The sequence below is a fragment of the Thalassophryne amazonica genome, chromosome 17 (genome assembly GCF_902500255.1).
Source record: "Thalassophryne amazonica chromosome 17, fThaAma1.1, whole genome shotgun sequence".
Classification (NCBI taxonomy): Eukaryota; Metazoa; Chordata; class Actinopteri; order Batrachoidiformes; family Batrachoididae; genus Thalassophryne; species Thalassophryne amazonica.
In genome coordinates, this window is record NC_047119.1 from 48,503,718 (window position 1) to 48,769,946 (window position 266,229).

At 42.1% G+C, this 266,229-nt stretch overlaps 2 protein-coding genes across 2 annotated transcripts in view; one reads left to right on the top strand and one right to left on the bottom strand.

Annotated features, from left to right (window-relative positions):
- Positions 1-71,707, bottom strand: part of LOC117529094 (coxsackievirus and adenovirus receptor homolog) — a 100,310-nt gene extending 28,603 nt beyond the window's left edge. The window contains exons 1-6 of the mRNA XM_034191796.1: positions 71,695-71,707; positions 71,458-71,633; positions 41,992-42,196; positions 25,660-25,809; positions 22,819-22,941; positions 19,011-19,152 (exon numbers count right to left, since the gene is read on the bottom strand). Of these exons, the coding sequence (XP_034047687.1) occupies positions 19,011-19,152; positions 22,819-22,941; positions 25,660-25,809; positions 41,992-42,196; positions 71,458-71,633; positions 71,695-71,707 (809 nt within the window). The remainder of the gene's footprint in view (positions 1-19,010; positions 19,153-22,818; positions 22,942-25,659; positions 25,810-41,991; positions 42,197-71,457; positions 71,634-71,694) is intronic.
- Positions 71,708-114,932: 43,225 nt separating this feature from the next.
- si:ch211-127i16.2 (probable flavin-containing monoamine oxidase A) lies at positions 114,933-239,066 on the top strand. Its single transcript, XM_034192710.1, has 12 exons — positions 114,933-115,050; positions 115,180-115,267; positions 120,165-120,345; positions 120,660-120,774; positions 124,694-124,851; positions 130,627-130,716; positions 136,314-136,398; positions 174,372-174,472; positions 196,780-196,938; positions 201,320-201,406; positions 209,755-209,855; positions 238,377-239,066. Exons 1-12 carry the CDS (start codon positions 114,933-114,935, stop codon positions 238,726-238,728), a joined length of 1,635 nt encoding a protein of 544 aa, XP_034048601.1. The 3' UTR covers positions 238,729-239,066.
- The last annotated feature ends 27,163 nt before the right edge of the window (positions 239,067-266,229 follow it).

Consider the following 266,229-nt stretch of genomic DNA (forward strand, 5'->3'; position numbering starts at 1 on the left):
TTCGACCTGAAAACATCCTAATTTAAGGCTTAATTCACCCAGGACGTCGTGAGAGAACAGAGAAGATTCAGAAGGTTGTGTGAGCTTTTGGGCTATTCTTGCTTCACTCAGGTGATGGTGATTTAGTGTGTCTTGGGGGGGTCAAGGGGGCTCCAGTAGGGTACGGTATGTCCCATTCTTGACATGTTGACATCTCTGTTGAAAGCCTTAAGGACAAGTTGGAACATGTCCTGCCTGTTAAACAATTTCTCATATACTCACTCCACTGAAAGCCATCAAAAGCCGCCTGGATTTTACAAATGGTTATCAACACGGAGGTGTTTTTCCTGTGCCGCCGCACCGCGTCGGCTGCGTCCCGACGCGCGGACCCGTCCGCACGTCTTTCATTAAAAAAATCTCCTTTAACAGTGGAATATCCGGATAAAATGCTGAAACCGACTTCTTCTGAAACTTCTCTGTTCTCTCACGACGTCCTGGATCAATAGAGCCTGAAATGTGGAGGTTTTCAGCTTGAACAGGCTGACGACGGCGGCTGAGAGCGCTGAGCGACGTCTCGCACCGTGGGAAGTCCTTAAAGCGACAGAATCACCTCAAAATCTCTCATCAGCCGTTAAAATTTTCACTGAAAACCAGCTTAATTTTTCGAACCGTGTCCACTTCGATGTGTCTCACAGGTTTAGAAAAAATTTTGATCAAACAACGCGCCAGTCTCTCAGCAACTTCTCAGACAAAGGAATTCCGACGAGGGGCTGGACGACTCCTCCCACAAGGAGTGCTCACAGGCGAATGACGTCACCGACAGGCGTGGAAAAACTCACGCATGCACACGAGGGTTCAAGCATGTCTGACGTAAAAACATATGAATGAAATCCATATAGTTTTTGAAAAAAATAAAAAGGACCGTTACTTTATTGACAGCCCTCGTATAATTCCCCCTGGTTTTGATCTGTTTTTTTGTTTTGTTTTGTTTTTTGTATTTAATTTGTTCTTTGTTATGTTGTTTGTCTCATTAAATAATACAAGCCTCACTCTATTGTAGACGGAGGCACAAAACGGAAAATCTCAGCAGTGGGGGAAAAAGCCACAAACTGTTGCCGTAAAAAGCCGTAAAAAGCCACAAACTAACGGTAGACGAAAATAGACATTATAAAGAAGAGTAGATGCCGCATTGGTTGCTGTGGCACAAGAAATGCGGCCGCCATCTTGGAGCAGTCATTGTGATTCTATCACAAGGCACTGTGAAGATTTGATTTTTTAATCTTATTTTCTTTTTTAATCTTCCTAACATAATATGTGTGACATACCAAGTGTTCCAACATTTTTGGAAGGCACTGTATCCTAAGCTTATGATGAGTGCAAAATGAGTGTGGTATTATTAGTTTTTTTTAAGAATGTTTAATTTTCATTGTTGCTGCACTTTGTGTGAAATCATAGCCATATCTTATATCATACTGATATGACAATATTGCAATATGATAATTTGGCCATATTGTAGGCAAAAAAGAAAAATGCTTCAAATGGTGGGGGATTAGCTGAAAGGCTATATATATATATATATATATATATATATATATATATATATATATATATATATATATATATATATATATATATATATATATATATATATATATATATATATATATATATATATATGCTCCACCAAAGCATTTATTCAAAAAAAGTCTGAAGGACCTAAATGACATGGTGAGATGCTGAAGAGTTTTGCCCGTCACGTCCACGACATATACACATAAAAAAAAAAGTCAAATGTTGAACACTTCCTGGTTTGACAACAAATGAGATCTTGTGGGATCTTGCGGGATTTCAGTGGGAGGTTGGGACTGAAACAAGAAGTACTAAATTTTGAGTCCACAGTGAAACAGGAAATGTCAAATGTTGAACGTTTCCTGGCATGGGCGTAGCTGGGTTGCACTGGCCTTCCCTGAAATCTGACTGGACACCCCAGGTGCCATCCAGATAATTGACTTGTCATGACACTGGCTGAAAATGTGAAAATCTGAAAATGAAATCAGTGACACATATTGACTGATATGTGTGCCACAAAAAAGTTCTAAGACACCTAAGTAGAAGAAGAAAAATGTTTGAGCCAGTTTTGAATTTGAACACATCGTCTGAACCACAGAGTCCTAGTTATATTGGTGAGTAGACAGCTGTTTTGTAATGTCTAAAATGATCTTCCTTAACCTCAAACTGATAGCAAATCTCTACAACACGGTATAAATTTAATTAAAAATATAAAATACAGCTTCCTGATGGAGTGGTGTACAGAAGGTTTTTCTTCAAAAGAAGACCTGAAAGTTGAAGATTTTTAGCCATGCATATGCTCCTCAGAAGCATTTACTGAAAATAAAGTGTGACGGACCTAAATGAGATGGTGAGGACTGTTTTCCAGGCATTTGAGAATGTAAATAAAGAAAATGCTTAAAGTGGCAGGGGGTTAAGAGGGCTGCAGTTGGAGAGTCTGGGGGGCGAAGAAGCAGAAGATTTTTTGCCATGCTTACGCTCCCAGCATATTTATTGAAAATAAAGTGTGACAGACTTAAATGAGATGGTGAGGACTCTTTTTCCAGGCATGTGAGATTGCAAATAAAGCAAGTGCTTAAAGTGGCAGGGGGTTAAGAGGGCTGCAGTTGGGGGGTCTGGGGAACTTGAGATCTTCAGCTTCTGGGGGGGCAAAGCCATGCATATGCTCCTCAGAAGCATTTACTGAAAAAGTTCTGAAGGACCTAAATGACATGGTGAGATACTGAAGAGGTTCGCTTGTTCATGTCCACGACATATACATATTAAATTTGCAAAAAATCCTTTTTTTTTCACCTTGTCATTATGGGGTATTGTGTGTAGAATTTTGAGGGGGAAAAAATTAGTTTCATCCATTTTGGAATAAGGCTATAACATACCAAAATGTGGAAGTGAAGTGCTGTAAATACTTTCTGGACACACTGTTTGAACTTGTGTGACAAACATCACAGAAGCTAAAAAGTTTTCTACTTACAGGGGACAACAATTGTGGGGACAGTGATGATACTCGACATCAAACCTCAACTTTGAAGCATCATGTCAAACGTTCAACCCTTTTAAAGTTTTAATGAAAAAAGAAGTCTTGTGACAGCCTGAAGAGCAGCAATACGAAGACGGGATCACACATCCTGTCTGTCCAGGAACCTCAGGATGAAGTGAGAACCAAAGTGGTGACTAATGCAATATTCACAAAGTCGCATCACGGCGCTCTGAACGTCTTTATTCTCATCCAGAGAGTCTGTGCCGACACACGGATGCATAGACTGTGCTGAAAGATAAATTTCACTCCAGCACTGACTTCAACCTTCAAAGAGCAACTCGGAGCACAGAGAGCGTTGCTCCTTCGTTGCCATTCACACTATGCATTCATGAAAGTCTGCAGCTCTGAGATCTGCTCATCTGTCAAAAGCAAACAACTCAGCAAGTTTGGCATTTTGTGCTCCTGTTGTAGTCAGTGACTCCCATTTCTGGTGGTAAAAGGAATACATTTACTAAAAAAAAAACAAAAAAACAACAAAAAACAAAAACAAAACGTGAAATACACAACAGCCCTCAGGTCTGAGACCAAGACTCCTGTTGCATAGCAACAGGAGGAGTGATCGAAGAGAACAGGATGAATGTGCACAAAAGAAATAGACTACAAAATAAATAGAACAGATTAATGCTCATTTCTGTTTCCTCAAACATATTATTCCTCCAGACAAGGTTTCGTTTGTTTTTTGTACATTTTGCCAACATGGCTGTTCTGAAAACAATAAAGAGGGAAACACAATGAACCCTCAGTGTTTTTGTGGCTTCACTTCTGAAAATGTTGATTTATCTTCATGTTTATTTTAAACTGTATGGCCTTTTAACAAAACTGACAAAATTTAGTTTCTACTAAAGTGTTATAATGTTGCTTTACTTTTTAAATGTGTTGCAAAATTACAGTTCAGCTCGTATTTATCTGGGGGGAATTCCCGTGAGATCCCACGAGATCTCTTTTATTGTTAAACCAGGAAGTGGTCAACATTTGACATTTATTATTTTTTAATGAGACAAACAAAAAGACACAGAAACCTTATAGAGGATTAAATACAACAGCAAAAACAACATACCAAAGAACAGGTTAATTTTAAAAAGCAGATCAAAACCAGGGGCATAAGCAGAAATCATAAAACGGGTGGGCCCAGAAAAAATCAGATGGGCCCAACCTTGGGTTGTAGGTAAGGTGTAGGTATTATAATACACCGTTTGAAAAAGTGTGCCTCGTTTGGACATCGCAAGCAACGTTATCACTTAGCCTACAGCACTGGCAAAGTGAGCACACAGACGCAACACATCAGACACAAGTACTCTTCATGGATAATGCAAACTGCAGTGCAGCACCACACACACACACACACACACACACACACACACACACACACACACACACACACACACACACACACACACACACACACACACACACACACACACACACACACACACACATTCAGTGCAAGTCTGGTAGCCTACTTGGCTCGGCCTAAACCCAAAACGTCAATAGGTATTTAAATAAGGCATTGTTTCAAAAATGAATTCCAAGTTTAATGATGAACACATCTCAGCCAACTGCACAGACGCTGTGTGCAGTTACACAGACGCAAAGTGTCAGACACAAGCACCCGATGGACAATGCAAGCAGCAACGCAACGCTTAGTCATGTAAAGTCCTTTAAAATAAAAATTCTAAATATATCCGCAACATGAAAACAGGTTGGCTCGGTGGCCAAATTATGAAATTGATAAACAATGGAACATGATTCGTGGCAGTTGCAATATAATATTAACAATTAGGCCTATTTAGAAGAAAAAAGTAATTAATGGTCTCACACTTACATTTGACGAATCCTTTTAATGTATGCTACAGCAGGAGACGACAGGGTTTTTTGTTGAACTCTCTTATCACGTCATCATAGTCCAACGATTCGGTCAGTTCTCTTTCAAGGGAAAGCACGGAGAGTGCATTCAATCTGTGAGTCAACATGGATGTTCTGGTGGACGTTTTTGTCCATTTAACAGTAGAAAACAGCCGTTCAACAGTGCATGTTGTTATTGGCATTGTGATGAGGGCCCGCAGAAGACTATTTATTTGAGGAAAAATGTGCTCCCTCGTTTATCGCGGGAGTTACGTTCAAAAATAACCCGCGATAAACGAAATCCGGCGAAGTAGTCAGCGTTAGTTTTTACAATTATTATAGATGTTTTAAGGCTGTAAAACCCCTCACTACACACTTGATACACTTTTCTCAAACAGGCATTAACATTTTCTCACTTTTCTCTCCTGTGTAAACACTGTCTTTTTTCTTCTGGGTGAGAAGATTATAAACAGACACACGCAGAACTCTCCCTTCGCTCACTGCCTCCGAAGGTACGGATGCGGGACCCGCAAAGAATCCAAGTCCTCTCTCGGTGGCCACGGAGCTCTGCGGTGCGATCAACATCCGCATCAAAACAGCGAGTGCATCTCTGGACCTGTTGCCAGATTTGGCGCAATTCCGCACAGCAGACAGGAGGAGGTGGCCCGCTGCTGCATTTACCGAGCCCGCAGAAAGCGCATCGGAGGCAGTGAGAGCAATCGCAGTGATGCCGACCAGTGCCGCGAACGGCCCGCCTGATAAGGACACAGAACACAATGCGCCCTTAAAAAAAAAGCATGCAAAATTGCACTAAAACAATCCGCGAAACTTCGAGGCCGCGAAAGGTGAACTGCGTTATAGCGAGGTACCACTGTACTCTGAAAATGAATTAATAAAAATCACATAAGATGAATCAGATTTTTTTGACAAAATGTATTAATTGTTGCTCAGTGCTAATGCAATACCATATCATAGGAATACAATGAGGCAACAACAGGAGACTGTCGAGTGTTGACTCAGCCTTCTCATTGGATGGGACGGGCCTGGCTGACAAGTGGGCGGGCCCAGACCCATCCAGGCCCACCCTTGGCTACGCGTAAGATCAAAACTAGAGGGAATTATAAAAAAAATCCAAAGTTAAATAGATTTCCTGTTTCACTGTGGACTCAAAATTAGGCACTTCCTTTTTCAGTCTTAACTTGCCACAGAATTCCCATGAGATCCCATGAGATCGCCCGTCTTGTCAATGCAAGAAGTGTTCAACATTTGTAATTTTCTGTCTCACTGTGAGCTCAAAATTTGGCACTTCCTGTTTCAGTGTGAACTTGCCGGACCTCAGATCAGTGAGGTATGAAAACCAGCTTTTATTAAATGTGCCCAGATCTCGATTAAAGACTCGAGGTGATCGGGCCTTTTAGGTGGGTGTGCCCAAACTTTGGAACAGTTTGCTTTTACATATCAGAGCTGCTCCAACTCTAGAGTCTTTTAAATCTGCTCTTAAGACGTATCTTTTGCTTTGGCCTTTAATACAATTTAAGCTGTGTGTCTGTTTTTTTACTTGTCTTTTGTTTATTTGGATTTTAATTGCCCTGTTTTTTGTAATGTTTTTGATATTGTTTTTTAACATGTGAAGCACTTTGGGCAGCTGGTGTTGTTCAAATTGTATTCAACATTTGACATTTCTTGTTTCACTGTGGACTCAAAATTTGGCACTTCCTGTTTGGGACTCCCTGTACCACAAGCGAGCTATGAGCCACTGCGTGGTGCTTCGCATATATACATTGCTTCGTACGAGGTCTGTTAGAAAAGTATCGTACCTTTTTATTTTTTTCAAAAACTATATGGATTTGATTCATATGTTTTTACATCAGCCAAGCTTGAACCTTCGTGCGCATGCGTGAGTTTTTCCACGCCTGTTGGTTGCGTCATTCGCCTGTGGGCAGGCTTTGAGTGAGCACTGCTCCACCCCTCTCGTCGTTGTTTCATTGCGAGGAAATGGCGGAATGATTTGGGCTTTTTTTCCATCAGAATTTTTTCAGAAACTGTTAGAGACAGGCAGCTGGAAACCATTCGAAAAATTTATCTGGCTTTCGGTGAAAATTTTACGGGCTTCACAGAGAATAAGGAGTGTTACTACAGCTTTAAGGACGGCCCACAATGGCGCACGGCGCGCCGCGCTCCGAGCTGCCATCGAGAGGCAGAAACCACCACATCATTTCTAAACGGATCGCTGTGTGGAGCCGGGACCGTCGTGTGCAATTTCTCTGGTTATCACAAGAGCTGGACATCAGCCATTTTCCGGCAGATTTCACTTTTAACAAGAGATTTTGTCATGGAAAGCTGCGCGGAGGCTTCGCGCGTCACGACTGATTCGCTGATGAAGTGAGACAAAGGAACACCTCCATTTCTGAGTGTTAGAGGACAAGTTGGGACATGCCTATCTCGGCTTTCAGTGCTTACCAGTCGAGTGAGTATAAGAGAAATTGTGGAGAGCTGGGCATGTCTAGAATATTCTTTAACCGCTAGAACTGTCCAGAATTTTCTAGAAGTTTCCAGAATTATCTAGAAATTTCAAGATACTTTTAGAACTTTCTAGAACATTAAAAAAAATAAAATCAAAGTTTGTGCTGAATGTAGTAATTTTTCCATAGACTTTAGACATAAGCAGTTGAAATATAACACTTAGAAGCCAGGAACAAAAATTGTGTTACATAGTGTTATCAATTAAAATACTGAGTTTCATTGTTGTAGTTTTGCATGGCTCTTCTGTCTTTTAGTTCCCTCAGAAGTTGCAGTGTTTTTTTCTGCAGTCATTTGTTCTTTACAATGACACCTTCAAATGGAAAACCTCAAAACTTGTGCACATGAAATCTGACAGGATTGTGGCCTGAAGTGTTTCTTGGCTCCCACAGTGATGCAGCCCTTATTTCAGCCTCGATGCTGCATGTGATTCCTCGCTTTATTTTATAGAAGACTTTTTGTTTTGTTTTGTTTTTGCTGGAGAAATAAGCTGTTGCAGAAATGTGAGGATTTAGTGTCTACTGCACAACATAATCCTGGTCGTTTTGCATCTTACAGATCACATGGTCCTCAACATCTATTGTTTTTTTTTTTAATTAGCAGTGATGCACGTTTAAACTGTGCAGCCAGCCTCTTATCCTCAGAGTGTCTCACTACAGAGACATTAGTGTTAAACAAGTATCAAACAAGTGTTTATTAAGACTAAGCTGAAGAGGATCACTTGCAATGTGAGGAAGCGTCACCTTTAAAATTTTGTCCATGTGGTGCGTCTCTCTGTGCATGATGCAGCACATAGCTGCCCGAGTTTTGAGGACCCACAGTGACTGTAGGAGGCCAAACGGATGCCCATGCTTTTCTTGTCTGCAGCAGATAGATAGTTACTTTTGAGAGGTGGAGAAGGACCAGTTGTCTGCTTGGGCGGTTGTCATCCAGGACCTAGGGTGGACTGGTGGTGTTGTGGATATGGCAAAGCATGGCAGCAGCACAGACTCCCAAACTTATTACTGCAAAGTTATTCCAATAATGGTTGTAGGACACTGTCCTTTTAATTCGATATTGAACAATTAATATGGTCTTCAAAAGTAACTCAAAACCTCCTGTTTTATTTCTTCACACACAGACAATAATCACTGAGTTTGGTCCCTAAAGATTTAATATATCTGGTGATATCTATGATGATGCAAAAGTAGATAACAAATTCCCTTTAAAGTCAGAACAGCTACACAAATGGGAAAAAACAAACAAACCTTTTTCTCTTGTTGCATCAACACTCAGCAGCTGTGAGGTGTCTGATGAATATTCATGTCGCCACAGATCGCGTGCTTTTGCAGATGCTGTATTTGTGAACAGCTTCACTACGTTTGCTTGGATTTGTGCACACATGGATTCTGCAGGGGCTGATTTGTTTCAACACTTATTTTATGAAAATGTAGGAAGTTCAGAGTGTGGTTGTCAAGAAGAAATGATGGTGTGTTTTTTTGGAATGAATGGCTGAGGTTCTACTGGGCCGTTTCCTCACTGAGATAATTATATGGTGTCAGTATGGAGTCTGCACGTCCAGAACAAAATTCATTTTTCTCTCTTGTTCGATAACACACCCACAACCCTCAGCTTGTGTCATAATGAGTGATTTGTAATGGGCATTTAATTAATAAATGAAGTGAATTAAAAATGTTACAATATTCAACAAAAGCTCAGCAAATCACACAAAAATCTGACCAAAGCAGCCTCTACATTATAAACAGGACAGGATGGGTAAAAAAATAAAATAACATAATTCTGTAGCTTTTTACAAATAAATGTGAAGGCAAAAATCAAACATGTTTTTGATCCATTTGGTGTTTTGCCATTACCCATAAGTCAACGTAGTGCTGGCTAAGCTTTGGAAACTTAGCAAAGTCCTGCTCCTGAAGGCTCTCGTAACATTAGCGTTGAAAACGGAAATCCATGTACATCAGTAGAGAGAAACACAAACTGGGACATACTGCAGTGCACAATGCATGGGTACTGACAAAACACAGAATGTTTTCAAACCATCATTTGCTTGTATTTCATGTTGAAATTTTACAATTTAAAATGCAACAATTTCAATAAGCTCCTCTTTAGATAAAATCATAACATGTAGATTAATGCTACAAGTCAAACGCAGTGTTTGTTAATCCTTAAGAATAAGAGTATTTTCACGTAGTAAACAAGGCTGAGATGATTAAGAAGGTGCTAATAATGCTTAATAACACTCTTCAGACTCTCCAAGTAGCAGAAAATAAATCAGAAAGCATTTCCGATAGATTAATCTTTTTAGTCAGTGGTTGCAGCGGTGGAAAATGTGAGCATGTGTTGCTTTTCTGTTTTGGATTTAGGACTATTGGTCTGACAAAACAAAACCTCTGAATAAATACACTTGGGTTTCTGGACACCGTGTTGGGCATTTTTCCACATATTTATTTAGTATTTACTCTTAAAGAGCATTTTTTAGCCACTGTGCTAATGACGACAGCAGAAGTGTTCAGTTTGCATAATTATGCCTGAAGAAAATCTGTTCCTGCACTTATCTCATAAAACCTGGGGATTGTAAAGGATTTAGATTTCATTAAATTGTTCTGCACAATGTCATGTTTTCATTCAGAAGCTTTAGCCTGTTTACTCATCAACAAAAACAAACTAAATTGGCTGAAACTTTTCCTGGAACTTTCACTGTGTGCATTTATCATATTGAATGAGTCTAATTAGCTAAATGCAGTATTGAAATCTCTACGTTTCTTTCTTTAATTGCTTTGATTTGCATAATTTTTAATGTTGAAATATAATTTAGAAATGCTTGACTTTTTTCTAATAATGTCATGTTTTTATTAGTTTTAATGAAACATACTGAAATTATTGAATCAGGTTTGTCATCTTACTTGTGAAAATGAGGTCAGAGTTTCTCAACATATTACAGCATTTTTCAGACTATAAGTTACCCCCCCCCCCCACCCCACCCATTTTTTAAACTTGCTTGGCTGGTTCTGTTACATATTTTGAAGTGACTTACGACACAAAAATGCTGCATTATGTAGGGAGAAGGCTGCATCCAACATTCAACCTCCTACGTTTGCATTATGCAGAAGTCATAAAAAGCATTCTTCAAAGAGAAACCCATTCCAACCAAAACATGGGAAATATCAAGTTGTCAAAAGGCTTTCCTGACCATAGCACAGGATGGCCAACTGTCATCAACCCCCACCACTAACAGGATTTAAGATTCACTAAAGTGCATTCCTCACGGAGCTGTTAATCCCCTTTATCAGCCCCGAAACCAGATGTTGCCAACTCCTTTCTCATCTAAAAAAAAACAAACAAACAAAAAAAAAAACAGACCACCAAAAGGCCTATTTTCCCCAATGTCCAAAAACTGCTTTTACTGCAAATTCCATACAAGACCAACAGAAGGATTACTCTTAACTTGGGAATCACACTGTTGTTTGTCTGGTTCAGATCAATGCAGGATTGACAGATATAATATTTTACGATGAAATACAAAACCCAGTCCCTTCCAGTCCGTGAACCAAGAGTGACCCCTGAAGGCATTCGACCTGGTCAGCAGGAGTGGCCTATTCGCGCTACTACAAAGGATTGGATACCCCCCCAAGCTTCTGAGGATGATAGTCTCCTTCCACCAAGACATGAGAGGTACTGTCAAGTACGACGGCTCATCTTCAGAACCCTACCCCATCCTCAGCGGCGTGAAACAAGGATGTGTCCTTGCCCCTACGCTCTTCGGCACCTTCTTCTCTCCTGCTGCAAAACGTCTTCGACCAGAGTGAAGACGCCGTTTACATCCACACTCGGAGTGACGGGAGCCTCTTCAATCTGGCCCGCCTGCGTGCCAAGACCAAAGTCCGCAAGGTCCTCCTCAGGGAGATGCTGTTTGCAGACGATGTTGCCCTGGCCGCACATTCTGAGGAAGCCCTTCAGCGACTTATAGATCACTTCGCTCACGCATGTGATGAGCTTGGACTAACTATAAGCCTCAAGAAAACCAACATCATGGGCCAAGACATCAGCAGCATCCCCCGCATATCAACTGGCGACCACACACTGGAAGTGGTGGAGGACTTCACCTACCTGGGCTCCACCATAACCAGCAACCTCTCACTGGACACTGAGCTGAACACTCGCATCGGCAAAGCAGCAACAGCAACGGCCCGCCTGACAAAGAGGGTGTGGAACAACACCATGCTGACCACTAACACCAAGTTGAGAGTGTATCAGGCCTGCGTTCTGGGTACGCGCCTCTACAGCAGTGAGTCATGGACCCTGTACTTGCGCCAAGAGGGCAGACTGAATGCCTTCCACCTGCGCAGTATCAGAAAGATTCTGGGCATCACCTGGCAGGACCGTGTCCCTAACAAGGACGTGCTTGCCAGAGCAAAAATCCCAAGCATGTTTGCCCTCCTTTCCCTGAGACATCTACGTTGGCTCGGTCACGTCGTACGCATGCAGGATGGCCGAATTCCAAAAGACATTCTGTATGGCAAGCTAGCTACTGGCACCAGACCAACCGGCAGACCGTTTCTCAGGTTTAAGGATGTCTGTAAGAGAGACCTCGGCAACATCTGCCCCGCTGACCTCTAATCCATAGCTGCTGACCGAGACGCCTGGAGGATCACAGTGAAGAGCAGCGTTCAGCTGTGCGAGAGTAGAATTGAGGACAAGTGGGAGGTTAAAAGACAACGCAGACGACAGAACGCAGCATCAGTGGCAGTACCGGGAGAGGCTGACGTGGGATACACCTGCAGAAATTGCAACAGGACCTGCCGCTCCCAAATCGGCCTGTTCAGCCACAGCAGGTGCTGCCACTTAACCACAGACTGACTTTACCAGGCGCAAAGACTCCATTGTCTTCCGAGACAGACAGACGCCAACAACTCATAACATGCTAGTTAGCTGTGGCACAAAATGTCAGAACATTTGTGCTATGCACAGACTCGGACTATGCACGCCTTAGCTTTTTGTGCCATCTAGCTGGCTGGAAACACAATGGTTTCATGACCTCCAACAGAAAATCGGTCAAACACAAAGAACTGTTTGCAGCTTATGACCACCTCATAACTACGCACGACCTCCAGATATACTGGAAAAAGGTCAGAGGTCACTCCCGCACACCAGGCCAAGACAAAGAATTTAATGACTTGGTTGACACGCTAGCCAAGCAAGGTGCTCTGGACGGCACGCAGTGGACATTCGATGAAGCACTTTTGCCCCGCCCACCCATCCATGCTGTGTCCGTGGTGACTCGTGCTAGGACTGCTGCCACAGACCCTGCCACAGTCCCCATCCCCACAACAGCCTCGGTCGCTCCAGCTGTCTCTGATTCTGACCTGGCTTCACTCCAGGCTCTGGACCCGGCCATAAACAAAATGGTGCTACACCTCACTGATCCTCAAGTTCACCCACTCACTGAGGATGATTTTGCTTCTGTCTCTGACTTGAAACAGCTGTACCATGCCCGAGATAACCTACAAGTGGTCCATGGCATCTTGTTCCATGCTTCCGAGTATCTCTCCTCACCTGTGTTAGTGGTTCCTCGTAACAACTGGGGGGTGATGTTGATGCACGGGCACGATTCAGCATGCACAGGTCACAGAGGAACAAAAGCAACATACAATGCGATACGACAGGTGGCATATTGGCCAAAAAATGCAGAAGGATGTGAGCGAATACATCAAAGACTGCTTGGTCTGCTGCTAATTTCAACCTGTGAACCCGATTCACAGAGCTCCCTTACAGAAAATAGGTATTTCCTTCCCTTGGTCAGACCAACAAATTGACTGGGTAGGACCCCTCACAAAGTCTGCAAGAGGAAACAAATATTTCCTCACTGTCACATGTGACTTCACCAAATGGCTGGAATGCCTACCGGCTCAGAACAATACAGCCTTGACGACAGCCTATTTGTTGATGAATCACATCTTCTCATGATTTGGACTACCTATCCGCAAAAACTCGGATAGAGGCACCCACTTCACCAGTGAAGTCATGCAACAACTCTGGCAAGTGCTGGGGTAAAGGCAAACTTCCACATCACTGGTTTCACTGGTACGCATCCTTCCTCACAAAAAGAGTCCAACTGGTTAAATTGAATAACACACTCTCCTCTGCCATCACGACCTCTGTCGGTGCCCCCCAGGGCTGTGTTAGTTCAGCCCTGCTTTTCACCTTATACACTGATGACTGTCGTGCAACATCCAGCAATCAGTACGTCATTAAATATTCAGACGATACTGTATTGCTGACACTGCTGTCAAACACAGACACCAACAGGGGGTCGACAAGGTTGTGATGTGGAGCAAAAAATAAACACCAAAAAAAACAGAGGAGGTGGTTTTCTGTACAAAAACTGTAACAGTAGCACCCACCATCATAAACAACAAGAGTGTAAAACAGGCGGAGTCATTTAAATATATGGGTGTGATGATTGACTGTTTATTGTCATGGAAACATCACATAGACTTTGTTTGCAAAAAGACAAAACAAAGAATCTATTTCCTTCGTCGCCTGCGGTCTTTTGGGGCCTCTCATCAGGTGCTGTTGCTGTTTTTCACTTCCATCATCCTTAGTGTTCTGCAGTATTGTAACGCTGTGTGGTTTAGCTGTCTGTCCGTCACTGCTAAATCTGGGCTTAGACAACTGCTTAAAATCTGCTCTAAGATAGTGGGACAGTCTCTGGATGGTCAGTATGAAGCCGCACATCACAACAACATGATGCAGTTAGCAAAGAACATCGCCTCTGACCCCAGCCATGTCCTAAATTCTGAATATGTGCTCTTACCATCAGGGTGACGCTATTGTGTGCCACGCTATAATAAAGTCAGGCTTAAGAACTCATTTATACATCAGTCTATCTTGAAACTAAATGAGGAGCTTAGTTCATAGAGTCAGAGTGTGAAGGCAAATGGATGATTGTTTATTGTTGTTTTCTTTGTGTGATGTAACAGTTTTAATGTATGATGTCTATTGTCCTTGTGTTATATGGAGCTGCTGAACATGCGAAACAAATTTCAGATCCATGATCTGACAATAAAATTAATATCTATCTATCTATCTATCTATCTATCTATCTATCTATCTATCTATCTATCTATCTATCTATCTATCTATCTATCTATCTATCTATCTATCTATCTATCTATCTATCTATCTATCTATCTATCTATCTATCTATCTATCTATCTATCTATCTATCTATCAGCCACCAACCTCAGTCGTCAGGACAGGTGGAAAGGGCCAACGGAACTGTGGTGACCATCTTGCGCAAGTACGTGGCAGACAACCACAGAGACTGGGATGTGAAACTTCCCTTGGTCCTCATGGCCATCCGGGCGACCCCTCACAAATCGATGGGGTTCTCCCCTTTTCAAATGATGACAGGCCATTAGATGACACTCCCCCTCCACCTGCTGTGCCAGCCAGGGGAGGCAAACATTGTGACAGCATACACGGCTCAATAATACATGACTGAACTGACTGAACATCTGAAAGCCACCTTCTCCTTTGCTCAAAAACACTTGAACAAAAGCGCAGAAGGTCGAAAAGCCTACTACGATCAGAAGGCGTCCCACCATGAGATACGAGTGGGGGACAAGGTGTGGTACTACTCATTCGGACAACCCAGCCAGGAAACAACCAGGCTGACTGGCAAGTTGCTACCCCATTGGACCGGACTGTATTTGGTGACTGACAAACTCCCCGCCATCGTATACCAAATCAAGGTCACCAAGAGTCAAAGAGAACCAATTTTCAAGTGGGTACACTGCAACCAAATAAAGCCGCACAAAACCCCCATGGGACTCGCCGGTAACCTCCTAAGTTTGCATTAAGCAGAAGTCATAAAAAGCATTCTTCAAAGAGAAACCCATTCCAACCAAGACATTGGAAATATCAAATTGTCAAAGGCTTTCCTGACCATAGCACAGGATGGCCAACTGTCTTCAACCCCCACCACTAACAGGATTTAAGATTCTCTAAAGTGCATTCCTCACGGAGCTGTGAATTCCCTTTATCAGCCCCGAAACCGGATGTTGCCAACTTCTTTCTCATCTAAAAAAAAAAAAAAAACAGACCACAGAAAGGCCTATTTTCCCCAAAGTCCAAAAACTGTGCTTTTACTGCAAATTCCATAAAGACCATACAACAGAAGGATTACTCTCAACTTGGGAATCACACTGTAGTTTGTCTGGTTCAAATCGATGCAGGATTGACAGATATAATATTTTACGATGAAATCCAAAAGCCAAACGCGTTGACCCATGGCATAAGCAGGTGCCACAGACCTCTCCCGATCAGCAGCCTTTTTATAGTCCGCAGACGAACAGAGAAGTGCCTTCCTAGCCCGCTCCCAGGTTCGTCGGCATCGCAGGATAAGACTCAGGGTGGATGGCACCGGGGAGTGCAAGTCTGTGGATGAAAACAGAGAAGGTGGGTGACCATACACTACATGAAAAGGAGAGAAACTGGAAGAGGAAGTGGAGAGACGCGCCAATTCTATCCAAGCCAATTGTGATGACCAGGTAGTGGGATGCTGAGATGAGAGGATCCGGAGTCCCTATTCCAACTCCTGGTTAAGGCGTTCGGTCTGCCCGTTGGCCTGGGGATGGTAACCAGAGGTGAGACTGGCGGTGACCCCAAGCAAGCGGCAGAATTCCCTCCAGAATTGCGAGATGAACTGAGAGCCGCGGTCAGACTCTATGTCTTGTGGAAGACCATGCAGTCTAAAAACATGAATTAACAAAGCTTCAGCAGTTTCTTTCGCGGAAGGTAGCTTGGCCAGAGGTATAAAATGAACCATCTTAGAGAGTCTATCCACCACTGTCCTGATCACTGTGTTGCTCTTTGAGGGCGGTAAACCGGTAACAAAATCTATGGTTATGTGTGACCAGGGGCGTACAGGCACGGGTAACGGCAATAAGGTGCCTGCAGGGGGGTGCGTGGATGTCTTGTGCATAGCACACACCTGGCAGGCGTTAACATATTCAGTTACGTCGGACAACATACGAGGCCACCAAAATCGTTCCTTGATCATGTACCCTGTTCTCTTGATACCTGGGTGGCACGAAAACCGGCTGTCATGCGCCCAACAAATGACATCACCCCTAAGAGCTGAGGGCACAAATAATTTACCTGGTGGACACCCGGGGGGGCATGGTACATCGCCCAGCGCTGCTTTAACCCTGGATTCAATGTCCCACATAATGGCGGCCACAAAACATCTATCCGAGAGGATGGTATCAGGTCCCTCGGGCGTGTCAGAGGTGTCCCACTGCCTGGACAGCGCATCCGGTTTACCGTTCTTTGATCCTGGATGGTACGATAAAACAAAATTAAAACGGTTGAAGAAGATGGCCCAACGGGCCTGTCGGGCATTTAATCTTTTGGCCGTGCGCAGGTATGCAAGGTTTTTGTGGTCAGTCCAGACCAAAAAGGGTTCTTGTGTCCCCTCCAACCAGTGGCGCCACTCCTCCAAGGCCACTTTAACTGCCAGCAGTTTGCGGTCACCAATGCTATAGTTGCGCTCAGCCGAGGTAAGCGTCTTAGACAGGAAAGCACATGGATGTAATTTAGTATCAGAGGCCTTCATTTGGGAAAGCACTGCCCCGACTTCCACATCAGAAGCATCGACTTCGACCACGAACTGCCGGACGGGGTCAGGAAGGAGTAGCACGGGGACCGTGGTAAACCGTTGCTTTAGGTTCCGAAAAGCTTGGTCACACTCGGGGGTCCAGTGGAATGACCGCAGTGAGGAAGTTAAGTCATGTAACGGGGCTGCGATCGTACTAAAGTTACGAATAAATTTGCAATAAAAATTCGCAAAGCCCAGGAACCTCTGTACGTCCTTGCGATTGCTTGGGACCGCCCAATCTCAAACTGCCGCGATTTTCCCAGGATCCATCTGGATCTCGCCCTCTGAAATTACGAAGCCCAAAAACGAAACTGTGGAGCAGTGGAATTCGCACTTCTTGGCTTTGACATAAAGATTATTTCAGAGCAGGGTCTGAAGTACGGCACGTACGTGAAGGTTATGGGATTCATTATCGGGAGAAAAGATTAAGATGTCATTGAGGTAAACAAAAACACATTTATTCAGAAACTCCCGTAGCAAGTCATTTACTAAATTTTGGAACACTGCGGGGGCGTTAGTCAGACCAAAAGGCATCACCAGATACTCATAGTGACCGGAAGGAGTATTAAACGTAGTCTTCCACTCATCCCCAGAGCGGATTATCACCAGGTGATACGCATTACGCAGATCGAGTTTGGTGAAGATCTTGGCCCCCTCTAAAAGTTCGAATGTGGAGGACATTACGGAGGACATTATGGTTATTTCATTGAGGCCCCGATAATCTATGCAAGGGCGGAGGGATTTGTCCTTCTTTTCAACAAAGAAAAACCCTGCCCCCGCCAGTGAAGACAATGGACAGATTAAGCCTGCCTCGAGGGATTCTTGGATATATTCATCCATTGCAGCACGCTCTGGAGCCGAGAGGGAGAATAATTTTCCCCGTGGAGGCATAGCCCCCGGGAGGAGCTCTATTGCACAATCGTACTCGCGGTGGGGGGTCAAGGATTTAGCTTTAGATTTGCTAAAAACAGCGGCTAAATCATGATAACAGTCAAGGACACCCAAAGTGAATTCCCTGATGATTAAGACGGAATTCATTCTTAAACTCCCACAACTAAACCAAATTATCTGAACGTCATACAATACTTGCTCAGTGAAATTCATCATCATCAAACTGCTTAATGTGATATGTACCATTATTTAACTCCTGAGTTAAATAAACGTTTTAAAGATGTGAAGTTGTTTGTGATTTTGTATGGTTTTACAGAGGGGGTCGGACTTGATCTGTGGAACTTAGGACTGTAAGATTAGAGACTAATTTTAATATTTCCTATTGACTGACCCTAAAATCATAGATATTATAACCTTGTTATAATATCATCCAGTCATAGGTGATGACCGCAGTATTCGAGGTAAAATTATCCACAAGTGATAATTTCAAATATCCTAAAACACATATTATATTCTTCCTGCTACAATTATCATCTATCACCATAACATGGCCCCATAGAAGTACGACACCCAGAGGACAATGAGGTTTGCATGTTTTTTCCCTCTTAATGATACATCTTTGGACACAAATATATGAAAAATACTCCGGTGCAACATTGATACTGCCTTTCCTATATATCCCTAAAATATTGTGTGTGGGGGAGTATAATAATAATAATAATAATAATAATAATAATAAAGAGCCAAAGTTTAAATTATGTTAAGTTTTTATATTATAACAGTCAAAATCTAGATGACACAATTTCTATGTAAAATCAATCTTGTCCAATCAGCAGCAGAACGAGAGTAACAGAGGAGAAATGTCACTTTATGGGTGAAGAATGAGGAGGAACAAAAATTTCTCTGCTGATCTTTCAGAATTTTAATGAATTTGTTCAGTCTTGTCTGACTGGTTCTGTAACAAGGCTTAATTAACTCTGTCGTGTGTTATGTGTGGGAGGTACTGTGCTGAACCTGATCTCATTGGAGAACTCCTTCTCATATCGAGGTCTTCTTTTAATCTTCCAGATGAGAATTGTGATGAAGAGCAGGAGGCAGATGATGAGGAGCAGAGAACCAATCACAGTACCGACTGTCACTCCTGTTCTGTTTGGAGCTGGAAAAAAGATATATTTTAAAATTTCTGTGAGGTAGGTGGCAGAAAATTAAAGAATACAGTGATTTCTAAATATTTCATGAAAGCTTGTTTTGACGTTTGTCTCAGGTTACCTGTCTGAATCCAACCAGGAAGCACTGCAGAAGCTATGTTTCACATTTTTTAAGACAGCCTTTTTGGACTCACCATCTTCTACATTACGCTCTCACACTGTATTTTTTTGGCTACTTGAGATTTTTTTGATTATTCTGTTTCATTAATATTAGCTGAAAGATTGCATCATAACCCTTTCCCAGACAGTAGCTTCTAATGTAGCTTTCAGACTGTTGTTGCAAGTAAAGTTTAGGTGAATAGACTGCACTGGATATAAAAACAATTCTCCAACTCGGGATGGAAACTGTGAACTCAACACATTGAGAGATCAGAGTTTACGAGGCACACAAAGACAAAAATCTCTTTATTGATCGACGGAGCCCAGAGTGCTTGTTAGAGTCAATACCAAATAATTTACACTGTATACAGGAACTCCTTTGTTTGTGTTCTCACAGTCTCAAATACACTGTAATCATTCTCCACTACTCTTTTTTTGTTCATTTGTTTTCCAGGTTTTATGCTGAGTGTTATTCATAAGGAAATTAGTCTATTTTGTTTACATAAAGAGCAGTATTTGTCTTTACATTTACAGTTTTTTTTCTGAACAAAGCACATGTGCGAAGTTTAATTAGTTAACACGTTTACAGCTTCTGACAGTTGTGTTCTCATGAACATACAGAACCTGCACTGACTGTAGCCTCTGAATATTAAAGTTATAATTTAATGTGGATGCACATTCGTGTACCATCCAGCATGTGCCAGTGTTCCACACATCTTCCATTGGATTTGGAGTGTGGAACAATGTTTTGAAAAATGTGTTTTGGGAAGGTTTCAAACCATTTCAAAGCAGTGTTTCAAGTTTTCCTTCACTAATCTGCTGTACAGATGACAGGTTTTGGCACCACGCCTAGCCACACATTCTACCAAGTTCGTTATTTCAGGTTTTAGCTCCCCATTGTGGTTGTAGGTGGACGATGTGTCCAGCAGGTGGCAGACTGTCTATGAGATATTACCATACCATACAAATGACAAAATGACATTACCATGTAATTTCTCTACTTTCGGGGACAGAAACACACCACTTTCATAGAGATTTTGGGTAAATTACATGCAAACAACGTGAAAATACAAAGAAAAAATGATGATGCGCTGGAAAGTGGACATGTGTAGTGATTTGTGTCTGCTCTTGCATGGTTGACGTCATACCTGTCCAGTCGTTCTTACTGTGTATTGTGTAATGGAACCTCCTCCGATCGTAGGGACATGAAGTTTGGGGTTCCTCAGGGATCCGTTTTAGGCCCCCTGCTTTTTTCCCTTTATGTAGCACCCCTCGGGAATATACTGCGGCGCTTTGGGATTCCCTTTCATTGCTATGCTGATGACATTCAATTGTACATGCCAATAACTGCTGGTAATCTCACTCACATAAAATCTTTGGAAGATTGCCTTGCATCAGTAAGAAGCTGGATGTCTAGTAACTTCCTACTTTTAAATTCTGATAAGACTGAAGTTATGGTTCTTGGTCCAGCGAGGTATCGGCATCACTTTGATCAGATAGCACTTAGCTTAGGTCCGTGTGTTATACATCATACAGATAAAGTGAGGAACCTTGGAGTAATTTTTGATCCTACGTTGTCCTTTGATCTCCACATTAGAGACATTACGAGGACTGCTTTCTTCCATTTGCGAAATATAGCGAAGATTCGTCCCATCCTGTCTATGGCTGATGCTGAGACTTTGATTCATGCATTTGTCTCTTCTAGATTGGACTATTGTAATGCTCTATTTTCTGGCTTACCGCAGTCCAGGATTAGGGGTCTTCAACTGGTTTAAAACGCTGCTGCCAGACTTTTGACACAAAGCAGAAAGTTTGACCACATTACGCCCATTTTGGCGTCCCTGCACTGGCTTCCTGTTCCTGCAAGATCAGATTTTAAAGTACTGTTATTAGTTTATAAAATTGTTCATGGACTTGCACCTCCCTATCTGGCTGACCTGGTAAGCCCCTATGTACCAGCTTGGGCCCTACGTTCTCAGGGTGCAGGACTTCTGTGTGTTCCCAGGATGAATAAAAAGTCTGCCGGTCACAGAGCTTTCTCCTATCATGCCCCAGCTCTGTGGAATGATCTGCCGGCACACATTCGGCAGTCGGACACTGTGGAGACTTTTAAATCACGTTTAAAGACTCATTTGTTTTCCCTGTTTTATCATTAGTGTTATGATGTGTTTTTATTCTTGTATTCTTCTATGGTTGTCTTTCTTTTATGGTCGTTTAAAATGTTTTAAATTTTTAATAGTTTTTTTATGTTGCGTGAAGCGCCTTGAGACGATTTTATCGTGAATTGGTGCTATATAAATTAATAAATTTGATTTTGATTTAAATTTGATTTGTTTATGACTCGCAGCTCAAACGTGTTACAATGTTTGGAAAGAGGTGTAGCTTGATTTAAAACAGTGATTCTCTTTTAAGTTATTAATTCCGGCGGGACTGTAATGTGACTCGGCAGAGAGAGACGCAATGTTTGCAGCTGTGCCAACGGAACAGAGGACAATTCTCGTTTCTTGCCCGCAACAGCACAAGAGTCCCAGTTAGTGACTTTAATCCACTCAAAAGTGACTCATGATTGACATTTTTAAATGGCTTTGAGAGGGGTTAAGAAGCGGACTTGCCGCTTTTGAAAAGCAGCGAAGCAATGAACCAACGAAGCAGTGGGTCGGAGCACTGCTTCCTTGCTTCAAGAACAGCTGCTACAGAAGCGGCTGATTACAGACCTGTTGCAGGGTCTGCAATCAACGTAAAGAAATGATCATTTTCCCAATAAAACACCCTCAAAAACAACGGCTGCTCTGAAGGACCAATAAGGGACTCATTAAGCAAAATGGCTATTGATGTTGGTGGATCGAATCATTTCTTAACGATTCTCGATACCCATCCCTTTCCACCCCCAAAGAACTATTGCGTCCCGGGCGGGAGGGGGAGCTAACAGTTTGAAAACCACTGGTCTTGACCTTGAATATAAGATGAATGCATTTTGTTCAGATGCATTTCCAAGGGGAGCGGTTTATATACAAAAGAATCCTGCACATTGGCAAAAGAAAGTTGCTGACCATCTAATGACTTCATCACACTTATGTGCTCTTTTAATTTCTTAGATTAATCCAGTCGTATCATTTATTGTTGGTGAGTTATTGCCTACACAAGCTGGCTGGGATAGACTAACTCACTCACTCATCTAAATTTTTGCTGTACATGCCAGACGCTGATCACCAGCACAGGGAATTGTTCATTTTTCACGGAGACCCCAGGAAGACTGCATTCTGCTTGATCTGATATGCCAAGCAGTCAGAACCATTTCAGTGTAATCCATGTGTGATACTTTAGAGAAAAAGGGGGATTGACAAGGAGATGTCAAAGTGGCAAAGCAAAGAAGCTTTAGAGGATGAGTTCTTAGTTTTTTTTTCCATAGTGGCCCGTGTGTGTGTGTGTGTGTGTGTGTGTGTGTGTGTGTGTGTGTGTGTGTGTGTGTGTGTGTGTGTGAAACACATGACGGTGTGTACGTGTGTGTCCCTTACGTCTGACGGCTCTTAAGTTGATCCTGCAGTGTTCAGCTCCAACAGCATTATTCACTTCACAAAGATAGATCCCTGCAAAGCTCTGCGAGTGGTTTTTGATCAGCAGCTCCCCAGTCAGACCGCCTGAGAACACACACACACACACACACACACACACACACACACACACACACACACACACACACACACACACACACACACACACACACACACACACACACACACACACACACACATGCACAAAGGAGCTGATATGGAGAAGACATCAGAGGTGGAGTGTCCACTGTTGGACCGTTTTAGACTTTGCAGCTTTTTCATATTAAAATTACCCCCGCCTCCCCCCTCTTTTTTCAAAGAGCCAATCTATTTAAATCAACTTAAACAAGCCGTTTCCACACAAATGCAAAATGCTTTATTCTACAAGAATGCTGATGAGCTGATTTTTTTTCTAGCACTGTCTGTGGAATTGAGCAAAATAAGCAGAACTAGAAGTTATCTGCAGGCGATTAAGCTTGGTGTCTGCCAGCATCTGATTGGCTGAACACACCTGCCTGAGTTAATTAGCTGTGAGTGCAGCAGGTGAGGAGGTTACTGTGCAGGAGAGATGATCTCCAGAATCAGAGTTGGTGACCAGTTGGTCTGTTTAAAGTTAGCTAGATGCTCGACATCCAAGCTAGTTTGCTTGACATGCCACAACAGAGGCTTTCCACCTGAAGAGTCATTAATTACTGGGAAGATTAAGAGAAGATACGGTTCAATCCAGACGCAAATGCTGTGAAGTAGAACACATGGGACATGTCTGTAAAGTAGGAGAACCTTCATCATCGGTGATGTCACAGTGAGAAATCTGTGCCCCTTACCTGCGTGGATATTTTGCTGACTTGCTGCCTAAACAGTCATGCGAGCAGAACCTTACACAAATTTCAAACTTACTGTAAATTTACCTTCAATTACTAGAAACAAACCCAGATTTTATTTTATTTTTAATGTACCTATGAGGTAGTTATTGTGATAAAGGCACATTTTGTGTTCAGGTTCCAGATCAGAGAGGGTACAGTTGCTCAGTGGTATAGGATTCAGACATCCAATGTATCTAGACCTGGGTTTGAGTCCCAGTTATGCTACTGGCCTGTGTCCTTGGATAAGACACTGTATCCACACTGCAGAATTCTTCTGGGTCTCGTCTGGCACTGGACACTGGCACTGGACCATCCCCACCTTCCCGCTAGTGGTCATCTATTTTGTGGTAACACATGGATGTGTCCTTGGCCTTTTCCAGTTGCTGATGTCCTTGGCACTGAGGCTGGATTTTCCTTAGAGAATTGCACCACATGACCATAGCACCATAGTCATAGCCGATATTCCTTTACAATCCACTTCATGAATCTCCCAGGGTAACTGTTGGCTGAGATCCTTGGGAGAGACCGAGTACCAAAGATATCCCGTCATTGCCTTAGGTCACTGGTTAGAGTCCAAGTCTCATAACCACTGGTACTCGTGGTGTGTTTATGCTGCTTTTATTTTATTTATTTAACCAGGTTAGTCCCATTGAAATCTATATCTCTGTTACAAGGGAGACCTGGAAAAGTTTCCAGTTCACCTAACCTGCATGTCTTTAAATGTGAGGGGAAGCCGGAGCAGCCGGAGAGAACCCACAAAAACATGGGGACAATATGCAAACTCCACACAGAAAGGCCACAGGTGGGAATCGATCCCTTGACCTTCTTGCTGTGAGGCAGCAGTGCTAATCACTAAGCCAGTGTGTTGTGTGCTGAGAGGCTGTACAGCTTCTTCGTCTCTACAGGCGTTGTAGGTCTTTAAAATAACGGAGAACAAACCTCTGCAGTGACTGAAGAATCATCTCACATATTCTGAATTACAGCTACAAAGCAGTTTTTGCTAAGTTACTGTTTTCTTCTATGATACCACGGATGGTTCTGGCGTCAAACATGACTCTTGGATTTCTGTCAAATCCGTGTTCATAATAAGTAAAAACCAGCCCCAAACAACAAACAGATCCAGATTGATATCAGGGACTAAGCCTGACATTTGAATTATATAATTTAGCTGGGCTGCAGTTTTTAATGATGTAAAACCAAATATCAGTTTTTATAATTATTATCAATAGTGGATAATTATTCCCAGCATTTCAGAATTCACATGTTAATACCAAACCAAACCAAAGGTAAAATTAAAAACAACTTTGAAAGTCACATTTAAAACAGGTTTTTAGACTTGTCATCTTCTGCCATAAACTCTCACAGGGTATTTCTTGACAACTTGAGAGTTGTTTGATGATTCTGCTTCATTAACAATCGCTTAAAGATTGGATCATAACCCATTCTCAGATAATACCTATAATAATAACAATTCTGAATGTGCTTTATTAACTTTACTTTTCTCGTGGACTAAATCTTCTGCAAGTTTATGTTTTATGATCCTTCATGTACGGAAACAAGCTTGAGTTCAGCTCAGAAAAGGATCTAAAGAATAATATGAATACTGTAAATGGTGCTAAATGTAAATCAGATGCTGAGCAAATGCTGAATCCCTCTAAGTAAGTTATGGTCGAAATACCACGTAGCACTCTGAATGCAATTTTTATAATCTAATTTTCACCAAGATTTTTCTCTTATTGAATACTTTCACCCCCATGCATTACTCAGAATAAACGCTAATAAATTCCCAGAGTTTTGAAGATGAAGAGAAAATAATCAGCTATCTGCTGTGCATTCATAATGAAAGAGCATTTACTCTCATAGTGTAGAGCACAATACAGCCACTCACCCACCACTCTTTGATGTGCAGTAGCATGGTGACATCAGTAGAGGTCAGACTTACTCTGTGCGGCTACAGCAGGGCCGGTGCCTAGAAACCGACTCCATGTGTATTTTAAAGGCAAAGATCCTGTGGCAGACTTGCAGTGCAAAGAAACGTCTTTCCCGAGCAGCTCCTCTCCCTCCACCCAGCACTGAGGCACAGAGGGCTTCACTGAAGTCAGACAACAATTGGACAGGTTCATGTTGCCATTTCCATTCCATTTGCTGGAGAGAGTTATACATAGTGTTATAGCTCCAGTGTAAAAACCAGGGTACCATTTTGTGTCTGGATTTAATAACACAGATGGGCAATACTGACCACCTGAAAGACTTTATTATTCAGCACTCGTAGGGAGGATAAAATTCACCATCTAGCCAGTGAAGCACCCTGTCCAACATGATCAGAAATGTATTATTAAACCTCCTAGCAATGCCCACTTATGCACATCCAGCGGAAATGTAATGGAAGAAGTCTTCAGAGTTGTGTGGATATCTTAATGGCTTCCCTCACTAGTCTCCTTCATGCACGGCTACTCTGTATTTGAGAATTGTCTACACCAGACAGATTTAATGTACAACCATTCATGAAGGATTTTCATCAGAAATACTGCTGCCCTTCTTAAAACGACAGGCAATTATTACAATAAGTGTTTTTTATGACAAATAGAAAACGTATCTTGGATCAAATGATAAAAATACAGTAAAACTGTTTGTTGGCTAAATAAAATATAAAATGAAAAATGGTTACTCTTAGTACATGAAATAAGATATGACCTCAATGAAATTGACTGCAAAATGAATAAAGTTGCAGGGGCAGTGGTGGCAGACAAACTAAGAAGTCATCTCCAGCTGAAATAATACTTTTGCACTCAGGCTCAATCAGGCACGACAGAGGAATGTGACCTATTGTTTCTTTGGAATGTGCCGAGACAGGTTCACTTGAGCTACATGTTAATTCCTCTCCAAATGCTAGCATATGGACAGGAAATAACATGTTTTGCAAAGACGAGGGGGCAGGCAGCAGAAACAAAAATCTCTGGGCCTGCCAGTGATAACTTGCAGTTGTAGATGTAGCGATGAACTGTGTTAAATGACAATGGTTTTCTGAAGGGTTCCTGAGCCACGTGGTAAGACAATGATGTCGGTTTTTAATGCAGTGCCGCCTGAGGGATCGAAGGTCACGGGCATTCAGTGTTGGTTTTCGGCTTTGCCGCTTACATGTAGAAAGTTCTCCAGTTTCTCTAAATCTTCTGATAATATTATGGACTGTAGATGATGGAATCCCTAAATTCCTTCCAATTGAGCATTGAGAAACATTGTTCTTAAACTGTCTGACTATTTTTTTTCATGCAGCTGTTCACAAAGTGGTAATCCTCGCCCCATCTTTTCTTCTGAATGGCTGAGCCTTTTGGGGATGCTCCCTTTATACCCCATTATGACACTCACCTGTTTCCAGTTAACCTGTTCACCTGTGGAACGTTCCAAAGAGTGTGGCATTCAGTCAGTGAGTTCGTCAATTTTGTGGAACAAACAGGTGTGAATCAGGTGTCCCCTATTTAAGGATGAGGCCAGCACCTGTTGAACATGCTTTTCTCTTTGAAAGCCTGAGGAAAATGGGACGTTCAAGACATTGTTCAGAAGAACAGTGTAGTTTGATTAAAAAGTTGATTGGAGAGGGGAAAACCTATACGCAGGTGCAAAAAATTATAGGCTGTTCATCTATAATGATCTCCAATGCTATAAAATGGACAAAAAAAACAGAGATGCGTGGAAGAAAATGGAAAACAACCATCAAAATGGATAGAATAATAAGAATAACCAGAATGGCAAAGGCTCACCCATTGATCAGCTCCAGGATGATCAAAGACAGTCTGGAGTTACCTGTAAGTGCTGTGACAGTTAGAAGACACCTGTGTGTGTGAAGCTAATTTATTTGCAAGAATCCCCCGCAAAGTCCCTCTGTTAAATAAAAGACATGTGCAGAAGAGGTTACAATTTGCCAAAGAACACATCAACTGGCCTAAACAGAAATGGAGGAATATTTTGTGGACTGATGAGAGTAAAATTGTTCTTTTTGGGTCCAAGGGCCGCAGGCAGTTTGTGAGACGATCCCCAAACTCTGAATTCAAGCCACAGTTCACAGTGAAGACAGTGAAGCATGGTGGTGCAAGCATCATGATATGGGCATGTTTCTCGTACTATGGTGTTGGGGCTATATATCGCATACCAGGTATCATGGATCAGTTTGGATATGTGAAAATACTTGAAGAGGTCATGTTGCCTTATGCTGAAGAGGACATGGCCTTGAAATGGGTGTTTCAACAAGACAATGACCCCAAGCACACTAGTAAACGAGCAAAATCTTGGTTCCAAACCAACAAAATTAATGCCTCGCAGATGCGAAGAAATCATGAAAAACTGTGGTTATACAACTAAATACTAGTTTAGTGATTCACAGGAATGCTAAAAAAGCAGTTTGAACATAATAGTTTTGAGTTTGTAGCGTCAACAGCACATGCTACTATTATTGTGGACACCCCCTTTTCTACTTTTTTTACTAATAGCCCAAATTCATAGCCTTAAGAGTGTGCATATCATGAATGCTTGGTCTTGTTGGATTTGTGAGAATCTGCTGAATTTACTGGTACCTTTTTTTCCCATGTAACAATAAGAAATATACTCAAAACCTGGATTAATCTTGTTAGTCACATAGCACTACTATTATTCGGAACACTACTGTACAATGCAGTGACCTTTGACCTTTTTATCCCAAAGCCAACAGACTTATTGGTGTCAACATACCAAGTTTACTGATCTTAATATATTACTTAAGCCCCTTTCACACCGGAGCTGCTCCCAGTTGCTTCCTGTGGTGTCATGATGACGCAGGAATATCTGCGTCAGGTGCACGCAGCAGGGGGCAGAGAGGAGGTGAGGACGCAGCCTGCAGGATCTCTGCACAGAGAAGTCAGAGAGCACAGTTTGGCTGCAGCCAGACTCTGCATTCTCTTCTACTTTATATTTGTTCTTGTGCAGAGCCACAGGGCTGTGCTCTGAGTTCTGTTATAGTTTATCTTGCCTCCTTTGACCGTGAGATGCGAGCGCATCTCGCGGTCAAAGGAGGAACCGTCCATAACCAAATGTGGAGATGTCTGGAGTTCTACTTGTTGTTGACATGTCCTGTCTCTGGACTTATGTCCTTTTTTGTCCTTTTTTTAACTGTGATGTGAGAGTTTGAGCAGAGAATATTGAACTAATGCCTGCAGCCAGACTTTTTTTTCTTTTAATTGTTCACATGTGCGCGCGTGAACGAACGTCCATGAGTGGGCTAGAGATGTCCGGACTTTTTACTGGATATTTCTGGCAATCAGTCTGTCAGCAGGACTTTTATGGATTTTATTTAAACACATTTGTGAGAGAAGAAGCTGCTGCCTCACAGTGCCTCTCTTCACCAGACAGCGCCACACAGAGAAGGAGCTGAGCGGCAATCAGCATTTTTTTTTTGTGGTCTTTTTTTTTCAGTGTGTAGTTTTTACTGCATTGAGTACATGGTATAAAAACAATCCTGCGTGATTTATACTGCAGGAACAATGGAACACAGCAGGAATCATAAATTGGCTTCTGAGTCACGCCGGGTAACGCCTCTTTGCCCCGAGTTATGACTCTTTGCCCCGACTTGCGCTGGAACCACTTCCTTTCTGCGTCGAGCACAGGACGCCAAAAAATTAAGCTTAGGTTAGGTTTAATTTTTCGGTGCCCGACTTGCTTCCTCCTTTGTGCCCCTCGCGCTGTTGTGGCGCCGAGCTGCATCGTCTCGGCACTGAGTTGCTTCCACGCGGCATCGTCATAATGATGCATGGCACAACTAGGAGCAACCGGGGGCACCCCCAGTGTGAAAGGGGCTTTAGACTTACGTATGCAAAGGGCCCTTTCACACATAACACAATTGAAGCCGAATGGAGCACAAAGGACGAATTGCATGCCACTCATGAAAAATCTGAGCTGCCTCAAATGATTCATACAGCTGTCGCCACAAGCATTCGCGCACACAAATGGCTGAAAGACAGCGAGTGCCCTGCGAGTGCCCATTCGACCCCTCTCTCAACAGGCGTCGGCCAAATTCCACATGCCACATACAAACATCCAACACTGCTCGCCGGGCACTTAGAAAAGGCAGGGCTATTCGCACTCCCGGCATGATAGTAGACAGCAGGTGACTTAATTCGAGCTGTCTGTGTAAAGTGCCTAAGTGCCCCACGAGTGTGGCTTACCCTAGCAACACACGTGGCGTGCCAGAGTGTCGGCTGCCCCCTCAACACGTGTGCCCCCCCCCCCCCACAATACATGTGGCGTGCAAGAGGGGGGCACACTTGCATGAAATGCTGATATGTATGTACAGACATGAACACATGGGGACCGGCCAGCCATGTCTGAGCACACACAGCACAGCAAGGCACCGATCAGCCAGTCACTCACTGACAGGTGGAAATGAGGGCTTAGAGCAGGGGTGGCCAAGTTCGGTCCTCGAGAGCCACATTCCTGACACTCTTAGTTGTCTCCCTGCTCCAACACACCTGAATCCAATGAAAGGCTCATTAGCAGACTTTTAATGAGCCTTTCATTGGATTCAGGTGTGTTGGAGCAGGGAGACAATTAAGCGTGTCAGGAATGTGGCTCTCGAGGACCGAACTTGGCCACCCCTGGCTTAGAGCATGAATGTGTTAAATTAAAAACACAGAGAACACAGCCAGGACAGGTATATAAATAATTACTACAATAACTACATTCACAACTGCATCACAATAACTAAAGTGAATGATCACAGAAACAGAGAGTGACACTTTGTTCTGTGTGCTGAACCAACAGGTGGGTGTAGCCCTAAACAGCGGCAGCTGTTGAAATCTCTGGGTTCGCGAGTCACAGCTGAAGAACACCAACCATGTTTTGAAGGACATGATATTACAACTTTATGCCGTGAGGCGCATGCGTGTGGCGTGAAAATACGTTAAATCATATACTGCTTTTGCCATGGGCTGGAGCAGCCGCTCAGGGCGCACACCTGCAGGCTGTTCGTGAGCTCTGGTCCACATGATGCGGTGTCTCTCCTTCAGCGCGCTGCTCGCTGGACACATGCGCGGGGCCGGCTAGACCTGCTGGGCCAGCAGATGTGGACATAAGAGCGCACTGCTTCATTCATGTCATTTCATGACTGTACATCCATGACCATGGCTCATATACAGAGGAACAGAAGGTTCATTCTTGTATTGTAAAATAATATAGCACCTTCAACTGCACCACAGACTAAAACAGTTAAATGTGGTCTATTAAACATTAGGTCTCTCTCTTCTAAGTCCCTGTTGGTAAATGATATAATAATTGATCAACATATTGATTTATTCTGCCTTACAGAAACCTGGTTACAGCAGGATGAATATGTTAGTTTAAATGAGTCAACACCCCCGAGTCACACTAACTGTCAGAATGCTCGTAGCACGGGCCGGGGCGGAGGATTAGCAGCAATCTTCCATTCCAGCTTATTAATTAATCAAAAACCCAGACAGAGCTTTAATTCATTTGAAAGCTTGACTCTTAGTCTTGTCCATCCAAATTGGAAGTCCCAAAAATCAGTTTTATTTGTTATTATCTATCGTCCACCTGGTCGTTACTGTGAGTTTCTCTGTGAATTTTCAGACCTTTTGTCTGACTTAGTGCTTAGCTCAGATAAGATAATTATAGTGGGCGATTTTAACATCCACACAGATGCTGAGAATGACAGCCTCAACACTGCATTTAATCTATTATTAGACTCTATTGGCTTTGCTCAAAATGTAAATGAGTCCACCCACCACTTTAATCATATCTTAGATCTTGTTCTGACTTATGGTATGGAAATAGAAGACTTAACAGTATTCCCTGAAAACTCCCTTCTGTCTGATTATTTCTTAATAACATTTACATTTACTCTGATGGACTACCCAGCAGTGGGGAATAAGTTTCATTACACTAGAAGTCTTTCAGAAAGCGCTGTAACTAGGTTTAAGGATATGATTCCTTCTTTATGTTCTCTAATGCCATATAACAACACAGTGCACAGTAGCTACCTAAACTCTGTAAGTGAGATAGAGTATCTCATCAATAGTTTTATATCCTCATTGAAGACAACTTTGGATGCTGTAGCTCCTCTGAAAAAGAGAGCTTTAAATCAGAAGTGCCTGACTCCGTGGTATAACTCACAAACTCGTAGCTTAAAGCAGATAACCCGTAAGTTGGAGAGGAAATGGCGTCTCACTAATTTAGAAGATCTTCACTTAGCCTGGAAAAAGAGTCTGTTGCTCTATAAAATAGCCCTCCGTAAAGCTAGGACATCTTTCTACTCATCACTAATTGAAGAAAATAAGAACAACCCCAGGTTTCTTTTCAGCACTGTAGCCAGGCTGACAAAGAGTCAGAGCTCTATTGAGCTGAGTATTCCATTAACTTTAACTAGTAATGACTTCATGACTTTCTTTGCTAACAAAATTTTAACTATTAGAGAAAAAATTACTCATAACCATCCCAAAGACATATCGTTATCTTTGGCTGCTTTCAGTGATGCCGGTATTTGGTTAGACTCTTTCTCTCCGATTGTTCTGTCTGAGTTATTTTCATTAGTTACTTCATCCAAACCATCAACATGTTTATTAGACCCCATTCCTACCAGGCTGCTCAAGGAAGCCCTGCCATTGTTTGATGCTTTGATCTTAAATATGATCAATCTATCTTTGTTAGTTGGCTATGTACCACAGGCTTTTAAGGTGGCAGTAATTAAACCATTACTTAAAAAGCCATCACTTGACCCAGCTATCTTAGCTAATTATAGGCCAATCTCCAACCTTCCTTTTCTCTCAAAAATTCTTGAAAGGGTAGTTGTAAAACAGCTAACTGATCATCTGCAGAGGAATGGTCTATTTGAAGAGTTTCAGTCAGGTTTTAGAATTCATCATAGTACAGAAACAGCATTAGTGAAGGTTACAAATGATCTTCTTATGGCCTCGGACAGTGGACTCATCTCTGTGCTTGTTCTGTTAGACCTCAGTGCTGCTTTTGATACTGTTGACCATAAAATTTTATTACAGAGATTAGAGCATGCCGTAGGTATTAAAGGCACTGCGCTGCGGTGGTTTGAATCATATTTGTCTAATAGATTACAATTTGTTCATGTAAATGGGGAATCTTCTTCACAGACTAAAGTTAATTATGGAGTTCCACAAGGTTCTGTGCTAGGACCAATTTTATTCACTTTATACATGCTTCCCTTAGGCAGTATTATTAGACGGTATTGCTTAAATTTTCATTGTTACGCAGATGATACCCAGCTTTATCTATCCGTGAAGCCAGAGGACACACACCAATTAGCTAAACTGCAGGATTGTCTTACAGACATAAAGACATGGATGACCTCTAGTTTCCTGCTTTTAAACTCAGATAAAACTGAAGTTAATGTACTTGGCCCCACAAATCTTAGAAACATGGTGTCTAACCAGATCCTTACTCTGGATGGCATTACCCTGACCTCTAGTAATACTGTGAGAAATCTTGGAGTCATTTTTGATCAGGATATGTCATTCAAAGTGCATATTAAACAAATATGTAGGACTGCTTTTTTGCATTTACGCAATATCTCTAAAATTAGAAAGGTCTTGTCTCAGGGTGATGCTGAAAAACTAATTCATGCATTTATTTCCTCTAGGCTGGACTATTGTAATTCATTATTATCAGGTTGTCCTAAAAGTTCCCTAAAAAGCCTTCAGTTAATTCAAAATGCTGCAGCTAGAGTACTAACGGGGACTAGAAGGAGAGAGCATATCTCACCCATATTGGCCTCTCTTCATTGGCTTCCTGTTAATTCTAGAATAGAATTTAAAATTCTTCTTCTTACTTATAAGGTTTTGAATAATCAGGTCCCATCTTATCTTAGGGACCTCGTAGTACCATATCACCCCAATAGAGTGCTTCGCTCTCAGACTGCAGGCTTACTTGTAGTTCTTAGGGTTTGTAAGAGTAGAATGGGAGGCAGAGCCTTCAGCTTTCAGGCTCCTCTCCTGTGGAACCAGCTCCCAATTCAGATCAGGGAGACAGACACCCTCTCTACTTTTAAGATTAGGCTTAAAACTTTCCTTTTTGCTAAAGCTTATAGTTAGGGCTGGATCAGGTGACCCTGAACCATCCCTTAGTTATGCTGCTATAGACGTAGACTGCTGGGGGGTTCCCATGATGCACTGTTTCTTTCTCTTTTTGCTCTGTATGCACCACTCTGCATTTAATCATTAGTGATCGATCTCTGCTCCCCTCCACAGCATGTCTTTTTCCTGGTTCTCTCCCTCAGCCCCAACCAGTCCCAGCAGAAGACTGCCCCTCCCTGAGCCTGGTTCTGCTGGAGGTTTCTTCCTGTTAAAAGGGAGTTTTTCCTTCCCACTGTAGCCAAGTGCTTGCTCACAGGGGGTCGTTTTGACTGTTGGGGTTTTACATAATTATTGTATGGCCTTGCCTTACAATATAAAGCACCTTGGGGCAACTGTTTGTTGTGATTTGGCGCTATATAAAAAAAAATTGATTGATTGATTGATACTGTCCGCTCAATAAGAGGGATTCAATGAATTGCAGTGTTTTTTTATGGTGTGTGTTTTTATTTTTTTCCCCACAGCAGCTACGTCCACGGACAAAGGGGGGCATGTCCCCCTGTAAACTGCAGCTGTTCAGATATCTGTGCTTGCAACTCACAGCTGTGGAACACCTGTAGTGGCTGGTAGAATATGACATCGCATGACTACACCGTGAAGCGCTGACATCAGCTTGCTGTCCTCACGTAGAATGAATTAAAACATATCGCTTCAGCTGACCGCTGTGTCAGAGTACCGCAATGCTGGTGAATATCATGCCCTGCTGAGAATCACTGCAAGGCGCATATCGTTTTCCTCACATTGTAATAATTAAAACACATTTGCAACGCGGTCAACAGCAGAACACTACGCGCTGGATACGCCATGCCGGCTGATGCATTCATGACATGAGAGTTGGCTCTTCATGAGATAGGAGCCCAGCTGATGTCTTCATGAGAAGCGCGCATCAGGTAATTCATGTAAAACATGAAAGGGAGAAGAGTAATCCATGTCATTTCAGTACTTCCTGGTGTACGTCTAGGCAGAGGCTAACTTCGCTCTTTATAACAGGAATTAAGTATTATAAATTTTGGTGTTTTATAAATTTTTTGCTCTGCTGCTATGTGTGCGACTTTCCACGTGTTCGCACTGTGTTTGTGTGTATGCACATGAGCATGCACAAACCTGTTGGCGTGGTATCGTGCACGCCAGTCCGACCGTGCATCACTCCTGACAGCAGGTGGAATGTTTCGCGGTTCCCCATTTCGTTTTTGATTCGTGGATTTTCTTCCAGTTTCTGCGTCTTTCGTATTATGTGTGAAGGGGCCCTTATATCAATCAATCAATTTTTTTGTATATAGCGCCAAATCACAACAAACAGTTGCCCCAAGGCGCTTTATATTGTAAGGCAAGGCCATACAATAATTATGTAAAACCCCAACGGTCAAAACGACCCCCTGTGAGCAAGCACGTGGCTACAGTGGGAAGGAAAAACTCCCTTTTAACAGGAAGAAACCTCCAGCAGAACCAGGCTCAGGGAGGGGCAGTCTTCTGCTGGGACTGGTTAGGGCTGAGGGAGAGAACCAGGAAAAAGACATGCTGTGGAGGGGAGCAGAGATCGATCACTAATGATTAAATGCAGAGTGGTGCATACAGAGCAAAAAGAGAAAGAAACAGTGCATCATGGGAACCCCCCAGCAGTCTACGTCTATAGCAGCATAACTAAGGGATGGTTCAGGGTCACCTGATCCAGCCCTAACTATAAGCTTTAGCAAAAAGGAAAGTTTTAAGCCTAATCTTAAAAGTAGAGAGGGTGTCTGTCTCCCTGATCTGAATTGGGAGCTGGTTCCACAGGAGAGGAGCCTGAAAGCTGAAGGCTCTGCCTCCCATTCTACTCTTACAAACCCTAGGAACTACAAGTAAGCCTGCAGTCTGAGAGCGAAGCGCTCTATTGGGGTGATATGGTACTACGAGGTCCCTAAGATAAGATGGGACCTGATTATTCACAACCTTATAAGTAAGAAGAAGAATTTTAAATTCTATTCTAGAATTAACAGGAAGCCAATGAAGAGAGGCCAATATGGGTGAGATATGCTCTCTCCTAGTCCCCGTCAGTACTCTAGCTGCAGCATTTTGAATTAACTGAAGGCTTTTTAGGGAACTTTTAGGACAACCTGATAATAATGAATTACAATAGTCCAGCCTAGAGGAAATAAATGCATGAATTAGTTTTTCAGCATCACTCTGAGACAAGACCTTTCTGATTTTAGAGATATTGCGTAAATGCAAAAAAGCAGTCCTACATATTTGTTTAATATGCGCTTTGAATGACATATCCTGATCAAAAATGACTCCAAGATTTCTCACAGTATTACTAGAGGTCAGGGTAATGCCATCCAGAGTAAGGATCTGGTTAGACACCATGTTTCTAAGATTTGTGGGGCCAAGTACAATAACTTCAGTTTTATCTGAGTTTAAAAGCAGGAAATTAGAGGTCATCCATGTCTTTATGTCTGTAAGACAATCCTGCAGTTTAGCTAATTGGTGTGTGTCCTCTGGCTTCATGGATAGATAAAGCTGGGTATCATCTGCGTAACAATGAAAATTTAAGCAATACCGTCTAATAATACTGCCTAAGGGAAGCATGTATAAAGTGAATAAAATTGGTCCTATCACAGAACCTTGTGGAACTCCATAATTAACTTTAGTCTGTGAAGAAGATTCCCCATTTACATGAACAAATTGTAATCTATTAGACAAATATGATTCAAACCACCGCAGCGCAGTGCCTTTAATACCTATGGCATGCTCTAATCTCTGTAATAAAATTTTATGGTCAACAGTATCAAAAGCAGCACTGAGGTCTAACAGAACAAGCACAGAGATGAGTCCACTGTCCGAGGCCATAAGAAGATCATTTGTAACCTTCACTAATGCTGTTTCTGTACTATGATGAATTCTAAAACCTGACTGAAACTCTTCAAATAGACCATTCCTCTGCAGATGATCAGTTAGCTGTTTTACAACTACCCTTTCAAGAATTTTTGAGAGAAAAGGAAGGTTGGAGATTGGCCTATAATTAGCTAAGATAGCTGGGTCAAGTGATGGCTTTTTAAGTAATGGTTTAATTACTGCCACCTTAAAAGCCTGTGGTACATAGCCAACTAACAAAGATAGATTGATCATATTTAAGATCGAAGCATTAAATAATGGTAGGGCTTCCTTGAGCAGCCTGGTAGGAATGGGGTCTAATAAACATGTTGATGGTTTGGATGAAGTAACTAATGAAAATAACTCAGACAGAACAATCGGAGAGAAAGAGTCTAACCAAAGACCGGCATCACTGAAAGCAGCCAAAGATAACGATACGTCTTTGGGATGGTTATGAGTAATTTTTTCTCTAATAGTTAAAATTTTGTTAGCAAAGAAAGTCATGAAGTCATTACTAGTTAAAGTTAATGGAATACTCAGCTCAATAGAGCTCTGACTCTTTGTCAGCCTGGCTACAGTGCTGAAAAGAAACCTGGGGTTGTTCTTATTTTCTTCAATTAGTGATGAGTAGAAAGATGTCCTAGCTTTACGGAGGGCTTTTTTATAGAGCAACAGACTCTTTTTCCAGGCTAAGTGAAGATCTTCTAAATTAGTGAGACGCCATTTCCTCTCCAACTTACGGGTTATCTGCTTTAAGTTTTTTTGAGTTTGTGAGTTATACCACGGAGTCAGGCACTTCTGATTTAAAGCTCTCTTTTTTAGAGGAGCTACAGCATCCAAAGTTGTCTTCAATGAGGATGTAAAACTATTGACGAGATACTCTATCTCACTTACAGAGTTTAGGTAGCTACTCTGCACTGTGTTGGTATATGGCATTAGAGAACATAAAGAAGGAATCATATCCTTAAACCTAGTTACAGCGCTTTCTGAAAGACTTCTAGTGTAATGAAACTTATTCCAAACTTCTGGGTAGTCCATCAGAGTAAATGTAAATGTTATTAAGAAATGATCAGACAGAAGGGAGTTTTCAGGGAATACTGTTAAGTCTTCTATTTCCATACCATAAGTCAGAACAAGATCTAAGATATGATTAAAGTGGTGGGTGGACTCATTTACTTTTTGAGCAAAGCCAATAGAGTCTAATAATAGATTAAATGCAGTGTTGAGGCTGTCATTCTCAGCATCTGTGTGGATGTTAAAATCGCCCACTATAATTATCTTATCTGAGCTAAACACTAAGTCAGACAAAAGGTCTGAAAATTCACAGAGAAACTCACAGTAACGACCAGGTGGACGATAGATAATAACAAATAAAACTGATTTTTGGGACTTCCAATTTGGATGGACAAGACTAAGAGTCAAGCTTTCAAATGAATTAAAGCTCTGTCTGGGTTTTTGATTAATTAATAAGCTGAAATGGAAGATTGCTGCTAATCCTCCGCCCCGGCCCGTGCTACGAGCATTCTGACAGTTAGTGTGACTCGGGGGTGTTGACTCATTTAAACTAACATATTCATCCTGCTGTAACCAGGTTTCTGTAAGGCAGAATAAATCAATATGTTGATCAATTATTATATCATTTACCAACAGGGACTTAGAAGAGAGAGACCTAATGTTTAATAGACCACATTTAACTGTTTTAGTCTGTGGTGCAGTTGAAGGTGCTATATTATTTTTTCTTTTTGAATTTTTATGCTTAAATAGATTTTTGTTGGTTATTGGTAGTCTGGGAGCAGGCACCGTCTCTATGGGGATGGGGTAATGAGGGGATGGCAGGGGGAGAGAAGCTGCAGAGAGGTGTGTAAGACTACAACTCTGCTTCCTGGTCCCAACCCTGGATAGTCACGGTTTGGAGGATTTAAGAAAATTGGCCAGATTTCTAGAAATGAGAGCTGCTCCATCCAAAGTGGGATGGATGCCGTCTCTCCTAACAAGACCAGGTTTTCCCCAGAAGCTTTGCCAATTATCTATGAAGCCCACCTCATTTTTTGGACACCACTCAGACAGCCAGCAATTCAAGGAGAACATGCGGCTAAACATGTCACTCTCGGTCCAATTGGGGACGGGCCCAGAGAAAACTACAGAGTCCGACATTGTTTTTGCAAAGTTACACACGATTCAATGTTAATTTTAGTGACCTCCGATTGGCGTAACTGGGTGTCATTACTGCCGACGTGAATTACAATCTTACCAAATTTACGCTTAGCCTTAGCCAGCAGTTTCAAATTTCCTTCAATGTCGCCTGCTCTGGCCCCCGGAAGACAACTGAGTATGTTTGCTGGTGTCGCTAACTTCACATTTCTCAAAACAGAGTCGCCAATAACCAGAGTTTGATCCTCGGCGGGTGTGTCGTCGAGTGGGGAAAAACGATTAGAAATGTGAACGGGTTGGCGGTGTACACGGGGCTTCTGTTTAGGGCTACGCTTCCTCCTCACAGTCACCCAGTCGGCCTGCTTTCCCGGCTGCTCGGGATCTGCCAGGGGGTAACTAACGGCGGCTAAGCTACCTTGGTCCGCACCGACTACAGGGGCCTGGCTAGCTGTAGAATTTTCCACGGTGTGGAGCCGAGTCTCCAATTTGCCCAGCCTGGCCTCCAAAGCTATGAATAAGCTACACTTATTACAAGTACCGTTACTGCTAAAGGGAGGCCGAGGAATAACTAAACATTTCACACCCAGAGCAGAAAAGTGCGGGAGAGACAGGAGAAGCCGCCATGCTAAATCGGCTAAGAGCTAGTAGCTATGCTAAGCTAGCGGATTCCTAAAAACACGCAAAGTGAATAATGTGTAAATAACTTAGAGGTGATTCAGCAGAAGGAGTGCTTTAGTTAAGGCACGTAAAGATTACACTGGGAAACAAATTGTTATCTAGATAACTAGATCAATCTAACTGCGCAGATTAAACAGCTAACAGATACAGAAAAACACCCCTGTGCTCCGGAACAGGAAGTGATACAATACCGCAGTGAGAGCCAACCACCAGTAGAGGCAAGCCTACTGGAACCATATAATATTTATATATAAGATTATATAATATTACTGATTCCAAATGCTGTAAACATGTGTTAATACATTGTTGCATTTTTGCTGGGGGTTACGTGACGTTAGGAGCAATGACTGTCAGCAAGTTTGCAGTGGCTCAATATGTTCATGGTATCTGCACAGTCATTCACGGTGTTAATGATAAGATATATATCTGCACCGAATATACATCTTGTAAAAGCTAGCATCTTACATTATTATCACTTTACCGAGGCGTTGCTAGGCTAGTATCGTAGATTTACGTCGACGCAACCTGGCTATACCCGCCTGCTGTGCATAAACAAATGAGGTCATAGCACGTGGAGCCCAAGAACTGTCCGTAGAGGAAAAAAACAAAACAAAATTGTCAGCAGAGGAAAAGATAAAAAGGCGAGAAGTGTGTTTGTCCCATTATGGATATTCCAGATGATTTTCTCATGGATAGTACGACAATGAACAGCAGCCAAAGCAGCCAGCTTGATGAGGATGCACTGCTGAAACTTATACGCAGGTGCAAAAAATTATAGGCTGTTCATCTACAATGATCTCCAATGCTTTAAAATGGACAAAAAAAAAAAAAACAGAGACACGTGAAGGAAAACGGAAAACAACCATCAAAATGGATAGAAGAATAACCAAAATGGCAAAGGCTCACCCATTGATCAGCTCCAGGATGATCAGAGACAGTCTGGAGTTACCTGTAAGTGCTGTGACAGTTAGAAGATGCCTGTGTGAAGCTAATTTATTTGCAAGAATCCCCCGCAAAGTCCCTCTGTTAAATAAAAGACATGTGCAGAAGAGGTTACAATTTGCCAAAGAACACATCAACTGGCCTAAAGAGAAATGGAGGAATATTTTGTGGACTGATGAGAGTAAAATTGTTCTTTTTGGGTCCAAGGGCCACAGACAATTTGTAAGACGACCCCCAAACTCTGAATTCAAGCCACAGTTCACAGTGAAGACAGTGAAGCATGGTGGTGCAAGCATCATGATATGGGCATGGTTCTCCTACTATGGTGTTGCATACCAGGTATCATGGATCAGTTTAGATATGTCAAAATACTTGAAGAGGTCATGTTGCCTTATGCTGAAGAGGACATACCCTTGAAATGGGTGTTTCAACAAGACAATGACCCCAAGCACACTAGTAAATGAGCAAAATCTTGGTTCCAAACCAACAAAATGAATGCCTCGCAGATATGAAGAAATCATGAAAAACTGTGGTTATACAACTAAATACTAGTTTAGTGATTCACAGGATTGCTAAAAAAGCAGTTTGAACATAACAGTTTTGAGTTTGTAGCATCAACAGCAGATGCTACTATTATTGTGAACACCCCCTTTTCTACTTTTTTTTACTAATAGCCCAATTTCATAGCCTTAAGAGTGTGCATATCATGAATGCTTGGTCTTGTTGGATTTGTAAGAATCTACTGAATCTACTGGTACCTTGTTTCCCATGTAACAATAAGAAATATACTCAAAACCTGGATTAATCTTTTTAGTCACATAGCACTACTATTATTCTGAACACTACTGTATGTAAATACGTAGTTTGGTTACATCTGAAGCTCACTCACAACCAAAATGTCACATGACTGACAAACACACTCCCCACACGTGGTGATGGGGTCGACCTCCCCGGCTGGGCCATTGTGGAAAAAAATCATTACACTTAGTTTATCTAATTATGTATAAGCTTTGAAAATTGAGGGAAAATGCATGGATGGGTCAGGTCAGGTCTGGAAGCATGCACTGGTGCTGCCACACTACTGAATTGTCTTGGGTCCTGGATAACAATCACCCAGGCAGGCAACTGGTCCATCCCCACCTCTCGAAAGTAATCATCTATCTGCCATAACCAAGTGAAATGCAGGGATGCAGAAATGAATCACATGGCCATAAAGTCAAAGCTGACGTTTTGTCTCAATGCAAGTAATAATCCTCATCTCAGTCTTTTTTCCTCACATACCTAAATGGTTAATGCTGTATTTTTGTTAAACCACTTGAATTACAACTGTACAAATACTTATGGAACCAACTGTTGTCATGACAGACTTTCCAATGTATATGCACGATGCACAATATGGTCAATTATTATTATGATCATAATCATCAACATGAAGTCGTCTTCTTAAAACCAAAGGCAGATGAGGAATACCAAAGCAGGAGGGCTGTGAGATGCAGCTGAATGTTGGCTCGTACCCAGTACCACCAGCGACAGCTTGCGCGTGTCCACTCCAGGTGATTTCTTCACTTTGCACTCGTACGTCGCACTGTGAGCGGGTGACAGCGGGCTGATGAAGAGCGAAGCGTCACCTTCTGAGGGGTCACCAGCAGCAAAGCCGAACCCCTCTGAAAGATCCCGCCTCCCATGGACGTATTTAGTGCCACAGGTATATGACAAAATCTGCATGAAATAAGATGCACAAATCAACAAATGACACAGAATAAAACACTTTATTTTCTGGAGTATAAGTCACTTTTTTCTTGAGAGGTCAGGTGACTTGTACTTGGATGCAACTTGGATACCAAAATAAATAAATAAATAAATCACACATTCGTTAATATTAATAATGTTATAATGACTATTTATATCTGACTTTCCCAGGAATCAAAGCACAAAACAAAATTAGCTCTAATAATAAAAGAAAAAATGGCAATAATAAAAAGTGCACAATAATAGTACAGAAAAATCCCAAATTAAAGAGTTGATAATACAGAAAAAAGGTGTGACTTATACTCCAGTGTGACTTGTATATGAGTTTTTTCCTTTATACGAGGCATTTTTTAACAGGTGCAACTTAAGCCCTTAATTTATGGTACTCCATATCTGCAACTTTGTAGTCACTTAGAGCCATCTACATCATTGCAAAAACCCTCCGGGTCCCACTCCGTAGCCTGACGTAGACTTCCCAAAAATTGTAGCTACATATCAAGACAACGGAGACCACACAGGCTATGATTGGTCCACTAGCTACATCACTTCTGGAATCTCACTTTCTCAGTTTCACAATCAACAAGTTTTACAACCACAGATGTCACAGGATAGTAAGCCAGTCTGTTATGTGGGCCGCCAGAAGAGGAGGTACTGCTGGCCCACCACCAGAAGGCGCCCTGCCTGAAGTGCGGGCTTCAGGCACGAGAGGGCGCTGCCGCCTCAGGAACAAGCCGTGGTGACAGCTGTCACCCATCATCTGTGACAGCTGTCACTAATCCATACATCTGGTATAAAAGCAGGAAGACACCTCCGCCAAACTGCCGAGATATCATCTTCATTTGGAGGTACTACTCTCAGCCTTTTTTTGAGATTTATAAATCTGTGATTGTGAGTGTTTGCAGGAGAACCGGTCGTTTTGGTGGAGGCTGTGCATGACGGCGCTCCTTTTCCTCTGAGACCACTGCAACGTGTTGAGTGAGAGGTGGAGGTGGCATTCCCACCATTGTTACTGGGTGTTCACACACCCACCCTTTGACTGTCTTTTGCTTTCTGCCAGCAGTACCAGATCCGACACGCCGGAGAGGTGGCCACCTGGGGACTCCGGGACTTGGCGGCTCCAGTATTCCCCGGGTTCAGGTGGCGGTGGAAATCATGTGGTTCCGGTTCGTTTCCTGATGGGCGTCTCCTATCGTCGAGCCTGCCCACACGACACCTTTATTAATTGACTGTTGCACATTCTGATTCTGCTGTGTTTGGTTGTGACATTCACACCAGAAAGTGTTATAATTTGACTTCTTCCATTGTCCGTTCATTTACGCCCCCTGTTGTGGGTCCGTGTCACTACACTTTCCCAACACAGTCTTCACGAAACACATTGCGCCTCCTACTGTTGGCCGTGAACTGCAATGCAACACCCACCAATGTGTCAACGGAGAGCTTGGAAAGGTTCACAACTGTGTTGAAGCGACTGCGTGGCCACAAAGTTACGAAGTAGTAGAAGCATTAAAAAGGCTTTATATGCTGGAAAATACAATATACATAATGGCACTAACACAAATTCACCACATCAAGATCAAAATAACTAAGAGCTTAAAGATCCAGATTGTTCATGAGATTCCAGTTGGAGGACGTCTGCATCAAGAATTGTCATTTCTTCCACCAAGATTCTTTTGATCTACTTATGGATGTGCTGACTTCGGGGATTAAAGACTAACTGGGGTTATACTTTTTGCAGATGACATTATGTCCTGTAGCACCAAGGTGGAGAAAGAATCACGAAGTGCTTTGGGAGACAGTTGTTTGAAGATTAATGGGAAGAACTGATGAGGATTAATGAAGCTCAGGATTCAGAAGTTAGCTTGCAGAAAAAGACGAATGTTTAAAAAGTAAGGATCAGAGGTGGACAGAGATGTAGGATTTGGTGTCGTAATAACAAGAGTGCAGACTGCACAAAAAAGACTAGATGAGGAGTATTGTTTAACAAGGGTTAAAGGTCAAGTTTACAAGACAGTGGTGAGACCAGTAGTAACGTATGGAATTGAGACATGGGCAGTGAAGGGAGTGCAGGAGAAGAAATTGGATATGTGAGAAATTGGAATGCTAACATGGATGTGTCAAATTAAAAAGCTTGACAGAGAAATGAGAGACTCAGAGGAACAAGAAAGGCAGGAATAATATTGCAGAAAATACAGGAAAGCAGGCTGAGTCGGTCTGGACGTGATGAGAAGAGAAAATGAAAGTCGGTGAGAGAGTGATGACACTGGAAGTACAGGGCAAGAGGTGGAGGTGGATTTAAGGTGTAAAAGAACATCTGGTGTGATATTTCTGCAACACGTTGCTGCCACTGGTTCACAGATCTGGCAACTTGCTTCCAACAGACAGTGTGCTGAATTGACAGCCTTGTAATTACAACAAGGTTGTATTCGTTTCTTTTATTTCTGTTGAACATTTCTTTTAGTTTTAAGTGCATCTATTGTGAATCTTATTTAACTAAATTTCTCCTGTTGTGAATCTTAGGAGTGGTTAAGATAAGATAAACTTTATTGATCTCACAGAGGAGAAATTCACATGTTACATCAGCTCTTAAGAAAACACACAAGGTGGGTGCAAGTAGAGGGAAATGTTCATCGAACGCGTGTGCAAGGATAAGCAATAATAGTATTACTTGTAACAGTACAAGACATAAGAAATGAGGTAGAAATAGAATATGTATGTATATATATATACACACAACGCACTCACATATGTATGTATATATATATATATATATATATATACGAGGTCTGTTAGAAAACTATCTGACCTTTTTATTTTTTGCAAAAACCATATGGATTTGAATCACGTGTGATTGCATCAGCCAAGCTTGAACCTTCGTGCGCATGTGTGAGTTTTTTCACGCCTGTCGGTTGCGTCATTCGCCTGTGAGCACGCTTTGAGTGAGGAGTGGTCCACCCCCCTTGTCGGATTTTTATTACGAGTAAAATGTCTGAACGATTTGGAGCTTTGCTGCATCAAATTTTTCCAGAAACTGTGAGAGACAGCCAGGTGGACACCATTCGGAAAATTCAGATGGCTTTCAGGGATGATTTTATGGGGATCACACAGATTAAGGAGTGTTACAGCCGGTTTAAAGACCGCCCACGGCGGCTGAAAGTGCGCCGCGCTCCGAGCGGCGATCGACAGGCTGAAACGACCAGATAATTTCCAAAGTGAAGGCTGTGTTGATCCAGGACATCGTCTGACTATCACATAAATGGCAGAAGACGTGGACATCAGCACGTTTTCGGCAAATTCCACTTTACAGGAGTTTTTGTCATGGAAAGAGGAGCAGAGGAATGCGCCACAGAGCCGCGAATGGCGCGGGACAAAAGCACCTCCATGTTGGTCTCACAGGACGGCTTTCAGATGGCTTTCAGACGGCTTTCGGTGGCTTTTCAGTCGTGTGACTATCCGAGAAATTGTGGATGAGTTGGACATGCCAGAACATGTCCTGTGAGGCTTCATCATGGCGTTGCTTTGCGCCATGCGGCTCCATCCCGATGCGCGAATTCCTCCGCACGTCTGTCGCAATGTGCCGAAAAAGTGCTGATGTCCACGTCTTCTGCAATTTCTCTGGTACTCAGACGACGTCCCGGATCAACATTCGGCGTTCAGTTTGGAAATGAACAGCACATTCCACTGTTACAGGGGTTTTTGTCATGGAAAGAGGAGCGGAGGAATATATATATATATATATATATATATATATATATATAGGTATGTACATCACGGCATTGCTTTGCGCCATGCGGCTCTGTCCCGACATGCGAATTCCTCCGCAGAGGAAAAACACCTCTGTTGAAAGCCTTAAGGACAAGTTGGAACATGTCCTGCCTGTTAAACAATTTCTCATATACTCACTCCACTGAAAGCCATCAAAAGCTGCCTGGATTTTACAAATGGTTATCAACACGGAGGTGTTTTTCCTGTGCCGCCGCACCGCGTCGGCTGCGTCCCGACGCGCAGATCCGTCCGCACGTCTTTCATTAAAAAAATCTCCTTTAACAGTGGAATATCCGGATAAAATGCTGAAACCGACTTCTTCTGAAACTTCTCTGTTCTCTCACGACGTCCTGGATCAATAGAGCCTGAAATGTGGAGGTTTTCAGCTTGAACAGGCTGACGACGGCGGCTGAGAGCGCTGAGCGATGTCTCGCACCGTGGGAAGTCCTTAAAGCGACAGAATCACCTCAAAATCTCTCATCAGCCGTTAAAATTTTCACTGAAAACCAGCTTAATTTTTCGAACCGTGTCCACTTCGATGTGTCTCACAGGTTTAGAAAAAATTTTGATCAAACAACGCGCCAGTCTCTCAGCAACTTCTCAGACAAAGGAATTCCGACGAGGGGCTGGACGACTCCTCCCACAAGGAGTGCTCACAGGCGAATGACGTCACCGACAGGCGTGGAAAAACTCACGCATGCGCACGAGGGTTCAAGCATGTCTGACGTAAAAACATATGAATGAAATCCATCTAGTTTTTGAAAAAAATAAAAATGACCGTTACTTTATTGACAGCCCTCGTATATATATATATATATATATATATATATATATATATATATATATATATATATATATATATATATATATATATATACACCCATACACGCATACCCACATACATACACATACACATATACATATGCATATATATAAACATGATTGGGATTGAAAGGGAGATCATCTTCTTTACAATATGTGAAATGGAGTTTAGATGTGATAAGGTGACATTAGTGCTGGGATTTGTAAATGAGTTGTTATTGCACATGATATGTGGACATATTAATAATATTGCACGTGATTTGTGGACATATTATTGCATGTGGTTATTTCACAGTGTTATTGTACAGCCTGACTGCAGCAGTGAGGAATGACCTGCGGTATCGTTCCTTCTTGCACTGAGGGTGCCTCAGTCTGTCACTGAACGTGCTGGTCAGTTCCAGTACATTTGGTGCAGAGGGTGAGAGGAGTTGTCCATGATGGATTTGAGCTTGGTTAACACCCTCCTCTCAGCCACCTCCTCCAGAGACTCCAGAGGACAGGCCAGAACAGAGCTGGACTTCCTGACCAGCTTGTTCAGTCTCTTTCTCTCCCACTCTGTGGTGCCCGGGGCCCAACAGACGACAGCATAGAGGAGAGCTGAGGCTACAACAGAGTTGTAGAAGGTCTTAAGCAGAGGCCTGCTCAGTCCAAAGGATCTCAGTCTCCTCAGGAGGTGGAGGTGACTCTGACCTTTTTTGTACAGGGCGTCGGTGTTCAGTCCAGTCCAGTTTCTGTTGAGGTGAACACCCAGGTATTTGAGACTGTCCACAGTCTTTATGTCCTCCCCCTGGATGTTCACCGGTGGGTGAGGTGGTGGTTTCCTCCTGAAGTCGATCACCATCTCCTTCATCTTACTGGTGTTGAGACACAAGTGGTTGCGCTCACACCAGTCCATGAAGTCTGTGATGACCGACCGGTACTCCAGCTCGTTCCCCTCAGACACGTGACCCACAATGACGGAGTCATCAAAGAACTTCTGGAGGTGGCAGCTGTCCGTGTTGTAGGTGAAGTCCGAGGTGTAGAGGGTGAAGAGGAAAGGCGAGAGGACGGTGCCCTGGGGTGCCCCGGTGCTGCACCTTACCACCTCAGACTGACAGCCACGCAGCCGCACGTCCTGCGGGGACGGTCAGTGAGGTAGTCAATGGTCCAGGCAGCGAGGTGTCCATCCACACCTGCGTCCTCCAGTTTCCCCCGTAGCAGTGCCGGTCTGATAGTGTTGAAAGTGCTGGAGAAATCAAAGAACATGACTCTCACAACGCTCCCGCCGGTCTGCAGGTGGGTGAGCACTCGTTGCAGTAGGTAGATGACAGTGTCATCTGCCCCAATGTTGGGCTTGTAGGCAAACTGCAGTGGGTCCTGGGTGTCGCTCACCACGGTGCGGAGGTGAGACAGGACAAGCCGTTCCATGGTCTTCATGAGGTGGGAGGTCAGGGCAACTGGTCTGTAGTGGGCCGGTTCCTTGGTGTGCTGTGTTTTGGGAACCGGGACCACACAGGAGGTCTTCCACAGGGTGGGGACCACCCCCAGGCTGAGGCTCATGCTGAGGATGTGGCTGAGGACCTCACAGAGCTCATCTGCACAGGTCCTCAGCAGCCTCAGGGAGATCCCATCAGGTCCTCTGCTTTCCTCTGCTTGAGCCGCAGGAGCTGGCCTCTCACCTTGGTTGGAGTTACAGTGAGGGGGGGAGGGGGGAGCTGGGGTGTGAGCTGAGGTGGACTGGTGCTGAATGCAGTCGTGGGGGGGACGAGGTCCGGGGTGCAGTGAAGGTGACCAGGGGGTAGAAGGTGGTGTGTCAGAGGGACTGGAGGGCTGGCTGCTGGAGACATGTGGAGGGCCGGGAGCAGGCAGGGCGGCAGTCGTAGAGGAGCCAAAACGGTTAAAGTAGCAGTTCAGCTCCTCTGCAAACCGATAATCCCCATCTGCAGTCCTACTGGCACCCTGCCCAAATCAGGAGGCGGTCTTGAGGCATCTTCACACATCTCTGACATTGTTCCGGGCCAGCTGCTCCTCCATCTTCCCTCCATACACCTTCTTGGCTGCACAGATCTTCCACTGGAGCTCCTGTTGGACTCTACGCTGCTCCTCTCTGTCTCCTGAGTTGAAGGCCCTCTTCTTCTGGTTCATCAGGGCCTTCAGCTTGGGGGTCACCCAGGGATGGTTGTTGGGGAAGCACCGTACCCTCCGGGTGGGCACAGTGCTCTCCACAGAGAAGTTCATGTAGTCAGTGACACACTGAGTCAGGCAACTCTTCACCATAAGAGTTTTGAAAGATGCTCCAGTCCGTGGTTCTGAAACAGTCCCTCAGCCTCTCAGTGGCCTCTTCAGTCCAGAGTTTCACTGACCGTTTCTGCACTGGCTCTCTTCTCACCCTGGGTGTGTATTGGGGGAGCAGATAGACGAGATTGTGATCAGAGTGTCCCAGCGGTGGGAGGGTGGCGGAGGTGTAAGCGTCCTCCACATTAGCGTAAAAAAGGTCCAGTATTCTATGGTCCCTGGTTTTACACATGATGTACTGGGTGAATGTGGGGAGGGTGGCGGAGAGGGAGGTGTGATTAAAGTCCCCGGTGATGAGGAAGAGTGCGCGTGGGTGTTGTGTCTGCAGCCGCGTGACTGTGCTGTGAATCTGCTCACAGGCAGTGGCAGTGTCCGCAGAGGGAGGAATATACGCGCAGAGCGTAATCACACTTCCAAACTCCCGTGGGAGATAGTATGGCCTCATGCTCACCACGAGTAGCTCCACTTCTGAGGAGCAGATCTGCTCCTTCACGTGAATATGAGTCCTGCTGCACCATCTCTCACTCACATAAACGGCGAGCCCTCCTCCTCTCTTTTTTCCACTCTCTGCCAGCGTCCTGTCCACGCAGATAAGTGTGAAGCCATCCATGTTGATTAAAGAGTCCGGTACATGTTCATCCAACCATGTCTCCGTGAAGCACATGAGACTGCTGTCTTTATACAGCCTCTGTAAACGGGTTAGCGCTGATAGCTCCTCGGTCTTGTTGTGGAGAGATCTTACATTCTCCATGACCACAGATGGAATATAAGTCCTTCTCCACTTTGTCCGGCCGCCCCTGCAGCCCCTACGCTTCTTCCGAATGTCTGCAGGTACGTCCGGGTGCTAGGTATAGCGGTGGCCCAGCCCACTGTGCATTGAGTCTCTTATTCCAAGCAGCTGATCCTGGCTATAAACAATGGGACGTCCGGAACTGGAAACAAAGGGATTTCCCAGCGCTGCCTCAAAATGTGCCAAGAGCAGCATAAAGATGATCACAAGAGTACCAAAAGTGGGTTTCCCATGTGCTGCTGTGAATTTTAGCTTATTATTCTATTCCCGTGTGAATCTTATGAGTGGTAAGAATTTTCGTTAGTGGTTAGCTTGGGCTAGCTCTTGAATTTTCTGGTGCACAAAGTACACTGCTTTACACTTTACATTAATCGTGCGTGATGCTGGCAGAGAGAGTGGCTGTTTTAGAGAGCCATGTCCATAAGCTAGAACAGCGTCTTAGTTCAGTGGAGTTAGATGTTACAGGCACTCTAGACGAGGTTAGTGTTAGGCGGGCTAGCGTGCCAATTAGCATTAGCCTAGAATCGCCGGCTGTGGATGAGGGCTTTTGGACCGTGGTTAGGTGGGGGAAGTCACGTAGGGCTCGGTGCCTGGTTGTGGTACCCCGATCACACTTGCCACTGCAAACTGTGAACCGGTTTTCTCCCTTGCATGTGCCTGTTAGTCCTTTGAGCCCACGAGTGACTTCCATTCCTATCTCCAGGCCGAAATGCAGGGCATGAGTGATAGGGGATTCCATCACTCTCAAAGTCAGGTTACAGACGCCGGCTGATGTTAACTGTATTCCTGGGGCCAGAGCTCCCGACATTGCCTTTCATCTCAGGGTGCTGACGCTGCAGAAGGTTAGACAGACAAAGGAGCATGACACTACATATAGCCACATAGTTATTCACGTCGGCGCCAATGATGTCAGGATGAAGCACTCTGAGGTCACAAGAATGGACATAGAGAGGACTTGTGACCTTGCCAGAAAGATGTGTCGGCATCAACTAATGATAGAGCTCTACAGGGAGGGTAACATTAGGACTTTACAGCAGGCCACGTTTATAATGAATGTGGCTGTGGAATCCATTAACTTAGTGGGGAAATTATTGCAGAAAAGCAGAAAATCCACTATGATGATAGTGCAGTTTATGTGGCAGGGAGGGAAATTCGTCCAGTTGAGACTGTGGCCTGTCTCTGCAGACGTGTCCATAAAAATCATAGAGGGATAAGCTTTTCAAACTTAATACCCATTACTACATTGGATGATGTTGAAAATGAGGATGGCTCATTTTCAGTGGATATGACACCTAAAAAATTAGGTAAAACTGATATAAATATCAAAATATACATACAGTATAGCAAGTTTTAATTATTATCACTGAGACATAACGTTTGTACCGTTTCTCAAAAGTGTGTTTCTTGGAAAGCGCGCTGGTAGCGTTCCATGAGCAGTCACATGATGCCGTGACGTCACAGCGTGTAAAGTCCCGTCTTTGTCTGTTAGATTGACAACAGGAACAGATGGACCTCAGCATGGACAGTGACGAGATCGAGAACTTTTCTGACTCCTCTTCAAGAGTGGATTATTTCTGACTCGGATCCTGAGGATGTCACAGCAGTGATTAGACCCTACAGATTGGAGCCGTATCTTTCGGACGAACATTCAAACCAGGAGTATTCTGGCAGCGAAAATAATGCAGATGGTGTTTATGGCGGAGCCAAGAGAGGCAAGAGACGTGCCAATTCTGATGGATTTTGAAAGGCTGCAGAATATGGAATGGTAAGAGAGGCTTTGATTTTTGTTGCTGCTGTTTATAACACTATAATTACTGTATAGCATTTTCGATTCGAGCGTCTGTTTACTGCCTTTGTTATTGTTCCGGAGACGCGACAGTGTAGCTATTACTTGTGGACCACCGTCATTACCTTCGGGTTTTGCCATTTTCCAGCACCGTGTTTACATGCCGCCGTCGTGTTTACATACCGCCGCCGTGTTGCCACCGTCGTGTTTACATGCCGTCGCCGTGTTTACATGCCACCGCCGTGTTTACATGCCACCGCCGTGTTTACTACATAAGTTCCTTGACCATTTCAAGATTATTGTGAACATATTATTTGGGGTTGACATTTTATGTGTTCCTGTGAGCAGTGAGAACATGGAGACGGTAGAGGAACGTGTCTGCTGTCGGGAGCAAATGCGTGTGTGCGAGCGGAGGGAGCGGCAGCCTGGCATTTTGTGCATCACACAACACCGCGGCTTTTGATCAATCTGCCTGGACTTGAAAAGGCCAAAAAACCTTTCGCCCTTGTGTTTGTGCAATATGCTGCGACACACTGGTCAGACATAACGACAAACAAGTCCCTGAGAGCTGTGTTTAATCAAAGTTTCTGCCGCAAAAAAAAAGTGCAAACAACGGCCGCCAGGCGCACAAGCCGATACAGTCTACATGTAGTGACATATTTTAAGCTTGATGCTCAGCGGGAAGCTGGTCACGGGGTGTGCAGATTTTTCAGTGGTGGGACGTTCAAATGTTATATATAACGGAAGAATCGCGTCCATTTTCCCAAAACGCTTAGGTTGACCGAATTATATAACCTTTGTTACATGTAATAAGACTATGTTGTCTTTAAGTGTCATATCCACTTTAAAGTTCTTGTTTGACATGGTGACAATGGACAACCACCTGTAAGTCGCTCTCGTTTAACAGCACAAGATTTCTTGGATTATGTCAAGAAGTAAATAGATGACATTATGTTAAACATATCCCAGCATGCCTTAATCCAGCCATTACACCCTGCTTTGAGGTGGGCGCCGTCACAGAGGTTTTACCTAGATTTACAGAATTTGATAGTATCTCAGTAGGTGTGCTGACAAAACTCATAATGTCTACAAAAAGCATAGCCTGCTTGTGTAATCCTATGCCAACAAAACTATTTAAGGACTTGTGGTCAACTCTTGGGCCGAATGTGCTGGAAAGTATTAATCTCTCATTAACTTCTGGATCTGTTCCTAAATGTTTCAAGTCTGCAGTGACTAAACCATTACTTAAGAAATCGAATCTTAACCCAAGTGTACTGAAAAACTATAGGCCGATATCAAATTTATCATTCTTCTCTAAAATTGTGGAAAAGGTGGTTTCACAGCAGCTTGTGGACCACTTTACTGAGAATAATCTTTTTGAGCCACTGCAGTCTGCTTTTAGAAAATATCATTCCACAGAGACAGTGCTCACTAAAGTGGTGAATGATCTTCTGCTTGCAATGGCTTTGGACACAAATACGGTTCTGGTGCTGTTAGGTCTTAGTGGTTCGTTTGATACTGTGGATCACCATATTCTACTCGATGGGCTGGAGAATCATTTTGGGATTACTTGGAGTGCCCTTGCATGGCTGACATCATACCTGACCAGTCGTTCTGTGTTTTGTACAATAACACTACCTCTAACCTTAGTGATATGAAATTTGTAAGTTGTAAGTTGCCCCCTGCTTTTCTCCTTTTATATAGCTCCCCTTGCGTACATATTGTGGCGTTTTGGGATTACCTTTCATTGCTACGCTGATGATACTCAGTTCTATATGCCAATAACTGCTGGTGATCTCATCCACATAAAATTCTTAGAAGATTGCCTTGCATCAGTGAAAAGCTGGATATCTATCAATTTCCTACTTTTAAACTCTGATAAGATTGAAATGATGGTTCTTGGTCCAGTGAAACATCGGCATCAAATTGAACAGTTAACGCTTAGCCTAGGCTCGTGTGTCATACATCAAACTGACAAAGTAAGGAACCTTTGGGTAATTTTTGATCTTACGTTGTCCTTTGACCTCCACATTAGAGATATTACGAGGACTGCTTTCTTCCACCTGCGAAATATATCAAAGATTCATCCCATCCTGTCTATGGCTGATGCTGAGACTCTGATTAATGCATTTGTTTCTTCTAGATTGGACTACTGCAATGTTCTCTTTTCTGGTTTACCACAGTGGAGCATTAGGGGTCTCCAATTGGTTCAAAATGCTGCTGCCAGACCTTTGACAGGAAGCAGAAACTTTGACCACATTACACCCATTTTGGCGTCCCTTCACTGGCTTCCTGTCTCTGTGAGATAAGATTTTAAGGTTCTGCTACTAACCTATAAAATTATTCACAAATTGGCACCTCCCTACTTAGCTGCTTTCTCAGGGTGCAGGACTACTTTGTGTCCCAGTCTATGTCTCTGGACAGCCATTCAAGACATCTGGTTTAAATCTGCTTTTATCCTTTGAGAAATATTTCTAAATTGAGCACAATATTGTCCATGCCCGATCTGGAGATGATCATTCGTGCTTTTACGTACTCGTATTTTCTCTCAATTAGATTACTGTAACACTCTTTTTACTTGTTTTAACAAATCTGCAGTCACTCGTCTCCAGTTGGTCCAGAATGCTGCAGCGATGCTTTTAACAGGAACTAACAGAAGGCACACATCACACCAGTTTTATCTTCTTTACATTGGCTACCTGTGAAGTTCAGAATTGATTTTAAAATTTTAGTCTTGACTTTTAGAGCGTTTAATGGACAGGCCCCCCAATACATCACAGACCTGTTAGTCCCCTATTCTTCTGGCCACACTCTCTCCGGTCCTCGGGCCAGAACCTTCTGAAGGTCCCCAAGACCCAGTTTAAAACTTGAGGGACCTGTCGTTTCAAGCAGTAGCCCCTAGGCTGTGGAACGCCCTGCCCCCGTCTCGCCGCGTGGCCGACTGTTGATTCCTTTAAAAAGCAGCTTAAGACACCTTTATTTAGACAAGCTTTTAATTAGTGGCACTACTTTTTTGTTTTTATTTTGCTCTTCTAACTTTGTTGTATTCTATGCCTTTGTTTATATCTATTTTACTGCACTCTGTAAAGCATTTTGTAATCGATGTCTGTGAAAGATTCTACATAAATAAAGTTTACTTATTTACTTACTAGGGTGAATAAAAAGTCTGTGGGTCACAGAGCTTTCTCTTATCGTGCACCTGTTCTGTAGACTATGGTACTACGCTTTCTACCCTTTTTAATTCGTTTTATTAGGAAACAGAGTGGGCCCCGGCCTCAACTTTATCTAAAGTCTGGGTCTTTTAGTGAACCTTAGGGCTAGTGGCTGCCGGACACCTTATTATTTCTTCTGTTTTTCTTGTTGCTAAATGCTGATAAATTATACTATATTTGTTGTCTTTCTGCCGCCTGATTCTGTTTCTTCTCTCTGTTTAAGGTGCGGCTCCAATCCAGAGATGGATGTGGTGTCTTCTTCTGCAGGCCTTCCATCCTGTGCCATAATTTGTTTGGACTCCCAAAATCACCCAAAATTTCCTGTATAATTTCTTTGTCTATTGTGTCGCTAGCATGGCCCAAGCTGAGGGTCACCCCTTTGAGTCTGGTCTGCTTGAGGTTTCTTCCTCAAATCATCAGAGGGAGTTTTTCCTTACCACTGTCACCTGTGTGCTTGCTCTGGGGGTTGGTAAGATTAGACCTTACTTGTGTGAAGGGCTTTGAGGCAACTTTATTGTGATTTGGTGCTATATAAATGAAAATAAATAGAAAAATTAAATCTGAAGGAAGAGGAGGTTCTGGACTCTGCTGTAGAGTGAGACTGATCAGACAGTATCGACTCCACACTGAAGACCTATATCAATATACGTGAAGAGTCAACAGCTAAATCTGCAGCTGTATGAAGATGAAAGGAAGTTCTTCACTGTGTGACTCTTAGTTTTGTTTAAATGTCATGTTTTGTTCATGGTTGAGTCTCAAATGTTCATCCACAGTTTTCAGCAGCAGCAAGAAAAAACAAACAAACAAACAAACAAATCCTTTGATTACCATATTTTCCACAGTGTAAGTCGCGCCAGAGTATTAGTCATACAGGAGTGTAAATTATGCTGGAATATAAATTGCTCCAGAATATAAATCGCTCCGGAGTGTAAGTTGCAACAGAATGTAAACTGTAGCAGAGTGTAAGATGCAGTGGAGTGTAAGTTGCATCGCAGTGTAAATTGCATCAGAGTGTAAACTGTATCAGGATGTAAGTTGCAGTGGAGTGTAAACTCCAGCAAAGTGTAAAGTGCAGATGAGTGTGAGTTGCAGCGGAGTGTAAAATTGCAGCGGAGTGTAAGTTGCAGCGAAGTGTAAATTGCATCAGAGTGTAAGTTGCATCAAAGTGTAAGTAACGGAGTGTAAACTCCAGCGATGTGTAAACTGCAGATGAGTGTAAGTTGCAGCGAAGTGTAAGTTGTAGCAAAAGTGTAAGTTGCAGCAGAGTGTAAGTTGCAGCAGACTGTAAGTTGCAGCGAAGTGTAAGTTGCAGCGAAGTGTAAGCTGCAGCATAGTGTAAGGGCCCGGTCCCACTGGCATCTAGGAAGATTTGCATATTAAATGCGCACAAAAGTGGTTTATATTCACTAAACATCCGCAATATCCGTGAAACATGCTTGTATGAGTCAGCTGACACCCGCACACGTCCGCAATTATCCACAGAGGCACATTTTTCTGTTGCCAGGATTTTTGAGCTGCACAAAATTTTGGTTGCGGATGACAGCCGCCTTACATACTGAATCTTTGCGCTGTATACCCGCCATTATCCGCTGATATCTGCAACTGATGGGGTATTGCGGCTTGGCAGCGTACTGGGACAGTGTGTAAAATGAATATATAGTGTGCCTATCACGTCCACATCAGGAACTAAAATAAGTTGTAGCGAATGCATAGAGTGGCCACGAATAAAGCATTTGTATTACGTCTGCTTTGCATCTGATTTGCGGACAATTTGCGAATGCACAACAAACAGAAATCGACATACCTGCCAGTCATTGTTAGTCCAGCTGTGGGGATGTACAGATGTAGTTATGGATCCCCAAAGACGTACTGTGGTAGTTGCTGCCATCCAACAAAATACCAATCAACGTGTCCAAGTCCAGCAATTGCTCCAGAGGCTGTGGTGTTGGTGTGAATAGTGATGCCAGGCCTGAGTGCGCTTCTTTTATGACCACAATGCAGATGCCACGTATGCGCAATACAACCGCTGTTTCCGCCACACATGTGCGATGCATTCAAAATACATCTGTAATATTTCTGTGATAATCGCAATGCGTCTGATCCGTTTCCTCAATACATGCTTTTTATACATCTGTGATTGTTCCTCATATATTCGCTATACATTATTAATATATCTGTAATTCATACTGGGACATTTGTCATTTTTGGCCAATTTTGTTGCAGATGACAACGAACGCCTGTAATTTGTATACTCAATTCGTGCGCAATTAATCCTCTCCCCAGTGGGACCGGGCCTTAAGTTGCAGCGGAGTGTAAACTGCAGCGAAGTGTAAGTTGCAACGGAGTGTAAGTTACAACAGAGTGTAAGCTGCAGCAGAGTGTAAGTTGCAGTGGAGTGTAAAGTTGCAACAGAGTGTAAAGTTGCAGCAGAGTGTAAGGTGCAACAGAGTGTAAGTTGCATCTGAGTGTAAATCACAGCAGAGTGTAAATCACGCTGGAGTATAAATCATGCCGGAGTACAAGTCGCCCTGGAGGTTTAGTCACATGCTTTTTCTGCATTTTCAGCTCTTTAATTTTGGAGTTTTGTGCATTGTTGCTGTGTATTTTTTTTATTAGCCATTTATTCTTTTATTAATCCAGTTTATTTAGATGAGTGATTTGATTCCTGAAGAACTTCTATATAGACAGTCATTAGAATTTTTATTATTAATAACAACTGTGTGATTTTTCAGTATAAATGCAGAACCTCCCAAACTAGTAAACAAAAACAAAAAACAATTTATACTCTGGAAAATACAGTGATCTGTATACTCACTTATCCAGTACCAAACAGCTGCAATGAGTCGCTAAAAATTTGTTTCTGCGACTTCTCCTGTCCCTTTTTTGTGTACCCCAAAACGTTTCCGTCACATTTGTCATGTCTTACAGCTCACAGTATGAAACCTAAGGGTCGGGAGGATTTCTGTTTTACTTTGATGGGCTCCATTGGTTGTCTTTACTGCTTTATAGATCAGATAATGAATCAAGATGAGGTTAATAACACCTGTACACCTCAGACGCTAACAAACAGAGACACTTTCACAATCCTCTCAAGCATACAGCTAATTAAGAAGAGAAGGATAGAGGTCCTCGTTAAATCAGGAAGTGTGTGTGTGTGTGTGTGTGTGTGTGTGTGTGTGTGTGTGGGGGGGGGGGGGGGGTCATGTTACAAATTTGCTCCAATTATTGATGAATTCTTCTGCAGGCTGCTTGATTACTGCAAAAATTATAAGCATGATAATTTAACACAATTACTCATCGATTTTTGAAACATCTTGTTGAATGAATTCAACAAACGCAGGATGTTTCTTCAAATGGATCTTCAATCTTAAAACTCTGAACTCATTCATTCATGTTCTGCCCTTCCAGGGGGAACCCAAGGCGTTCCCAAGCCAGCTGGGAAATATAATCCCTCCAATGTGTCCTGGGTTTTCCCTAGGGCCTCCTCCCAGTTGGAGGTACCTGGAAGACCTCTCTAAGGAGACAACCAGGGTGCATTCTCACCAGCTGCCCAAACCACCTCAGCATGCTCCTCTCAATGTGATGAAGCAGCGGCTCTACCCAGAGTCCCTCCGAGATAGTCGAGCTTCTCATCCTGTCCAGAAGTGTAAGCCCAGATACCCCACAGAGGAATCTCATTTGAGTCTTGTATTCGTGACCTTATTCTTTCAGTTATTACCCTAGTGGGAGGTGATGGTCTAGTGGTTAAGCATTGGGCTTAAATTGAATTGAAAGTGTTTAGTGTCAAACTAGTCGAGGAAACCCTGGGAAGAGGTTATGGAGTCTTCAGGTCCTTGGACGGAGGTGTGTGATGATGCCAATACGTCTGCTCAATACCTCACTGATGTCACACCCTGACCCCTGAGTGTGTCTGTGTGAATGGGTGAATGTGAGGCATAATTGTAAAGTGATTTGAGCATCTGATGCAGATGGAAAAGCGCTATATAAATGCAGTCAGTCCATTTACCCAAAGTTGATGACCATAGGTCATGATAGGAGCACAACTGACAACTTGGGAGTCTTGCCTTCTGACTCAGCTCTTTCTTCACCACAACAGTCTGCCACAGCATCTGTCAAACATCAGACACTGCCATTTTCTGCAATTTACACTTCAACTTAGCCCCACTCTTGAACAAGATTTATTGCTCTGAAAAACAAAAAAATTAATGTACAAACATAACTCCTGGCCAAGAGCTGAAGCATGGGCAAGATCGGCGTGACAAATGACACCTGAACACAAACCTCCTCCTTATAATTACAGATGCCAAGCAAGTTAAGACTAAATGGTGAATTGACTGTGTTTATGAAGCACTTTCATTGTCAAAGTGCTTTACAGTGGTTTTCATAACAGGTAGTTTGCGTGCAGGTATCAGTATCGGGTACTGGCATATTGCCTCAGTCTGTGTGGCACCATCGCTGGATCTAAAGTCTCTAACACACAAATTAAATAATACGAAAATTTTATTCAACAGAAACACTGGAGCATAGACTTTTTAGATGGTCCTTTGGGCCAATTCACCACCCAGCAATCCATATTATCACAATAATAATGCTCAAATCCTCAAATAGAATGGTCAGATATAACAAACACAGTCGAGTCTGCCTCCACTAGCGGCCAGCCACTAGCCAAGGAGAGGCTGCTGTGAACACTGGTCGTCTGCAACTGGCAAAAGGAGAGCATCTTTGCAAAATGGAATGAAGACAAACAATCATTTTATCTCAATTATGCCATGTTCATAATTGTTGGTACACAAAATCATAACAAAACATAATTCAATTAATCACCCAACTTTAATTTTTCCTTATTTTTATTTTATGTATAAATGAGCAACATGATTTCATCAGGGTGCACTGACTCTCTGATTGCAAACCATAAACTGATAGCATGCAGACCCCTATGATCGCCATGCTGTCCTGGTGCTATGGACAAACATTTTCCATTGAATGTATACCATAACTCTGAGGTCCACCACAGTCACCAGGTCTCCCAGATTTAATGAAATGCTTTGAGAGGACCAGACAAGTGGAATGTGCCACTAACTATAGTCTCAGAATTACAGCCCACTCAGCCAGCACTTGTTCAAAACCACCATGTGGTACAAGAACAAAAACAGAAGTAAATACCCACACAACCCTTAAAGAACACAGCACTGAGTGCAGCTTTACCCACGATTACAACAGAGCTCAGAGTTTGATTATAGTCATTACTTATAAGCTGCATTAAATTTACAACTTTGTAATCAATATCCCCATCATGGGACTAGATTCTAATATCGTCTGCGTTTGAATTATTAGTGCCTCTGCATCCTGCATCATAAGTACAGAGTAAAAAAATATGTTAAGGAATGAATGCATGTAAACCAAAGTGAAATAATAATAGTCAGTCCCTTCAGCTTCTGCCTTGATGCACTCGGGGTCACCACAGCAGATTACAGATTAGAGATGGATCTGCATGTTGATTTGGAGACAGGTTTTACACCAGATGCCGTTCCTAATGTCACAGTACATGGAGAATGGCAGGACTGGCTTTGAAACAGGAGCCTTCCACACTGGAAACAAGGGCACTTAACTACTTGGTCACTACCCCTGCCCCAATAACAACAATAATAATAACAATAATATAATAATAATTGGCAACTGCAAATTGAACTTCTCAGGAAAAATTTCATCCTTTCAGCAAACTTTCATATCTTAAAACTCAAGAACCGTAAAACTCTCAAAATCAGAATTTTTAGACATTATTAACGGGATGTTAAAGCACTGCATATCAAAATATAATGCAATACTAAAATACTCTTGGTCAAATGAGCATGTAATCAATTAAAGTAATAGGAATGGAATGATGCTGAGTGTGTGGAAAGAATGTGACCTTTTGGCCCCTTAGAATAGGTCAAGGTTAGCCATCTTTGTATTTGTCCAAAGTCTGTGTCCCAAGAATGTTCTCAGTGAATATGAAGACCATGGCAGTAATAGGACTGGACTTACACTGAGTACAGATGGAAAGACGCAATGTCTTCACAATACCCGATGGCTATATTTTGGCCTTGGGTAAAAATCATACATTTCTGACATTTATAAATGCCTTTTTACTGCATTTTGAGGTTTCAAGTAGGAAATATACCAGAATACCTGAAATGCTCACATCACCTGCGAGATGGTGACAAAAGCTGGTCAAATGTGTGACACTTTGTTGACTGTTTACTCATTTCAATTCAGAAATGAACTTTTGGTGAAAAAGATGGGCTGACAGCCAAATATTTGTGTACAGTTTTGCCCCTTGCCTTTGCCAGCAACTTACTTGTTATAATGATAATTATATAAGAAAATACATATATGAAATGTAAGTGTACTTGCTTAGTTAGTGCAAGGTTCCCAGTTTGAGCCCACCTCTGTCAGTTCTACATGTTAATGTTATAACAATCAATCAAAATCAATCAAATACATATCTCACCTACACCCAAGAATTCCTGCTGTCTTTTCCTCTTTCTCAGTCTGTGCCACTCTTATTGCACAAGTTCAGGTGGTTCAGGTCCTACTCTCCTCTTCATCGACTCAGTCAAATTCAGTCACTTTCAGTGTCCCCATTGATAAGCCCCCCACCCCACCCCCACTTTGGCGAGGACATCATGTCTTTAACCGGTCCTCATCTCTCTCCCTCAGCTGACTGCAGGTTGTGACATGTATGGATCGTTCTGTCTACTTGGCTCTGAAGCAACTCTGATGTCTCTGTCAGCATTTGTCTTTGAGCGCCTAAAGAGCAGCTGGTTATTGGACGATACAAGGATCAGTCCTTGTCCCTTCCGAGCAGAGTCCGTCATGCAGCACTGTCACAGTGTCACAGTGCTATCCTGCATTCTGAGCACAGCTGCCAAACACATTGTGAACGTATTGTGAAGCAAATGCAAGAGAATATAAACTACGCAGTCATACCCAGGCCACCCAGACAACGAGAAGGGAGAGGGGTTATGCAGTGGCTTGTTCACAATGGAGATACAAATAGAGTCAAAAACCCACCGGGAACAGGTCTGATGCAATGCTGAGAACACGGACACAGCTCCTACTTAAGTCGTATAGAGCCTGGATCATGTGTCCCAAAACCCCTCTAATATCTGTGTGTAGGTAAACAGCTCCTTCTGTCAACTGTGAATAAAATGTTTGTCGCCTGTGTGCAGAGATGTGGAGTGTTGGAGTAAGTGTGTGTGTGTGTGTGTGTGTGTGTGTGTGTGTGTTGGGGGGGGGGGGGGGGATCCTTCCTCCACTCAGGCAATAATGAATCATTTAATTTGGGAGTTAACAGGAAAAACAACTAATTCCAGCAAAATTTAAAAGTTGGTAGGAGTTTATCTGTTCATTTGTGATGAACTGAATTCTGATTTGGCCCACTTAGAAGCACAGCATCATCAAATCAGGCAAATATGTTTTAAAAAGTTCTAATAGTAAGAATGGTGTTATTAAAAGGTCCAAACTATACGTCTCCTCCTCTACAACTGTCACAATTAAGCTTTAGAGCCAAAAATACCTCAGGCACCAGGATGATGCATCTGAAAACAAGGCAACGCTGTGGGATTTCTTCCTTAAAAGTTTGGAATTATTGAAAGTGAAGTATTGTGCCGCCTTTTAATTATATAATGTTTCAGATGTATATTTCATCAAGCCTTATTCAGTTGTTCCTGCTGTAGCTCCTTATTGCTTTTCTCTGCATTAACCATAAACTGACAGTGTCAATGGCTGCCTATTGTATTTCAAACATGAGATATTTCTAAACTACTCCTTGAAAGGTGTTAATCATATTTAAGTCTTAACTTTATTATTCTCTTAGTCTTCCATTAGCCTGAGCATTGACGCTACCCTTTCCCAATAAAACCTCTTTATAGTGTTGCAAGTGCAGTTGCTGATGGTGTGATGTTAAAGTACTTGAAGCACATTCAGGAGAATTTGAATTATCTGCAGTAGTTGGCAGCGATCTTGGCTGCCCAGGCAAGCCTGTGGAAAGGGGAAACACTGGCAAGAACATTGTCAACAATATACACCCAGTTGTCTTCTTGAAAGTTATCAACACAATTTCACAATTAAGAAATTTATATTTAACCCATTATTTTGCCTGAGGTTATCACAGGTGGATGCAAAAGCAAATGGGTGGCAGTACAAACAAACACAGTCTAAATCTTAATACGAATCATAAGAGAGGTAGAAAAGGGTAAACACTGGAAGCCATGGCTTTAAGTCATCCCTTACAGTGGAGGAGATATTATCAATTGTACAGCAAAATCATGTAAATGCTGGTACAAGCACCAAATTTGGCATGATGATTCCCAAGATAGTACTTTGCAAATCTGGTCAATTGATACGATACGATACGATACAATACGATACACTTTATTGTCCCTTCCGGGAAATTTGTCTTGGACTCCAAGAGCTGCACAAATAAAACTGCCATGACATAATTACATAACTCATACATATTGCACATAACTTGATACACACCAATATTCCACATACCCCTTTTGCACAGATGGCTCATACATATTACACATATCCCCAATACACATATCCAAATTGCACATACCCTTGTTACACAGCAGTCTCACCCAAATGATTCATGCATATTGCACATATCCCTAAAACACATACCCCTATTGCACAGCCATCTCCCACATGTGGTTAAAAGGAAAATGCTGACAATGAATAAATAACACTGAATAGCAATGCCTCCATGTCATTAATGCACAATCCTACTACCTATCCCAGGAACCTGTTGGGAAAGTGAAATGCACGGACCCACGCCAGGGGGCGTAAATGAACGGTCAATGGGAATTCAAAATAAATGACAATTTATTATGCAAATGTGCAACACAACCAAATATGCTTGAGTCAATCAATAACCAAAATGGTGATGCGTGGGCAGGCCCGAGGGTAGGAGACGCCTATCCAGAGAAGAGCCGGGACCCACGAAGTTCCACCACCAACGGAGGCCTGCAACACACCACAGCCGCCAAGTCCTGATTTCCCCAGGTGGCCACCGCTCGTGGCTGTCAGACCCAGTACTGCTGGCAGGAGCAAAAACAGGTTAGGGTGGGTGTGTGAACACCCAGCAAACAGTCAGCAACTCACAGAAATCCTCTTGGAGGAATAAATCCAGATACTCCCAGAGTGCAGAGGAAAAACTGGAGGACGTGCAGTGTCAATTGTTATACTTAGTAAGTCAGAAGTGAGGAGTGGAGACGCCAACTCCTCCAACTTCCACAAACTCGGCTACAAGCTGCAAGTATAAGTCACAACTGCAAAGACTTCAGTAACAATGAATGTGCGTACGGCACAAAACGGCTGAGTTGGTTTACCTGCGTGGTAAGCTGATAACTCGGCAGAGTTATGGTGTCTCTCCCAGGCTTTTATGGATGGGATGATGAATGATGACAGACAGCTGACAGCCAAACCGTGCACCTGGAGGATCCACTTGGCCAGTGCGCCCTCTGGAGCCCAAAAAATGCCAACAGGCAGGGCGCCCTCTGGTTGTGGGCCAGCAGTACCTCCAGTACTCGATCCAGGCCAGATGTTGACTCCAGGCCGTCGGGTGCGCAGAGGTGACACATCTAAGCACTTGCTCCAGGTCCTGGTTTGGCCCGCTCTGCTTGACAGTTGGTCTGAGGGTGGTACCCGGAGGACAGGCTCACCGTGGCTCCCAGCTCCCTACAGAAACTCCTCCAGACCTGCGAGGAGAACTGAGGACCATGGTCTGAGACGATGTCTGTGGGGATACCATGCAGACGCACGACGTGGTAGACCAGGAGGTCTGCAGTCTCCTGGGCAGTCGGGAGCTTCGGGAGGGCCACAAAGTGGGCCGCCTTGGAAAACCGGTCCACTATCGTCAAGATTACTGTCTTCCCCTGGGAAGCAGGGAGGCCCGTGACGAAATCCAGCCCGATGTGGGACCAGGGGTGATGAGGCACAGGCAATGGCTGGAGGAACCCCTTCTCTGGTTGATGGGTTGCCTTGCCCCTGGCGCAGATGGTACAGGCCCGGACGTAGTCCCTGGTGTCGGCTTCGACTGACGCCCACCAGAACCGCTGCCGGACCACTGCCATGGTTCTTCGCACCCCTGGATGGCAGGAGAGCTTGGAACCATGGCAGAAGTCCAATACAGCAGTCCAAGCGTCTGGTGGGATGTACAGCCTGTTGGAAGGATGACCTCCGGGATCCAGGTGACGCGTCAGGGCCTCCCTGACCACTCCCTCCACGTCCCATGTGAGGGCTGCGACGACAGTGGATTCTGGAATGATGGTGTCTGGTGGGTCCAACAGCCTTGCTCCAACTTCCTCTTCATGCACCCGGGACAGGGCGTCAGACCGAATGTTTTTCATCCCAGGGTGATAAGTGATCTTGAAGCTGAAGCATCTGAAGAACAGTGACCATCGGGCTTGTCGGGTTCAGACGCTTAGCGGTCTGGATGTATTCCAGGTTCCGATGGTCAGTGAAAACAACAAATGGGACCACAGCTCCCTCCAACAGATGTCTCCACTCCTCAAGGGCCTCTTTCACCGCCAGGAGTTCCCGAATGCCAACGTCATAGTTCCATTCAGCGGGGGTTAACCTGCGGGAGAAGTAAGCACAGGGGTGGAGAACACTATCGGACTCCCTGCTCTGGGACAGCACGGCTCCTATCCCTGAGTCATAGGCATCCACTTCAACAATAAACTGGTGTTTAGGATCGGGCTGCACCAGAACTGGTGCAGTCGAAAACCGGTGTTTCAACTCCCTAAACGCGGCTTCGCACCGATCCGACCAGGTGAAGGGGACTTTTGTGGAGGTCAGGGCTGTAAGGGGACCAACTACCTGACTATAGCCCTTAATGAACCTCCTGTAAAAATTGGCGAACCCTAGGAACTGTTGCAGCTTCCTATGATTTACCGGTTGGGGCCAATCTCTCACCGCCGCTACCTTAGCCGGATCGGGTGCGACAGAGTTGGAGGAGATGATAAAACCCAGGAAGGACAAAGAAGTGCAGTGGAACTCACACTTCTCGGCATTCACAAACAGCGGGTTCTCCAATAACCGCTGAAGGACCTGACGGACATGCTTAACATGAGTCTCAGAGTCCGGGGAGAAGATGAGGATGTCGTCTAGATATACGAAGACGAATCAGTGCAGGAAATCCCACAGAACATCATTAACCAAAGCTTGGAACGTCGCGGGGGCGTTGGTGAGGCTGAACGGCATGACCAGGTACTCAAAGTGACCTAAGGGGGTGTTAAATGCTGTCTTCCACTCGTCTCCCTTCTGTATCCGAACCAGATGGTAAGCATTTCTAAGATCCAGTTTTGTGAAAATTTTGGCTCCATGCAAGGGCGTAAACACTGAATCCAACAGAGGTAACGGGTATCGGTTGCGAACCGTGATCTCGTTTAGCCCTCTATAATCAATGCATGGACGGAGACCGCCATCTTTCTTGCCCACAAAAAAGAAACCTGCACCTAACGGGGATGAAGAATTACAGATTAGCCCGGCAGCTAATGAGTCCCGGATGTAGGTCTCCATTGATTCGCGTTCAGGACATGAGAGGTTGTACAGTCTGCTGGACGGATACTCAGCACCTGGAACCAAATAAATGGCACAATCATACGGTTGATGCGGGGGCAGGGTGAGTGCCAGATCCTTGCTGAAGACGTCAGCAAGGTCATGATACTCAGCCGGCACCTCCGTGAGATTGGGGGGGACTCTGACCTCCTCTTTAACTTCATCGCCGGGTGGCACCGAGGATCTTAAACACTTCCAGTTGCAGGTTTCGCTCCATTGAGCCACAACCCCAGAGGGCCAATCAATCCGGGGATTGTGTTTAACCATCCATGGAAATCCCAAAATAATCCTGGAGGTAGAAGGTGTTACAAAGAACACAATCTCCTCCCTGTGATTTCCAGAGACAACCAAAGTTAAAGGCTGTGTCTGGTGTGTAATTTCTGGTAGCAGGGTGCCATCTAGTGCCCGCACCTTCAATGGTGAAGGAACGGCCACCAGAGGGAGCCCTACCTCCTTAGCCCACCTACTATCCAGTAGGTTCCCTTCCGACCCCGTGTCGATCAGTGCTGGAGCGGTAAGGGTTAAATCCCCACAGAGGATTGTGACTGGGAGTCGTGCGCATTTCCGTGGAATGCCCGTGTGTGTATTATGGCTCACCCTTAACCCAGTCTCTAAGGGCGAGCGTTGGAGTTTAACCGTTTGTGGGAGTTTTTCTGCACATGCTCATTCGAGCCGCAGTAAAAACACTCTCCACGGGCCAGCCTCCTCTGTCTGTCATTTGGTTTCACTTTTGCCCTGCTCGTGTCCATAGCTTCGTCAGCAGGGGGAGCTGGTACTACGCGGAAAGCCCTGGCTTTGGAGCGGGGAAAGGATGGCGCTGCTTCAGACCTGGAAGGGAGAGGGATGACGCGCACCCGGCCACGTCCTTCGTCTCGCTCCCGTTTATGTTCCTCTAATCGATTGTCTAAACAGATAACCAGATCAATAAGCCCATCTAAATCCCGTGGCTGATCCTTAGCCACCAGATGCTCCTTTAGGGCCGGAGACAGCCCATTTACAAAGGCGGTGCGGAGTGCTACTGAGTTCCAACCGGCCCTCGCTGCCGCAACACGAAAGTCGATTGCGTACTCAGCCGCACTCCGGCGTCCCTGTCTCATTGACAGCAGCATATTTGAAGCAGACTTGCTTCTATTGGGATGATTGAACACCTGTCGAAATTCCCTGATAAACCCAGTATATGTCGAAAGGAGCCGTGAGTCCTGCTCCCAGAGCGCCGTAGCTCAGGCACGTGCCTCGCCCCAAAGCAAATTAATTACATAAGCCACCCGGCTGTGGTCTGACGCGTACATCACGGGGCGCTGCGAAAAAATGAGCACGCACTGCATCAAGAAGTCCGTGCACGTTTCGACACAACCCCCGTACGGTTCCGGGGGGCTAATGTAAGCTTCGGGTGACGGGGGGGGACCTTTGAACGACCACTGGATTTTCTCTGTTAAGCGACAGGTCCACAGGAGGAGTGGCTGCAGCCGCGCCTCACGCGCGTGTCTACACCTGAGCGATGACAGCCTCCATCCTACGGCTGAGGTGAATGTTCTGCTCGGTTAATAAATCCAACTGAGCAGTGAGGTTGGTGAGAATGTGTTGCAGCTCACCCAACGCACCTCCTGGTGGAGCCTGTGCACCTTGTATCTCCATTGGCTGTTCAGTTGGTGGTGAACGCCCCTCGGAGTCCATGACGTGGCCGAGTTATCCTGTTGGGAAAGTGAAATGCACGGACCCACGCCAGGGGGAGTAAATGAACGGTCAATAGGAATTCAAAATAAATTATAATTTATTATGCAAATGTGCAACACAACCAAATATGCTTGAGTCAATCAATAACCAAAATGGTGACGCATGGGCAGGCCCGAGGGTAGGAGACGCCTATCCAGAGAAGAGCCGGGACCCACGAAGTTCCACCGCCAATGGAGGCCTGCAACACACCAGAGCCGCCAAGTCCTGATTTCCCCAGGTGGCCACCGCTCGTGGCTGTCAGACCCGATACTGCTGGCAGGAGCAAAAACAGGTTAGAGTGGGTGTGTGAACACCCAGCAAACAGTCAGCAACTCACAGAAATCCTCTTGGAGGAATAAATCCAGATACTCCCAGAGTGCAGAGGAAAAACTGAAGGACGTGCAGTGTCAATTGTTATACTTAGTAAGTCAGAAGTGAGGAGTGGAGACGCCAACTCCTCCAACTTCCACAAACTCGGCTAGAAGCTGCAAGTATAAGTCACAACTGCAAAGACTTCAGTAACAATGAATGTGCGTACGGCACAAAACGACTGAGTTGGTTTACCTGCGTGGTAAGCTGATAACTCGGCAGAGTTATGGTGTCTCTCCCAGGCTTTTATGGATGAGGTGATGAATGATGACAGACAGCTGACAGCCAAACGGTGCACCTGGAGGATCCACTTAGCCAGTGCGCCCTCTGGAGCCCGAAAAATGCCAACAGGCAGGGCGCCCTCTGGTTGTGGGCCAGCAGTACCTCCTCTTCGGCGGCCCACACAACAGGAACCATTATTTAAGACTCTAATTGACGTGGGCACGAATGAGTTTTTAAAGTGATTCAGTCTGCACTGAGGGACTCTGTATCGCCTACCAGATGGTAGGAGTTCATACTCAGGATAGAGAATGGGGAAAGGATCTGACAAAGCTCACTGTGCTTGTTTGAGAACAGACTGTTCATACATGAACTGCAGGGAAGATTTTCCAGTCCTCCCTACAACTTTCATTGCAGTCTTCACCAGACGAGAAAGCTTAGATTTTAACTGCACAGAGAGATTACCGTACCAAGATGACATCCCATACCAGATAACGCTTTCCTGAACAGCCTGATAAAACAGAAACAAGATGTTCCGATCAACCCCAAACACCCTGAGTCTGCGCAGAAAATATAACCTCTGCTGTAAACAAGGGCATAAATTATTGATGTGTTTCCCAACTAAACTGGTTATCTACGTAAATGCCTAGATACCTGTAAAAGCTAACCTGATTGATTTCTTCATCATGGATTACCAAGTTGGCCACTTGAAAATCCAAGATGGCAACCATTTTTAAGATAGCAACCAAAACGATCTATTGAAAAATTACTTTGTGCATTGAAATGCTCCGATCAAAATGGATCTGTTTTACAGCTTCAGTGAAATCAAGATGGCTGCCAAATCAACCTCACAATCATATTTTCCTCATAAAAATGTTTTTCGTTTTTTGATTTGTGTGCCATGCCAGTGTAACAGACACTGTGTAACAGACATGCCAGATTTCAACAACAATATCACACTCTTAGTTGCTTAAATCGCCATTTGTCCATATTGCCTGCAGATATTAATAACAATTACAAGACAATATATTCAAAACTAAACACAGGCTGACATGCAGTTATTTCAAGAGATGACCACTTTCAAAATACATGCTGAGTGGAAACCATTAATACTAAATTGAATAAACTAAACTCTAATTTGGCACACAAATAAAAGCAAATAAAAAAGAGATAATAAATACCATAAATAGCAAATAAAATTAAATATAACTAAATGGAATTTGACATAAAAATGTAAATATCTGTATAACAGTATATATGCACAGGCTTTCTCTTCTCTATTCATAATACAGGGTGAACACAAAAACACTCCTTGGTTTCAAATATTTATAATATCAAAAGTGACATGAATAATTTTACAATTTTGGTATCTACAGTTGCAGAAACTTATCAAGTTTGTTTCTCTTTTCCAGATTCTTCTTCAAAATTGTAATATTATTCATGCCACTTTTGATATTATAAATATTTGAAACCAAGGAGTGCTTTTGTGTTCACCCTGTATATTGTTTATTGTTATTTGTGGTCCATATTTACGCATGTCTATTTATGTTTTAATTATGCCTTTTTATGTTTTTATGTCAACTTGTGTTTACTTGTGTCTATTTTGTTTTTTGCTGGTGTCTACCTATGTCTGTTAAGACAGCAAAGAGAGTCCGAAGTCAAATTCCATGTGCGTGCATTCATACTTGGCAAAATAAGTCTGATTCTGTTATAATTTTAAAACAATCAAATAAGAGCATTTCTATGCAAAAATTGATTTTTTAATCATTTTGATGGTCATCTTGGAAAATGACCATCATCATGATTTTTCAAGTGGTCAATCAACCAGATATGCTGAGTACCACCATGCCAAATTTGGTGGTTGTACCACCAAATGCTCCACTATTATATCAGACATGATTTATGACACATTTCTATCACGAGTACATGGATCTGGGGCATGTCCACTCTACTAGGCTAATTTGAGTGGAAAATATGACACAGGGTGCAAAGAGGTTGTACTTAATCTCTTAATCATGGGTGTGTTTTCTGTATTATATTAATTATAACAACCATTCCCTTTAAAAGAGTGGGATCTGCTGAAACCTGGCTGTTTGATATTGCATTTAGATAATGGAGTTAAGTGAGAGGATTAATGGAAAGGAAATCACTCAGAGCAGCCACCCAAAGCTCCTTGAGGTGAAGCAGGAAGGAAAAGTCTTGAACTTTTCCATTAGTTTTAACGTTTATTTTCAGTTTTTCTGTCAGTTCAGTTTCGTTGGAGTGTGAGGCACTAATGCTGATCCATGTGTGTACAAGTAGGCCTCACTAGTGTATGTTGTGGTTTCTAAATAGCAGAAAAAACACCTGTGCTCGACTTTAGACCAGGTATTTGCTAATCTGTCTCATGAAGGTAAAGCACCAGTCCTGCACCAGAGCACACCTCATTTTAAGACCAACATGCCCATGGGTTCACAGATGAGCACAAGTGCATTCGCTACTTCCAAAATGTGGATGGCAAGCATGAAAATGACAGCTATGTTGGTTGTAAAATTGCACTGCACACTGGTCTGCGCTGGGTATAAAATAAATCTACGCAGCTAAAAGAACATGTTTTATTTGTGTGGATTTTTTTGTCAGGATTTTATCTCCATACAGGATTCAATATGTACATCACTCTTACTCTTCTTCTTACCAGCTGATCTTTCTGTGTGGCATCAGGGTTGACCAGAGACCACTCAATATCAAGTTCTCCGGTATCAAATGGGCTTAGTTTGTATCTGCAGCCCAAAGTCGCAGTCTCTCCCTCGGCCTTCTGGATGGTCTGTGGACCTGTCGAGGTCACCTGCAGCCCATTTGCACACCTTAATCCTTTAGAGTGGTAAATGAGACAGAGATTATGAAAATAGTCATTTTCTGAATGACAACTGACTTTCTGCAAGCATAAATTAGTTTAACAATCATTCTGATCACACCCCCACCCACTCCCTTCTCAAGTAACTAACATAGATGGCTGAGCTAAATAAGGCCAATCACAAATATTTAAACAGGTTCATTCTAAATCCAAGTGATCGGTGCTCAGAAGAAAGCACTTCAAAGAGCAGAGACCAAGTATATAAAACTGGTTAAACAAAGCCTGGACACCTCTTTATTGGCTTTGCCACAAAGCTGTTCACCATGAGTACAAGATACAAAAAACAGTAACGGCGACTGCCATTTCAAATTGTTCCAAGGTTAGTTTCATCAAAGGGAAGTAGAATTCAATTTGGACCACTGACATGAGCAACACAGCTTTCTGACATCAAACTAAGCATTTTGATATAAAGGTTTTCTTTTATTTTTCAGAAGAAAGAAAGGATATAAATGTACAATACTGCCTGCACTGGTAACAGTGTAGACAGTTACAGCGTCGATGAGTGGGTTAGTCCATGGAAATAGAGACCTGGAATGGACGTCACGTGACTAGCGGCGTGCCACACAGCGGCCATGACTAAGGGTGGAGAGAGCATCTTGAGCCTGTTAAACAGAAGCGAAATGAGGGGGGAAAAGGCAGCCAGTGCTTCACCATCAAGTGCACCAACTACAAAAACAAATTCTCTAATACTAAAATGAACTGTACAAGAGCCTTAATGTAATTATGTAAAACAAATGTCTATTTTAAAGTCGTTATGTCGCAATTTAATATTGATATACTGAGACTATAACTCAACGCCATAAGTTCTTTTCATTAAGCCGCGTTCACATGCATAGAAATACGGAAACAAAAATGTTTTAAAAAATTATATATATATATATATATATATACTTGCAGTTGTTGTTTAATATGATATGAAAATTCAGTAAGGTATATCTTATACATTATATTCCAATTCTAAGGTGGAACTATGCTAGTATATAAAGGTATATCTAAATATCTAAAAAGAAAGAGTTTTATAGGAGAGTAGAAAAGAGCAGAGCAGAGCCACTTAGGTGCTGAGGCTTGAGTACCAGGGATGGTGAATGGCTTTATATCTACTTGTAATAAAATGCTAGTAAAATTCATATATATATATGTTGTTGTCATTAAAAGACTAGCAGTAATATTACAGTGGAAAAAGCAGCAAGGTCAATGACCACAATGGCAAGGCATACTTCAGATTTATATTTTAATACATACGGATTTTTATTTTATCCGGGCTTTTAATCAGCTTGAATACAATTTACAAGGCATTTATATAAATCCATCGAGAATTATACCCAGGCATGTATGGGTTCATCAGAAAGAGCAATTAAAGGGCTTTAAAACAAGCCCACTTTTATTAAAATCTGTTAACAAGTAGCGTCAATAGAGCGAGAAAAGCAGCACAGTTTGTCATAATTTCCCAAAATTTCTGCATTTTACATAAAAGGTTTTTTTTTCACCCACACATGCATAGGTTTATTGGAAAGAGCTTTCAAAGGGCTTTAAAACAAGCCTACATTTATTAAAATCCGTTAAGAAATAGCAACGCTAGTGCAAACAAAGCGGTCAGTTTATTATTTATGATCGGAACATCTCCACCCTTAGCAATGGCACCTTCCTGTCCTGAGCGACACTAATAGATTGAGGCGCGCACGTCCATTCCAGGTCTCTATTTCCATGGGTTAGTCTGTCCCAGACAACAATCATTACATAATGAGTTTGTGGAATATCTTGAAGCATCACATCAATCAAAAAAGCAAATTTATTTGGCCTATGTAACACCCCATTGATAGAAATATACTAGACAAACCCTGCGTCACGTTGCTATGTTGGCAGCTCTTACTCCACTGACGCCCTGACCGAAACTGAAATTAGGGTTAGGGAACCACCTCAGCTGGCTTCTTTCAATGCAAAGAAGCAGAACTCAGAAACCATTTTGGTTGTTCAAGCTTCTTACCCTGTCCTGGAGACTAAGAACAGATACCTGGCGGAGGAATCTCATTTCCCCCGCTTGTAACTGTGACCTTATTCTTTCAGTCATTAGCCAAATCGAGAAAATTCGGGAAAATGATCATTTCTTTACGATGATTGCAGACCCTGCAGCGGGCCTGTAATCAAATGCTTCTGCAATGGCTGTTTCTGAAGCAACAAAGCAGTGCTCTGATCCACTGCTTCATTGGTTCATTGCTTCGCTGCTTTTCAGAAGTGGAAAGTTCGCTTCTTAACTCCTCTCAAAGCCATTTAAAAATGTCAATCATGACAGACAACAGACTAAAACATTTTTTTCCTCCCAAAATGAGACGTCTTGCGTTCTTTATGAATGACACTGATGCTGATGTGCAGCGCAGCTGGCTGCAAGAGCTCAGCTCAGTGGTATGGCGTGACATTCATGCCATTAATGTCTGAAAGGAAATGCTTTTGAGAAAACTACAGATTTTGTTTATTTCTATTTATGTCCAGAGATCAAGGATCCAGTGACCAACTTTATATTTAGTTACTTTAAGACTCAATAAAATGTTATTGACATAGAAAACCTGTAAAGCCTACTTCTAGTACACAGAAAATTCACAGGAGGTATTGATAAGAGAATCGATAAGGAATTGAATCGATAAGCAGAATCGATAATGGCATCGATAGCAATAAAATCTTATCATTACCCATCCCTGTTTGAATTAATATTATTTATGTTAAAATGTGTTAGTTATGTCAAAGACGTTTAAAAACACACAGAGATGTTTAAATGTTTTAAAAAGTTGTTTAAAATATGACAAAAGGTAAAAATGCATAGACAGTTCCTTAACAACCCACAAAAACTTTTAAAATGTGTTTAAGATATGTAAAAGAATAAAAAGAAACACACAAAGATGTTGAAATTGTGTGTGTGTGTGTGTGTGTGTGTGTGTGTGTGTGTGTGTGTGTGTGTGTGTGTGTGTGTGTGTGTGTGTGTGTGTGTGTGTGTGTGGAGAGCAGCTATTAATTTGTTCTCTGAGGGGGCTTACTCTCCCATACTTTGAAAACCTCTGTCTCAGATGATCCTTTAAAACAATTAATTACACAACAAGCTATATTGTTACCAATATTTGTATTTAAACACAGAATGGGCACACTTAGTCCTACATAACAACTCAGCAACCACCGCTAATGACCTCTGTGCTACGGGAGCTCTGAGCATCACTCGCCACACTAGCGGTCACTGAAAGAAATCACACCTGTAATTATGTATTACTTTATGACTTAAAATGTCTTAAGCTTCTTCTTCTTTCAGCTGCTCCCGTTAGGGATCGCCACAGAAGATCAATTGTTTCCATTTCACCCTGTCCTGTCTCGTCCTCTGACACACCAATCACCTGCATGTCCTCCCTCAGCACATCTATAAAAAACTCCTTTCTTGCCTCCTCTTCTCCTCCTGCCTGGTGGCTCCATCCTCAGCATCCTTCTCCCTATATACCCTGGGTCCCTCCTCTGCACATGTCCAAACCATCTCAATCTCACCTCTCTGACTTTGTCTCCAAACCGTCCCACCTGAGCTGTCCCACTATGTTCATTCTTAATCCTGTCCATTTTTGTCACTCCCAAGGAGAATCACAGCATCTTCAGCTCTGCCTCCTGTCTTTTTGTTAGTGCCACCGTCTCTAAGCTGTACAAAATAGCTGGTCTCACTACTGTCTTAAAAACTTTACCCTTTACTCTTGTAGATATTCTTCGGTCACAAATCACTCCTGCCACCTTTCTCCATCCACTCCATCCTGCCTGCACTCTCTTCTTCACCTCTCTACCACACTCTACATTACTTTGGAGAGATGACCCCAAGTATTTAAACTCATCTACTTTCACCACTTCTACTCCTTGTAACCTCACTATTCCACTGGGCTCTCTCTCAATCACACACATGCACTCAGCCTTGTTCCTGCTGACTTTCATTTCAGTGCTCTCCAGAACATACAGTGAGGAAAATAAGTATTTGAACACTGTCCGATTTTGAAAGTTCTCCCACTTAGAAATCATGGAGGGGTCTGAAATTTTCACCTTAGGTGGATGTCCACTGTGAGAGATATAATCTAAAAAAAAAAAAAAAAAAAATCAGGAAATCACAATGTATGATTTTTTAATAATTTGTTTGTATGTTACTGCTGCAAATAAGTATTTGATCACCTACCAACCAGCAAGAATTCTGGCTCCCACAGACTTATTACCTTCGCCAAGGAGGTTATGTTTTCGGTCGCGTTTGTTTGTTTGTTTGTCTGACTGTCAGCAGGATAACTGAAAACATTTTGAATGGATTTTGATGAACTTTTGTGGAGTGGTTGGAAATGACAAGAGGAACAAGTGATTAAATTATAGTGGTGATCTGGATCACGTTCCGAATCTCGATGCTAACGCGTTAGCATGTCTATGGCATTTTCAATGTTAAAAGTTAGCATTAAGCAGTTGCAGCTGTCATCACGTTCGGGTGCATTTGTTTTCAAATTGTAATATTTCTTACATTTATTTTTGTTTATATATTAATAATCTAATGATTATTATATACAATTTTAGAGAAAGAGACAAAAAGAAATAGATCACTGTGCCAAGGAGGGAATCTCTTTAGGGACAGTGGGCCTCATGTATCAACATGCGTACAGCGATATTTGAGCATATAGGGGTGTACGCCAAAATGGCTGCGCTACTTGGCATTTATCAATGTGGTCGTTGGCGTACGCTGTGCTGAAAATATACACAAGTTCGAGACTTAGGTAAAGTTAGAAAGAAGGGAATGAGAACACTACAGTTGTAATTATCAATTTCATTGTCTAAAACGATCACACCACATAAAGCTAAGCTCAGCGCTGCTCTGTCTCCAGGCTCTGGAGAAAAAGGGGAGCAGCGCTTTCTTTGCGGTCAGCGCTGTGGCCACGGATCGTGCTCGAGAACAATCCCGCAAAAGCAGAATTTGTATTGATTATTATGTAGTATAATCAGGAAAGTGTTATTTATGTAACATATGCATTGATTTGTATAATGGCACTGTTTATCATGGTGATCATTTTCATTTTTATGTGGATTCCAGCGCTGGTTCATTTTGGTGTATAATTTACACCACCTCTCGACCTGACTTAGGTAAAGTTAGAAAGATATTCACAGATTCGAAGTTCACGGCTCAATAGATGTGAAGAGAAACGTTGTAGAAAGACAAACACCACTAGTTTCTAACCTCAGGAAGGTAGACAACGAGCTACAACCTTATTTTTATCCATATGAGCCGTCCTCTGAGCTGAAAAAATAACACTGATCTGAACGGGCAGCCGGCAGAGAAACGGAAGCTTAGGGACCGTCTAAAAAGTGCATACATGGGGAAAAAAAAGACACCAGAAAATTATTGAATAAATCATTGTAATAAGGAGTGATATCACCAAATTCACTGTACACATCAGTGGGGTCCTGTTGTTTATACTACAACACTCAGTTTGGGAAAAAGTCATTTTTAAAAAATTTAGGAGAATTTTTGATTGTTTTTATTTTCAATAGCATCCAAGTCATTTGGTGTAGTGTCACAAAATTCACTGCACACAACAGTGGTGTCCTGCTGATTATACGACAACACTCACTTTGGGAAAAAGTAATTTTAAAAAATTTTGAGAATTTTTCATTGATTACATTTTCAATTGCATCAAAGTGATAAGGTGTAGTGACACAAAATTTACTGCACACAACAGTGGTGTCCTGCTGATTATACTACAACACTCACTTTTGGAAAAAGTCATTTTCAAAAATTTTGGAGAATTTTTTATTGTTTAAATTTTCAATAGCATCAAAGTCATAAGGTGTAGTGACACAAAATTTACTGCACACAACAGTGGTGTCCTGCTGATTATACTACAACACTCACTTTGGGAAAAAGTCATTGTAAAATAATTTGGAGAATTTTTGATTGTTTTTATTTTCAGTAGCATCAAAGTCATAAGGTGTGGTGTTGCCAAATTCAATGCACACAACAGTGGTGTCCTGCTGATTATACTACAACACTCACTTTTGGAAAAAGTCATTTTCAAAAAAACTTGGAGAATTTTTTATTGTTTAAATTTTCAATAGCATCAAAGTCATAAGGTGTAGTGACACAAAATTTACTGCACACAACAGTGGTGTCCTGCTGATTATACTACAACACTCACTTTGGGAAAAAGTCATTGTAAAAAAATTTGGAGAATTTTTGATTGTTTTTATTTTCAGTAGCATCAAAGTCATAAGGTGTGGTGTTGCCAAATTCAATGCACACAACAGTGGTGTCCTGCCGATTATACTACAACACTCACATTGGGAAAAAGTCATTTTAAATTTAAACAACAAAAAAATTCTCATATTTTAAACAATGACATTTTTCCAAACTGAGTACTGTAGTATAACTAGCAGGACACCACTGTTGTGTGCAGTAAATTTTGTGTCACTACACCTTATGCCTTTGATGCTATTGAAAATAAAAACAATCAAAAATTCTCCAGTAATTTTTTAAAATTACTTTTTCCCAAACTGAGTGTTGTAGTATAATCAACAGGACCCCACTGATGTGTACAGTGAATTTGGTGATATCACTCCTTATTACAATGATTTATTCAATAATTTTCTGGTGTCTTTTTTTCCCCATGTATGCACTTTTTAGACGGTCCCTAAGCTTCCGTTTCTCTGCCGGCTGCCCGTTCAGATCACTGTTATTTTTTTCAGCTCAGAGGACGGCTCATATGGATAAAAATAAGGTTGTAGCTCGTTGTCTACCTTCCTGAGGTTAGAAACTAGTGGTGTTTGTCTTTCTACAACGTTTCTCTTCACATCTATTGAGCCGTGAACTTCGAATCTGTGAATATCTTTCTAACTTTACCTAAGTCAGGTCGAGAGGTGGTGTAAATTATACACCAAAATGAACCAGCGCTGGAATCCACATAAAAATGAAAATGATCACCATGATAAACAGTGCCATTATACAAATCAATGCATATGTTACATAAATAACACTTTCCTGATTATACTACATAATAATCAATACAAATTCTGCTTTTGCGGGATTTTTCTCGAGCACGATCTGTGGCCACAGCGCTGACCGCAAAGAAAGCGCTGCTCCCCTTTTTCTCCAGAGCCTGGAGACAGAGCAGCGCTGAGCTTAGCTTTATGTGGTGTGATCGTTTTAGACAATGAAATTGATCATTATAACTGTAGTGTTCTCATTCCCTTCGCCCGTGCTGCAATCAGGTTTTGTCGTCTCCATTTGTGTGTCACAATAAAATAAATAAAGAAATACATTTTAAGAATAAAGAAATCCGAAAAATTAGGCGTCTTATTAATTGAGCGAGCAAATATCCACATGTCAAGAATTACTGACGTGAAAAGAGAATACAGTGGTCCCTCGCTATAACGCCGTTCACCTTTCGCGGCCTCGTCGTTTCGCGGATTTCTTTAGTCCAATTTTGCATGCTTTTTTTTTTACAGTGCATTGTGGTCTGCGTGTCTGTTTATAAGAATCTTCTCGCCCAGAAAAAAAAAGAGCACCAACAACTACTCATAACTGTGTTTGTCACTCGGAAACAGACACCTGCAGCGAGGTGTGAGTGCAAAAAGGCGCGGCATCAGGACGCAGCGGCGCGATCTGTGAAATACTGGTCAGTCACTATTAATAATTTCTTATGTGTCCAACCTCGTACGTTGATAGTTAAAATTAAATTCGTTAGTTCTAAAAGCCATCATAATTATTTATAGGAAAACGTTCTATTTTTATTTCTCAAACAAATGTTTGGGCCTGAAAACAGGTTGGTCTTATTTTTCTAATAAGGTTTGAACTTTGAGAGTGTTTACACACGAGAGAAAAGTGAGAAAATGTTCATGCCTGATTGAGAAAGTGTATAAAGTGGTTTTACAGGGTTTTTACAGCTTTAAAACGTCTATAATAATTGAAAAAATAACGCTGACTAGTCGCAGTTTCGCGTATTACGTAACTCCCGCGATAAACGAGGGACCACTGTACCACTTTTTTGATTATGCTACAAGACAATTAATACGACGGCTGCTTTTGACGCTCTATTGGCATGCGTCGTGATTGGTGGAGTTCTTTTTCTTTGCCGTCTTCCTGGCTTCCATGTCTTAAAATGAGGGTGTGTCTGAAGCAGAGTCTGAATATTTATGGGCGTGTTTATTATAATTACGATTGTTTTCACCCGCTGCATTTATCAAGGTCATGTCAGGCGTACGCCGGAATGGGCAGGTGCGCACTGCTTGATACATGCCATGGCAACTTTGGTGTACTTCAAATTTACACCGTAAATTTACGCCAAAAGTGTGCAACTTTGATACATGAGGCCCAGTGACCCTATGGCCTTGTTTAGATAAGTGTTTCATAAATGTTAAAAAATTCATATATTTGCAGTTTAGTTGAATAATAAATTGAATTTTGTCTCATTTGTTTTTGTCTATAAGCACATACAATATCAATATCAGTGCTCAGATGACAGTAGCTTCTGGGAAAGGTGCAAGTTGCAATAAACTGTGAAGCCAAGCGCTAAGGATACATGCTATCCAGTCACAGCATATGAAACTTTTTTTACTACTGAGCAAACATCATTGTTAGACTTTTTTAGGTTCAATGATTCCACGGCGTGTAGATGTTATGGCGTCAGTGACCCCATGGCCTTGGCGGAGGTTTGCACTCTCTGAGTGCTTCTAGTTTTTCTTTTTTCTGTTAATTTTTCTTTAAGAAGCCCTCTTATTCTGCACTCTTTACCTGTATTAACTGCACCTGTTTGAACTTGTTACCTGTATAAAAGACACCTGTTCACACACAATCAGTCACACTCCAACCTGTCCACCATAGCCAAGACCAAAGAGCTGTCTAAGGACACCAGGGACAAAACTGTAGACCTGCACAAGGCTGGGATGGACTACAGGACAACAGGCAAGCAGCTTGGTAGAAGACAACTGATGATTATTATGATTATTATTATGATTATTTATTAGAAAGTAGAAGAAACACAAGATGACTGTCAATCTTCCTTGGTCTGGGATTCCATGCAAGATCTCACTTTGTGGGGTAAGGATGATTCTGAGAAAGCTCAGAACTACACAGGAGGACCTGGTGTATGACCTGAAGAGAGCTGGGACCACAGTCACAAAGATTACATTAGTAACACATGATGCTGTCGTGGTTTAAAATCCTGCAGGGCAGAAAGGTCCCCCTGCTCAAGCCAGCACATGTCCAGGCCTGTCTGAAGTTCACCAGTGACCATCTAGATGATCCAGAGGAGGCATGGGAGAAGGTCACGTGGTCAGATGAGACCAGAATAGAGCTTTTTGGAATCAACTCCACTTACCATGTTTAGAGGATGAGAACAACCCCAAGAAAACCATCCAACCGTGAAGCATGGGGGTAGAAACATCACACTCTGGGGGTGATCTTCTGCACAGGGGACAGGACAACTGCACCGTATTGAATGGAGGATGGATGGGGTCATGTATTGCGAGGTTTTGGCAAACAACCTCCTTCCCTCAGTAAGAGCATTGAAGATGGGTCATGGCTGGGTCTTCCAACATGACAATGACCCCAAACACACAGCCAGGGCAACTAAGGAGGGGCTCCGTAAGAAACATTTCAAGGTCCTGGAGTGGCCTGGCCAGTCTCCAGACCTGAACTTAATAGAAAATCTTTGGAGGGAGCTGAAACTCCAAACCTGAAAGATTTGGAGAAGATCTGTATGGAGGAGTGGACCAAAATCCCTGCTGCAGTGTGTCAAAACCTGGTGAAAAACTACAGGAAACGTTTGACCTCTGTAATTGCAAACAAAGGCTACTGTACCAAATATTAACACTGATTTTCACAGGTGTTCAAATACTTATTTGCAGCAGTAACATACAAATAAATTATTAAAAAGACATACATTGTGATTTCCAAAAATTTTTTTTCGATTATGTCTCACAGTGGACATGCACCTAAGATGAAAATTGCAGACCCCTCCATGATTTCTAAGTGGGAGAACTTGCAAAATCTCAGGGTGTTCAAATACTTATTTTCCTCACTGTAGCTCCACCTCTCCAGGCTAGACTTAACCTTTTCTTTGCTCTTGCTGCAGATCACAATATCATCTGCAAACATCAAAGTCCATGGAGACTTCTGTCTGATCTCATCTGTCAACCTGCCCATCACCATTGTGAACAAGAAATGACTCAGAACTGACCCTTAGTGTAATCCTTCCTGCACCATGAATGAGTCTGCCATTCCTACTAGGGATGTGAATTGTACAACAACTCACGATTCAATTCGATTCCGATTCTTGGGGTGACGATTCAATTCAGAATCGAATTTCAATTCAAACAGCTCTGAGAAATAGTTATATTACTTAAAAAATGTTTATGTTTATGAAAACGCAGCTTTAGAAAGTTAATCAAGTGATTCTAAAAATGTAAATTTACTTATCTACTTTGCTCGTTCAGAGCTGGCTGGCAGTTTAGTGAAATGATGGAGTGTGCGCTGGTCAGTAGTCGGCAGAGACCGCTGCTCCGCTTCTTTTAGCTCTGGCTGATGGTGTAGTACAGGGGTGGCCAAGTTCGGTCCTTGAGAGCCACATTCCTGACACTCTTAGTTGTCTCCCTGCTCCAACACACCTGAATCCAATGAAAGACTCGTTAGCAGACTTTTAATGAGCCTTTCATTGGATTCAGGTGTGTTGGAGCAGGGAGACAACTAAGAGTGTCAGGAATGTGGCTCTCGAGGACCGAACTTGGCCACCCCTGGTGTAGTATGTGGGCTTGCGGATTTGAAGTGTTTCCGAAGTACTTGACTTGCATTTTGCAGATTTTGTACACTGCATAAGTCATGTCAAGCTCCTTCTTACGCAGCAAATAATAAAATCCAAAATGCGCCCAAACATTTGCCTTCAGCAAAGACGGTGCTGGCTGAGTTAGCTCTTCACCCGCCATGCTAAGCTGCAGCTCAGGAATGTTTGAAGCATGCCGGACCCTCCCCTCGCGGGGACGCTGCAGTACAGAAGCCGTTGCCTGACAAACAATACACATTGCAAGTAAGCAAGAAAATGTTTAAAAAAATGCTTTTTAAAAATCGATTCTTGGACATTTTGGATCGATTGAGAATCTTAATAAATAAGAATCGCGATTCGGACGTGAATCGATTTTTTTCCGGCACCCCTAATTCCTGCTGTGCATCTCACCACTGTCAACACTATGCTTGTACATGTCCTGTGGCTACCCTCACATACTTCTCTGCTACTCCAGACTTCCCCATGCAATACCACAACTCTTCTCTTTGCACCCTGTCATAAGCTTTCTCTAAATCCAAAAACACAGTGTAACTCCTTCTGGCCTTTTCTATACTTCCCCATCAGCACTCTCAGAGCAAACATTGCATTTGTAGTGCTCCTTCTTGGCATGAAACCATATTGTTTCTCATAGATCTTCATCTGTTTTTAAGCCTATAGCTTCTATGGCTCTTTCCCATAACTTCATGCTGTTGCTAAATAACATTATGCCTCTGTAGTTACTTCAGCTCTGCACATCACCCCTTGTTCAACTGCCTTTCCACTCTTCATCCTCTTCATATCTACCCTCACTTTATCCTTACAAATCTCTTGCACTTCCTGGTTTACTGTCTCCACACAGTGGTGGGCACAGCTAGCCAAAAAGTTAGCTTCAATAACCACTAATCAGCTAACTTAAAAGTTAACTTTTGTAACACTAAACCGATAAACCACTAAAAAATTTAGCGGACGCTACAGCTAACTGCTAACTTTCAGTATTGTCTCCAGTACACTCTCAGCTACTGACAAGCCGGTTTTGAGTTTAAGCACCACCAACTCTTATGATTAGAATCAAAGACAATCACAAACCCAACACAACCAAGGAGTCAGCACTTCTGTCTTTGTGCGCCTTGCTCACTGCTGTAAGGAAGAGTCATTTACATTCACAGCATACAGCGGGCCAGACGTAAGGCCGAAGTCCTGAAAAGGCAAGCAGGTTTAACTTATGGTTTTGATTTATAAACCAAATTATTCCGGATAGATTAACTACATTAATGTCAACTCTGTCATTTGTACAAAGTGAAAATATGACACATATCTTTTCATCTTAAAATAATACACTCATTCTGAAGTTTTGAACATTAACACACACAAATGCCAAAAGGCATTATGGGTAAAATGAGCCTCCACTCATCACTGATTGGTTGATTCATTATATGTAAAAACCAACACACGTTACAGTGTGTATTTGTAAAATATGTCATTTTTTCCATTTGTTAAAAAAAGCCATTTGCAAAACTGCATATATATATATATATATATATATATATATATATATATATATATATATATATATATATATATATATATATACTTACATACACATATACACACATTTTCTGGAATATAAGTCACACCTGTTAAAAATGTTTTTTCAAGAGGAAGAACCCATATATAAGTCACACTGGAGTCTATTACTGTATTTTTAACCCTTTAATTTGGGATTTTTACACATTGTTGCACTGTAGTTTTTGTTATTGTCACTTATTTTTGTTTTTATTTTATGCAGTGATTTGATTGTTTGCAAAGTTTTATTTAGATAGTCATTATAATTTTTATTGTTAGTAATGAAAGTGTATTTTTTCAGAATATAAGTCATACAGGAGTATAAGTCGCAGGACCTCCTAAACTCGTAAAAATATCCACAACTTGTACTCTGGAAAATGCGGTATTGATTGCCATGGAGAGGGAAGCTAGCTACAAAGAATAAAAAAAGGGGTTTTTTTGGTACCAGGCTGAAAATGTGTTTATTTCTGCTCTAAAGATGGACATTTTAGCATGGGCTTCTATGGGAATGTTTGCTTTTGGAGCCAGCCTCAAGTGGCCATTTAAGGAACTACAACCATTTCCCTCTTCCTGGTGGCTTCAGTTTTGGTGGCCGGAAATTAGGGCTTGGTAACAGACATTTCTGAGACCTGCTGGATGGTGCGTGGATGCTGGATGAATTATACTACATTATGAAAAACTGCAGTTCAGTTGACATGCAGTGTCTTTGCCACGTACTGAAACACTGAGCACATTTTCTCTCAAAAATTCTTGAAAGGGTAGTTGTAAAACAGCTAACTGATCATCTGCAGAGGAATGGTCTATTTGAAGAGTTTCAGTCAGGTTTTAGAATTCATCATAGTACAGAAACAGCATTAGTGAAGGTTACAAATTATCTTCTTATGGCCTCGGACAGTGGACTCATCTCTGTGCTTGTTCTGTTAGACCTCAGTGCTGCTTTTGATACTGTTGACCATAAAATTTTATTACAGAGATTAGAGCGTGCCATAGGTATTAAAGGCACTGCGCTGCGGTGGTTTGAATCATATTTGTCTAATAGATTACAATTTGTTCATGTAAATGGGGAATCTTCTTCACAGACTAAAGTTAATTATGGAGTTCCACAAGGTTCTGTGCTAGGACCAATTTTATTCACTTTATACATGCTTCCCTTAGGTAGTATTATTAGACGGTATTGCTTAAATTTTCATTGTTACGCAGATGATACCCAGCTTTATCTATCCATGAAGCCAGAGGACACACACCAATTAGCTAAACTGCAGGATTGTCTTACAGACATAAAGACATGGATGACCTCTAATTTCCTGCTTTTAAACTCAGATAAAACTGAAGTTATTGTACTTGGCCCCACAAATCTTAGAAACATGGTGTCTAACCAGATCCTTACTCTGGATGGCATTACCCTGACCTCTAGTAATACTGTGAGAAATCTTGGAGTCATTTTTGATCAGGATATGTCATTCAAAGCGCATATTAAACAAATATGTAGGACTGCTTTTTTGCATTTACGCAATATCTCTAAAATCAGAAAGGTCTTGTCTCAGAGTGATGCTGAAAAACTAATTCATGCATTTATTTCCTCTAGGCTGGACTATTGTAATTCATTATTATCAGGTTGTCCTAAAAGTTCCCTAAAAGCCTTCAGTTAATTCAAAATGCTGCAGCTAGAGTACTGACGGGGACTAGAAGGAGAGAGCATATCTCACCCATATTGGCCTCTCTTCACTGGCTTCCTGTTAATTCTAGAATAGAATTTAAAATTCTTCTTCTTACTTATAAGGTTTTGAATAATCAGGTCCCATCTTATCTTAGGGACCTCGTAGTACCATATCACCCCAATAGAGCGCTTCGCTCTCAGACTGCAGGCTTACTTGTAGTTCCTAGGGTTTGTAAGAGTAGAATGGGAGGCAGAGCCTTCAGCTTTCAGGCTCCTCTCCTGTGGAACCAGCTCCCAATTCAGATCAGGGAGACAGACACCCTCTCTACTTTTAAGATTAGGCTTAAAACTTTCCTTTTTGCTAAAGCTTATAGTTAGGGCTGGATCAGGTGACCCTGAACCATCCCTTAGTTATGCTGCTATAGACGTAGACTGCTGGGGGGTTCCCATGATGCACTGTTTCTTTCTCTTTTTGCTCTGTATGCACCACTCTGCATTTAATCATTAGTGATCGATCTCTGCTCCCCTCCACAGCATGTCTTTTTCCTGGTTCTCTCCCTCAGCCCCAACCAGTCCCAGCAGAAGACTGCCCCTCCCTGAGCCTGGTTCTGCTGGAGGTTTCTTCCTGTTAAAAGGGAGTTTTTCCTTCCCACTGTAGCCAAGTGCTTGCTCACAGGGGGTCGTTTTGACCGTTGGGGTTTTACATAATTATTGTATGGCCTTGCCTTACAATATAAAGCGCCTTGGGGCAACTGTTTGTTGTGATTTGGCGCTATATAAAAAAATTGATTGATTGATTGTTGGAACGTTCTACCCTTCAACATTTTGATGCCATTAGTTTTCAAGAACATTTTCGAATATTAAAAGCCAATGGAGTGGAATTTATTCTACTTTCAAAAACCAAAGCCTTTACACAAAGTATAAAGCCCACACCAGCTTGACAGCACTGAATCAACAATATCTACAATTACTCAGAGTTTGCAATGCTATTTGTGAATTGGGAGAGAGTGCACTGTTTTTCCTGATGCTGCAGCCCAAAACCACAAAGTGTACAAATGTGTGATTTTTTTCCAGGATTGATTGGTCTCATTAATAGATGCCACATTCCCATCAAATATCCTTCTACTGCAGATGCTGAGGAATACACAAAAACTGTTTTTCCACCAGTCTTCAAGCAGTATTTCCTACACAATTGTAGTTATCAAGCACATCTCAGGTCTTTATGCTCATTTTGAAAGTGGTGACCATGAGGAACAACGCTGCAACAACAAAGAGTACATGTGTGTTTTGTTCAAGTGACGCTCTCAGTGACAATGTGCCAAACGCTCCACAACTGCAGTCATCTTCACAAGTATCTGAAACGACAAGTCTGCACATCCTTGATATAGGAGGACAACAACAAAGACGTCAGATTTGAAACAGAAAAGACAAAAGGACGTCAATACAAAGACTTTTACATCGTGTTGCTTTTGTAATTAGGGTACAACAAAAGATGCTAATCAGTATGGATCTGCATCAACACACATTTCACCTGCAAGGTTAATAAAATGCACAGCGAAGCAAATGCTTGTGGTGTTCGCTTGTTCTTAATTATTACTCTCTGGGTGGGCAATAGTGTGCCATGAAGGGCCACGTCAGTGCAGGTTTTCCTTGCGACTAATCACCTCAGCAGGTGATTTCAGAGATGACCAGGGGCCTCATGTACAAAGCGTGTGTACACACAAAAACATGGCATACATCCCTCTCCATGCTCACGTTCAGATGTATCAAAAGTGAAATGACCATGGAAACGTGCAATGCGTCATGCAAATATCCTGGCTGGCGTATGGATGTTTCCACAGCTATTGTGCCACCTCCGACACATAGAGGTGATGCTGGGAACCGTTAATAATGTGAAAACAAGAAGTCATCAGAGTGATGTTCACATTAGCGACACAGTGATGAACAATTAACACACCCACATGTTTGCAATTATATTATTATTATATTCAAATCGCAGAAGCTTCCTCAGCTAAAATTCTTGCTCTGGTAGTCTGACTTCTGTCTTGACTCTCGTAGAGAAAAATAACAGAAGCTACAAAGCTGGAGTATTAAACCTAGCCAGACCCCTCCTACCGAGAGGCAGACTACTATTGGCTAGTGACTAAACAACTGCTCTAATTAGCACCTATTGTGCTCTAGTTAGCAACCTCCTAATGAGAGGGTAGCTGTCCCTCCTAAAGATGGGACTGACGCCTCTCCTGACGGCTCTCCTGACGACTCTCCTGATGACGTGAATAACTCATTACCATGAACAAAAGACTGAAACTGCTTAGACCTGAGTACCCCATTGTAAACAGGGAACAAAGCGTGTCTCAGACCCCCTCCCCGGTTAAGGCTGGGTTTCAGCTGTTTCACATACAATACCTCCTTCACTTCTCTCTCAACCATTTCTTTTCTCTGGCTAAGATTTTAACTCCCTTGTCCTCAAACGTGTGGTTAGTGTCTTTAAGGTGGAGATGAACTGCAGACTGAGGTCCACCGGCGCCCTCTCTGTGGTGCTGGTATAGCCTTTTGTGCAACGGCTGCTTAGTCTCACCTATGTAGTGTTCCTTACAGTTTTCCTGACATCCAACAGAATACACTACATTGCTCTGTTTGTAACTAGGGATCATGTCCTTAGGGTTGAACTAATTTGTGTCTCAAGGTGTTAACAGGTTTAAAGTAAACTGGGATTTTGTGCTGTCTGAAGATCCTCTGTAGTTTTTTTTCCCTACTTCTGCTAAATAAGGGAGAGACACTCCTCTTCTTCTTGGCTCCATCTCCTGTCTGTCTGGTCTCTTTGTTCTTTGGGACTTCTGCACTTTATCCAGGGACCGTCGTGGGTACCCACATACTGTGAGGGCTTTCCGGACATGTTGTTGTTCTTTAGCCCTTTCCTCTATAGTTGTGGGCACCTGTAGGGCTCTGTGTTGAAGAGTCCTGATCACCCCGAGCTTGTGTTCAAGGGGGTGGTTTGAGCCAAAGAGCAGATATTAGTCAGTGTGAGTGGGTTTTCTGTAAACCCCTGTCTGGAGCTGCCTGTTCTCTCCAATCGTATCATCATAGTCCAAGAAGGCTAAATAGTTGGTTCTGGCATCCTCACGTGTGAACTTGATACTGGAGTCCATCGAGTTGATGTGCTCTGTAAAGGCCTCCACTTCCCGTTGCTTGATTTTAACCCATGTGTCATCGACATACAGTATCTGAACCAGTGACTGGGAGAGATGCCCGTGAATGATGCCAAGGCTCTCTTTTCCACTAGCTTCATGTACAGATTGGCCACAATGGGGGATACCGGAGACCCCATCGCACATCCATGGATCTGCCTATAGTAATTCCCCCTAAACAGGAAATACGTAGTGTTAAGACAGATCTCCAAGAGTTGGCAGATGTGGTCTGGTGTAAGTTTGGTCCTTTCAAGTAGAGACGGATCCTCCAGCAGCCTCTGCCTCACAGCTGAGATGGCCTCAGCAGTGGGGATGCAGGTGAACAACGATGTCACATCAAATGACACCATAGTTTCATCTGCCTTACGCACACTTGCTTAAGGCTTATGCACACTTTGATACATCTGAATTTTTTTGTGCTTACGCCAGTTTCTGGGTTTTGGTGTATGCCATGTTTCAGTAGGAAATCCATGCATATTTGTGTACATGAGGCCCCAGGACTTTAAAGAAAAAGAAAACCCACTGATAGTTTACGATTGGGTTGGTAGATTATGATATTGAGAGCCCATATGAAAAGTTGTAGGCATGTGTGATCACTTATGTTAAAGTTAAGAGCGTTTTTGTATGGCTGGTCTAAAGCCACTAGCAGGTGGCCATGCCGTCTGCTATAACACCGATGTCTGACGTCACATGGGCACAGAGGTTCAACACTCTATCAGTGTCACCCTTCAGTTTAGAAGGGGCAAAGATGTTAGAGGTCTCAAACACTTTCCGGAAAGGGCAGAGAGGGTGCAGGCTTTCTTTGCAACCACCCACTCCACCAGGTGATTTCACTGATTAACATCACGTTGAGCAGGTGGAATCAGTTAACTAGTGAAATCACCTGGTGGAGCGGGTGGTTGCAAAGAAAGCCTGCACCCTCTCTGCCCTTTCTGGAATGAGTTTGAGACCACAGACAGAAATATTTTTTAACTTTGAATTAAATACGTACTGTAAATGCTGTTTTTCTGACACTCATCATCCAGCACACGCATGGTGTCAGAAAGTGTCTGAACCACTCCACATGCAGAAGTGAGTATGGCCATTTTAACTTTTTTTATTTTTCCTTTGTGCATCATGAGATGCACAAAGGAAAAATAAAGATCGTGCAGCCAGGATTGCCTGGTGTCTGTGGTAAAGAAGACGTTAAGGCACTGTGACGTTTTCAACTCATAGCACAAAGACATGGTGGGGAAGGGGGGTGGGGGGCTCGGCTGATTGATCTAACAGGAGGCACAACTGTAGCACAATGTGCCAAAGGGACTTTTCTTCATCCACGACAAGGATTTAATTGTTTTCAGACGTTGTTTTCTGTGGGACGTTTTGATGAATCCACTACAACTAACAGGTAAGACTTTATACTTATTGTGTGTGTGAATGTACACCGCATGAGGGCCGCAGCTTTCAGCCAATTAATGGACAGTATCAACTGACATATTTCGACTTACGAGAAAGCCTGTAAAAATCCATAAATTAGCATTATCATTGTTTACGCCGCAGTGTTCAAAGCATGTGAAAAAAGTAGCGGCTTATAGTCCGGTAATTATGCTATTTACATCAGTGTGTGTTTGCCATGTGTAGCTTTCTGTGCTCATGCTGCATCACAGCATCCCACAAGTGATTAAAAGCGGTTAAAATTGTGTCAATGGTGGCATTTATGAAATCGTCGATGATTGATGAATTCTGACTTTTGGACTTTCAGTTGTAAGGGCTCCTTATCTCCATTTATATGCATCAATTGTTAGTTTATAGCACAGTCTATCTTCCCAGCTGTATTTTACCAGTGAGTTTTCTTTTCCTTTAAGTTATGGAGAGGAGCTCATCAGTAAAACCACCCGCTGAGGTAATTGGTTGCAAGGAAAACCTGCACTGACTCGGCCCGAGCGACAAACCCCCATGGTCTACAGAGTCATTGTTCAGTATGTTATTCAGAGGTTGTTGCCTCTCCAACATTCCTCTTATGAGGTGACTGTGTAACAAAGAGACCAGTGAGGGGAGCTGCCAAAACACAATGAGAAGTGAAGTTGTTGTAGGCTTCTGTGGTTACGCAAGATTTGCGTGTTGCGTTACCACCTTCATGGTGGAACTAAGAATAGTTAAAAACAAACAACCAAAAAAAAAAAAAAACCCACATCAAATCTAGGCTAGAGTCTCTCATGTGCCTTGTTTCAAACTGTACCTGAAATGTCACATCTTGTTTTTCATAAAATCCTTTTCTGTGCCACTTTACATAATGCGTAAATATTGTGTCTTTGTCCAAATACTTGTGGACCTGACTGTACACTTCAGAAGGCTAAGTCCAGGACATCATTGAAAGCCTGGCTCTTAAGTTGTGATCCAGGAGAATTGCAAACCCAGACACTCTGCCTCTTCCTTCAAGTTACGACTGCCTCACTAAGGGCATCCATTGATTCCACAAAGATCACAACATCGTCTGGAAAGTCAGTGAAACTTTCCTCACTGACCACAACACCAAAAATGTTCATACTATCCACTATACTATTCAAGGTATGTGATGGTTGAGTTCAGAATGCAGACACCATGAAACTGGCAGTGTCTAAGTTTGTTAATCAAGGGCCATAACCCTGCCAAAATGTGTCAATCTTACAATATTACAATATGAGTATTACCGACCTATAGCAAGGACTTTTCAAACAATTCCTCATAAGAATGTGATAGGGGGTGATTTCAGAATGCAGGCACCCACTCATGAAACTGACAAAATCTAGACTTGTAAGCAAGGGCCATAACTCTGGTAAAATGGGCTCAATTCAAACAATGTGATAATACGTGTATTACCAACCTATAAGAAGGACTTGTACTAAGTTTTAAAAAATTCCTCTTAAAAAATGTGAAAGAAGTTGATTTCAGAATGCAGGCACCCACTCATGAAACTGACAGAGTCTAGATTTGTTAATCAAGAGCCATAGCTCTGGTAAAATGGGCCCAACTCAAACAATATGATATATATAGTTTACCACCCTATAACAAGGAGGTGTACCAAGTTTCACAAAATTGGTCCTAAAAATGTGAGAGGAGTTGATTTCAGATCACTTATACCCTTTTTTGGACAGACAGACAGACAGACAGACAGACAGACTGACAAACAGACATTGTCACAACATAATCCCCCTTTGGTCGATAAAAAACAGAAGATGTGTGTTATACATCCACAAATATAATAATTTAGGACATATCCACACAAAGATTCAGATGTAGTTGATTACTGGCAAGTTAGTACATAACAAGTACTAGTCTGCTTCTCTAGATTAACTAGCAGGTTAAACCAACTGCTGCTTAGTCCCTTAAAAACAAGCAAACAAACAGTGAGGTTTAGAAAATGGGAAAGAGTGAGAGAGCTCAAATCCATTAGGATTTGAGAAAAGGCCTCCAGATGGTTTCCATTCTTCCTGATTGGACAGAGTGTGAGTGCCATAGTAACCGATGTGGAGCCTTTATACCACTGAGGTATTATTAATTATGATGTCTTGAGGAATTCTTTCACCACTCTCTCTGTACCAAATAAAACATGCTGAAGTTACAGTATATTTGTAGGTGTTCAGCTTTTCCTTACCAGAGATTAAGAGACTTGCTCTGCATAAGATGGACAACCAGTTCTCCCGTTTGAAGAAGACATCTGACCTCAGAAAACCACAGTTTTGTTTCAGCATTTTGTCTTGGATAAAAAGTAAAAGCCAGATAAGAGTGAGACTGTTTTTACACAGGTTGTTGTACATCCTTACAATAAATTTATGTACCTAACAGTAATTGTGTCAAAACAAAAACAAACTTCAAATTTAAGCAGTGCTATATAAAATCATAAAGTAAATAAAAAAATATACAGCGCTAACCCTAAACACAAGTATCCAGAAACTAAAAATAATTTTTAAGTACCTACCCCTAACCATAAGCATAGTAAAATACATAAATAAACAATTTAAATAAAATGAAAAAATGAGCTTTTGCATACTAACCCGAAACATGTTTAAAAACAAGAAAAAATGATTTTAAGTACCTAGCACTAAACATAAGCATCATAAAAAATAAATGAATAAAAATAACATAAGTAGGCAAAAAACAAAGTTTTATTTTAAAAAAGCAAAAGAAAATTGATAGCTACCTAACCCTAAACACAAGTGTAAAAAAAAAAAAAAAACAAACCAAAAAAAAAACAAAAACAATTTTAAGTACCTAGTCCTAACTGTACACATCATAACAACAACACAAAAAATACATAAATAAGATACCCTGTGTCATAAACCAAACGGTGCCCCCTAAAAATTGGTTCGTCCTGCCTCCACTTTGCATGTGTCATTTGGGACCACAGCAGCTTTTCTGAGCCTCACTGTCTTCACCCAAAACGATCAAATGAATTAATGCGATTATTAACCATCAGATGACGAGGTAAAACCTCTTAAATCATTCTAAAGTCAGTTTTAAGCAGAAACGAGGTTGTTTTAAGCAGAAATGAGGTGATAATCGGTGACGCTTTGAAATGATGAAGGCGCAGTGAACGCAACAGCTAGAAGCTCAAGCGGCTGCAATGCTCTGATCGCTTCCCCCGTCTTTTATTATACAATAATGCTGAATTTATGTGGAAATAATTGTTGTACAAAAGCTTCAGTCGCTGAGACAGATGATGACTGGAGTGCAGTTTTAAGCAGAAACAAGGTGATAATCGGTGAACCACGACTGATGACGCATGCGTAGTGAAGGCAGGGCGGACCGATTTTTAGTGGGGACTGTTCGGTCTGCGACACCGGTTAACCCTAAACGAGGTGCCAAAAAAACAACTCCAATTTTAAGTACCCCGTCCCAACTGTAAATGCCATAACATTTTAAGTGCCTTGCCTTCACTATAAACACCTCCACGACAACAAAAATAGCATTATCCCTAAACATAAAAGTCAAAACAAAAATAGCATTAGGTTTAAGCACCAAGCCCTAACTGCAAACATCATAAAAAATAGCTTTTACCCTAAACACAATTGTCAAAACAACAAAACTAACATACATTTTAAGTACCTTGTCATAAGTACAAGTCTAAAGTAACAAAAACGATTTTCAGCTCTAGCTGTAAGCATCACAACAACAAAAGATAGCTTTTAGATACCTAACCTGAAACATAAGTGAAAAATAAATAAATAACCCATGCGTAACCTTAAGTATAAAAAAACCTACATTTGTAATGAAAATAAATAAATAAATTAATTAATTACTGAAAAATTATGAATAAAAGTAAAGACCCACAGCTCCATCTTCTATACTAGAGAACTGCTGGAAATGTGCACTCAAAACTCATGCATCATCATTTCTTCCATACAAAAAAGTCGTAACATACATAAAAATCAATAAAAGTGGATCCACAACTGAAAAATCAAGGAATGATCAGAAAAGTAATTATGACTCGTACAAGAAAGCAGTAATATTATGCAACAATACACATTCATGGCTATATACAGTATACAAAAACAACAGCCTATGGATATGTTCAAATAAACATTTACCTTTAAATGACAAATGACAGTCCAGTAAAAGCTGCTGAACAGTAACACCAAGTTTAAATTCAAAGACGTTTCCTCCTTTGTTAAATTAAAATTAGCTGAATCTTCAAATCCAAACATCAGACAGCTCTGCTTCCTCATGAACACAAAGGTTTCTTATTGGACAAAACTCACCTGTTGGGCTTGTTTAGCAGACAGTTACCATAGCGATGCTTTTCAACCATTAGTGTTGCTTTAAACATCCGCGGCAGCAGTTTGATTACAGGTTACAGCAGAAGAATGAATATCAAAATAAATCTGGCAAACCAGTTTATAGACAGTAAAACTTTAAATAACATGGGTTTGAAGAAGCTAGAATATAACAACTTATTTAAACTACAAAAAAAGCAGCTGTTTGAAACTTTGTTTGCATCATCTGAAATATGAGAACATGTTCCTTTGTGATTTGGGTTTTGGCTCATTGGCTGCACAAAATAAGACACCTCTTTGAGTTGTGGGAATCTGAAATGGGCATTTAAACCCTTTTTTCTGAAATTTTAGAGACTGAGGGTGGTCTCCCATTACCAATATGTGATTCACATTTTTGGTGCAATAAATAATCAGATATCCATTCACGGCCTGATGTTCAGTGTAAGCGGTGGTAAAAGTAGCATTGTAGAACACTGCGAGTGAACAGGAATTTTTGAACATGTTTCAAAAAAATCTGTGTTGTTGAGATACATCATTATTCAAAACAGTGAATAACCAGGCATAATTTGTGCAGATTGGGGGTAATATTTTGCAAATGCAGTGGCATCCGGGTACAATATGCAGTACCGTAATTGGGACACACCAGTCTCTGAGCAGACACATCCTTTGATTCTCCTCTGCAACATAAATCCAATGAAAAGTCAAGAGAAGACACTTTTAAGATTTAAATTGACATGTTTTAGCTTTTTGAAAAAGTGTGAGAATAATGTAGGAGTATAGCTGAGTGCGTGCACCGGTACATACACACACATACTTGTGTTGTGGAATCATCCGTACTGGGATGGAGCAGGCAATACTTGGCAATCATTGGTTACACTAGTTTATAAGCAGTCATATAATAGTAGGAAATACAAATTTTGCTTTTGCTTGTTATTTTAATAAATAGAGTCTGAATTCCTCAATTTTTGGAATGAAATGGGGCCAAAAATCAGCAATGGAAGACCATCCTAAGAGGCATATCTTTACAATCTATAATGCACGGTCTAAAACGCATAGCGCAAGTGCTGTTTGTGCACAAACCACTTTGCACTTTACAGGCAGAGGACGTAATCTGAGGGTAAATTAAGACGCATGTAGGGCAGGCCAGGATGTGCTGAAACCTGGTGCACTGCAATCAAGATGTTGGACTCAAGTGAGAGATGTTAATGTGAAATAATGTACACACAGTGTCTCAAAGTACGCAAGTGGAGAACAGCCACCAAAGCTCCCTGAGGTGAAGCTGTTATATTTTGTATTTTTCCATTAGTGTTTGCTCTTATTACACTTAGTGGTTGTTTTTAATTCAGTTTCATTGTGTGTAGAAGCAGAGCGTGTGCATGCCGTGAACCCACTTATGTAAGGAAGGTGTATCTGAATATTGTGTTGTATGAATGGCAGGAAAACTCTGCACTTACCAGATTGTTTGTAGTCTCACAAAAGCAACACACCAACATCGTGCACACACCCACTGGTTCACAAGTGCATTTGAACAATGTGGGTGTTGTGCAAGAAATGACAGCTGTGTCAGACAAACACTCAGAGTAATACTTGCACTGTGCTGGATGTAAAATATAGAACCCTAAAGGCAATAAGCGTGTTAAAAAAATTACACAAAATTGCAAGATTTTCAAGAAAGACTCTCTTGAAGTAATATTATTCTCACGCAGCAAGTTTTGTGAATATTTATAAAGATGTTACCTAAAAAAATGCACAGTGAAATACGGGGTCAACGTCAGGCAACTGTACCCGAGGAAGCAGCACAGTGGAAGGTGCATCCACAGGTGAAGAGGAGGTGTGCTTTGTGAGACACCCCAGGATATGTCGGTGGCCCTGAAGGCATCAGTGATCTAGAGTGAAGCCATTCTTAAGAGAAGAGACAAAGACGTTGTAATGCACTCTGCAAGAAAGACCTGAGCACCACTCATCAGTCAATCATGCGTGATTTTAAAGAACTTGTCACTTGAGAACCATGTGGTCTCAAAGGAAGAGAAACTGGTTCTTCAGCTGAAAACATAACTAGGTTCATATAGACTCACCAGAATATATTCAACACTGCAAAGTTCACATGGAAAGAACAGTTATTACCAAAAACACAGTGAAATGTCCTTAAGTACATATAGAGAACCGCTGCAACGCGCTGAGTGAGAGGTGGAGGTGGCATTCCCACCATTGTTACTGGGTGTTCACACACCCACCCTTTGACTGTCTTTTGCTTTCTGCCAGCAGTACCAGATCCAACACTCCGGGAAAGTGGCCACCTGGGGACTCCGGAACTTGGTGGCTCCAGTATTCCTCTGGTTCAGGTGGCGGTGGAAATCGTGTGGTTCCGGTTCGTTTCCAGACGGGCGTCTCCTATCGTCGAGCCTGCCCACACGACACCTTTATTAATTGACTGTTGCACATTCTGATTCTGCTGTGTTTGGTTGTGACATTCACACCAGTAAAGTGTTATAATTTGACTCCTTCCATTGTCCGTTCATTTACGCCCCCTGTTGTGGGTCCGTGTCACTACACTTTCCCAACAGGATATCTCGGCCAGCGTCATGGACTCTGAGGGGCGTCACCAGGCTGTTGAACAACCAATGGGAGAGCAGGGAGCGCAGGCATCTGCAGGAGGCGTGATTGGTGAGCTACAGCATATTCTCACCGCCTTTACGGCTTGAATGGATCAAATAGCCGAGCAAAACATCCTCCTGAACCGCAGGGTGGAGGCTCTCTCCGCGCAAGTGGCGGCGAGCGCTCAGGGCGCTGCTGCAGCTCCTCCTCCTGTCGATCCTGTGCTAGATATTAATGTTCCAGTGGTGGTCCAACAACCCCTCCCACCATCCCCTGAAGCATACATAAGCCCTCCTGAGCCGTACGGAGGTTGTGTGGAGACGTGCGCGGACTTTCTTATGCAGTGTTCGCTCGTCTTCGCACAACGTCCCGTCATGTACGCGTCAGACGCAAGCAAAATAGCTTATGTGATCACTCTGCTTCGGGGAGAGGCACGCGCTTGGGCTACAGCGCTTTGGGAGCAAAATTCACGGCTCCTTCACATGTACACTGGGTTTGTGAGGGAGTTCAGAACTGTGTTTGATCACCCTAACAGGGGAGAGACCGCTTCAACTGTGCTGCTGTCGATGAGGCAGGGACGCCGGAGCGCAGCCGCTTATGCAGTCGACTTCCGCATCGCGGCTGCGAGGTCCGGCTGGAATAACGCTGCGCACCGCGCCGCCTTTGTAAACGGACTGTCGTCAGTCCTAAAGGAGCACCTAGTGGCCAAGGATGAACCGCGGGAATTAGATGGGCTTATTGATCTCGTTATACAGTTAGACAATCGGTTGGAGGAACGCCGTCGGGAACGAGATGAAGGACGTGGCCGGGTGCGCGCCGTCCCTCTTCCTTCTGGGTCAGAGAAGGGTCCGCCCTTCCCACGCTCCCTGGCCTCTACGTCCCGTGGGGCGACAGCTCCCCCTGCTGACAAAGCTATGGACACGAGCAGGGCCACATTTAGACCACCTAATAGACAGAGGAGGTTTCCACGCGGGGCGTGTTTTGTTTGTGGCTCAATGGAGCATCAATTGAGCAATTGCCCCGAACGGTTAAACACCAATGCCCGCCCCTAGAGACTGGGCTTAGGGTGGGCCAAAAACTTCACGTGGGACACACACATATTGCCGCACGACTCCTAGTTACAATCCTTAGTGGGGATTTAACCCTTCAGGCCCCAGCACTGGTAGACACAGGGTCAGAAGGGAATCTGTTAGACAGCAGATGGGCCAGGGAGGTAGGGCTCCCTCTGGTGGCGCTACTTACACCATTGCAGGTGCGAGCACTAGATGGCACCCTACTCCCTTTACTCACACACAAGACACCACCAGTAACTCTGGTAGTGTCAGGGAATCATAGGGAGGAGATTGAGTTTTTTGTGACTCCTTCTACCTCCCGTGTGATTCTGGGGTTCCCCTGGATGTTGAAACATAATCCCCGGATTGATTGGCCGTCCGGGGTGGTGGTACAGTGGAGCGAAAGCTGCCATCAGAGGTGTTTGGGATCCTCGGTTCCTCCCGGTTCCCAGGCGAAGGAGCAGGTCCAAGTACCCCCCAATCTGTTGGCGGTGCCGGTTGAGTACCACGATCTTGCTGACGTTTTTAGCAAGGATCGGGCACTCACTCTTCCCCCGCACCGTCCATATGATTGTGCCATCGATTTGTTGCCAGGCGTGGAGTTCCCGTCCAGCAGGCTGTACAACCTCTCCTGACCTGAGCGCGAATCGATGGAGACCTACATCCAGGACTCCTTAGCTGCCGGGCTGATCCGTAACTCCACCTCTCCGATGGGAGCGGGTTTCTTTTTGTGGGAAAAAAAGATGGCGGTCTTCGTCCATGCATTGATTATCGGGGGCTGAACGAGATCACGGTTCGCAACCGATACCCGTTGCCTTTGTTGGATTCAGTGTTCACCCCCCTGCATGGAGCCAAAATCTTCACAAAGTTGGATCTTAGGAACGCATACCACCTAGTTCGGATCCGGAAGGGAGACGAATGGAAGACGGCATTTAACACCCCGTTAGGTCATTTTGAGTACCTGGTCATGCCGTTCGGCCTCACTAACGCCCCCACGACGTTCCAAGCTTTGGTTAATGACGTCTTGCGGGACGTCCTGCACCGATTTGTCTTCGTATATCTGGATGATATACTCATCTTTTCTCCGGACCCTGAGACCCATGTGCGGCATGTACGTCAGGTCCTGCAGCGGTTGTTGGAGAACCGGTTGTTTGTGAAGGGCGAGAAGTGTGTTTCACCGCACTTCTTTGTCCTTCCTGGGGTTTATCATCTCCTCCAACTCCGTCACCCCGGATCCGGCCAAGGTCGCAGCGGTGAGAGACTGGCCCCAACCGACAAGCCGTAGGAAGCTGCAACAGTTCCTCGGCTTCGCAAATTTCTACAGGAGGTTCATTAAGGGGTATAGTCAGGTTGTTAGCCCCCTGACGGCCCTGACCTCACCAAAAGTTCCCTTCACCTGGTTGGATCGGTGCGAAGCCGCGTTTAGGGAGTTGAAACGCCGGTTCTCAACTGCACCGGTTTTGGTGCAGCCCGATCCTGGTCGCCAGTTCGTGGTTGAAGTGGACGCCTCTGACTCGGGGATAGGAGCCATGCTATCCCAGAGCGGAGAAACCGATAAGGTTCTTCACCCGTGTGCCTATTTTTCCCGCAGGTTGACCCCAGCAGAGCGGAACTATGACGTGGGCAATCGAGAGCTCCTTGCGGTGAAAGAGGCCCTTGAGGAGTGGAGACACCTGCTGGAGGGAGCGTCAGTGCCTTTCACGGTTTTCACTGACCACCGGAACCTGGAGTATATCAGGACCGCCAAGCGACTGAACCCCAGGCAAGCCCGCTGGTCACTGTTTTTCGGCCGTTTTGACTTCCGGATCACTTACCGCCCCGGGACCAAAAACCAAAGATCGGATGCCCTGTCCCGGGTGCATGAACAGGAAGTCAAGACCGAGCTGTCGGATCCACCGGAACCCATTCTCCCGGAGTCCACTATCGTGGCTGCTCTGACCTGGGACGTGGAGAAGACCGTCCGGGAGGCCCTGGCACGGAGTCCGGATCCCGGAACAGGACCGACGAACAGACTATACGTCCCACCAGAGGCCAGGGCTGCCGTCCTGGACTTCTGTCACGGGTCCAAACTTTCCTGCCACCCAGGGGTGCGTAGGACCGTGGCAGTGGTCCGGCAGCGCTTCTGGTGGGCGTCCCTGGAGACTGATGTCCGGGCTTACATCCAGGCCTGCACCACCTGCGCCAGGGGCAAGGCTGACCACCAGAAGGCACAAGGACTTCTACAGCCACTTCCTGTGCCTCACCGCCCCTGGTCCCACATCGGTCTGGATTTTGTCACGGGCCTCCCGCCGTCCCGGGGACACACCACCATACTCACGATAGTGGACCGTTTCTCCAAGGCGGCCCACTTCGTGGCCCTCCCGAAACTCCCGTCGGCCCAGGAGACGGCGGATCTCCTCGTCCACCATGTTGTCCGGCTGCATGGGATACCAACAGACATCGTTTCGGATCGCGGTCCCCAGTTCTCCTCGCAGGTGTGGAGAAGTTTCTGCCGGGAACTGGGGGCCACTGTAAGCCTCTCGTCTGGGTATCACCCGCAGACTAACGGACAGGTCGAACGGGCCAACCAGGAGTTGGAGCAGGCCCTCAGGTGCACGACCTCCGCACACCCGACGGCTTGGAGTGAACATCTGGCCTGGATCGAGTACGCTCATAACAGCCAGGTGTCCTCTGCCACCGGCCTCTCCCCATTCGAGGTGTGTCTGGGGTACCAGCCCCCTTTGTTTCCTTTGGTGGAGGGAGAGGTCGGTGTGCCCTCGGTCCAGGCCCACCTGTGGAGATGCCGTCGGGTGTGGCGCACCGCCCGTTCGGCCTTGTTGAGGGCCCGGACGAGGGCTAAAGCCCATGCAGACCGTCGACGGTCCCCGGCCCCTACTTACCAGCCTGGGCAGGAGGTGTGGCTTTCCACCAAGGACATTTCTCTCCAGGTCAAGTCCCCCAAATTGAAGGACCGCTTCATTGGACCCTTTCCCATCCTCAAGGTCCTCAGTCCTACCGCAGTGAGGCTCCAACTCCCGGCCTCACTGCGGATCCATCTGGTCTTTCATGTCTCCAGGGTAAAACCGCATCACACCTCACCCCTCTGTGCACCCGGTCCGGCGCCGCCTCCTGCCCGTATTATCGACGGGGAGCCGGCTTGGACAGTTCGCCGGCTCTTGGTCGTCCGTCGAATGGGCCAGGGTTTCCAGTATTTGGTGGACTGGGAGGGGTATGGACCCGAAGAACGCTCCTGGGTGAAGAGGAGTTTCATCCTGGACCTGGCCCTCCTGGCCGATTTCTATCGTCGCCACCCGGACAAGCCTGGTTGAGGGGGGGGTCCTGTTGTGTGGGCTGCCAGAAGAGGAGGTACTGCTGGCCCACCACCAGAAGGCGCCCTGCCTGAAGTGCGGGCTTCAGGCACGAGAGGGCGCTGCCGCCTCAGGAACAAGCCGTGGTGACAGCTGTCACCCATCATCCGTGACAGCTGTCACTAATCAACACATCTGGTATAAAAGCAGGAAGACACCTCCACCAAACTGCCGAGATATCATCTTCATCTGGAGGTAATACTCTCAGCCCCTTTGTGAGATCGATAAATCTATTATTGTGAGTGTTTGCAGGAGAACCGGTCGTTTTTGAGGAGGCTGTGCAAGACGGCGCTCCTTTTCAGCTGAGACCGCTGCAACGCGCTGAGTGAGAGGTGGAGGTGGCATTCCCACCATTGTTACTGGGTGTTCACACACCCACCCTTTGACTGTCTTTTGCTTTCTGCCAGCAGTACCAGATCCAACACTCCGGGAAAGTGGCCACCTGGGGACTCCGGAACTTGGCGGCTCCAGTATTCCTCGGGTTCAGGTGGCGGTGGAAATCGTGTGGTTCCGGTTCGTTTCCAGACAGGCGTCTCCTATCGTCGAGCCTGCCCACACGACACCTTTATTAATTGACTGTTGCACATTCTGATTCTGCTGTGTTTGGTTGTGACATTCACACCAGTAAAGTGTTATAATTTGACTCCTTCCATTGTCCGTTCATTTACGCCCCCTGTTGTGGGTCCGTGTCACTACACTTTCCCAACAAGTTAATGCCATTTCTCGCACGTTATGTGGTTTACATTCATTGCTGTTACTGGTCTTTCTGTCTTTTATGTGGCCATTGTAACCTGAAGCATTTGTTTTTCCACACCATGAGTGTGGGCGTTAGCACAGCTAATGACCTTCCATCAGTACGCGTACAATGTCAGTGTTTAATGATAAAGGACGTGGTCTTGGTGTTGTGCGGTGTTGGGGGACACGAGAGCAGCCATTAAATTGATGTCATCTCTCTGTCTGAGTTATTGTTGTAAAAACCCACTCATCTGATACCATAATTTCAAGATTTTTTTTTTAGTTTTGATCATTTTGTTGGTTTGTTCAACCATTCATAATGTTGATTAGGTCAGAAGAAACTAGGCAGCTAACAAGGTGCACACATGATGACAGACTATGCTAATATTGTCAACCTGATTTTGTCAAAGTCATTTGATAGTTTTCCTTACAATGAGAAACTTAGAATTAAACAGCAGTGCAGATCAACACCCAAGATTGATTTGGCGCAAAAAGTAGGTAAACAGATATTTTCAGCTCTTCTGGTATGACAAAATTAGCTGGCTGACTGGAAGTGCTGTGACAAAGAAAATGTACTGTTGGCCTCTTGATGAAACCATCTCATGGATGTCTTTTCTGGTCAAAATTGGGTTTTGGGGATCTGTCTAACTTGACCGGGCATATAAAAGGCATGAAAAGAGCAATGAACAAGTTGAGTCCATGTGCCATTGAGAGGACACTGGTCAAGTCCCTGGAAAAGATGCCTACTTGGTACGATAGGCTCACAGAACATTTTCTTGAAAAGGAATGGAGGACAGAATTTACGTATAAATAAATTTACAAATTTTCCGATGTAATGTGACAATGAGCTTCCTCTCTTAGAAAGACCAGCAGCCGCCACTGCCAAGAAGGTATTCGAAAGTTTCCTAACATAAGGAAGGTAGCTTGTTAGTCTGCAAAAATACACAGTGTACAGTGCTGACATGATTATGGAATAAGTCATCATAGATATAGATATATATATATATGTATATAAAATTCCCTTTAACAAGAACCAGGTGCGCTGGAACCTGATGCTATTTAGACAGCAGACTCAAGAGAGAGGTTTTCTGGCAAAGAAATGGATTTACATCTATCTGCTCTCCCCCATATCCCATCAGGATCAGAATGTGACCGTCCTGTGGGCAGTCCCATCACTGCGCTCCCCACCGGTGAACCTGAAGAGCAAGAAAACCAGCACCTCATCATTGTGGTCCTCATCAAAGACATTCAAGGCACTATGAGCTATTTTTCTGCAACAAGATGTTCCACTGGTGCAACATTTCAGGACATACAAGGGGCGACTGAGAAGTTTTGAGTCTGACCCAGAAAAAATAGGATGTGGTTCTCCATCTTTTGCATTCTGAGAAACCAACATTTTTCGACAATGTGTGACATTTTCACTCACTGGGTGCAATGCTGAGAAATATTAATTTCGATAGCACACCCTACTTTTTCTGCATGGGTCAGTTGCCCCTCATAAAAGATTGTCTCCTCATCCACTCCTTCTCAAACCTCTCTCTTTTGCATCAAGAAGGAATGTTCAGAAGGGATAGCAGGTCGAGACTTTTAACAACTCTAAAGTAAGTCTCTTTGGCTGCTCCCTTGTTTGCACTCAGGGTTACTACAGCAGATCCAAGGCAGATCTGCATGTTGATTTGGCACAAGTTCTATGCTGGATGGCCTTCCTGACACAACTCCACATTACATAAAGAAATGTGGCAGGGGGCGGGGGACTTGAATGGGGAACCTTCCGCACTGAAACCAAGCACACTAACCACTTGGTCACCACCCCTGCTTAGACCTTTAACAAGTCTAACAGTACTATATGGGGAAAGCTAGACATATGTGGACTGTAGTGTGGCCCATACTTGGTGAAAGGCATTTCTCCAAATGTGATTTTTGTGTGTATTATGGGAAAGTCTTTGTATCTTGAACAGCAATGCAGTGAGTAGTAAGTATTGCTGTCTCTTTAAGAATGTGGAGAGCGGCAACGGTTTCCAGGAGAACTCACATGCACTAAAGTTGCACATGCAGAAATGTCATGCACTAAACATGCACTCATGACCAAACAGAGAATGTAAAAATGGAACAGAAAAGCTCAATGGACTGAGGGAATGTTGCTTCATTCTCTGGAAAGGACACATTAAGCCACAATATCTTTACATCAAAAATAGCTGTTGGCTGCTATACATAGTTAGAGCACTTGTAAAGTTTTGTATATTTCTGCATTTTAAATTTTTGTTTTCAATTAAGTTTCCTTGTCAACTGATGCACAAGCTGTCTTGCCAAACTTGCCTATGTATGTTATTCACAACAGTAAGTTGGGCTTGTCAGGAGAAATTCCATCTTTCCAGGAGACTTTATTATTTTAGAACCGTAAAACTCCCCAAATCAAAAATGTATATATTACTGCTGGGAGGGCAAAGCTCTCCATACCAAAACAAAAAAATACAAAACAAAACAAGAGCAATCCAAGATTTCTGACGTCTGCCAATCCGGATCCGTATCACCTCCAAAATTCAGTGGCATCTTTCATGCCCTAATACATATCTGTGGTGCAACTTTGATGAGAATCCATAAAGTAGTTTTGAGGCAAGTAGTTTTGACGTAATCCTCCAAAGCCTATATAAAACGAAATCTTGATCCAGAATCCGGATTCGGATCACCTTCAAAATTTCATCAAAATCCGTGCAGTAGGTAATCCTGCTAAGAAACAGACAAATAAATAAATAAATGCTGATGATTGTCCTTGGCGGACATAAATAAATAAATCATGCATTTCTGACCTTTACTAATGCCTTATTTTTTATTCATTTATTTATTTATTTTACTGAAATTTAGGTTTCAAGTAGGAAATGTACCAGAAGCTCTGAAATGCTCAGATTGCCCAGTAGATGGCGACAGACACTACTCAAATCTGCAGCAAGGTCTCGACTGTTTATTCATTTGAGAAGTTAACTTTTGGTGAAAATAAGATGGACTAAAAGCCAGAAATCAATTTACAACTGTGTCCCTGACCTTATGGGCAACTTACTTTTACCTGATATATCTTAATATTGCACCATATAATTAACAGAAAAATTCGGCAGTCGACTTTATATGAGATTTTTGCTGGTCTATGGTGCAACCACTTTCTGCTGCCTCATAACAGCAATGTACCAACGCAGCGGCCGACAACATCTCATTTTAAAACAACACACCCATGGGTACATAGATTTGTGCAGGCATATGTAGTACTTACACAACACTGGCACTGGGTGTGACAAGGTCAACTGCGTCAATTGGAAACATCCAATGATGCTTGCACTTTGTTGTGCCTGTGGGAAGATAGAGCCCCGATATTACAAAAAAGCAGTGGAAAAACCATTGTAGGTTTCAGACCTCAGGTTCAGAAGAAGAAGAAGAGAAGAAGGAAAGCAAAAGATATTAAATCCATAGTGGGAAAAAAACCACAAGAAGTCATATTTGAGAGAATGGAAGCAGAGAATGATGGGCATTTTTGTGTGCTGTATGACTAAATACTTACTAGTTAATAGTTATAAGTAAATAGTTTGCAATTCATATTCTGCCAATCAAGCAATCAATCCCATACGTTTTTAATTCTAGAAAAATTGCCTCACTTTTTCCAGCTTCACAAATATAAGAATTTGCTGCTTTTCTTGCTTTAATTTGGGGGTTTTAAGGGCTGGTGTGACAACACATATTTGAAGATGGATTTTGAGAAATTAACATTTCACAGTTAGATGACTGTAAATTATTAATTATTAATTACTAAACTCTTTGACCGGGAGAATGAGGATGAAAATGATTGTTAGCAGCCCTACTAAAGGTTTATTGTCTCATTAAAAACAGCTGGAGGCAGCATGATTGAAAAATATTATAAGACTGCACAAAATGCCGAGAAAAAAGCAGTGAACAGTTTTTTTGTTGTTGTTTTGCCTTTGTGTCTGCTGGATCACCATATAAGTTATTTTGCCACTTTGTGAACAACTGTGTGAAAAAATAGTCCAACAGTTTAAGAATAATGTTTCTCAATGTTCAGTTGCAAGGAATTTAGGGATTCCATCATCTACAGTCCATAATATAATCAGAAGATTCAGAGAATCTGGAGAACTTTCTACAAGCGGCAAGGTTGAAAACCAACATTGAATGCCTGTGACCTTCGATCCCTCAGACGGCACTGTATTAAAAACCGACATCATTTTGTAAAGGATCTTAACGCGTGGGCTCAGGAACACTTCAGGAAACCATTGTCAGTTAACACAGTGCAAGTTAAAACTACAAGTGCAAGTTAAAACTCTACATGCAAAGCAAAAGCCATACATCAACATCCAGAAACCGCCACTGCCTGCTCTGGGCCGAGCTCATTTGAAATGGACAGACGCAAAGTCGAAACGTGTGCTGTGGTCTGATGGGTCAAATTGTCGTGTCCTCTGACACAATTGTTTTTGGAAATCATGGACGTCGTGTCCTCTAGACAAAAGAGGAAAAAGACCATCCATATTGTTACCAGCGCAAAGTTCAAAAACCATCATCTGTGATGGTATGGGGGGTGTGTTAGTGCCCATGGCATGGGCAACTTACACATCTGTGATGGCACCATCAAAGCGACAGGTCTGCAGTCCAGACCTGTCGCCCATTGAAAATGTGTGGCACATTATGAAGCGCAAAATACGACAACGGAGACCCTGGACTGTTGAATAACTGAAGCCGTACATCAAGCAAGAATGAGAAAGAATTCTACCTACAAAGCTTCAACATTTAGTGTCCCCAGTTCCCAAACGCTTATTGAGTGTTGTCAGAAGGAAAGGTGATGTAACACAGTGGTAAACATACCACTGTCCCAGCTTTCTTGAAACGTGTTGCAGGCATCCATTTCAAAATGAGCAAATATTTGCACAAAAACAATAAAGTTTATCAGTTTGAACATTAAATATCTTGTCTTTATGGTGTATTCAATTGAATATAGTTTGAAGAGAATTTGCAAATCATTGTATTCTGTTTTTATTTATGTTTATTACATGTTTAGCCGCATGTTCTCCTTGAATTGCTGGCTGTCTGAGTGGTGTCCAAAAAATGAGGTGGCTTCATAGATAATTGGCAAAGCTTCTGGGGAAAACCTGTCTTGTTAGTAGAGACGGCATCCATCCCACTTTGGATGGAGGCAGCTCTCATTTCTAGAATCTGGCCAATTTTCTTAAATCCCCTCCAAACCATTACTATCCAGGGTTGGACCAGGAAGCAGAGTTGTAGTCTTACACACCTCTCTGCAGCTTCTCCTCCCCCTGCCATCCCCTCATTACCCCATCCCTGTAGAGACGTGCCTGCTCCCAGACTACCATATAACCAGCAAAAATCTATTTAAGCATAAAAATTCAAAAAGAAACAATAATATAGCACCTTCAACGGCACCACAGACTACACAGTGTAAATGTGGTCTATTAAACATTAGGTCTCTCTCTTCAAGTCCCTGTTGGTAAATGATATAATAATTGATCACATATTGATTTATTCTGCTTACAGAAACCTGGTTACAGCAGGATGAATATGTTAGTTTAAATGAGTCAACACCCCCGAGTCACACTAACTGTCAGAATGCTCGTAGCACGGGCCGAGGCGGAGGATTAGCAGCAATCTTCCATTCCAGCTTATTAATTAATCAAAAACCCAGACAGAGCTTTAATTCATTTGAAAGCTTGACTCTTAGTCTTGTCCCACCAAATTGGAAGTCCCAAAAACCAGTTTTATTTGTTATTATCTATCGTCCACCTGGTCGTTACTGTGAGTTTCTCTGTGAATTTTCAGACCTTTTGTCTGACTTAGTGCTTAGCTCAGATAAGATAATTATAGTGGTGCGATTTTAACATCCACACAGATGCTGAGAATGACAGCCTCAACACTGCATTTAATCTATTATTAGACTCTATTGGCTTTGCTCAAAAAGTAAATGAGTCTACCCACCACTTTAATCATATCTTAGATCTTGTTCTGACTTATGGTATGGAAATAGAAGACTTAACAGTATTCCCTGAAAACTCCCTTCTGTCTGATCATTTCTTAATAACATTTACATTTACTCTGATGGACTACCCAGCAGTGGGGAATAAGTTTCATTACACTAGAAGTCTTACAGAAAGCGCTGTAACTAGGTTTAAGGATATGATTCCTTCTTTATGTTCTCTAATGCCATATACCAACACAGTGCAGAGTAGCTACCTAAACTCTGTAAGTGAGATAGAGTATCTCGTCAATAGTTTTACATCCTCATTGAAGACAAACTTTGGATGCTGTAGCTCCTCTAAAAAAGAGAGCTTTAAATCAGAAGTGCCTGACTCCGTGGTATAACTCACAAACTCGTAGCTTAAAGCAGATAACCCGTAAGTTGGAGAGGAAATGGCGTCTCACTAATTTAGAAGATCTTCACTTAGCCTGGAAAAAAAGTCTGTTGCTCTATAAAAAAGCCCTCCGTAAAGCTAGGACATCTTTCTACTCATCACTAATTGAAGAAAATAGAACAACCCCAGGTTTCTTTCAGCACTGTAGCCAGGCTGACAAAGAGTCAGAGCTCTATTGAGCTGAGTATTCCATTAACTTTAACTAGTAATGACTTCATGACTTCTTTGCTAACAAAATTTAACTATTAGAGAAAAAATTACTCATAACCATCCCAAAGACGTATCGTTATCTTTGGCTGCTTTCAGTGATGCCGGTATTTGGTTAGACTCTTTCTCTCCAATTGTTCTGTCTGAGTTATTTTCATTAGTTACTTCATCCAAACCATCAACATGTTTATTAGACCCCATTCCTACCAGGCTGCTCAAGGAAGCCCTACCATTATTAATGCTTCGATCTTAATATGATCAATCTATCTTTGTTAGTTGGCTATGTACCACAGGCTTTTAAGGTGGCAGCAATTAAACCATTACTTAAAAAGCCATCACTTGACCAGCTATCTTAGCTAATTATAGGCCAATCTCCAACCTTCCTTTTCTCTCAACAATTCTTGAAAGGGTAGTTGTAAAACAGCTAACTCATCATCTGCAGAGGAATGGTCTATTTGAAGAGTTTCAGTCAGGTTTTAGAATCATCATAGTACAGAAACAGCATTAGTGCAAGGGTTACAATGATCTTCTTATGGCCTCGGACAGTGGACTCATCTCTGTGCTTGTTCTGTTAGACCTCAGTGCTGCTTTTGATACTGTTGACCATAAAATTTATTACAGAGATTAGAGCATGCCATAGGTATTAAAGGCACTGCGCTGCGGTGGTTGAATCATATTTGTCTAATAGATTACAATTTGTTCATGTAAATGGGGAATCTTCTTCACAGACTAAAGTTAATTATGGAGTTCCACAAGGTTCTGTGCTAGGACCAATTTTATTCACTTTATACATGCTTCCCTTAGGCAGTATTATTAGACGGTATTGCTTAAATTTTCATTGTTCGCAGATGATACCCAGCTTATCTATCCATGAAGCCAGAGGACACACACCAATTAGCTAAAACTGCAGGATTGTCTTACAGACATAAAGACATGGATGACCTCTAATTTCCTGCTTTTAAACTCAGATAAAACTGAAGTTATTGTACTGGGCCCCACAAATCTTAGAAACATGGTGTCTAACCAGATCCTACTCTGGATGGCATTACCCTGACCTCTAGTAATACTGTGAGAAATCTTGGAGTCATTTTTGATCAGGATATGTCATTCAAAGCGCATATTAAACAAATATGTAGGACTGCTTTTTGCATTTACGCAATATCTCTAAAATCAGAAAGGTCTTGTCTCAGAGTGATGCTGAAAAACTAATTCATGCATTATTTCCTCTAGGCTGGACTATTGTAATTCATTATTATCAGGTTGTCCTAAAAGTTCCCTAAAAAGCCTTCAGTTAATTCAAAATGCTGCAGCTAGAGTACTGACAGGGACTAGAAGGAGAGAGCATATCTCACCCATATTGGCCTCTCTTCATTGGCTTCCTGTTAATTCTAGAATAGAATTTAAAATTCTTCTTCTTACTTATAAGGTTTTGAATAATCAGGTCCCATCTTATCTTAGGGACCTCGTAGTACCATATCACCCCAATAGAGCGCTTCGCTCTCAGACTGCAGGCTTACTTGTAGTTCCTAGGGTTTGTAAGAGTAGAATGGGAGGCAGAGCCTTCAGCTTTCAGGCTCCTCTCCTGTGGAACCAGCTCCCAATTCAGATCAGGGAGACAGACACCATCTCTACTTTTAAGATTAGGCTTAAAACTTTCCTTTTTGCTAAAGCTTATAGTTAGAGCTGGATCAGGTGACCCTGAACCATCCCTTAGTTATGCTGCTATAGACGTAGACTGCTGGGGGGTTCCCATGATGCACTGTTTCTTTCTCTTTTTGCTCTGTATGCACCACTCTGCATTTAATTATTAGTGATCGATCTCTGCTCCCCTCCACAGCATGTCTTTTTCCTGGTTCTCTCCCTCAGCCCCAACCAGTCCCAGCAGAAGACTGCCCCTCCCTGAGCCTGGGTCTGCTGGAGGTTTCTTCCTGTTAAAAGGGAGTTTTTCCTTCCCACTGTAGCCAAGTGCTTGCTCACAGGGGGTCGTTTTGACCGTTGGGGTTTTACATAATTATTGTATGGCCTTGCCTTACAATATAAAGCGCCTTGGGGCAACTGTTTGTTGTGATTTGGCGCTATATAAAAAAATTGATTGATTGATTGATTGATTTTACACAACGTCGCAACTTCACTGGAATTGGGGTTGTATATATGGGTTTTTCACTTCAAGAGGCGTTCTTTGACTTGTACTCCAGTGCAACTTGTTCTCCGGAATATTGTGTGAAGTCAAAGCCAGTTAACCTTTCTTCGCTGAGAAAAGCACAGAAGCTACTGATATCCATAATCCCACCCAACACCCAGTCCATGGAAGCACAGAACAGGCAGCACATCCCAAACAGTTGGATCAGGAGATTTTACAATGATTCATCAAGCACTGAACAGGTTTTGGAAATTTACGGTTACCATTTATTTTACTATCACTTAATTTTTTTTTCCAAGAACATTTTAAATTTAACCAGCAGATGTTAAAGCTCAGTGATGTGAATCAAAGTCAGATCCATCTAACAGCAGCTAAAAATCTTCCTTGACCTCAAACACCTACACTTTCTAAATCTGAACTGAAAACTGTAGGACATACACAACACTCTGACAAGCTGCTCTGAAAGCCAACATCATTAAAAAAATAAAAAATAAAAAAACACCTGTTCGTGGAGAGCACTTTCACTGCAAAGCTATAAAATCACCTCGTAATTACTTTAAAATGTAAAAAAAGCACCATTTGATAAACTGACAAAAGCATTTCTCCTCACATGGCACCATTAGATATATTTTCCTAAGGGCATAACAATAACACCAATCAAAGTACACACTCATGAATCATGATATTATCTTCATAACCCCACAAACAACCTCTTACCCTCCTGGATATCCAAACAAAGAAAAACAAATGGCCTCAAAGGTAATTAGTGACTTTTTGGGGGGCAAAAATAAACAGTCATGCATCAAATATAATTCAGGCTGAAGATACAGACTTCCAGTAATCATTGTCACATATGTTCATATTTACTTGTTTGTTTATGACATTATTATACAAATCATATCTCAGAGGCCAAAGTGGTGACACAAGTATTATGGACTTGTTTTCTCTGACCAGCAGTGTTAAAATTTGAAGATATTTTAGTTTACAATGATATATATAAAAAAGAAATGCATAGATATTTAAAATAAGTTTTTCATAACTTTAAGTTGCAGTTTTGAAGAGAAATTGAGTCCTTCCTGCAAATGTTCATATTTTAAACCTCAACAACTGCAAAACTCTCAAAATCAAAATTTTGTGTGCCAAAAAAAAAAAAAAAAAAACCCTTTGACATTTATAAATGACTTTTTCGCTGAAGTTTGGGTTTAAAATAGGATATGTACCAAAAGTCCTGAAATGCTAAAATTTGACCACTAGAGCGCGATAAAAGCTCCTCAATTGTGTGGCAAGGTCTCGACTGTTTATTCATGTGAGAAGTTAAATTTTGGCAAAAATAAGATGGGCTGACAACCAAAAATCAACTCACAGTCGTATCCGTGACCCTTATGGATGACTTACTTGTGCATTTTTCCATTAATGTGTATATGCTGCAGACATGAACGAGCGAAGCTCTTAGGCATCTCACCATGCCATTTAGGTCCTTCAGACTTTTTTCAGTAAATGCCTCTGGAGAGCATCACTAAAAATCTTCAGCCTCTGGGGATCTTTGCGCCGCAGACCCCCCCCACACACACACACACACAATGGCCCTCTTAGCCTCCCCCCACACCCATTTTAAGCATTTTCTTTATTTGCATCTCACATGCCTGGAAAAAGTCCTCACCATCTAATGTAGGTTCTTCAGACTTTTTCAGTAAATGCTTCTGGAGAACATTAGCATAGCTAAAAATCTTCAGCTTCTGGGGGCTTCGCTCCCCAGACCCCCCCCCCCCCAACTACAGCCCTCTTAACACCCCCGCCCCCCCCCCATTTTAAGCATTTTCTTTATTTGCATCTCAAATGCCTGGAAAAAGTCCTCACAATGTAATTTAGGTCCTTCAAACTTTTTTTCAGTAATTGCTTCTGGAGAGCATTAGCATAGTTAAAAAACGGTAGCTTCAGCCCCCAACTACACCCCTCTTAACCCACTGCCACTTTAAACATTTTTTATATAGATGTAAATTCACATTCAAACTTTTAAATGGACTGCATTTATATAGCACTTTTCCATCTGCATCAGATGCTCAAAGCGCTTTACAAATAAAGGGTCTTGTTTTTAAGAAAAACTTCCTTTAGACCACTCTATCAGGAACCTGTATTTTATATTTTTAATTAAATTAATACCAAGTTGAAGAGATGTACTATCAGTTTGAGTGTAAGGAAGATAATTTTAGAAATTAGAAAACGGCCATTTACCACCAATATAACTAGGAGTCAATGATTCAGACGATGCGTTCAGCTTCAAATCTCAAACATTTTTCTTCTCATACTAAAGTAGATTAAAACCTTTTTGTGGAACACAGCACCAACTACTGCACAAGAGAGACAGAGCAGTCAATATGTGTCACCTATTTTAAAATGGCTCTTTTCAACCAGACATGCGGTGCCATGACATGTTAATCATCTGGGTGGCACCTGTGGTGTCTAATCAGATTTTCAGGGGAGTCCAGTGCAACCCAGCTACACCCATGCAAGGAAGTGTTCAACATTGACATTTCCTGTTCACTGTGGACTCAAATTTGGCACTTCCTGTTTCAGTGTGAACTTACCACTGTATTCCCGCAAGATTCCACGAGATCTCGTATGTCAATCCAGGAAGTGTCGATCCAGGAAATGTTCAACATTTGATATTTCCTGCTTCACTTGGGACTCAAAATTGGGCCTACTTTTTTTGGGGACTCAGTTGTACGTGCGAGCCAATATAAGTTTGGTGTGATTAGAAGTCATAGTTCAAACGTCGTGTTCAGTCAAATCTGAGGAAAATATTTTTCTTCTTCTAGTAAGGTGGATTAGAACTTTTGTGGTACACAGCACTAACTACTGACAGGAGAAACCTAGCAGTCAATGTGATTCACTAATTTCAAAATGCAGCTCTTTCAACCAGGATGTGCGGTGCCGTGGACATATCAGTCATCTGTGTCCCAATCCATATTTCAGGGGAGTCCAGGTGAAACCCGGCCCCCGCTCTAGCTCACCCCATGCCAGGAAGTGTTCACCATTTGACATTTCCTGTTTCACTGTGACTAAAAATTTGGCACTTCCTGTTAGAGTGTGAGCTTGCCAATGAGTTCCCGTGAGATGCCATGGGATCTCGTCTGTCATCCAGGAAGTGTTCGACATTTGACATTTGTGAATTAAGAATTTGGCACTTCCTGTTTGGGCCACAGTGTACCATGAGCGAGCTTCGCGCTGCTGTGTGATGCTTCGCTCATATAAATGACTGAAAGCATTGATTTAATGTGGGCTGAGTCAAGTCAAACATTTATCCTCTGTGGGGTCACTGATACGTATTACAGTGTTGTAAACATTGAATATTTTTGTGCTGTTTGACTTGATCAATGACTCAACAATAACAAACGAATGTGCATGAGAAACACACAATAACGCCTTTCAAAGACACAAATGGTTCTCTAAGAACAGTGCACCCCCTGCAGGTTCAGTATAGATATCTTGTTTGTGAATAATCATCATAACACGCTATGATCATGTCTCTTTTGAGGTTAAAATAAATTGACAGAACTGTTCTGTACGACCTTGAGGAAAGTCAAGTCACTTCTCAAGAATGAGCACTCAAACTAGTAATATGTCACTACAGAGTCAATATTTTAGTCTGTCCTAGAGGAGTTTTAAGTTTATTTTGTTCTGCCAAACACGTCACACACTCAGTGTGTAGGTCCAAAGTTCACGGTTACGAAACCAGCTCAGGCTTTGCAGACATGCACTAAACTTCTGAGTGATTCCTCAACATTACAGTAACAGCACAAACTAAACGGACATAGTCGGTGGCGCGTAATTATGACTGCAGAAATATGGGACATTGTTATTGTTGGAGCTGGACTTTCTGGACTGAGTGCAGCTCATTTGCTAAGAAAAAGGGACGCCAAGCTGAGAGTCCTGATACTGGAAGGAAAAGGTTTGAGAAATGGTCACATGATTAAAACCAACTTCTAACCCGAGATGGAAAGCCATCTTCCTTTGAACTGGTTTACTTGTCAAAGGTGTGAAAATATGCCGTGCTGGTTTTGTCTTGTGTGTCTGGCAGAGCGTGTTGGAGGTCGCACAGTGACTTGTGAAATACCAGCAGCTAATGGTAGTGATTGCTGGGACTTTGGAGGGCAATGGGTAGGAAGGTAATGTTGAGCAGATTTTTATTATTATTATTATTATTATTATTATTATTATTATTATTCCACCTCAGAGAAATATAAGTCATGCAATGTTAAGTTTAAAATCTCTACAACCAAGATCATAAAGAAAGATATCACTTATCTCACATTCTACTTAAGGAATACTGCTTGCAGGTGTTTTCTAGTTAGGAGCTGGAGGAGAACATTGCTGATGACAGACAACTGTTCTTTGGATTATGATATTGAAAAGGCATAGATTGCTTTTTAATGCAGCAGAGCTGAACAATATGAGAGAAATGCAAAACCTGTGACCGTGTAATGAGGCAAGATCATGACATTTTAACCTTTTTTACTATGCAGTGAGAAAATAAAAATCATAGCCCTCAGTTAATATTTCAAAATCATTCCATTGGTACATTGTCAGGTTTAGGACTATGTTGTAATGCCAGAATCAAAGCTGTTTCTGGAGATATTAAGTTAGGAACAATCTTCACCTAATATGCTCGTAACATGAACTCTAAATCAACGAGCAAAGCATTTGCTCTTGTGGTCACTGTAAATAGTATTCATTCATTCATTTTTATACCTGTTTACTCCAATCAAGGGTCCCAGGGGGGCTGGAGCCTATCCCAACACTCATGGGGCATGAGGCAAGGTACACCCATAAACAGGACACCAGTCTGTCACAGGGCCACATACAGACATGCAAATACATTCACCCTTGCACACACACCTACGATCACCTAACCTGCAAGCCTTTGGATGTGGTAGGAAGCCAGAACAGCCGGAGCACCTGGAGGGAACACAGGAAGAACATGCAAACTCCGCACAGAAAGGACTAGAGGGAACGCAATCCTAATCACTAAGCCACTGTGCCGCCCTGCAGAGTGAGAGAAAATAAGAAAATGAGACAGATATAAGTGTTATTTTTGTGAATAATATTTACAAATGGACCAGTAGAATCATAGTCTGTCCTCTGACCCATGGCAGTTCCGGCACCAGTGCATGCTCCCAGACTTGACAATTAATTAATATAATTATTAACATAAATAAACTTAACAAATTATCTTTTGGTCAGACCTGGTAAGCCCAAAAGGATAGTCTGGGTGAACTGGGAACATCTGGAGGAGCCCACTGTCTGACAGATCTTCAACTCACACCTCTGGAAGAGCTTTTCTAGCATCCCTGTGGAGGTTGGGGGCATTTAATCAGGGGATGTGATGGTCTAGTGGTTCAGTGTTGGGCTTGAGACCAGAGGATACTCAGTTCAAATCCCACCCTGAACAGAAAATCACTAAGGGCCCTGGGGCAAGGTCCTTAATCCCCTAGTTGCTCCCGGTGTGTAGTGAGTACGTTGTATGGCAGCACCCTCACATCAGGGTGAATGTGAGGCATTATTTGAACAGCGCTTTGAGCATCTGCTGCAGATGGAAAAGTGCTATATAAATGCAGTCCATTCACCATTTATTTACCATTGAACCAGAATGGGCAATGTTCAAAGCCTCCCATTGCTGACAGCTGCAGCTTGAAGGTCTTAGGTGCCTGAAGGGGCGGCAACCCTCGAATACCATGGTGGACACTGTTGGTCAGGGAAGCCATCCAACCGAAGAAGGAGTCCTTCCGGGATATGTTATCTCGAAGGACTCCGGAGGCAGTTTGCCAAGGTACCGACAGGCCTGAAGGGCAGCAGCCTCTGCGTGGGGGAGGGTGTGAGAGGAGTTTGGAGCAACCATGGGAGAAGGACTTTCGGTCAGACCAAGGTGCTTCAGGTGGATGGTGAGGCACCTCAGGAGGGGAAAACGGGGAACCATCCAAGCTGTCTATAGTAATGATGGGACTCTGTTGACCTCAACTGAGGATGTAATCCGGAGCTGGAAAGGAACACTTTGAGGAACTCCTGCATCAGACCAGAGTGCCCTCTATAGTAGTGGGCAGCGTGGAAGCTGATGGAGGATTTTCATCAATTTCCCTGGTGGAAGTCACTGAGGTAGTCAAACAACTCTGCAGTGGCAAGGCCCCAGGGGTTGATGAGATCCATTCAGAAATACTGAAGGCTCTGGGTGTGGAGGGACTGTCTTGGATGAGATGACTCTTCAGCACCGCGTTGTGGTCTGGGACCATGCCTAAGGAGTGGCAAACTGGAGTGATGATCCCCATATTTAAAAGGGGGACAAGAGAGTATGTGCCAACCACAGGGGCATTACACTACTCAGACTGTCTGGTAAAGTCTACTCCAGGGTGCTAGAAAGGAGGGTTCAGCCGACAGTGGAACCTCTGAAGGAGAACAATGCAGGCTCCATCCTGGTTTGGAACAACCAACCAAGCTCTTCACTCTCACAAGGATCCTGGAGGGTGCCTGGGGCGTATGCCCATCCAGTCTACATGTGTTCTGTGGACTTGGAGAAGGCATATGATCGGGTACCCCGTGGAGATACTGCGGGAGGTGCTGCGGAGTATGGAGTGAGGGGGTCCCTTCTCAGGGCATCCAATCTCTGTACTCACAAAGTGAGAACTGTGTCGGGTGCTCAGCAGTAAGTCGGACTCATTTTCGGCAGCCTCTGCCAGGCTGCACCTTGTCACCAATGCTGTTTGTGATATCATGGACAAGATATTGAGGTATAGTCAGGGGGAGGAGGGTTTCCAGTTCAGTGTGGTCAGGGTTTCATCACTGCTTTCTGTAAATGATGTGGTCCTGTTGGCTTCATCGGCCGGATGACCTCCAACACCAGGACGGTTCGCAGGCCAAGTGTGAAGTGGCTGGGATGAGGATCAGCACCTCTAAATCTGAGGCCATGGTTCTCAGTAGGAAACGATAGATTGCGTACTACAGGTAGGGAATACGGTCTTGCCCCAAGTGAAGGAGTTCAAGTACCTTAGGGTCTTGATCACGAGTGAGGGGACAATGGAGCGTGAGAGTGGCCGGACAATTGGCACAAAAGGGGTGGTGTTGCATTCGCTCTACTGTACTGTTGTGATGGAAATGGAGCTGAGCCAAAAGGCAAAGCTCTCAGTCTACTGGTCAATCTTCTTTCTACTCTCATCTATGGTCATGAGGGTTGGGTTATGACCGAAAGAACTACATCGCGGGTAAGTGGCCGAAATGGGGCTTAATTAGGAGGGTGGTTGGTGTCTCCCTTAGAGATAGGGTGAGAAGTTTGGCCATCCGTGGAGAGCTCAGCAGTAGAGCCGCTGTTCCTTCATGTTGAAAGGAGTCAGCAGAGGTTGTTTCCTGGCCATCTGGTAAGGATGACTCATGGGCGCTTCCCTAGGGAGGTGTTCCAGGCACGTCCAGCTGGGAGGAGACTCTGGGAAGACACAGGACTGGTGAGAGATTAAATCTCCACCACTGGCCTGGGAACGCCTCGGGATCACCAGTGCAGAGGTGGTCAATGTGGCATGGGAAAGGGAAGTCTGGGGTCCCCTGATAGAGCTGTTGCCCCCGCGACCCGATCACAGATAAGCGGTTCAGATGAGTGAGTGAATGCAGTGACAATTATCTTCAACTTTGAAATTATCCTTAACCTTTGACTTCTTATGCTATCTTTCAATCAAGCCACATTGTTATATAAACAAACAAGTAAAAGTGCAGTACTTCATATTCACCTAAAATACACCCTCCATACCTATGGCACCCTCATACACATTCCTCTTCAGTCTACTGATGTTGGAGCACTTTAACAATGTGTTACCAATAACACCTCAACACGGTAGGCAACACTGATTGCCTTGGCAGCTCTGCCCACTCAGTTGGATGAGTTACAGACAAGAAAAATAATAATCTTGAATGGCTTGACAAAATTCAATTCCACTTTATTTCTTGCTGTGTGTGTAGAAATTAACATCACTCCTAAACTTTAGTACACGTGACTCTGTGGGATAGGAGTTGGAGTTGGAATGCCAATATATAGACCAGATTTGAATCCCAGGCCACTGTTTCATACTTCCTGTGTGTTTCCTTGGACAAGTCACCTCACCTATATTGTCCCAGTCCACCCAGCTGTAAATGGTACGAGCCTTGACTGATGGACTAATCTGTGACAGATTGGCATCATGTTTAGGGGGAGTCATAAACCCACTTCATACTACAGTACCTGGGGAAGAAGCACCAACCCAAATAGGTATAGGACTTCCGCTACTTCAAGACTAACAATTGATAGAGTTTTGTCATTGGAAGAGTTTGTCAAACTATGTTGAAAATAGAATGTCACATTTCGGTTTTCGAGCTCTTCACAACACAGATGGTAAAGAAGTAAACAAGTGCTCATGAAACTAACACTCAGAAGGTGCTTCAGGTGGATCCCTCTGATGCTGGTCAACAAGCAATTCAAAGAAGAAACTGAAAAGCAGTTTTAAAAGTGGGAAACATATCTCAAGTGCGAGAGGAATCAAGTTCTTGTTACAGATCACTTGACATAGCCCAGGAGAATCACAGTTATTCATGATTCTGAATCACACTCACTCATCTTCAACTGCTTACTCCACTTAAGGGTCATGGAGGGAGCTGGAGCCTATCCTAGCAATCATAGGGTGTGAGGCGGGGTACACCCTAGACGGGACAACAGTCTGTCGTAGGGCTACATATAGAGAGACAAACACATTCACACCTGCAAGCACAACTACGGACAAATAACGATTCCAATTCACCTCACCTGCATGTCTTTTGGATGTAGGAAGAAGCTGGAGTACCCGGAGGGAACCCATGGAAGCACGGAGAGAACATGCAAACTCCAAGCAGAAAGGCCACAAGTGGGAATCGATCCCATGACCTTCTTGCTGCATGGCAACAGTGCTTACCACTAAGCCACCATGCTGCCAGTTCTGAATCAGCCGAAGGAAAATATCCTTAAATCTGACTATAAATGTGAACCTTTTTTAATGGTCTATTTTCATTCCATTTCAGCACCCAAACACACATCATGGAGCTCATAAAGGAACTGGGCTTAGAAACCTACCCACAGTTCACCTCAGGAAAGACAGTGCATCACATGGGTGGCCCTGATGATAAAATTCGCACATGCCAAACAACTATCCCTACTGAATCCCCGGTTGTGCTAATGGATGTCACCCAGTTGCTGTGGAAGGTGAGGAAAAAATATTTTGACAGAAACTGTCTGTAAAACAGACTTACATTTTAGCCCTGCAGTGCTTACAGTCCCATAATAATGACCTCAACTCTCAGCGGCTGAAGATCTTTCTTTCAAAACTGATTTTTTATATTGATTGAAAACACTGCATTTACAGTGATAAACAGCAGTATAGACAAGAGTTTAAAAAATATGTTGTGTTTCTTAAGAGGTCAGTTCCTTCACTGTTTTACGTATTTGTCCAACATAGCCAAGAACACTTGTAGTTCACAGCGGTGACCCTGTGTTTATGTTTTGTGTTTTATACACAGATAGACAAACTGTCTTCTACAGTTTGTCTGCAGGATCCTTCAAGGACTCTCCACGCTGCAGAGTTGGACAGTATAACCCTGCACACCTTCATTGAAAAACACACCTGGACAAAAGGTTGGGGTTCAGCACAGGTTTCATCTGTATGAGCACTATGGAACCAGGATGGAAAGGTTTCTTTAAACCCCATTCGCTATGAGGTGGGACAAAACACCCTGTACTCACTGACAGGGTGACATCTACACCAGAATACTGACGTACTCTGATGTAGGTGTTGATGTGCTGGAGTCTAAAGGCTGTGAGATTAGTTTGGCAGCTGAGGGTGGCCTACCAGGTTAATTCTACCAGTGGCTTTTGCTCTTCTCAGAGATTAAGCCATGCAAGTTTAAATACCGTACTTTCCGGAGAACAAGTTGCACCGGAGTACAAATCAAAGAACGCCTCTTGAAGTGAAAAACCCATATATACAACCCCAATTCCAATGAAGTTGCGACGTTGTGTAAAATGTAAATATGAAACAGAATACAATGATTTTCAAATTCTCTACGACTTATATTCAATTGAATACACCATAAAGACAAGATATTTAATGTTCAAACTGATAAACTTTATTGTTTTTGTGCAAATATTTGCTTATTTTGAAATGGATGCCTGCAACACGTTTCAAAAAAGCTGGGACAGTGGTATGTTTACCACTGTGTAACATCACCTTTCCTTCTAACAACACTCAATAAGTATTTGGGAACTGAGGACACTAATTGTTGAAGCTTTGTGGGTGGAATTCTTTCCTATTCCTGCTTGATGTACAACTTCAGTTGTTCAACACTCAGGGGTCTCTGTTGTATTTTGCGCTTCATAATGCACCACACATTTTCAATGGGTGACAAGTCTGGACTGCAGGCAGGCCAGTCTAGTACTCACAATCTTTTACTACGAAGGCATGTGCTTGCAACATGTGCAGAATGTGGCTTGGCATTGTCTTGCTGAAATAAGCAGGGACGTCCCTGAAAAAGACGTTGCTTGGATGGCAGCATGTGTTGCTCCAAAACCTGGATGTACCTTTCAGCATTGATGGTGCCATCACAGATGTGTAAGTTGTCCATGCCATGGGCACTAACACACCCCCATACCATCACAGATGCTGGCTTTGAAACTTTGCGCTGGTAACGATCTGGATGGTCTTTTCTTCTTTGTTCAGAGGACATGATGTCCATTATTTCCCAAAAACAATCTGAAATGTGGATTCATCAGACCACAGCACACTTTTCCACTTTGCATCTGTCCCTTTCAAATGAGCTCGGCCCAGAGAAGACGGCGGTGTTTCTAGATGTTGCTAATGTATGGCTTTCGCTTTGCATGGTAGAGTTTTAACTTGCACTTGTAGATGTAGTGATGAACTGTGTTTTTCACGCACTTGTTCACAAAGTGGTGATCCTTGCCCCATCTTTGCTTGTGAATGGCTGAGCCTTTTGGGGATGCTCCTTTTATACCCAATCATGACACTCACCTGTTTCCAATTAACCTGTTCACCTGTGAAATGTTCCAAACAGGTGTTCTTTGAGCATTCATCAGTTTTCTTAGTCTTTTCTTGCCCCGTCCCAACTTTTTTGAAACATGCTGCAGGCATCCATTTCAAAATGAGAAAATATTTGCACAAAAACAAAAAGTCTATCAGTTTGAACATTAAATATCTTGTCGTTGTGGTGTATCAATTGAATACAGGTTGAAGAGGATTTGCAAATCATTGTATTTGTTTTTATTTACAGTAGTGTTCAGAATAATAGTAGTGCTATGTGACTAAAAAGATTAATCCAGGTTTTGAGTATATTTCTTATGTTACATGGGAAAAGGGGGTGTCACAATAATAGCAGCATCTGCTGTTGACGCTACAAACTCAAAACTATTATGTTCAAACTGCTTTTTAGCAATCCTGTGAATCACTAAACTAGTATTTAGTTGTATAACCACAGTTTTTCATGATTTCTTCACAACTGCGAGGCATTCATTTTGTTGGTTTGGAAACAAGATTTTGCTCGTTTACTAGTGTGCTTGGGGTCATTGTCTTGTTGAAACACCCATTTCAAGGGCATATCCTCTTCAGCATAAGGCAACATGACTTCTTCAAGTATTTTGACATATCCAAACTGATCCATGATACCTGGTATGCGATATATAGGCCCAACACCATAGTAGAAGAAACATACCCATATCATGATGCTTGCACCACCATGCTTCACTGTCTTCACTGTGAATGTGGCTTAAATTCAGACGTTTGGGGGTTGTCTCACAAACTGTCTGCGCCCTTGGACCCAAAACGAACAATTTTACTATCATCAGTCCACAAAATATTCCTCCATTTCTCTTTAGGCCAGCTTGATGTGTTCTTGGCACACTGTAACCTCTTCTGCACGTCTTTTATTAACGAGGACTTTTGCCGGGGATTCTTGCAAATAAATAGCTTCACACAGGCGTCTTCTAACTGTCACAGCACTTACAGGTAACTCCAGACTGTCTCTGTTCATCCTGGAGCTGATCAATGGGTGAGCCTTTTGCCATTCTGGTTATTTTCTATCCATTTTGATGGTTTTTGTTTCTGTTTTCTTCCATGTGTCTCTGTTTTTTTGTCCATTTTTAAAGCACTGGAGTTCATTGTAGATGAAACAGCCTATAATTTTTTTGCACCTGCGTATAAGTCTTTCCCCTCTCCAATCAACTTTTTAATCAAACTACGCTGTTCTTCTGAACAATGTCTGAATGTCCCATTTTCCTCAGGCTTTCAAAGAGAAAAGCTATGTTCAACAAGTGCTGGCTTCATCCTTAAATAGGGGACACCTGATTCACACCTGTTTGGTTCCACAAAATTGAAGAACTCACTGATGAATGCCACACTACTATTATTGTGAACACCCCCTTTTCTACTTTTTTTTTTACTAATAGCCCAATTTCATAGCCTTAAGAGTGTGCATATCATGAATGCTTGGTCTTGTTGGATTTGTGAGAATCTACTGAATCTACTGGTACCTGTTTCCTGTGTAACAATAAGAATATACTCAACACCTGGATTAATCTTTTTAGTCACACAGCACTACTATTATTCTGAACACTACTGTACATTTCACATAATGTCCCAACTTAATTGGAATTGGGCTTGTAAGTCACACCTTTTTTTCTGTATTAACAGCTCTTTAATTTGGGATTTTTGCACATTACTGTAGTGGGTTTTGTACTATTGCTATTTATTCTTTTATGATTATTTTGTTTACTGCTTTGATTCCTGGAAAAGCCCTATATAAATATTCATAATTATTATTAATAATAACAAATGGTTGTTTTTTTTTTTTTTTTTTTTGGTATATAAATTGCACTGGAGTATAAGTCACAGCACCTCCCAGACTAATAAAAAAAAAAAAAAGAAGTGTGACATACTCCCGAAAATATGGTACATATGGCCAGTAAAGTGAAATCACCACTTACTTGGATAATTGTGGCCATTCATTATTTCTTTCATTCATTCATTCATTCTCAAAACCTTTCTGAGCATTTCATAAAGGTGTCACTTCAAAAATGACAATAGATGAATTTGCTTTTAAAAATATTCAAACATTGTTTCAAGCTATTTTAAAGCAGATTTCAAATCCTGTAACTGCACTAAAACAAGAGTATTCCATCTTAATCTGGCTATAATGTGGAAAAATTAGGAACAATTTAGTTTAAATGTTGGAAACTAAAGACAAACAGGTTTTACAGTAAGTGATTTAAAACTGCAAACTGATTTGAACTAGTTGAGTGCTGACAAAACAACCTACCTGTGATCTTTGTGCTTTGACGGCACATTGGGAATTAGAGTTTTACAATCCCAAAACAAAGAAAAATGCATATTATTACTGCATTATTACTTAGTTATTTAATTTCAATTTATTTCATTTATATAGTGCAAAATCACGGCGCTTCACACAAGTAAAGTCTAACCTTACCAACCCCCAGAGCAAGCACACAGGGGACAGTGGTTCATTCATACGTTTTTTTCCATTAACAGAAGCAAAAGGGGATGTGGGAGTGCTCAGTCGGACTTTATTTGGCATGGAGCCGTCCCAGATGTCACTTCTGTTCTTCCTCTGGTATGCAGCAGCAGCTGGAGGTGTCATGCCTCTGATGGCCACCAACACAGGTTCTGCACAAGAGTTCAAGATCAAGGTACCCAAACTAATGCCTTCATCCTTATTAGTTCACACTTTATACCTCACCAAGGAACTTAATTCTTTGCCAATGTCTTGGTTTATTTGCAAGACCCCAATGGATCTATGTATTCTAGTGATTAGCTTTAACTGTGCTGAAACTCGTGATTACATGGGACAGCACATGTGAAGATCAATAGACAGGTCAAATGTTCATGATCATATCACTGTCTATTCTTAGTGATTAGAAATCATCTGCCATTTCGCTTTAGGTCAAAGAGTTAGAAAGGAGTATGTAGAGTACAGATCTAATGTGCAGGAGTTTGTATCTGACCTAAACTCAAAGAATCCTCTTAATGTTTTTTATTACCGCCACTAACCAGTCATGCTTTCACCTGTATGAGTCTGGATCCTTCATTATTGTAAACACTCGTGCACCAATTCTAAACACACGGCAGAATGTTAAATGTTTTCATATAAGTAGTGTGAACTAGGGGTTGACCTATTATTTACACACACACACACACACACACACACACACACACACACACCACACACACACATATATATATATATATATATATATATATATATATATATATAAAATCAGTTATCAAGTTGTTCACCAATGAATATGGCTTTATACACCCTGAAGAAAACCATACACCCTGAGGCCGAACAACTTTTTTACAAATTTTATCATATACCTAGAAATGAAAAATGTTGTATGGTTTTCTGAAGGGTGTAAAAAGCCATATTCACTGGTAAAACAACTTGATAACAATTTTATCATATACCTATAAATGATAAATGTTGTATGGTTTTCTGAAGGGTGTAAAAAGCCATATTCATTGGTGAACAACTTGATAACGATTTTATCATATACAGTGGTCCCTCATTTATTGCAGGAGTTACGTTCTAAAAATAACCCGCGATAGGCGAAACCGCGAAGTAGTCAGCATTATTTTTTACAATTATTATAGATGTTTTAAGGCTGTAAAACCCCTCACTACACACTTTGTACATTTTTTTTCAAACAGGCATTAACATTTTCTCACTTTTGTCTCCTGTGTAAACACTCAAAGTTCAAACCTTAGTAGAAAAAAAATAGAACATTTTCCTATAAATAATTATGATGGCTTTTAGAACTAATGAATTTAATTTTAACGATCAACCTACGAGGTTGGACACGTAAGAAATTATTAATAGTGACTCACCATTCACAGTTCCTGCGAAATGCTGTGCCTCTTCGTCGTGGCGCCGCTCCGCTGTCCGGATTGGCTGATTACTTGGGTGGTATGACAAATATTACCTGTCCGCGAAAAGGCTGCATCGCTATTTATTCTTTAGTGTTTTATCCAATCATATTGGCGTATCATTTACAGGTATATGATATATATATATATATATATATATATATATGATATATATATATATATATACACATACACAGGGTGGGCCAATAAAATGTTACCACTTTTTGAGCGTACACAAGTTTTTGAAATGATAACTTATTTGAACATTTTATTTACAGAAGCATCAAATTAAAATTTGATACCAAAGGTTTCCCACTTTGTCTCTTGTTTTCCGCACAGTTCAATAATTGATGACATGTTTAATCCACGCTCCTCTTCTTTGGATTACAGCTGCAACACGCACATTGAAGTTTGTGATGACATTGCCACACATCTCAAGAGGGATTCTTCGAATTTCCTGACAGATGTTGGTCTTCAGGGCCTCAATGGTCTGTGGGTTGTTGTAGTACACTCTCTAATTCAGGGGTGCTCAAGTTCGGTCCTCGAGATCTACCTTCCTGACACTCTTAGTTGTCTCCCTGTTCCAACACAACTGAATTCAGTGAAAGACTCGTTAGCAGGCTTTTAATGAGCCTTTCATTGGATTCAGGTGTGTTGAAGCAGGGAGACAACTAAGAGTGTCAGGAAGGTAGATCTCAAGGACCGAACTTGAGCACCCCTGCTCTAATTGTACTAATTAAAATAGTGGTAACATTTTAGTGGCCCACGCTGTGTGTGTGTGTGTGTGTGTGTATGTGTATATATATATATATATATATATATATATATATATATATATATATATATATATATATATATATATATATATATATATATATATATATGTGTGTGTGTGTGTGTGTGTGTGTGTGTGTGTATGTGTGTGCGTATTCTAAGAATTTTTATAATGTCACAAAATATATAAGCCAATGTACTGAAGAACAGGTGATTTTTTTTTGTTTTGTTTTTTGTTTGTTTGTTTTTTATTCTAAAGTTGCAAGGGGAAAAACGATGGGTCTGGAATTAAAAGTCAGTTTTTTTATATTGTAAGATCATGCTTTTGGTCCTTGGAAGAAGTACTGTATGTATTCTGATAGTATCATGTGTTATCAATTAGCATTTATGTTAAAAGCTGATCTCAAAATCCGGGGGGGGGGGTGCTTGGAGGTGGCTTACACTGTGTTCCTTTACCTCTGTTATTTTATTTTTAATACAGCTCCTTAACCTTCTCTCCGGGTATGAAGTGCAATGAATGACACAAAAGAACAGTCACGACTCAAAACAACATATAGTCCTTCAAGAAAGTAGCAAGAAGGAGTCTGCGGGTTTAAATTCAGAAGTTAGAATATATAAGATATGACATAGCAAAGCAGCATGTCTTGGCTAAGTGGATTTCTATGCTATTTTTTTCAAATGGGAGCAGGATCACAAAATACTATACAGTGACGCCAGCAGCTGACACGAGGGCAAATTAGAGGGTTAGAGAGCTCAACCTGCTGCTGACTATAGAGCATAATGTCAATTGCAAAGATCATAGACCATGGAGACTCCTGTCAGACTTGATGGTCAATTTGTCTGTCATCAGTGGAAGGAAGAAAGCCTTGATGTAATTTCACCTCCACCGCCATTCCAAATGCATATCTCACCAATGTCACATCCTGCACCACACTCACATACGTCTCTGCTACATTATTCCACAACTTCTCTCTGCATCCTGTCATAAGCTTTCTCTACAGTGCATCTGGAAAGTATTCACAGCGCTTCACTTGTTCCACATTTTATGTTACAGCCTTATTCCAAAATGGTATAAATTAAAAACTCTACTCACAACATCCCAGAATGACTACATGGAAAAACTTTTTTGTTTGTTTGTTTTTGCAAACTTATTAAAAATAAAAACTAAGAATTCACATGTGTATATTCACAGCCTTTGCTCAATGCATTCACAGAGTTGTCCTGAAGCACTCCTTTGATATCTTGGCTGTGTGTTTGGGGTCATTGTCCTGCTGATAGATGAACCGTCGACCCAGTCTGAGGTCAAGAGCGCTCTGGAACAGGTTTTCATCTAGGATGTCTCTGTACATTGCTGCATTCATCTTTAACTCAATCCTGACTAGTCTCCCAGTTTCTGCCAATGAAAAACATCCTCCACAGCATGATGCTACCACCACCATGCTTCACTGTAGGGATGGTGCCTGGTTTCCTCCAAACATGACACCTGGCATTCACATCAAAGAGTTCAATCTTTGTATCATCAGACCAGAGAATTTTGTTTGTTATCTCCTGAGAGTCCTTCAGGTGTCTTTTGGCAAACAGGCAGGCTGCCATGTGCCTTTTACTAAGGTGTAGCTTCCGTCTGGCCACTCTACCATACAGGCCTGAATGGAGTATTGCTGCAGAGATGGTTGCCCTTCAGGGGCGTTCTCCATTCTCCACAGAGGAATGCTGGAGCTCTGACAGAGTGACCATTGGGTTTTTGGTCACTTCACTGATGAAGGGCCTTCTCCCCAATTGCTCAGTTTAGATGGGCAGCCAGCTCTAGGAAGAGTCGTGGTGGTGGAAACAGGATGCACCTGAGCTTCAATTTTGAGTTTCATGGCAAAGGCTCTGAATACTTATGTATACGTGATTTCTTAGTGTTTTTTCTAAATAAATTTGTAAAAAAAACAAACAAAAAAAACCTTTTTTCACGTTCTCATTATGGGATATTGTGTGTAGAATTTTCAGGGAAAAAAATGAATGGAAAAACTGAAGTCAAATCAAATCAATTTTATTTATATAGCGCCAAATCACAACAAACAGTTACCCCAAGGCGCTTTATATTGTAAGGCAATGCCATACAATAATTATGGAAAAACCCCAACGGTCAAAACGACCCCCTGTGAGCAAGCACTTGGCGACAGTGGGAAGGAAAAACTCCCTTTTAACAGGAAGAAACCTCCAGCAGAACCAGGCTCAGGGAGGGGCAGTCTTCTGCTGGGACTGGTTGGGGCTGAGGGAGAGAACCAGGAAAAAGACATGCTGTGGAGGGGAGCAGAGATCAATCACTAATGATTAAATGCAGAGTGATGCATACAGAGCAAAAAGAGAAAGAAACACTCAGTGCATCATGGGAACCCTTCAGCAGTCTAAGTCTATAGCAGCGTAACTAAGGGATGGTTCAGGGTCACCTGATCCAGCCCTAACTATAAGATTTAGCAAAAAAAGGAAAGTTTTAAGCCTAATCTTAAAAGTAGAGAGGGTGTCTGTCTCCCTGATTCGAATTGGGAGCTGGTTCCAGAGGAGAGGAGCCTGAAAGCTGAAGGCTCTGCTTCCCATTCTACTCTTACAAACCCTAGGAACTACAAGTAAGCCTGCAGTCTGAGAGCAAAGCGCTCTATTGGGGTGATATGGTACTATGAGGTCCCTAAGATAAGATGGGACCTGATTATTCAAAACCTTATAAGTAAGAAGAAGAATTTTAAATTCTATTCTAGAATTAACAGGAAGCCAATGAAGAGAGGCCAATATGGGTGAGATATGCTCTCTCCTTCTAGTCCCTGTCAGTACTCTAGCTGCAGCATTTTGAATTAACTGAAGGCTTTTCAGGGAACTTTTAGGACAACCTGATAATAATGAATTACAATAGTCCAGCCTAGAGGAAATAAATGCATGAATTAGTTTTTCAGCATCACTCTGAGACAAGACCTTTCTAATTTTAGAGATGTTGCACAAATGCAAAAAAGCAGTACTACATATTTGATTAATATGCGCATTGAATGACATATCCTGATCAAAGATGACTCCAAGATTTCTCACAGTATTACTAGAGGTCAGGGTAATGCCATCCAGAGTAAGGATCTGGTTAGACATCATGTTTCTAAGATTTGTGGGGCCAAGTATAATAACTTCAGTTTTATCTGAGTTTAAAAGGAGGAAATTAGAGGTCATCCATGTCTTTATGTCTGTAAGACAATCCTGCAGTTTAGCTAATTGGTGTGTGTCCTCTGGCTTCATGGGTAGATAAAGCTGGGTATCATTTGCGTAACAATGACAATTTAAGCAATTCTGTCTAATAATACTGCCTAAGGGAAGCATGTATAAAGTGAAGTGTGCTGAATACTTTGGGGATGCACTGAATATCCACAAACACAAAAGGCAACTCAAATAAATGCACAGAATAGTCCAATTTGTGCTCTTTACAATATGGTGCAAGTTTTTTGTCAGATTTAGCATTGACTGGGTTGTACACCCTCCATGTGGCTCAGTTACTAAAAAAACAAACAAACAAAAAGGCACCTAAAGTTTTGTATTGAAATAATTGTTTTTGCTTATTTTTAATGGTTTATTTGAAAATTTTCTACATGATTAATCAACGTTGTGGGTAATTGGTATCATAAGGGGACATTCTTTGGTTGATTTGGATGAGGTTCAACAACCCTGTTCCTCCAAGGAGATATGGCAACCAGTGTGTTGTAACCCATCATGTCACCCCAAGTGTAATATGTGTTTCTCCACAGGGAGGCACCCAACAGCTTTCAGAGCTTCTGGCAGAACATATAGGGTGGGAGAATGTCCGGCTGGGTTCTGCTGTGACGGCCATATGGCAGGTAGGTAGAGTACAGAACAGCTCACTCTGGGATTGATGAGGCGCAACTTGAAGATAACAGCTTCCCCAGTGAGAAAACAGGACGTCTACTGTGCAGGAACGATCTGTTCTGCCTGACTGTGTCCCTGATCCATGGCTGAGACAGCAAGAAAGCTTCCAGCGCTCAAGTGCTCCTCAGAAATGTGTTTATTTTTGCTGGTCACATCTCCATTTATAAAGTAGAGTGACTGATTGGAGGTAAATACTATTTTAGAGTGAGATAGCAAACAATAAGGGTTCTTGAGTGATAGAATGCTGAAGTGGCAACACAAGCCCACCCAGTAGGAGATTTCGGGTCCATATGACAGTGTTTTACTGAATCTATGCATCTTAGCCCTGGATATGGCCAGCCTTTTCAATAGTAAGATAAATATTGCTAGAAAATATAGCTAAAGCTGTAATTTAAAATAGAATCAACATACATAGATTAAGTCAACACACACACTGGCACAAATATGGTCAAGAGAACTAATATATTTTCAAGTATCGTTCAAGTTCTGTTCATTTTAATAAAACAAGTTTCATTTCAAACTATATTATGTCAGACCATCTTGGTGACATGTGGACCCATTACAAAAAGTACACAAATTTTATGGGAAATCATTGTTCATGCTGCACTCAAAAACTTGATGCATTGGATGAACTCAATTCAATTATGAGCACAATTTCCATCTAATAAATATATGTAGCCCCAACTCAAATAAAGTACATCCATGCAAGATAATTTAATTAAATTTTGTTGGGACAACATATATTTATTATATGGAAATCCTGCACATAATTGAATTGAGGTCATCCAAAGAATTTAACTGAGTTCATCCAAAGAGCGATTTGTTGAGTCCGTGTTTGTCCGGGGTGGGCATATAGGTTGATACATCTGCATATCAGGTTTTAGAGTCATCAAAAAACAAAATGTATTGGTCTTAAAAATCATATCAGTCAGGGTTCTAGCTACAATGGGCGGTGCCGGGCAGTACCAATTCCATCATATATATAGTTTTGCAATTTGAAACCAATAATTGAAGTTATAAGAAATATATTTCTCATTTTCTTCATAGCAAATGGCAAACAGCAGAGATCAGAGAGTCAGCGCGTTCTGTGGCCATAGAGCTGTAAAGGGCAGCAGCTGAAAACGTCTCTGCTCTGAACTGAAGAAAAAAAACCTCACCATGAAAATCCAACATTAATCCAGAGGTCCTTCTGTGTCCATGTGTGATGATATATTCAGAAATTTACAGTTTATTTTACAGTTGAAAGGCTTCGTGTTTCCAAAAAGCTCAGAGTTTAAAAACAGCATGTGTGATCAGCGATGGAGGGGGAGAAACAGAGAGAGAGAGAGAGAGAGAGAGAGAGAGGAGGGGCACAGTTTTCCTGCTGTTTTCATTTAAAACAGCAGGTTTGACAAATCAGTCCAGATTCAGCTCTTGTTCAAACAAGGCAATAAATTAGGTGGTATATTGTTTAAAGAGAAAAACTTATGCAATCCCATTCAAATTGTTGAAAAACAAAACAAAACAAATCTGCCTGTTTCACTGGATTAAAAGCTACTGTGTGTCATTTTTGAAGAAGAGAGTGAATGCTATGTCCATTAAATAATGTGTTTTTAACATTTTCAACATTATTTAATTTATTAACTTAGACTTTGACAGAAAATGCTAAAAAGAACTTTGATCTTACAAATATTACAACATAAATATAATTTTTTGTTTATTATTCTTGCTTTCAATGCATCTGAAACCACCCAAAATTAGTTAAAATAAGGCTTGCCAATAATGTTTTAGTGGTCTAAAATCCTATAGCTATAAGCTATGAGCCGCGATCACATAATTTACCCGGCACTAAAATGGTCCTAGCTAGAACCCTGGTATCAGTCACACTCGAGACCAAAGCTTCATTTTTTTTTAGATAACTTTGCAAAAGTTGTCAACATGTAACAAAATTTTGTTTGACTACATCTTCCTCTTTCAGCTGCTCCCGTTAGGGGTCGCCACAACAGATCAATCGTTTCTATCCCACCCTGTCCTCTGTATCTTCCTCTGTCACACCAATCACCTGCACGTCCTCCCGCAGCACATCCATAAACCTACTGTTTAGCCTCCCTCTTCTCCTCCTGCCTGGTGGCTCCATCCTCAGCATCATTCTCCCTAAATACCCTGGGTCCCTCCTCCTGTCTCACCTGAGCTGTCCCTCTGATATGTTCATTCCTAATTTTGTCCATTCTCATAACTCACAAAGAGAATCACAACATCTTCAGCTCTGCCACCTGTTTTTTTTGTTAGTGCCACTATGTATTTCATATATTGTTATATAAAAATAAACAAATACAGGCCAGAATCGGATATTAAACAGGCAGCAGTATCACACATCCCTTGTCACTGAGTGAAGCTTCAGTGAAATTTGGCAAACGGTTTAAGAGAAGCTGCACTTACAATTATAATAGACAGACTGTGATACCTTTGCAGACGGTATAATAAAATCCCCGGGACAGGACATCTGATCTGAGGACATGAACCTACCTACAGCAGTGCAGAAGTATAATATCACGGTGCCAGTTCTTTGAAAAGCAAACATTTCAAAATACTACTGAAATTACCAAATCAGTGATACAGTATAGTCATTTAAAATCCTGGAAATGTAATTTTTTGGCATGTTAACAGTTTTTGGTGGTGATGGTGGGTGGGGCACTCCACATTCTACAGTAGGTTTCTGTGGTGTGCAAGTTTTAATTATCACCACAGGCTTTGACTGAGAGGAAACACTTGAGAGACCAACACAGTGAGCTCTTAAGACACCCTATAGTGAGTTAAAATCTGATTAAAAAGTAATACAACTCACATATATCTTGGAGTAAAAAAAGAAAAAAACCTGGTTCAGCTCACTTTCGTTCACTGCATCATTTGTATAAGCGGCTCCAACAACATCTAAAAAAGATACAATCAAATTTAAATCAGACACACAGTTCTGTGTATATGTTTTAGACATCCCAGAGTTATAAGCTATATTTTTATTCCATATTTAACTATTATTATTATTATTGTTATTATTTGTGTACTTGCCAGTAGAAAACCACACAAACAAATGATCATGCAATAATAAAATGACCGTAAAAAACAATTACTCATACTTTGTCACATTTTTCTTAAAACAGTTTTTGAGGTCCTGAAATTTATACTCTGGTGCAACTTATATACCAAAAAAATCACATGTAAATAGAACCCAGTTTTCACATCAATTATTATTAAAGTTGAAATTCATTGCACATTTAAATTATTTATGAATATTTGTCAAGTTTCCATCATTTCTAATGCTTTTATGATGCATTAAATGTGCCTAAAACATAAGGGCAGGACTGATTTCTCCTTCACATGCTAATATTTCCCATCATAAAATTGAGTCCATAGTTCCTCTATTCTTGTTGATTGTTAGATTAAAGGCCCCTTCACATATAACATGATTGAAGCCGACTGGCGCAGGAGAAATCGCATGCCACTCATGAAAAATCGGAGACGCTTCGAACGCCTCGTACAGCTGTCACCACAACCATTCGTGCACAGGACATGCACTCTACATTCGCGTGCCGCTTGCGCTGGTAACCCATTCAAACGGCGGGCAAGATGGGGTCGTACTGTCAGCTGACTGTATTTGCAGCATTTGCACGGCATGTCGTATGTAGGTCAGACACAGCATTATATGCTGCACGAAATCATCGCCCATGTCGTACCGTGGCCAAATGGCACGATCCAGGCAGCCTTCACACCAGCGGCCGAAATATGGCGAGTTCTCTGCAAGAGCCCATTCGACCCCCTCTCAGCCTGTGTCAGCCGGAGTCCAGGTGCCACCCACAAACATCCAACACCACAACCCAGGGCACTTAGAAAAGCCAGCACGAGAGAAGAGGGCAGCCGGCCACATTTGAGTTGGCTGTGCGAATGGCCCCACAGTGTCTCAGTGTCCCACGAGTGTGCCAAGCAATTATGTACCAAGCAACACATATGTGATGCAAGTGTGCTCCCCCCTGCAACAAATGTGGTGTGGAAGTGTGTGGCGCCCTCCCCCACCATGAACCAACATTTTCAGGTGCAGCTGAGGTCACTGGAGTGTGATCGTTGTCCAGCGCAGTGCGCATCTGGATGGCTGTAATGTCCAGCTGGAACAGCTAACTGCTGTGTACTTGCAACTCAGCTGGAGAACATATGTCGTGCCATGAACAACACTCCACGCAATGCACATGTGTGGGCGGCCTCTCATGCTCTCATCACATACTGATAATTACGTACAGACAAGATCACATGGGGACTGGCCAGCCACATCTGAGTGCGCACGGCACAGTGTGAACCTTGTGGGGAAGGTGTGAACTCATTCATGTGTGATCGCATTGCATATGTGGACACACGGCGCTTCTCAGCTGATTGCCGGCCAGCGAGTCAATGTCAGCTGGATATGACAGTGGCTCAGTGCACATGTCACATTACCATGGATCATGTACAGAGAGGAACAGGAGGATGGTACTTGTATTGTCCGCTCTTCATAACAGCAATTAATTATTACAAACTACTGTGTTTTTTTTTACAGTGACAACAGATTCATGACCAGTAACATGACTGTGTTACATTTAAACTGTACATTCAACAGTACATTATTGTGGGCTTCCATATATTTGTTGATTTATGTACATATGTCCAGCATCTAAATGCTCTGCTGTTGTGGGAGCGCAATGTGGTACCACACGTTCCACGCTCGGGTGCGCATGAAACCACCACTGCAGCATCGTTCACGCCTGTATGATCGCGTGTCTCTCCCAACAGCAAGTAGAATCTTTTTCGTAGTTTCCCAATTCGGTTTTTGTCACAGTTTTTTGGCCATTTCCTGCTTTTTTCACTTAACTTCGTATAATGTGCGAAGGGGTCCTACACTGCTTCTGCTCCAGAATCAGAACAAAAATGGTCCATCCACAGCAAGACACTTTAAACCACTAATGATTGGCAACATTTGTGGTCAATGTACAGATGCCTTCAGTAGGTACAAAAATACAAACATTTCTACAAATGAAGCTGCTGCAATCCAAGAAAAGCTTCAGGTAGACATTCCAGAAACGGCAGAGAGAGCTCAGATTTTCTTTGCAACCACTGACTCCAGCAGGTGATTTCACAGACAAATTCCTGCCATCTGCACAATCTGATGTTAATCAGTGAAATCATCTGCTGCAGAGAAAACCTGCACCCTCATGGCCCTTTCTGGATTGTCTTTGGACACCACTGGGAGGTGTTTGTCTGAGCTCCAGTGTTGTTCCTTCTGCAGCGGAGAACCACAAAATCAAAACAAATATTCAAACTTTTTCCAAGGCTTCCTTGGAAGCTTTTCACGTCAATACTTATCCATTATAATATTTCTGCAGTAGAACCGTGATTGCAGGACAAATATGTTCATTTGTAGAGCCTAGACTCTGTGTAGCGTACGGCAAGTGACCCTTCATGTTTTTCTCACAGGCAGTAAATTACAGCTGTGACTGTACAAGCCAGTTCATGCACACTTCTTATGAAATAACATTTGTTTTAACAGGATGGGGAGTGGGCCAAGGTGAAGACTGCCACCAACACCTTCCTGTGTAAAGCTGTCATCGTCACCTGCCCCCCGCATTTGGCAGGTCAGTACATCTCGCAACTGTTAGCTGGTCAGATGACACTGCTACACTCTCAACAAATCTGCCAAACTCTGAAAATGCAATTAAAACTCAAAGCAAAGACCTTACATACCTACAGAGACTGTGATTACAAATACATGATTAATAACTACACAAGAAGAAGAAGACTTTATTGTCATTGTAAATACATACAATGAAAATTTGTCCTCTGCATTTAACCTATCCTAATTACAGTTAGACACAATCCAACCACTAGGAGCATTGGGCAGCTACAGTCTGGCACCCGGAACCAACTCTAGATGTAGTCTAGTGAATAAGGCAGGATAGACTTTGGATTTGAACACAGTGTGACTGTAGCATAATTAAGAGAGATCCTTGGGATTTCTCTTAAATATCTCTAAGAAATCTGTGATTTTTATCTGTTGAATATGTTTGAGTTGGCATTTTCTGGTTGAGATCAAAGACAATTTTCTTGTCTCAGCTGGCCAATGAAGTTTTATTCTATTATAACAAGTGAAATCTGGGAGCATGCACTGGTACCACAATTCACTGCATCCACAACACCATGGAAATGCCTTGGGACCTAGATGACAGCCAGTATGACTGGAGTTGGATGACCAATATGTGGACCGAGATTAGATTCTCAGTTATGCTACCTGTCTGCGTGCCCAAATGGAAACTACCCTGTGGGCTATGTTCTCGATGCCTGGGAGAAGTGGCGTGTTGCGTGCTTGGTACCATTCTCTGTGGAGGACGCTGAAGATTTATTTATATTTGGGTTTATTATGGGAGGGCTGGTACTTATTGGTTTATGTGCTGCCCTGACCTACTGGAGAATTGGCAAGACAGCTGCTACCAGAACCACAACTCCTCACCTGTCTGTCATGATTAATGAGTTGGGCAAGGTGATACATTCTCAGACTGTGTTGACCCTTGAACTCAGACATGAGTTGGATAACATCTCGGAGCAAATGTACGCCTTGCAAAGGAAGATGTCGGAAACCAGGGAATACTCATAAATTGGATTTGGTCGGTCAGAGGAGCTGCAAATGTGTTTCTCTGCTCAACCCTAAGGATGGCAGGTTTATCAGGCTCCAAAGGCCAAAACGCCTCGCTGTTTTGCTCCAGAAGAATTTCTACGGCCTTGGTGAACCATACGGCTGCTCTCTTATCTTCTGCCCTCCTCGACAGTTTGATGTTGTCAAGGCAACTCCAGACATTATACACACACTGACAGTAACTGATAAACTCATCTGACTGATACAAACTCATCTCATTTGCACACATGACGCACACCCCATCTCTTATCATGTGGACATGATAAGAGGGCACTGCATCATTTATGTCATTACATGACTGTACATCTATGACTATGGGTCATTTACAGAGGAACAGATGGTTCATACTTGTATTATTTGCTCGATAAGAGGGATTCAATAAAATGCGGCATTTTCTATGGTATGTGGTTTTATTTTTTTTAAATACATTGATCTTTTTGATTTCAGGCATTTTCCCGCACCTTTTATAGGACAGCCATGGTAGCACAGTGGTAAAGGTTCTGGCTGGCAATCAGAGCTTTTGTAAATTGCAGGTTCGAATCCCATGGGTGGCATGTAGTTTTTTTTCACAGCAGGTGCACAATGTGGTTACACATACTCCAGCTGCTCGCACTGTGTTCCTGCTGCAGCAATTTCATGCACGAGTGATTTCTCCTGTATCCCCTTAGGGCTACTGTATGAATTTTGTTACAATCCCAATTCCAATGAAGTTGGGACGTTGTGTAAAATGTAAATAAAAACAGAATACATTCATTCATTCATTCATCTTCTACCGCTTAGTCCAAGTAAGGGTCGCGGGGGGCTGGAGCCTATCCCAGCAGTCATAGAGCGCGAGGCGGGGTACACCCAGGACAGGACGCCAGTCTGTCGCAGGGTCACAAATAGACAAACAAACACAGACACACCCACACACACACCTACGGACAATTTTAAAGATTCCAATCCACCTAACCCGCATGTCTTTGGATATGGGAGGAAACCGGAGCTCCTGGAGGAAACCCACGCAAACACGGGGAGAACATGCAAACTCCACACAGAAAGGCTGCGGGAATTGAACCCACGACCTTCTCGCTGTGATGCAACAGTGCTAACCACTAAGCCACCGTGCTGCCCAAAACAGAATACAATGATTTGCAAATCATGTTCAACCTATATTCAATTGAATACAAAACAAAGACAAGATATTTAATGTTCAATCTGATAAACTTTATTGTTTTTGTGAAAATATTTGCTCATTTTGAAATGGATGCCTGCAACACGTTTCAAAAAAGGTGTGACAGTGGTATGTTTACCACTGTGTTACATCACCTTTCCTTCTAACAACTCTGAAAAAGTGTTTGGGAACTGAGGACACTAATTGTTGAAGCTTTGTAGGTTGAATTCTTTCCCGTTCTTGCTTGATGTACGACTTCAGTTGTTCAACAGTCCGGGGTCTCCATTGTCGTATTTTGCACTTCATAATGCGTCACACATGTTCAATGGGCAACAGTTCTGGACTGCCTGCAGGCCAGTCTAGTACCTGCACTCTTTTACTACAAAGCCACGCTGTTGTAACACATGCAGAATGTGGCTTGGCATTGTCTTGCTGAAATAAGCAGGGACGTCCCTGAAAAAGACATTGCTTGGATGGCAGCATGTGTTGCTCCAAACCCTGGATGTACCTTTCAGCATTGATGGTGCCATCACAGATGTGTAAGTTCCCCATGCCATGGGCACTAACACCCCCCCCCCCCCCCCAATACCATCACAGATGCTGGCTTTTGAACTTTGTGCTGATAACAATCTGGATGGTAGTTTTCCTATTTTGTCTGGACGACACGACGTCCATGATTTCCAAAAACAATTTGAAATGTGGACTCATCAGAACACAGCACATGTTTTTACTATGCGTCTGTCCATTTCAAATGAGCTTGGGTCCAGAGAAGGCGGCAGCATTTCTGGTTGAAGAGGATTTGCAAATCATTGTATTCTGTTTTTATTTACATTTCACATAATGTCCCAACTTCATTGGAATTGGGGTTGTAGTTAGAGCTTAAAAAAAAAATTAACTTAGGACTTTCTTATGTGCAGAGGAGGGCCATTGGCAACTGTTTAGATTTTTAGCAATTATGACGATCACTTATAGTCATGCCATTAAAACAAAAACACACACACAATATTTTGAGTTGCTCCTTCTCTGCTTTGAGACAGACTGATGATTGATTTTGAATGCTTTAAAAATTTTTACACCAGCTGAAATGTTTAACATAATGCTTCAAATAGGTTTTAGATGGCTTTAAACCAGATATCAGTTTGTTTGACTTGGTTTTAAACAGCAGTATTGTCTGTATCTCAGTTAATTAAGGGATATGGGCTTTAGTGTAAGCTCATTTGTCATGCAATAAAAAATTGTGTATATGTACGAGGTCTGTTAGAAAAGTATCTGACCTTATTATTTTTTTCAAAAACCATATGGATTTGAATCATGTGTGATTGCGTCAGCCAAGCTTGAACCCTCGTGTGCATGCGTGAATTTTTTCATGCCTATCGGTTGCTTCATTCGCCTGTGAGCAGGCTTTGAGTGAGGTGTGGTCTACCCCTCTCGTCTATTTTTTATTGCGAATAAATGTCTGAACGATTTGGATCTTTGCTGCATCAATTTTTTTTCCAGAAACTGTAAGAGACCTCCAGGTGGACACCGTTCGAAAAATTAATATGGCTTTCAGGGACGATTTTATGGGGATTAAACAGATTAAGGAGTGTTACTGCCCCTTTAAGGACGGCCCACAACTGCTGAGAGCGCAGCGTGCTCCCAGCGCCGATGGACAGGCTGACACCCCGCACAAACAACCAGATCATTTCCAACGTGAAAGCTTTGTTGATCCGGGACCTCGTCTGACTTTCACAAAAAGGCAGAAGATGTGGACATCAGCACTTTTTCTGGCACATTCCACCGTTACAGGAGTTTTTTTTTTCATGGAAAAAGAAGCCGAGGGACGTGCCACAGAGCCGTTCATTATGCAGGACAAAACCACCTCTGTGTTGGTCTCACAGGATGGCTTAAAGGTGGATTTCAGACGGATTCTGGTTGCTTTCCAGTCGTGTGAATATCCGATTGTGATTGTGCATGAGCTGGACATGCCAGAACATGTCCTGTGAGGCTTCATCACGGCGTTTCTTTTCGCCATGCAGCTCCGCCGCGACGCGCGGAATTCCTCCGCCTTTGTTCCTCTTTCCATGACAAAAACTCCTGTAACAGTGAAATGTGCCGTTCATTTCTAAACTGGACGCTGTCTTGATCCGGTATGTCCTCTGACTAGCACAGGAATTGTGAAAAGACGTGGACATCAGCACTTTTTCGGCACATTAAGACAGACGTGCGGAGGAGTTCGGCGCGTCGTGGTGCAGCCGCTCAGCGCAACAAAACGCCGTGATGAAGCCTCACAGGACATGTTGGGGCTTGTCCAGCTCAAGCTCAATTTCTCGGATATTCACACGACAGAAAAGCAACCGGAATCCATCTGAAAGCCGTCCTGAGAGACCAACACCGAGGTGGTTTTGTGCCGCGTCAAGAGCGGCACGGTGGCGTGTCCCTCGGCTTCTTTTTTCATGAAAAATTAAATTCCTGTAACGGTGGAATGTGCCGGAAAAAGTGCTGATGTCCACGTCTTTTCACAATTCCTGTGCTAGTCAGAGGACATACCGGATCAAGACAGCGTCCAGTTTAGAAATGAACGGCACATTTCACTGTTACAGGAGTTTTTGTCATGGAAAGAGGAACAAAGGCGGAGGAATTCCGTGCGTCGCGGCGGAGCTGCATGGCGAAAAGAAACGCCGTGATGAAGCCTCACAGGACATGTTCTGGCATGTTCAGCTCATGCACAATCACAATCGGATATTCACACGACTGGAAAGCAACCGGAATTCGTCTGAAATCCACCTTTAAGCCGTCCTGTGAGAACAACACTGAGGTGGTTTTGTCCCTCGTAATGAACGGCTCCGTGGCGCGTCCCTCGGCTTCTTTTTCCATGAAAAAAACCCTCCTGTAACGGTGGAATGTGCCGGAAAAAGTGCTGATGTCCACATCTTCTGCCTTTTTGTGAAAGTCAGACGAGGTCCCGGATCAACAAAGCTTTCACGTTGGAAATGATCTGGTTGTTTGTGCGGGGTGTCAGCCTGTCCATCGGCGCTTTGAGCGCGCTGCGCTCTCAGCAGTTGTGGGCTGTCCTTAAAGGGGCAGTAACACTCCTTAATCTGTTTAATCCCCATAAAATCGTCCCTGAAAGCCATATTAATTTTTCGAATGGTGTCCACCTGGAGGTCTCTTACAGTTTCTGGAAAAAAATTGATGCAGCAAAGATCCAAATCGTTCAGACATTTATTCGCAATAAAAAATAGACGAGAGGGGTAGACCACACCTCACTTAAAGCCTGCTCACAGGCGAATGAAGCAACCGACAGGTATGAAAAAAACTCACGCATGCGCACGAGGGTTCAAGCTTGGCTGATGCAATCACACGTGATTCAAATCCATATGGTTTTTGAAAAAAAAATAATAAGGTCGGATACTTTTCTAACAGACCTCGTATAATATGATTTAAACATTAAAAAAATAGGGTGCCATTTTTGTTTTTGCAATAAAATGCAAATTAATTATTTAAAAATGATACAGTGCAAATGTGATTTGCTGATTTTTTTTTTAGATTCTGTCTCTCACAGTTGAAGTGTACCTACGATAAAAGTTACAGACCTCTTCATTCTTTGTAGGTGGGAAAACTTGCAAAATCGACAATGGATCAAATTCTTATTTGCCTCACTGTGTATTAACCAACATGGCAGAGTCTTCATCTGACAAGAAGTCAAAAACTGTGGATTTCGGACTTTGCTTTATTTGGCAGCTGAGCAGCAAACAAATACATAATACAAACTACTAGCGCGTTGCCCATGGGGATCCACATACTCTAGATTGGCTAGTGTTTATAAAATAGGTACTGACATTTTTCAAGGGTGGCAATAAATTATGCAGTTTCTACAAGTATAATGAGTTGGAATGGTGTGTGAGTCTAGAATGTTTTTAGAACCTTAGACCTCAGCAATTCTTAGAAGAACTCAACCCCTTTATATCCTGTAAATTATGTAATGTAATTATGTAATTTGATGATTCCATTGGTTTCCTTGTGTGAGAAAACCTATATGTAGATACTTTGTAATTATAGCTTGCGTATTAGTAAAGATATTGCATTATTGCAATAGAATGTGAAGAAAAAATACCACCCCAATTTTTTAAAGCTTATGATATCGTCTTTCAAAATCAAGTTTTTGCTTTTACAACCCCCCCCCCCCCCAAAAAAAAAACAACACAAAATTACAAATGATCCTACACTACCTGTTGAGTCAAAGCGACTTTGAGCAATATGCACAGAAAACCTTTGCAGAGTAAAGAAACAAAATGCTGTGGCTCAAGTCAAAATCAAGCAAAGAAGAATAATGCTGAGTCATCATTGGGTGGTTATATTTTTTGCTATTTGGCTGGTGTAGAGTTAGAATTATTGTTGGGGCAGTTGGAGTTGAGGTTTATTTAAGTTCATAAAAGAGTCCTTCCTATACAGGACCAGTGGTGATTATCTTTGGATTCTGTAATGTCAAGTGGATGCAAGTCTTCAACTCCCCCTAGATGGGACGCCAATCCAATGCAGGTTACTTCCCCAGCCTGGGCCGGTACCCGTTTACAACTGGGTGGACTGAGACAACATCAGTCTAAAGATAGAGACAGGTAGCATTTGCAGGATTCAAGCCCAAGTCTACATATTGGCAGGCCAACTCCTTATCCACTGACCTACCTACGATACTTCTAAAGGAGTGCTGGGGTGAAAATAAAGCTTGGGGCTGCTCTGGATCTGTGCCCATCTGGACTAAGCTGGCAACACATCTGTCACTCAAATCTGCATCCTGGGTACTGTTGGCCAATGCCAGGATCTTTAATGAGACAGGTTTGAGTGCAGAGCTAAATTATGCAGCGTGTGCCACAGATGCCATAGTGCCATGCTTTGGCTTTAAATCAGAGTTTGACTGAGACTTTGAAAAGCCAAATTCAGGACAGAGTCACCTACTTCCCAAAGGAACGAGGGATGAATTAAAAACAGAACTTGTGCTTGAAGTCAGCTGTGACATGTCTGATTTTAATCTTCCATCAGTAAACCTCAGCAGAATCTCGGTCACTGAGGGAGTGAAGGACGGGCCGTAATACTGACACCAAGGATGATAACTACGACTCTGTATGATTTCCAGGCAAAGTGTAAATTGTTCAGTGTCACCACTCCCATCCCACCATACGTTTGACAGAATAGGCTCACATACTTGGCACTTCATTTGCAAATGTTTGTTTTTTAAAGCCCCGGATACAGCTCTTATCATCCAACTGAATGAGTGGGTGAATAAATAAATAAAACAGCTAATGAATACGAGATATCTGTGAATTAGATTAAAAACTCCACCACAGCTACGATCAAACACGCAAACACAAATGCCCCCACATGAGCTCTAAGTTCCGCAATAAATCACACTTGTCCTGCTCCTGGCTGTTGGATTTACCTCTCCATTCATCAATCCATCTTTCGTAATGAGCTTGGTGGTTTTTTTTCCTTGTTACCTCATCCCACAGTCATCTCGGTGATTTATGAACCGTTGCTCTCACTGCCGATAATATTGCTTTGCAAGTATGGATGAGCTTGGAAATGAGAGTTTTGGGCATGAGTTGACTTTTGAAAAGCATGAGAGCATTTTATATGATAAAAAAGGCTTGTGTGTGGATTTGTTTTGAAACTTCATAAACTACAAACACCTATATAAAGTGCATACTCCTGCCAAGAAGTCCTGCTGTAACTTCATCTCCAACAGTGTATTCATTTTTGAAAGTCTTAAAATGTTGTAAAACTGAACTACTTGTATCACATAGTTGACACATTTTATTTTTATTGTCACAAAAGTGTAAATGTGACCAGTGATTGGCTGAGGGTGCAAAACCACATTAAATGTCAACTACTCTTCGTACCATATTTCCTAGACTATACATAGTACCAGACTATTTGTCATGTCTGTCCAAAAATGTGTTGTGAAGAAGAACAAATAGCTATGTCACACACTGGTCTGTAAATCACATTTATCTATTTTAGAGACTTTGTGCTACAGCTTCATGCAACAAAATGTACTTAAACATTTTAAAACATTATAGTTAGCCTTACCTTAGCCTAGCTGTCCTCCTTGTTGCTGTTCTGGCTGTTCCACAAAGTGAAAATGAGTGTAATGCTAAGTAGTATGTAGATTAGGTTATTCGATGTCTTTATTCAAGAGTGTTTGTATTCTGGTTTAAGAACATGATTTATTAATTTCACTTGTTCTAAGATTCAGTAGGCTCTTTTGATTCAGTTCTTTTTTTTTGGGAAGTGATGGTCTAGTGGTTAAGCATTGGGCTTGAGACCAGAGGGTCTTCAGTTCAAACCCCAGTCTGAGCAGAAAATCACTAAGGGCCCTTGGGCAAGGTCCTTAATCCTCTAGTTGCTCCCAGTGTGTAGTGAGCGCCTTGCATGGCAGCACCCTGACATCAGTGTGTGAGTTTGTCTGTGTGAATGGTTAAATATGAAGCATCATTGTACAGCACTTTGAGCTTCTGATTCAGATGGAAAAGCATTATATAAATGTAGTACATTTACATTTATTAAAAAAAATTCCTGATGTGTAGATTACCATATTTTCCACAGTATAAGTATTTTTTTACTAGTTTGAAAGGTCCTGCCACTTATACTGTGGTGCGACTTGCATTCCAAAAAAAAAAAAAGCATTTCTTTGTAACATTATTAATAATTAGAATGACTATTTATACAGGACCGTTCCAGAAATCAAAACACTAAACAAAAAAACATAATAAAAGAATAAATGGCAATAATAAAAAGTACACTACAGCAATGCACAAAAATTACAAATTAAAGAGCTGATGAATAGTGTGACTTATACTTCGGTGCAAATTATAAATGGGTTTTTCTTCTTCAAGTCAAGTCTAAGAGCATGCACTGGTGTTGTGATTGCCACATCCACAACACCATGGAACTACCCTAGGTCCTGGATGGCAACCACCTAGGCAGAAAACCGGTCCATTCTCTTCAAGAGGGATCTTAACAGGTGTGACTTATACTCTGGTCCGGTGTGAGTTATACTTCAGAAAAAACAGAATTCATATGAGCATTTCAACATCTTGAGTTAGTCTACGTTAAATGTTTGAGGGGGAAAATATTGCAGCTAATTCAATGGTTTTCTTAAGTGGAGCTACACTATGAAACTTGGTGTTGGTCTGTTTTTGTTGCTTGTGAGATATAGAATTAAAATTTAAATATTTGGACTGTTGAAAAATTTATTTCACCCCAATAACATAAGCAAACAGGCTTGGAAATGAAAGAAACTGATAAGAATTTTAAGATACATGTAACTTCATCCACACTTAATCCTCATTTCCATCATGCATGTGATATGATTATTCCCTGCAAGAGGGCCAGACATGTCCAGTAGGTGGCAGACAGATATATGGTATATTGCATAAGGAAAACAAACTTTTCTATCCATCTGGGGCATCAAAGCACCAAAGTTTTAATCAGTTTAAGCATCTATATATGTTTAATTAATCTGGTACCTTTAAAGATGATAGCTTTATTATATCCCCGGCCAGTATGGGCAGGGGTGTAATGTAGTCCTTCCACCCAGACTTTTTTTTTTTCTGGAAGGTATCACAAAAACTTTTAAAGGGATTAAACCCCCACCCCACCCTCTGCCCCCTTCCAAACAAATAAATAATTAAATAAGTAGTTTGGGATATACAATTTATGTCAAGTGATGCTTGTTGTACACTTAAGAATTTCTGAAAAAAACTTAACTTTTTTATTATAAACTTGTAAATTTCTGACTATTAAATTTCTCTGGCTGAATTTGCAAAAAAACGATTCAAGTGATAAATCAGAAAATTTGTCTGGCTGAATATCCAACAATTACTAAAATGATTCTTTGTAAATAAGTCTTATTATTAAGCCACTATCAGAGAGGTGCAGTGCAAAGATGCATTAAATTTTAGAAATTATGAATTAAAAATATGCTTTTCATTTCAAAATTAGTCATTTTCTGACTGTTAAATTTGTCAGGCTGATATTACAAATAAAATTTTAGACTCAGTTATTTTTAAAATAAGGCTCATATAATCAATCAATAACAACTGGGAAGAGTCATTTTAAATTTTATAAATTTTTCAGTTTTTTGCACTTAAACATATGGATGGTGGGGGATAGGGAACAGGGGGCATTAGTATGCCCGTTGACCTTTCTGCGTGTTGCCCCTGAGTTACCTGAGTTCAGCAACTAGAGGGGATGGAAACGTTTATCCATTTATTTGTTTACTCATTGCAGTTTCCAAAGCCTGGGAATAAGGGTAAAATGCACAGTTTAATTTGCTGATTGTTGTGGTATATGATCCTTCATTCCACCAGATAATATAAAGAAAAGACTGATTAATTCTGCTAATGAATCTACAAACCAGCAACTATAAATCCTTGGCAGAGTCTCAACAGTGTGCAGTTTTAATATAAGGTAATTAATGCAAACAGGAAACACAAATAGCTCAGGTCAATTAAAAGTGTGTTCATTTGTTGTCCACATCTTTATCAAGCCGTGAATCTGTTTGACTTGATGAGCGCTAAGGTTTTTTACGTTATGTCTGAATGAAGAATGACCAAACAATCTGCACAAACACTGATGTTCCTGACAATGTCCTGTGGAATCGGATAAGCTGGAATAACAGCAGGTTTGGGCGGTGGATTGCAGCGTCTCACGGCTGACACTCACAGAGAGTCCAAACCCTTGTTTGCAGGAGTATAATGCACTGATTTGCCAGCTGACACTGTACGAGCCAGGACTCCAGTCCACTATCTGCTGAGTGTGAATGAAACTAATGGAGCTGAATTTAGGGTTTAAACAAAAAGTGGAAGCTGCACAGTGATGGTGCAGATAAGAAACACAATGTGATTTTTATCCTGCTGAGTATAAACTCGGCAGAAATGAATTTGTATGCATTTTCTATCTCTCCTGATGCAGAAAGTGGTGATGTGGTGTTGCTTTGTTCATCTCAAGTGATAGAGCCAATTCTAAACTTACATTACAAACGAGACAAAATATGCCTCTGCATGTTGTGATGATAAACAGCACCAATGACTGATGTAAATTAAGCGTTTTTTGGCCGGAAGAGGCAGGATCCTAGATACTATGCAAAAACTGGCAAACTGTCAGTTTGCCTTGTGAGCTAAGAAGCACCCACGAGATGTTGGAGTATTATGTTATGAACTCAGTTAGAGGGTAAATGGATTCTGGTAGTTCAAGATCATTTCTACTGACACAAACTAGGAAATATGGTGAGTAATGTAATTAGCAAAGACAAACCAAAAGTAACAGGTACAAAAAGTTGTACAGCACGGCCCGAGGCACCGGTGCTACTGTATCATGAAGCACATGAGACTCCCCTTGGATGGGACAGCAGTCCTACACACCTCCATTTACAGCTGAGTGGACAAGACGACATGTAGACAGGACAGGTAGCATGACTTGGAAATAAACCCAGTTCTACACATTAGTAGGCCAATTCCTTAACCCACTGAAATACCTGCTATAAAACATAAAAAAAGGAATTTCTATATTTTAAACAAGGAACAAATAAAGTGGATAAATTGTACAATACAAATCATCAATCAATCAATTTATTCAATTCAATTTTATTTATATAGCGCCAAATCACAACAAACAGTTGCCCCAAGGCGCCTTATATTGTAAGGCAAGGCCATACAATAATTATGTAAAAACCCCAACGGTCAAAATGACCCCCTGTGAGCAAGCACTTGGCGACAGTGGGAAGGAAAAACTCCCTTTTAACAGGAAGAAACCTCCAGCAGAACCAGGCTCAGGGATGGGCAGTCTTCTGCTGGGACTGGTTGGGGCTGAGGGAGAGAACCAGGAAAAAGACATGCTGTGGAGGGGAGCAGAGATCAATCACTAATGATTAAATGCAGAGTGGTGCATACAGAGCAAAAAGAGAAAGAAACACTCAGTGCATCATGGGAACCCCCCAGCAGTCTAAGTCTATAGCAGCATAACTAAGGGATGGTTCAGGGTCACCTGATCCAGCCCTAACTATAAGCTTTAGCAAAAAGGAAAGTTTTAAGCCTAATCTTAAAAGTAGAGAGGGTGTCTGTCTCCCTGATCTGAATTGGGAGCTGGTTCCACAGGAGAGGAGCCTGAAAGCTGAAGGCTCTGCCTCCCATTCTACTCTTACAAACCCTAGGAACTACAAGTAAGCCTGCAGTCTGAGAGCGAAGCGCTCTATTGGGGTGATATGGTTCTATGAGGTCCCTAAGATAAGATGGGACCTGATTATTCAAAACCTTATAAGTAAGAAGAAGAATTTTAAATTCTATTCTAGAATTAACAGGAACCAATGAAGAGAGGCCAATATGGGTGAGATATGCTCTCTCCTTCTAGTCCCTGTTAGTACTCTAGCTGCAGCATTTTGAATTAACTGAAGGCTTTTCAGGGAACTTTTAGGACAACCTGATAATAATGAATTACAATAGTCTAGCCTAGAGGAAATAATGCATGAATTAGTTTTTCAGCATCACTCTGAGACAAGACCTTTCTAATTTTAGAGATATTGCGTAAATGCAAAAAAGCAGTCCTACATATTTGTTTAATATGCGCTTTGAAAGACATATCCTGATCAAAAATGACTCCAAGATTTCTCACAGTAATACTAGAGGTCAGGGTAATGCCATCCAGAGTAAGGATCTGGTTAGACACCATGTTTCTAAGATTTGTGGGGCCAAGTACAATAACTTCAGTTTTATCTGAGTTTAAAAGCAGGAAATTAGAGGTCATCCATGTCTTTATGTCTGTAAGACAATCCTGCAGTTTAGCTAATTGGTGTGTGTCCTCTGGCTTCATGGATAGATAAAGCTGGGTATCATCTGCGTAACAATGAAAATTTAAGCAATGCCGTCTAATAATACTGCCTAAGGGAAGCATGTATAAAGTGAATAAAATTGGTCCTAGCACAGAACCTTGTGGAACTCCATAATTAACCTTAGTCTGTGAAGAAGATTCCCCATTTACATGAACAAATTGTAATCTATTAGATAAATATGATTCAAACCACCGCAGCGCAGTGCCTTTAATACCTATGGCATGCTCTAATCTCTGTAATAAAATTTTATGGTCAACAGTATCAAAAGCAGCACTGAGGTCTAACAGAACAAGCACAGAGATGAGTCCACTGTCTGAGGCCATTAGAAGATCATTTGTAACCTTCACTAATGCTGTTTCTGTACTGTTATGAATTCTAAAACCTGACTGAAACTCTTCAAATAGACCATTCCTCTGCAGATGATCAGTTAGCTGTTTTACAAATACCCTTTCAAGAATTTTTGAGAGAAAAGGAAGGTTGGAGATTGGTCTATAATTAGCTAAGATAGCTGGGTCAAGTGATGGCTTTTTAAGTAATGGTTTAATTACTGCCACCTTAAAAGCCTGTGGTACATAGCCAACTAATAAAAATAGATTGATCATATTTAAGATCGAAGCATTAAATAATGGTAGGGCTTCCTTGAGCAGCCTGGTAGGAATGGGGTCTAATAGACATGTTGATGGTTTGGATGAAGTAACTAATGAAAATAACTCAGACAGAACAATCTGAGAGAAAGAGTCTAACCAAATACCGGCATCACTGAAAGCAGCCAAAGATAACGATACGTCTTTGGGATGGTTATGAGTAATTTTTTCTCTAATAGTTAAAATTTTATTAGCAAAGAAAGTCATGAAGTCATTACTAGTTAAAGTTAAAGGAATACTCGGCTCAATAGAGCTCTGACTCTTTGTCAGCCTGGCTACAGTGCTGAAAAGAAACCTGGGGTTGTTCTTATTTTCTTCAATTAGTGATGAGTAGTAAGATGTCCTAGCTTTATGGAGGGCTTTTTTATAGAGCAACAGACTCTTTTTCCAGGCTAAGTGAAGATCTTCTAAATTAGTGAGACGCCATTTCCTCTCCAACTTACGGGTTATCTGCATTAGCTGCAAGTTTGTGAGTTATACCACGGAGTCAGGCACTTCTGATTTAAAGCTCTCTTTTTCAGAGGAGCTACAGCATCCAAAGTCGTCTTCAATGAGGATGTAAAACTACTGACGAGATACTCTATCTCACTTACAGAGTTTAGGTAGCTACTCTGCACTGTGTTGTTATATGGCATTAGAGAACATAAAGAAGGAATCATATCCTTAAACCTAGTTACAGCGCTTTCTGAAAGACTTCTAGTGTAATGAAACTTATTCCCCACTGCTGGGTAGTCCATCAGAGTAAATGTAAATGTTATTAAGAAATGATCAGACAGAAGGGAGTTTTCAGGGAATACTGTTAAGTCTTCATGGGCGTGTCGTCAGAGCGAGCTGCAAAAAGTTTGTACCTGAGTTTTCAGAGGTGGTGTTTGTAGTTGCCATCTGCCACGCCGGTGTTTGCCAACCCGGACCGTGGGAATACCACCTCAACCGGCAACTTAGCCCCGCGACTGGACAGCAACAATGTCCGAGGCCCGCCCAACGTGGTGAATTCACTGAGGCCGCGCGCTGCGTCATTAAAGCCGCGCGTCACGAGTGCCGCTTCCCCGAGGCCTCGTGCAGCCACCGCGGATCCATCAGCGCGGAAACACTGAGGCCGCGCGGCACCAGCGCAGTGCAGATCCATCCCGGTGACAAACAACGCAGGCTATTAACATCGGCGATCGACAAGTTGCTCATAAGCCGACCATGGGGCCTAAGAAGGTTCTGACAGCGGAGGAAGGTGACGATATTAAAAAATCTCTGGACTTTCTATCAGAGGAGATCTCTGTTGTGAAGCAGCAACAGAAATCAATTATGGATCTGGTGGAGGAGGTGAAGACATTACGGCTCCAGAACGCCGAGAAAGACCGGCATCTGGTGCAGCTGGAAAATAGAGTGGCTGAATTGGAGCAGTACACCAGAATTAACGACGTCATCATCACCGGTCTTCAAATCAAACCACGGTCCTACGCACGGGCGGTAACAGATGAGAGCGGAGGGGATCCCAGTGAACAGGAGGTCAGCTCTGTGGAAAAACAGGTTGCTGATTTCCTCCTATCTAAAGGTATAGAAATGGATTTAAATAACATTGAAGCGTGCCACCCTCTGCCCCGGAGAAATGACGGTGATAAACGAACCGTCATCATGAGATTCATCAACAGAAAACACAAAACAGCACTGTTAAAACAAGGAAGAAAACTGAAAGGGACAAACGTATTCATCAACGAACATCTCACCAAACGGAATGCTGACATCGCCAGGAAAGCACGCTTCTTGAAGAAACAGGGAAAAATCCAGCACACATGGACTTCAAACTGTAAAATATTCATCAAACTGAACGGATCACCAGAACAAGCAAAAGTCATGGCAATAAGGAACATTGAGGAGCTGGACAAATATGAACAATAGTGTTTCTTAAAGCGAGGATCTGGACAAATATGACCAATAAGGTATGAGGACACAAACACATCACAACACCATGACACAGACCAGAGGAACCTATTCATCTACTACCTATTCATCTACATCTGGAGACAAGAAGGATATAACTCAAAGGATTGCTGATCATGGAAAAGTAGAACTGAGAACATTTAAATACACAGACCACAATGTACTGGACTTGGAGCACGATATAGACCCGGACAATAATTTCTTCTCAAATATCAATGACAGTTGTTGCTATTATACAGATGAACAGTTTAATCGGATCATTAAAACGGATAACAAATTATCAATAATCCATTTCAACAGCAGAAGTCTATATGCAAACTTTAACAACATTAAAGAATATTTAAGTCAGTTTAAAAAAATATTTAACATAATTGCTATATCAGAAACATGGATCAATGAAGATAAAGGAATGGATTTTGAACTGGATGGATATGAATTTAATTGTGTAAACAGAAAAAATAAGAGTGGAGGAGGAGTGGCTGTGTATGTGGATAAGAACATGGATTATAAAATAGCAGACAATATGACAACTGTGATTGATAACTTATTAGAATGTATAACTATTGAAATATGTGAAGAAAAAAGCAAAAATGTATTAGTCAGCTGTATATATAGAGCACCAGGATCTAGTATTGAAACATTCACTGACTGTATGGGAAAAATGTTCTCAAAAACTAATCAAAAAACTGTGTTCATTTGTGGTGACTTAAATATTGATCTGCTCAATCCAAACAAGCATAAAATAACAGATGAATTTATCAGTATAATGTACAGTATGAGTTTATATCCAAAAATCACCAGGCCAAGCAGAATTACATCCCATAGTGCCACCTTAATTGATAATATATTCAGCAATGATATTGAGAATAACACTGTGAGTGGATTATTAATCAATGACATTAGTGATCATCTACCAGTTTTCATCGTTTATAATAGAAACCATCGGCGGAATCAGCCAGAGGAGAAAATAAAATACAGGCGAGTGCGGACAGAGGAAAACATGAACACACTAAAGAAGGATTTACAGGAGCAAAACTGGGAAAAGGTATACAGTGAAAGTGATGTTGATAGTGCATATGAAACTTTTTTACAAATATTTACATCATTATATGATAAAAATTGTCCAATTAAACAAGACTACAGAAAACAAAAAATCCAAGCTCGACCATGGATGACGAAAGGGTTACGAAATGCATGTAATAAGAAAAATACACTGTATAGAGAATTCATAAAACTAAAGACTAAAGAGGCAGAAAATAGATATAAGAAATACAAAAATAGATTAACTAATATTATATGGGTATGTAGGAAGGAATATTATAGTAATATATTATATAATAACAAAAACAATATTAAAGGAATATGGGATATATTAAATAGCATTATCAAAAATGGTAATAAAAAACAGAGTTACCCTCAGTATTTCATTGATAATAATGTCAAGAAGGAAAATAAGGATGAGGTAGTCAATGGTTTTAATAATTTTTTTGTAAATATTGGACCAAGCTTGGCAGAAAAAATTCCCGATTCCCAACCTGAGGATTGGGATAATAATCTCATAGAAAGAAATCCCTGTTCAATGTTCCTCACAGCAGTGGATGGAAATGAAATTATAGACATTGTGAATAATTGTAAATATAATACATCTACCGATTTAAATGAAATTGATGTGGTGGTGGTAAAACAGGTCATTGAATGGATTGTAGAACCATTAACATACATCTGTAACTTATCATTTCAAACCGGTAAATTTCCCAATCAAATGAAAATAGCTAAGGTTGTGCCGCTGTATAAGACTGGGGATAGACACCACTTCACAAATTATAGACCTGTTTCTTTGCTTCCACAATTTTCCAAATTATTAGAAAAGTTATTCAATAATAGATTAGACAAATTCATAAATAAACATAAATTACTTACTGATAGTCAATATGGATTCAGAGCACATAGTTCAACATCACTTGCATTAATAGAATCAGTTGAGGAGATTACAAACGCCATAGACCACAAATTACATTCAGTTGGAATATTTATAGACCTTAAAAAGGCTTTTGATACAATTAATCATGACATATTAATCAATAAACTTGAACAGTATGGGATTAGGGGGTTGGTGTTGCACTGGGTGAGAAGCTACTTAAGTAACAGAAAACAGTTTGTGAAGTTGGGGGAATATACATCATCATGCTTGGACAATGCTTGTGGCGTCCCACAGGGGTCAGTATTGGGTCCAAAACTGTTTCTAATTTATAGAAATTATATTGTCAATGTTTCCAAAATATTAAAATTAGTATTATTTGCAGATGACACAAGCATTTTTTGTTCAGGGGGGGATTTGCAGGAGTTACTGAGGAGGATCAGTATAGAAATGGGAAAATTGAAAATATGGTTTGACAGAAACAAATGATCATTAAACTTAAGTAAAACAAAATACATGTTATTTGGCTATTGTAATACAGACATACAGGTTCAGTTACAAGTCGAGGGGGTAGATATTGAAAGGGTACATGAAAATAAGTTTCTGGGGGTGATAATAGATGATAAGATAAACTGGAAGACTCATATAAAACATATACAAAGTAAACTGTCAAGAAGCATTTCAGTTCTAAACAAAGCGAAACATATTCTGGACCACAACTCACTCCGCATTCTTTACTGCTCACTGGTTTTTACCATATTTACAGTACTGTGCAGAGGTATGGGGTAATACTTATAAAGGTACAACACAATCACTATCAGTAATGCAGAAAAGAGCTATAAGAATTATTCATAATACTGGCTATAGAGATCATACAAATCCACTATTTTTACAATCCAAATTCTTAAAATTCACAGACTTGGTTCATTTTCAAACAGTACAAATTGTGTATAAAGCAATAAACAATTTACTTCCAGCAAATATTAAAAATATGTTTTTTAACACATCAGGGGATTACAGTCTGAGGGGGAAATTTAATTTAAAGCATCAGTGGGCACGAACAACATTAAAAGGTTTCTGTATTTCTGTCTGTGGGGTGAGGATGTGGAACAGATTGGGAGTGGGGCTCAAGCAATGTCCAAGCATGAACCAGTTCAAACAGCGGTACAAAAATATGTTTTTTTCTGGGTATAGGGAGGAGGAAGGGTAATGAGGGTTAGGGTGTTTTTGTTTTTTGCTTCGGCTTGTAAATATATAGTATTTTGTATGTAAGTAGGTATGTGTAGGTGTATATTTATGTTTGTGTGTATATATGTATATGTGTATATATGTGTATGTGTATGTATGTTGATGTGTGTATGTATATATGTATGTGTATGTGTATATATATGTATATATATATATATATATTGATATCGGTTTAGGTGTGTAGGAATCTATGTGTATATGTGGCAAAGGGTATTACTGGTTGTGGGGAAGAAGGGGTAGGGATAAATAAGCTGATGCTTCACCCTACCCCTTTTCGGACATGTTGGGTACACAGTAGGAACTTTTTTGTTGTTGTCTTTACTGATCTATCTTGTAATTGTTGTTGTATCAAATGTTCGAAATAAACAGTTTTCATTCATTCATTCATTTTTTCATTCATTCATTCATTCATTCATTCATTCATTCATTCATTCATTCATTCATTCATTCATTCATTCATTTTCTATACCATAAGTCAGAACAAGATCTAAGATATGATTAAACTGGTGGGTGGACTCATTTACATTTTGAGCAAAGCCAATTGAGTCTAATAATAGATTAAATGCAGTGTTGAGGCTGTCATTCTCAGCATCTGTGTGGATGTTAAAATCGCCCACTATAATTATCTTATCTGAGCTAAGCACTAAGTCAGACAAAAGGTCTGAAAATTCACAGAGAAACTCACAGTAACGACCAGGTGGACGATAGATAATAACAAATAAAACTGGTTTTTGGGACTTCCAATTTGGATGGACAAGACTAGAGTCAAGCTTTCAAATGAATTAAAGCTCTGTCTGGGTTTTTGATTAATTAATAAGCTGGAATGGAAGATTGCTGCTAATCCTCCGCCTCGGCCCGTGCTACGAGCATTCTGGCAGTTAGTGTGACTCGGGGGTGTTGACTCATTTAAACTAACATATTCATCCTGCTGTAACCAGGTTTCTGTAAGGCAGAATAAATCAATATGTTGATCAATTATTATATCATTTACTAACAGGGACTTAGAAGAGAGAGACCTAATGTTTAATAGACCACATTTAACTGTTTTAGTCTGTGGTGCAGTTGAAGGTGCTATATTATTTTTTCTTTTTGAATTTTTATGCTTAAATAGATTTTTGCTGGTTATTGGTGGTCTGGGAGCAGGCACTGTCTCTACGGGGATGGGGTAATGAGGGGATGGCAGGGGGAGAGAAGCTGCAGAGAGGTGTGTAAGACTACAACTCTGCTTCCTGGTCCCAACCCTGGATAGTCACGGTTTGGAGGATTTAAGAAAATTGGCCAGATTTCTAGAAATGAGAGCTGCTCCATCCAAAGTGGGATGGATGCCATCTCTCCTAACAAGACCACGTTTTCCCCAGAAGCTTTGCCAATTATCTCTGAAGCCCACCTCATTTTTTGGACACCACTCAGACAGCCAGCAATTCAAGGAGAACATGCGGCTAAACATGTCACTCCCGGTCCAATTGGGGAGGGGCCCAGAGAAAACTACAGAGTCCGACATTGTTTTTGCAAAGTTACACACGATTCAATGTTAATTTTAGTGACCTCCGATTGGCGTAACTGGGTGTCATTACTGCCGACGTGAATTACAATCTTACCAAATTTACGCTTAGCCTTAGCCAGCAGTTTCAAATTTCCTTCAATGTCGCCTGCTCTGGCCCCCGGAAGACAACTGAGTATGTTTGCTGGTGTCGCTAACTTCACATTTCTCAAAACAGAGTCGCCAATAACCAGAGTTTGATCCTCGGCGGGTGTGTCGTCGAGTGGGGAAAAACGATTAGAAATGTGAACGGGTTGGCGGTGTACACGGGGCTTCTGTTTAGGGCTACGCTTCCTCCTCACAGTCACCCAGTCAGCCTGCTTTCCCGGCTGCTCGGGATCTGCCAGAGGGAAACTAACGGCGGCTAAGCTACCTTGGTCCGCACCGACTACAGGGGCCTGGCTAGCTGTAGAATTTTCCACGGTGTGGAGCCGAGTCTCCAATTCGCCCAGCCTGGCCTCCAAAGCTACAAATAAGCTACACTTATTACAAGTACCATTACTGCTAAAGGAGGCCGAGGAATAACTAAACATTTCACACCCAGAGCAGAAAAGTGCGGGAGAGACAGGAGAAGCCGCCATGCTAAACCGGCTAAGAGCTAGTAGCTGCGCTAAGCTAGCGGATTCCTACAAACACACAAAGTGAATAATGTGTAAATAATTTAGAGGTGATTCAGCAGAGGGAGTGCTTTAGTTAAGGCATGTGAAAATGTTGAAGAAGGCATCAGATGTGAAAACTCTGTAAATGTCCCCAAGAAGGAGTGGTTTAATGGTACAGATTCAAAGTTTGATTTCTCATCACTAACTTTACCAGGTACTTGTAAATTGTGACAAAATCTGCTGTGTCCTTCGGCTGTATTGTAACATGATGTCACACTATTGTAAAGTTAACACACAAATGGTGCATTTTATGTCAATTCAGTTCAGGACATATTGTGATGAACTGGACCAGCATTAACAGGCAGGAGCAGAAGGTGACAACGTGGATGCCATTGTTTGGTCACCTTGCTAGTGTTATTTTTGTTGAAATCACAAATTCCCCCAGACGCTAATTGAAATATCATATAAAGACTGCATCGATATGTCATACTGTAATATGTAGCCATATGGAGCAGTCAACATTAGCTTCCACGACACTGTGCCAGTGCTGCTGATGGACCCACAGTTTTTAGTCTGACACCGGAGGATAAAAATATCCAATAAACCCCAGTTTTATATCTTACGCCGCTGAGGGCAATTTGAGCTGAAAGGGTCATCAATCTTATCTGATTTGTGTCAAGAGTAAGAACAGCAATCACTGGGTAATGTTGGAACAGGAAGTGTAGGTATGAGTGATGTGTGCTCCTGATGAGCCTTCATTTATACCAAGTAGTGACACCCACAGATTCAGGACTCTGTATTTAACATTTAGATTAAGTAGTCAGAGAAGACTGCTGCAGTCTCTTATGATCTAGTACCTTTCCTAGTTGCATCACTTTGGTAGTAAATTCATTCAAAATTCTAGGGTGTGCAGCAAAATATTAAGACTTGATATTGTCCTAATTGCAAAAGTACACATTTTGACCATTTTAAACATATTCTTTATGCTGTCTGCATTAATCTACTTTTAAGATTAGGCTTAAAACTTTCCTTTTTGCTAAAGCTTATAGTTAGGGCTGGATCAGGTGACCCTGAACCATCCCTTAGTTATGCTGCTACAGACTTAGACTGCTGGGGGGTTCCCATGATGCACTGAGTGTTTCTTTCTCTTTTTGCTCTGTATGCACCACTCTGCATTTAATCAATGAGTGATTGATCTCTGCTCTCTTCCACAGCATGTCTTTTTCCTGATTCTCTCCCCTCAGCCCCAACCAGTCCCAGCAGAAGACTGCCCCTACCTGAGCCTGGTTCTGCTGGAGGTTTCTTCCTGTTAAAAGGGAGTTTTTCCTTCCCACTGTGGCCAAGGGTCGTTTTGACCATTGGGGTTTTTCTGTAATTATCGTATGGCTTTTGCCTTACAATATAAAGCGCCTTGGGGCAACTGTTTGTTGTGATTTGGTGCTATATAAATAAAATTGATTTGATTTGATTAATAACATGAATCGCAACTTTAGAGGCACTGACCATGTACTTCTCATGTTTTGGACAAAGTCACGTACTTACAAAAGTTGTGCGCTCATTGCAGCTCTATGAATAATACACATAAAACACAGTAGTGATGGCAAGTTGAAGGTTTGATGACGTGTCATAGACTTGGCACTTCATCAAGCCTCCCAGCCAATTACTTCACCAAAAGCTTCATTATTTGAGGCTCAACTTAAGAGCCCATCACAGGCTACTGATATCTACTGATTAATTGATGTATCGCGCATAAACTACAATATTTGTAGTAGCTGGAGGCCACATAGCACAATCTCTGTGGTTGTGTAACAGCAAGTAAGATTGTCATCATCATTGGATGAATCTATCAATGTATGAGTAAATGGATAACTAAACAGACAGACAGCAGCTACCAAGTCTTTTCATATGAACTGAGAATTTAATTATTCTAGCTAAAGACAGATGTAAAGCTGTAGATGTAGATGTAAAGCAATTCATTCAGGATAAGTTAAAAAAAAAAAAGCTTTCTCACTTGGCCTATACACAAGTGGGACAAAATGCTCAATATTGAGCACACCCCATTTCTAATAACCCCTCAAAGCTATTTTATTAAGATGAAATCAGTCAGTCCTGCAGATTTCATGCTAGACATGAAACAAGTGAAATGTTGTAAAGATCTAGTTCCCTTGTCAAGAGAAATAAGCGTTAGAGCAAGTAAAATGTTTGAACTTTCATGCTGTCTCACAAATTAATAGTACACCTATTATATAAAATAACATATACATATTTAGAACCCCAATGTGCTAATTTTCATGAGTCAGCCCGATATTGTTAATATCAATGTACAATCTGAGGATGGTTGGCCTTGGGTGGTTACGCTCCAAGTACCATCATCTGGCTAAGCTATTGTTCCAATTCAAATAAAGCTTTGCAAAAAGACCTCTCAAAACATGTTCATTGTAAGCAGCAGCAGCAGCATATCAAACCCAATGTTAATGATTGTTCAGTTACCTTTGACAAGAGGTTCTGTTTTTACACAACGTACTTTCTTTATTAGTTTTTCGGGATGAAAGAGACAATCCAATTTCACAGTATCTACAGGCATAGCCATGAACGAAACATAACTTTGACTCGCTACTTTGTGCATTTCAAGTTTCTCTGTTACTAGTTTTTAAAATTATAATTTGGAAACTCCGTCAGTGTCATCCCCGATCACCATCCCTTTGATGTTGTGTCTTGATTTACGTTGCCTTTCATGTTTCACTTTCCTCGTCCCCTTGCCAAAGACACTCAAAGTGTCTGTTTGCTGTAAGTTCAGAGTGAGAAACTAATGGAAAAACCCAAGCCTCTTGCTGTAGGCTACTGCAGGCGAGACTCAGGTCAGCGGCAGCTGAAATGTAGAAAGAAAGGTTCACAAACACAAAGTGAGAGACGATCAAATGCCACAGTATTTTAAGAGGAGAAAGTCAGATTAGTACAGACTGAAAGAAAACCTCTGGGAGAAACAGAGTCCTTAGACATCTGAGTGCTGGGGTCAGGACCAAGTTTCACAGATCTTCTCTGGAAACATCAAACTAAACTTTCAGATGTTTTCCAAAGATGACAAGTGATGCAAAAAGCTGCCAAATGAGAGTTCTCCTGAGGACGGTCTTAACATGCTTTACTCCTCTCACCTCTTGCCAGGGGACAAACAAAATGGCCCACATTCATTCAGCCTTTCCCATTTGACGTATATGCTCAAAGTGCTTTAAAATGATGCCTCACATTCACCCATTCACACATCAAGATCAGGCTGCTGCCATGAAGGTGGTCAACAATACAACAGGAGTAATTTGGGGAGTAATTTCGAGGGATCATGCTCAAGGGCCCTTAGGGAAGTAAACAGAGCATCCTCTGGTTACAATCTCTCTAACCTTGAGACCATCATCTCCCCTCCTCCTACACCGCACCAAAACAGTTTCTTCAGAAGGCAAAGGCTAAAGTTTGAGCGATGTGCTGATTATTTATGTAATCCCACCATAGTCCTGCAAAGCTCGATACCTGGTGGATAAAAAATACTTTTCACAGAAAAACAAGTATTTTGCATATTAAAGAACACGCTCCATTTCAGTTTCACTAAGTTCCACACCAGTGACTGTATGTGTGAAAACAATATATTTGGATATAAGCAAAATTTAATATGCATATTTATTCTCAGAATCCCCCTCAGTCACCACTGGCATATCTCAGGGCGCATGTGCACCCACTTTTTTCTTCAAGGTTTAAGTCCAGACACCTTGGTAAAGCATGTCCACACAAAAGGGGACTGGGCCAAATGTGGCCCCATGGGGTATCAATTAGCAATCCTCGAGGCACAGCTGCAGACTAACGAGGTGCTGTCTGACAAAACATAATGCAGAAAATGTTAAGAATAACTTCTTTTTTTAAAAACATCACTGCCTTTACTATTGCAGATGTGTGGTATGAAACAAGACTTTCAATGGCACCAACAAAAAAGTTTGCAGTACAAAACTGTATTCAGAGGTGTAGGATGACCAACTTTTCTTCTGTCAATAGGAGTCAAAATCTGTGGAGTAGGTGTCAGATTCTGACATCTGACACCTTTTATTGAAAACTGACTGCACTCACACAGACACCAGCGGGAAATTTAACGCTGTGCTGCTGTCAGCTGACCACACGTAAGGGAAAAAAATAAGCTGATGAACACTCTGGGAAATCATAATAAAAAAGTAACACTCCACAGTAGGGATGGATATCAAGAACCGGTTATTTTTGAGAATCATTAAGAAATGATTTGATCCACCAACATCAATAACCTTTTTGCTTAATGAGTCCCTTATCTGTCCTTCAGAGCGGCCATTGTTTTTGAGGGTGTTTATTGGGAAAAAGGTAATTTCTTTACATTGATTGCAGACCCGCTGCAGGGTCTGCAATCAATTGCTTCTGCAGCAACTTTGCTTGAGGTTTGAAGCAATGAAGCAGCGCTCCGATCTGCTGCTTTGTTGGTTCTCTGCTTCGCTGCTTATCAGAAGCAGCAAGTGCGGTTCTTAACCCTTCTCAAAGCCATTTAAAGATGTCAATCGTGAGTCACTTTTGTGCGGATTAAAGTCACTAACTGGGAAGTTATCTTGTGGGCAAGAAACGAGAATCATCCACCATTCCGTTCACACAGGTCCAAATGCTGCGCCGCTCTCTGCCGAGTCAAGTTATAGTCAAGTCTGAATTAATAGCTTCAAAGCGAATCACCGTTTTAAATCAAATGACACCTCTTTCCAAACACTGTAACACAGACAACAAACTACAACAGACTAAAATGTTTTTTCCTCCCAAAATGAGATGTCCTGCGTTCTTTATGAATGACAATGATGTTGACCTGCAGCGTAGCCTGCTGAACTCAGCTCAGAGGCTATGTATGGAGTTACATTTGTGCCATTAATGTCTGAAAGGAAATGCTTTTGACAAAAGCTACAGATTTTGTTTATCTCTATTTATGTCCAGAGATCAAGGATCCACCATGCACAGATTTTATTAATTTCATATTTATTTACTTGAAGACTCAATAAAATGTCATTGACATAGAGAACCTGTAAAGCCTACTTTTAGTACACCGAAAATTCACAGGAGGTATTGATAAGGGAATTGATAAGGAATTGGATTGATAAGCAGAATCGATAATGGCATTGATAGATCTCAATTACTCCACAGTAGACTGCTTGCATGTGAGAATCAAAGAATCAAAGTGATGATGTGGTGAAATGATTATCATCCAGATTAATGGATATTTGGCCATATTTTTCGTCAGCATTATTAATAAAATATTTTTGGCGTGGTGGGGGTTCTTGTTAGCCTGGTGGCACATCAGGCCTATAATACTGTCAGGGAAACAATACTCTGAAAAGGAATCTTTGTCCTCTTCAGTTGCAATTAAGCTGTTTGGCTACATATAGTAATGGTGGAGCTACACAGTCATCTTGTGATTTTATTTTTTTAATACATGCTCACAATTCAGTTCTGTTTGAAGAAGATTTTTGAAGAAGAAAAAAAACTGATTTCTTAGTTCTTCCGCTTTCGGTATAAAAATGTGCAGAACCATCAATTTCTTCCCAATTTTGCCTTTGCGGTAGGTCTCTGTGCAAAAAGCAAAAGCAGAATCTTTCAACTCAAACAGCCCCTATTAGGAGAAAAACAGCAATTTCAACACTAATATGTTGGCTTGTTTACAGTTCCCACAGTTTGCAGAATAAAACAATATTCCTCAGTAGAAAGCTGAGAACGTGGCAGCCATAGCTGAGTAGCTTTGGGTGGTGGACAACCATCTGTAATCATCACAACTCTCAGCTTCTTGGAAATACCCAACGTGTGTCTCACATGCCACAGGAAACAATAGATTTGTAATGTATGGCTGAGTCGATGCCAAAATAGTATAATTTTAAGTACTGGGTATGAGCCAAAAGTGACTGAAACATTTTTCAGGGCTGCAGCAGCGGCGGACAGGACTTCAGTGTGTTTTGTTTTGCTTTAACTGTGCACTGCTTTCAGCCAAAGTTCTGCAAAGCTACTTTATTTAGTACTCCCTGACTTTACTTCATTAAAAGCATTTTAATCTAAAGGCAACAGTAGCTCTCTGTGGTGAAGCTGCAAGTGCAGCTGGCAACATTTGGGGTTTGGCCAAAGCTAACCATCATTGAGTCTGCAAAGGCCCTCTACAAGCATACTTTCAGCCACATGCTTTGTCAAGAATTTGTTTTGAAACTATTCATGTGTGAACCTGATTTTATTACCTCTGCCAAGTACAGTAGTCTGTGTTCAGCTAAGCATTCTGTCTTTGGTAGACTGTGTGGTTTTGTCAGCAGAATACAACCCCAATTCCAATGAAGTTGGGACGTTGTGTAAAATGTAAATAAAAACAGAATACAATGATTTGCAAATCCTCTTCAACCTATATTCAACTGAATACTGTCAGGACGGGAGGGAGCCCGTCACCAGGAGCGGCTGGACCCGCAATGCAAACCCCCAGACAAGGCTTTGGTGTGGGAGAAATCATGGTCTTTATTCCAGGCTTGGTTTCGGTACACATGTAATCAGTCAGCGTGGCAGAGGTACAAACAGGATCAGGCTGAGACACAGTCACAAACGAGCAGGGTTCAGAGGCACGAGCAAACTCAGACATCCGGGCTGAAGCAAAAGGCATGGTTGAGGTACAGAGCAAAGTTCATAACACGGCAAGACAAAAACAGGACTGTGATGGGCACTGGAAAGAGTACAAAGACTACAATCTGGCGAAGAAGTGAAGGACTGTGGAGTTTAAATACTTGGACTAATTAGGGAGAAGTGAGGGACAGGTGGTGTAAATGAGGTGCACCTGAGGAACAATCTAGAAGGGGTGTGGCTTCTGGCTAAAGAGTAAGATAGGGCAAAAGTGTGAGGAAGGGAGTGAGCAAAGTGGCGTGATGTAATAGACAAAGACACGGGAGCAGGTGCAAGAGTGTGAGTGAACAGAAACAAAACAGACTGCATCAAAGTGAGGGAAAAAACAATGTCAGGTGTAGGGCGTGGAGTGAACAGAAGTAACTGGGCATGAGACCAGGAATGAAGACATGATAGGAGGTGCAGAGTGGAAACAAACAGCAAAAGCAGAACAGAGCAAAATGGAAATCATGGTCAGAATGTAATACAACAACAGGAACCAAAATCAAACATGAGCATAAATACAAAAGCAAGTAGAACTGAACAGAAAATCAATACAAAAGCAGAATTAAACAGGAACAGACTAATCAACAGAAATCAAAGCCCAATATAAAAGTATAACAGAAAACATATACAGATGAAAGCTAAATGAAAAACAATGAAAACACAAACTGGCTGAACAAAACTAGAACAGAACTTGACAATGGCTCAAGTATGGAAAGTAACAAAGTGACAAGAAAAACATAACAGAATAACTCATGATGAAAATCATTACTGATAAATCAACGCAGAAGCAGACGGAGAACCACAACAAGGGGAAAAACAAGGGCTCAGTGCCCTGACCCGGCCAAATCCCTGACAGTACCCCCTCCCAAAGCGTCCGACACTGGACGGACGCAACAACACAACCCGACAGGGGGAGGGCGGTGGGGGAAAACACAAGGAGACCTGAGCAGCACACAGGAGGCCCACATGGCAGGAGACCCCACGGATGACCGAAAACAAGACCAAAAACAGGTGCCGGAAGCAGCGGGAGTGAAATACTAGCAGGAGGACGGCCATAATGAAAAATCCAGCGCACAGGCATAGCAGGGAACCGACTCCAGGCAAGGTCCAGAGGACGACCATGAGGCTTCACAAATTGGCTAGCCATATCAGTGACCGGACTCTGGGGGGCATGGGACACAGAGGCGGAGATACCAGTACACAAAGGAACAGATCTGAGGACTAGACGCCTGGAACCACATAAAAGAAAAAACAGCCATTTAAAAAGGGAAATAAACCAAGTGGCAAAACCACAAAAATGAACAAATCAGTGAAATCCAGACTGCCCCAAAAACCCACCAAGAGGGAAAACTGTAGCTAGTCTCCAAACCCCAGTACCGTGTTACCATCCAAGTGATCGAGGGCCAGGAGTTTAGTGTATTCAAATAGGGCTTCAACCATTGAACTAAAGCACTAATATGAGCAGCCAAAAGGAGTTTAAACAAGGCACACAAATACAAGATCAAAAAACCTACAGTGTTTAGTAACCACTTGCAGGATATAGTATACAGCCAAGGAACAGAAATATCACCTGAGAACAGGCCACCCTTGTAGATCTCGTTCTGCAAATCATTCACACTGATCATTCCAGATAAATCTGTAAAGTGATCCAGACTGAAAGAATAATTTGGGAACCAGTAAACGGATACAGCACCTGCCTGAAAGATGTTACATCCCCCAAAATAACGACCTTCTGGGAAGGAACCAAACACAGAAAAGAATCTGCAGCTCTGGAATACACATAGGGCAGTCACTAATCGAAAAAGAAATTTGCATGAAGCATGTTTCAGAATGTGACATGAAAAATTTAGCAATTTTGTAAACAATTTACAAGAAAACCTTCTCTGGCTCGGTAGTAGTGCTTTTAACGTATTTCTCACAGACTCATAAGAAGACTGTTTTAGGTTCAGACAAGGCAGTTTTAACAGACTTCTGAGAGCATCACAGGCATGTGAACCGATCAAAAGTAACCAGAGGATCAACGAAAAACCACTGACCATCCTGCAGTTTCTGTTTTTGGAGGTTGTCTCCAGGACAGATGCTGGTGCAGCTTGTAGATGCCCTGGAACGGATGAACTGTCAGTGTGCGGGCAGGCTCCCCCCTCTGGAGCCACCGCTGGTCGAGTCACCCGGTGCGGAGAGACCCCATCAGCAGCCAGCGAGAACGAAGCGAAGGCAGAGCACAGTGAAGTTTCAACGACAGTAGGTGAGGGTGAGATGGCAGATTGGCGTGACGTCACCAGTGAGGTGGTTGCGATGCACACGGAAGCAGAGTCTGAGTGGGCTGTAGGTGACAACGAAGCTGGACCGACAGGGGTAGCATGGATCGGTAGAAGTGACGACGTAGTGTGCGCCGAGACGTCACTGACTTCGGGCAGCAGGCCGCGCACCATGACGGCTTCCGCATCGAGCTGCGGGCCGCGCGCCATGACAACACCATCAAGCGGCAGGCCGTACGCCGCGACCGAGGCGGGACACACAGAAGACATGGGCGACTTAACTTGCTCATGAGACACGGGCTCCTCTGAGCTCCATGAGGACAGGACTTCTCCCGATGGCTCGATTTGCGACCTCAGTGGCGAGTGTTCAGCCGAACTTGGAGTGGTCGCAAAAGAGGGTTCGGGCAACGCTGGAGCTGGAGAGATCGCTGTGGTTGGAGCTCGTGATTTTGGCTGTGGCGTTCGGATCCTCCGAGGTGCGGGGACTGGTGCTACGTGGAGCGGCCGCGCTGTGGAACCAGCGTCAGGGACGCACAGCTCACCAGGAACATGCCGCGAGGCCTCGCGCACTGCTTGGACTTTCCGTGGTGCTGGCTTTGGGGGAATCTGGAGTGTGGCTGGATCGTCTGACTGCATTTCAGGAACAATGGGCAGCAGGTAAGCAGCTTTCCTTGGTGTAGTGTCATACCAGGCTGGAGCGAGAGCAGCGTCTGAAAGCGTAATGACGCGCGGCTCCTCACAACAGGTGGTGGTGAGCTCGGCCTCGAACAAAAAGTCCATGGGGTCCTCAATACAGGGTGGGACCGACCCTAGCTTAAACTGCGTCTTAATGTCACTCAGCTCAGGAAATGTGGTTAGCAGCTCTGGTTCGGCTACAAAGATCTGGTCGAGTGCCGATAAAATACGCTGTTTTCCCTGTTTATTGTAGCACTCCTGATAGTCAAAAAATAAGTCCTGTATCTTGAACAAAGACGTAGCCATGTTCTGCAAGGCTAATTGCTCTGACTCTGAGTCTTCGTCCTCGTCCAAATCTGTCCAGTCTGACTCGTTATCATCCTCAGACGGCATGTAGGCCTCAGGTCGCTTCATCCAATCTGGACGCTTCTGAAGACCAAAAACGTCATCCAGGCCCAGTAGCTCTGGAAAATAAATCAAATAGCCACGGATTTGCATTCACCAGATTCCAGGCCTGATCAAGGTAATCAAATTTCTCTACAGGGGTGTAACAGTCACGAAAACAGGCAACAAAAAAAAAAATGACAGGTCAGAAAAAATCTTCTTAATTACCTCAATATCTGGGAGGACAGCAGCAGTATCTATGGCAGGAGTGGAGTCTGCGGAGTCCATATTCTGGCCAGATTGTACTGTCAGGACGGGAGGGAGCCCATCACCAGGAGCGGCTGGACCCGCAATACAAACCCCCAGACAAGGCTTTGGTGTGGGAGAAATCATGGTCTTTATTCCAGGCTTGGTTTTGGTACACAAGGCATGGTTGAGGTACAGAGCAAAGTTCATAACACGGCAAGACAAAAACAGGACTGTGATGGGCACTGGAAAGAGTACAAAGATTGCAATCTGGCGAAGAAGTGAAGGACTGTGGAGTTTAAATACTTGTGGACTAATTAGGGAGAAGTGAGGGACAGGTGGTGTAAACGAGGTGCACGTGAGGAACAATCTAGAAGGGGTGTGGCTTCTGGCTAAAGAGTAAGACAGGGCAAAAGTGTGAGGAAGGGAGTGAGCAAAGTGGCGTGATGTAATAGACAAAGACACGGGAGCAGGTGCAAGAGTGTGAGTGAACAGAAACAAAACAGACTGCATCAAAGTGAGGGAAAAAACATAATGTCAGGTGTAGGGCGTGGAGTGAACAGAAATAACTGGGCATGAGACAAGGAATGAAGACATGATGGGAGGTGCAGAGTGGAAACAAACAGCAAAAGCAGAACAGAGCAAAATGGAAATCAGGGTCAGAATGTAATACAACAACAGGAACCAAAATCAAACATGAGCATAAATACAAAAGCAAGTAGAACTGAACAGAAAATCAATACAAAAGCAGAATTAAACAGGAACAGACTAATCAACAGAAATCAAAACCCGATATAAAAGTATAACAGAAAACATATACAGATGAAAGCTAAATGAAAAACAATGAAAACACAAACTGGCTGAACAAAACTAGAACAGAACTTGACAATGGCTAAAGTATGGAAAGTAACAAAGTGATAAGAAAAACATAACAGAATAACTCATGATGAAAATCATTACTGATAAATCAACGCAGAAGCAGACGGAGAACCACAACAAGGGGAAAAACAAGGGCTCAGTGCCCTGACTTATTGTTTTTGGGAAAATATTTGCTCATTTTGAAATGGATGCCTGCAACACGTTTCAAAAAAGGTGTGACAGTGGTATGTTTACCACTGTGTTACATCAGCTTTCCTTCTAACAACACTCAATAAGTGTCTGGGAACTGAGGACACCAATTGTTGAAGCTTTGTAAGTGGAATTCTTTCCCATTCTTGCTTGATGTACGACTTCAGCTGTTCAACAGTCCGGGGTCTCAACTGTCATATTTTGCGCTTCATAATGCACCACACATGTTCATTGGGCGACAGGTCTGGACTGCAGGCAGGCCAGTCTAGTACCTGCACTATTTTACTAAGAAGCCACGCTGTAGTAACATGTGCAGAATGTGGCTTTGCCTTCGATATTGTGTCTCTCCATGCCTTTAACCTCAGCCTGTTCCTGAACACGTATTTTTGCCTTGCCCTCATCTGTGCCTTTGCTACGCTGCTTGCCTTTCTGTGTACCAGACCCTGGACTGTTTGTGAGATAACGTTTATTATTACATCGTACGTATCGCCTGAGAGTTTGCATTTGTGTCCACCCACCTTCTGTGCCACGCAACCATGTATCTTGAAAGGCTTGGCATTGTCTTGCTGAAATAAGCAGGGACGTCCCTGAAAAAGATGTTGCTTGGATGGCAGCATGTGTTGCTCCAAAGCCTGGATGCACCTTTCAGCATTGAAGGTGCCATCACAGATGTGTAAGTTGCCCACGCCATGGGCACTAACATACCACCATACCATCAAAGATGCTGGCTTTTGAACTTTGCGCTGGTACAGTCTGGATGGTCTTTTTCCTGTTTTGTCTGGAGGACATGACATTCATGATTTCCAAAAACAATTTGAAATGTGGACTCATCAGACCACAGCACACTTTTCCACTTTGCATCTGTCCATTTCAAATGAGCTCAGACCCAGAGAGGGCGACGGCGTTTCTGTATGTTGTTGATGTATGGCCTTTGCGTTGCATGGTACAGTTTTAACTTGCACTTGCAGATGTAGTGACGAACTGTGTTAACTGACAATGGTTTTGTGAAGTGTTCCTGAACCCACGCGGTAAGATCCTTTACACAATGATGTCTGTTTTTAATGCAGTGCCATGGGCCTTCAATGTTGGTTTTCGGCCTTGCCGCTTACGTGTAGAAAGTTCTCCAGATTGTCTGAATCTTTATATTATGGACTGTAGATGATGGAATCCCTAAATTCCTTGCAATTGAATGTTGGACTATTGTTATTGCTGTTGGACTATTTTTTCATGCTGTTGTTCACAAAGTGGTGATCCTCACCCCATCGTTGCTTGTGAACAGCTGAGACTTTTGGGGATGCTCCTTTTATACCCAATCATGACAGTCACAATTGCCATCCCAAATGCTCATTGAGTGTTGTTAGAAGGAAAGGTGATGTAACACAGTGATAAACATACCACTGTCCCAGCTTTTTTGAAATGTGTTGCAGGCATCTATTTCAAAATGAGCAAATATTTGGTCAAAAACAATAAAGTTTATCAGTTTGAACATTAAATAGCTTGTCTTTGTGGTGTTTTCAAATGAATATAGGTTGAAGCGGATTTGCAAATCATTGTATTCTGTTTTTATTTACATTTCACACAAAGTCCCAACTTCATTGAAATTGGGGTTGTATTTCAAATAGACATGAACAGCTTTCACCGAACTTCGGTTGGGATGCAGACTGGGGCAATGAAGAGCTGGACACAATTTGATATCATCTGTAATTTCTTTTTCCATCCTTAAATTGATTTCCATATCAGTGGTATTTTGGCAACACAGTGCCCCCACCTGTACTTCAACTCAGTTAAGGGCAGGTAAACAAACTGATGAGCCCTGGCGGAGGTATTATGTACTACCTGGAGTACCCTCTAAAGCTGCTGTCACGTGGGACACCCTGATACAAAATCAAGCCAATTCTATGAAAAAAATGTGGTCGGAATGTTACCGTTCAATATATTTCTGGATGTAACTGTCCATGAAATACAAGTCTTCCTGACACAATTGCACATTTTTCTTTAAAAAAAAAAAAAACAAAAAAAAAACATAAAATGCCTGGGTCACGGAAAGGTTTTTTCCATTGCCACGAAACGCGACGGTCATTGGATAAAGCCACAATTTTGTCCCGCCCCTGCTGAGCATCTCTGGGGATGAATGGAGCTGTGGGTAGACCTGGATGCTGGAGTTCTGCACAATGATTGGATGATCAGTCGAAAGGCTGAATCCCGTTTTGATTGACAGCTATAGGATTTGAGAATTAGTTTGCACATTTTTGTGTATTCATGCATTTTTAAATTTATGCCAAATTGTTTTGCATGCGCTATCAATCAAAAGAGTCTGTTTTAAAGGTGCACAGAGAAGCACACTGGATTAGACGTTATGTGAGAAGATCTACGTGAGTTACTCTCTGCTTCATTCTTAAGTAAGTGTTTAAAAGTCATTGCATGTTAATTAACGTCCTGGTTCACAACACAACATCAAAGTATTCATGATTATAAGTCTATCCGGACATATGTGGTAATACTTATTGGATGCTGATGTATTTTATTCATGAAAATTAGTGACGGAGAACCCAAAGTGTTTTGAACCACTGAATCAATATGAAACAATGGTTCAGTGTTTTGAAGATTTTGATACAAATAGATATGGCGACATCTGCTGGCCAATCTTCAAAATAACATTTCCATGGAACAATGTCATGAAACAGTCAGGCTCTGTTATGTATGTTTACTAATATGAGCTGCGCGATGGTTTGCATAGACGAAGCCGCAAACCGGAAATGGCACAAAAACTCTGCCCATGGTAGACAAAGCAGCCACAAATCGGACAACATTGTTGTAAAAAGCCACAACCCAATGGTAGACAAAGCCACAAACCACGAATGGCACAAAGACTCTGCCATGGTAGATGAAGCAGCCACAAACCGGACAACATTGTCGTAAAAAAGCCACAAATCGATGGTAGGCTCTGAAACAATTATTAAATTTTAAATTATTGCTTGATGATATATACACAGATAGTGAAGAACTACTACCAAGTGTTGCAATACTTTTGGAGGGTACTGTACCCTAACCTTATGATGAGTCCAAAATGAGTGTGGTATTATTACTGTTTTGTTTAAGAATGCTTAATTTTCACTGTTGCTGCACTTTGTGTGAAATCATAGTCATACTGTAAATCATACTGATATGATAATTTGGCCATATTGTACAGCCCTACTGTCAACTAGCTGAAAACTTTGAATATTAAGCTGAAGCTGAAAGCCATGCTCATGCTCCACCCAAGCATTTACTCAAAAAAGTCTGAAGGACCTAAATGACATGGTGAGATGCTGAATAGCTTCGCTCGTCATGTCTGCGACATATACATATAAAGGTTCTATGTTCTTCTATACTTGTAAAATTAATAATATACTTGTAAAAGTAAGTCCCTTCAGCTGCTCCCTTGTTTTCACAATGAGCTTCCCCTCTCTGACAGACCAGCAGCCGCCATTGATACAGACCCATCCGGTTCATGAGAGCTGTACACACATAGCATGAAGCAGATCAGAATCTACACCTCACTCTGAGTATAACACCAATCCATTACAGGTTACTTCTCCAGCTAAGGCCAGTACCCATTTACAGCAGGATGGGCTGGATGCCTTGCCAAAGGACATAGACAAGTAGCGTGATCGGGAATCAAACCCAGGTCTCCATATTGGTAGCCAAATCCTTATTCCACTGAGCTACCTGCTTAAAGTTTGTCTCAGGGAATCAAACCCACATCTCCATATTGGTAGCCAAATCCTTATCCCACTGAGCTACCTGCTTAAAGTTCGTCTCAGGGAATCAAACCCAGGTCTCCATATTGGTAGCCAAATCCTTATCCCACTGAGCTACCTGCTTAAAGTTTGTCTCACTCAGCTAATTTATGCGTGTGACACAAAACAGGACAGAAGACAGTAGTTTGGAAAACTACAACTTAGGGTCAAATATTAGCAGAGATATGTTGCTAAATTTTTAGTAGATAAGTTTAAAAAAGGCAACGTTGTGTTTCTACGAATGCCATCATCATTAAACAAGAGTCATCAGGAGATTACCACTAATCCAGTGTGCTGATATGAATGAAATATGAATGAAATTAGTCAATTGGTTCTTGAGATATCACGCTAACAAGGGTGGCAGTGACAATATCTTGAATATCTCACTATGACCTTGGAATTGAACCCAACGTCACCGTAATCAACTGGTGTCGGGGATTACCCAAGTACACCCTTATGCTAATTATGAATGAAACTGATCAACTGGTTCTTGTAATATTGAGCTAACAAGCGAAAACAGATGGATGGACGAACGGATGGACAGACAAACATGCTGATCGCTATATGTGTGTGTGTGTGGGGGGGGTAAAAATACTGTATTTTCCGGAATATAAGTCGCACCGCAATTTAAGTTGCACCTGTTAAAAAAGGCCTCCTGAAGAGGAAAAATCCATATATAAGTCACACTGGAGTATAAGTTACACCTTTTGTTCTGCATTATCACCTTATTAATTTGGGATTTTTGTGTATTGTTACAGTGTACTTCTCATTATTGGAGTTTATTTTTTTAGTACTTTTATTCATGTGAAATTCCTATATAAATAGTTATTACGATTATTATTATTATTATTATGAATAACAAATGTCTGATTTTTCAGTATATAAGTGTAAGTTGCAGCGCCTCTGTTTACTACGGAAAATATGGCATTAGAAAAATACTGAGCGTTTTACAGTTAAAAATCCATGTCTCAGCTGTTTTGTTGACTGACTTGTTACTAATCACGCTGCAAATGACATTCATTACAAAATCTTCTATATGTTAATTTTTCATTAACTTAGCTACAAGGATGCACACTTTTATTTATTGCAACCACTCTAGACATCACAGTGGGGTTTAATGATGCAGGGTCATGATAGCTATGTTAGTATACAAATGGAAAATGTACTGTGAATACAGCACATCTGCATTTAAAAATACTAATAAAAACAAAACGGGTCTTATCTGGCTATCACCAGCACCTGATTAATTAATAAAGGAGCTGAAGGGATTTCTTGCTCTCCACTTAAGCTGCCTTCTGTGTCAAAACTAATAGCCATATGGATATGACACAACTTGACAGGTCTTACACATCATGTGTACAGCGCCGTCATTTGACCGTTTAAGTGACCATGTCAAATTAGGTTGGCGCCACTTATCATCTCACTGTTTTTCAATTTCTGTGCTCCGGGGTCATTTATTTTGTTTAGCATTAAGGGCATTATTTTGAGATGGCGACAGCCTCCTGACAGTTTCTAAATGATGAGTCACATCTTACAGTTCATTTGTTAAAAGCCTGGCTTTTAGCCAGATGTGGCTTCATTTACCAAATCGGGCACAGGAAGACTCTGGCCTCTGCATGCATGACACGCACGTCAAATGCACTACCCTCTCACCGTACTAATGAGGTTGTTTCACTGCGCTCACATCAGACTGATGGAAACTTTGCAGATGTAAAGCAGTGCGATTAATACTCCGAAGTACAGAGCAGTATGAGGTCGTGAGGACTTCCACTAATGCGAGCCAGTGAGTCAACATTAAATGCTTCTGATCAATAGAACAATTGCTAAAGAATACTATCCATCATTTTATACCCCTCTCTTACATTCTCACAACAAAGCAGATATGTTGGACCTGCAACTAAAGCTGGACTCATGATGTTCTGCTGTTCTCCCCTCCAGCAAAGATCCAGTACCAACCAGCCCTGCCTCACCAAAGAGAGTTCCTTACTCAGAACATGCCTGTGGGCCACATGATAAAATTTCTCATTACCTACCAAACGGTGAGTAACAGAAGGTGAAGCACTTGAAAACCGCCATGAAAGCCTGTTTTTTTTTTTTTTTTTTTTTTTGCATTTGAATTGGTTTTGGAGAAAATACAGGCGGGGGCATGCCTGCATAATTTCATATTAATCTACACACTCTTGGGGACAGACTCTAGGTTGTGAGCACATGAGAGAAAAAAGGTATGATAAAGCAGTATTATCGCAATCACAACTGCTTAATGTCATTTAATTCCTGATTGCAAGCTCAAAATTCAAGCAGTATAATAACATAAATGTAATTATCACTTCAAAACTGAAAAGGAACAAGTACAATTGAATTTTTCAGTGTAAAGTTGGATATAAAATTCAGAGAAGTGGGAGAGTTCAAAACAATTTATTTGTGTTTTTTTAATACATTTTGAAAAAATATAGTCCACATGGTTTAGGTGAGGATTTCCTAAATGGAGACAAACATGATCAACATGTTTGTTGGTAAATCATTTAGAAACTACAGCGCCGCACTTGTAGAGCACAAACCTCCGCCAAGTGCATTAGTTTCCAATTCCACAAATATTTACCTTGGAAGAAAATTTCAAGGTCAAAGTCCTGTTAGAAGTGACTTTTCATAAGCTAAAATATAATACAAAATGTAGATCAAAAGGGGTTTTCAATGTTAAAAACAATCAAATATCCGCTAAAAGCACAGTATGGATCAGATGCAAACTTAGTGTATTCATTGAGAGTGTCAGTTTGCACCTCATTGTCACAAATGAGAGTGATTGAGGCACTTTTGATTGAGATGTAATGCAAAATGTACACCAAATGGGCGTTTTAATACTAAATTCAAATGTCCACAAAATCCACAATCCTGATCAGATCCAGATCAAACTTTGTCAGACGATAGTGAGTACCAGTCTGCACCTCAGCTTCAAATTTGAGAGTCATTGGGGCACGTTTGATTAACATATAATGTAAAATATATATGTAATATGCATATGTCACAGACATGAACGAGCAAAGGTCATCAGCATCTCACCATGTCATTTAGGTCCTTCAGACTTTTTTCAGTAAAATGGTTCTTGAGAGCATGAGCATGACTAAAACCTTTCAGGTCTGGGGGAGCCCCACAGACTCCCCACCTTTTTAAGTATTTTCCTTATTTTGCCTTTCAGCTTCTGGAGGGGCTCTGCCCCCATACTCCCCACCTTTTTAAGCATTTTGCTTTTTTTGCTTTTCAGCTGACCCCCCCAATTATAGTCCTCTTAACCCCCTTCCACTTTAAGTATTTTTTAAATATATATGTAAATTAATATTCAAAGTTTTCAGCTAGTTGACAGTAGGGCTGTACAATATGGCCAAATTATCATATCTCAATATTGTCATATAAACTGTCATGTAAATGTCACTTATATACATGCTGTCCAGTGGTGGGCACAGCTAACCAAAAAGGTAGCTTCAATAAGTGGTAATCAGCTAAATGAAAAGTTAACTTTTTTAGGGGAGGTGATGGTCTAGTGGTTAAGGTGTTGGGCTTGAGTCCAGAAGATCATGGGTTCAAATCCCCGCCTGACAGAAAAATCACTAAGGGCAAGGCCTTTAATCCCCTATTGCTGCCGGTGTGTAGTGAGTGCCTTGTATTGAATGTGAGGCATAATTGTAAAGCACTTTGAGCGTCTGATGCAGATGGAAAAGCGCTATATAAATGCAGTCCATTTAACGCTAAACCGATAAACTGCCTAAAAAGTTATCGGAAGCTACAAATAACCGACAACTTTAAATTTTGCCTCCCATACGCTCTCAGCTACTAAGAAGCTGATTTTGAGTTTAAACACCACCAAAGCTTCTAATAGAGCCAAATGCAATCACAAACCCAAACAGCAAATGAGCCAATGCATGTCTTTGTGTGATCTGCCCCCTGCTGTAGAAAAACTTCATTTACCCTGACAGGATCTAGGCTTTCATCTGAAATGGACTTTCTGTCCAGTTGTAGCTGAACTTTCAGGTCTTCTTTTTAAGACAATCCTACTCTACACCACTTCATCAGGAAGCTGGATTTTATATTTTTAATTAATTTATATCAAGTTGTAGAGATTTTCTTTCATCTTGAGTTAAGGAAGATAATTTTAGAAAAAAGTATCTGAAATGGAATAAACAAATTAAAATGTGTGAAATACCAAATGTTCCAATACTTTTGAGGGCAATTGAGAAACACTGAGGAGCAGCATCTTACATCTCATATACAACCCCTGGCAATAATTATGGAATCACCGGCCTCGGAGGATGTTCATTCAGTTGTTTAATTTTGTAGAAAAAAAGCAGATCACAGACAAGACACAAAACTAAAGTCATTTCAAATGGCAACTTTCTGGCTTTAAGAATCACTATAAGAAATCTCGAAAAAAAAAATTGTGGCAGTCAGTAACGGTTACTTTTTTAGACCAAGTAGAGGGAAAAAAATATGGACTCACTCAATTCTGAGGAATAAATTATGGAATCACTCTGTAAATTTTCATCCCCAAAACTAACACCTGCATCAAATCAGATCTGCTCATTAGTCTGCATCTAAAAAGGAGTGATCACACCTTGGAGAGCTGTTGCACCAAGTGGACTGACATGAATCATGGCTCCAACACGAGAGATGTCAATTGAAACAAAGGAGAGGATTATCAAACTCTTAAAAGAGGGTAAATCATCACGCAATGTTGCAAAAGATGTTGGTTGTTCACAGTCAGCTGTGTCTAAACTCTGGACCAAATACAAACAACATGAGAAGGTTGTTAAAGGCAAACATACTGGTAGACCAAGGAAGACATCAAAGCATCAAGACAGAAAACTTAAAGCAATATGTCTCAAAAATCGAAAATGCACAACAACACAAATGAGGAACGAATGGGAGGAAACTGGAGTCAACGTCTGTGACCGAACTGTAAGAAACCGCCTAAAGGAAATGGGATTTACATACAGAAAAGCTAAACGAAAGCCATCATTAACACCTAAACAGAAAAAAACAAGGTTACAATGGGCTAAGGAAAAGCAATCGTGGACTGTGGATGACTGGATGAAAGTCATATTCAGTGATGAATCTCGAATCTGCATTGGGCAAGGTGATGATGCTGGAACATTTGTTTGGTGCCGTTCCAATGAGATTTATAAAGATGACTGCCTGAAGAGAACATGTAAATTTCCACAGTCATTGATGATATGGGGCTGCATGTCAGGCAAAGGCACTGGGGAGATGGCTGTCATTACATCATCAATAAATACACAAGTTTACATTGATATTTTGGACACTTTTCTTATCCCATCAATTGAAAGGATGTTTGGGGATGATGAAATCATTTTTCAAGATAATAATGCATCTTGCCATAGAGCAAAAACTGTGAAAACATTCCTTGCAAAAAGACACATAGGGTCAATGTCATGGCCTGCAAATAGTCCGGATCTTAATCCAATTGAAAATCTTTGGTGGAAGTTGAAGAAAATGGTCCATGACAAGGCTCCAACCTGCAAAGCTGATCTGGCAACAGCAATCAGTGAAAGTTGGAGCCAGATTGATGAAGAGTACTGTTTGTCACTCATTAAGTCCATGCCTCAGCGACTGCAAGCTGTTATAAAAGCCAGAGGTGGTGCAACAAAATACTAGTGATGTGTTGGAGCGTTCTTTTGTTTTTCATGATTCCATAGTTTTTTCCTCAGAATTGAGTGATTCCATATTTTTTTCCCTCTGCTTGGTCTAAAAAAGTAACCGTTACTGACTGCCACAATTTTTTTTCCTGATTTCTTATAGTGTTTCTTAAAGCCAGAAAGTTGCCATTTGAAATGACTTTAGTTTTGTGTCATGTCTGTGATCTGCTTTTTTTCTACAAAATTAAACAACTGAATGAACATCCTCCGAGGCCGGTGATTCCATAATTTTTGCCAGGGGTTGTATAGTGCAGCAGATAAGAGAATATTTAGAGTGGAATCCTGCAAATGGTGATACAAACATCAAATCTGGCACTTGATTGGCCACTTGAAGTTTCAGTAGGCAGCCAGGTAGGGGTCAACTGAAGAATTACACAGGGGTCAAAATTAAAAGATGCTCCAGTCATATAGAAAAATACACCACATTATTTGCCTGACCATAAAGATTCCAAAAAAGGTATAGTTTGTATTATCTGTGACTGAATGTTATGGAGTTATGAGGTAAAAGCAGCAAGAATGGTAACAAAGGTCAGTTTCAGTTTGTACAGGGGTCAAAAGTTAAAGTTGCTACATTAATTTTGCTCCAGCTGTATTTGTGCTGAATTTGATGCTTGTACCAGTTGAAGAATTGTTTCAGTTATCCGCTGCACTAATAAGCCAACAGAGCATGAACCAGCTGCTGTCTGTTAGCTTAAACATTTGTATATAAGGCAACCTGAATTAAAGGAGAAATGCTGCTTTTAACAACCTGGACCTCATTTCTGGCATAAAATATGGTCGTTTACTCACCAATATAAGTTTGGTGTAATTAGAAGTCCATAGTTCAAACAACATGTTCAGTTCAAATCTGAACTGAACATTTGAACATTTCCTGTTTTACTGTGGATTTGAAATTTGGCACTTCCTGTTTAGGACGCCCTGTACCATGAGTGAGCTTCGCGCCGCTGCGTGATGCTTCGTTCATATTAATTGGGGTTTTCAATGCTAAATTTAAATGGCCGCAAAATGCGAAATCTGGATCGATAAAATCGATAAAGAATGCCATGCTACGTAAAGCTTTCAAATATGAAAGAGATTTGATCTTTTTTGACAGAGTTATGAATTTCTGAAAATACGTTCAATGTTAAAAATAGGGACTTTTCCAATTTTCCTAGATTTTTCCTGACTTTGACCTTTGACCTATAACCTTGAAAATGTAATCATTTCTTCCCTATCAAGACATGAATCATCAGTAAAAATTTCAAAACAATATATGAAAAATTGTGGATTCCAGTGTTGCCGACCGAACGGTCCCCCTTAAAAATTGGTCCGCCCTGCCTTCACTGCGCATGCGTCATTAGCCACTGTTGACCGATTATCGCCTTGTTTCTGCTTAAAACTGCACCCACTTATCATCTGTCTCAGTAACAGATATCTGAAGCTTTTGTACAAGAATAATTTACACATAAATTCAGCATTATTTCATCATAAAAGATGGAGGAAGCGATCAGAGCGATGTGGATAAACGAGCTGCTAGCTGATGCGTTCACTACGTGTCAGTTATTTCATAACGTCACAGAGTATCACCTCGTTTCTGCTTAAAATGGCCTCATTTCTGCTTAAAACTAACTTCAGAATGATTTACGAGGTTTTACCTTGTCATCTGAATCTGGAGCCGATCTGCTCTGTGTCAGCCTGATCCCGTCAGATCTCGGAAGGTAAGCAGTGCGGGACCTGGTTAGTACTTGGATGGGAGGCCTGTCTGGAACATCAGGGGCTGTGTGTGTTTCTCCAGGTAAAACTGGAGTTGCTTCAAAAAGGGCATCCGGCATAAAACGTGTGCCAACTACCAATGCAGATCTGGCTGTATCCGCTGTGGCGACCCCGAACACAAAACGGGAGCAGCCAAATGGACAACAACAACAATAACAACCTTGTCATCTGATGGTTAATAATCACATTAATCCATTTGACTGCTTTGGGTGAAGAGACTATGTCTTAGACGAGTTGCTGAGGTCCGAAATGACGCATGCGCAGTGGAGGCAGGGCGGACCAATTTTTAGGGCCGGACCATTCGGGCTGTGACACCAGGCTGTTCACAAACAGACAAACAAACAAAAACAAAAACATAACCTCCTCCAACTTTGTTTTTTTTAATTATTAATTATGTCTGAAACAGGCACAAGTATTTGTTGTTTTTTGTTCAATGAATACAAATCATCAGTGCATATGTAAACAGATTTCTGCTCGACTCTGTTCCAAGAGAGATTTTCACTAAAGTCACCAAAACAACATGAAAATGTTTTTAACTCATTCAGAATATGATTCATTTCATATCCTCATTCATGTACGACAGACAGGGTTACTTGTCATAACTATACATAAATCTGACATGATTAAGTATCACGGGGAGATGATGATGTTGAGGTTAGAAAGGTGGGCTTGAGACCAGAAGATCCTCGGTTTGATTCCCTGTTAGACAGGAAAATTATTTAGGTCCCTCGGGCAAGGTTCTTAATCCTTGAATTACTCCTGGTGTTTGGATGACCGCCTTGTTTGGCAGCATGCTGACATCGGCGTGTGTGTGTGTACGCGCGTGCATGTGAGAATATGAGGAAAAGCACTTTGAACGTCTGCCTTAGATGGAAAAGCATGATAGAAATGCAATCCCTTTATTATCCTGTGAAACAGGGGGCAGAGGTCACATACAATAACTGAATCAGGCAGCATTTTTATACAGAAACAGGATGACGCAAAAGTGAAAGCATGGAGGTTGCCATGGTAGATGATGGTATTTATATATGGAACACAAAGGTGACACAAATACAGAATGATATAAGATGAAAACATTTTATTCAGACTTGACACACATCCATACATACACACAAAATACTGTAAAAGCTACTTGAATTAATTACAAAAAAAAAAAAAAAAAACAGACTGGATATGACCAACAATAAAATCAGCCAGCTAAAAAAAAAAGATTTAAGCAGACTAAACGAAAACATAACGCACATCTTAAATCTTAGCAACAATACACAGATACATCTGAGACAAGTATACACAGGATAAACTGTTTAGTGTGCAAACGCAGTCTGGATGATATGGAAAAATCACAATAGGGTATTATTTTCATGTTGACCAATATTTACCAAAATACTTATTTAAATAATGCTGCTAGTTCATATCCTGATGACTGAAACCTTACAAAACTAGAAGGTTCATTAGTTAAACTTTTGTCATGGTAGCAACAATATCAGTCTAGGGCTTTTATTGTGAAAGGTCAGGACAGGGCTGTATGCTTATTTCCTTGCATAATCCTTGATGTGACTTCAGTGGAACAAAGCTTGGTTAAATGATCATGTCTTTATGTTGTGAACCTGCTGGAAGTTTCAGCATAACTGAAACCCTCAGGTCAATAACGCTTTTTGTCAACCTGTTCCTCAGCTTTAGAGGATAACACAAGTTTGATCCCCCGTTATCAACCTACATTTTATTACTATACATAACTGTAATCATTAGATTATTCAGCCCATGAGAAAAAGTTCACAAGTGTCTAAAAGAAAATTCCACATTTATTAATCAGCATCATCTCAGGTACATTTATGGATCAGCATCTTCTTTGATATAGGTTGGCCGTCACTACAAGTTTGTCTTTATTACAAAATGCAAAAATCAGACATTTCCCACAATATTAAAAAAATGGTTCCTTTGTATAGTAAACAACATGCTGTCATCCCAAAACAACCACATTTATGTTTCTGACATTTTGGTGCTACTGGACTCAGACGGTAATCAGCTGGAATCTCTACAGAGATGTGTTGGAAATGTTGCTTTCTATAACAACGACTTACTTTTTTTATTTCCACCAACTCACAGAGGAGGATGGACGCCACGACTGTGGACAACCTAGCAAACACAATAATGAAATAACTTCAAAAAACTTTGTGAAGAGAAGGTCATTACTTCACGGATGAGTTGAAATTTAAAACTACGCAAAATGATCACTGTTACGGTTTGTATTATTGGCGTGAAATATGTTTGAAATGTTCAAAAATTACTGACACACACAAACTGAAATAGTTTCACCAGGGCCTGGTTTCATAAAGCAGTCAAATGTTTTAGTAGACTATGCTTACTTATAGTCGACTAAGGTTAGTCGCCCAACATTATCGATCTAATATTCGTTTCACATTTTTGATGACTAAACGTGCAGATTAGATCTTACGTTAGTCAATGATTTTCACCGTCATAGCGGCCTCGCAAGTGCCATTGCAAGAAACACTTCCAATGCGCGACAGTTTTGTTTACTTCCAGGTTGGTCTCTTTGCTACAAACATGGCCGTCCGCCACAGCAGAGGAGAAGCGCTCCCGATCACAGCGTCCATAAACATCTCCAATGGATTATTCCGGTCCTGGAACACCCGCTCCCCCCTTCGTCCTCCATCAAGTGGTGGTACATGATAGCTACCTTTTTGAGGTAAGACACTGAAGCGTTGTCGACTAGAATAAGATTAGCCTCTGTACCAGGCTAAAAGCTTATACAAAACCTTTGCCGACTAAGTGCTTTGTGCAATAACGAACGTAAAAAATTTAGTCAACTAAGTGAGTTTAGTTGACTAAACAAGGCTAGACTGCTTTATGAAACCAAGCCCAACTTAAAAAAAATATTTATGATTAAAATAATAACATAGCCAAAAAGGAACAGGCGTGTGCAGCTGTTTTGGGAGATTTGGATGATGCCATAAAGTTTTTGCACCATGGCAGTGCACCAGTTGTGTGCCTGGGTGGTTGCCACACAAGACCCAAGGCGGTAAGGTGATGTCACGGGTGTGCCAAAGCACATCATCAGCACATGCTCCCAGACTTGACTTGCAAACCACAGTGATTTCATGATGTACCGTTACACTGGTAATCGTTACATAACTAGGGATGAGTTGGATTAAATTTCAATGATATTCCAAAATCTTTCCTTTCATCTATTCTCTCAACATTCCAAAAAAAGTGTTTTTTCCCACAACCAGTCTTACTATATCTGAAAGATTTATGGATATCTTGTGCTCAAGTTATTTTTCTGCCGTCTGAAGCTTGGTCATTGCCTCTACTGGCACTACACGGTGAGTGAATTACTGTGTCCCCACAACAATTTAAGCTTGCTTAGATCTGTAAATCAAGGTGGACTAGATGTACACAGATCCTGACTAAAAACGGAGACTGTACAATTGCCATTTGTGCTCCTTACATCGACTTGTCTATTAGGCTACTTTGTGGCTGATTATCATTTTGTGAGAAGGCCGTCTGTGTTCTCCGTGTGGTCTTCGGTTCGGCAGTTACTTTTATTTTGGTACATACGTCTATGGTTTTAGTCTATAAAGCATTTCAGGTTATTGTGAAGCACTCTGGACCCATTTGAACCAGTACTACAGTCATTATACATAGTTTAATTCTATAAGAGCTTGTGCAACTTTTTCAAATTAGTAAGAAGCCATAGTTTTCCAACTGTTGCATTTGAGGAATAATCACTTCATTGCTATTTCTAGTATTTTTAAAGTTATATGGGAAGCCAACATTCACTAATGCCTTTCACAGTATGCACCCACTGCACTGCAAATCAATCAGAGCATTCAGTTGGCAGATTACTCATTTATAACCAGCACACACTCTAGTTTGTCACTGGGTGATCCTACATGCATGCTAATTCATTTGAACAGAAAAACAACAATACTAAACTCAACTTGCACATTCTAAAAAACAAGGCTAGTAAAAAAAATGTCAACTACACTCTAAAACACTGCAGCCTTGTTTAGTTATGTCCACTTGCTACCTCTCTTTAACATAAAGACAAGTTTTGGATGTTGAACTGAACTTTACAACTCAACTCAACTTGTAAAGTTGAGTTCAGCATCCAAAACTTGTAAGAGCTCTTTATGTTAAAGAGAGGTAGCAAATGGACAATGTTTTAGAGTGTATTCCTCATTGAATTAGAAGAACAGTCCAGATTAATATTATTGGCAACCCTGTATTGTATGTACAGAATTGTAATATGTTCAAAAATGAATACAGATTAACCAGATAAGTATAAATGTTTCAGGTATTTTTTTTATTTCACTATGTGAAAGTTTAGCTTAGTCGGTTAAAGGAGTTGGACTACCAATACATACTTCTCTATGTCCTCAGACGAGACACTTCATTTGCATTGTCCCAGTCCACCCAACTGTAAATTGGTACTGGCCTTGGCTGGGGAAGTAAGCTGTGTTGGACAGGCAGTCATAGACTCTCATCAGCGTCATGGTACTAGAGGAGTCGACAGAGGAAAAAGCATGCATTTGGTGGTACAAGCACCAAATTTGGCACAGTGATTCTCATGCTATTACTGAGCATATCTTGTCTACTGGCTACTTGAAAATTCAAGATGGCAGCCAGTTTCAAAGATGGCCACCAAAATGACTTATGCAAAAAAAAAACAAAAAAAAACTTTTTGCATAGAAATGCTCCTGTTTTGTAGATTAAAATATGGAGTTTATGGTATTATGTTTTATTTTGGTTATGTGCAAATTAGAGTGAGGTTTACTACATTTAGTATTAATGGCTTCCACCCAGCATATATTTTGAAAGTGTTCATCACTTGAAAGGACTACATGTCACCTTATAAAAGGTTTCTCATGTTGAATATATTGAATTGTTATTTCTGCAGTTAGCATTGTCAAATGGCAATTATGTCACTAAGAGTGTCCTACTGTCCTACAGAATATAAAAAATTAAATCACCCATGCCTGAAAACCTACAAATTGACACCAAAATCAAACAAATCAAATAAGTGATGGTATTTTAGTGAGGAAAATGATTTGGGGGTTGATTTGGCGCCCATCTTTGGAAATGGTCACCATCTTGGATTTTCAAGTGGCCAATCTACCATATACGAGGGCTGTCAATAAAGTAACGGTCCTTTTTATTTTTTTCAAAAACTATATGGATTTCATTCATATGTTTTTACGTCAGACATGCTTGAACCCTCGTGCGCATGTGTGAGTTTTTCCACGCCTGTCTGTGACGTCATTCGTCTGTGAGCACTCCTTGTGGGAGGAGTCGTCCAGCCCCTCGTCAGAATTCCTTTGTCTGAGAAGTTGCTGAGAGACTGGCGCTTTGTTTGATCAAAAAATTTTTTCTAAACCTGTGAGACACATCGAAGTGGACATGGTTCGAAAAATTAAGCTGGTTTTCTTTAAAAATTTTAACAGCTGATGAGAGATTTTGAGGTGAGACTGTCGCTTTAAGGACTTCCCACAGTGCGAGACGTCGCACAGCGCTCTCAGGCAGCGTCATCAGCTTGTTTCAAGCTTAAAACCTCCACATTTCAGGCTCTATTGATCCAGGACATCGTGAGAGAACAGAGAAGTTTTCAGAAGAAGTCGGTTTCAGCATTTTATCTGGATATTCGGATTGCAGCGTCGGCTCGCAGCCGCCACGACGCTCCGCCACAGGAAAAACACCTCTGTTGGAAGCCTTAAGGACAAGTTGGAACATGTCCAGCTGTTAAACAATTTCTCATATACTCACTCCACTGAAAGCCATCAAAAGCCGCCTGGATTTTACAAATGGTTATCAACACGGAGGTGTTTTTCCTGTGCCGCCGCACCGCGTCGGCTGCGTCCCGACGCGCGGACCCGTCCGCACGTCTTTCATTAAAAAAATCTCCTTTAACAGTGAAATATCCAGATAAAATGCTGAAACCGACTTCTTCTGAAACTTCTCTGTTCTCTCACGACGTCCTGGATCAATAGAGCCTGAAATGTGGAGGTCTTCAGCTTGAAACAGGCTGATGACGCTGCCTGAGAGCGCTGTGCGACGTCTCGCACCGTGAAAAGTCCTTAAAGCGACAGTCTCACCTCAAAATCTCTCATCAGCTGTTAAAATTTTTACCAAAAACCAGCTTAATTTTTCGAACCGTGTCCACTTCGATGTGTCTCACAGGTTTAGAAAAAATTTTGATCAAACAAAGCGCCAGTCTCTCAGCAACTTCTCAGACAAAGGAATTCCGACGAGGGGCTGGACGACTCCTCCCACAAGGAGTGCTCACAGGCGAATGACGTCACCGACAGGCGTGGAAAAACTCACGCATGCGCACGAGGGTTATGAATGAAATCCATATAGTTTTTGAAAAAAATAAAAAGGACCTATACTTTATGGACAGACCTCGTACTGTCTTGGGAATAATCAAGCCATATTTGGAGCTTGTACCACCAAATGCATGATCTTACTGTAAAATTGTCATTATCTTCTCCACTATACAGAATCCAGAGACAATCACCAGCATCACTGGGACTCTGGGCCTACATACTGCTTAAAGTGCATCTGGAAAGTACTCACAGTTCTGCACTTTTGTTGATGTTTTGTTTTATTGTAGTGTTTGTTGTCAGTGAGTCGCAGGTATGCAGCTATGCAGCTGTGTTTTTAGTTTCATCACAGCAAGGACACTGACAGAGACATTCAGAGCAGACTTTGAAGGAAAAGAAAAGTTTTAAATTAGATTTGTAAAACTCTACTTGTTGAATCGCCACTGCACTGTGAGGCTATGAGACAGTCAATCACACTGCCCCCCTCCCTTCTCCTCCTCTTGCAGAGCACAGTGCAGACAGGACACAGAGGAACAGACAGAAGCCAAAGCATTCACTTTGCGATTTTTGCATTGAAAACTAAACAACATATTTGTTATATAAATAAATATTTACAATTATAAATTTTATAAATTATATTTTAAATATTTTATGCAGAAATTGATTTAAAATATAAGATGGTTTTCCACATTTCTGAGGAGATCTTACACCCCTATAGATAATACTATAAATTCACTTACAGAAATTCTTTTTCTTTGTTATTTCGTTTTGTGCATGGTGTAAACAAACCAAAGAACTGACAACAGTTCTGTGGCTTAAGAGGAGTCCTGAAGAGGCTGGTTGCTATTACGTAATACACACGGGCCATAAAGAGTGGTAGTCTATAGAAACATTTCAGCTCTGTCACGACAGAAGCCTAATTAAATACACCGCAGAAATCATTTGAGAAATTAAAGTGCCTTTGACAGTTAAAGTATGTGTATTATACAGATTTTGGCCAAGTGCTAAATAATTATCACAAGACTTGAGTGAAAGATTTTGTGCTGACAAATTATTATTTCCGGTGTAAAGTGGCGCTGGCCTTTTAATGTTACATTTATGTGACAAGTGAAGTTCTTTTCAGCTTCTGTTCAATCACTTCTGGCAAAAATCCCGGCTCAAAGAGATATACCCAACACAAAATACTGCACCCACTGTAATATCGGGGCATCATAATAGGCTTGTTTGTCAATTAGCAAAATATCTCAGTACGTTAGGAGGTCAGGTTGCTGTACTACAGTCACATGTTGCTGCAGCTTAATGGGATGACACCTCAGCACTGCATCACTCATCACCCTAATGTGGTTTTCAACTAGGTAGAAGTTTTTTTCGGTGACTGGACTGCTAATTTGCAATTTCAACAACCTGGGGGCCATCTAAAAATTTTATGTTATACTGAAGACAGAGCAATTATGGGGTTCAGTGTTGTGCTCGATACATGGACAGGAGTAGCAAAGATCCAAGTCCCTGACTCTACAGTTGCTGGATGACCCACACGTCCCTCTGTGCTGTATAAATTACTCTGGACAGTGATAACTTTACTTCAGGAACACATTTGGGTGCATTTTATGGATTTTGGGCTGCTGACCATAAAAATCACCTGAGCATTTCCTATCCCACAACATTTTATAGATATAACCTACTTTTTTGCATTTTCCACTCATATTAAATCCTACTTGTGCAAAGAAAACAACCTGTTTTGGTCCAAGCATACACTCAGAACGTGCTACAGTATGCAGATATTGCTTTAGGCTTACGTAGTTGGGTTAAATGCAGTCAGACCACCTGTAAAAGCTGCTCACATTTATAGATCCTGTTTAGATGCATGTTTCCGCATTATGCAAATGCACAGGGACAGCACTATATTTTCAACACAGACCAGGTGTTTTTTTTTTCCTACTTTGGGAGGTCCTGCCATCAATACTCCGGTGTAACTAAAATACAAAGAAAAAAAATGTATTTTGTTATAAGTAGTAATCTTATAATAGCCAAGTGGACTCTGTGTGCGTGTATGCATGCGTGCGTGCAATTTCAACCATGGACAAACTGGGGAAAGCTGACAATTTCCATTTGTTATGCATATGTATTTTGGGTCAAGGATGAATGCCACCAAAACGGAACATTGATGGGACTAATATTTTTAAAGAAGCTACGGGCATTAGCTAACAACACTGAACAATGGACACTGATATTTATTTACATTTACATTCTGGACTCACACGCTAATCCAGCAGGGAGCGGTAAATCATCTATATATTAAAAGTGTGAGTATGTGCGTACATGATTTTATTAAGTAAGTTCAATGCAAGTACATAAATGCAAATACGTTAAAAATACATGGATGACACAAGAAAGTGAAAACACTTATTTCCATTGTGGTCCATTTAAAAATCTGACAAAACAGAAGTACTTATAAAATAAAACAAAACAATAATAATAGTGTATATATGATAATGAGCCTAAACAATTTATAAATGCATTAAAACAGTAAATTAACATTTTGAAAAAATTACATAATTAACAGGAAATAAAAGAGTTGAGGTGTTCTTCTAGAAACTGTTGAGGTCTAAGATTCTAAAAACATTCTGGACTCACTCGCATTCCAACTCTTTATAGAAACTTTGCACAATATATTACCACCCTTGAAAAATGTCAGATATCTATTATATAAACACTACCCAACCTGGAGCCCTTGCATCCCCACAAGCAACGCACTAGTAATTATAATAACTATTTATAAATAGTATACAACAACACAACCTACAACCTTGGTGACTTGAAACATGGGGTTTCACAGGGGTGTGTCTTAGGCCCCCTGCTTTTCTCTGTTTATATAGCACCCCATGGGCACATATTGCAGCAATTTGGGATTACCTATCATTGTTATGCTGATGACACTTAGCTGTATATGCTGATAACTGCTGGTAATTTCATGCACATAAGATCCTTAGAGAGCTTAGAGATCTCTTTAGAGATCCTTAAAGCCTTGCGTCAGTGCAAAGCTGGATCCAGCAATGTCACACTGGCAAAGTGAGGAACCTTGGAGTGATCCCATGTTGTCCTTTGACCTACACATTAGAGATATTATGAAGACAGCTTTCCTTCATCTGCCAAATATAGTGAAGATTTGTCTCATCCCATCAATGGCTGATGCAGAGACCCTGAACCATGCATTTGTCTCTTGTAGACTGGACTGCTGCAATGTTCTATTTTCTGGTTTACCGCAGTCTAGCATTAGGGGTCTACAATTGGTTCCAACTGCTGCTGCCAGACTCTTGACAAGAAGCAGAAAGTTTGACCACACTGCACCCATTTTGGCATCTCTCCACTGGCTTCCTGTCTATGTGAGATCAGATTTTAAGCTTCTGCTATTAACCTATAAAATTATTCACAGACCAGCACTTCCCTATTTAGCTGACCTAATTAAACCCTACATACCAGCCTGGACTCTGCGTTCTTAGGGTGTAGGACTACGTTGTGTCCCTAGGGGGAGTAAAAAGTGGGCCACAGTGCCTTCTCTTATCATGCATCTGTTTTGGGGAATGATCTCCCTATTGAGATAGAACAGTCAGATTCTGTAGAGAAGTCCAGACTTAAGATGCATCTATTATCCCTCTCTTATGTCTACCATGCTGGCATAGTATGTTACTATGCTTCCTATAGTTTTAAATTCATTTTATTAGTAACAGAGCACGTCTCAGCCTCAACTTTATCTAAATTGTGGGTCTGTTAGTGAAGCTTAGGGCAAGCAGCCAGTGATTACCTTAGTATTTTCTCTGCTTTCCTTTCGATATACTGCTGATGAATTATACCTTAAGTGCGTTTTTTTTCCGGACGACTGATTCTGCTCTTTTTCTCTCTGTCTGAGGTACAGATGCCATTGCACGGGATTTGCGGCTGCGGACCATGGGTTGCTGGACTGACCATTAGATGCCATGCCTGAAGCTAATGGAGCAGATGTTGATTTGATTTCCTGTTTTCTGTTTCTTCAGCTTTGTACATCTGTGTAAAAACCTTGTAACTGTTAGAATGGCCTAAGCAGTGGGTCACCCCTCTGAGTCTGGTCTGCTTGAGGGTTTGTTCCTCAATATCATTAAAGACAGTTTTTCCTTACCACTGTCTCCTGTGTACTTGCTCTGGGGTTGGTAATGTTAGACATTACTTGTGTGAAGCACCTTGAGGCAGCTTTGTTGTGATTTGGCACTATATAAAATTAAATAAATTGAAATTGAAAAAAAATTCCCGGGAGTCAAAGCATTAAACAGAATAATAAATAGAATAAATAAATAGCAAGAATAAATAGCAATAATAAAAAGTACACTCCAGCAATGCACCAAAATTCCAAATTAAACAGCTGGAAATACAAAAAAAAGTTATGATTTATACTCCAGAAAATACAGTATACTTAAGATTTGGTTATTCACTAAACTATTGCAATCTGTCAACATCATTACACAATTTAACTGTGTAATTAAATATTTAAACATTTGCTGAAATGGGGATGTTATGTTGTGTGGGCCGCTGAAGAGGAGGTACTGCTGGCCCACCACCACCAGATGGCGCCCTGCTTGAAGTGCGGGCTTCAAGCAGAGAGGGCGTCATAGCAACCGGGAGTGACAGCTGTCACTCGTCATCAGCACCAGCTGTCACTCATCATCACCATCACAATAAAGGCCGGACTGCAACTCCACCTCCTCGCCGAGAAATCAGCTACCAATTGAGGTAATCTTCTCTGCTGTGATTATTGTTGACTAAAAATATTGTTCTGTGTGGAGCCGTGTTCCTGCGGGCTCTGTCGGAGGCTAGATTGGCGGACAGTGAGAGGGCGACGTTCTTCGCCACTCTCACTCCATCCAGGAAAGAGACCAACAGGAGCTGCACGGGTGAAATTGTTTCTGGAGGTGGAGGTTCTCCCTCCCAGAGGAACTAATCAAGGGGCGATTACTGGGTGTGTCTTCACACACCCACCATTAACTGTTTCTGTTTCTGCCAGCAGTACCTGGTCTGACAGCTGGAGACGGTGGCCACCTGGGACTCGGGACTTGGCGGCTCCGGTGTTCTTCAGATCCGCTGGCGGTGGAGGCCGTGTGGGATCCGGCTCTTCTCTGGACAGACGTCTTCTATCCTCGAGCCTGCCCACACGTCACCTTGTATACGATTGACTGCACTCCTCTATTGTCATTGTCTGTATTCCGTTGTGCAATTCACAACATTAAATTGTTACTTTTTGGCTCATCCATTGTCCGTTCATTAACGCCCCCTGTTGTGGGTCCGTGTCACTACACCCTCCCAACATGTTAGGCCATGCACCAAATCCAAGTGGAGATTCTGCATTCTTAAGATACTCTTACATCTGGCCAAATTTGGTGCCATAACGGTCCGGCTTACAATGCCACACACTTGGGATAATTCCCCCGCGCACCTCTTGCCTGGCTGTGTTTGGCACAGAGTCCTTCCAAGCAGGCACAGCACTCAGAAAAAGTGACCCTGCCCTTCCCGGAGCCAGGTTAGATCCCCCCTCCTCAGCTTGGCCCAGGTTGGGACAGGCACATCTCGGTTTACCTCCAGACAAGTTTGGTCTACAGTCTGGGGCACACCTGGGCATTCTACGGCCCGCGGTCTGTATCTGCCCCTTTGGCTGACTCGGACCTGGAAATTAAAGAATAAAATCAGGGTTCTCCCCAGACAACAGAACTGCGCCACGCCGTTATACTGCCATCTAGCACTACTATAGTGTAGTGTCATTTCTTGATGTTTTAGCAGGAGATGGCAGGAATCTAACGGCGCCAAACCCGCTTTTGCAGGAAATTTGACATAAACAACTTCAGCTCTTTATTTTATCCTGTTTACATCCAGATGACACAAACCATGAAAAAATGCAAGCGTTACACAAAGTCAGACAATCAGAGGATGATCTCTGCATTTTTTATTTCATCTTGGCGGGACCACAGCCCGTGTGGGGTGCAGCGATCATCAGCCCATCTGGGGAGGAGGCACGCCGGCACCAAGCGCCACGGAGGCCCGTGCACAGCTGACTCAATCAGCACTGTTTGCCACGGGAAGAACGATGCTGCAACCTCTGTGACGGTGAATAGGGAGCCAAACAGCAGAACGGAATTTGAAATTATTCAAGTACCGAGACACACTTTGAGATTTTGGGGCTGGATAGCAGTGTGCATTATTTCCATTCTTCTATCTTTTAAAGGCAGTGGCGGTTTTTGATACGGGCCATGTGGGTCAATGCCCTGAGCGGCATTTATGGAGGGGCGGCACCATGGGGATGAGCACTTGAAAAAAAATCATATCCACCACAAAATGTTTTTCTTGTCACTGTGTGTAGAATTGGCAAATTGGCGCCCCCTGTAGGCAGCTGCAGGCGAGATGGTGAAAGAAAGAGGATGGGCGCGCGCGGAGGACAGTTCACCTCTGGGTTTCTCTAATGGGAGGGACAAGTGTGGTGGGGGGGTTGTGGGCTAAAGTCAGTTATACCTCGACTTTCTTCCAAATAACGCACATCTCATTCATAACAATATAAATACAGTCTTATAATTCCTGCATGTTTTTCTGAATTGTGTGACATGTCCTGCCGCACACGGAGAGGATTCAGCTTTATCCCCAGGTGGGTGCCGTGTGCAGCAGGAAACCCGGGAGAGGCGCTCTCCTCCCGTGCGCTCTGCTCCGCTTTGGCTCTGTCCACTTAGGAGGCAGCACAGAGCCAGAACTCTGAGTCACATTTCTCTGTGGATCACACAGCAAACGAGGCAGGCAGCCAGTTTATGAAATAAAAGGCATTTGAAAGCAGACAGACAGGGTGTAAAAAACAGGTCTGAATCTGCCCACTTGTGGAAAAAAGTTTGCAAAAAGGACAGTCTGCCTATTTGCAAAGATGGCTTAGAACTTATGCTGTGTTCACATTACAAGCTGAAGTGACTGAATCTGACCATTTTTTTGTGCCTGCGAGAGTGTTTTTACAATAATTTTCCAGCAGCTGGCAACTCTTTTTGTTGCTATGTACACTGACAAAATAATAATAATAACAATGATAATGAAATTTAAAATTAGGCTTATCATCATAATTAACTGGTTTATTTAATGAAGAAAAAATCACATTTGATTCAATTGGCATGGGAACGCTAGTAACATTTCAGTTTAGATTTTTGTTTGATCCACAGATGAAGATCAAAAATTGGGAGGAAAAAAAAGGCAAACACTACATGATCAAATTTCTGTCAAATCTAAAACTTTTGCAGATTAGTTAAGGTTAAGTATTTACACATTTAGCCTAATATGTACAAACATCAAGCTAAATATTTAGCTAAATGTTCAGACAAATATGCACCTTAATAAAAGAGCTAAAACAGCTTCATCGGCCAGTGACCTCCAACACTCACTGAATCAGTCCGCAGCCGAGTGTGAAGCAGCTGGGATGAGGATTAGCACCTCTAAATCTGAGGCCATGGTTTTCAGCAGGAAACTGATGGATTGCATACTACAGGGAGGAAACACAGTCTTGCCCCAAGTGAAGGAGTTCAAGTACCTGGGGTCTTGTTCCCGAGTGAGGGGACAATGGAGCGTGAGATTGGCGGGAGAATTGGCGCAGCAGTGTGCGGTGTTGCATTCACTCTACCATACTGTTGTGACGAAAAGGGAGCTGAGCCAAAAGGTGAAGCTCTCGATTTACTGGTGAATCTTCGTTCTTACTCTCACCTATATTCATGAGGGTTGGGTCATGACCGAAAGAACTAGATCACGGGTACAAGTGGTCGAAATAGGCTTCTTTAGGAGGGTGGCTGGTGTCTCCCTTAGAGATGGGGTGAGAAGTTTGGTCATCCGTGGGGAGCTCAGAGTAGAGCTGCTGCTCCTTCGTGTTGAAAGGAGCAAGCTGAGTTGGTTCGGGTATCTGTAGGATGCCTTCTGAGCGCCTCCCTAAGGAGGTGTGCCAGGCACGTCCATCTGGGAGGAGACCCCGGGGAAGACCCAGGACTAGGTGGAGAGATTATATCTCCACACTGGCCTGGGAACACCTTGGGATCCCCCAGTCAGAGGTGGCCAATATGGCACGAGAAAGGGAAGTCTGGGGTCCCCTGCGACCCGATCCTGGAAAAGCGGTTGAAGATGAGTGAGTGAGTGAACTTTACAGTTTGAGAGTAAATGTAATGGTTAAATGACTTGTTTTGAGGAAAATGGGGGCTCTTGCTCCCCACCAACTGGAGTCGTGTGAACCAGAGTCTCTAGTGTCGTAACAAACACTAACTGCTAGGGGTGTCGGAAAAAATCGATTCACGTCCGAATCGCGATTCTTATTTATTACGATTCTGAATCGATCCAAAATGTCCAAGAATCGATTTTTAAAAAGCATTTTTTAAACATTTTCTTGCTTACTCGCTGCGTGTACTGTTTGTCAGGCAACGGCTTCTGTACTACAGTGTACCCGCGTGCGCGGGGGGGGGGGTCCAGCATGCTTCAAACACTCGTGAGCTGCAGAGTTCAGTGACTGTAGCTTAGCATGGCGGATGAAGAGCTAATTCAGTCAGCACCGTCTTTGCTGAAGGCAAATGTTTGGGCGCATTTTGGATTTTATTATTTGCTGTGTAAGAAGGAGCTTGACATGACTTATGCAGTGTGCAAAATCTGCAAAATGAAAGTCAAATACATTAGAAACACTTCAAATCCGCAAGCCCACGTTACGTCATCACCCGGAGCTAAAAGAGGGGAGCAGCATTATCTGCCGACTACTGAGCAGCGCTTCGCTAAACTGCCAGCCAACTCCGAACGAGCAAAGCAGATAAGTAAATTTACATCTAGAATCACTTGATTAACCTTGTAAAGCTGCATTTTCTTAAACATAAACATTTTTTAAGTAATATAACTATTTCTCAGAGCTCTTTGAATGGAAAATCGATTGTGAATCGAATCGTCACCCCAAGAATCGGAATCGAATTGAATCGTGAGTTGTTGAACGATTCACATCCCTACTAACTGCTTTACGCCACTACAACAACAACACATATATTGCCCTGTTGAGGCACTAGTGAGCTAACAGCTGTAAGAACAAGCTAACGAAGGCTCATTTCTTACATGTTCATAATCATGACAGAGCCCTTGAAAAAAGCTCAACAACAACAACAAAATGCTGTTAGAGGAAGCAAGAAAGGGAAAAACAGCATGACAAAGTGAGGTGTTACACACAAGTCATCATAGGTTGGGCTTTTTTGAAATAGCAGAAGTGAGAGATATAGAAGTGTGAAAAACAGATGCAGACCTGTGTTACAGCTGCTGAAGGAATCTCTGGAGCACAGTTCACCATGAAAGCATGATGTTATATTTCCTCACATCCTCGCAGAGAGAGAGAAAGAAAGAAATAAACAAGGGGAGAGGGTGCGGAGAGATACAGAGATTTGGCCCAAAACAGACAGTACTCCATGGCAGAATACCTGAGCACTGTGACCAACCCATAGCTCAGGAATTCCCTGACCATGTACAGACTCAGTGAGCACAGCCTCACCGTGGAAAAAGGCCACCACAGACAGATCTGGCTCCCCAGAAAAGACAGACTGTGCACCCATTGCTCACAACACGAGACCGAGCTGCACTTCCTAACCACCTGTCAACTCTACCCAGACATCAGAGGCACATACTTCCCACAGATCACAAACACCCCAACAGACTTTGAGAGCATGACCAACATAAAAAAACACATGCACATGGAGAGCAGGGGACGAGGGGGCGGCAATGGGTTGTTTATGGTTGTTTTGTGATGTATGTACTCCCGAGCACTAGGGGGAGCGCTGCAGAGAAGCATGCAACCAAAAAAACCGACAAAAAAACAAACAAAAAAACCAAAAAACACACACTCATCTTCAACCGCTTAGTCCAATCAAGGGTCGCGGGGGGCTGGAGCCTATCCCAGCAGACATAGAGCATGAGGTGGGGTACACCCAGGACAGGACACCAGTCTGTCGCAGGGCCACAAACAGACAAACAAACACATTCACACCCACTCGCACACCTATGGATAATTTAAAGATTCCAATCCACCTAACCCACGTCTTTGGATGTGGGAGGAAACCGGAGCACCCGGAGGAAACCCACACAAACACAGGGAAAACATGCAAACTCCACACAGAAAGGCCACAGGCGAGAATTGAGCCCATGATCTTCTCGCTGTGAGGCAACAGTTGTAACCACTAAGCCACTGTGCTGCCCAACCCAAAAAACAACAACAACAACAAAAAACTAAGTAAATGTATGTACAGTAGTTCTCCTTTAACTCTGGATATCTTGGGATAACTCTTCCCAAAGTCTGGATGAAAATTGTATGTGGAATAGTGCCAAGCCTGCATGGATCACCCCAAGATGAACAAAAGTATGGACCACAGTGGACATGTGTTTGACCACGCCAAACATTTTGGACAAAACCGGAGCAAATTGAATCGATCTTCCAGACTTTTGCCAAACCATGCATTGCCCTCCAACTAATTTTTGGTGACCATCTTCATTGTTTTGCAGGCTTTTTGGAGAGAGAAGGGTTATTCTGGGGAAATAGCAGTACAGCCATCCAATGACTGTCCATTCAGTGTCACCTTTGATGCCACCAGCCCCAATGGTAATGCCGCCCTCGTTGGCTTCATTGCTGGGCAGCAGGCTTCTCAATGGAGCTCCAAGGAGGTAATTAAGTGTTGTGTCATTTAACTTGTATTCTGTTGGACTTTCTTTTCTGACTTTTTAAATCTGCTAAAATTACAGATTTCCAGGTTATAACTGATCTTCCATGTTCCACAAATCAATACATTTTTAATGTCAAAGTTACACTGAAATAATAACTGGTGCTGCTTGAACTTCCATGATGTGGCATACCTCCAACAACATTTTACACAGCACTGACATGAGCGGAGACTTCATAAGCACACAGAAACAGATATTATATATATTTTTTATTGATGTGTAGAGATATTTTAAAGTTTATGTTTAGACATTTTCTAAAGAAACCAATAAACAATGGTTTTAACAATAGTAAGTCAATTATTTATACCATAATTCTTTAAGGCCCAAATCTGTGTGACTGTTCAATGTTAGTGTGTACAGCAAAAAAACCTCAAAACCACATGTAATTTTTTTTCAGCCTTTTTTTTTTTTTTTTTTAAATAAGCACATTATAAATCCTGTTGGGTGCTCAGTTCATTCTGATGTTAGTCCATTAGCATTGAGTCATGTGACGTCCATTAGCAAAACGTTGTAATGCTAGTTAGTTTACATGCTAACATTAGCCCATTAACATCATGTTATATGACGGCAGTTAGCAGCATGTTATAGGACGACCATCAGCATCATGCATTATGTGGCGACCCTTAGTGTCACGTTATGTGACACTAGCGAGTTTCAAGATGTGAAGGATTAAATCCATCCTCATGCACCACATGTATGTATTTTTTAAGCACATTGTAAATCCTGTTGCTCACAATGGACACATTTGGCTCATGCTAACACCAAGCTAGCGCCAAGCCAATTACACAACATATTACATAAAGACCGTAACTTTAGTAAAATAAGGAAATAGTGCTGCAACACAATGACCACATTTTATGAATTATGAACTCCTACTGGATATAAATATGTGCAATTTAGAAGGACTTTGAAACTCTTGGGATTTTCCCAATAACTGCTTTAACAAAAGACTAATAATTCAACAGATTAGAGACAACTTTATTGGATATGATCATAATAAATTATATTTTATCAATCAATTCATATTTCATAAATACCCTGTCGGGAAAGACCAACTACAATAATTATTTGTTGTTTTTGGCAGATTTTATATAATTCATCTACATTATAATAGCCAAGTGGCCTCTTTGTGCATGTGTGCGTGTGTATGGCTTCGACACGCCAAAACCGGGGAGAGCTGACATTTGCTGTTTGGTATGATTATATATTTTGGGTCAAGGATGAATGCTGCAAAAGCAGAAAGTTGATAGGACTAATATTTTTTGAGAAATTAGCCATTTTAGCAAGCCAGTATACAATAGACATTGTGCTGAAATGGACCAATTTAAATTTCAATTCAATTCAAATTATTTTCATTTATATAGCACCAAACCACAAGAAAATTGCCTCAAGACACTTCACACAAGTAAGGTCTAACCTTACCAACCCCCAGAGCAAGCACACAGGCGACAGTGGTCAGGAAAAATGGGACTGTGGGAGTTTGGGGTTTTGGAGTTTGAAATGTTGCTATTGTGGTTCATGATAGTTTAACAGTGTTGTCAGTGTTATTGATTTATTGTGTTTTGTACTTCAATTGGTTGAGTCAGTTTAGTTACGTGTTAAATGCCATTACCATGAGTGACTTAAGTATCACATTGGTACCATGAGTGAAATGCATAGTACTTTTAATGTCTTCCACCACCGTCTTTGTTTGTCAAATTAAAAACACCTGCTTACAACAGCATGTGTGTATGCATCATGCACAAATTGTGGAAAGCTGACATTTGCCGTTTGGTATGCTTATATATTTTTGGTCAAGGATGAATGATGCCAAAACAGAATAATGATAGGACTAATATTTTTAGAGAAGCTACATATATTAGCTAACAACACTGAACAATGGACATTGATATTTACATTCTGCGCTCACACGCCAATCTAGCATAGGTGGTAAGTCATCTATATATTAAGTGCGTGTGTCTGTGATTTTATTTAGTAAGTTCAATGTCAGTATATAATTTTGTAAATACGTTAACAATATATGGATGACACAAGAAAGTGAAAACACTTATTTCCATTGTGGTCAATTTAAAAATCAAATGACAAAATAAAATTACAAATAAAATAAAATAATAATAATGATAATAATACCAGTGTGTATAAACAAGAACCTAAACAATTTATAAATACATTAAGACAGTAAATTAGCATTAAAAATTACATAATTAACAGGAAATAAAAGGGCTGAGTTCTTCAAAAAAACTGTTGAAGTCTAAGGTTCTAAAAACATTCTGGACTCACTCGCCATTCCAACTCATTATAGAAACTTTGCACAATATATTACCCCCCCTTGAAAAATGTCAGCTACCTATTTTATAAACACTACCCAATCTAGATCCCCTATCTACAGTGGATCCCCATGGGCAACATTACTGGGCAACAGTACTTAAATTTACTAAAATATATATTTCAATTCAATTTTCAATTTATTTTCATTTACATAGGCCAAATCACAACAAAGTTGCCTCAAGGCGCTTCACACAAGTAAGGTCTTACCTTACCAACCCCCAGAGCAAGCACACAGGCAACAGTGGTAAGGAAAAACTTCCTCTGATTTGAGGAAGAAACCTCAAGCAGACTAGACTCAAAGGGGTGACCGTCTGCTTGGACCATGCTACCAACACATTTTACAAAGCAATTTACAAAACGAACATACAGGAAATTTTGTCGGTGCACAGGACAGGGGGGTAGCAGAAGCAAACACCACACCCATCTCTGGATAGAGCCGCACCTCAAACAGAGAGAAAAAAAGGAGAATCAGACATTGGAAAGACAACAAATACAGTATAATTTGTCAACATTAAGCAACAAGATAAACAGAAGAAATAATAAGGTGATCGCTGGCCACTAGCCCTAAGCTTCACTAAAAGACCCAGAATAGAATTTAGATAAAGTTGAGGCCGCGGCACACTCCGTTTCCTAACAAAATTAATTTAAAAGAGTAAAAACCATAGTAACATACCATGCCAGTATGCTAGCCATACGAAAGGGAAAATAAGTGCGTCTTAAGTCTGGACTTGAATGTCTCTACAAAATCTGACTGTTTTATTGATGCAGGGAGATCATTCCACAGAACAGGGGCATGATAACAGAAAGCTCTGTGACCTGCAGACTTTTTATTCACCCTAGGGATGTATTCTTCTATTCTTGAGAATTTTAGCTAGTGTGGATTTGTCTACTGGGACTGTGCTTGTCCTTTTATAAATTCTATATAAATATCAAGTCTTGTTGAAAGCATTTGCTGAAATTACCCAGTGTTTGTCATCTCGTTGTTGTACTTCTGCTTAAACCAGTTTTCCTCCAATAATGTCAGCACTGGCTTCATGCAGATGGAACCTGCAGCATGCTGCCAGCTGGTTAGACCATAATTCATACATTGTGACAGTTACAGAATCTTATTATTGACAGCTGTGATCTTCTTGCACGCGCCACCTTCACACTCTGCACGACACCTGGCTGCCATTCTCACTGACATTGTTTTACCTGCAAAACTAAATCCAGTCATAGTAGCTACAAAGCTACTATGTGTTGTTTTGACATTTCAGTCATTATCCTAAAATGTTACAAATTTAAGAAGCTGTCGTCTTCACGCTGTGCCGTGTTGCACAAAATGCTAAATAATTAACCTGCACTTGCTGATCTGCTGCCAAACAGAGATGAATACTGTTGGTATCATGACAGACAAGAACACAATAGAGCTGCAATTACCCATTGTTTTTGCCGCATACGTCTTTTTTTCTTGCACTGGCTCACCATTGGCTAGTTGGATTTTCCGCTTATTGATTGCCCTGGTTAGTAGGCGTGACAGTGATATGGCAGGTGAAGGGTATGTTCATTTTAAACATAATTTTAGAGGATTTTCATCTCAACCATTAGTGGCCCTGCTGAATATTCGCAGAGAATTGTGAGATGCTCTTCCACAAAGACAATGTGGCAGCTCCAGCTCCAAATGACTGCAGCCGAGTGCTGAGAGCAGAGTCAAAGTGATATGCAGATGAGGAACCTGAGACTATTCTGCAACATCTGTCAGCCAGTTTTATGGTAATCTGTCCTTTTGGTCCTGTAGGGCCACACGACTGGCCATAACTCACTGTGTGCACCATTACAACCGCGAGCGTGTGCTGACCAGGCTCCAGTTATTCAAAGTGACTCCTGCTTCCTGGATTTTGCTTGCTCTAGCTTCTAGAATATGCATTCATATTTTACCCGCCTGATGTTACATTTGTGAGAGTGATGACGAAGATAAAGGTGCCACACTGACATGGACATTACCTCCCATTTGCAGGCTGCAGAGAGGAGAAATGCTGTGCTGTCCAGCCTGGTGAAATATCTTGGTTCTGAGGCAGCGTCGTTCATCCACTATGAAGAGAAAGTAAGAAGTTCAGTGCTGTAGTTCTGTAACGTACAAATTTACCGTGCCAACATCTGAACTGAGCTGGTCAAAGACAAAAGCTATTTTCTGCAACTCAGATCTGAAACACTTTCAAGGGGTGAAAAAAGAGAAAGAAAACAAAGTGGTGATTTGCTAATCAAATTTGAAGCAAACTCCAACCCCGTGGCTCACAAAGAGATGAATAAATCAATAGCTTCTCCAAAGCTCAGCTTCTGATTTAATCAGATAAAGATCTTTAATTTAAGAGAGAGACAGATTGTAAAAAAAAGTGAAAGGAAAAATCCAACAAGCTCATCCAACAAGCTCATCCAACAAACATACTCAAGCCTAAATGATGACCAAATCTTATACGAGGTCTATTAGAAAAGAAACCGACCTTTTTATTTTTTAAAAAACTATATGGATTTGAATCACGTGTGACTGCGACAGACAAGCTTGAACCCTCGTGCGCATGCGTGAGTTTTTTCACGCCTGTCGGTTGCGTCATTCGCCTGTGGGCAGGCTTTGAGTGAGCACTGGTCCACCCCCCTCGTCAGAATTCCTTTGTCTGACTTCCTCCTGAGAGATTGGCGCTTTGCTTGATCAAAATTTTTTCAGGAACTGTAAGGCACATCCAAGTGGACACCATTCGAGAAATTCAGACGGTTTTCGGTGAAAATTTTAACGGCTGATGAGAGATTAAGGAGTGTTACTATCGCTTTAAGGACGGCCCACGGTGCCGGACAGCGCGCCGCACCCCGAGCCGCCGTCGTCAGCCTGTTTCGAGCTGAAAACTTCCAAATTTAAGCCTCTGTTGACCCAGGACGTCGTGAGAGAACAGAGAAGTTTCAGAAGAGGTCGGGATCAGCAGTTTATCCGGACATTCCACTCTTAAAGGAGATTTTGTAATGAAAGACATGCGGACGGATTCACGCATCGGCACCCAGCCGCTCATCGCGCGGTGCCACAGCAAAACACCTCCGTTGGAAGCATTACAGGACAAGTTTGAACATGCCCAGCTGTTAAACAATTTCTCGGATACTCACTCGACTGAAAGCCATCGAAAACCGCCTGAATCTTACAAATGGTTATCAACACGGAGGTGTTTTGCTGTGATAGTAACACTCCTTAATCTCTCATCAGCCGTTAAAATTTTCACCGAAAACCGTCTGAATTTCTCAAATGGTGTCCACTTGGATGTGCCTTACAGTTCCTGAAAAAATTTTGATCAAGCAAAGCGCCAGTCTCTCAGGAAAAAGTCAGACAAAAGAATTCCGACGAGGGGGGTGGACCAGTGCTCACTCAAAGCCTGCCCATAGGCGAATGACGCAACTGACAGGCGTGAAAAAACTCACGCATGCGCACGAGGGTTCAAGCTTGTCTGACGCAATCACACGTGATTCAAATCCATATAGTTTTTTAAAAATAAAAAGGTCGGTTTCTTTTTTAATAGACCTCGTATGATCCACAAATGCTAGAAATTGTACACAATATATTACACACACAAACACACACACACACACCAAAAAAAAACCCCAATTCCATTGAAGTTGGGACGTTGTGTAAAATGTAAATAAAAACAGAATACAATGATTTGCAAATCCTCTTCAACCTATATTCAATTGAATACACCACAAAGACAAGATATTTAATGTTCAAACTGATAAACTTTATTGTTTTTGTGCAAATATTTGCTCATTTTGAAACGGATGGGACAGTGGTATGTTTACCACTGTGTTACATCACCTTTCCTTCTAACAACACTCAATGCGCGTTTGGGAACTGAGGACACTAATTGTGAGTGTCATGATTGGGTATAAAAGGAGCATCCCCAAAAGTCACACACCCAAACCATCACAGATGCTGGGTTTTGAACTTTGCGCTGGTAACAATGTGGATGGTCTTTTTCCTCTTTTGTCCAATTTGAAATGTGGACTCATCAGACCACAGCACACTTTTCCACTTTGCGTCTGTCCATTTCAAATGAGCTCGGGCCCAGAGAAGGTGGCGGTGTTTCTGGATGTTGTTGATGTATGGCTTTCCTTTTGCATGGTAGTGTTTTAACTTGCACTTGTAGATGTAGCGACGAACTGTGTTAACTGACAATGGTTTTCTGAAGTGTTCCTGAGCCCACGTGGTAAGATCTTATACACAATGATGTCGTTTTTAATGCAGTGCCGCCTGAGGGATTGAAGGTCACGGGCATTCAATGTTGGTTTTCGGCCTTGCCGCTTACGTGTAGAAAGTTCTCCAGATTCTCTGAATCTTCTGATTATATTGTGGACTGCTGATGATGGATTTCCTAAATTCCTTGCAATTGAACATTGAGAAACATTGTTCTTAAACTGTTGGACTATTTCTTCACGCAGTTGTTCTCAAAGTGATGATCCTCACCCCATCTTTGCTTGTGAACGGCTGAGCATTTTGGGGATGCTCCTTTTATACCCAATCATGACACTCACCTGTTTCCAATTAATCTTTTCACCTGTGGAATGTTCCAAACAGGTGTTCTTGAGTATTCATCAACTTTCCCAGTTTTTTGTTGCCACTATCCTAGCTTTTTTGAAATGTATTGCAGGCATCCCTTTCAAAATGTGCAGATATTTGCACAAAAATAAAAAAGTTCATCAGTTTGAACATTAAATATCTTGTCTTTGTGGTGTATTCAACTGAATATAGGTTGAAGAGGATTTGCAAATCATTGTATTCTGTTTTTATTAACATTTCACACAATGTCCCAACTTCACTGGATTTGGGAATGGATATCTATATACATAAATGGCTACTTTTGTCTTTCTGTCTGTCCGGAATAGGCTCTAAAACTACAAAAGGTGAACTCCCCAAAGTTACATATACTGAACCACCATGACATGGGCTACAACCTGGTACTATTTTCAAACAAAAAAATAATAATATTAAGACAACAATATTAACAATAATCTGATACATACAGTTGAACCATATGTACCTCAGTGGCAGTTGTACTCCAGCACAAATCTCTCAGCTTTAATAGCTGGCCGCTGGCCCTATGCATATATGCAGGAGCTCAGTAGCCTGCCTACTGCTATAAACAGAGCCCAGACTCCTGGGCTATCTGCTGCTGGCTAGCACACATAGCGTGGGTGTGCATGCCAGCTTGATTGTATAACCAAGCAGATTCAAATATCCCCCTTGATATGAATGCATCCTTTCTCTGCACATGCTGCATGTAGGTGCTACAAACCTGTTTGACTCTCCTTGAAAAGATTTGAACAACTCTACAAAGTTTAGTGTTTTCAGACCTGTTTATAGCAAAAACAAATGAGTATTCTGTCATTTACTGACTAATCATATACTGAACATTTTGATTGTAAGAATACAAATACACAATTCAATACAAAGTAACTTTCTTCCATGTGCTTTGTTATCCCCATACTCCCCTCTACCAATATTACACCCATGATATTTGACACCATGTGTGAATGAGTAGATATGCCATCCTACTTAAAAATAGTCCTTAAATCTGGTTTAATCATTATGGCAATATGCACCCTCAAATTGAGATTTTTCTGTACCTAATGGCCAATACTGCGTTATGTTTATCAACTTCAAAATAAATACAGGGTAAACTCTTCATAATGCTGTCCCAAGGAACAAGGATCTAGACCTGCAGATAAGGTGCCAGCTCAGAGATGTAAATGGGTTCTCCCCATGCCAGGCATTGGTGGGGGGGGGGGGGTCAATTCACATGAATTTTGATAAAACGTATACACAATCACTATGATATATATCAGAATACAGCCTATTCCTTCTTGGAATGAAGGTTTTCACTCTTAGCAGAGAGCTTTCATCCACAGGCTGTAAATTAAACTTTAAAAGTTTACTGGAAGGCTGTAAATTAAACTTTAAAAGTTTACTGGATAAAATATCAAGCCTTGTCTTTTCTTGCAATTTGTACATGTATTTCTAAACATTTGCACATTTTCTAAAAATAAAGGTGTAGGGTATACATGATGTGTATCACTTGCCTCGCGTTGATCATAATGTATCAGGCAAATACATGTTTTCTGTATCACAATGGCACTCTGCAGATCATTTGAAAAAGTGATGTAGTTCTAACTGCTGATGGGGCAGCACCCTTTCAATCAGCCAGTAAGTGGGCATAGAGCCTGTGTTCTCCAATGGTGCGTTGTATATAGGCTGCTCATTATGATGTAAAAATCATAAATTAAATTTTGTTATTTATCAACTCTTCACAACCTGCTGTCCTATTATAATAGTGCACTAGCTTTGGGGTTTATCTAATAGTTTTGGTATGTTGATGTTTCATGGCTCAAACTGTTTTTAGTGGTCAGACCTCTTTTTTTTTACAATTGAAAAGATTGTTCTCTAAATATACCAATGAATGCATAACTTTAAGAAATATGCAAGGCAACATTTACACCATTTAAAGATGGAATGCCTCAAAGTGTGCAAAAAGAAACCACTACTTTTGCTGATAATGTGGCTGGCCTGAATATGGCAGAACCCGCGATCTTCCACAGTTAGTTAGTCAGATGCTCCAGAGTTGGTAACCCCAATCAGCTGTATATCCACTTTCCTGACAGAAGGACAAGGAACATTGTCTACCAAGAGGCTCTTCAGAACTATTGGTCAGTAAAAGCTACATTTAAATATATATTCAACATCTCAAATCCAAAATTAACATTTGCTTAAAATTTTATTAAAAATTTAATTATTAAAATTATTTAAAAAATTTTATTTTTGTAGCATTCTTATAAACTAGATTTGCAATGTATCAACAATTATAAAGGTCATAACATCAATTCTGATTAATGATTATGAGCATACTTGATCTGCAATATAAAGTCTGAAGAACTTCATTGTTGTTTCTTGCATGCAGCAAAATTCAGTTTTCTCTCTTGGTTTGGGGATTCCACCTATTTTGGGTTTTTAGTTCAAACCTTTGCCTATTCGGACTATATATATATACGAGGTCTCTTAGATAATAAACCGACCCTTTTATTATTTTTTTTAACTATATGGATTTGAATGACATGCGATTACACCAATCATGCTTGAACCCTCGTGCGCATGCGTGAGTTTTTTCACGCGTGTCGGTGACGTCATTTCCCTGTGGGCAGGCCTTGAGTGAGATGTGGTCCCGCCCTCTCGGCTGAATTCCTTTGTTTCACACGCTGCTCGAGACGGCGCGCGTTGCTTTATCAAAATTTTTTCTGGACCTGTGAGGAATATCCGAGTGGACACTATTCGAGAAATTAAGCTGGTTTTCTGTGAAAAGTTTAACGGCTGATGAGAGATTATGGGGTGTTTCTGTCGGTGTAAGGACTTCCCACGGAGCGGGACGTCCTGCAGCGCTTCCAGGCGCTGTCGTCGGCCTGTTTCGAGCTGAAAACATCCTAATTTAAGGCTTAATTCACCCAGGACATCGTGAGAGAACAGAGAAGATTCAGAAGAGGCCGGCATGAGGAATTTATGCGGACATTCCACTGTTTAAGGACATTTTTTTAATGAAAGACGTATGCGCAAATTCGCCGAGTCGTTTCCGTGACGACTCGGCAAATCTGTGTGCACCGCGACAGGAAAAACACCTCCATGTTGAAAACCATTTGTAGAATTCAGGCGGCTTTTAATGGCTTTCAACAAGTGAGTAACTGAGAAATTGTTTAACAGCTTGGGCATGTTCCAACTTGCCCGTTAAGATTTCCAACGGAGGTGTTTTTCCTGCCGCGACCCCCCGCGGTCGGGTCCAGCCCGACATGCGACTCTGCCCGCACGTTCTTTCATTACAAAATGACCGTTAACAATGGAATGTCCGAATAAACTCCTCATGCCGACTTCTTCTGAAAGTTCTCTGTTCTCTGACGACTTACTGCGTCAACAGAGCCTGAAATGTGGACGTTTTCAACTTGAAACGGCGAGACGCTGCCGCCTCGAAGCGCAGATCGCCGTCAGGCGCCGTGGACCGTCCTTAAAGCGACACTACCAGACCAAAATCTCTCATCAGCCGTTAAAATTTTTACCGAAAACCAGCTGAATTTATTGAATGGTGTCCACTCAGTTGTGCCTTACAGTTTTGAAAAAATTTTTATCAAACAAAGCAACAGTCTCTGAGCCATTCCTAAACAATGAAAAAAATCGACGAGCGGGTGGACGACTCCTCACTCAAAGACTGCCCACAGGCGAATGACGTAACCGACAGGCGTGAAAAAAACTCTCGCATGCCCACGAGGGTTCAAGCATGTCTGATGTAATCACACGTGATTCAAATCCATATGGTTTTTGAAAAAAATAATAAGGTCGGATACTTTTCTAATAGACCTCGTATACTTATAAGATATCTACAATTATGACAAAATATAAACTTTGGAATATTTTATAGATTATATCTTAAACAGGTTAACCTGGGCAACACCGGGTACCCCAGCTAGTATATATATATATATATATATATATATATATATATATATATATATATATATATATATATATATATATATATATATATATATATATATATATATATATCCCACTATTTGAAAAATGCAGCAATTAATTCATTTCAGATTTTTAAAAATCATTATGATACAGAGATAGAATATGCACCAGTATATTTGTAATGCAGGGTTTACTCTGAAAGTTTTTTTTTAAACCGTCAGTGTTGAAAAAAAAAAAAGGAATCTTGCCCCCAGGATCCTTGAGGCAGACACATTCAGGGAGAAGTCAGAATTTCACTCTGTTGACTGAAAGACTCATGAGGGAGATAAAATATAATAGAACTCAATAACAATATGTCACAGTGCAGAAAGGAAAGAGAAGCTGATGCATCGACGGGACGCTGCACACAATTTATATTTTCAAATACTAAGGATCACTTTCTGAATGAATGCTAATTTTATGCTTAAAACCTTAAATTTGTTTTAGTTTTACTTTAGTGAAATAACTGTTACACTGCAGGTCAGGTCAGGGCTGGGAGCTGGTGCTGCATGTCGCTGCATCCATCTCACTGCGAAACAGTCTTGGGTCGTGGGTGATGACTACCCAGATAGACAACAAGTCCATCCCCACCTCCTGAAAATGGCTATCTAAGGTCCAAAGCCAGGCAGTTTGTCATCATCCCCTTGGACAACTCCAGCTGTTGGTGGGCTCAGCGATGCATCTGTGTGCTCCATCATTCTCACAGAAGTGCACTGTGTGGCCCAAATGTCATAGTTAACATTCCCGCATAATACAAGCCGTGTGCCTCATCTGAATCTCCATAAGCAACCTCATAAACTCCAAAAGTTCTTCCCAGTCGTCTTTTGATCTCAAACACCACAGACTCAGAGACACGAACATCACTGCTGAAATAAGTGAATGCACTTCTGATAGTCGAGTCCATGAAGTCATTAAAATCCTCGATCTCAGTCCTGATGCAGGACAATGACAAACCCAGACACTCCGATTCCTCACTCAGCTTCTCAAGTGCTGCAATCAGGGCATCCACTGATTCTGCAAGAATGGATAATTAAATGGATACTTAAAAGTAAAATACACTTTATAATTACCCTCAAATGTTCCTCCAATTATAGCAACGACAATCGCCTCATAAATCATACCAGGCAGTTATTCAGTGGTGTCCATAGGGATGTTTGGATGCAGTCTGTAGTAGCAGTATCAGCAAGGTTGGGTAGGATTACTTTGAAATGTAATCCAAAAGTGATCAGATTACAAGTAATCCACATGTATTCTTTCAAAATAATCCTACCCAACCTTGAGTATCAGTTTCCAAAAGACTGGCCGGGTTCTGTACCTTCTTTTGTTTTAGTCTCGGGGATCTTGCTTTCATGCCATTAAAGCAGCACTGATACACAAGAGAGTAATAGCATCACATTCAATGAACAAAAAGGCAAAATGTGCAGTAACGAACAAAGCTGCATTTAGCGTCTGTTTCAGTAGTATTTCTTACGCGCATCTCATCTCAGGTGCTGCTGTGTCTGAAATTTACATACTTCAATATTTTGCTGCAGCTGTGAAGGAGGTGAGAGTAAAGAAACATCCCTAAAACAGCAGCTCCACCATGACACAAACTGCAGATAAAACAATAAATAATGTATATTTTAGACCATTATCAGCTGTGCAACCCTGAAATATTGTTAATGAATGTTTATTGTCAAATAAATGTGATACCCAGCTGCATTGAACAGTACGAATGCTTAAATGTAATGCTGCACCAAAACAGTGAATGGCCCCGGGGTGCTGTGTGCTGTGTGCTATTAAACACAAGCTTAAGGGCAGCATCAAATCACAGTGTGCTGAACAACACTTTTATATAATTTTGCTTATTGTAACATTTGGCCATCTTACAGGACTGGGCAATGGAGAATTATAGCGGGGGCTGTCCTGTTAACGTCATGTCACCAGGTCTCCTCACATATTATCACCCCAGCCTGAGGAAACCCTGTGGCAGGTAATCCACCTCCGGATGACTAACGCAGCTCATCAGAAAATCTTGTTCCCTCAAAAACTACAATGACGTGAAAACCTCTGTGACCCCTTGAGCTTAACACCTTTAGATTTGTTTACTACAACAAATCTAAATTTCTCAAATGATTCCCTTCCACCTCACAGTGAAAACAGTTTGTTCAGGTGATACAGCATTTATGTTGCGTGTCAAAATCCAACCTCCTCAGTTGTCGTGACACCTGGGTAACGGATCAAGTAGAGGATTGCCTCTGTACGGTGAGGACATTGTGTGCCCCCCTGGTTGCTAACCACAAAGCCCCAATAGGAACCTTGAACACTTAACGGCTCACAGGGCTCTGGGGAAACAAGACGTTGTCAACGGTTGATCAAGCAGAGGAGGTGATGGCTTGTAATCGAATGGCTGTCAGTGTGGATGAAGGCTGCAGCAGGTCCTCAGACCCGATCGTCTGACCAGCCTAAAGATCTGTCAAAGAACATGTGTTTGTTAGTGTGCAACAACATCCCCATGCACAGGCATCATTTTCAATCTTCCTTGCCACGATGATTGCATTTATGTAGTTACTGAGCAAGTTGACACATTTCTCCAGAAAAAAGCAGGTCAACATGACCATTCTTCAATATATTTCTGTTCCATCTGAAGATGAATCTCTGACGGCAAAATGATGACCATCCTGTAGCTAACAGGTAATGTGCTTACATCATAACATGCCAAATAAGGAGGTCTTCCTTGCTGAGAGAAAGGATATTAGAGGTGCACATCTGGCACCTAGGTTTGGACCTGGACGCCGCAGTGCAATGGATGATCCCTCACTACTGCACCAGTCTTTAGATAGATAGATAGATTAGATAGATAGATTAGACAGATAGATAGATAGATAGATAGATAGATAAACTTCATTGATCTCACAGAGGAGAAATTCACGTTACGTCAGCTCTTAAGAAAACACACAAGGTGGGTGCAAGTAGAGGAAAAATGTTCGTCGAATAGCGTGTGCAAGGATAAGCAATAATAATAATACTTGAACAGTACAAGAAATAAAAAATGAGGTAGAAATAGAATATGTACGTATATATATATACACACACACGCACTCACATATGTGCATATACATATATATATATATATATATATATATATATATATATACATATATATATATATATATATATATACGAGGTCTGTCCATAAAGTATAGGTCCTTTTAATTTTTTTCAAAAACTATATGGATTTCATTCATATGTTTTAACGTCAGACATGCTTGAACCCTCGTGCGCATGCATGAGTTTTTTCACGCCTGTCGGTGACGTCATTCGCCTGTGAGCACTCCTTGTGGGAGGAGTCGTCCAGCCCCTCGTCGGAATTCCTTTGTCTGAGAAGTTGCTGAGAGACTGGCGCTTTGTTTGATCAAATTTTTTTCTAAACCTGTGAGACACATCGAAGTGGACACGGTTCGAAAAATTAAGATGGTTTTCAGTGAAAATTTTAACGTCTGATGAGAGATTTTGAGGTGATACTGTCGCTTTAAGGACTTCCCACGGTGCGAGACGTCGCGCAGCGCTCTCAGGCGCCATCATCAGCCTGTTTCAAGCTGAAAACCTCCACATTTCAGGCTCTATTGATCCAGGACGTCGTGAGAGAACAGAGAAGTTTCAGAAGAAGTCAGTTTCAGCATTTTATCCGGATATTCCACTGTTAAAGGAGATTTTTTTAATGAAAGATGTGCGGGCGGATTGCAGCGTCGTCTCGCAGCCGCCGCGACGCTCTGCCACAGGAAAAAACACCTCTGTTGGAAGCCTTAAGGACAAGTTGGAACATGTCCAGCTGTTAAACAATTTCTCATATACTCACTCCACTGAAAGCCATCAAAAGCCGCCTGGATTTTACAAATGGTTATCAACACGGAGGTGTTTTTCCTGTGCCGCCGCACCGCGCCGGCTGCGTCCCAACGCGCGGACCCGTCCGCACGTCTTTAATTAAAAAAATCTCCTTTAACAGTGGAATATCCGGATAAAATGCTGAAACCGACTTCTTCTGAAACGTCTCTGTTCTCTCATGACGTCCTAGATCAACAGAGCCTGAAATGTGGAGGTTTTCAGCTTGAAACAGGCTGATGATGGCGCCTGAGAGTGCTGCGCGACGTCTCGCACCGTGGGAAGTCCTTAAAGCGACAGTATCACCTCAAAATCTCTCATCAGCCGTTAAAATTTTCACTGAAAACCAGCTTAATTTTTCGAACTGTGTCCACTTCCATGTGTCTCACAGGTTTAGAAAAAATTTTGATCAAACAAAGCGCCAGTCTCTCAGCAACTTCTCAGACAAAGGAATTCCGACGAGGGGCTGGACGACTCCTCCCACAAGGAGTGCTCACAGGCGAATGACGTCACCAACAGGCGTGGAAAAACTCACGCATGCGCACGAGGGTTCAAGCATGTCTGACGTAAAAACATATGAATGAAATCCATATAGTTTTTGAAAAAAATAAAAAGGACCTATACTTTATGGACAGACCTCGTATATATACACATACACACATATACATACACACCCACGTACATACCTATATACATATATATATATACATATGCATATACACATATACATACACTCATACACGCATACCCATATGCACACACATACCTATACACATATACATATGCATATATATATATGCATATATATATATATGAGTCCACCCACCACTTTAATCATATCTTAGATCTTGTTCTGACTTATGGTATGGAAATTGAAAACTTAACAGTATTCCCTGAAAACTCCCTTCTGTCTGATCATTTCTTAATAACATTTACATTTACTCTGATGGACTACCCAGCAGTGGGGAATAAGTTTCATTACACTAGAAGTCTTTCAGAAAGCGCTATAACTAGGTTTAAGGATATGATTCCTTCTTTATGTTCTCTAATGCCATATACCAACACAGTGCAGAGTAGCTACCTAAACTCTGTAAGTGAGATAGAGTATCTCGTCAATAGTTTTACATCCTCATTGAAGACAACTTTGGATGCTGTAGCTCCTCTGAAAAAGAGAGCTTTAAATCAGAAGTGCCTGACTCCGTGGTATAACTCACAAACTCGCAGCTTAAAGCAGATAACCCATAAGTTGGAGAGGAAATGGCGTCTCACTAATTTAGAAGATCTTCACTTAGCCTGGAAAAAGAGTCTGTTGCTCTACAAAAAAGCCCTCCGTAAAGCTAGGACATCTTACTACTCATCACTAATTGAAGAAAATAAGAACAACCCCAGGTTTCTTTTCAGCACTGTAGCCAGGCTGACAAAGAGTCAGAGCTCTATTGAGCCGAGTATTCCTTTAACTTTAACTAGTAATGACTTCATGACTTTCTTTGCTAATAATAACCATCCCAAAGACATATCGTTATCTTTGGCTGCTTTCAGTGATGCGGGTATTTGGTTAGACTCTTTCTCTCAGATTGTTCTGTCTGAGTTATTTTCATTAGTTACTTCATCCAAACCATCAACATGTCTATTAGACCCCATTCCTACCAGGCTGCTCAAGGAAGCCCTACCATTATTTAATGCTTCGATCTTAAATATGATCAATTTATCTTTATTAGTTGGCTATGTACCACAGGCTTTTAAGGTGGCAGTAATTAAACCATTACTTAAAAAGCCATCACTTGACCCAGCTATCTTAGCTAATTATAGGCCAATCTCCAACCTTCCTTTTCTCTCAAAAATTCTTGAAAGGGTAGTTGTAAAACAGCTAACTGATCATCTGCAGAGGAATGGTCTATTTGAAGAGTTTCAGTCAGGTTTTAGAATTCATCATAGTACAGAAACAGCATTAGTGAAGGTTACAAATGATCTTCTTATGGCCTCAGACAGTGGACTCATCTCTGTGCTTGTTCTGTTAGACCTCAGTGCTGCTTTTGATACTGTTGACCATAAAATTTTATTACAGAGATTAGAGCATGCCATAGGTATTAAAGGCACTGCGCTGCAGTGGTTTGAATCATATTTATCTAATAGATTACAATTTGTTCATGTAAATGGGGAATCTTCTTCACAGACTAAGGTTAATTATGGAGTTCCACAAGGTTCTGTGCTAGGACCAATTTTATTCACTTTATACATGCTTCCCTTAGGCAGTATTATTAGACGGCATTGCTTAAATTTTCATTGTTACGCAGATGATACCCAGCTTTATCTATCCATGAAGCCAGAGGACACACACCAATTAGCTAAACTGCAGGATTGTCTTACAGACATAAAGACATGGATGACTGATAAAACTGAAGTTATTGTACTTGGCCCCACAAATCTTAGAAACATGGTGTCTAACCAGATCCTTACTCTGGATGGCATTACCCTGACCGTGAGAAATCTTGGAGTCATTTTTTATCAGGATATGTCATTCAAAGCGCATATTAAACAAATATGTAGGACTGCTTTTTTGCATTTACGCAATATCTCTAAAATTAGAAAGGTCTTGTCTCAGAGTGATGCTGAAAAACTAATTCATGCATTTATTTCCCCTAGGCTGGACTATTGTAATTCATTATTATCAGTTTGTCCTAAAAGTTCCCTGAAAAGCCTTCAGTTAATTCAAAATGCTGCAGCTAGAGTACTAACGGGGACTAGAAGGAGAGAGCATATCTCACCCATATTGGCCTCTCTTCATTGGCTTCCTGTTAATTCTAGAATAGAATTTAAAATTCTTCTTCTTACTTATAAGGTTTTGAATAATCAGGTCCCATCTTATCTTAGGGACCTCATAGTACCATATCACCCCAATAGAGCGCTTTGCTCTCAGACTGCAGGCTTACTTGTAGTTCCTAGGGTTTGTAAGAGTAGAATGGGAGGCAGAGCCTTCAGTTTTCAGGCTCCTCTCCTGTGGAACCAGCTCCCAATTCGGATCAGGGAGACAGACACCCTCTCTACTTTTAAGATTAGGCTTAAAACTTTCCTTTTTGCTAAAGCTTATAGTTAGGGCTGGATCAGGTGACCCTGCTGGGGGGTTCCCATGATGCACTGAGTGTTTCTTTCTCTTTTTGCTCTGTATGCACCACTCTGCATTTAATCATTAGTGATTGATCTCTGCTCCCCTCCACACCATGTCTTTTTCCTGGTTCTCTCCCTCAGCCCCAACCAGTCCCAGCAGAAGACTGCCCCTCCCTGAGCCTGGTTCTGCTGGGGGTTTCTTCCTGTTAAAAGGGAGTTTTTCCTTCCCACTGTCGCCAAGTGCTTGCTCACAGGGGGTCGTTTTGACCATTGGGGTTTTTACGTAATTATTGTATGGCCTTGCCTTACAATATAAAGCGCCTTGGGGCAACTGTTTGTTGTGATTTGGCGCTATATAAATAAAATTGATTGATTGATATATATACTCAACAAAAATATAAATGCAACACTTTTGGTTTTGCTCCCATTTTGTATGAGATGAACTCAAAGATCTAAAACTTTTTCCACATACACAATATCACCATTTCCCTCAAATATTGTTCACAAACCAGGCTAAATCTGTGATAGTGAGCACTTCTCCTTTGCTGAGATAATCCAACCCACCTCACAGGTGTGCCATATCAAGATGCTGATTAGACACCATGATTAGTGCACAGGTGTGCCTTAGACTGTCCACAATAAAAGGCGACTCTGAAAGGTGCAGTTTTGTTTTATTGGGGGGGGATACCAGTCAGTATCTGGTGTGACCACCATTTGCCTCATGCAGTGCAACACATCTCCTTCGCATAGAGTTGATCAGGTTGTCAATTGTGGCCTGTGGAATGTTGGTCCACTCCTCTTCAATGGCTGTGCAAAGTTGCGACTACGAACTGGAGTCAGTTCGAGACCCCGATGAGGACGCCGAGCATGCAAATGAGCTTCCCTGAGACGGTTTCTGACAATTTGTGCAGAAATTCTTTGGTTATGCAAACCGATTGTTTCAGCAGCTGTCCGAGTGGCTGGTCTCAGACGATCTTGGAGGTGAACGTGCTGGATGTGGAGGTCCTGGATTGGTGTGGTTACACATGGTCTGCGGTTGTGAGGCTGGTTGGATGTACTGCCAAATTCTCTGAAACACCTTTGGAGACGGCTTATGGTAGAGAAATGAACATTCAATACACGAGCAACAGCTCTGGTTGACATTCCTGCTGTCAGCACGCCAATTGCATGCTCCCTCAAATCTTGCGACATCTGTGGCATTGTGCTGTGTGATAAAACTGCACCTTTCAGAGTGGCCTTTTATTGTGGGCAGTCTAAGGCACACCTGTGCACTAATCATGGTGTCTAATCAGCATCTTGATATGGCACACCTGTGAGGTGGGATGGATTATCTCAGCAAAGGAGAAGTGCTCACTATCACAGATTTAGACTGGTTTGTGAACAATATTTGAGGGAAATGGTGATATTGTGTATGTGGAAAAAGTTTTAGATCTTTGAGTTCATCTCATACAAAATGGGAGCAAAACCAAAAGTGTTGCATTTATATTTTTGTTGAGTGTATATATATATATATATATATGTATATATATATATATATAAACATGATTGGGATTGAAAGGGAGATAGGAGCATCTTCTTTACAATACGTGAAATGGAGTTTAGATGTGGTAAGGTGACATTAGTGCTGGGATTTGTAAATGAGCTGTTATTGCACATGATATGTGGACATATAAATAATATTGCATGTGATTTGTGGATATATTATTGTATGTGGTTATTTCACAGTGTTTTTGTACAGCCTGACAGTAGCAGGGAGGAACGACCTGCAGTATCGTTCCTTCTTGCATTGAGGGTGCCTCAGTCTGTCACTGAACGAGCTGGTCAGCTCCACTACAGTCCGGTGCAGAGGGTGAGTGGAGTTGTTCATGATGGATTTGAGCTTGGTTAACACCCTCCTCTCAGCCACCTCTTCCCAGAGACTCCAGAGACTTCTTGACCAGCTTGTTCAGTCTCTTTCTCTCCCGCTCTGTGCTGCCCTGGGCCCAACAGATGACAGCATAGAGGAGAGCTGAGGCTACAACAGAGTTGTAGAAGGTCTTAAGCAGAGGCCTGCTCACTCCAAAGGATCTCAAACTCTTCAGGAGGTGGCGGCGACTCTGACCTTTTTTGTACAGGGCGTCAGTGTTGTGAGTCCAGTCCAGTTTGCTGTTGAGGTGAACACCCAGGTATTTGAGACTGTCCACAGTCTTTATGTCTTCCCCCTGGATGTTCACCGGTGGATGAGGTGGTGGTTTCCTCCTGAAGTCGATCACCATAGGTAGAGTTGAGTCATCACCTCTGAGATCAAGCGACAACTGTGAAGGGCTTCTGGAGTCACAAGGATGCAAGACAGAGCTGCTTCGTGATGCTGATACCTTTGCAGGAGAATTAAGGTCCAAGTCTTTTGGCTCCTGGTGCTTCCTGTCTGGTTGGAACACCTGAACACACACCAGTGACCTATGGTGACAACTGGATGGCTTTCCTTCAGAGGATCCTTGTGGTTATTTGTCCTGTACAAATCTTGCTCTCATTCGTTAAATGTGTTCCTTGTCAGCTGATGTCCCGCAAGTCTGCCATAAAGTTTTGTCCATGTAAAAAAAAAAAAAAAAGCCGGAGAGCTTTCCCGGTGGATGTTTGGCTACCGTTTTGCCCTGTACTTGTTCGTAGCTTTCCAGTGGATGTCCGGTAGAAGTTAGTTTTATGCATGCGTTATCCATTCCTTTTTTGTTCACGTCTGGAAGCACTGTGCACCCACAATTGTTGGTTGTCCACTCATTCCAACAGAGCCCAAATCAACCGGAGACTGACGTATTATGCAATTTTTGCCACTGGAGAAATCTGTCCCAGTGAGACTATACCTTAATATTGACATGCTTATACAATGTACGGATATGTATGGTGTAGGACAGTTTGATGTAACATCATAATTACTAATGCAAAAACCAAACACCAACAAAAATTCTCAGTCATTGAGCGGGTTTATTGGAGGCTGTAGCTCAAATAGGTGCTGATCTAAGACTGGAAGAAAACATCGCATTGAGACATTTACCCAAATGTGAAAAAGGACGTGATCTTCCAAAAGTAGATATGTTAGACCAGACCAGACAATCCCATAATTGAAGGGCAGGGGTGGTGGCCAAGTGGTTAGTGCACTTGTTTCAGTGCGGAAGGTTCCCGGTTCAAACCCCACCCCTGCCACATGTGTCCATATAATTTGGATGTGCATCAGGAAGGACGCCCAGCATAAAACTTGTGCAAATTCAACATCCAGATCCACCTCGGGTTTGCTGTGGTGACCCAAGTACAAAAAAAGTGGCCAAAGGGAATTAGTAGACAATCCCATACTGCAGGCTTTTTTTTCTGTTGGACGGAACTCTACCTCAATCAGGTGCCGAACTGTGGTCTAAAAATGGAGCAAGCAGTTTATTTGTTCATTTGGGAGGTGGGGAAAGCCACCATGTGTTGTGTGGGCAGCCACCACCACCAGATGGCGCCCTGCCTGGAGTGCGGGCTTCAGGCACGAGAGGGCGCAGTCACCATGGGCACAGCCGGGAGTGACAGCTGTCACTCATTATCTCACAACAGCTGTCACTCATCTGCACTTCATCTTGCCACTCCATAAAGACCGGACTTCATCTCCACCTCGCTGCCGAGATATCGTCTACCTTAGGAGGTAATTTGTTCTCAGCCATTGTTTTGTCTACCACAGACAGTGTTTGCTTGTGCTATTTTTGCAGTAGGTTTTTTGAGTGCTTGCAGCTGGAGGCTGGGTTTGGACTGACGTCTTCACTCCAAACCTTTGATAAGTACACATACTACTGCACGTGCCAGCTTTCTGAATGAGAGGTGGAGGTGGAGTTCCACCATTGTTGTTACTGGGTGTTCACACACCCACATCTGATTGTCTCTGCTCCTCGCCAGCAGTACCAGATCCGACATGCGGAGACGGTGGCCACCTGGGGTTTTTGGGACTTGGCGGCTCCAGTATTCTCCAGGTTCGGTGGCAGAGGAAATCATGTGGTTCCGGTTCTTCTCAGGACAGACGTCCTCTATCCTCGAGCCTGCCCACGCGTCACCTTTGTTAATTGACTATTGTACACATTCTGTAATCTGCTGTGTTTGGTTGTGCTTTTTACAACAGTAAAGTGTTCATATTTTGACTCTTTCTGTTGCGATATCACACTACACACCACATCACAATAGTCAAAACGTTCTCTTGCTCCCAGTCGTTAGAGGCTGCGAAAACAAAGTTATATTATAATAATAAGTACATCCAGCCCTTCATTCCCAGCTCAGATTGACCCCAGAGTGCTAAAACAAAATTGAATTCTCAGGATTGCATTAAGACAGGTGCAAAACAGCACATCTCCATTCTCATGAGAAAGAAGACAAAGCTAAAACAAGGTTGAATAACACATTCTCAGGGTGAAGTGCAAAACAGCACAACACCGTTCTCATGAGAAAGAAGACAAATGTACAAATGTTTAACAGTGATAACATATATACAAAATCCTTAACATTCCCCTCCTGTTTATCGCCTGTTAAACATACAGTAGGCATCACTCAGCTTAGCACTTCTTTTTGAGATTTTCACTAAGAGGTTCATCATGGTATGTTCTCTCTCTAGGCTTACACCCCAGAGGTGATGTCGTCATTGTCACCATCATCGGTGTCTGGGTCATCATACTTCCATTGGTCTGGGTACAGGTCAGGAGAGCCATCGTCCTCCTCGTTGTCGACTGTCCCCAGAAGTGGATATGATGCCGGACCCCCTCCTGGTCCTGGACTTATTGCTGTGGTTATCATTCTATTTACAAGGCCTCGGAGACATGGAATACAACAACATCCACACAATGTTAGAATTGCAGCAAATACTGCTATAGACACTAATAGTGAAGAAATCAAAGACCTCCATTTTCCCATCCCTTCCAGCCACCAATCCCAGCCTTCGGTGTTTACTCCACTGTGCTCTTTCATCTTCCTGTTCAACGTCCTCAGCCCGTCAATGGCTTGAGTGAGACTGCCGTCTGCAGCCGTGTTGTTGGGAATGAATGTGCAGCATTGTTCTCCGAACATGGCACAAACACCTCCTTTCTCTGCCAACAACATATCCAGAGCAATACGATTCTGGAAGGCCATAAGGGACGTGGCTTCTAACTGTGAATGGACAGCCTTAAATCCTTCCTCAGTCCAATTTCCTAATTTCTGTACATTGTAGTGGATGTAGTTTATTCTGTCCACGTTTTTATTAATTGAGCACCACCAACAGATGGAAGATTCGAATCCAGCTGCTATTTGATTAACCAGTTTATACTCGTCAGGCACTCCCCTGGGGACTCCTATTGCGTCAATATATGTTGGATTTCCCACTCCTTTCCAATCTCTTTTCACTCTATGTCTGGCTATGCCTTTCTGCCAATCTTCAGGAATAAGAGAGGCTGCATATGTCGTAACGTCTTCAGGGGTCATGGGTATGGCTTCAACTGGTAACAATAATGATATTAATGCACAATAACCTGACACATTCCGTGGCAGTCTGTCAAAGATTCTGTTATCCCCACACCACCACCATACGTCACTCCTCCCGACAGGTTTGAATGTGGGAGCACTATGGATCACATTCTTACACCAGGCGGTGTGGTTTAAGCTACCCAAAGTCTTACTTGTCCCTGTCAAGTGTACACATGTATGGTTAGCATGCCCAACTTTGCTTGAGAATAAAGGTTTAATCTTAGTCAATTTGGTCACTGGATAGATCTTGTCCCACTTAGAACATTTGTTGTTTGCCGCAATGTATGTCTGTGTCATAGCAGTCAGTAGACAGTCTTTGGGTAATGCTGCCGGTATTACCTGTAATATAGGTCTGGGTCCCATACATACAACACAGTCCTTCTTTGCTGCTAGTCCTGCTTGTTCTGCCATTAAAAGCCAATTGTTATTTTGTCCACTAATTCCTGTAGTTACTAGGAACCAGTCATCTGCCTTCATGTCTTTTGTGCCTTGTACAGACACCCCCTTTGCTTGTATGGGCACCCCCTTTGCTTGTATGGACACCCCCTTTGACGTACTTAATTCGGTCAATATTGGTTGCTGTACTCTATCTGTTTCACAGAGGAAGAAATGGAAATACGGATCTTTTCCTTGTTTGTATACCCAAAGGAGGAACAACCAACAGTCTCCCTCTATATCAGGTGGGAATATGGTTCCTTTTTCTGTGGTATTCACCACTATAGACAGCTTATCATCTGTTTGATACATTTTGAGAATTTGACTCTGGTACTTAGCCCACTCGGTTTGTGCCCATCTTGGTGTCCATCTACTCCATTCATCGGCTACCAACGTTTCCCATCTCCTATCTTGTTGATCGTTGGTCATATACCATGAGAAACTATTTCCGTAATTAGTCCCTCTGTCACCATCCGGCATTCCATGGGTAAGACCACTATATGGTACAGAGATGATCACAGAAGTATTTCTAGGAATGCAGGCTTGTACACCAAATCGGTACACATTATTCCCATTACAGCTATGTACTGTGGCATTTATTATCGGACTGGGGTCTTCGTTACTTCTTTTTGGTCTCTGCAATCTGTGGATGTGATCCTTATTATCATGTCCCGTACTCATGGCTTTTAATAATAATCCCAATTCAAAAAAGAAAAGTAGCATAACAAGGACTGTCCGTGGGGTCCAGAAACCCTCGTTCTTTTTCTTTTTTTCTTTCGCCATTTCTGCACACTACAGCACACCTATGTTCAGAACAGTGGCTTCTTAATGTCTTCTGCTAGCTTTCGTGTCTAACCTGGATCTTAACACCAAGCTCACACACTATTACTAGTCTTGTCCTACTGTTCTTACTGTTTGTCTGTGTCTGCAGAAATGACTTTCTTACAGTGAGTTAAATGAATCCATGTACTTCTTTCCCCAATTTTCAAAGCTGTGGGTGTTGTGAGTAGTACTTGATAGGGCCCTTCCCATTTAGGTGAATACCAGTGTTTTCTCTTGATGCTTCTTATCAACACCCAGTCTCCAGGTACCACTTTAGGGTCCTCCTGTGGAGAAATGGGATCATCAGTGTTTGGAACTCTCCCTCGTTGTCCTTCTAACGTTTTTCTCATGTAATCCGCCAAATTGGCTTCCTCAGGTACATCCCAAATTTGTCCATAATATGGCAATCGATATTTTCTGCCAAACAATGTTTCATACGGTGTCAACCCCATGGTACTAGTTATGTTTATATACATTTTTACCAAATCTACACAATGCGTCCATGGTCTGCCTGTTTCCTCCATTGTCTTTCTAAGTCTGTTTTTTACTGTTCCATTCATCCTTTCCACTAATCTAAAAAGCCTTCAGTTGGTTCAGAATGCTGCAGCTAGAGTACTGACGGGGACTAGCAGGAGAGAGCATATCTCACCCGTGTTGGCCTCCCTTCATTGGCTTCCTGTTAATGCTAGAATAGAATTTAAAATTCTTCTTCTTACTTATAAGGTTTTGAATAATCAGGTCCCATCTTATCTTAGGGACCTCATAGTACCATATTACCCCATTAGAGCGCTTCGCTCTCAGACTGCGGGCTTACTTGTAGTTCCTAGGGTTTGTAAGAGTAGAATGGGAGGCAGAGCCTTCAGCTTTCAGGCTCCTCTCCTGTGGAACCAGCTCCCAATTCAGATCAGGGAGACAGATACCCTCTCTACTTTTAAGATTAGGCTTAAAACTTTCCTTTTCGCTAAGGCTTATAGTTAGGGCTGGATCGGGTGACCCTGGACCATCCCTTGGTTATGTTGCTTTAGACGTAGACTGTGTTTCATAATTATTGTATGGCCTTGCCTTGCAATGTGGAGCGCCTTGGGGCAACTGTTTGTTGTGATTTGGCGCTATACAAGAAAAAAGTTGATTGATTGATTGATTAATCCGGCACTTTGTGGATGATAAGAACAATGATTTTTTAGATTAACCTGTAGTGCTTCTCCTACGTATTGCACTATTGTATTAACAAAATGCGCTCCATTATCTGAATAGACTGTTTCTGGTTTTCCAAATCGTGGGATGATGTCTTTGCATAATGCTTTAGCCACTGTAAGTGAATCTGCATGTTTTGTAGGGAACAATTCTACCCATTTTGAGAAGGCATCAATTATGACTAAACAAAATTCCTTCCCTTCATGTTTACTCAGCTGTATATAATCCATATGAATCACTTGAAAGGGATATTGTGGTGTTGGAAATTTACCTCTTTGGGGTCTCAAATTGCCTTGTGAGTTGTGTTTTGCACATATCATGCATGCTCTACAATGCTCTACAAAAAATAGATTGCAATTGCGATATCATACCCCCTGATGAGACATGCGTCACGCCATGGCTCATAATAGCTGCCCATTTAAACATATTTTTTGGCAATATGGGTTTCTTTTGTGGTCATACGTACAAGTCATTTGCATACGTAGCTCCTTTAGCTATCCACATTTGTTTTTCTCTGTCTGTTGCCTGCTGTTGCATGTCAGCAAGCAGTGTATGACCTAAATGCAAATCTGGAGTAGTTTCCTGTACAACAAAAATAGAAGAAGCTGCTGCTGCCTCTTTTGCTGCTCTGTCAGCAAAATCATTTCCTTTTGAAACACTGTCAGAGCCATTGGTGTGAGCCGCACATTTGCATATAGCAATTTGTTGAGGCAACTTCACAGCTTGCAGTAGGGCAGTTAGGAGAGTGGCATGAGTCACTGGCTTTCCAGACGATGTCACCATTCCACGCTCCTCCCACAGTTTTGCAAACACATGCACTGTGCTGAAAGCGTACTGGCTGTCCGTATAAATTGATACGGCCGTACCTTGAAACAGATAGCAAGCTGCAGTTAAAGCAACTAATTCAGCTGCTTGTGCTGAAAATGACGATGGCAATGAAGCAGAATCTAATACTTCTGAATTTGTGACGACAGCATATCCAGATTGTGTTTGTCCATAAGCGTTTTTAGTGGAAGAACCATCCACATACACAATTGTACTGTTTGGGATGGGTGTGTCCTGGAGGTCTGGGCGTGCTTTCGTACAGACTGTAGCTACATCAAGACAATTGTGCGGCTCACCATCCTCAGGTAAAGGTATCAATGTGGATGGATTCAATGTTGTACAGCGCTCTACCGTAAGGTGTGGTTGTGATAATAGCAAGGACATGCACGAAAGATGTCTTGCTGGGGACAAAAGGCTCATGTTTGTCTGCAACAGAAGTGCAGAAACTGCATGTGGAACTTTCAGTGTCAACTGATGGAATAGAACAACATTACTGCTACTTTGAACAGCCATAGAGGCTGCAACAACAGCCTGTACGCATGGTGGTAAAGCACTTGCTACTGCATCCAATTTAGATGAGTAGTAGGCAACTGGCCTCAATTTTGAGCCATACACTTGAACCAAAACACTAGTCATGAACTTATTCTTACAATCAACTGTTTGAATGAATGGTTTACTATAATCTGGTAGTGCCAAAACTGTGGATGACACTAATGTTTGTTTTACTTTTACAAAGGCTTCCTCAGCATCTTTGTTCCATTCCAACACGGTTGACATTGAAATATCATCTTTGTACATCAAATCAGAAAGTGGACTAGTCAACTCTGCATAGCAAGGAATCCATGCCCTGCAGTAATTTGTCAATCCAAGAAATGACATCATCTGCTTTTTGGTTTGTGGTTTTGGAGCATGCAAAATTGCTTCCTTCCTGTCAGACAGGATCGTGCGCCCTGTGGCTGATAACTCATGTCCTAAATATTTTACTTTATCCCTACACAACTGAACTTTGTTTTTACTCACTTTGTGGCCGTTGTCAAATAAGAAACATAATAATGCTACTGTGTCAGTTATGCAGTTTTCTCGTGTGTCAGAGGCAATCAGAATGTCATCAACATACACTAATAGTTGGCTATCTGCCGGTGGAACGAAATTGGCTAAACATGCTGACATGACTTGAGAATAAATAGTTGGACTCTCTGCGTAACCCTGCGGTAATCTGGTGAATGTATATCGTTGTCCTTTAAAGGTAAAAGCAAACCAGAATTGACTATCTGGGTGTACTGGCACAGAGAAAAATGCATTACTTATGTCAATTACTGAGAAACTATTAGAATTTGGTCTCAGCGAATTTAACAAGGTGTGTGGATCTGGAACACATGGTGCTCTTTTAATCACAGCAGCATTTACTGCCTGCAGATCTTGAATCATTTTCCACCCCACTGAGGGCGGAGCCTTTTTTACCGGAAATATGGGTGTGTTACATGGTGAATCTGGACATGGCACTATTACTCCTGCTGTTAATAAATCCTCTATTACCGGCCTGATTCCGTCAATTGCATCAGGTTTCAATGGATACTGTCTTACACATGGTCTGTATTCTGTTTTTGGCCTTATAACTACAGGTTGTGCATTTTTAATCAGTCCTACGTCTGAAGGACCTGTTGTCCACAATCCTGATGGTACAGAAGAGAGAAGATCATCCTCTTCAGGACTCAACTGAAACACTCAGGATTGTGAAGTGGACACATCAATGTGTGTTCCAGCTGTCAGCACCAATGAAACATTAACTGGCACTTTATACAATTTAGTTGATGGACTGCAGGGCTCGCAAAATTTCAAAATCCCTAGTAGCCCTTCGGGCAGGCACTCTTCAGGTTTTGGTAGCCCGAAATGAAATGAACTGGCCCATTTTTTGTTTTTAATGTTTTAATGCAAGTGATAACACATTTAACCTAATTAACATTTTTGGAACTTTTATTAACACAGAACAAGAAAATGGATTATTCTGGCAAATTAGAAAATGCCAGTTGTTGAGGGAACAGTCTCATCATCTTCAGACATTTCCTCTTGTGCCACAGTCTCCTCTTCTCTGCTCACTGTCTTTCCTGTTTTGTGTACAATATGTCTTGTGCCCTTTGTGCTCAACACCCAGAAATGAATTGCTGTCTCAGGACAAAAGGATTCCACTGATTCCCCATTTATGGAGATGTGCATAAGGTCATTCAGTGTTTCAGCCTGGAGACTTGTGCGGTATACTGTTTTCACACGGTTCGTGCAGGAAAATCCTCTCTCACAAATGGCTGTTGATGGACTTAGTGTCAGCATTAACTTCACTAACAACAACACATGGGACAGGTTTTCAGGATTCTCAGATAAGAGATCTTTGTACAAGGTGTCTAGTTTGCTACCACGGTGTGCTGAAAGCCACATTTTTAGATCCATCCATTCTTCTGGAATTTTGACTTTTTCCTCCTCATTTAGCAAAGTATCAAAATGTTTGACAAGACAGTCCACCTCTTCATCCCCAAAAGTTGACAGCTCTAGTCTTGAGCTGGGAAGAGTAGAAGGGTCAAAAACTTGGAAACAAGACAAGGGTTTTTGAGAAAGATTTTTAAATCGGTTGTCCATGTACTTAACTGTGTTGTCAATAATCTTCAAGAACAGTGTACTAATGGCACTTTTGTCCTTGTTTTCACATCCCCCCCTAACAGGTCGCTGGCTTTTTGTGAGTTTTGTTCCACTGTAAGAAATACTCTCATCATCATTTACTGTGAGTTTGGTGTCCAGGGATCTTTGAAATTCACCTGGCTTGGTTTTAAGGCTGATTAGGTGTGATGTTGTGCTCTCAACTAACTGATTTGTTCGCATAATGCTCAGTTTGTCATGCTGCATTTCAGTGCTGCATTTGGAAAGGATTGTGCTGTAATCTAACATAAAATGCAGAAATCTAACAAATCTCTCACTTTTCATCTCCTGCACAATCCCCTTTGCTTTTGCAGCATCTTCTGGTGTAACACCACTTCCTCCTGACATGTTTTCTAAATGGGTAACTGTTTGAGTGTAGTTTTTTCCACAGCCTTTAGACATCTCAGCCTGCTTGGCAGCCACCGGGTGCTTTTAGGCCACTAAAATGTGCCAGTTTTTCATTGAGTATTTCACTTATTTCAGTCAGTTCCCTTCTCTTTTTTGGCGAATAATAATACATCTTAAAGATGCTTTTGAGTGTGTCTTCAAATTTTGCTAGGTACTCGCATCCTTTAATACTGTCCAGCACTGCCAGCTCTAATTTATGTGCCACACAATGTATAGTAATGATGTGAGGTGCCCTTTCTTTGAGCCGCCCAGCTACTCCAGTTTTGTCTCCAATCATTACAGCAGCACCATCAAAATTGGCACAGACCACTTTTTTTTCCCAAGTGTCTGCCCTGATGCCTACATGGTCCACAGCTTCATCAATGGCTTCTAGAACCCCTGCAGCATTTGAGCTTCTGACTGGTTGGCATTTCACCATGTAGGTAGATATGTCACCATTTCCCTTTACATATCTAACATGAACCAGCTCCTGTTCAATAACCCCAGCATCTGTGCTCCCATCCGCGAGCACAGACAAAAACCTGCTGTCTTTGATATCTTTTTGAATCTGGTCTCTAGAGGTTTTTGCTATAGCCCTAATAAAATCTCTGCAGGCATGGTCATTGTGGTAAGTAGAACCTACATCTATGCCATTTGCTTTTTGAAGTTTGCAAAGACTGCCAAATTTTGCCATTGGCAATTCAGTTTTTGCAACATAAAATGCTGTTCTAAAAAGTCTAGTCATTATATCCTGCTGTGCTTTGTTCATGTGTTGTATGGTTTTTGCAATTGGTGTCTCTTCTGGGAATAAAGCTGCAGACTGGGCACTAATGCACTTCTTATGTGACAGGGAGTTGTCATGGTTCTGATGGGGTCTTTCCTTAAATTACTAGTACCAAGTACAAAAGCATTGTTGGAGTCAGAAATTGTAGGGAATTGACGACACACTTGACAGAACATTGTTTTGTTCACCTTATCATATTCCAGCCAAGGGAATTCCTTAGTCCATGAAACCACAAATGTGCGCTTTCTTTTTGCTTCATAGTCTGATTTTTCAGAACTCTTTCTTTTTGGGCTGGCTTGTCGCTCTGTTCCTGTGGAGGCTGGCTGCTCTGACGCTGACTTGGCCTGGTCCTGTGTGGTTGCCTGCTCATCTGTGCTGGACTGTCCCTCTCTCTCTGCCCCCTCTTCATTCTGACCTGTGTTTTTTGGCTGCACAGAACTAAAATATCGACGTAAATCCATCTGTGTTCAAAAAAAGAACAAATGAATTAAATAAATAAATATAATTGTTTCGCACGTGCGTTTCTTTTTTCTTTTTTTTTTTTTTTTACTTTATTAACCTACCATTAAAAGACATCTATATTGGCGAGTGTTTGCGATGCTTCAATTCTGAATAGTAGCGTGGTGACTGCAGACTAAACCAGCAACTGTTTTGCTTCCTATTCTTCTCACTTCATCGTACTCGGTGCTTCGTGCACATGCGGCTGGCTCGTGTGTGCGCGTGAGAGAAAGCGGGCGGGAGAGCGAGCGGGTGCCTGGCTGCGCACATAACACACAGAAGGACAGCGCCATCTCCTATCATCCTCAGCCAGCCAAGATATCGGGTATATTTTTAGGTAGCCCGTCGGGCAGGGGGTGTAAAATTTTAGTAGCCCGAGTGAAAAAGTACATAGCCCCGGGACGTCGGGCTAGTGATTTTGCGAGCACTGGACTGAACTCCGTTCGTGGTCCAACTCTGCTCCAATCAGTGGCTGACAAAGCTGTTATGACTGTCAGTCCCAATTCTTGCCATTCTGTCAAATATGGCTTACAAAATGACATATGTAATGGCATACCTGTGAATCTCAATTTTGAAACATCTTCAGTGGCACCTGTTACTGTTATGACAGCTGTTGAGTTGCCATCATGAATCAAATCGGTCATTGTCAGCTTCACAGGTGAAATATTTTTCAATTTGTTTTCATACACTGGTGTTCCTGGCAATATGCCACTATGGACTCTAAATACACTCTCAAATCTGCATCTAAACTCTGTCCATGGTTCTCCTTCTTTCTGAGTTGTCCTGGTAATTCCAGTATAATTTATCTTTGGTCCTAACACACCTTTTGCACGTGTAATCATAGCTTCCACTCTTGTTTTCAAGACTGGATCATCATGTGGCAATGGTACGCCATCCTGGTCTGCAGGATTCCAGTCTCCGCGTATCTGACTCCATTTTAGGGCCACATGCTTTCATCCACACCTGTTGGACTTCAGGTCCACTAAGGTGGTAAGAACTTCTAATGTTTTCTATATCCTGCATAAATCCCTCAATGTCGACATGTGGCGATGGTATCATGTCGACTGCTGCTTTGATATCATCAGCATTCCATGTTCGATATACCTGCTGTTCCTGCACGAGGATTTGGTACTTCTATCATAGGATAGGCACCTCCCTGGTCACTGTGTTCCACCATGGGAGGGGCTGTGGGCACTTTCGCTTGACTGCGTGTTTGTGGTTTTTCTGGTTTTTCTCTTTTTACCTTAGGTTTTACTGCCAAATCATACTGTGGTGGCGGTACATCGTCATCCTCTGGTAGAGGAGATAAAGGTCTCTTTGTCACCGACGATCCAGCCGGCGGTGGTTGTTGAGGCTGTTCTGGCTCTCTGTGCTGAATTATCACATCTTCTTCTGCCTTACCTACAGCTGTCTTTTTCCTCGCTTTCTCTAATCGTCGCTTCTCTGCTCCTTTCTGTCTGTTCTCTGCTTCCTCCTCCCAAAATGCCACTAAATCTGCCCCTACTTTCTGCATCTTTTCTCATCACCTTTATGTTCCCGTTCTAACTCCTTCTTCAGCTTTTGTATGCTGATCAGGTTCAGTCGTCCGTCAAAGTCATGTTTATTTATCCAGGTCTCCAATTTCTTTGTTGCTTTTGGATTTTTTGCCTCCATAAATTTCCAGTCGTCAGTTGATAAATTTTCCTTATTTTTAGACGTCTTACCCCCCATTTTTATTATCCCTTGTTATAATTTGGACTTCAGACGGGGGCACACCTAGGGTGTTCTAAATCTGAAGTTTTCACACTTTCTTTGGACGTGACAATTAATTTGCCGTTGTGTGGTTGATTCCTTTCACCTCCCCGTAGGAAGCGGAATCACTTGCCTGCTGCTTCCACACGCACGGTTGTCACTAACGTTGTCCAAAGTATTACACTTTCACACAGTTATTTACACTTACACAAAACACTATTTACACATAGAAACACTTTTAATAATCGTACGCGTATCCTTATGCCAGGGGAGCTCGCCCTCCCGTGAAATTTAACTAATGTCCTGCATTAGGGGACTCCGCCGTCCCTGCCAAATTTAACTGCTTTTTTACAGTGCACCCGGGATTTCCTTTACGTATTAAAACAGAGGAGTCCGTATCCTCCTTCCGGAATTTAACTACGTGCGCCCCTCGCAACCGTAGAGGAGTCCGCCCTCCTTACAGAGTTTAACTGTGTTTCATTAACAGACGATTCTGTATCATCGCTTACGGAGTTTAACTGTTTTATGTGATCACTTTTATCCCCTACCGGTACGCGTATATAAACAGAGGAGTCCGCACCCTCCTTACAGAGTTTAACTGCTTTGCATTAGCAGACGATTCTGTATCATCGCTTGCGGAATTTAACTGTTTATGTGATCTGATCACCACTCACTCAGTACTGTTTACAAAGAAAATTTTTTACTCACTGACTCGACTTCCTGTCTGTCTTCTTCGGGAAAATCTCGTCAACCAGACGATGCCAACGGTGGTCGACAATTGCAGACACGATCAATCGGTCGATCAGACCTTGGCCAAGGATTTACGTCTGGACTTGGCGACCTCCGCTGGACACCTCTGGTGTTGTTGAGATCCCGGACGTAGCCCCCAGTCAATGTTGGGTATTTTCTCCTCCAAACATTCTTAAAACCTTTGATAAGACAAACAGAGTCAAGAAACACCAGTGAGACAGAAAGTCAAATTTTACGCGCGGAGTGCGGCCAGGCTGTACACCAAAGCTACACTAAAGTCTGGCCTGCTTTTCCGCTCTTTTTATTAAGAGACGCCCTCATCACATAAACAAGAAACTTGTCCTAAGGGTGGGGGTGATGCCGCAAGACAAGTTTCTTCCCATAACATAAACGCATACGTCAATAAGTGCAGCTTCAGGTCAGCACATCTCGTTCGTCTGTTGCAGGTATCAGCTGTTCTGCATCTGCCTGAAGTGTCCTGTCTTCCACACTCCTTCACACTAAACACCACATCACAATAGTCAAAACGTTCTCTTGCTCCCAGTCGTTAGAGGCTGCGAAAACAAAGTTATATTATAATAATAAGTACATCCAGCCCTTCATTCCCAGCTCAGATTGACCCCAGAGTGCTAAAACAAAATTGAATTCTCAGGATTGCATTAAGACAGGTGCAAAACAGCACATCTCCGTTCTCATGAGAAAGAAGACAAAGCTAAAACAAGGTTGAATAACACGTACATTCTCAGGGTGAAGTGCAAAACAGCACAACACCGTTCTCATGAGAAAGAAGACAAATGTACAAATGTTTAACAGTGATAACATATATACAAAATCCTTAACACTTTCATTGTCCGTTCATTTACGCCCCCTGTTGTGGGTCCGTGTCACTACACTTTCACAACACCATGTTCAGCCTGTGAACGTTTATTGTCGACTAAACAAGGTTTCTGGGAGACAACAGCAGAGATTCTTGTAATTAAACACAAACAAATATTTGACATTTCTACACTTAAATATATTCTCAAGTGAGTACTATTATTATCGTATACTACTCAACCAGAGAGTATGTGTGGATGCTGGCTGCAAACACTATCTTGAAAAAGTCTGCATGTCCCTTTACCACCCAGGGATTTACAAGGAGCATCTACTGCCTACAGATAAGCGAGCAGAGTTGTGCACGTGACTGCACCCTCATTAATGCATTACTGAAGAAATGGACAACAGCTCTTGTGGGAAAACGTCCAAAAAATTCATTTCTAATGACCTGTTTAGGGATTCACAGTGGTGAACAAATGAGGGATGCAGGGAGTTGGGGGGGCACAAATAATGCATTTGTGTAATGGCATTAAACCTACAGGGAGCAGAGGAAGCACAACATGACTCAAACTGCAGCTTGTAGAGGTAGACCCCATCCAGTCCTACACCATAAAGGAAATGGATCCTCAAGGACAGGCTGTCACCTTCACACACACACACACACACACACACACACACACAACAACAACAATGCAACTCGTGCATTAATTGAGAATACATTTGATGTAAGCTTCACTGATTTCATTAATGAGTGGTAGAGTCTAATATTTTATTTTGAGGTAGCATCATGTGAATACTGCGAAATCCCTGTGGTCGTTATAATTATAATAATTATCAAAGGCAGATCTCCCATCTGAGTAGTCAGAATGTTTTTTTTTTATTATTATTTGTAATTATTTTTTTAAGAATTCATGAAGTGGCTGTTTTCATGTATTTTAAATGTATGCTGAGAAAAACTAAAGAAAAAATAGCACAACCACTACAAACAATTATGAATAAATTAATCCCATACAGTTCGAGCCTTGCTAAATTAACAGCTCAAACAATGCACACAGAATGATACAAAGTTTCATGTAAAAAAAAAAAAACCACAAAATTCAAATGAATTTGAACTTTCAAATTCAATGAATTTGAATGATCGATGCATCTCCTGTCAAATAAAAAATAACGTTTCAGGCGTGCTAGAGGTTTTATATAAGTATGAAGTTATATAAGTTACCTCAAGCATAAAGCAAGAGGTCTAGAATGGAAATGGCGTTGTTCAAAATTAGAAGTATTTCACCTTGCGTGGCGTGATGCTATCTTAGACTATAAACATGCATTACTGGCTACAAAGCGGACTTACTACTCTGATTTGATCAACAAAAACAAGCATAACTCAAAGTTCTTGTTCGACACGGTAGCAACACTTTTGCATGGACAACCACCTGTAGTTCGCTCTCCTTTTACAGCACAAGATTTCCTGGATTACTTTGGAAAGAAAATAGAAGACATCAGGTTAAACATATCCCGGCATGCCTTAATCCAGCCACTACACCCTGCTACTGATGTGGGTGCCACTACTGAGGTATTACCTAGATTTACAGAATTTGACAGTATCTCACTAGGCATGCTGACAAAACTCGTAATGTCAACAAAAAGCACAACCTGTTTATTTGATCCTATACCAACAAAACTGTTTAAGGACCTGTGGCCCACTCTTGGGCCGACTGTGCTGGAAATGATTAATCTTTCTTTAACTTCTGCATCTGTTCCTAAATGTTTCAAATCTGCAGTGATTAAACCATTACTTAAGAAACCTAATCTTGACCCTAGTGTATTGACAAATTATCGGCCGATATCAAATTTATCATTTTTCTCTAAAATTCTGGAAAAAGTGGTGTCACGGCTGCTCCTAGACTATCTTACTGAGAATAATCTCTTTGAGCCACTGCAGTCTGCTTTTAGAAAATATCATTCCACAGAGACGGCTCTCACTAAAGTGGTGAATGATCTTCTGCTTACAATGGATTCGGACACCACTACGGTTCTGTTGCTGTTAGATCTCAGTGCTGCATTTGATACAGTGGATCATCATATTCTACCTGATAGGCTGGAAAATCGTTTTGGGATTACTGGGAGTGCCCTTGCATGGCTGACGTCATACTTGACCAGTCGTTCTCACTGTGTTTTGTACAGTAACACTACCTCTAACCTTAGTGACATGAAATTTGGGGTTCCACAGGGGTCTGTCTTAGGCCCCCTGATTTTCTCCCTTTATATAGCACCCCTTGGGCACATACTGCGGCGTTTTGGGATTACCTTTCACTGCTATGCAGATAATACTCAGTTATACATGCCGATAACTGCTGGTAATCTCGTTCACATAAAATCCTTAGAAGACTGCCTTGCAGCAGTGAGAAGTTGGATGTCTAGAAACTTCCTACTTTTAAACTCTGATAAGACTGAAATGATGGTTCTTGGTCCAGTGAGACATCGGCATCAATTTGAGCAGTTAACACTCAGCCTCGGCTCGTGTGTCATACATCACACTGACAAAGTGAGAAACCTTGGGGTAATTTTTGATCCTTCATTGTCCTTTGGCCTCCACATTAGAAATATTATGAGGACTGCTTTCTTCCACCTGCGAAATATAGCGAAGATTCGTCCCATCCTGTCTATAACTGATGCTGAGACCCTGATCCATGCATTTATCTCTTCTAGATTAGACTACTGCAATGTTCTATTTTCTGGTTTACTGCAGTCTAGCATTAGGGGTCTCCAATTGGTTCAAAATGCTGCAGCCGGACTTTTGACATGAAGCAGAAAGTTCAACCACATTACACCCATTTTGGCATCCCTTCACTGGCTTCCTGTCCCAGTGAGATCAGATTTTAAGGTTCTGCTACTAAGCTATAAAATTATTCATGGACTGGCACCTCCCTACCTAGCTGACCTAATTAAACCTTACGTACCGGCCCGGGCTTTACGTTCTCAGGGTGCAGGACTACTTTGTGTCCCTAAGGTGAATAAGAAGTCTGCGGGTCACAGAGCTTTCTCTTATCATGCCCCTGTTCTGTGGAATGATCTCCCTGCATCAATAAAACAGTCAGATTCTGTGGAGACTTTCAAGTCCAGACTTAAGACGCACTTATTTTCCCTTTCATATGGCTAACATACTGGTACATTTTTGTTTTACGCTTTTTACTCTTTTAATTCATTTATTAGTAACTGGAGCGGGCCACGGCCTCAACTTTACCTAAATTCTGGATCATTTAGTGAAGTTTAGGACTAGTGGCCGGCGATCACCTTAGTATTTCTCTGTTTTTCTTGTTGTTTAATGCTGGCAAATTATACAGTATTTTTTTGTCTTTCTGATGCCTGATTCTGTTTTTTCTCTCTGTTTAAGGTACAGCTCCATCCAGAGATGGGAGTTGTATTCGTGTTGGCAATCCTCCTGTCCTGTGCGCCAATAGCATTTCTTTACTCGTCCGTGAATTGTTCTGTAATTTGGCCCAAGCAGAGGGTCACCCCTTTGAGTCTGGTCTGCTTGAGGTTTCTTCCTTAGAGGGAGTTTTTCCTTACCACTGTTGCTCTGGGGGTTGGTAAGGTTAGACCTTACCTGTGTGAAGCGCTTTGAGGCAACTCTGTTGTGATCTGGCGCTATATAAATGAAAAGAAATTGAAATTGAAGTTAGATTTTTGTTTTCCACAGTCTGTCAACAGGAACATTTTCATGAATATTGAATTATCAGTTATAAGGCTCCTTTCAAAATATAAATAAAAAATATAGATTCCATTGGAGATGCACTGCCTAGAACAGCGGTATTCAACTTGTACCAGAAAGGGCAGAAAGGGTGCAGGTTTTCTTTACTCCTGGGCTACATGACAATGCAAAGAATTGTTGTGACATTATCATCTTCTTTTGGCTACTCCCGTATTGGTCACCACAACAGATGAATTGTTTCCATCTCACCCTGTCCTCTGTATCTTCCTCTGTCACACCAACCACCTGCATATCCTCCCTCAGCACATCCATAAACCTCCTCTGCCGATACAGATAATTTTCCAATCCAATACCAGACCTCTGTTTGCTTTAATATTATTATTATCATCATTACTGTTGATTTTATATGAAGATTTTCTAAAAAAGGAGAGCTGAAAGTACAGCTACAATTTTGTTGAGAACAGTTTTTCTCTCGCTGTGTTCATGCTGTGCAAACTTTTAACTTTTTGGAAACATGAAGCCTTTCAACTGTAAAATAAATGTATCATCACAGACGCTTGTGTGCAGGATTTTAATGGAGACTTTTTTCAGCGGACAGAATCTCTGTTCAGCTCCTCCTTGGCTGCACACTGAGCTGGCTTTTCATAGTGTTTGACAGCCTCGGGATAGTGAAGCGGCTAACTTTTTAGCGCACATTTTCAGCAACAGTTATTTTTTTGGAAAGTCCGTGCTTGACGAACAGACAATTTAAATCCGAGAGCCGGGCAGAAATTTGCCGCTAACCGCAACTAGAACACTGTGGAAGAGAGCTCTCTCAAACAGCCCGGCTTAAGAAACCTCCCCTCTCCCCTCCTCCCGCTTGGCAGTAAACAAGCAGAGAGCAAACAACAGCAGTTGAGAGGATTCACAGTGGCTCTTCTCTGGTGTCGGAAAATGTCACGGGTTGGATCGGCATTTTCTGATACGTGAATTACGTCGGTATTGGATCCAGGATTGGATCAGTCCCACTTCTTTTTTCGCCTTACACTGTATCTCCATGTACTCCTGCCTACTTTCTGCATCTCCCCAACTATTTCAATTCTTTTTCATCAGCTTCTTTCACCTTATACTTTCCTGAACATCTTTGTTCCACCACAAAGTCTCCTTGTCTTCCTTTTACTGTCCAGATGTCACACCTAGGACCTTCCTAGCTGTCTCCCTCACCACATCTGCAGTACTTTTCCAGTTGTCAAAAATTTCTTCCCCTCCATCCACTGCTTGTCTCACCTCCTCAGTGAATTTCACACAACATTCTTCCTCCTTTTGCTTCCACCATCTGATCCTTTGTTGAGCTCTGACTCTCTTCCTCTTCTTCACCCCTAAAGTCATCCTACAAACCACCATCCTATGCTGTCTAGCTACACCTTTTCTCCAGACTGTGGTGGTCCACTGCTCCTAGTGGTTGGATTGTGTCTAACTGCAATTAGGATAGGTTAAATGAAGAGGACAAATTTTGTTGTATGTATGGATATGTACAATGTCAATAAAGGCTCTATTCTATTCTACACTGTCCCCTGCCACCACCTTACAGTCTCCAGTATCTTTTAGCTTACATCTCCTACAAAGAATGTAGTCCACCTGTGTGCACCTTCCTCCAGTCTTTTTATGTCACCCTGTGCTCTTCCCTTTTGCTAAAGTAGGTGTTCGCCACAGCCATTTCTATCCTTTTTGCAAAATCAACTACCATCTGTCCTTTCACATTGCTGTCCTTGATACCATATCTACCCATTACTTTCTCATCTCCTCTGTTCCCTTCACCAACATGCCCATTGAGGTCCGATCACGACTCTTTCATGCTTGCACAGATTCTCCACCACCTCATCTAGCTCACTCCAGAAATCTTCTTTCTCCTTCGGCTCACAACCTAGCTGAGGGGCAAATGCACTGATGATATTCATCATCACCCCTTCAATTTCCAACTTCATACTCATCACCCTGTCAGACACTCGCTTAACCTCCAACATAGTATTAACATACTCTTTCTTTAAAATGACCGCAACACCATTTCTCTTGAACCCACCACCTATGCTCCTGCTCTTACTTCCCTTCCACTTGGTCTCTTGCACACACAATATGTCTGCCTTTGTCCTCTCCATCATGTCCTCCAGCTCTCTCCCTTTACCAGTCATACTGCCAACATTCAAAGTTTCAGCTCTCACTTCCATCTTTCTAGTATTCCTCTTCTCCCACGGTCTCTGGACACATTTTCCTTCTCTTCTTCACCCAGCAGTAGCCCAATTTCCGCCTGTACCCTGTTGGACAATGGCACAGGTGGGGTCATTGTTAACCAGGGTCTCAACTGATCCGGTATGGATCAAAAAATGATTTATTTATTTTACTTTTGTGCAGTACCGTAGCTCCATGAAAGCCTGCAATACACCACACACAAAAATAACAGCATAGGCAAGCACATGCTGGGATGGTGGCCAAGTGGTTAGTTCAATTCAGTACGAAAAGTACGGAAAGTTCCTAGTATCGCTGACCGAATGGTCCCCTTAAAAAGTGGTCCACCCTGCCTTTACTGTGCATGCGTCATTTTGGACCACAGCAGCACGTCTGAGACTGACTCTCTACACACAAAGCAATCAAAAGAAATAATGTGATTATTGACCATCAGATGACCGAGTAAAACCTCTTAAATCATTCTAAATCATTTACACAAGAAAACTGGAAATACAAAGTTCTACAATTGGGAAACAAGGTTGCAATAAAACATACTAGCACTGAAACAACTGATGTTCCAGCAAAAGGGGGAAAACACAACCTTGTGGTTTAAACAGACTGAGATGTGATTACAAATAGGAGGCAAGTGTACACAAATCAGTTAAATCAACACGGTGTAATGGCAAACGAGACAAAGCAACTGAAACAAGACATGATGCCAAAGTAAATCAAAGACAAAAACAGAAATAACCAGAACAGATAACACTTAGAAATCAACTAGAACAGAGCATACTGAAAAATCAATAAAAACAGAAAATACTAAGAATGATCTAAACATGACAGGACGTGAACAAATGAAAGACACCACAAGGAGATAGAGACAGAGACAGACATAAGTATCATGAGAAAACCCAAAAGTAGGTTCCTCCCTGTGCATCCAAACATTGGAAGTTTTTCATCTGTTCAGCCAGTCCAGGATTAGTCATAAGGACCATTTTAATTTTGTCTTTGTTAAAATGCAGCACTAACACAACCTCTTATTTGCTAAGTCTACAATCAGATGACTCCTCAGGTATATTATATTAAGTATCAAAGCTGATCTCCTTCTGGCAGGACTCAGTAAGCTTATGAAGCAACAGCCAGCATGTGCCACAGAATCCCAAGCAAACACACACTTGACATCTCATTGATCTTCTTTACAGGATCCACTGGTCAGGCACTGAGACAGCCACCCAGTGGTGTGGTTACATGAGTGGTGCAGTCCAAGCTGGTCAACGAGCAGCTCTGGAAGTCCTGGCTGAAATCTGCCCCATGAAGCTGACCCGCGAGGACCAGGAAGAAATCCAACATTATAAAACTGTTGACGTTCCAGCACAGAAAACACCTTCATTATCCATACCCCTGTCCCTGTGCAGGAACAAAGCTGTGGTCATAGCAATACTGACAATTAGTGCTGCTGTCCTGCTGATACGGCATCAAAACACAATACACAAAATCAAGATCTGTTTCACAAGTGTGCCTTCAACAGCCATGCATTATATGTTCAAAGTGTAAAAATATACATTCCACATAATAAACTCCACCTACAGGCATACATTAGCCTCCATTTATCAGTTTGTTTAATGTATGAGCAGGTTTTCTTGATTTAAAAAAATGCTACTTGGTTTATTTTGGCAAATATTTAAATTACACATTTAAAATAAAGTGATTTTAGTGAAATATTACTCTTTTAAGCTCAGAGTTTGTTAATTTCGCTGAGAAAAGCATTCAATTTTCATACTTCAAGAACCATTAGAAAATTGAAAATTCATTGACAATTCATATTTTTATAGTTTCTGGCAATGATACAGTAGATCGTGTAATTATATTTTAAAAAAATTACAATAAGAATTTTATGAAAGCTATTTTATTAACAATAAAAATATATTACAATTTTACAGTCCATCCAGAAATTATTCACAGGTACGGCAGCGTTACGTTAAGTGCACACTCTAGCATTGCTATATCCAACTTTTTAACATAGAGATACATTGTGTATTTGGGAGTGGTATTTGCTGTTGATTTCCAAATCTAAGTAATTATTTGTTTGAATTTAGTTATATTTCTGTTGTCAGGGCCTTGTGGCCTTGGATAATATTGCCCGGGAGTAATATAAAACCAAATTAGCAGTTGCAGGACTGGCATATGGTATCGGACATACCAACTCGAAGCTGGACGATGGAAAAATAATCCTACACAATGGCCAGATGTTTAACCTCCCGATATTTATTCCTACCTCATAGACACACCAGGTTTTTATGAAAGTAATTTGTATTTTATATCATTTATGTCATGTATGTCTTGTGAATTGCTGGGCTGCCCCAGAACCGAACATGCTACTGATATTTCTCCCAAACTAACGCATGATACTGATCGATGTGATGCATAATCCTCTTGGTGTGTCATCAGTATGCTTTATGAAATACTGGCCTGTGCCGAGGAGGGCCATGCTGCCCAAATTTTGCATTCTATGTTTTGTTTATATATAATTTATTGTGATGGATTTTAATTTTCTTTCTTGCTTTATTGGTACAACCCACTGCCTCACATTGCCCGTGCATTTTAAAAAACAAAAACTGGTTAAAATGGAAAATACTTGCATCTCAAACAATCCACCCAGCTCGATTATTGTTATTACAGTTTTTTTCCAACTGCTAACACACTAAAATGGCATCCATAGCAATATTATTTTAACTGACACACACAGCAAAACCTCCTCTCAAGTCTACAAAAGTCTAAATGCGGTTTCTGCTGTACACACATTTTGCAATTCAAAATGGCACTTTTTAAATGAACTGTTGAACACGGTTCTCTGTATAAAACACAACAATCTGACATAAAGTCACATTATTGCAATTTCAAAACACTGCCATTCAAAATGACACTACATGAGCTAATAGGTCAAAATATGTACCACCTTGCCAAACACCTGAATGCTTAACTGTTAACACTTCAATCAGCAAATAAGCACTATAAAAAGACCACAGGTGAGCAGCTTTTTCTTTTACAACAACAATGGAAGATGTTGCAGAGAGAAGAGGAAGAGGGAGGGTGAGAATGAGAGGGGGAGGAAGAATGAGAGGTAAAGGCAGAGCTGGCAGAGGACTTCATGGCCAAAGAAGACAACAACTCAAATGAAATCAGAGCAATCTTAGTTAATCATGTCATCAACCATGGGCTGACAATGCGAGAAGCTGGACAGAGAGTGCAGCCCAACTTGAGCCGTTTTACTGTCGCCTCTGTCATCTGGACATTTAGACTGGAGCACAGGTATATGTAACCAAAATTTCTTTCACACTATGTAGTACACCCCATGTCATAGTGTATAAGTTGGGTGACACCTGTTTACTTCATGAATGGATGATGCCATAGGCTAACTGTACAAGTTTCCTGTACGAGGTACAGGAAGCTGCCATTGTAAACGTGGTTTTGGAAAATAATAAAATCACATTACGTGAAATTCAAAGCCACATCATCCAAGACAACACCATATTCAACAACTTTCAACGAGTCTGTCCACATTGGCTCGCATTCTCAAGCGAAACCAAATCAGACTGAAACAACTTTATAAGGTGGCTTTTGAGAGAAACTCTCAAATAAAGAAAGAGCTCAGACGTGCATATGTGGATGCAAGTACAATACTGACTGCAGTACACTACACGCAACATGTTTTCCAGTGTACTGGATAGCATCATATTGACTTTGTTCTTTGTTTTCAGGGACTACTGGAAATGGATGCTCATACAGTCCCACATGAGTTCATCTTCATAGATGAGGTTGGTTTCAACCTAGCAAAGACCAGAAGAAGGAGAAGAAACAGGGAAAAAACTTTTCTATTCAAATTTTTGGTATCATTTCTTTGCATCATGTTGAATCACATGGTATCGCACCAAATCGCATCATATCAGATTGTGAGGAATTGAATCGCCATCACTATACATACAACCCCAATTCCAATGAAGTTGGGACATTGTGTAAAATGTAAAAACAGAATACAATGATTTGCAAATCCTCTTCAACCTATATTCAACTGAATACAACACAAAGGCAAGATGTTTAATGTTCAAACTGATAGACTTTGTTGTTCATTCATTCATTCATCTTCTACCACTTAGTCCAATTAAGGGTTGCGGGGCGGAGCCTATCCCAGCAGTCATAGAGCGCGAGGTGGGGTACACCCAGAACAGGACGCCAGTCTGTCGCAGGGCCACAAAGAGACAAACAAACACAGACACACCCACACACACACCTACGGACAATTTTTAAAGATCCCAATCCACCTAACCCGCATGTCTTTGGATGTGGGAGGAAACCGGAGCACCCAGAGGAAACCCACGTAAACACGGGGAGAACATGCAAACTCAACACAGAAAGGCCACGGGAATTGAACCCACAACCTTCTCGTTGTGAGGCAACAGTGTTAACCACTAAGCCACCGTGCTGCCCTGACTTTGTTGTTTTTGTGCAAATATTTGCTCATTTTGAAATGGATGCCTGCAACAGGTTTAAAAAAAAGTTGGGACGGGGCAACAAAAGACTGGGAAAGTTGATGAATGTTCAAAGAACACCTAATTGGAAACAGGTGTGTGTCATGATTGGGTATAAAAGGAGCATCCCCAAAAGGCTCAGCCATTTACAAGCAAAGATGGGGTGAGGATCACCACTTTGTGGACTGTTGAACAACTGAAGTCATGCAACAAGCAAGAATGGGAAAGAATTCCACCTACAAAGCTTCAACAATTACTGTCCTAGGTTCCCAAACGCTTATTGAGTGTTGTTTGAAGGAAAGGTGATGTAACACAGTGGTAAACATACCACTGTCCCAGCTTTTTTAAAACATGTTGCAGACATACATTTCAAAATTAGCAAATATGTGCACAAAAACAATAAAGTTTATCAGTTTGAACATTAAAAATCTTGTCTTTGTGGTGTATTCAATTGAATATAGATCGAAGAGGATTTGCAAATCATTGTATTCTGTTTTTATTTACATTTTACACAACGTCCCAACTTCATTGGAATTGGGGTTGTATAACAGGAGCCTGAAATGGCTAAAATCAACAAGCAGATAAACATTTAAAAAAAAAAAAGAGAGAGAGAAAAAGCACAGTGATAACTGATCAGAGTTTGTTACGGTGCATTTCTGCTGATACATGACTGAAAGTGGCGTATCTGTCGTACTGTTGGCTTGTCATATAGTCCTGCGACGCGCCGCTCGATACGTGTTCTCCAGCTGGGATGTCCAAGAGCACAGATCACAACAGCATTCGCTGTGAGCAGACACACCCCGCCTTGTCTGTTCAGCACCCAGACCTACATATCTCTGTGGTCATTCATTTTCGTTATTTGTTACATAATTGTGTATGTAGGTATTGTTGGTAGGTATTGTGCTGTTTGGACCTAGTGACACTTCCAAAATCAGTGTTGATCTGGGTCCCATGAGTCAGTATCTGACACAGACCGCAACAAACCTGGGTGTAAAACTGGACAGTGATCTTAAATTCGATACTCAGATTAGGTCAGTAGTCAAGTCTACTTCCTATCAACTTAGACAACTGGCCAAGGTGAACCGATTTCTTTCATAGGCATCATTTTGAGACTTTAATCCATGCTTTTTGTTATGTGCAGACGCAGGTTGAGGAGCGGACCAACGTCTGACCGAACCCAGCGCTAAATAACCAGAAAGCGGTTCCAAAAACAAAACAATTTTATTTCCCCTCCAGTGCAATAATTAGTGTACAACATAAATATTTGGTTTGTCTGGCGGAGTGAAGGACGGCGCGCTCTCCAGCGCCCAAAAGGATCGAAGCCTCGGCACTTCTGGACTCAGATTCACCGCCAAACACCCCCCAGGTGGACACGACAAACTGACTCTGCGAAGGATGGAAAAGGTGAGGTAAGTCAACAGAGCTACAGCAAATATCCTTCAGAGGCACACACTATCAGAGGCACACACTATCAGCAACACATTCAGGTCTGAATTTAAGCTTTATGTAAATGAGCAGCTTCTCACAACAGGTGGAGGATCATCAGTCCGTACGCCACGGCAGTGAGAAGTCAACTGCACAATTTTCATCAATGTTCAAATATACTGCGTAACAAAATGCCAAATTACTATTAACGATCATTCAGACAATAATCACCTCTGATGTGTGCTGACAGTATGTGTCCCTCACCCGTCCTCCTTCACAGGCACGATGTGTCAAACCCTGGCGCGGTCCTCGGCGTCTCACAAACGAACGTCACAAGGTCGAGTTCCCGGCAATTCTGCTTGAACCACTCATGGCTTAAATGCAGAACGCCATCTCATTATCTGCTTCAGCTGAAAGTCTTTAAGTTTGCACATGAGCATTATCCACAGGTGCTGCGAGTCAGTAGGCCTGCACGTGAACATCCTCCACAGGTGCAGCTAATAATGCTGATGAGGGTGAAGGACTCTTCTGCCAGCACCTTCTCCACAGACAAAAAACAGTTTGTATACCACCTGGAGAGCAAAGAAAAGAAAACAACACAAAAACATCCAGCCAAACCCCCCAACACACAACACTTTTATCACTAATCGCCTGGACTATTGCAAGGCACTTTATATTGGGCTGAATCAGACTCTGCTTACTCGCCTACAGATGGTGCAAAATGCTGCTGCTTGACTTTTAGCTGGTGTTAGGAGGTGCGAGCACATTACACCGGTTTTGGCCTCACTTCATTGGCTCCCAGTTCGTTTTAGAATTGATTTTAAAATTCTTTTATTTGTTTTTAAATGTCGTCATGGCTTTGCCCCGCTATATCTGTCTGACCTGCTCCATTTATATGTCCCTTCACGCTCACTCAGGTCAGCTGATTTGTCACTGTTGGTTATCCCAAGGTCAAAGAGGAAGCGTAGAGGTGACCGAGCTTTTTCAGTCGTTGTCCCAAAACTGTGGAATGATCTTCCTTTGCACATTAGGCAGGCTGATTCTCTTTCTGCTTTAAAAACATCTCTTAAAACACATTTATTCTCTTTGGCTTTTAATGCAGTTTGACATGTTTTTTTTGTTTGTTTTGTTTTTGTTTGTTTTTTTTTGTGTTTCTGCTTTTAACTGTGGTTTATTTATTTATTTTAACTTGCCTGTTCTTGTTGTGTACAGCGCTTTGGTTGTTGGTATGCATTTTAAAGTGCTTTATAAATAAATTGAGATTGAACTGAGATTGAGATGTAGGTATTGTTGTAATTATTTATATACCTGTCATGGCTGTGGTTTATGTGTTTGTAATGTGTGCACTGAGCTGTCATTCCAGCTGTCAGTGTGCTGCGATCAGCTGACAGGCCCTGCCCTGTGCTGTGGGCAATCAGACCTGGCTGACCAGCCCCAATGGGATCAGATCTGTACATACATATAAACATTTTTATGCAAGTGTGGTCCCCCCCCACCCCAGCATGCCATATGTGTTGGGGAAGCGGGGGAGGGGGCGCAACACACACGCACAAGACACATGCACCGCATGTGTGTTGCTTTGCAACTCCACAGTCGTGGGGCACTTACTGTAGACAAACTTCACATCCACCTCAAAAGTGATCGTCTGCTGACTGTTTCTGTGCTAATAGTGCGAATGGCTACAGATTTTCTAAGTGACAAACAAGCGGTGTTAGATGTTCATGTGTGTGACCTGGAATTTGGTCGACACCTAATGCGAGAGGGTTCGATGGGCTCTCACAGGGCACACTCCGTCTTTCAGCCGCTGGTCTGTGCAAACAGTTGAAGCAACAGTTGTACGAGGCGTTGGAGGCAGCTTTGATTTTACACATATTGCATACGATTCCTGCTTCATGTGCAGTTCGACCACATTTGCACTATGTGTGAAGGGACCCAAAGATTTGCACTCCAGCAGACAGAAAAATCAGAACTGAATCTTCCTGCAAAGTTGGCACGTTTTTTCTTTCAGAAAGTTGAAGTGCACCATTTTTGATATTCCATTCTGCACAGAGTGAGTGTATCTTTCTTGCTGAGGTTAATAAAAATGTCGGAATCTCACGTCATCAGCTGCAGAAACACTTTAGAAGCACTGCACCAGACACATGCAGCTTCTGTCAATCAGTCACTATTATAATCTGTTCCTCTTTTAGTCATTTAATCAAGAAAAACACGAGATTTTAAATTAGTTTTACTGCAAATACATTGGTTTTGACTGGATTTATTCAAACACCAGCCAACAACATGGTTTAAACTGCTTTTAAACTCCTTTACTAAAACTGGTGAGCCTGGGTAAAGATCTGTTTAACTGCATTATGATTCAACAATGACGAGTTTTTGACAAATGACAGAAATGTTCTCTGAAGTGTGTCTTGAACCCATTTTCAAATTTTCTATCCGGTTGTCAAACCTCCATCCCTCCCTTCTCCGCCTCCACCTCCGTTAACCGCATTCGTCTCTTTCTATGGTCAGAACACTTAATAAAACTTGTTTCTTCTAATTTACATATTTTATTATGCACATGTAAAATATACATGTCTGTTTGTTAATAAAAAATTATTTATTAAAATAAACAGGACGTTAAAGTACAAACTTCACTTTCCCCCCCGAATGACATGAACAGGAAGCGATAGCAGCTCGCAGCAACTCCCATTGAAAATAACGGAGAAACGACTTGAGCGTCTGACATTTTTACATAAAACAAACGCAGTAACAATGTGTAAAAACCCAGTTAATATATCCAGGAGAGTTTTAGGCACAATATACAAAGAGTTTTATGTTGCGAAGTTAATGCTGTTGTCCGTGTGCAGCGGTGTAAGTGCAGCCTGATCAGATCGTCTCAGTGCAGTTCTTAATGTTAATGACAGCGCGCCTTTTTTGTTTGGAGCCGGAAGTTGAAAATCACATGATGCGTTACGTCACACTTAACAACCGGATACTGAATCAAACTGAATTCAAACAGTTTAAGTTTGAGATGGTGTGTCGTAAAATTAACGTCTTTGCATTAGGGGCTTTTTTTTCTTTTCTTTTCTTTTTTTCTTTTTTTTTTAGTAGTGTAACTGATCATAGCTAATTCATGAACTATATGCACCACTCATGATTTGGTGAGAGTATGAATGTGCTTTTACTCTGACAGCTCCTCTGTCGCTGTGTTTTCTGTGTAGCTTTACTTCCTGTTCACTGGTTTCTGGGTTCAAGTGTCTGCAGTTCTATGGTCAGTTGCCTACTGTTCTTTATAATTTCTCACATTGCATAACATCCTCACCAGATTGCCTTGCTTCATGCCTGCTCTTTCCTGAACCTTCCCTGCTGATTTGGGATTTGGTGGCCTGGTATGACAGGTCTCTGTGTACTGAATCTCTGCTGCTCCCCTTAAAGACTCATTCGACTGATTACCTGTGTACTTAACCTCTGCCTGTGAAAATGACCAATCTGCTCACCTGCCTCTCTGCAAGAACTGTTGGACTGATTCCGAATGCCCAAATATAGCCTGCTGGGACTTTGCATAATAAACCATCTTTTACATACATTCTCTGCTCTGGGGTCACCGGTTGAAGCATTACAAAATATCCTACGAGCACTTTTGTGTGAGACACGGCCATGACTCTCCAACATTGAAAGTTATTGCTCCACAGTGTTCTACATTCAATCTTTTGCTTCAACCAATGTCTTCTCACAGTTTAAGGAGTGAAAGCCAAAAAAGTGAGAGAAATTATGCAATATATGAAACCACACATTACAAAGAGCTTTTCAAAAGGAGAGAAAAGCAAACGTGTAAAAAATAAAGCAGGAAAGAAAGCATGAAGGAAAAAATGCGTTTATACAACATCACAGAAATGGACAATTCCATCTCAAGTCATCAAACAGCTCCTGACTGACCATTGTAAGGTTACCCAAAGAAATTCAACAATGTGACAAAATTCTGTTATAATGGAAGAAACTAACTGAGATTTTTTTTCCAGGCAAATCTGAAATGATCAAGAAGCTATTTGATGAACTGAAATTGCAGGTTACTTTTACAGCTGGGTGGACTGAGGCAATGATGATCGAGTGTCTCGTCCAAGGACACAGACAGGTAGTCTGAAGCATCCAGTTCTGCATACTGGCTACATGGCTCCCTGCTCTATGACTGAGATGGAATGAAAATTCAAAACAAAAATTAACTCTGCAAAAAGAGTTTCTTCAACTCTACCAAAAGCTTTCAGGGTGCCCAGCTGTTCTGCCGTGATGTGCACACTCAAACTAAGCATGCACTGTGCACTGAACACCAACGGCATGCCATGCATCTAAAAGGTTGTCTGATCCCTGCCACTTATTTCCAAGACAACGTCCATTGCGGGCTTCGCTCACATTTTGTCTCCTTTATTCCCATAAACAACCACTGGCTGAGCCGCTTGCTTTCTGAGTGATGTTGATGTTGAGTGAGTTCACACTCACTCAACACCGACAAAAAACAACAGCCCAGTCACCTCAGTATTTCATACACTACTTGAAATACAATACCATCTCTGTGAAGGTTTACATATTGAGGCTTAACAATAAATGAAAATAATCACACCAGCTGTGATCCAACATAGCGAAGCCAAAACAGAGCTCACTATAATAAAAAGACAATGAGTGCCGCTAAGCTCAAAACACAGCAATGTTTTATTAACTCTGCTGCCGGACACAACTCCACAACAATATTGACAAGTTATGAATAAAACAGATGTTATCATCAGAAAGATAGACTATCGTGCAATGCACGCTTTGTTGTCACTGCACTTTTGGTTTTGCTGTAGAACTCGATTCCATTGGTGTGATACCTTCAAAGGGACTCACCCTCTACTGCATGATCGTGCAAAGGCAAAACAGCCCCCCAATCCCCTAATCTCTAGTTTCAACCTACTGCATCCTGCTTCACTATGAGGCAGAATACATATTATGCATATGACAGACCTCACTGTTGATCAGTTTTGCTGTGACTTCTGTGAAGGATTAAAAATTTGGCCCATCAAAGAAAGTTTAGTGCTTAATCACTGTCTGACTCGTCATATTTCTTGCACTCCAGCTCTTCCAATATATCTGTCACTGTAATACTTAATTTATGCTGCTCTGTATCCACAACTCTGCAGCCACGCAGAGCCTTCTGCGTAACTGTGAACTGCCTCCAAGCCCCTCTCTGTAGTCTGACATGCACCTCCCAAAAATTGTAACTAGACAGAGACTACATGGAAACCGCATGGAGACCGTACAGACTGCGATTGGTCCGCTAACTACATCTTTCCCGAAATCTCATTTTTACGATTTCACAATAAATGTCTTTCACAACCATAGATGTTATGGGATAGTAGGCTAGTCTTCATGAAAAATGTTGTGTTCCCTCCTGTTCTGGTGGTGAATTGCATTGTGGCGCCTACCAATACGTTAACCCTGACGGAGAATTTTAAATGTTCACGACTGTGTCAAAGCGATTGAGTGGCCACGGAGTTACCAGTAGGCCTTAAGGGTGTAGTGATTCTGAAAGATTTCTGCCATTTTCATTTTGCTGTTGTGCAGGTTATTTTTTGACGCGCACTTGTTGCCAGATCCAACACCTTACCGACCTGCTTCTGATCATAACTGGAAATCATGTCTGAAATCCTCTGACAGTAGGTATTTATCCACCACAGATACAGGAGGCGTTATGTCAACATCCCATTGGAGAACACTGTTCTGCATGGTTTCCAAGTCATTGTGCTCTGCAGAGAACTCAATATTTTGAACCATTTGAGAGCTACCAAACACCAGATGGAAAAAAAAATAGATGGGGGTTGACCAGATAGATATGAAGAAGAAAAAAGTTTAGGACAGACATTCTCCAGGATCAGGGTTGGAGACTCCTGTCTTTAGCTACAAGCGACAGCATGCGTCACAAGCATAGCGATGACTTGCAGTTAATTTTTCAATCAGAGTGTGCGTTTTGCAGTGACAAGAGACAACGGTTGCTCTGCCAACAAGTAGGAGGGGTCAAAGTACACCTGAAGTTTATTTTATGCAAATACTGAGCAACACAACATGGCGGCTGCCAATCATAGTGAATAGTCAGCGAGACATCAACTGGTTGTTCGCTCAAACAAAGTGATCTAAGATTGCGGAAAATGCTCCACAACAGCTGTGTTTCTGTATAAATCTAACATGTTTCTCATATATTTTGGAAAAGTAAGCGAGAAATAAACACTTCTCAATCTAAAAATGCTGTTTTTGTAACCACATAACAACTCTGAAGCAATTTCCAAGACATGTTACGGAGATGTAGTGGTCAAGCCCCAAGAACACCCATCAAGCTCAAGTTGAATTTCTTGGTGACAGATGCACTATGATGAATCTGTTTAATTAAGCACAGGCACTGTATATATGCATGTTCGCTCGCCCAGCCGTGCGTATATTTATATATTACTTGTTACAATTTTTTGGATTATTGGGAGGTCAACAACCCTGGAGGTTATGGCCTAAAACGACTATGACAAGCAACAAAGCGTGCCGCCATCATTTATAGCTACTATGACTGTAGTACTAGAGCAATGTTAGATTACCCCGAGGAAAACGTGACACATCATCAGAGCACCACAAAACCTCCCTCATAGATGTAACAGATTGTCTGACAGTTCCTCACTATCCAGATTCACAATCATTTACTAAAAATGGAAGCCCTAGGATCTGGGGCAGGTGTGGTGGCAGCCAAGTGGTTAGTGCACTTCATTTCAGTGCAGAAGGTTCCCAGTTCAAATCCCACACCTGCCACATTTCCCCATGTAATATGGAGTTGCATCAGGAAGGGCATACGGTGTAAACCCTGTGCCAATTCAACATACAGATCCACTTTGGATTTACTGCGGTGACTTAGTTAAAACAAGGGAGCAGCTAAAGGGACTTACTGGAAGTGCCAGCATTCTACAGCTATATGCATCATATTCCTTTGGAAAATCATTGTTAGTACCATATCAAATATTGTTGCTTGCACTTTTTTGGCTACTTTCATTTTGAACTTGGTCTCTAAATAAAAGATATAATACTCTGTACTTTCACTTTTGCTTTCCATGTGAAATACCTTCCCTCAGTTCTTCATCGATATGGCATTGAGTGACCTGAATACTTGTTTGTACATAAAATATTTCAAAAATATGCCATCTTTTGAGGGCGCTGTGAAGCACAACAATGTGAGATGTTGAATCTTTATACTCAGTTTTAAAAAGGTGAAGGCGGTGAGAGTAGACATTGCATCATCTCAGTAATTCTGCCACAGCCAGTGAAACATTCTGGATAACTTAATGCCTCCGCCAGAGGCCAGATACACCCACCGGCTTTCCGTGTATGAAGAGCATCTGATGAATGTTCAATAAACGCTCTTAAAAGTATGAAATGAGTTTTCTGAAGTCAGTGCACGAGTCCTGTGAAGGCTAAGCTTATTAAGATTCCAGGTATTACACCACATACTGTGACCAACCACACTGTGTGACCTGAATAGAAATTTGGGATAATTGGCAGCTGCAATAGAAAACTTTCAATGGACAAGCTTCAGCTTTTCGGATAATATTCCAAACTTCAAAATTCTACACAGGTTTTACAAGTGGATAGCTTTCATTCCAGCTCTGCTGTGCAAGAACGTCAATTTTCAAAATGATAGGCATTTCAAAACTGGTTCAATCTTTTGACGAATCTTTCAGTAAACTGACATTTTTGCCACATGCTGTATAGTCAGAGCTGTTAGCAATGGTGAATCTTCCAGAATGCTCCCTTGGATTCACTGATCTTTCCCCGCAATAGAAGAAACTAACAGCAAATTTAAAAGTACTGACTGAAAAAAACACGTGATGCTCCATTTGCAAGTGAACAACTCAGCAAACAAATATTTTCAGTGAAAAAAAAAGGATCTCATTGAAATCAGTCAATCTGGCTCCATGTTCATTCACACAGATCCTTTTTCAAACTCTCACTGCTCAAAACCACATTAACAGCTGCGGTACAAACACATCAGTCATGTGATAGATTTTCACTCTGGCAGTTGGATGTTTGTGACCTTTTAGAAAACACTTTGAAAAATGCTTGTTTCAGACACTGGTTCAAAGTTTCAACATTGGTATCCTTATGTTCCACACAGTATTGGAATACACCCACTTCTGGAAGAGGACTGTCATACCCTCTTCACAGATAACACGATTGAAGCCGACTGGCGCACGAAGGAGTAATTGCATACCACTCATGAAAAATCTGAGCCGCCTCAAAGGCCTCGTACAGCTGTTGCCACAACCATTCGTGCACACAAGCGGACAAAAGACAGCGAATGCCCATTCGGCCCCCTCTCGGTAGGTGTTGGCCAAATTCCAAGTGACACACACGAACATTCAGCACCTCTCACTGGACATTTAGAAGGCGGGGCTGTTTGTGCTCTCAGCACAAGGGTAGACAGCAGATGACCACATTGGAGCTGACTGTGAAAATTGTCTAAGTGCAACACGAGTGTGGCGTAACCTAGCAACACATGGGTGTGACTGTGCCGAACTGCCCCCCCCCCCCCCACCACCACCACCCACACACAAATGGCTTGTGGAGTGTGTCGTCGTCGCCCCCCAACATACACACACCATGAATCCTACCTGTGCCAGAGGGTCCCGGAGTCCGGTCGCTGTCCAGCACAGTGCGGTGCTAGAACAGCTGACCATTGTGTACTGCAACTCAGCTGGTGAACATGCAATGCACGTGTGAGTAAGGCGCTCATGAGGACCGGCCAGCATCTGAGTGCGTGGCATGGTGTGAAGCCGGCCAGGCAGGCTGATGTTACTTCCACCACGTAAATTGTAGTTTACATGACAGACAGAAAGAGTGGAGATCAAATTAAACAAATAAGGGTAAAGGCGTGAACTCATTCATGTGTGATCACATTGCTCATATGCTTTGCTGTGGACATACGGTGCATGTCAGCTGACCGCCAACTGTCAGCTGGACCTGACCATGCACGCAAGGTGGCAAATTAAAAACACAGACATCAGGCAGATGCAGGACAAAAAAATAATTATAGATAAAATAAAAATCACAGAATAAAGGAACAGAGAGTGAGCCATTTTTTCTTTGAGCTGGCAAGGTCCGCAGACAAAGGTGGGCGTGTCACAGCGACTGGTAGCTGTTCAGATATCTGAGCACGTATTCTACAAGCCACCTGTAGTGGCTTATAGAATATGTTAGCATGCTGTCCTCACGTGGAAATAGCTTAAAAAACATATCGCTTCAGCTGACCGCCGCGTCAGCACACCGCAAAGCTGGTGAATATTGTGCCATGAAGAAAATCACTGCAAGGGCCGTGTTACTGCGGGATTTCCCCACATTGTAATAATTAAAACACATATCACATTTGTAACGCATTCACCAGCAGATGACTATGCCATGCCGGCTGATGTGTTCATGACACGGAGGCCAACTCTTCATGAGACGAGAGCTCAGCTGATGTCTTCATGAGACGAGTGCATCCGGTAATTCATGTAAAACATAAAAGGGAGAACAGTAATCCAAGTCATTTCATTACTTCCTGGTGTACCTCTAGTCAGAGGCTAAGTCACTCTTTATAACAGGAATTAAGTATTATAAATTGTGGTGTTTTTTCATTTTTTGCTCCACTGCTGTGTGTGCAACTTTCCACGTGCTCGCACTGTGTTTGTGTGCATGAACACGAGCGTGTGTCCCTCCCGAGTCCCGACAGCAGGTGGAATGATTCGCAGTTCCCCATTTCGTTTTTTGTTCACGGATTTTCTTCCGGTTTCTGCGTCTTTCGTCCAACGCTGTGTTATGTGTGAAGGGGCCCTAAGAAATGTGCATGACAACCAGCAGTTGCTTGGTTCTGGAAGATGCCATGCACTATTTTGGAAGTTGGTTGACATCGCGACTGCAGTTCAAAGTTCAAGACTTTTTGTGCATTTCTGAAATACTGAACCCTAACCCAGTGATTCCAAAAGTAGGATTCATGAGTAATGGCCCAGAACGTTTGTAACATAACATCTGTTATCCTTAGTTATTAAGTTATGAGGTATTCTAATCCAATGACATCATTACTCCACGCCCTGAACGCGCGCGTTGCTACACAGATGTCAATAATGGGGCTGTGAGCTGAGAGTGAGAGAAACCGGCGGAGCGATGATGATGTTGAAATGGGTGAATTTAAGCTACCATACGAAAGTATTGAAGTGGATTCTGATACAGAATTACTCAATGCAGTTGACACGATGGGGAAATCTGTGGGTCTGCTCACAGACTTTCCAGTTTGTCATGATGACGCTGTTCCTACTGTAAGCTTTGATGAGCCGACCACACCGAATTATTTACAGAAAAATAAACTGTGTAAACAATGGAACTGGATTAGAATGGGAATAACCCCCTTGTGTCGGATGATTTCAAATCTCAATTTGCGACCATAAAATCCAGCATTAACGTACACAAACCATCAGACACAACAGGGTTAGTCCCTAAACACAGTGGTGGGCACAGTTCCGCTAATCGATAATTATCGAAGCTTATGTTTTCATTATCGGATTAGCTTTTCAGATAACTTTGAAAACCATCAGCGGACTAATTATCTTCCAGTAAAATTTAGACCGCTAACCTATTTTGGCAGGCATGGTGAACAAAGCTTTACAGTTACAAACATTTATGAAGTCCGAAATCAAAGATTTGAGCACCTACCTGTTAAATGACTTGTAGTAGATGCACAGCTCTATCCTCTGCAAACAGAAGAGAGCTGGTTCCAGGAGAAACTGGTCTATGTTCTGTAAGCAAAGGAGAACTGTTCACAGAAAAGAAAAGCTCATTCCTTTTAACCTCATAAGGATGTGCTGGAAATATCACCCAAGTCATCCAGAGGCATACAGTTTTAACTTATGGTTAAAATTTTAACCAAACTAATTTCAGACAAGTTATTTAAATTAACGTCACGTCTGAAGTTTTCTAAAGTGAAAATATCAGATATATGTTTTAGTTTTAAAGTAATGCACTAATTTTGAAGGTTTTAGTGTGGACATTGTGTCTCCACAAAGTGCATTATGGGTAATCTCAGTACATTATGACAGGAGAAATGCATTTGTGATGCTCTGATCAGGCTCCACATGGACAACAGCATTAAACTCTTTGTATATTATGCCTTAAACTCTCGTGAATATATTCGCTGGGTTTATAGACGTTGTTATTGTGTTTGTTTTATGTAAAAATGCCAGAAGAAGCTCCGGTTGCTTATCCATTATTTTCAGTTGGAATCATTGTGAGCTGCAATGCTTCATGTTTTTTAACATGTTGCTTTTGTCAAACACAGACTGTCCTCTTTGTTCCAGAGTAATATATATATATAAGATGTCTGAAATCGGAGGAGCTGGGGGAGGTGTGTGTGGATCGGGAGGTCTGGGCGGCTTTGCTTGAGCTGCTGCCCCCGCGACCCGACTCCGGATAAAGCGGAAAAAAAAATGGATGGATGGATGGATGTCTGAAATTCAGTTTGCGTTTATTAAATTCCACACATCTTAAACAGTAGCAGACATGGGCGGATTATTTTTTTGGAATAAGAAATGATCTCTATGAAAACTGCAAGTTTTCAGGGTCTCTACTGAAATCTACTGGCCAGTAGTGTTATGGCAGTATTCGCCCTAAGTACTAAGCGTCTGGGCATCAGTAGATGGCAGTGTTCTATTTATTTTGACTCTGGTTATATCAGACGGTTGTCAAACCAACTTTTTGGCTTTTTTTTTTAACAAAAAAAATCGCGCTATATGAATGCAGTCCAGTTACCATCCCATAGGTCATAGGATCCAACGGATGTCGACCTTGTTTGGTGTTTACTTTGGAGACCAAGCTTAATCACACTAACTCAACCAATAATTATCATACCGAAATTATAGTAACGTTTAACCCTTACAAACAGAAATGGACCTTTTTCACCATTTTTTCTGCTTTTATCCCATAACATTCAGCCATATATAGTCCAAACAATACTTTTTTGAAATCTTTTTTGATCAGACAAATAATAAAAGATAAAGATCAAGTTTATTTATCCTGAAGGAAATTATTTTGCCAGTGTACAGGAACAGTAAACAAAGGTTACTTAAACACACACTTACAGAAAGTGTTAGTAATTAAACAGAAATAAAAAAGCCAACTACAACACAAATTATTACCCCTTTGTAAAAATACATTTTTTTGTCTCGGCCACGGTGCACTGAGGCTGGATTGTGAGTGTCATTTATGTTTCTTTGAAAACCCTCAGAAGAAATTTCTGACCTCTAGCCCAGGGAAAAATGCCTTGAATGCCACATCGGACCGGAATTTCCACTCGGAAACTCTTGATACCCCAGTTAACATCACAGTCATGGTGGACCCCCTTTGCGACTTCTTTCTGCTTAAAACTATACTCCAGGCATTATCTATCTGAGCAACAGATCTCTGAAGCTTTTGTACAACAATCATTTCCACATAAATTCAACATTATTTAATAACAAATTCCAGAAAGTCCTAAAAATCACCTGAGATTAATGAAACCCAGCTGAGTCTGACACTCTACAACCAAACCGATCAAAGGGAATAATGTTGTTATTATTAACCACCAGATGGCAAAGTAAAACCTCTTAAATAATGGTAAAGTCAGTTTTAAGAAGAAATGAGGCGATAATCAGTTAATCACTGCTGACGCTCCGACTTGACGTATGGCGCAGTGAAGACAAGGGGCCGATCCGATCAGACCAGGGATTACTGAAAATTCAACAGAATATATCACTCTGACCAGTCCCTGAGCACTGAATAAACACCATTTTACTCACCTGTGACTTTGTACCAGGTCTCGACACAAAGTGAACCTGTGAAAACAGCAGAAGAGATAATCAGCTGCACCTGACTCATGCTAATTAGATGCTAAGCTGCTGGCGATAGCCTAGCTGGTCATAAAGCCAATTATTTTTCAGATTTTTCTGCCCCTACCTCAATCCTAAAGTGTTTCATTATTTTCTGGAAATACAATCTTCCTGCTGTAGCAGATGCCGGCTCAGAGAAAAGTCATTTTCTGATGTGTTCTTGCTCGAGTAGCTAGCTAGCAAACTAAATGTAGCATGACACTGAATATGACCCTGAATCTGACATTCCGCCCCAAAAACACCATTAGGTATATATATCTTCATTTCCCTTTCCGAACAACTCATTAAAAGTTTTAAAAAAGGTGAATTCATTTTTAAATGAAATAATAAAAGAGTGAGCTGCTAATTATTGTTGAAGATTTGCAAGATAATTCATCATGGGTGAGTAGGTGCGTAGCCAGGATTTTTAAAGACGGGGGCTGAGATGAGCTCAGTTTTGAAATAGTTTCACTTGTGATGTATTTCAAATGTTATTGTTTTAAAATGTCATATTCCATTAAAATGTCCACACAAACACTTAACACCTTTTTTGTTTTCTCTTCTGGTTAGAATTGGGATTTTGTTTTGAAGGAAAAAAAAGAAGGTCACTCATCATTATTATTATTCCCACTATGGTTGTGCACATTAATATCGCATCTGCTATCTCTCATTCAGGTACAGGCATGTGCACGTGTGTGCGTACACACACACACACACACACACACACACACACACACACACACACACACACACACACACACACACACACACACACACACACACACACATTCTCCTACACACTGTATGAAAGTTTTTCAGCTGAAATTCCCTGATCTGGGTAGCATGGTGGCTTAGTGGTTAGCACTGTTTGTTGGGAAAGTGTAGTGACACGGACCCACAACAGGGGGCGTAAATGAACTGACAATGGAAGGAGTCAAATTATAACACTTTACTGTTGTGAATGACACAACTAAACACAGCAGATTACAGAATGTGCAAAAGTCAATCAATAAGGTGTCGTGTGGGCAGGCTCGATGATAGGAGACGCCCGTCTGGAAACGAACCGGAACCACACGATTCCCACTGCCACCGAACCCGAGGAATACTGGAGCCGCCAAGTCCCGAAGTCCTCAGGTGGCCACCTTCACGGCGTGTCGGATCTGGTACTGCTGGCAGAAAGCAAAGACAGTCAAGGGTGGGTGTGTGAACACCCAGTAACAATCCTGGTGGGAATTCCACCTCCACCTCTCACTCAATACTTGCAGCGATCCCTCAGAGGAAAAAGACTGCCATCTTGCACAGCCTCCACAAAAAGGACCGGTACTCCTGCAAACACTCACAATAAACTGATTTACAAAATATCACAAAAAGGCTGAGGATATTACCTCTGGTAGAAGATGATATCTCGGCAGTGTGGTGGAGGTGTCTTCCTGCTTTTATTCCAGATGTGGATTGGATGATTAGTGACAGCTGTCACGGATGATGGGTGACAGCTGTCACCATGGCTTGTTCCTGAGGCGGCAGCGCCCTCTCGTGCCTGAAGCCCGCACTTCAGGCAGGGCGCCCTCTGGTGGTGGGCCAGCAGTACCTCCTCTTCTGGCGGCCCACACAACAGGACCCCCCCCTCAACGGGCACCTCCTGGCGCCCGACCAGGCTTGTCCGGGTGGCGTCGGTAAAAATCGGCCAGGAGGGCCGGGTCCAGGATGAAGCTCCTCTTCACCCAGGAGCATTCTTCGGGTCCATACCCCTCCCAGTCCACCAAATACTGAAAGCCCCGGCCCATGCGACGGACGTCCAAGAGCCGGCGAACTGTCCAAGCCGGCTCCCCGTTGACAATACGGGCAGGAGGCGGCGCCGGACCGGGTGCACAGAGGGGTGAGGTGTGATGCGGCTTGATTCTGGAGACATGGAAAACCGGATGGATCCGCAGTGAGGCCGGGAGTTGGAGCCTCACTGCGGTAGGACTGAGAACCTTGAGGATGGGAAAGGGTCCAATGAAGCGGTCCTTCAGTTTGGGAGACTCGACCTGTAGTGGAATGTCCCTGGTGGAAAGCCATACCTCCTGCCCGGGCTGGTATGCGGGGGCCGGGGACCGTCGACGGTCTGCATGGGCTTTAGCCCTCGTCCGGGCCCTCAACAAGGCTGAACGGGCGGTGCGCCACACCCGACGGCATCTCCGCAGGTGGGCCTGGACCGAGGGCACACCGACCTCTCCCTCCACCAAAGGAAACAAAGGGGGTTGGTACCCCAGACACACCTCGAACGGGGAGAGGCCGGTGGCAGAGGACACTTGGCTGTTATGAGCGTACTCGATCCAGGCCAGATGTTCACTCCAAGCCGTCGGGTGTGCGGAGGTCGTGCACCTAAGGGCCTGCTCCAACTCCTGGTTGGCCCGTTCGACCTGTCCGTTAGTCTGTGGGTGATACCCAGACAAGAGGCTTACGGTGGCCCCCAGTTCCCGGCAGAAACTTCTCCACACCTGCGAGGAGAACTGGGGACCGCGATCCGAAACGATGTCTGTTGGTATCCCATGCAGCCGGACGACATGGTGGACCAGGAGATCCGCCGTATCCTGGGCCGATGGGAGCTTCGGGAGGGCCACGAAGTGGGCCACCTTGGAGAATCGGTCCACTATCGTGAGGATGGTGGTGTGTCCCCGGGACGGCGGGAGGCCCGTGACAAAATCCAGACCGATGTGGGACCAGGGGCGGTGAGGCACAGGAAGTGGCTGTAGGAGTCCCTGTGCCTTCTGGTGGTCCGCCTTGCCCCTGGCGCAGGTGGTGCAGGCCTGGATGTAAGCCCGGACATCAGTCTCCAGGGACGCCCACCAGAAGCGCTGCCGGACCACTGCCACGGTCCTACGCACCCCTGGGTGGCAGGAGAGCTTGGACCCGTGAAAGAAGTCCAGAATGGCAGCTCTGGCCTCTGGTGGGATGTACAATCTGTCTTTCGGTCCTGTTCCGGGATCCGGGCTCCGTGCCAGGGCCTCCCGGACGGTCTTCTCCACGTCCCAGATTAGGGTAGCCACGATAGTGGACTCCGGTAGAATGTAGAATGGGTTCCGGTGGATCCGACAGCTCGGTCTTGACTTCCCGTTCATGCACCCGGGACAGGGCATCCGATCTTTGGTTCTTGGTCCCGGGGCGGTAGGTGATCCGGAAGTCAAAACGGCCGAAAAACAGTGACCAGCGGGCTTGCCTGGGGTTCAGTCGCTTGGCGGTCCTGATATACTCCAGGTTCCGGTGGTCCGTGAAAACCGTGAAAGGCACTGACGCTCCCTCCAGCAGGTGTCTCCACTCCTCAAGAGCCTCTTTCACCGCAAGGAGCTCTCGATTGCCCACGTCATAGTTCCGCTCTGCTGGGGTCAACCTGCGGGAAAAATAGGCACACGGGTGAAGAACCTTATCGTTTCTCCGCTCTGGGATAGCACGGCTCCTATCCCTGAGTCAGAGGCGTCCACTTCAACCACAAACTGGCAACTAGGATCGGGCTGCACCAAGACCGGTGCAGTCGAGAACCGGCGTTTCAACTCCCTAAACGCAGCTTCGCACCGATCCGACCAGGTAAAGGGAACTTTTGGTGAGGTCAGGGCCGTCAGGGGGCTAACTACATGACTATACCCCTTAATGAACCTCCTGTAAAAATTTGCGAAGCCGAGGAACTGTTGCAGCTTCCTACGGCTCGTAGGTTGGGGCCAGTCTCTCACCGCTGCGACCTTGGCCGGATCCGGGGCGACGGAGTTGGAGGAGATGATAAACCCCAGGAAGGACAAAGAAGTGCGGTGAAACTCGCACTTCTCGCCCTTCACAAACAGCCGGTTCTCCAACAACCGCTGCAGGACCTGACGTACATGCCGTACATGGGTCTCAGGGTCCGGAGAAAAGATGAGTATATCATCCAGGTATACGAAGACGAATCGGTGCAGGAAGTCCCGCAAGACGTCATTAACCAAAGCTTGGAACGTCGCGGGGGCGTTAGTGAGGCCGAACAGCATGACCAGGTACTCAAAATGACCTAACGGGGTGTTGAATGCCGTCTTCCATTCGTCTCCCTTCCGGATCCGAACTAGGTGATATGTGTTCCTAAGATCCAACTTTGTGAAGATTTTGGCTCCATGCAGGGGGGTGAACACCGAATCTAACAAAGGCAACGGGTATCGGTTGCGAACCGTGATCTCGTTCAGCCCCCGGTAATCAATGCATGGACGAAGACCGCCATCTATTTTGCCCACAAAAAAGAAACCTGCTCCCATCGGAGAGGTGGAGTTACAGATCAGCCCGGCAGCTAAGGAGTCCCGGATGTAGGTCTCCATTGATTCGCGCTCAGGTCGGGAGAGGTTGTACAGCCTGCTGGACGGGAACTCCACACCTGGCAACAAATCGATGGCACAATCGTACGGACGATGCGGGGGGAGAGTGAGTGCCCGATCCTTGCTAAAAACGTCAGCAAGATCGTGGTACTCAACTGGCACCGCCGACAGATTGGGGGGAACTTTGACCTGCTCCTTAGCCTGGGAACCGGGAGGAACCGAGGATCCCAAACACATCCGATGGCAGGTCTCGCTCCACTGTACCACCACCCCGGACGGCCAATCAATTCAGGGATTGTGTTTCAACATCCAGGGGAACCCCAGAATCACACGGGAGGTAGAAGGAGTCACAAAAAACTTAATCTCCTCCCTATGATTCCCTGACACTACCAGAGTTACTGGTGGTGTCCTGTGTGTGATTAAAGGGAGTAGGGTGCCATCTAGTGCTCGCACCTGCAGTGGTGTAGGTAGCGCCACCAGAGGGAGCCCTACCTCCCTGGCCCATCTGCTGTCTAGCAGATTCCCTTCTGACCCAGTGTCTACCAGTTCTGGGGCCTGAAGGGTTAAATCCCCGCTACGGATTGTAACTGGGAGCCGTGTGGCAATGTGTGTGTGTCCCACGTGAATTTCTTGGCCCACCCTAAGCCCAGTTTCTAGGGGCGGGCGTTGGTGTTTAACCGTTCGGGGCAATTGCTCAATTGATGCTCCATTGAGCCACAAACAAAACACGCCCCGCGTGGAAACCTCCTCTGTCTATTAGGTGGTCTAAATGTGGCCCTGCTCGTGTCCATAGCTTCGTCAGCAGGGGGAGCTGTCGCCCCACGGGACGTAGAGGCCAGGGAGCGTGGGAAGGGCGGACCTTTCTCGGACCCGGAAGGAAGAGGGACGGCGCGCGCCCGGCCACGTCCTTCGTCTCGTTCCCGATGGCATTCCTCCAACCGATTGTCTAACCGTATAACGAGATCAATAAGCCCATCTAGTTCCCGCGGTTCATCCTTGGCCACTAGGTGCTCCTTTAGGACTGACGACAGTCCGTTTACAAAGGCGGCGCGGAGCGCAGCGTTATTCCAGCCGGACCTCGCAGCCGCGATGCGGAAGTCGACTGCATAAGCAGCTGCGCTTCGGCGTCCCTGTCTCATCGACAGCAGCACAGTTGAAGCGGTCTCTCCCCTGTTAGGGTGATCAAACACAGTTCTGAACTCCCTCACAAACCCAGTGTATGTGTGAAGGAGCCGTGAATTTTGCTCCCAAAGCGCCGTAGCCCAAGCACGTGCCTCTCCCCGAAGCAGAGTGATCACATAAGCTATTTTGCTTGCGTCTGACGCGTACATGACGGGACGTTGTGCGAAGACGAGCGAACACTGCATAAGAAAGTCCGCGCACGTCTCCACACAACCTCCGTACGGCTCAGGAGGGCTTATGTATGCTTCAGGGGATGGTGGGAGGGGTTGTTGAACCACCATTGGAACATTTATATCCAGCACAGGGTCAGCAGGAGGAGGAGCTGCAGCAGCTCGCCGCTACTTGCGCGGAGAGAGCCTCCACCCTGCGGTTCAGGAGGATGTTTTGCTCGGCTATTTGATCCATCCGAGCCGTAAAGGCGGTGAGAATATGCTGTAGCTCACCAATCACGCCTCCTGCAGACGCCTGCGCTCCCTGCTCTCCCATTGGTTGTTCAACAGCCTGGTGACGCCCCTCGGAGTCCATGACGCTGGCCGAGATATCCTGTTGGGAAAGTGTAGTGACACGGACCCACAACAGGGGGCGTAAATGAACGGACAATGGAAGGAGTCAAATTATAACACTTTACTGTTGTGAATGACACAACTAAACACAGCAGATTACAGAATGTGCAAAAGTCAATCAATAAGGTGTCGTGTGGGCAGGCTCGACGATAGGAGACGCCCGTCTGGAAACGAACCGGAACCACACGATTCCCACTGCCACCGAACCCGAGGAATACTGGAGCCGCCAAGTCCCGAAGTCCCCAGGTGGCCACCTTCAGGGCGTGTCGGATCTGGTACTGCTGGCAGAAAGCAAAGACAGTCAAGGGTGGGTGTGTGAACACCCAGTAACAATCCTGGTGGGAATTCCACCTCCACCTCTCACTCAATACTTGCAGCGATCCCTCAGAGGAAAAAGAGTGCCATCTTGCACAGCCTCCACAAAAAGGACCGGTACTCCTGCAAACACTCACAATAAACTGATTTACAAAATATCACAAAAAGGCTGAAGATATTACCTCTGGTAGAAGATGATATCTCGGCAGTGTGGTGGAGGTGTCTTCCTGCTTTTAATCCAGATGTGGATTGGATGATTAGTGACAGCTGTCACGGATGATGGGTGACAGCTGTCACCACGGCTTGTTCCTGAGGCGGCAGCGCCCTCTCGTGCCTGAAGCCCGCACTTCAGGCAGGGCGCCCTCTGGTGGTGGGCCAGCAGTACCTCCTCTTCTGGCGGCCCACACAACACTGTTGCCTAATAGCAAGAAGGTAGGGTCCACCCCCACCCCCACCCCCCAAGACCCTTGATTGGAGTGAGCAGGTATAGAAAATGAAAATTAATGTACCCACAACTGCATATGCAGTAATTCCAAATATATAAAAAGTATAGTTCAAAACTTATTTTGCACACGAACACTTTAAATCAGATCTGCATTTCTTCTCACTTACTAATTGAATATAGCACTATTTGTTTTTGAAAAAATGAACAAAGATGACTTCCTTTATGACATCATCATGATACCACTTACCAATCAATCACAAATATTTTGTTGATCAATATGAACTGATCATTGATTTAGCCCTTTTGGTTTTGGAGATATAGCAGAAAACATTTTCAGCACCATGTTTTTGTTGACCATATACTTTATTTGATCCTCTCCAAAAGTTAATCATCTTGAGAAACATGCACAAGTAATGTTTCTGCCACGTTTGGTGAAAATCCGTTCAGCTGGTTTTTAGTTATCCTGTTCACAGACAAACACACACACACACACACACACACACACACACACACACACACACACACACACACACACACACACACACACACACACACACACACACACACACACACACACACACACAGGACCGATCACAATACACTGTTTGTGAATTAAAAATAGAAAATGATAATATTTGGGTCTAGTCTCTTGTCTAGTGAGTTGGACTTTGGAACTTGCCAACACTATATTCTGCTGCCTGTTACATTTTATGTGCTACCGTAGAGGCTCATTCAGAGGATTCAATCCTGGGTCCACTTTATCCGTAATATGCTTCCCTGAGGGCAGATAATCCATCGATTTCAATGCACTTGGTAACTTATCATTGCTGTGTGTACAAAATCCAGCTTTCCTTATCCTTACAGCCCTCATGATTTTAGCACAAAATCAATTCTGTAAAACTCCACTTAGGATTATGAAGTGCACAGCACAAAGTGTCATGCAGTAAACTTCAGGGGGAAAAAAAACGTATTCTCAGTCAGTTATAGATAAACAATCACATATTTGTCCTGTGATTATTTTTTTAAAACCTCAGAATACTAGTCCTGTCATGGACTGCTGTTCTGTTCAGGATGTGTTCTGCCTTAGTGTGGCTTAATTGAGCGAGTGGCGACATGACGAGTCGAAAAAAAAAAAACGGTCACGTGACTCATGGTGCCATCTTGGGTTCAAAATAGCGTTCGCTGTTATTCTGTCTGCATGTAAATCCAGCTATTTTATTTCTTTATTACCTGAAAATGCCAGGTTGCTGTGCATTTGGAGGCACAAATAAATACAACAAGGGCTTCAAGATGTACAGATTCCCTTCAGATCCGAACAGAAGAAAATTTAGGGGGAAAAAAAGTCAGCTGTGTGGGATGGAAGCCGACTTCACCATCAAAGCTTTGCGAGGTAAATTTATTGTTCAGTCCCATGTACAGTTTTTGTATTGTTTTCCATGTAATAAACACCATATATAACAGATTTTGTACAACGGATTTTCACTCACATCAGATATAATGTCCTGTCTGATCGTAATGTATTTCCATTAAACCCCTCGTATGTGGGACGGAGTCATTTCCGTGATTAAATGCCCGACCGTTTTTTTTTTTTTTACACCGTGCTCAGACTCGGTGCTACAGCCTGATGTGCACCTGTTAAATCAGTATTCCCATTAAAAACCCCTAGCAGTCTGGACGTGCAAAGTAACAGAGGTACAAATTAAAGTTCAGTGCTGCCACTCACCGATTTGAGTAAAGTGGGACCAGAGTCATTTCTGTGATTAAAAGCCCGTTTATTTTTTTCACACCGTGTTCAGACTATTATAAGTTTTTATAGTGCGCACGCTGATTAAAATGGATCAGAAAAGTCTGCAACTTGTATAAATGTAAATTTGATCGCTTAACTATTGTTATATTTATTTTGATAGCACCTGTACCTGGATGTATTGGTGTATGTGGTTAACTGATTTAAAAAAAATGTTGAAAACATTAAAAGTTCATTCAATAGTTCAAGCACAGTTTGGCCCAAGATGGTGCCATGTTCTGAGTTGACACCATTCTCTCAATTGGAGACCGTAGTCTTGTTTCAACCCTCCATGATATTGCGGGATCTGACCACTTATGGGGACCTCCATATAATATACACACAACATAACTTCACACGGATAAATGGTGTATGGTTTTGTTTTTGGCTGCAATCACCGAAGCAGTCGCGAAAAGTTTTTTTTTCAGTTCCCGGTGGAAAAGAAAAGGTGAGGAGGTAGGAGACATTATGTCCTGGTTAGCTGCCTACACAGCTAACCAGAGTAGCTCTGTTCTCTCGCTTGCAAAACCACCTCAACACGTTTGTGCTCCTGATCATAGACAAACCACAACACATGTCCACTTTCCAGCGTGACTTTTTCTTTGCATTTTCACTTTGTTTGCGTGTAATTTGTTGTGTGGGCCGCCAGAAGAGGTACTGCTGGCCCACCACCAAAGGGCGCCCTGCCTGAAGTGCGGGCTTCAGGCACGAGAGGGCGCTGCCGCCACAGACACAGCCGGGAGTGACAGCTGTCACTCATTAATTCCTGACAGCTGTCACACATTCTTCATCATCACACTCCATAAAGACCAGACGTCATCTCCACCTCGTTGCCGAGATACCGTACTTCATTGTAGGTAATATCCTCAGCCTTTTTGTGTTTATCTGTAATCTGTACATTGTGAGTGTTTGCAGGCGTACCGGTTCCTTGTTTTGTGGAAGCTGAGTGAGTGCAGGACGGCACTCTTTTTCTCTGAGGGATCACTGCAAACACATCAGCATATTGAGTGAGAGGTGGAGGTGGCATTCCCACCGTTATTGTTACTGGGTGTGCACACACCCACACTTGACTGTCTTTGTTCTCGCCAGCAGTACCAGATCCGACAGTTGGGGACGGTGATCACCTGGGAATTCGGGACTTGGCGGCTCCAGTATTCTCTGGGTTCGGTGGCGGAGGAAATCGTGTGGTTCCGGTTCATCTCAGGACAGACGTCTTCTATCCTCGAGCCTGCCCACACGTCACCTTTGTAATTTGACTGTAATTATATTCTGAGGTTGTCTGTATATTCGTTGTGCACGTTTCACAACATTAAATTGTTACTTTTTGGCTCATCTATTGGCCGTTCATTTGCGCCCCCTGTTGTGGGTCCGTGTCACTACACTTTCACAACAGGATATCTCGGCCAGCGTCATGGACTCCGAGGGGTGTCACCCGGTTGTTGAACGACCAATGGGAGAGCAGGGAGCGCAGGCGTCTGCAGGAGACGTGATTGGTGAGCTGCAGCACATTCTCACCGCCTTTACGGCTCGGTTGGATCAAATGACCGAGCAAAACATCCTCCTGAACCGCAGAGTGGAGGCTCTCTCCGCATAGG

Bases quoted from the DNA above. Each gene is read 5' to 3' on its own strand.
- si:ch211-127i16.2 (XM_034192710.1), top strand. From the start codon at position 114,933: ATGACTGCAGAAATATGGGACATTGTTATTGTTGGAGCTGGACTTTCT. The intron at 120,346-120,659 runs GTGAGGAAAAAA...TTTTATACACAG, and splicing joins TCACCCAGTTGCTGTGGAAG to ATAGACAAACTGTCTTCTAC. The intron at 124,852-130,626 runs GTACCCAAACTA...GTTTCTCCACAG, and splicing joins CACAAGAGTTCAAGATCAAG to GGAGGCACCCAACAGCTTTC.